Source organism: Pezoporus flaviventris, unplaced genomic scaffold (assembly GCF_033815535.1).
Source record: "Pezoporus flaviventris isolate CSIRO_AGI_PZ_B2104156 unplaced genomic scaffold, CSIRO_AGI_Pfla_v1 ptg000071l, whole genome shotgun sequence".
In the NCBI taxonomy this organism is placed as follows: Eukaryota; Metazoa; Chordata; class Aves; order Psittaciformes; family Psittacidae; genus Pezoporus; species Pezoporus flaviventris.
In genome coordinates this window covers 1732458-2008763 of record NW_026892619.1, presented here as the reverse complement: position 1 = coordinate 2008763, position 276306 = coordinate 1732458, and the positions used below count along the sequence as shown (strand labels likewise).

At 51.6% G+C, this 276306-nt stretch overlaps 15 protein-coding genes and 1 long non-coding RNA gene across 40 annotated transcripts in view; 8 read left to right on the top strand and 8 right to left on the bottom strand.

Annotated features, from left to right (window-relative positions):
* The window catches only part of ZMAT4 (zinc finger matrin-type 4), a 56426-nt gene extending 304 nt beyond the window's left edge, over positions 1–56122 (bottom strand). The window contains exons 1-7 of one of the 4 annotated variants that reach the window (XM_061472504.1): positions 56008–56122; positions 35929–36030; positions 23866–23955; positions 17668–17824; positions 12000–12227; positions 5730–5826; positions 1–155 (exon numbers count right to left, since the gene is read on the bottom strand). The exon at positions 1–155 is cut by the window's left edge and continues 304 nt beyond it. In XM_061472504.1, the coding sequence (XP_061328488.1) occupies positions 140–155; positions 5730–5826; positions 12000–12227; positions 17668–17824; positions 23866–23955; positions 35929–36030; positions 56008–56103 (786 nt within the window). In that variant the 5' untranslated portion in view covers positions 56104–56122 and the 3' untranslated portion in view covers positions 1–139. Of the gene's footprint in view, positions 156–5729; positions 5827–11999; positions 12228–17667; positions 17825–23865; positions 23956–35928; positions 36031–50958; positions 51211–56007 lie in introns of those variants that run through there. The other 3 variants (XM_061472501.1, XM_061472503.1, XM_061472502.1) reach the window with 3 other exon arrangements.
* Positions 56123–77893: 21771 nt separating this feature from the next.
* Positions 77894–89094, bottom strand: SFRP1 (secreted frizzled related protein 1). Its single transcript, XM_061472505.1, has 3 exons — positions 88544–89094; positions 84622–84699; positions 77894–78782 (listed from the first exon to the last, which is right to left on the bottom strand). The coding sequence occupies exons 1-3, from the start codon at positions 89067–89069 to the stop codon at positions 78460–78462; spliced, it is 927 nt and encodes a 308-aa protein (XP_061328489.1). The 5' UTR covers positions 89070–89094; the 3' UTR covers positions 77894–78459.
* A 13322-nt stretch (positions 89095–102416) lies between these two features.
* On the top strand, positions 102417–107346 carry GOLGA7 (golgin A7). Of its 4 annotated transcripts, none has more exons than XR_009746765.1 (5): positions 102417–102573; positions 103593–103745; positions 104057–104266; positions 105249–105312; positions 106075–107346. XR_009746765.1 is itself a non-coding variant. In XM_061472434.1 (5 exons), exons 1-4 carry the CDS (start codon positions 102463–102465, stop codon positions 105294–105296), a joined length of 414 nt encoding a protein of 137 aa, XP_061328418.1. In that variant the 5' UTR covers positions 102418–102462; the 3' UTR covers positions 105297–105312; positions 106075–107346. The 4 variants fall into 4 exon arrangements, 2 of the variants coding, with proteins under 2 accessions (XP_061328418.1, XP_061328419.1); XR_009746766.1 differs by having other exon boundaries at positions 106072–107346; XM_061472434.1 differs by having other exon boundaries at positions 102418–102573; positions 104057–104158.
* Positions 107347–108166: 820 nt separating this feature from the next.
* GINS4 (GINS complex subunit 4) lies at positions 108167–114507 on the top strand. Its single transcript, XM_061472510.1, has 8 exons — positions 108167–108317; positions 108436–108522; positions 108770–108883; positions 109046–109143; positions 109453–109541; positions 109660–109750; positions 109830–109928; positions 114418–114507. The coding sequence occupies exons 1-7, from the start codon at positions 108219–108221 to the stop codon at positions 109924–109926; spliced, it is 675 nt and encodes a 224-aa protein (XP_061328494.1). The 5' UTR covers positions 108167–108218; the 3' UTR covers positions 109927–109928; positions 114418–114507.
* On the top strand, positions 109839–115556 carry LOC133279096 (protein phosphatase 1 regulatory subunit 3C-B-like). Its single transcript, XM_061472509.1, has 2 exons — positions 109839–109928; positions 114418–115556. The coding sequence occupies exon 2, from the start codon at positions 114445–114447 to the stop codon at positions 115303–115305; it is 861 nt and encodes a 286-aa protein (XP_061328493.1). The 5' UTR covers positions 109839–109928; positions 114418–114444; the 3' UTR covers positions 115306–115556.
* A 333-nt stretch (positions 115557–115889) lies between these two features.
* On the top strand, positions 115890–124062 carry GPAT4 (glycerol-3-phosphate acyltransferase 4). 3 transcript variants are annotated; one of them, XM_061472432.1, is made up of 13 exons: positions 115890–115934; positions 117590–118460; positions 120319–120388; positions 120620–120917; positions 121089–121163; positions 121329–121418; positions 121517–121610; positions 122023–122138; positions 122314–122369; positions 122646–122731; positions 122876–123004; positions 123079–123158; positions 123688–124062. In XM_061472432.1, the coding sequence occupies exons 2-13, from the start codon at positions 118296–118298 to the stop codon at positions 123794–123796; spliced, it is 1368 nt and encodes a 455-aa protein (XP_061328416.1). In that variant the 5' UTR covers positions 115890–115934; positions 117590–118295; the 3' UTR covers positions 123797–124062. The 3 variants fall into 3 exon arrangements, with proteins under 3 accessions (XP_061328416.1, XP_061328417.1, XP_061328415.1); XM_061472433.1 differs by lacking the exon at positions 115890–115934 and adding an exon at positions 116784–117378; XM_061472431.1 differs by lacking the exon at positions 115890–115934 and adding an exon at positions 117475–117496.
* Positions 124063–127523: 3461 nt separating this feature from the next.
* On the bottom strand, positions 127524–129629 carry NKX6-3 (NK6 homeobox 3). The gene is made up of 3 exons (XM_061472567.1): positions 128936–129629; positions 127857–128026; positions 127524–127774 (listed from the first exon to the last, which is right to left on the bottom strand). Exons 1-3 carry the CDS (start codon positions 129288–129290, stop codon positions 127544–127546), a joined length of 756 nt encoding a protein of 251 aa, XP_061328551.1. The 5' UTR covers positions 129291–129629; the 3' UTR covers positions 127524–127543.
* Positions 129630–131522: 1893 nt separating this feature from the next.
* Positions 131523–184296, bottom strand: ANK1 (ankyrin 1). Of its 7 annotated transcripts, none has more exons than XM_061472441.1 (44): positions 183404–184294; positions 155716–155817; positions 151417–151515; positions 150439–150537; positions 149994–150092; positions 149727–149912; positions 149496–149594; positions 148884–148982; positions 148471–148569; positions 148079–148276; positions 147894–147992; positions 147450–147548; positions 147131–147229; positions 146807–147004; positions 146590–146688; positions 146413–146511; positions 145309–145506; positions 145026–145124; positions 144559–144657; positions 144144–144242; positions 143968–144060; positions 143798–143870; positions 143440–143463; positions 142618–142717; positions 142282–142360; positions 141911–142008; positions 141593–141817; positions 141088–141242; positions 140785–140996; positions 140477–140681; positions 140269–140365; positions 139782–140010; positions 139533–139658; positions 139325–139444; positions 139114–139198; positions 138842–138916; positions 138149–138280; positions 137861–138007; positions 136209–136761; positions 135459–135723; positions 134201–134284; positions 133801–133950; positions 133428–133549; positions 131525–131935 (listed from the first exon to the last, which is right to left on the bottom strand). In XM_061472441.1, exons 1-43 carry the CDS (start codon positions 183527–183529, stop codon positions 133451–133453), a joined length of 5820 nt encoding a protein of 1939 aa, XP_061328425.1. In that variant the 5' UTR covers positions 183530–184294; the 3' UTR covers positions 131525–131935; positions 133428–133450. The 7 variants fall into 7 exon arrangements, with proteins under 7 accessions (XP_061328431.1, XP_061328425.1, XP_061328429.1 ...); XM_061472445.1 differs by lacking the exon at positions 183404–184294 and adding an exon at positions 164019–164179; XM_061472444.1 differs by lacking the exon at positions 183404–184294 and adding an exon at positions 157461–157869.
* Positions 160420–163338, top strand: LOC133279104 (uncharacterized). Its single transcript, XR_009746776.1, has 2 exons — positions 160420–160626; positions 163094–163338. It is a non-coding gene; the product is annotated as an uncharacterized LOC133279104 (long non-coding RNA).
* A 5586-nt stretch (positions 184297–189882) lies between the features above and the next one.
* On the bottom strand, positions 189883–221784 carry KAT6A (lysine acetyltransferase 6A). Of its 4 annotated transcripts, none has more exons than XM_061472436.1 (18): positions 221655–221784; positions 219832–219881; positions 218947–219717; positions 207223–207331; positions 206541–206656; positions 206200–206281; positions 205907–206042; positions 205338–205675; positions 204712–204830; positions 203814–203929; positions 202578–202719; positions 201985–202146; positions 201431–201524; positions 200496–200727; positions 199563–199773; positions 198081–198773; positions 196991–197306; positions 189883–195031 (listed from the first exon to the last, which is right to left on the bottom strand). In XM_061472436.1, the coding sequence occupies exons 3-18, from the start codon at positions 219547–219549 to the stop codon at positions 192444–192446; spliced, it is 6057 nt and encodes a 2018-aa protein (XP_061328420.1). In that variant the 5' UTR covers positions 219550–219717; positions 219832–219881; positions 221655–221784; the 3' UTR covers positions 189883–192443. The 4 variants fall into 4 exon arrangements, with proteins under 4 accessions (XP_061328420.1, XP_061328424.1, XP_061328421.1 ...); XM_061472440.1 differs by having other exon boundaries at positions 205362–205675; XM_061472437.1 differs by lacking the exon at positions 221655–221784 and adding an exon at positions 220803–220978.
* LOC133279134 (proline-rich protein 2-like) lies at positions 220836–223407 on the top strand. Its single transcript, XM_061472560.1, has 4 exons — positions 220836–220950; positions 221039–221734; positions 222105–222186; positions 222959–223407. Exons 1-3 carry the CDS (start codon positions 220836–220838, stop codon positions 222143–222145), a joined length of 852 nt encoding a protein of 283 aa, XP_061328544.1. The 3' UTR covers positions 222146–222186; positions 222959–223407.
* Positions 223408–224965: 1558 nt separating this feature from the next.
* On the top strand, positions 224966–232379 carry AP3M2 (adaptor related protein complex 3 subunit mu 2). Its single transcript, XM_061472495.1, has 8 exons — positions 224966–225331; positions 227218–227389; positions 227779–227916; positions 228345–228430; positions 228958–229091; positions 229389–229596; positions 230186–230330; positions 230751–232379. Exons 1-8 carry the CDS (start codon positions 225059–225061, stop codon positions 230849–230851), a joined length of 1257 nt encoding a protein of 418 aa, XP_061328479.1. The 5' UTR covers positions 224966–225058; the 3' UTR covers positions 230852–232379.
* PLAT (plasminogen activator, tissue type) lies at positions 226270–245341 on the bottom strand. Of its 7 annotated transcripts, XM_061472480.1 has the most exons (16): positions 243992–244143; positions 241623–241772; positions 239948–240049; positions 239599–239638; positions 239152–239283; positions 238657–238770; positions 238394–238568; positions 237797–237888; positions 237366–237540; positions 236967–237052; positions 236353–236548; positions 235743–235879; positions 235518–235658; positions 234150–234298; positions 233256–233369; positions 226333–226491 (listed from the first exon to the last, which is right to left on the bottom strand). In XM_061472480.1, the coding sequence occupies exons 3-16, from the start codon at positions 240029–240031 to the stop codon at positions 226384–226386; spliced, it is 1743 nt and encodes a 580-aa protein (XP_061328464.1). In that variant the 5' UTR covers positions 240032–240049; positions 241623–241772; positions 243992–244143; the 3' UTR covers positions 226333–226383. The 7 variants fall into 7 exon arrangements, with proteins under 7 accessions (XP_061328468.1, XP_061328464.1, XP_061328465.1 ...); XM_061472481.1 differs by lacking the exons at positions 241623–241772; positions 243992–244143 and adding an exon at positions 245324–245341; XM_061472479.1 differs by lacking the exon at positions 241623–241772 and having other exon boundaries at positions 226334–226491; positions 243992–244142.
* Positions 245342–245619: 278 nt separating this feature from the next.
* Positions 245620–256599, top strand: IKBKB (inhibitor of nuclear factor kappa B kinase subunit beta). Its single transcript, XM_061472463.1, has 21 exons — positions 245620–245768; positions 245849–245943; positions 246569–246686; positions 247401–247470; positions 248365–248453; positions 248566–248655; positions 248982–249106; positions 249916–250023; positions 250309–250438; positions 250708–250902; positions 251135–251249; positions 251628–251751; positions 252005–252156; positions 252265–252326; positions 253069–253178; positions 253432–253481; positions 254007–254106; positions 254294–254441; positions 254611–254738; positions 255353–255443; positions 255982–256599. The coding sequence occupies exons 1-21, from the start codon at positions 245664–245666 to the stop codon at positions 256048–256050; spliced, it is 2274 nt and encodes a 757-aa protein (XP_061328447.1). The 5' UTR covers positions 245620–245663; the 3' UTR covers positions 256051–256599.
* A 204-nt stretch (positions 256600–256803) lies between these two features.
* On the bottom strand, positions 256804–265831 carry VDAC3 (voltage dependent anion channel 3). 2 transcript variants are annotated; one of them, XM_061472507.1, is made up of 9 exons: positions 265770–265831; positions 264068–264139; positions 263586–263635; positions 260696–260848; positions 259845–259897; positions 258981–259208; positions 258349–258499; positions 257480–257537; positions 256804–257291 (listed from the first exon to the last, which is right to left on the bottom strand). In XM_061472507.1, exons 1-9 carry the CDS (start codon positions 265828–265830, stop codon positions 257200–257202), a joined length of 918 nt encoding a protein of 305 aa, XP_061328491.1. In that variant the 5' UTR covers position 265831; the 3' UTR covers positions 256804–257199. The 2 variants fall into 2 exon arrangements, with proteins under 2 accessions (XP_061328491.1, XP_061328492.1); XM_061472508.1 differs by lacking the exons at positions 263586–263635; positions 264068–264139; positions 265770–265831 and adding an exon at positions 262611–262799.
* Positions 265832–266407: 576 nt separating this feature from the next.
* Positions 266408–274239, bottom strand: POLB (DNA polymerase beta). The gene is made up of 15 exons (XM_061472500.1): positions 274134–274239; positions 273937–273994; positions 273778–273844; positions 273378–273452; positions 272459–272517; positions 271877–271926; positions 271435–271486; positions 270821–270875; positions 270665–270737; positions 270150–270220; positions 269572–269658; positions 269079–269143; positions 268414–268553; positions 267715–267821; positions 266408–267474 (listed from the first exon to the last, which is right to left on the bottom strand). Exons 1-14 carry the CDS (start codon positions 274192–274194, stop codon positions 267727–267729), a joined length of 1008 nt encoding a protein of 335 aa, XP_061328484.1. The 5' UTR covers positions 274195–274239; the 3' UTR covers positions 266408–267474; positions 267715–267726.
* Positions 274240–276306: the final 2067 nt, after the last annotated feature.

Genomic DNA, 276306 nt, shown 5'->3' with positions numbered 1-276306 from the left:
TGTCCCAAGCGAAGGTTAGTGACGGGTTAATAACCGAATCCACACGGGATCATTGTCCAAGAAAGGAGCCTCTCCCTGCTCACCAGGTCCCCTCGCAGAAGCAGCCTGGGTGGTTTGCCTTGTCTCGACTGATGAACTACTACTGGTTCTTCAGGCTGCAAGACACAAGTGAAGCACAAGTCACCCTGTGGTCCAGAGCTGGGCTCTGGGCGCTTCCAGCCTTCCCAGCAGCATCCATCTTGCTGCTCTTCCCATCAGATGGTGCCACCTCCCACCCGCTTCTTCCAGCAACTGGAGCTCCAGAGGAACCAGCACTAAGGCAGATCTGAAGAGAATGGGTCCTAAGGGAAACCTGCAGCTTTCTTTGTAATGGATCATGGAATACAGAATAATGGAATGGTTTGGGTTGGGAAGGACCTGGAGATCATCCAGTTCCAACCCCTGCTATGGGCAGGGACACCTCACACTAGACCGTGTCACCCAAGGCTCTGTCCAACCTGGCCTTGAACGCTGCCAGGGATGGGGCATTTACCACTTCTCTGGGCAACCTGTGCCAGTGCCTCATCATCCTCACAGTAAAGAACTTCCCTATATCCAACCTGAACTTCCCCTGTTTCAGTTTGAACCCATCACCCCTTGTCCTACCTCTACAGCCCCTGATGAACAGATGGCTAAAGCCAATTTTATGTGAGCGAAAAGGAGACTTCAGTCCTAAACAAAACACACAGAAACTCTTTGTATCTAAAACATGTTGGTGAGTTTAAGGCCAGTTTTGTGTTTTATGAAAGAAAACTGCTGTAAGAGGCCGAAAAAAGCATGCTTTCTTTAGGTCCTCAAGTTACTCTACAGCAGCATTGGCGAGCTCAGGGTTACACTTTGGGCATCAGCCCAGTGCTTGTGCTTCACATTAAAACAATCCATATACCAACACCATGAAACAAAGATGCGCGAACCATCCCGGGGCTTCCAAACCATGATCAAACCAGAAGGTATCAGAGATACCTTTATTTTCACTTACATTAAAAGGGCACAGAGACAATTCAATCCTATAATGAGAGAAAGTATTACACACTCTCTCCTCATAAGCAATGTAGTTATTCAGCTGCTCTCTGGCACTGAAATAATGACAGATTAAAATGCCTTTCAATTCCATATACCTTTTAGAGCTATTCATCTTCTGGAGTTATTATCTCTCTGAAGGCTTCTTTACATTGAGGGCATCAGCCACTATAGGTTACAGAAAACACACGGAATTTGTTGCTGCTACCAATATAAGAGTTGCCTTCATCAAGGGAAGAAAAAAGGCATTTGGCTTGGTTGTAAAACACAGGGTACAACTCAAATACTGACTACCACCTCTTGAATGTACTGGGAATCTTGCATCAAGGAGCGCATTGGGTCAGGCTGAGGATGTGCAGAAGGGAGCTCAACCTCCCACCACCAAGGATGGGGCTGGAAAGGTCCAGGGGAAACATAAAGAGCACAAAGCAATGAAATGAAACGCAATTTGACATAAAGAAATAACAAAATCTGACACAGAAGTCAGCCCAGGAAGCACCAAAGCCTTCCTCTAGTCCAGGAAATAGCCCCCAGGAAACATCCCTCATCACATCCCACAACCAGGAGCTGTCACAGGCTGTAAATACTTGTTTACTCCATCTAAAATAGGCTGAAAGCGCAATGGGATCTCAGTCGTCGTGGAGGGGGACACTTCTCCGGGTACCACAGTCACGCTGTTGTGATTAGCTCTGCTCTCCGACTAGCTGAGAGCTTGTGTTAATAAACGTGATTCCAATGAGACATCTGTGCTCTCAATCAGAAAACAGAAGAGAAAAGCCTTGCCCAGGCATCAAGCCCGCTGTCGTTTGCTCCTCAGCAACTCTGGGCTTTCCCCAGGTAAAGGGATGTGCAGAAAGGTCTTCAGAGCACACCCTCCAAACAAGGAAGGACCATTCTCAACCCCCAGGAATTCACCTGGACTGAATGCTGCACTCCTGTCGTAGGTTGAATTGATTTTAGCCCAATGATAGCTGCAGGCTTGGGTCGCCTTCTCTGCAGAAACCCTAAAACTAATCAGAAAGCGAGAGTTTGAAAGGGAAGCCTAGACATGTATTAGCATCTATGAATGTGTAAATGAGTGGTTATGAAACCCCAGAATATATTTGTGAGCTCTAGATATGGCAGAGAGGTCTGGCTGATCAAAGAGACAAAATAAAGGCGAGAAGACAAAATTCCTCTGCATGGAGGTGGGAATCATCATCCCCATAGAGTCAGACTCTTAATTACTAGGGCTGGAGCTCAGCCTCCAATTGCTGACAGCCAAGAGGGTGGGGGACTGCTCCCAACTCTCACTCCCCAACACATTATTATAGCCCAGAGATGGCACTTACATCAAACGTGGGTCTGGGCTCTGGTGCTCTGCCAACAGCATCTCTGTTCCTTTCATCCCCAAGCCCCTGAGGAGCTACTTCAGACCTGGATCCGGAGCCTCTGGGGCATCTTCCCCAGACACAGCTCTTCTCTCCCGGGTGCAGCGATGAACAGAGCACCCGGTCCCCATCCCACGCCTGCATGTGCTGGTTAGAGGAGGGCAGTGATTTCGCAAAGCCCTAAATTAGCATTCACACACTTTGACCCCAGAATTCCAATATCCCCCGGCTTCTTTTATGACAACGTGGGGTTTTAACTCCCTGTTGCGTGTTGCAAATCGCTGTCAGCGCTGATTTGGGAACTTTGCCATTTACATAAACCAGGAAAGAGGGAAGTTTCTTTACTTCACAAGCAGTAAGGGAAAAGGTTGGCACGTGATGCTCTCCTGGTGTTCAGACATAACGTGCCCTCTTTCCCCATGAGCTGGTATTCCAGATGCCACTGAAAGGGAGCCAGTGATGGTGCCTTGCACCTTGCTCCTCATCCTGCTGCTCCTCCGCTCACTGGCATGGAAAGCAATCAAACAATGGCTCGATCATCTCCACACATTCATAAATCCCTAATTAAAGGGTTAGTGCTCCCGCAGATATTCCAGAGTCCAGTCCTATTCCAAACCTGTCCCAGTGCCCAAGCTGGGGCTGCGCAGACGTTCCCATTGAACTGCCATGAACACTGCCTGCCCCCTGACATGAACAGGCTGTGTGCCCGTTTGTGATGCCTTAACAGAGAGATTCCCCCGTATCCAACTCTCCCTCAGCTCCTGGCTCTGTGTTAGGATAAAAACCAAGGATGCATTCCCCTTTATTTTCAAATATACGGCTTAAAGTACCTCCACTTGGGAGAAAAAAATGGGAGCTCATAGACTTGCTTTGCATGTTCACCGGCCTGAGGGATGAGAAATACCTCACTATCAGCCACCTCCTCCTGTATCTTTCATTCCAAATCCCAGCCAAGACACTTCCAGTTCCCCCCCTGCCTTTTCCCAATCTTTTGCTCAAACAAATCCAGTTGGAAGCATCCAGGCAAGCCCTGAAACCCCTGCAAGCACTGAGCTCTATGCACCAGACGCAAGGGAAGAGCTCAGCTCCAGGGTACCCAGCCTTGAACTCTGCTCTGCTACAGGAGCACCACTGGTGGCCATGAAGCAGTGGAGGCCCTGATGACACGGGCTGCTAAGCAGCAGTTCAAGGGCTGCTGCGTGCTGGGTTATTTAAAGCTACTCCAACCATGAGTTGCTCTCTGGAGAGCTCTCAAGGACTATAATAAATAGCCACAACTTGACTCATTCCTCATAAACATCCTTCTCTCCTAAAGCAGCTTCTCAGAAGACTCATCTGATTTTGGGTGCTTCCAGCCTGTGACCATCTTCCCTCCAACCCGTGCCCAGAGCAAAATCCCTGCTCTTCACAAACTGATCCCCAGCCCCTCTTCTGCTTTTAATTTGTTAATTAGATGAAGTATGACACTGACAGAAAGTGTTTGGTTGCCTTGGCAACTGCAATGCACTGGTTTCAGACCGAGTTACAAGGAATCGGACAGTCTTGACACTAACCAGCAGTAATGAGAAGAGCCCAAGCCAGTGGGTGAAACGCTTACCAGGGGAGGTGAAGGGCTGCATGGGGGATGCACTGAGATATAGATGATTCTTGTAGCTAGGAACATGAGCTGTATCAACCACTTTACCTACCCAAATTCTGCTGCTTGCTATTACCACAAGCACCCTGTGCAGCTTACAAACACCATGTACGAGGGCATCATCGCAAACAGAAGAACTCTAGCCATGAGACCCCATGGCTGCATCACTGGGTCCAGCCACATTCAGCATCGCACACGGCTGTTACAGACCCATTGGACCTGATTCAGGGTAAAAGATAGGGGTAACTCATCCCCTCAGTCCCATCGAGAGGACAATGAAGCTGCAAAAGCAGCTTTAAACAAGGAGAGTAAAATCTGGTTACATCCTAATTACAGGGTGGGAAGAGCTTTTGTTGTGCGCAAGCCCAAGCTGCCAGTCTATTGTCTCCCATGCTCCTGCACTTCCTATAGGCCTGAGGAGAGATGTGCCCTGTGCTCAGATACTTGGCCTCATACAAAATAGTGTAACAATGAACAATGGATGGAGGAAATGGAATAATCAGAGCAATTCCCCATAGAAATTGGTCAGACGAATGCCTCTAATTGGCATTCCATTATTACATTTGTAGCACACTCTCTTTTGAATGTATTACTTTGTTTCCTCTTGTGCTCAAATGCCCATGAAAATCTCTCGGGACCAGATTTAAGTCATTATGAATAAATGATAAGCAACTAAATTTAGAAGGACTGATAAGAATATTAATTTGCAGAAGAGGAAGGTCCTTCCGATGGAAGCCTGCAGGCCCCTGCGCTTGCTGGTGTTCCCTGCACAAGCTGGCTTGATGCATCCCAAGATGAAGGAGAAACGGGGCTGCAGAGCTGTCTAAGGGTGGAGATGACACTCTGCTAATTGCAGGAGCCTGAACAACAGCAGCAGAAGGTGTGGGGATAGAAGAAGGATGTGCAGCTCCCTCCTGACGCTGAAAAGCATCAGTGCATCTTTCCTGCACATCTCTATTTGCTGTCCAGGAGGCTGCTCTGGTTTGAAAGGAACTCCTCTAGCCTTCGCACTAACACCAATAGCAATAATGATGCAAACTCAGACGGATTGGCAGGGGAGGGATAAATTGCAGCCTGTGCCCAGGCAGCTCTCATTTCAGGTTTCTGATGGGAAGAGCTGTCAGCTCTTTCCCAATGGGGGGAATCTTGCACTGGGTAGGGACCCCAACCCTGTGCGTGTAACCCAATGGAGCAGGGATACCCCATCAGAGAGCTGTGCTATAAGAGGAAGGGAGACAGAGGCAGGAGACTTGCTGAAGGTCCTTGAGCTGGTTCTGATCATCCTGCCTCATCTTTCAGACTGTCCTTAAAGGCACCTAAAGTATTTCAGTAACTAATGACACCTTTTATATTCCTTTTCTAATCTGGGCAGTCCTAAAACAGTTCCCAAAGCTCACATGTAAGTGAATTAAGAGAGATTAGTTCATTAATCTACTCTCTGGTGCCATGTATCTTTATCACTTCATTTTAATAATTTGTACTAATTGACAGAGCAGACTCCCTCCAATCTCAGAGTCGGGTAACACATAATTGCTCTAAATCACAGCATAAACATTTTCACTTGGAAACACTAAATCCCATTATACTCCCCATGCAGTGTGCAACACATTGTTCTACATACTGATCCCGGCAGAGACAGACAGGAAAAGGAGGAAGGTACCCACTTGGTCTGATGTTTGGAGCCCTTCAGGTGTGCGTGGTACTGCTCTATGGAGTTCAGGGTGACGCTGCAGATGTTGCACGTGTAGCTGCGCTTCAGGCCTGCAAAGAAAACCCGGAGCCATTAACTGTGCTCCCTTTACAGTAACCCCTCCATTTACCCTCCCAGGCCAGGGTATCCAAGCACCAGTGAAGCCTAAAGGGATATTTTAAAGAGGCACAGATCAGACAAGCAGGGTTCAAAGGCAAATCCCTCCTGGAGCCTGCGGTGCCCGCAGCACCGCATCCCCCTCCTGTGCATTCCCGCAGAGCATCCCTGCGCTCCCACTATCGAGCACACGAGGCTCCGCTCATTCCTCCGGGGGTTTCGTGGCAATCACAATTCAGAGCAATTCCTCGTTAGTCCATTTAGGAGACAGAGCTTAGGAACTTTATTTTCCCTTGCAAAGGGACGCGCTCTGATTTATCCACCTGGGCAGCGAAGATCAAAAGCTGGAAGCTTGGTGCAGGTACGAGGTGGCCTGGATGCTGGAAGCACATTCCTGATGGATTTACTCTTGGCTGCGATACCTGTCTCAGTCCCTGCCCGCAAGCAGCCTGCACTTGGCTAATTTTAGCCCTTTGCAGCTACAATAACAAACAACTATTTATACAGCCGCTGCTCTTGCTGCTGGCCAACTGAGCACCACTGAAGTAGAAATAAGAGCTTAGTGGCTTCACACGAGAGATGCTGGGTTTGGGTTTGGGGGTGGTTGTGGGGTTTTGTTTGATTTGGGGTTTTTTTACCTCCCACCAAATCTCTTGGCTGCCTCTGCTGCTTCCCGTTTCATTGTTTGATTGCCACAGTTAGAAGTGATTTCCGAAGTTAACTACGCCGCCTTTTATCGTATTGTGATGTAAATTGCAGGGGACAAGATCTAAGCTGCTGAGCAGGTTCCTGCAGGAGCAGCTAGGGCAGTGACTGCGCTGGGCACAAGCACAGGTCATACCCATAGAAGGTTTATCTCCTGCTAGCAAAGAGGAGACAAATAGCATCAGCAGCACTGAACCAACCCCCAGAAACACCTCCAGAGCAGCAGCAGCGGGGACTATGGCCTGTACCTGGCTCACAAGAGCTGCAGGACCATCAGAGAAGTCACAACCCCACAGAGCAACACCCACAGCTCCCTCCATGGGGAAGGAGCCGGGTCTGAACAGCCTTTCCCTCCTAATGCGCTGCTCTGCCTCTGGGCACAGATTGCAGGGAAGGAAAAAAACCCAGGCAATTAAGGAGATTCATGCACATCTCAAAGGGAAGCTGCAGAGCAGTTTATAACCAAGTCACAGAACCAGTCTCCGAGTACATTCACTGCAAAACATCCGAGCTGAGGAACTCAGCCCAACCAACCCAGCCTGTGCCCTGCTTAGTCTGCTAAGCTCAAACTTCCCACCTCTGAGACATCCAGCAGGCAGCAAGCAGAATGAGAGGTGAAGGAGAAAAAGCCGTTCCCTAGGACAGCCTGCTGCCCACCGGCTGCTGGAATGGATGGGACGAGCTTTGATTCCTCTCGGTTTAGATTGGAAAAAGGCACATTTTGGTCCATTTCTGAGGTATTCCTTCTTAGCACCCTGGTGCACTCCTCCCTCCCTTCCTCTGTGCCTGCCTAGCACTTAATTTGCACAGTAATGTTCTACTTTGCCTTTGTTGACAAGTTTTCACCCAAACATTCCTGCATTAGCATCACCGACATCACACGCACATCGACATTACCACGACCATCGATGCTAAAGCAAACCCTATCCTGTCCTCCTAGGAAATAAGGGAATTGCATCTTTAAAGCCCCTGCGGTCAGGTTTTGGCTTTGCACTGATTCACATCCATGAGGATGTGAACAGATCGTTTCAAGCTTAATTGAAAGGCTCTGCTTAAAAATAACCAGAGTTGGGGGGATTCTCAGCACGGGCTGCTCCGCTCCTCAGGAGCGCTTTTAATGTACCATGTAATAGTCTCTCTTGACTTTCTACAGGACTATTTCTCTGCAGAAATTGCTAGAACAATTCACTTAGAACAAGTGATGTACGGCAATCCTCAAACCTGAGCAGTTTATGCTTACCATAATTAACTGCAGGGGATGTAGCTACACTTAGCAGTGAATCTACGGACTCCCCCCAAAATCGCTTTCTGCTGAGCTTCAGGCACTAGCTGCACTGAGAGCCCCACTTCTCAAACACCTCGTCCATCTCTCATGTAGGAAACTTGGCCCAACGTACAGTGAAACAGCTTCTTTGACAAAATATGCCATAAATATTGGGATGAGCACTTGAAAATAGCAAGCAAATGATAATGCAGAAGTACTGGAAGAGTCACCCATGGTTTATGTGTATTGGTATGGTAGGGAACAAAAACCAAACCGCAAATATGCTCGTGGATGTTCTCCTGACTTCATTCTTGGTGCTGCAGGACTGGTTTTAGTCAAACCCTCTGTCCACGATGCAGGGGAAAGGCTTTGCATGGCTGGCATGGTGCAGCAGCACCATGCTGCAGTGTGAGCCCTCAGACCGTGCCGCAATCACTGCAGGGCAGAGATGGGAAGGGGCGGGGGAAGTAAGAAACTGGAAATACTTTAAATTAAGGTAATAAGGTTCTAATGCTCAGCAGCTAATTTAACAGCACACATTAACAGCAGCCTTATTGAATCTTAATTACCTGTGTAGGTGGAAACGCCATCAGTGATTACAGTTCCTAACCGGGGACACTGATTTTATCCCACCAGCATGTCAAGGCTGCTCATGGTGATGAAGAAGGGGGACTCCTGTCCCCCCCTCCCATGGCCAGCCTGGGAGGGACTCCAGGATGCTCCGCTGCAGCGGCTCTTCCTGACGGCTGGAAAATGCTGCCATAGAATGGGCTGATTCCATGAACTCCCTCGTGCTCAGCAGAATCACACATCTGCCAACGCCAACAGCCCTATTTTAGGTGGATGGAAACAACACCCGGACTGGAACAAAGTTGGAAAGGCACCAGGAACCACACCACTGTGCTTCCCAATGCCACGCTGCCCCGGAGCAGCCCCATTCCTGAGGCAGGACAAGGGCTGCACCCAACCGAAGGCGGTTGGAGTCAAGCCTTAGCACAGCAGGCAGCCTGCAATAGGCTGGTGGCTGCAACCAGAGCCGTCTGTGTTCTCATTTCGTGTTTCTTATTGCATCCCCACAACACATCGACATTCCTCGCCCTGCACCGTGGCATGCGTTCATTTAAAATTGAATGGGCTCCTCTATCCATCAAATAAAATATTAACAAGTCAAGTCATTAATGTCATTCTGCATAAAGTGCATTAAAAGACATTCCAGGGCAGTACCTGTTAAATCGCTTTTTACTAACCAACAGTGGCAGCAAAGAATGGAAAGTATTTATAAGGCATACAAAGAAATTAGGAGCCGAGAAGGAAAATGAAACTCAGCACTTTGCCTGACTTTGCCAGACACCATCTGCAACTATGGCATTTGCAACGGCTTCAGGTGACAAATCCCTGTGCAGCCATCCCCATCCTGCTTACTGCCCGTTATAAGCAAGGATGGGATGAAGACGGGTCTGTGTGTGTCTGCTGCTCATTTGGTTCGTTCAAATGGATGGGATAGGGCACACTGAATCCATGGAATGAAGGAAGCTTTCAGTCACTGCACCAGCCTTGAGGGGGAGCGAGTGTTTTGCTGTGGGTTCTGGCTCCGCACCAGCAACCCGCAGTGCCCGGCATCAGTTCAATTCCCTATGGATGAGCTCGGATGGGCTCTGCTGTGAGGCCCCTGCAGAGCCCATCTGCGCCAGAGGAGAAACCAGAACCCTCAGCGCTGGGTGATGCCAGATGTGAAGTGAACCAAGACCTGATGGAGCAGGGATGCAATTCCCTTCATGCCAGGCGCAGGCTGCGGGAAGGCAGGAGCTGCCAGACGGAGCCGCTTGTGCTCCGTGTTGCTGAACAGGCAAAAGCTGTCAGGGGCAGAGCCCAGGATTCAGGTTTGGCACCACAGCACTGGCTTTTGCCTCTTTACGACCTGCTCCAGGATGGGCTGGATCTTCCTGCTCTTTCAGGGCATCTCCATGTGCTCTCCTAACAAGTAGGAACAGCGGTGTTCCTTGGAGCAGGGATCCTGGACCGGCTCTGCTGGAGGGCTGGGAAGGCTCATGAGGATGCTCAAAGAGATGGCGCTGGACCCTAGATGGTTGTGCACTGCAACCAACCTGCCAAGTGCCCTCTGCTCCACCAAAGCATATGGGACCGTGCACCTACATGGACTGCAGCTTCAACTCAATACTCGCTGCAGAAGCAGTGCTGATAGTGTGTTATCTCCCTTTGGGGTTGGTTTTTCTCCTTCTCTTTCTCATTTCCAAGAAGAAAATAAGACTTCAAAATCGCAGGATGAGCACTTGGCAAGAAGAACCGATGCTTTTGTTCCCTATAAATATCAGTTATCCCAAAATACATCTCTATCCTTGTTTCTCCAAATACACATTCATATTTATCAATAAATATTTTATCGTAGCCATTATCAGAGCATCAAAGGCTGCTGAAATGTTGTACTGCAAATGACACGGCTCGTTCCAGGCTCACACAATGCATCTAATGTTTGTCTCCCACAGCAGTCAAAATAGAATGAATATTTAAGTTGTGATGGGGAGAGCATGGAAATGGAACGAATCTGTGTTCTAGTGCACACCGAGGCAGGGAAACAAGCTCAGGGCAGGGAGAGAGGCTGTAACCTGCCATAGGAAGTGATGCTCGGACAAGATGTCACTGCCAGCCTGGGTACCGCTGAACTCAGCCACTGTCAGCATCTCTCTTGGAGCCAGACATGACTTCATCTGCCAAGGTAAGGCTGTTTTCTTGCACAGAGGCAGAGCTCATCCTATGCTGGCTATTGCACAGATCTGCCTTTACATCTGTAATGATGTGCTCTACCCTCCCAGTGAAGTTAAAAACCAACAGGGGCTGATGAGAACACAAAGCCCTCCAATTCCGACTCTCCTTAGGCACAAGCTAAATGAATAAAACACTTCACAACTGATTTATTTACTGTTAATGACAGGCTTAGCCACTCTTGAGCTTGGCACAGTTCAAAGTACTAAGCACTTCCATGGTATTGTCCTGGGTTTTATTTCCCTGCATATTCTCGACAGCGGGCAGTGACTCAGCCACATGAATCATTTATGGCATTGTGAGTCACACTAGGTAGCACATGAAGGATCTGGATAACCATTACAGGGTTTATTTCAGAAAAAGAAACGCACGATATGCTGCATAGCCATTAGTATTTACAGGGAAATTATTTCATTTAGCAAGGTAAGAAAAAAAAAGGAAGGTGATTTTCAAGTGTTAACACAGCGCTGGCAAGCCAGACCTCCTCTCCTGCGGGATGCTGAAAGTCAAACCTGCATTTTCTCCTCTGCCTCCTTCCCATGCGTTGTGTGCACACAGGATTATACTCAAAGCCATAGAGAAAACCTCCAACAGGAGGTTCGTACCTCTCCTCCTGCAATCACACCTCCATGTGAACGATGGGTCTAGATAAGCGCTCAGCCTGAGCCCCGTCCCCAGCCTGGGTAAACCAGCACGGCTTCATCAGCAGGCACGGAGGGATGGATGCATGGATGGGCAGATGCATGCATGGATGGATGAGCGGATGGATGCATGCATGGAAGGATGGATGGATGGATGGACAGATGCATGCATGGATGGATGAGCGGATGGATGCATGCATGGAGGGATGGATGGACAGATGCATGCATGGATGGATGGACAGATGGATGTCTGCTCTGCCTTCAGCAGGAACACAGAAAGCCTGTGTTTAACATACCCATAGGAAATGCTCAGTTCCTCTTTGCTGCTGCTGACCCAGGGCCATTGCAGTGTTTTACAAGCACTAATTAAACCACAGAAGACAGCTAATGCTTCGCTCTCCATCAGAGAGATGAAGGGAGCGCGCTCTGCCTCCAGCACATTCAGCCCTATCCCTATTTCCCTGCAGGGCTGAGCGCTCTAACGTGTTCTCCTCTAGCTCCCAGGGATAGTCCACACTTGCTCAAGGACACAAGTGAGTGCTAATGGAAGGGACTATTTTAGGAAGAGGCAAAGGAAATTTTGAAGGATGCTTCTAAACCAGCAGACTCTCATCTTAGGGAAAGGAGGAGCAGCAAGAACATCACGCTCTCCCCTGCATCACTTAACTGGTGGTGCACAAGCGAAGCATCGCTGCCATCACCGCATCCCATGGGAAGCTCGCCCTGGTGCCCTCACCTCTCAGCTCGCCCAGGTCCAGGGTCTTCCCCAGCTGCTCCAGGAGGTCAGCCCTGGCCGCGTTCTTCTTGTGCTTCTTGCCATCGTAGTGCTGCTGGGCCATCATGGGGTTGTTGAACCAGGCTGCGCAGAGCTGGCAGTACCGGTCCGAGTCCCGCCGCTGCGGTGGCGATGGCACCACCGGGGCACTGTCCGTGTGCGGCTGCTTCAGGGGGTTCAGCGTGGTTCCTATGGAGGGAGATGTTCAGAAGTGAGGTGTCAGCACGCCCCGAGGCTGAGCCCACATTAGGCACAACGAGCAGCAGGGGCCCACTGGGTGTTCTGGGTGATGCTGCTCAGACACGGACCGTTTCCCATCGGACAAGCAGCATGGAAGGGTAGCACGGGGCTGCTCCCCAACTCTCCGCATTGCCCGAGCTGGGAAAGCAGAGTGCTCTCATCGCAGTTACACATCTTCTCACTGTTGTGACTAAACCTGCTAAACTTACCCTGCTCAAATTGCTACTTGCTGACAGCAGAGAATAAACAAATCGTGCGAAGCCATCTACTCCTGAAGACAGAGACAGGTTTATCGCTATCTCGGGGTTCTTTTCCAGTTGTTCTCCGAAAGAACAGGGAAAGCTGTAGGAATTGTCATTTGTCACCGATGGAAAAGAAATGATTCAATAGTCAGTCCCCTCGTTCCAATATCTTCACGTTGTGGATTGACCAGCAGTCCCTGACCTTGATTTAATCCCATTTCCCTTCAAGAGGCCATTTGGGAACACAAACACCATTTCAGAGACAAATGGGTGATTTACACTTATGGAGCTGCCCTTTGTTTGCCAGTTTTCCTGCTTTGTACAACGTAAGACGCAGGAAAACAGGTTCAAGTGAAAGAAAGTTCAGATAGACACAAAAATACACAGCTTCATTATTACACTGATTGAAGAATTCCCTTTTATGTGGTTTGCCTTTTCTTTTCCAGTCTGCGACCTAAATAATGAACAAACCCCTCCCTCTGGCATACCAGAATAGGCAATGTTTTAGGTGGTGATGAGGACCTCACCACTCTGCTTTGATCAGGAGGCCCCGTGTTGCTCCAGCTGAGCCCTGATGAGAGCTGGGTTGGCAAGGGATGAACCCACCTCGGTGTCTGACACCAGGAACGGCAACAGAGAGCAAAGCAGGGATGTATTTAGATGTATAATTAGGCCTGAAGCCCACTGTGATTGACTTCACTGCTCAAGATAATTAATATTGTTATAAATCTTCCTGCTGACCTGCTCGGGAAGGGCCATCGATTAACTTCCCTCAAGGAAATCCTATCTTACATATGAAATTACTTCCAACCTTATCACTTTCAGGGGGATGATAAGCTTCTATTGTTTTTGATGACAACTGCCAAGATCTGAGAGGATGAGGGCATCTGGACCGTTATAAACAACCAGCGCTTACAGCAGCCCAGGAGCAATGTGTTGTATTGGACTTGCTGCTCTGCAGGCCCCAGGCTATAAAGTTAAATCTATCAGATCCTTTGGTCAGCTTTCTCCTCGTTCATCTCTTCAGCTGCTGCCAGAGGGGAAGCAGGGAGGCTGCAGCTGACAAAGCTGGTGGTGTCTACAGGAGTTATATCTCCCGCTTGCCAAAGAAATCCGACCGGAGCATCCTTCAGGCATCTGCTGGACCAGCGGCCCCGTGCTCAGAGCCCAGCCCCAGGCTGCAGCCCCACAGCAGAGCCCCGTGTCACCCATCACTCCCAGCTGGGTTTCCCTTGGCACTCACATCAGTGTTGTCCTGTAAAGCCACATTCCCCAGGCTCCCTTTACAACTACGAGCAGTGCTAAGGTGCGCTGAACCCAGCCTGGCAACGGCTGCAAACATCCCGTGCCTCCCATCTATTTCTCTTCGGGAGGATTTGGAAGTTGACGGCTACACCGATGTGGAGTTCTCATTTTGATGTGTGCTACAGAACTACGACAGGACAGAAAATATCCTCATTCCCTGAGCAGCGACACGAAAATGAATAATAAACACTCACAAACCACCTAACGTTAAAAATGTTTCTCCATCGAAAACACAAACAGAAAAGCTGCTGGTTTGACTATTTAAAGCATCTCAAAATGCTAAATAGCTCATGACAGTCTGCCTTACGTTCCCTTTTGCTGTGGGAGGGAAGTGAGAAAGTCTTACTTTGCTGCAAGAAGCAAAATATAAAGTTAGAAACACTTTAGCACTCTGGCAATGAACTAATGTTTGACTTATTTCTTGCATGCAAAGCTCTTTATTCATAGCTGCATGTAAATGGCACCCAGCCTTTTAGCATTGCCACTCTCGGGGGCTGAGCATGAGAACGTGACTGAGCCACGGCCACGGGGTGCGGGAGAAATCCCCTTTTCTTTGGAACACAAACCTGGGACCGAGGGGATTCCAGCCGCGGCTTGGATGGATCCTCACGCCCATTGACCCTGTCCCTGTCAGCACGTCTGAAACGCAAACCCCACACTAGGAACTAAAGGACAAGGAGGTAGAAAAGCCAAGGTGACTTTTCCAGCCAGCAGAATCATCCCCTTCTTCCTCACCTCGCTCCCAAAGCCAGTGCGGAGGGACCAGTTCCCACCTTCCTGATGTGATGCCTGCAGGTACCCGCACTTCCATCAGGGAAGGCAGCAGCTCTTCCCCCCCTCACTATTCCTTGGGTTATAACTCACAGCAATGACTGGATGCAAGCTGACAGAAGATGTTGGAGATGACTAGAGACAGCAGTGATGTGCAGCCTCTGAGGGCTACAACCTTGTGCAGCAGAAGCATCAGAGGAGATCACAAATATTTCTCTGTGGTGATGAGACATCCCTTTCCTATTGTGAACAAACCTGATCGTTCAGGCACTTCTCCCTCTCTGAAAGCACCAGCAGAGAAATGAGAGCTCTGCATCTCATTAAGATGGTAAAATTGAAAGGGAAGGTGCAACTCCATAAGGGCACTGTGAATAGATGTGATTTTCTATGGGACTGCTGAGACAGAAACCCCGGAATACCAAGCAGGGGCCTGTTTGGAGGCAGAACTCATCCACATGAACCTGCAAACCCTCACAGGATGCGGCAGCTTAGAGTGATCAGAAAGAGCATCTGGGTTACCTGGTAGGAGCGGGGCTGCGCACTGATGCCTTGCTTTAGATACACTGCAGAGCACCGGATGCTCAGGATTTAGGCCTGATGTAACCTCCATGGTGACAAGAGGGAATCCTGCTCTTCCCTTTACACGCAGACCCACCAACCACACAAAGGATCAGCACAGCAGTTCAAGGTGGCAGAATACCTTTCTGTGCAAGGCTGAAAATCAGGCATTGCAATCTGGCACTTACTACCCATTTACTCGCCTATTGCCACTAAAATCCCTTTTCAGATTGACTGCGTTTAATCTCATCCCTAACAAGAGCACTCGGGGAGCTGGGAAAACATTTTCAGCTTCCTTTTTCTTTTTAATTAAAAGATGATGAGAGCTCTAATATTTGTAGAGAGCTTTTCTCACTTGTTTTGATCACACATGAAAGTTAAAACAGATTTTACTCTTAAGAGTGCAGGGCAGCACCACATAAAACATTCAACCCATTCAACCACCTGAAGGATTACGGTGTCATGATGAGAACAGCAGCTTGATCCCTTTTGAAGGTGCTAACCCATTACACGGCCTCCTGCACCACCAGCACCCACTGGTCACCAGGCTCAGCTTTCAGGTTCCTGGAACATCAGGAGGGGCTGCAATACATCAGTGATTGTCAGCATCTCCGGACTGCTGCAGGTTAGCAGCTCGCTTCTCAGCAGATTAATGCTACTTCTATATCCTTTCTGCAAACCAAAGGCAGAAGAAACCATGACTCATCCCAAAGTGCCCTGTCCCTGCCCTGCAGCTCCAGCTCCAGCACCAGCAAAGGGGCTCCAGAACAACTGCACCCAATAGCCCTTTAACTACAGCAGCCAGAGCAACGAGCGCTCCACCACCAGCACGTCAACCTCCATCACCCAGGTCTCAAAGCTGGCATCTAAACCTTAAACAGGCCTTCCGGCAATCAGGGTGATATATGAGAGCCTCTGGAGTAGCATTCCAGGGAAGAAAAATGGCTGGATAATGAATTTTCCCATCGAAAGCAGCACAGAAACCACTCAAACCCTGTGCAGCCTGGCCACACCGCTGTCACAGACACATGTCCAGGACTCAGGAGCACCAGAGCCAGTCCAAGAGACTGGAAGCTCCCCAGTGCCAGCCATGAAGGACTGGGACAAAATCCCTGTGGAAAACTACTGGGCGACTCTGAACAAAGCCCAGAAAAAGGCAGTGTCCAAAGGGCACATCTGTGAGAAGCACTCAAGAGCCAGAAGGTGCTTATTAATGTATTCCTGCAGCTCAGCTTCATCTTCCAGATCAAGTGTCTGGGAGAGCTGATGAGTCCTTGAGTTACTCTTTCCTAGTGATTGCCGCTGCTCAAGAGCCCATTACTGCGGGAGCACGCGGCGCAGCTCACTTGGAGCCTTTGTGAGGCTCATCCAGATGATTTAAACACTAAATCCACATGGAGAACCACTGCCCATGGGTTGTCCGACTGCCTCTGCACTGCTCCAGCTCCCTCCGACCCGTGGGGTCCTGCCTGCAACCAGGAGGAAACAGCGACTCTTTCCCTGCTGGTAGTTGAATCTGAACCATTGACTTACATGGGAATAGGTCCATGGACTATTCCCTGAAATCCAGCACGCTCAGAAACTGGCCTGGATTGAAGCAGAAAGCCCAGGTTTTGTGATGGAGGAGGAAACCACCTGCACTGGAGGGCTGTACACAAGGGATGGGGTTCGGAGCACTGCCGTGATTTAATCATATCTAGGGTATGTGCACTCATGTTAGGAAGGATGCAAAGTGCAAAGCTAAATCTATACTCTGTTCTAAAGGCTATAGGACAAGGTATAGATTCTAAAGGAAGTGCCACTGGTAGTAACACTGGAGCACATCTGTCTGCAGGACCACAGCCCAGTTATCCTGCTTGGGCAGCACAAAGAACACTTTGTTCAAGTATCCTCTAACCCCAGAACCACTGGGGAAGGTTTGTTTCAGTGTATATGAGTGGTTTGCAGAGACTTTCTGGTTAAGCAAACAACAAGATGGTTAAATTATCCGATTCCAACATTTGGCTTTTTAAATGTGAAAGTTAATAGGTTTGCATTACTGGAATCACCGTGGAGGAAAGCATGAATCCTCATCTGGGCAAGAATCAAAAGACAATCAATCCAACAGGTTTTAAAGACTGGATTTCCCTCTAAGGTGAAAGCAAATGGCACTCTGTCCTATACAGGAACACGAAAGGCTTATTAAACATCTTAGCTGAGCTGCAGAATAACTTCTGATAATTAAAGTGAGGCCCAGTTATTTGTGCCCAGAGGAGACATTGTCTGCCACCGAGCAAAAGGTTCCAGGAGCATGGAGCCAGAGATAGGGCTCTCGCACAAAGGCCAGCCCTGGCTGATGAACCACTCATCTACGTGAACAAAGCAGACAAGTAATGAGCATCGGTGATCGTTAAAGGTTGTTATGACAGCGACACAAAGGAGGAGCTGCTTCTGCCCGTGGTCATCACCCGCTCCCCGTGTGCTGCCGTGCTGCTGCTGCACAGCGAGCCCACCCTGGACCCCCCTGCACCTACCTGTGCCCTTTAGTGCTGGTTGCTCACCCAGCAGCAGTTTTAACCTTTTGGCATGGATTTTCCCCTGGTAATGCGATTCAGCCACCACGGCCGAGGTAAAGGACATGTTACATAGCGTGCAGCATTTGTTCTTATCCACCGAGTCACCGTCACTGCCCTGCGTGGAGACAAACACACAGACAAAAAAGAGGTGCATAAGCCCAGCGAGCACAAGCATAGAGAAAGAAGAGAGAGGAATCCACGTTGTTATGCCAAGGCCGTGGTTTACAAAGGGTTTCCCTTCCTTATCTCCCCTGGACTCGCTTCTGCCTGGCCCCAGCACTGCCTTTGACTCAGGGCTTCTGCTCTCACCAAGTGCAGGAGCTCATCTCACATCCATGAGGCTCAATCCATCGCATCCTGCCTGCCTCCAGCCCTTACCAAGCGCCTGTTCCAGCCTGGGCTGCCCGTCTGCTGGCCCCTGCAGATTAACCAGGTTCATCCCTCGCAGCAATCATTTACTACCAGCTGCTGACAAAACAAACCTGAAGGCAAGAGCATCCTCGTGGCATGCACCAAAGACAGGAAAACACACTCGCTGCAGGGTTTGCACAAAATGAAAGAGGACCAAAGCACCTAAAGCCCACATTTACGTTCTGCTCCTTTCCTAGAGATGCATTTTGAGCTCAAAAAAGACAATCATTAAAGTCCAAGGCACTTCGCACACAACAGTAAAAAACCCATCCCAGAAACTGATGCTGCACAAAGCAGCCATAGCCCTGTTTGAGGATCTGCACAATGAGACACCTTGGTGCAAAGGGGACCCCCGTTGTGAGATCCTTGGTGTCAGCTACGAGGTGACTGGAACTTTTAAGAAGTCACAAACGACACCAGTCAGTATTTCAGTACCAGCAAGAGGCTCTCGCTGCTGCAGTGATACAAGTCAGGACCATCCTTCACAGCTACAAATCATTGCTTCTGTATCGGTACAGTTAAACCCCGATTCAATGAGGACATCATCTCCAACCTTCATTGTGGTTATTCTTGTAAGGAAAAGAGCCACCATTGCTCTGCCCAGCGGCAGGGCTGAGCTGAGACCCTTCCCTCTAAGCAGACCCCATGAGCAGTGGTTGTAGCTGTTCCCACTGCAGCAGGAACTGGGTTGCTGCCTGTCCCACCAGCATCCTGTACCCACTTCCAGCACTGGCCCATGCCTCACCCAGGGCACCGAGCATCTCAACACCTCCCAGCATCACCACCACTTCCCAAGCATAAACGCATCCACTGGGATTTCTCCCTGCTCCAACGGGGGTTTTGGCTGAATGCAGGCAGCAGGGAGGAGCTGAGCAGCCAAGGAGAGCCCATCGACAGCCTCTGGGCTGAGCATCTGTCAGCGAAACATCCCTGCTGCTGCCAGCGAGAGCTTACAAACAAACAGCTTCCACGTACACAAGGGTGCAAACAACGAGAAAGCGGGGGGGAAGGATGCTCACACCATTAGTCACAATTAATTACTCAATCCGTGCCACAAAGGAAATGGGAATCACGTTTAGGGCCAGAGAGATGTGGGTTTGCATTTCCAGAGATCTCAATACGTTGTGCTGGCCACTGAGCGCAATGAGCAAGACCTTCCTGAAGGAGGGAAATTACCTGCTCCTGGCAGGTAGTTCTCATTCCCTGGGTAAGATCCAGCCCCTCTGCAGAGCGAAACTCCCTCAGTGACATCTGGAGACAGCCGTAGGCTCTCTTTTGTTTGCAAGCAAATATTCCAACTGGCTGTGTACAGTCACAGCAGCAAACTAGCTGCTTTAGGAGCCGCGATCTTGCTTTCACAAACGTCGTGCTCTGATTCAGACACAGAACGAAGAGCCCAGCTCCTCAACTCCCACTACTTGCGGTCATTTTCTCTCCCAAAATAAGCCCAGTTAGAAAAAGGCCCGATTTCCATGGCTTTTTCTGTTGTTAACTGCAAATCGACTTCAACCTCAGGGAGAAATCTCAAGGGGTGATTAGTGCTGTTCCGAGTGTAATTTGCACTTCTTTTAAATAGCTTTCTCTCAAGATATTTTACGTCTTCAAAGGGAAGTCACTTGAAAGTTAAGAGCAGAGTAAAGAATTCCCAGACTCATTGATCAACCGCGGTGGTAACATATGAAAGAGCCTCCAACAGAGCTTGTTTGAAAAGCTGATACACTTTGGCGTGGATGCACCAGGGGCCCTTCCTCTGCCAGCTCGGCTCTGCAGTGACACTTTTCCCTTTACAACTTGCTGTCCCAGATAGACTGCAGTTAAGAAATGGAATTAAAAGACTCTAAACCCCCTCAAACCCTCCAAAAGCTCTTGTGCAGAGCCCAGGGTTCACAATGATCCACAGTTTGCTTTGCAGCTCATCCGAGTCCATCCAAATCTCTGGGTGGGTGTCTTGAAGCCTGGATGGGGATTTGGCCATGCTGGCAGGACAGGGGCATCCCCAGTTCTCACTCTAAGAGTCCCAACCTCTGTATGAAACACAGCAGACCAACAGCAGCCATTCTTCATACCCCAAATGCCTGCAGGATGCAGATGTTTGGGCTCGAGTGTGATTCAGCATTGACCCAAGGCTCCTGTACCACCCAAGCTCCCTGCAGAGCAGGATGCTGGATCCTGAAGGGTAATTATGCCTTCTCATTTGTCAGCGGCTGTTTTACCAGGCAGGGGAACCCAATCCGGGTGTCTTTTGTCACCTGCTGAATGACATCGTGCTGACAGGATTGTGCAGCCAGCTGGTAAAATCACATCCATCAGCAGGCCTGTGCTAGGGCACAGGGCTTGGCCGACCCACAACCGAGCTCCCCAGGGATGCTCTGCGCCCATGTGGCTCTCATCCAGCTCCCCTCAACTCTTCCCTTGCTCCCACGCCAGCTCAGTCTAAAGCAGCAGCAGTAAATAGGCACCAACGTCTCAATTTAGCTTCCACAAAGCCCACACAAGCAGCTCTCTAACCCCATGCTGCATAAAAGCAGCCAACGGGGTACCATTTGTTTTGGCAATCTTCTGCTTACGACCCCTTCTCATTAACCCTTGTGGAGGTGCAGCACTGATGGGGTAAATGGCTCCAATCTGGAGCACAAGGAGGCACACCAGAGACCAAGCACCTATTTCCCGATGCTGACAGTGCTCATCTTCCCCCCTCTCCCTGATTTATAGAGCTTCTTTTTGTAATATCATAAACTTCAAAGCAAGTCTCATACATCCAACAGAATTAACTTGAGTTATTCAAATGCCTGTTAACAAGCTGCTAAAAGGCATAATCCTCACGCAGGACCAGGCAGCTGCAGTCCTTTGCTGGATGCTCCTTAAGCAATCCTCGGCAAAAGTAAGGCTTTTGATTCCACAAATCTGCCGTCTTCATTTCCTAGGTTTTACCAAGGAGAAAAGATTACCCAAACCCTTGAAACGCACCAATCTGGAACAGAGCCCTGCAAAGTATCTGCTAAATTTGAGTTAATTTCTGCTGTGAAGGTGGTGGTGCTGTTAAAGAGCTATTTTCTGTAGCACTCGGTAGGGAATTTAGACCACTTCCATTTTGGAGCCTGTACGGGTTTATGGTTATCTAAATCTGAAACACTCCCTGTGTCTCAGAGCCCCTGAGAACCCTACATTCTCTGAAGACAAGCCAGCCATAAATTAAGCCAGCGTTGTGTTTGACAGGGTAAACGTGTCCTATGGTCCCTGCAGCAGGGACAGAGGCCTCTGATGGGGTACAAAACACATGGTGAGAACGCTGGCCCTAAACCCAGACATCTCATCTCAGTTTCAGCTGCAGCATGCAGCGAGCTCTGCACCCGAAGCTGTAAAACCTGCTTCTGATTGGGAACTGAAGCTCACCCTCCCAAAGCACCACGTGTGCCTAAGAGGGGCTCAGTTCTTGGCTTAACCACCTCCAGCAGCACATGCATTACCCTCAGCAACACAACCCAATACCCTGCTCCCTTCCCCCAAACAATCCATCCTTGCTATTCCAACCCCTTCCTTTTAGAGAGAGATGATGCTGGTTCAAGCAATTGAACGCCTTTAGTACAAGCAGGGCTAGAAAGAACTTGAAGGCTTTTCTCCCAGCCCCAAAACCATGTTTCGCAGCACATCAGAAACATCCATTGTGTCTGTCCTGGTGGTAACTAGGGGTTCTGGGTTTTAAAGGTAGCGAGAAAAGGCTGGTTAAAACCAATTCACTTGGGACTCGAGGGCACGACTCCTCATTTCAGTTGGGTCCTGACATAGGCTGCACCTTGTGGGCTTATTTGCAGCTGAAATGCTAAGAGGAAATGTAAAATCAAAGGTCACCCCAAAGACGTGAGGTTTCTCCCTTCTCCCACCAGCAAACAAACCCATAATGAACAGCCCAAGAACCGAGTCGTTACCCAGTGCAAGACTAATTGTAGAAGCCTCCTACTCCTTACTGTGAAAGGATAACGGGTGTTGTGGGAATGAAGAGTGTTTTTATAGTCCTCAAATAGCAGCAACAAGCCTTTTCCTCAGTGAAAGGTCAGGCAGCAAATGCTGTTTCTGAGCCTCTGGCACTGATTTTACAACTGCAGCAGCTTCTCACTGTTGCCTTTCACAAAGGAGATGGAGTCGTTCAGCTTTGATGCGTTTGAGGGCTCTTTGGTTCTCTGTCCACCACATCCTTGTGCTAAGGTGGACGTGCAGCTCCGTGGCTTCTTGTTAGATGTAATAAATCTCATTAGAGCACCGTGTTCCAAGTCTATACGTGCGCATCTACCGCACCTTTCACACCCTGTAATTAATAAGTCCATAAAAATACTGTGAGATTCTGTTGTTAAGGGGTAGATTGCAGCTGAAATTACCCTGTGTGCAACATAAAAGTTCCACTAAAATTTTAATTACTGCATGAAGGAGCTTTCAGATTCCTTTGGCAAAACGTGCATGCTTCTCCCTTTAATTAGAAGGCATCTTCCTCAATGTTGATAGCATTAAGCCACAGTCGCATCCCCGTGCATCTGAAATGGTTTGGATGCTATCTGCTGGGAACCTCATCAACAATGCACTCACCAACCCCAGACTATTGGAAAGAGCTGAATGAATAATTCACTGTGAATCAGTCCCTTGTAAATTTAGCCTCCTTTTATTGCCTGACAAATGGCTCTGAGCTGGTCCAATTTCCCTGCGTTCAGTTGTTTATTTGAACGCAACCGAGGAACCCAATTGCCAATTTCTGTATCTGCAGACTGACCACAGGCCTTGTAACGGGGCCTTTTGGGTCCGTTTCCATCAGCTCCCAGAGAAAATCAGGCAGAAGAGAGAAAAAACAAAGATCATAGAATCACAGAATGGTTTGGGTTGGAAAGGACCTGGAGATCATCCAGTTCCAAGCCCCTGCCACGGGCAGGGATGCCCCACACTAGACCGTGTCACCCAAGGCTCTGTTCAACCTGGCCTTGAACACTGCCAGGGATGGAGCATTCACAGCTTCCCTGGGCAACCCATTCCAGTGCCTCACCACCCTCACATAAAGAGCTTCTTCCTTATCTCCAACCTGAACTCCCCCTGTTTCAGTCTGAACCCATCACCCCTTGTCCCATCCCTACAGTCCCTAATGAAGAGTCCCTCTCCAGCATCCTTGTAGCCCCCTTCACACACTGGAAGCTGCTCTGAGGTCTCCACGCAGCTTCTCTCCTCCAGCCCCAATGTTCTCAGCCTGGGTCCATACGGGACCTGCTCCAGCCCTTGAGCATCCTCGTGGCCTCCTCTGGATTTGCTCCAGCAAATCCTGTTCTCCTTCCTGACCCTCTCCACTCAAGTGCACATTGAGCTGATGCCTGTAATGCATCAGCTCAATGCAAAGCCCCTGGGGCTTGCCTCTGCTCCAGGATAGTAACAACAACCAAACAACAGAAAACCCCAACAACAAGACCAGGTTGGATGGGGCTTGGAGCAACCTGTTCTAGTGGAAGGTGTCCCTGGCTGGAATTGGTCCCTTCCAACCCAAACCAGGCCGTGATTCTATGAACAACTGAGTAACTAAAACCGCAATTACTGTTGCTGATGCACATAATATTTCTTGTAGGGTTTATTAAAACCCCTTTCCAGTTACTTAGCGTTTCAGCTCTTCTAAATGTTACCTCTGGGTACCTGTGGCTGTAACAGAAAAAAATGATGCAGCACAAAGTCAATGATTCACAAAGCAGCTGGGTAAACAGGGACTTTGATTATACCCACGTTTTCTGACCGGAGCTTTTTAGCTGGACAGCCTCCATCTATGGGATGCAGCATGTAATAGAGGCGAACTTTGCTGGCGTGTTTCCGACTCTGGAGAAGAAAAGAGAAGAAAAGAAGAAAAGAGAAGAAAAAGGGAAAAATAAAGTTACAAAGAGCAAGAGGCTCTGTGGCTGGGCATACAACACCCACCTGCAGCAAGACTTCACCCCCCCTGACCTATGCATCCAACGTGGGAGGAGAAAATGGGGAGAAAACCCAAGGTGAGGAACATCTGCATCTCACAGAGGCTCCCCATTGAGCTGAGCTGAGCTGTGGAGTGGTTCTGAGACCTGCCATTAGCAGGAGGAATGGTCCATCCTCCTTTGTGCTGCATCCCGCTGCCTGCAGCCCCTGGAAGATACAGTGGGAATAAAGGCAGCAGGAGAAGAGCAGCGTTTGTTATCAGGCCATTTCCATAGAGGGAGAGACTGGAAAGATCGGGGTTATTTAGCTTCGGGCAGAGACAGGATGGCATCATGAGGGACCAGATGCACATACACAAACCAAAGTCCACAGTTCCTGCACTTCCAGAAGAACAGAATATACAAGGGGTATAAAACCTCCCTCTGTAGGAAATGAGCCAGCTGACAGTGCCAAAGACTTGAAGGAAATTTCTCCCACAAGTAAATTACAATTGTGCACTATAGAAACTAATGCTTTCCTGCACAGAGAGGGGTGAGGACCACGTAGATCCCAAGCCAGAGCCCCTTCTCCTCTCTCAAGCATTCCTAAGGGAAGCTGAGCGGTAAAAACCCTTCCAGATGATGTATTTATACCAAAGGAAAGTTGTCAGGGACCTTGCAGAGGGATCGGGAAGAGATGAGGGATGCACAGAGGACTCTTCCCATGAGGGACACACCAGGTTTCACGCTGCCTCAGGCACGGATGGGGCTTACCCATGGATAAGGGTGATGGAGATGTCCTGATCACACCAGCACTGACAGACAAAGCAATCCCATCACTTGCAGAGGCACAGACATGAACCTTCAAACCACTAAGTTACAGTCAGCTCTTAACAGTAGATGTGAGGAGGGAGGAAAGACTGCACCTCCTCAATGCCCACATCCAGAGCCCAGACATGCACAGCAGCTATTCTTATGCAAATGTTTGCTCTGAATCTCCATTTCTGATTGCCTCACAGCACAATGGCACTGTAATATTATAATTTCAGATCACAGATTTGCAATTATAAACTATTAAATTACCATTAGCATGTTCTGGAACATTATTTTTTTCCCCCTGTGGTGTGAACTGGGAGCTAAATTTGCAGAGAGCTATATTTGTCTGCATAGATGTGACTACGCAATAATTTCTTCTAATGGAGCAAAATCAGTCAAGATAAACAATGTCAAACACCTTTCCCTGCCTTGTCTTCCTGCCTTTAGTAAACATGACCTTGTGCAGTCAGAGCAGGAAACCCCAAAGCTTCAGCTATCAGCCATTAGCAGTGATGTGTAAGTAGATGATAACAGCAAGGCAAGGGATAGGTGTGCAGAGTCAGCCTGGGAGGTTGATGGAGCTCCTGCTTCCTGCCTAAAGTGATGCTCGGGTGGTGCAGCTTCACACAGAGAGAGCAGGAAGGTGGGTGATGGCTGGAGCCTTGGGCAGGGATGGGAGAAGCTATGGATGGAGGAGACCTTAAAAGACCAAGCTGTGGATGGAGGAGAGTCAAATGCATCTTAAAAGAGATGCAGCCAGAGCTTTTCAGCTTCATTCCCTGCCTGTGATACCCCTTGGAGCAGGCAGCCAGCCTCACCCATCCTTCCCTGGGGTGAGTTAATGCAGCATGTCCCAGTGCCCACTCTGGATTCAGAGGCTAAAAACTCTGTGGGCTTTTCTGAGGAGATGGAAAAGCAAGATTTGGAGCTGTAATAATGCGCAGTGTTCTTTTCCATGGCACTCAGCTGGGCCGTAAATGATGTCAACGTCAGCAGGAAAAGGCGGCGAAGCTTCAGCCGTCTGTAAAACACCTCTCACCTTTATTTATGCACCTGATTGGATTTATGAACACCAAGGTAAAGAAGTAACTTACATGTGCCATGATTTAAAACTACACGGCTCCTTATGCAGCCTTATTATCCTACGGTTATAAAAGCAGAGCTTAAAACCATCGCTGGCCTTTGCAAGTGTGGAGTGAGCATCTCATTCCCTCTTGAGGAGCGGAGGTAGCACAGCCCATTTGTCACCCGTTTTATCTCTGGTATTTTCTACATTTACATGTGTATTTATCATCCTAACACCATGGCAAGAGCACAGGGATGATTCCTGGCGCGCTGCTCGCAGCAGCCCTGCGGGTTATCTCTTCCCCTCTGCAGAGCAATGTGAAAGCTTGCAGCTCAGAGGCAGGAGAAGGGCAAGTGGCACAAGGAAGGGGTGGCACAGCCCCATCAGCAACCAGCCCCCGAGTTAGCACAGATACACGGGGAAAACCAGCCAACAGAAGAGCCATGTACAGGAAACCGGGATCAAGTGGGAGCAGGGCACATCCAGCTCCCGTTTGGATCCATCTTACAGCATGGACAAGCCTTAGCAAAGACAAAACCTTGACCCATCTGTAAATCCACGGCCTGGAACAAGAGCACAGCCCTTGGACGTATCTGCCTGCGCATCAACAGCCACACAATTTGCACTAAGAGGATAGTTCTGCGCCTGTGAATATCTCTTCTGTAGCTTTAGAGAGTGCCACAGCGCAGGCATTTTCACTTGAATTGTCTGGAAACAGCCCCTTTAGAAGGCAAGAAGTTTGCCTTAATACTCCATGCTGTCTAAACAACCCTCTCTATGCAGGGAAGCTTAGAAAGAGCCTGTTTTCACATAGCAACTACAGACCAGCACTGGAAGCTCATGCGCTACTGTAAGACGTCTCATCAATAAAAGTAAATAAATGGATCATTTCTATCCCTATTAAATCTACCATAACACAGAGGATGGTGGCGGAGGCAGCCCAGTTCTGGCAATTCAACCCTAAAGCAGCAAGAGGGCAAAGCAGAGCCGTGAAATGCAATTTGGGTTGGCATAAATCAAGCGTCGCAGCGCTCTCGGCGCGGCGAGAGGAGACAATCCCGTCTCTGTGGCAGCGCCGGCAGCTGCCAGGACCATTGGGAGCCATGGACAAGGCTGGGCTCAGATGCAGCAGCCCCGCTCGAACCTGACCATGGAGGTTCTGCTCCTTGACAGCTTCTCCATGCATTTACCCAGGGAGGGTTGGGATCGTCTCCCTTCACAAGGCCAGAAGTCCCCAATAGGTTTGTCGGGCAGTACAGACAGGGATGCTCCGTCCCCGCCTCCCATCCAGGATGTGCTCCCACTTCGCAGCGCTGATTTAAGCTGACCTGACAGCCTGAAACACTCGACCATCTTGTGAGAGACTTCTACCTCCAGCCAGCATCAAATCAAGCACTGCTGCTGCTCTCCTCACGCTGTGCTTGCATCTGATGCAGGTTCTCTATTCCCCATAGGGCCCTTTATCACCAGCATCTTTTCAGCTGGTCCGCCCTAACCCTCGCTGTCCCCCTCCTCTGTGCCCTGTTCTTCAGTCAAAGAGCAGGGACCCACCGGCCACAGGCAGAGGCATGGGTGGGAGATGAGGACAGGAACTGGAATGGCAGCCCAAATGGCTGTGGTTTCTCTTCGTTTGCAATACATTCTGGGGTGGGTTTTAATCCTTTGAGTGTAGACTGTGTTGATCTGGTTTGTATTTAGCTTCTTAATTAAATTGCCATGAAACATGCAGCCCCATGATTACACCAACTTCATTATCTCTATTGGCCCTATTTGTAATCTCATCAAGAGAGAGAGAGTTAGCGTGGCTTAGACCCGGTTCTCTAAGCCTGGTGCTGAACACGAACCTCACACCCCTCCTGAGGCTACGACTCGAGTCCCTCTCCGGAGCTGGCTCTGCTCCAGCTCCACACGCTCCCCTTCCTCCTAGAAACTCCCCACATCCCACGGAGGATCAGCACGGATGGCACAGAACCCGCAGCCAGCTCTTGTCAAGCGATTACAGGCAAATCACCGGACCCTGCCGCCTCAAACCCCAACACTTCAGATTTTAATCGCTGCCTAAAAACCTCCCAAATTCCCGCTGGAACGGCACCAATTCATGCCTCCTTCTGTGATATAACATCCTCTGCTTTTGTTTTAATAGAGGGCAGAAGTATTTGCAGCAAACGCCTTCTCCTTTTGCCTCTTCCACCCACACGAGCAGCACGCACTATTGTGGCGATCCCCCTTGCTCGCTGCGGAGACAAGCTCCCGTCTGTTATTCCAGACGCTGCTGGGTGCCAATGTCCTTCTCCTCCCTTTGTGATGTTTGCAAAGCCTCATTTATAATTTATGGTCATTTCTCTCCGCTCCCCCTTTTTCCTCCGTGAGTTAATTTTTTAAGAGGTGTCTGCTCCTGCTCCTGCCTTTTCTGGGCACCCGGAGACGTGCCCCTCATCCCCAATCGCACACAGCTGAGATTTCGACCCCATCGGTCTGCCCTCTTCAAAGCAACACAGAGGCTTATCCGGTTTGCATGCTGGTTTGCTCACTTGTAAAGGCAATTATTGCTGATCTGTTCACTACATCATTGTCTCTCTGTGATCCCTCCCCTCACCGAGGGCACCGGCAGCATCCTGAGATGTCCCGTGTGGCCCCAGTGATCAAGACTAAATCTTGAGCATTGCAGTTTGAAAAATGCAAAAAAAAAATCAAGACTTCAGAAGCTCCAATAAACAGGATTAATGATAAATGTCGCTGTTGCTTCAGCCCCCTTCACAAGAGAAGAATCCCATCTGCTATTCCCACCTTTGCAGTGCGAGCTCTTAGCTCCTGCGGCCACATGAAACGTGCTTCCTCCTGGAGAGCTCAGGAGCACCCTTTCCCGTCCACCACCCTCCTTCTGCACTTGACACCGAACTCCAAAGAGCTGGAGGGGACTCAGACAGCCAGTGCAGGAGGTGCTTGAGAAAAGGGCTTCTCTAAACCATGTTTGTCCAAGGGAAATAAGAGGCCCCCTTTGGTTTTGTCCCCTTGGCACAGTCCCCATCGCAAAGCAGGTGGATGGCACTGGTACCCATACAGATGGCACCACAGGTACCTGTAGGTGAGGTAGGACTGGTGCTGGAATAACACACAGCCCTGCCCACTCACAACTGCTGATGCAGATGGATCCGAGCCCGGATCCAGGCTCAGCTCTGCAGCTCCAGGCATGAGATACCTGCACAGCTCCAGAATAGCAAGGCAGGAATTTTCTGCCTCAGGAATCACCATTTCAGCTCTGGAATCTTTAACTTCACCGCTTCCTATATTGGTTTGGACTGTATTCAAAGCATCACTTGTTCTACACACCGCTGTGTACCCTGCAGAGAGGGAAATAACCTTCTTCACAGGCTGTGTCAGGAGTAGCAGGGCCCAGTACCCTATTCCCAGGGCCCATGGGCATGCCCCCAGCACCTGGTGTTTGTGGGATTCTGCTCTTCCCCAGACCCACTGAATCTCACTTCGCATCCTCTCCTCTCTAATACAGGTGGCTCTTACACCGAGATCAATGCAACCATGAATTTACCTCTCTATTGGAATTCATTGATTGTTCCAAGGCAGTGCATCTCCCTGTGAACATCCCAAGGGAAAAGGGATGCAGGGAACAGAGCAAGCAGGGTGGGAACCTCCCATATGGGCTTTGCACAAGCAAGCCAACCCCTTGCAGCGAGGTTCCGCAGCTCTTGGGTACCAACACCGAGGTGGGGATGAACTTTGCTGCTGGGACAGAGCTATCAAGGGGGAAGCAGAAGAGTTAACACAAACACAACGCCTCCTCCACATGCAGCAGCAGCACGGCCCCTTGTTCCCATCCTAGCTTTGTGTGTCTGAAACAAATCACTTTGAGACACGTCAGCGCCAGTCACTGGGAGCACGGCGCGTGGGACGGCTTTGTCACAACACACACCGTCACTAAAGACTCTGCTTTCAAACACCTGGAACCCACATGCAAACACGGGCTGCAGGTTGAAAACGCTGACAGGAAGCAAGAGGGAATAGCTGGGATATCGCCCTCCTGTGCACCGGGAGCGGAATGGGAACGGCTTGGCCCATCCTGGGTAATAGCATCGCTTCATCGCTTTTATTCTATGTAGGCTTAATGTCACATCCCCTGTGCCTCCCCGTTACTGCTACCCCAGGGTCTCATCCCCGGTGTGTTTTACTGCTGCTCTGAAAGTACCTTTGAACTTCAGCTATTTTTAGCCAGAAATGGGACTGTGCACAGAGATTCCCTGCAATGGAGCTGTACCATAGGGCTTTATCTGCTCTGCTCTTGCTGCTATTTAGCAATAGATTTTGACACTGGGAGCACATTAAAACTAATGTTTAGCCATTAGTGCTGACAACAGAGTAGCAACACAGATCCTAGTGAAGTACCATTTAATCTACACTGGTTTCCTGAAGGAGCTAATGCTGCCCTGGTGAGCCTGTGCAGAAAAGGGATGAGGGAAGACGAGCGTCTTCCTATAACACATCCACATCTCATACACTGCATTCCCCTCAATGCCTTTTAATTGCTGCTGTTAGCAGGACATGATACCAAGGCAATCTGCAGAGGGTCTGTGTGCACATACGACAACCAGAACACCTCCATCACCTTTGCAACTGAGCCAAGAAAAAAAAAAGGCTTTCTTTAGCCTCATTTCTTTCTCCTCAAGCCAAGGTACCAAACACCAGCACAACCTGAGCAGCCCCTACAAACTGTATCACACACCTACACCACAGTGAAGCCGATTCTCAGCACCGCGGGGAAGCGGTGTCCCCTCTGCCTTCATCCTCTGAAGCCTTCACTGGTTACTGTCACCAAAGGCAGCCAAACCTTGGCAGGTAAATGCCAGCCACGGCAGAACACAGGGCTGGCAGATGCCGCAATCCCTTCGGTGCTACAGCAGGGTGCCTGACACACCGGAGCCCTGCGTAGCCTTTACTCCCAGCAGCAGCACATCCTTTCCGCTCCTCCATCCTGGAAACGCTTGCAGCATCCTATGCACCGAATATTCCAGCTCCTTGCCTTCCAGCGCAGCATTTATTTTGTTCAATAGAGGACGTGCTCTTCCACTGCATTAATATTTCAGGCGCAGGATTGCCTTTCTGAGCACACACATCGTGATCCTTAAGGCGCTAACGTGCCAATAGTAAACAGCGTTTACGGGGCCCTCAGACAAGCTTCCCAGGGAAGGGCAGCCCAACTGGAAGCACATTAACCCGAGCACGCTCCGGGCCTGCATGGACAAGGAGTACTGATGTAGCTGTTGATAGCACCCACTTCCCTCTGGACACAGGGTGAGAGACTCCAGAAAGCTCTTGGCTTGGAGCTATGCAGAAGGGCACAGCCCTATGTGTGCTCTCCCCTGGTTCTTCTGCATCTGAATACACTTTTCCTTTGCCCTCCCCCTGCCACTCAGGCTCCACCACAAGCCTCAGAGCATCATTCCCTCATCTCACAAGGTGCACAACACCTTCTGGGCTTCTCTTCCTACACATCTGGCCTTTTTCTTTGTTATAAATGAAGAAGCCAAGTAGCACCTGAACACCTGAAGCAACAGAGATTACAATGGAGAAAAGCGTTATAGCAGCTTAAGGAGGCAAATGTGGTGATGGATATGCAGCTCAGGGTGGGATCCGGGAGCAGCTTTGCATATCTGGTAATTTTCCTGCAGGATTTTCAAGGAGAAACTTGAAAATAAATGGGAACATCTTCCCAATGGTTGGAACACTTGTATAGAGAGAGGAGGACCCAGAGCTAACTGAGGAAGCTTGGCTTTTTTAATTTACAGAGCGCCAAATTGACTGAATCAACCTCTCCCAAAGGCAGAGCTGGAAGGAAGAGTTAAAATACAGGTGATCCAGAGAGCATCCAGCAGCAAAGAGGCTTCCTGCTCCCGGGGAAGGCAAGATGCAGGAATGCAGAATAGGAAAACCTCATCTCTGGGGTGCAGATTTTCAATTGCATAGCAGCAAGTGCAGTACATTCCAGTTTTCTTCTGCCGTTTCTCGAGCTCTGAGGCACTTCCCAAGTCACCGGTGCCTTCTCTGACCCTCTCCAATCCATCCAACACTCTTCCAAGGGCTGCTGAGTGTATTCAGCAACTGGTGAAGCAGCCACATAACTGCAGGAGCTTCTGATCACAGGGCAGCAGCCTCAGTTACTTCTCTGCAATACCTCCAAGGGATGAATGGCAATTGAATAAGGATGCTCTGTTGATAAAAGCCACAGGAGCTGGATGCAAGATGCAGCACGAGCCGCGTGCTCCGAGACCCGGCTTTTTGCCAGGCTCTCCCATCTCCCCAGGTAGGGCTCTGTGAAGGTGCTGCCTTCTGGGTTATCCCACACACAGACATCATCTAAAGACAAAACCAAATCAATCCCTTCACGTCAAAGTTGTGCTCGAAAGACACACGCAGCTCGTGCTACCAAAGCAGAGCAAAACAGCTGCGAGATGCTCCCCATCCCTGGTGCCAGCTCAGAAGGTACCATGTAGACCATTGAAGAGCATCAGGAGAAGGCTGGTCCCAGCATCGTGCTGATCAAGTGTCCTGAGGAAGGGCAATGGAGGGGGCTTGAAATACCTCCAGCACACAGGGACCCTTTGGCCTGGTGCAGGCAGCAATCACTGCTGCATCACTCTGCCCTTTTTTGCGATGCTTCATCTCATCAGGCATCCTGTTTCCTCTTCGTTCCTCCCAAGGGAGGGAAGGAAAGCCAGCGTTCATGAGGAATGCTTGGCACATTAGGCAGCACAGTGAGCTATTACCTAGCCGTGATTTTATCAGGAATCCATATTCAGACGCTTCATTCCAGTAGCAGCAATGGGAAGGGAGTTTTCTGATGCTTCAGGGGACAAATTAAGAGATTCATTTGCTTTAAGAATTAAAATATTCAAACACATGATCTTTTGGGCATTGACAACAAGCACTAAGATCAGCCTCATCTCTTACTTACCGCTGCGTGGAAGCTAACTGCTATCTCTAAAGCAGCCTCCTGTGACACTCAGCATCACAGTATGCAGGGAGCTCATTAAGGCCTTTCCTCATTTGGCCACCTGCAACTTCATTACGAGCCAATCCCAAAGCCAGGTACTTGGATCAGCTCTGCCCTAAGGTGAATCCTGGGCAGGAGTAGAGCACCTGGCAGCTCCAGAGGGATGGAAAGGGGAGCAGGGGTGCAGCAGGCACAGACAAAGCACATAAATAAGGTTGCGCAGAGCACATAAAATAAGGGCACTATTCTGCTGTACGTCAAGCTGGAAGGAAAGGAATGCTGCAAACATTCCGATTCCTTTGTCATTTTCCACTGCACTTGCCCTTGGAAATGATACCCCTTAATACTGCGCGACTGACATCAAATGATGTTTGATTCCTGGCAGAGTAGTGCAGAAGAAAAGAAGAGTTATCGGTTGATGATTTGGAGAAGGAGATGAGACAGTGATTGGAACTGACGATTCCTGTTTGGCAAGATAGAAGCATCCCCCCTTTCATACGCTGTTTCCCTCTATTTTCTTACAGAGAAACGTCTTATTCTGCATGCACAAAGGAGCCAAGATCTCAGTGCCTGGCACAAAGGCTGCAGATCCTGCTCGGCTCTGCTGGAGAGGCAGGAGATCAATTCCCCTTCTCTGAGCTCTGGCTCAGGAAGGGCAAGGGCACTGCTGACCACAACATGCCATGGAGGAGGATGCGTTAGCACAGCCCAGGAGCTTGTGATTGCTGGTTCCCCATATGGCCTTCACTGGCTGTGAGCAGGGTTGTTATTTCCCCTACAAAAAGAAGCAGCTTTGACCATTGACTGCTTTTTAGAAGATAGAAAAAGAAAGGCGTGAAAATCACGACCAGCTACTCTTGAATAAGGAAGAAACAGTGAATTTTACATCCCTGCTATGAACTCACTGCCTTGCAGCAAGGGCTGGCAGGATGGAGCTCAGGTACATTCAGCACCACAGTTTGGTGCAAGAGCAGGCATGTTGCGAATGCTGGTGTTATAAAAGTGAATATTCTGACCACAGACGTGATCTGCTCAAGGGAAGAGAAGCCCCTCCTGAACAGTGCCTGGCAGAGAGAACAGCCTTCCAAATGCTCAGACCAAATTCCTTATGGAACAGCATCAGAGCAAGAATCATTTGCATAAATTATTCTCCAAGAGTTTTCCATGATTAATGTGCATGGGGAATCACACACTTGTCTGGTGTCTGGCTAGAAAAAGAGGCCGAGTTCACCCAACAAGTGACTCACTATCAATTGCATGCTCAGGTCCCTTGCACCGGGAAGCAGCCGGGAGCTGCAGGGTGGTTTTCCATTCACATTTGCAGTCAAAGCACATGGATTTGGAAGCTTCCCCTCAAAGGCTCCATCCAGCAGCACCTTCATGCTCCAGGGCGTTCCCTATTCTCCCCATGCATCCGCTGTCTCCATCCCTCCTTCCCGTTGGAAGCGCTGGGTAATGACATTACTGTGCCCAATGCCTACGGCGTCTGCTGGGATTTCACAGGGGATGACAAACGAGCACAACACCTCGTGCTGGAAACACGCACCACAAACCCGCGTTGTTTGCCACGGCCCCAAAGCATCTGCTATGAATTAATGATTCAGCTCGTACCTACAGTTACGGGCACGGAAGGAAAGAGGTTGGCTGAGCCCCCCATCGCTCACCGCGCTGTGCCTCTGCTCCTGCGGCGGTGCCGCTGCCTCCTGTAGACAGGGCTTGGCATCCGCAGATCTGGAAGGTGTCCCTAAAACTGCAGCCTTCGACTTGCAGCCGCTGCCAGGGATCTCTGCTGCGCACTGAGGGCAGCCGGAGGAGGGCTTCAGAGAGATGGCTGAAGAGATTCACCCAAACAGACACGTAAAGTGCCTTACAAGTAAGTGTGCGCTGTTGTTTGCATTGCTTATGAATGCAGCGCCGCAGCCCTGGGTACTGTACAGTGATTAAAAGCCTTGTATGTCAACACTGGCCACAGGGAGACAAATGTCTCTGCCGTGTTCCCATTGCTAAACACTCGAATCAGAGCACAAGTCTGGGGAAACTCCATCTTCCAGCCCTCTTAGCACAGATTGCGGCTGCAGACACCGACAGGCTCCGTGTATCCAACAGCTGGGGCAGAACACAGCCGCAGCCCCATCACTGCCTCTCCCCGAGCCCTCCAGGAGGGACTGGACCTGACATGGGTCCATCCCCTGCACAGCATCACCAGAGGGGACAGTTTGCTGCTCCCCACACCATTAATACCCCACAAAAGGTGGCTGATTGCACCCAACCCTGTGCACAACCACCACCCAAACTGACCCTGCAACCCTCTTCTTCATGTGAGCATGAATGAGAACGTGTTTGCTCTCCTGCTGGGTTAATGCTCAGGCAGCCCCTCACCACAACAAGGATTCACCCCACGCTGCTGCAGGATGGCTCCGTGCACATTCCCCATGCCCATGGAGCAGGAACACGACAGGCAGTGTGCTCCCTCTCACAACCCTCAGTGATTCCCTCCCTTGTTTAAAGGGATTTATTTAATTCTGTTTTGAAGCTATGCAGTGCTGCTAATTGCTGTTCTAACACGTCTCTAATGATATATCCTAATTATTTATTGCTTGCCTACCTCTTAAGTGCTTAAAGACATTCACAAATACTAATCTATTCTCTGCACAATCAGTGATTCCTACTCAGCGAAGCACAGTGCCACACATTTAATATCAAAACCCGAGCTGGTTTTGCTGAGCTCCCCTTGCTCACTATTGCCTTGCAAACTTGCTTCCAGTCACATTCAAACTGCAGATTTAGGAGGAAAACAACCACGCAGCATCATTTACGGTGCAAGATGCCACCGGTGAAGACAGTGTTTGGAGTTTTCAGAGAGGAGATGCAAATGCTGGTGTAGTGATTTGCTAGGAATGTGGTAGCTGATGCCACCTCGTACAAGAGGCAGCTTGAAAAGGCAGCGATGGAGATATTCTTGGAGATTATATGGAGATTATGGACAGATACAACAGAGGTACCAGAGAGCATCCTACCTCGTAATGGGCCACGCGCTGGGACTCGGATATTAGCTGGGCGCTGCACACTTTGCAGTAGCTCTCAGTGAATAACTCCTGGTCGATGTCGGACGATTTCATCTGTTCACGACAGAGGGAAGAGACAAGGAGCAGAATCAGTGACACAAGGCAGGCACAACAGGATGTGTTTGATGAGGGTCCCTACATAGACACGGGCAGAGCAACGCTGGAGCTGAGCGGTTCTTGTCACCGACTTTATAGGGCTGCAAACCCTGATGTCCCTGGGGCATCCCCACCCACAATGTGGTGTCCCCGGGGTTATGCACAACCAGCCCGTGCCAAGCGTTCAGTGCTCACCCGGTGCTGCCCCATTCCCACCTGGGAGCATCCCTTAGAGCATCCCCCTCAGATTCCTGCACTGCTCTGCAACCGGTTTGTGTGCGAGGCTCAGCTGCTCTTCTCCATAAGCTTTCATATCTAGGAGCACCCCGTGCATAACCTGCTATAGCATGCATCACTCAATGCTTGAAACACGCCTAACCATTTGCTACACAACACAGAGGGGATGATAACGCAGACATCATTACAACCTGGAGGAAGGTGGGTTTAAGCTCTGCTGTATTTCTCAATTCAGACACGGAGGAAATTGCTGGTGTGATTTACTGGGCTCCGGCAGCTGTTTAAATACCTGTGTATAAATACCCTGCAGCTCCCAGCACTGATACTTGCACTTCCAGAGCCGGCTCCCCAAGTGAACTGCTCCACAGGAACACTTCAGTTCCTGCCACACCTTCCTCGTGCAAGCAAATAGCAGGTATCCAGCTCTGAAGTGGTAACCAAGGTGTGCATCAGAAAGGTTGAGGCTCATAACAGAGCCAGAAGACACCAGAAGTAGCTGCAGAAGAAGGTTATTTAAAACCAAAACCACCCCAGTGCCAATCAAAATAGAGGCTGATGCCTTCTGACTAATGCCAAGATAGAATCATAGAATGGCTTGGGTTGCAAAGGACCTTAAGATCATCCAGTGCCACCCTGGCCTTCCCTCGGGCTCAGAGGATGAGGTGCTCTGTGCGCATCTGCCCACCTGGAGCGGCTGCGCCGAACCCCATGCGTGTTGTGGTGTCTCAGTCCTGACAATCCCTGCACATCTTATGGGAACAAGCAGCTGGATCCCCCAGAGGCTCCAGACGGGAGAGACCAGCTCTGCCCCAGCTCCAGGAAGAGGTTCATTTGGGTGTTCATGGTCTACCAGACAAAAGACACAAATCTCAGCTCTCCTCTGCTGATGCCCTTGCTCTCTGATCCGGCTTAGTTTCCTCTTGCTACCTGCCTGGGTTTAATCTTCATTTACTCTGTCTAGAGAGACACTATGTGAAGAAACTTCCAAAGACACCAAAAGACCCTTTCAAGAGTACAAGAAGTGTTGCAAAATTGCATCAAAGGCAAAATAAAGCAGGCTGAAGAAAGCTCATTTAATGCAGCAGACTGACACAAGGCAAACCAAAGAATCTCATCAAACCTCAAGCCAGCAAGCAAGGCAGAGGCAGGTAATATCACCTTCGTTTGCATGCAGTTGCAATGCTCACAGTGCAAACTCTCATTGCAAAAATCAGGGCGAATCAAAAGCTGCTCAGTATTAGCTTAGCCCTACATGCTCTGATAACAACTCCCAAGTCTATTGTGCCCCCAACTTATGTGCATATGAAAGGCATTGTCTTGTCCCCCCTTTAGAGTAGCAGGAGCTAATCAGGCTTACCCAGGAACAGGATTTCATGTCTTTTCTCTAAGCAGTGACTTCTGATACAGGTGTCGAATTTGTCAGCCTCAATATTGCCTGCTAGGTTCTGTATGCCATTGTCACTGCACAAGGATGTAACGCAGCGCAAGAGGTGAACACAGTTATTGTGCTGACAACGTGAATGTTATGCAGCACGGTTCACATGGAGCTATTCAGGTTGCCTCATAAAAGACTCTCTGGAACGGCAGACCCTCAAGTGATGCATTAACATGACAGGAGCATCCCCATGTACTGACCTGCAGGTGGACAGAAGCTCTCCATCCCCAGCATCCCTGATGCTTGCTGAATGGGGAGCAGAAACCAAGTGTCCTCGCCAGGCTCAGGATGCTGGCAGAGGCTTTCATTGCTTGTCTTTGCAAGTATTCCTTTTCAACAGTGATGGAAAGGCAGAGGAGCGAGGGATGGGGATTAGGGAACAGCAGAATAAATGGAAGCAAAGCCTCCTTCATGCTTTTGCATGAATATATTAGGCTAAACTGTAGAGAGGATTCAAACATATGTAAGCTTAGCTACTTAAAATAATTAGAAAGCTCTGGTAACAATAACTGCTTCGGGAAAAATTCATTATGAAGGGCTTGACAAAAATAATAGATTCACCTTAGCAAGGGAGATCTCCACACAAGCAACCCACTACCAGCACCCATTCCTACAAGTCACCCGTGCAAAGCTGCCACTAAAACCACGACAGCCTGAGAACAAGTTTAAACTCCAATCCCAGCTATTGCCTAGAGAAAACAGCCTTCTTCCTGTCCCACATAGATGCAATAGAAGAGCAGGAGCCTCTTCCCCTTCTCAGCAGCCTCCTAATTGTGTCTCTGCTGCTGGGGAGCCCTATACAGCCTCATTTCCCAGAGCTCAGCTCAGGAATGACACTAAATTTGGCTGGGGCGGCCTGCTGGCTCTGAGTAAAGCTTTTACGTTTGGTGACTGTTCCTTTGCTTCCTTAAAATACCTTCTTTTCTGTATTCTTCCTCAGATACCATGCTAGAGCAGCGCATCGAAAGGATGCCGAGGTAATAAGCAGTGAAACGAATGCAGGGGCATGGGTCTCCCCACGCTGTGTGTTTTAAAGCAGGCTCACTGCCACTGCACACAAGAGCACGATAAGGGCCCAGGGTTGATATTTCTCTGGCCAAGACCTTGTTACAACACGAGAACAACACAAGAGTCCTCTCTGCTCCTTACAAAGGGGTTGGTCCAGAGATGCTGCAACCACCGCAAGGCCACCGCAGGCTGATGGCATCTGTGCATAGCTGCAAGGGCTTCCCTGTGCAGAAGAGGCAGACTCTAGACACAGAGCCTGGGAGAAAGAAAACATCTTTGTTGTGTGGGTACATGACCTAAAAACAGCGCTTCCTCTCGCTCCAGAAATCTCTCTGCCCCCCCCTCCCCTTTGTCTCGTTTTGTGAGTCAACACGTGCAGTGATTTATAAACTTCTTCTGTCTACAAGGGTCATAAAGGGAGTTCATAAGCAACTAACAGTTATATATTTCTCATATATTCTTCATTCCACATGTATTTCTTCATTCCACCCTGGTTCTCCCTGCCTACAAGTGCCTAACAGCCCCTACAACTGACCAGCCTTTGGCTGATGCTCCCTGCACAGCCCATCGCTGCCTAAAAGCGGAATGGAGCGGAGGGTTCATATCCAGGGCTCTAAAGCACCGTGCACCTCCGGGATGCTCAAGGAGAACCACAGATGCTGAGCAAGGAGGGATGTGTTCCCTGCATGTCCTCAGGGGCTTTTCTTGCAGGGAGTTGAAGAATCAATGTGCAATGCACACCCTGGCCACCAAGGTCTAAATATCCCCAATTCTTGGTCTCCTCCTCGGTGGGAGACACTCAGTGAGGCCCCCACCACAAGCACCGATCACTTTGTCTCCCTTCAGAAGGGTTTATTATTGCCTTGTACTGGCACTGCAGTGCTGAGGCCCCTGTCAGTGCTTCAGATCAGTAACCTCTGCACATGTCAGCTCAGCATCGCCAGGAACAGCAAACTGAGTCGTGAGAGGCTTCATTTGAAATACTTTGTGCCATATGGCCACGATTCTTCTCAGCAGTTTCAGTGACTACAACAGCTTAATGAAAATCAATTTGATGGGGCTGACTCCAGATTTTGGCAACTGCTAGAAAGATGCTAAGTTACATTAAATTTTAGAGGTCAGCAATCCACATATTGACATCAGAGACATGCTGAAAGCCAAATTCCTTTTCAAGACTACGCTTTGAATCCCACCGGACACTGGCACGCGCTGAACATGTGCCTGTCACAAAGGAGAGGGTGGAAATGGACCCGCAATAAGTGCTGGGGCAGCAGAACTGCTTCAGGGCCTTAGGTAGGTGCTGATGGGTGCGTGTTGCGGCGGCTCTTTGCTGTTGCACCAGCCCTCGGGGTCCTCACTCACATCAGGAGCCGCAGCACGATCCGCAATCACTGCTAGGAAACTCTTCCTATCACGTTTCTGATGGATGCTGTTGTAATCTCCTCTCTGGCAGTCTCTCCTCCACAAGCCGCTTCTATTTTTACTGTTGCATACCCCCTGTTATCAAGTCCATCCCCCCTTCTTTTGAGCAATGAGCTCAGGGAATAGGAAAAGAAGGGGTTTTTAATAACGGGAAATTCACAGCTGGGAGCAAAAAGTTCCGGAGGCCACAACAAACACGCAGGAGAAAGAGGTTTTCCAAGTCCAAGTTCTGTGTTTTCTGTCACTTTTCAGCCTTGTTCACTGTCACTGATTTCTGTGTTTCAACCAGCAGCAGAAAGCCACGAAAACCCTGAGAAGCTGCAGGTGATTTCACATCATTTCAGGGTAGGGACCGTCCCTTTCCCATGCAGGCTGTTGTCAGAAGGGTTGCAGCTCTTCAGCTCACACGCACCTGCACATCCCACAGCACTTGGATCAGGAGGGGATACAGCAGAGGCAGCAAATGAAGGATCTAAACCTGAGATCACAGGGAATGGGTGTCTAAGCTTTTACCCTGCATGCCTCAAGCGCATGGATGGAAGATACAGGCAGACTCAGCTGCCGCGGCCACAGACGCACATCCCAACCTCTGCCTTACCCAACCAGGGCCCTGTAGACCCACAGGACTTGGAGATCTTAGGTTGCATCAGCCCTTGGCCTGGCTCATCCATGCAATTGGGCATCTCCAGCTTCACCCAAGGTGTTCATTCCATCACCTACCTGTTGTGACGTTGCTGTTCACCTTCTTATTGTACAACCCAGAACAAGGAGCACCATCCCATAAAGCACCAGGTTCTGCAACTCAGTTCCTTCCAGTCGAGAGTAAAGAACAAAACTGTGATCCCGCAGCCAATTTACTCTCAAGAGCCTTAATCAACCTTCCCAGAATTAACAGCATCCGAAACCTCCGTGTTGGAGCCCTAGAGAAGGGGGTGACTGAGCAAGCTTGGGGATGCCAAATGCAGACAGCAAGGCAAAAATTAAACATCCTGGTTTGCACGTTATGAAGTGGTTGTTGTTTGTGCTGCTGTCGCTCACCCATGGATGAGCACCTCCTGTAACGCTTCCTGGTTCCTTCTGGTGTTTAATTTGTCTTGCAATAAAAAGAAGAGAAGTCTTTGCTAATAATTAATGTGCTTTCGGCAGCTCTGTCGCTTCACTTACAAGCAGGCATCTGAAGAAATGCAAAGCGCTGCCTTTTGAAGTGCCTTATTTCCCAGCACTATCAGCCCTGTGACGGATGGCTGAGCCTGTTCCACGAGTGCAGCTCTTTCTCAAGGCAATGGCAGCAGCAGCAGACGTGCTCCAGGCATTGGAGCCCACAACAGCCCCAGGGCAGAGCATGGGGGAAAAGGGGAGGGATGGGGCAGCCTACCCGAGGCGATGACCCTGCCCATGAAGAGCTCTCTACCAGCACATCTTGGGAGGATGTGTGTGCTGTTTGCCTTTTCTCCTGCCAAACCAAGGATGCTCTGTGTCCCTCCAGCTGTGCTGCACATCTGCCATCTCCGCCATGCAACTTCGTTGGTTTGGGGTTTATCTGCCCCTTCTCTACCCCCTCCATCCTCGAAATCCCCTCCAGAATCGATTTGCTTCACTTCTGCATTCAGCCTTTGATGCCTTTTGACACGCTTTATTGGAGCCTTGAAAATCAGAACAACATCGTGTGTGGCATGAGCCGGGGAGCAGGAGAGATCCCGCACGTGGCTGCTGCATGCGGCGAAACACAGAGGAGAGGCTGTGGAGAGCAACACGGAGGAGACGGAGCCTTAGCGCAGGTGGGTCTCAACCGGAGCACCCCAAACACCCGGCTCCCCCAGCACGAGCAGCCACATCCTTTGCTGGGGTCTAGCTCTTGATCTTTGCTCGTGCTGAGATTGCAGCACTCAGAGCAGTGTCCTCTCAGTGAGGATGCTTTTGGGAGGAGCCTCGCAGCTCCCACACTGTGCAGGGAAAGATGATTCCCTCTGGGACTGAATTCCCTTAGGATCCACAAGTGGGGCGGGAAGCTGCAGGTGTTCCCACCTCCTCACCAGTGTCACCAGCTCATAAATAGTAGAACCAAGCAAGAAAAACCACCCCAAACTGAGGACTACGTCAGGAAAAACAGCACCTGGGCAGAGGGAAGCCAAGAGGGGCAGATGATGCCCCGAGGCCCAAAAGCAGCAAGACCAAGGCTCTGGGTGCTCAGGATGCTCTGCATCCCCTAACACAGCACTGAAGAGAACGACAGAGACAGAGCTTGTGTGTGGCAGTAAAATCCAGCCAGTGCCTTTTTGACCTACTGCCTGTCTGAGGAGAGAACAAAGGGCAAGCTGAGGAAATTACAGGAGCAGAGATTTAGAAAGCAAAGGAAAGAGTTGCTCCTGCAGCAGAGAGCAAGCTCTCCGTGCCACGAATTGCCTCAGGGGGTGATGAAGGAAGGATGCTGCCAAGTTTAAAGGGAGCTACACTGCAATTTTGAGAGCAGCACCGTTCCTTCCCTATAAATGTGTGTATGCAGTTACACACGTGAAACGTTCTAATTATTCACCCCACATGAGGATTTAATTGCAAACGGGCTGACTTGAATAACAATATCTTTTTGAAAAGGAGATTGATGTATTGTGACTGCTTTAATAAAGTTTGTAGGAACTGAACGAAGAGCAATCACATCTCCTGCCTCGGGGCATCAATTCTGCATCCTGCACACTTCAAGGACGGGGCTCTGATGCTCACTCCAGCGCGGGTGGAAGCCCATAAACCTGCTGCATGAGGGGTTCAAACTGACCCTCTGCAGCGGCTGCACTCTGAGATGGAGGGGGTGATGTAGCTGCATGGCAGAGGGGAAGGACTCACACAAACTGCGATGCTGAGGGCTGGAAGGAGATGCCCTGGCCTGGGACATCTCTGCTCCTGGCATCTCCTTGGAGAAACAGATTCCCCGCACCTAAGCCCTGGCCAAACCCAACCCTGGGGAGGAAGCCTGGTCTCACACAGCCTAGCACGGAGCCCTGGCACCCGCTCCCTTCAGTGCTCACCTCCCCTTTGAAACCTCCCATCGGTCCCTTCTCCACCCTTCATCCCACCCCTATGGCACAGGGATGAGCCCCAGCCACGAGCTGCATCCCAAAGGATCACACACCCCACACCCCCCCCCCGGGGGGACCCCGCACGGCGTCGGAGGCTCCTGCCCGGTTGCATGTGCAGAGCCGCGGTCACCATGTGATGCTCGCGGTTGCTATGGAAACGGTGGTTTCTCCCAAGAAGATGCATAAATAGCGCCGGAGCATCCCCGGAGCGGGGTCTGCGCTGCCGGGCTGCGGGTACCCCACTCACCGGTGCCTGCCGTGGGGTCAGCGCCAGGCAGGGAGCAGGTGAGCGGCTGCCGCGCTGCCTCCCTCGGCCATCGCAATGAGGACGCCACGTTTATTTTTGGCTAAGCAGGACCTACTTTTTTGCTGTGGCTCCCTAATAGCGTCGGAAACAGCGGGAAGCGAGTCAAGCCGAATCCCGTGCCTGCAGCTCGTAGCCTCTGGTACTTTGCATAATCAGGGCTTGTCACTCCCCATCAGCTTCAGCTCAGAAGCCCAAGAGGCAAAGCCATGTAAGGTGGCAACGAGCTTAGAAGAAGCCTTCAGAGAACAAATCTGTCCATCACCCATGGGGGATTATTTTAACACCGGATTGCTTCATAAAAGCCTGTGTGCTGGCCTAGCTGAAGCTAAGCTAAAGCACCTCATACTAAAACCAGCTTCAGCCTTAACAGCACCAACCCTGAATTGCTCCCCAGCAGCACTAAAAGCTTCCTGCCCAGCAAAGGTTAATAAAGTCAGCAATAGCAGAAGCAGAGATGCCCCTGGTTATCCTCACCATCACCCAAGTTCACAGCTCCCCTCTCTGGGCCAGGTCATCTGCCCATGACACATCCAGTACTTACCAGCCAGAGCTGCCTCATCCAGTCCCACCCAGGGAGGATTTATAGGAGCCCAGCTCTTCCCGAAGCAGCCAAGCAGGGCTGGCCAGGAACCCTCCGTGTTTGTGATGATTGATGGACTCTGCTCCCTTCAGCTACAGCTCCCCTGCTCTAGCAGAGCTTTTGTAATCAATGAAATGATTTAGAAACAAGACACCAGGAATGCAAATGCCTTCTAAGTCCCCTGGTTAGCACGGAGCAGCTAAACCCCCGGCCTCATTTAATTGCACATCCAAATTCCACCTCCTCTAAAGGGTATCAGCAGATTCCATTAAACTTCCTCATATTATCGTGTAATCTGTCAATTAGCTCTGTGTGTGCAACAGCAACCAACAAGGAGCTTTATCTTAAGGCAAACACAAACCACTGACATCCTTCCTACAGCCTTTTTCTTTGCCCATCCTTGATGTAAAAAAGAAAAGCCACAACCCTTCTTTTGTCTGCATTTGTTCTCTTCTAAGCAGCAGGAACACATCCCCCTTCATCCCCGTGGAGCAGAAGCATGCTGGAATTCTAAGTTTCATGGCAGGCCTGCTTTGTATTTGGGAGCATTTCAACAAGACACTCGGAATAACTCCTCCCTCAGCTCCCCTCTGGAAAACCAACAACAAAACACAACACTATCCTTGCCCTTGCCAACAGAGGAGCAGTGAGCAATGGTTCAGCAATGCCGCTGTGGTGCTGCAGCTCCTTTGGAGACCAGCTCCAAGGTTTGGAAAGGTCTCCAGCTCTGGGGACTCCTGTTCCTGCAGTATTTATTAGGCACCCCCAGTGGTACCAAGCAGCACCAAAAAGGCATTAAAACGAGCTGATGTGTTTGATACAACATCTGTTCTCAAAGGGGGTTTGTAAGTTATCCTGCAGTCACGGCCACCAGCCATCCTTTGTGGCTAGGGGGGAAATAAGGCTGAAAACCACTTGTCACATGTTCTGCAAAGCCAGAAACTCCCTGTGCTTTGGTAGGAGCAGGAAAACACCTTTGTCTCATGTGCATATAGATCCCAAGCTTCTGGAAAGGTGCAGGCTTCTCCAAGAAGCAGCAGACTGAAGAGATGTCTCAGCTATTCCACCATAAGCAAAGAGGGCAAGACCTGGCAGTAGAGAATTGCTGAGAAACAGGAAAGCATCCATGGGGAAACACCAGATTCCCAGAGTAAAGCATCGCCCGGTGCAATCGGCGCCAGATGAGAAGGAAGCACTCGTTAAAACATGGTTTATTCCCAAGCAGACTGAACAGGATGGGGTTCACCACGATATGCATTGGGCAGACACGGTATGGAACAGCCCGTGACCAGTGACAGAGCTCGCTCTGAAGCCATAACAGAGCTTAGTAGCTTGGAAAAGCCTGAGATAGGAACCAGCTGCATTGCAGAAAGAGGCCGTGAACCTCCTGGAGAGCTCCATAAACATGAATTAGTGAAGACAACCGTAGATGGCACCGAGGACCCGGTTCCATCCTGCTCTGCAATGTCATTCCTTGCCCGGGATGTTCTCTGCCCCTTGAAGCCAAGGTTCTGTGAAGCTCAGAGGGGTGGGAGGCAAGGAACACACCAGCCCGGGCTGCACAGTAACGGGTGAGAGCAAATGGGGCTCAGCTTGGATCTGCCCATAGGAACAAGCACCCAATGCAGCGGGGCATGTGTGCACGCACAGACACCAGAGCAAAGCCCAGCGCTGAGGCTGGCCCCACTGCACCCACCCCACCATGCAAGGTTCTGCCTCTCTTACCAAAGCTCACGTGTGCCTGTTATACACCAAATACCAGAGCAGCTTGCTCAGCATCCCCTACAACGGGGGGTTGAACTGATTCATTTCTGCCTTCCAAAGCAGCTGGTGCTCGGTTCCGTCCTGCTCCTGGGGTTTCTGACAACGCACTCTGGGTGTTGCAGCTCCAGCATCAGCTTTCCCTATTTTCTCCATCTAATTTTGAATATTCCCAGCCTGCTGCTGGGTGCCTTCCCTGTGGCTCCATCCCTCAAGGCAGCTTTAAATACCAGCGTCTCACTTTGCCACCGAGTCCGCCCACTGTTTTTAAGCGGCTAGATCAAATTTAGGAGCGGCTTTAAGTTCACGGTGCAGCTCCCAGCATTGATATTCCTTTTCCAGAGCCAGCTCCATCACAGCCAGCTCACGGGCACGCCGAGGCCTCGATCACTCCGTGTCATCACCCGTGAGCAATAGGGATGTGACACAGAAGCAAGGAGACCAAAGGAGAGGCAGGCGACACCTCCAGGGCCCCAAGTGCAGAGGCTGAGAGCATGGAAAGGTTTATTTATACTCTCCTGCCTTAAGGATTTGTTTCACTCACAATCATGTATTGGCAAGAAGCAGGTCCCAGCTTAGCTACATCTTCTACCTCATTTCCCCTTTAACAAGACACAATAAATTCCAAAGCAGCACTATATTAAGAGGAGCGATGCTCTTCTGCCCCATCGCTTTCCAAATCAAGCTCCCGAAAGCCCCGTCTGGAGCTTCCCGGTTGCATTTCCAGACCTGCTCCCCCTCTGTGCTCTGGAGAAATGGATTAAAGGAGCCTTTGGAAGGGCTGCTGCCCCTGAGCTGTTCTGGGGTGAGCTCAGCTCCTTGAGGAGGCCAGCAACCACCACCTGCATTCCCATTTCCCTCTCATCCCACAGGTGCCAAGGGCTGATGTGGCTTAGGCACCGACCCAACCTCCCTCTCAGGCCAGTGGAACTTTGCCTCGGTGCCACCAGACCCATAAAACCATGGGGAAACCCCCAAGATTGAGGCTTGCACAATGGGGACAACACCTTTAAGGGGCAAGCACTGCACCAGTGGCCCCCCGTCACCATGTTAAAGACCCAAAAGCCATCAAGCATCGCGCAAGGGGCGAGTCTGGATATTGAGAATATTCATCTCCAGCCACTTCTAGTTAATGGAACAAAGCAAACTGTCGAGAAAAATGGGAACATTACAGTAAAAATCAACAACAAATTAAACTCTAATGCAATTAGAGAGCAATTAGGGATCTATCCTCTGGGAGCGCTTTGGAACTCTGGGTCTTTCTCCAGATCTGGTCTCGCCACAACTTCATTTCTTCCTTGTTCTTAAAGGAAGCAGCAAAAGGCGCAGCTCCCCCCCATCCTGGCCCCCTGCAAAACACCATCTCCTGCTCTGCAGGAGCAGAAGGTAGCAGTGTTCACACCTCCGAGCTGTCAGCACAACCAGGTGCAAAGAGAGAACAGAAATCACTGCCTGCCTCTGCGGCAAGGTGACCAGAAACACAAAGACCCAAATGCTCTTGTGCAAGAGCAAGGCTGAGCAGGCACCAGCAGAGCATGGGTGACCCTGGGAAACACTTGGTTTTCCTACACACAGCTCCCACAAAAGCCACAGCCCACAAAACCATGTATTTAATGCTTCTCGACTCTAAATTCACCCATATATCTGCCATAGATATGGGTGATAGGTGATAGGGATTTAGATATAGGTGATAGAGATTTAGATATAGGTGATAGAGATTTAGATATAGGTGATAGGTATAGGTGATAGAGATTTAGATATGAGTGATAGAGATATAGATAGAGGTGATAGAGATTTAGATACAGGTGATAGATGAAGGTGATAGAGATTTAGATACAGGTGATAGATGAAGGTGATAGAGATATAGATATAGGTGGTAGATATAGGTGATAGAGATGTAGATATAGGTGATACAGATTAGGTAGATTAGATGATAGATAGATAGATAGATAGATAGATAGATAGATAGATAGATAGATAGATAGATAGATAGATGCACCCCATGACCTGTGTGTGGCCAGGCCACCCCAGCAAGCCTGGAAAGTAGCATTGGGCACATCCTTCCCTGGAGGCTTGGGACGCCAAGTGTGATGCCAACAAAGTGCCAAAGAGACTGCAGGAGAACCGAAACGAAGGGGCAAAAAGGCAGGGTCCCGTTAAGCCAGTGCCTCTCCGGTCTCATGCACGAGCTGCTGAAGGTCACGGATGCAAAGGCAGCACGGCAAAGCCTGGCTCTGTTACACCTGCCTTCAGGAGATGCAGCCGCAGCAAAGGCTTTGTGCAGAGGAGAAGGTAGCACGGTGTGGATGGAGGAAAACCATTTCCTGCAGCATCTGCGCTCCCGACCCCAGCACTGTTCAGCAAGGGGCGTTTTTCACACCTTGTAAGGAATAATAAAGCTTCCAGATGTGCTGCTACCTGCCCAGAAGCTGTCCGGGAGATAAATACGCAAGGGAGGGAGGTGGAAGCCTTGACCTTCATCCATTTCTGTACCCAAATCCACCCTTGGGAACACCAACGGCCCCGTCTTGGCCTAGAAATTGGCCCAGTTCCGAATCTCCCAAACCGGTTCTGGAGCTCGAGTCACACCTCCTTCCTTGGGAGCTTAACCCAGATAAATGGGACACTTGGGTCTGAGGGGGATCAACCAGGACCAGTCCCAGGAGCCCCATTCTTGCCATTTCCAAGGGGTTTCCATAAGCACCCCCAGGCTGGAGAACACCTCGTGATGGAAAAGGGTTGGATTAGAGCCTCAGGGGGCTGAAGAGAGACTGATTTTTGGTCAGGAGTTCCTTCTTGCAAAGGAATAATTCCCAAAACTCCCTCCATTCATGCCTACATTTGACAGGGAGGATGAGGGCTGCTTGGTGGTGGTCTTAAACTGGGGATTTTTCCTCCCTCCACCTCCTTGCAGGGAGAGATGCTAAATCCATAGCTGGACCAGGCCAGCCATCAGCATTCCCAGGTCAATCTCCAGGCATAAAGAGGAGGGAATGAGGTGATGCAGTGCCATGCACTGAGCCATAAAACCCCCCAACAGAGAAAGCTGAGAGCCAGGTACCAACCCAGCAAGGCACTGACTCTGCTGCAAACTGGAAGCAGCAAATAAACCAGATCCAGGCAAACATCAGCAAAACCTCTCCATACACGAACACCTCCCCAAGAAGCCAGTGATGCTGTGAGCAACGAGGGAAGACTGGCAGGGGTAGAATATGTGCCCTATAGCAGCACCGCAGCTCCTCCGGGCTTTCCAGCACAGGAGAGGGCAGAGCAGGGCAGGAAAACCCATGGGAGCAAGGCTGGATGCGGGAGGAAAGTTAATGCAGCTCAGAGCCGAGCAACGTGAGTTGGGCAGGTACACACAGAGATGCCATGCAAACCACTACGTACAGGCAAGGATTCATTATTTGGAGTGACTCAGAAGTGATTAAGAACAATGAGATAAGATCAGTTGGGAAGGGTGGAAACCAACCCGAGTTTTGGACTAGTCCCACCCCAGGATGCTCCCCAGGGAGAGGGATGCAGGAGGTACCAGAACACTGGGATTAGGAGGTTTGTAACCGACAGGTCTACACTGCTCTGAGGGGAATATGGGATTCCCACCTTCCGGCTCCTGATAAAATCAGGGGAAAGACCCATTTTTGGTGCAGAAAGCTTCTGTGCTGCCCCCCCCCCCCCCCCCCAGCTCCAGGAGATGAGTCACTGTCTAGAACCTTGAACAAAATACCTCTTACAAGATTATTATTTATCGAGTCCCTGCCATTCCCCACCCTGCAGCACAGGGCAAGGAGAAGGGGCAGGAGATGCTCCAAGTCATTGTCCCTCTCCTGTGGGACACTAAGAGCCCAAAAGCTGAAGCCCTTGTGCTCAGCATCCCCTGTTCCGAGTTGTCCCCCCTCCCAGGCTCACCTCTTGCCTTCCAGGGCCGGTTGTTTGCATGGTGCAGATGGATTACACGTGCTCACGTGAGAGCCAGCAGCACAAGCTCATGTGGAAAATGCAACCTGGGTGTTTTAAGTGTCTTCTCAATGCTTCGCAAAGCTTGCTCTTCACCCAGTGCTGCCCGCTAAGGTCAGCATCAGAGGAGGGCAAAAGGAGCCTGCGACTGCCCAAAGGGCAGCGTTCAGAGCGTGTTTAACACAAGTAACTGAGGGGACACTGCTCAGGTCCAATGGATACAGATCCCCAGCAATTCAGATGGCTCAAGGCTCAGTGAGTAGAGATCTTCCATGCAGTCCAAAGCAGCAGTCGCCTCGCTCATGCTGCATAAAGAACCAGCTTCTGCTCGGGCTCTCAGACCTATGGACAACTCCAGCGCAACACGTGTGGTAGCAGCAACATAGGGATGCACAAACCAATCCCTTTGGCTGGTGATGAGCAGGCATGCAGGCCGGCAGCACCCATGGGCGCTGCAGTGAGTCAGGTCAGGGCTTCCCCAGTGACGGCAGTCCCAGCGCTCAGCTACCAACCTGGGAACCAGCTTTTGCTCCCCAAGGAACACCGACATGGGAAGTTCTCCAAACTTCCCAAACAACAGAGAGAACAGCCTTGTTTTCCTGCATCCCCAGACACCCACACTCGCATCCCGCAGCCCCACGAGCTCCTGCTCCCACTCTGGACTGTGCGGACACCAGTGCAGCATCCATTCAGTACAAGCACCCGTGTTCCCACTGATTGCCCAGCACAGGGGGTGCTGCCTGCACCAAGGGGCCGGCTCGGTTGATGGATGCAGCGCTCAGCACGGGAAGATGCCGTGATGCCCAGCGCGGGGCTGGACCCCTCACCCAGCACACACCGGTCACCTCCGGCCTCCCGCCCGGGGTGGCACAGGCGGGACAGGCACCAGCTCCCCGGTTGGACCCCGCTCACGGCTGCATTCCCACAGCTCTTCATTACCAAACCCGCTCCGTGCCTGGCAGCGGATCCCAGCGAGCGGCGGGGCTCGCCTCCCACCTCCCTCCCGCAAGCACCGCTAGGAACCAGCTCTTGATTCCCCGCTAAACTTTCCTCCAAGTCCCATCAACAGCCCCAAGCACGGCGCGGGCTGGCGGGGCCGGGCCGGTACCTTTGTGCCGCTGGCCGGGCTGATGCTCCGAGGGCAGCGGGAGGCTCCAGCGATGCTGCCGGGCAGGCGCCCGCCGGAGCTGCGAACGCGGCGCTGCTCTCCCCGCAGCCCGGGCCAACTGCGCCGGGCAGGCGCTGGGCGATGCTCCGCGGCCGCTCCAGCTCCACCCCTGGCAGCAGCGATTGGCTCCGCTGCGCGCTGCAAGGATGCTCTGGTCCCAGCAGCCTCCCACAGCATCCAGCTCCCGGTACCAGCAAGAGCTTCCCCAGGACCCGGAACGCCACGGCCAGGGACAAGCCGGGTGTTGGGCAGGTCAGGGCAAGGCGGATGTGTTGGATACAGCCCTAAATCAGAGCACCCGGGAGGGATTCTCCTCGCTGTGTGTGCTAATCTGATTTGCAGGGCAGAGGCTGTGAAGGGTACGGAACGCATTTACTTCCATACTTTTGCAGATGACGCACTTAATTTAACACCCTGGATTTATGGAGCTGAGGGACAGCGGGAGGCAAGATTCCCATATGGGGATGAGGGCAGGGACAGCTTGGTCAAAGCAGCAGCCAAAGGAGAGCAGATAACAAAGGGAATGGGACAGGCTCATCTTCAGCCTGAGGATACTCACAGCCTCCTGCTCGCTGATGGGGTGCAGAAGTCAGAGAAACAGAGCCCAAGGCCAGGGGTAAAATAGGGGAGGGCAGTGAACAGGGGATGGGGAAATGAGGGGGATGCTGATCCCTGCAATCCCTCATACAGCACCACGCACACACACCCTGGAGTCTATAATGCAAAGCCAGTTTAAACCAAACCAGTCTCCCTATTCTAGGTGCAGCAGCAGCTGAACCTAGGAAGAGGGTGGCCTTTGCCCGTCTTTTGTGCACAGCATCCTCCAGGCAAAGGCACTTCAGGGCTCAGGCTGGAAGTGCTGAAAACCAGGGTGCAGCTGAGCACAGCCCCATGCACACCTTCCCCTCTTGAGCTGCAATGCCATCTCCCTGCCCTCCTTTCTGCTTATAACAGCTAAGGAGGGTGAGGACCAGCGTGGGACCATGGAGGGTTTCTTTCTCAACTCTGCTGAGCTGGCAGGTGCCTCATTTCCAGCACAGGAGCCTCACCTTACGCATTAGGTAAGAAATGGGGACGTAAAGGAGCAGAGAGGCTGTGCTCGAGGTGACATTTCCAGGCTGCGATGTATATGCAAACAAGGACAAAGGCAGTTAATCCAGCGCTGCTCCGCCTCCCTCTGCTCCCATAGCTCTCCCAGCAGGAATGAGGGTGCTGGGTCTCTGCAGGGAAGGGGAGAGGCCTCAAAGGTCTCTGCAGCTCAAGGCAACAGGGGGTTGCACCCTGGTACTGAGATGCAGAAAGGCTCCTTTATGGCCTCACTTCCACAGCCAGGTAAAGCCAAGCATCCTTCATTCCCCTTCTGAACATCTGGCTAAGCAAAGGGATGAGAGGCCTCCCCCTTCCCTCATGAAAGGGCTCTGCTCTCTAGGTATAACCTAGATAACAGTGCTCTGTCTTATGCAATACACCTCATTGGAAAGTGCATGCTGCATCCATGGCAGAGCAATAGCAAACCTGCCCTGTCCCCTGGGTGGGATGTCTCCAGGCACTCATAGGCTATAGGTCTCCAAGGGGGTGGCTCTGCAGGACCTTTAAGGAGCGAGCCTGTTCAGGTTGATTTGCTTCTCTTCAATGTACTCTGCAGACAGCTTTGGGGATGCTGTGCCACATCAGCGGCTGCGCTTGCACTGCCAGTGTCTGGAGCATCACCCCGGTGCTGAAATGGCCTTTAAATCAGCCTCTACCACACAACTGCTAGAAAGAAAAGACTTCACCAGCAATTTCTCCATCCCTAGCTTAATCCGTTCGACAGCAAACTACCCGAGCTGCGATGCTGCATGATCCTGCTTGGCTCTTTAGCTGTAATAAAACCCAACCCCACAACCGACAGGGAGCATTTAAGCCTCCAGAATTGACACAAACTTCTTGGAGCTGCCACCTGGAGCTTCAGACGCTTCAGTGCGAATAAGGGCAGATCAGGCAGTGTTTGCAATGGTGCAGTTGCCATCTGGGGATAAGAGATTTCTTAAATCTCTTCCTCGCTTTCTTTTTAGGATTATAGCATTCCCGGGAGCATCCTGTGCTCCCTTTTAACAGCAGCATCAGCACAAGAAGTGCTGGGAATAACTTACAAGTTAATAAATCCTTTACAGAACGCACCCTCTCCCCATCAAGCACACGTGGAGGCTGCTCCACACGCAGGGACCCGGGCTGCAAAGCTCCCAGTGCTCCCCAAGGGCTCTCCTTGCAGCATCCCTGCAGCAGGGCCCCGCATGCCAGCCCTGGGTACACACATGAGGCTCCCCATACAAAACACCCCCACTCAGAACGCTCTTCTGCAGAAAGCGGTGAAGACTCAGCTCCCGCTCCATCCCAGCACGCTGCCAGGGCTCAGGAATGTGTTTGCTGGCCCTGAGCTGGGCTAACTTTGGAACAACCTAAAGCACATCAAAACAAGGAGCTGTAAAGCAGCGGCTGTGATTGATTAATCACAGTAGTGAAGCTGACGGGTTTGATCATTTTCAAAGGCTCTTTAACATCTTATTCTCCAAAGAAGGAGAGGTTACAGCAGCCTCGAACAAAGCAGAGCACAGACTGGAGATGTTTCCTCCCAGGAAAGGCTATGGACAGGCTGGGAAACAGGAGATCAAGACAGATGAGCGAGCTGGGAAAGACCCAACACCTTGGGCTGGGTTGGAGGAGTTCACATGCGCGTTGTGAAGGCTGCGAGCCCCCCTGCAATGCTCCCCTACCCCGAGCCTAAAGCATTCCTAATGGACACTTGGCATTTCATGCTTCCAGGCTGGTGCAGTGACCCGGAGCCCTGCAGCAGCCTTTGCAGTGCTGATGCAGGCTGAAAAGACAAACACGACCAGAAGCCCCAGGGAAGGGAGAGTTACAACCTTAAGGTGTGAATAAAGCCTTCACCCCTTCATCTTCCTTCTCAAAGGCACTACACAGCTCATTAAATAAGTGAATAACCATTAAAACCTCCAGAAATAAACAAGATTTTGGCTCAGCTCCATGTTGTTTTGCTGCCTTGGAGAACACGGCATTACTTGGAGAACACAGCATTATGGAAGCGCAACCTGTGGCATGATGCGACCAGAGATAAGTGAGAAGGGAGATAAGCACAGTGGAATTAGCACTGGGTTTCTCACAGGCTCCTGTCTGTGCTCCCAGCTCGGTGCTGTGCATCAGAGCGTGTCAGAGGACACTGCAAAACCAGCCCGAGCACAGCAGACCAGGAGCAGGGAGGTGGGGGTCACCTTGTCACACACAGAGGGGAGTGCTGGAAGCGGCTGCATTTTGCGCTTTAAAACCTCCTTTCTATCCCATTCCATTGACACGGGATGGACAGCGAAGGGCATCGTCAGCCCCAGCCTTCCCGAACCACCACTCGTCACACATCAGCTTGTGGATAGCGGAGGGAGGAGAGAGGATGCTCTACTGTGCAATGCAGCGAGGTCTGCTGCTCCCCCAAATCCCATTTCCAATTGAGCAGAGACCGGGTTGACGCAGAACACAAACCAGCCCTGCCTCATAGAGCAGCAATAACCCTCCTTGTGCCCAGGCGGTCCCTGCTCCTTTGAGACAGTGCAGCTCAGGTTCTCTTCTGATGCATGATGCCCTTTAGACTTCTCCTTCCCTGACATTCAGCAGTGAAATCAGAGCAGGCAGCAGCGGGTTATTGCAAACCAAAGTTTGCTGAGCGTGGTTAAAGCACTAAATGCTTCCTCACTGAGGTCTGCGGGCCCTTCTGCCAGCTCTCACTGCTTGAAACAGCCTGAACCAGTGGCTGACCCTGCCTCCATCCCACTGTTAACACGTGGGATGTCCCTGGAGAGGCGGCTTTGCTTTCCCCAGCTCATCCTCAACCGCAGTTTTGAAGCCTGGGGATAACAAAAGGCCGATCTGCAGCCGCCTTCCAGGATCCCAGACTCCGGCAGAGCATCGTCACCTCCGTGCATAAGAATTGCAGTGCCCAGGGAGCTTAAACAAAGAGCCCCAGGCAGTCCCGGCCCGAAACACTGGGAACAACGCCAGCCTGCACAGAGAGGGGGGGAAACGTTTGGAAATGCAATTTCCGAGGTCACCTTTTATCATCCATAGGCACAGCGCAGAGCTCGGGAGCTGTTTTTGCCAGCCAAAGCCAGCACTGGGGACTCCCTGCAGTTACAAGGCAGTGGTCCCCACGTTTCAACAGGTCTTTTCCCACTGCGCATCCCAGACTGAAGGGGAGCCCACCGGGATTCTTGGCAAGGGAATTCAGTCCCGTCCCCAAGCAGGGGGAGGTTTGGGTCCATTAATCTCAGAGGCTGAAAGAATTCCATGCAAATCCTCCCGGCAAAGCCTGGAGGATGCAGTGAAGCCCAGACCGAGCCGTATTTCCCCTGTGGCTCCCCTGATGCCGGCTGCCAGCACACAGACGAGCTTTGTGCCTCACTAGGCTGAAGCCAGTGAAGTGTTTAAGTCGACAACAGGAGCGATGCCACCCCAGCTGACCCCAGCACCCATTCCTGCATCACTGCGCTTCCCAGCCATCCCCATCTCCACGCCAGGTCTGCAGGCTCCTCACGCGCTGTTTCACCTCCAGCCCATCCTTCATCGGCTGCTTCCCAAAGTCTGGAATTCCTCCCATCCCCTCTTACCCCCCCCCCAGCACCAAAGCTGCCCTTGCACTGGGAGCCGTGGCACCAAGGGCAAAGCGCTGGGATGGACCCCCTCAAGCGGAAAGCCTGGCAGGGAGGTTGGCTCCAGCACAGGGAAAACATGGACCTTAGCCCAGGCTGAGCTGCATCTTGGAAGCTTGCACACAACAGCCTTGCTCGGCCTGCAGCTCACTGAGCATTGCTAACGCCCCAGTTTTCCCTCTGGCTTAGAGACACAGAGAGCAATGTATCTGGAGTTAGGCAGGGACAACACACAGAGCGGAACAGACACAGCTGAGCCCCTGGGTGGCAAGAGAGGTGAGCAACAAACCCTTACCTGCCAAAGCATCCTGAATCCCCTGATGGCAGAGACCAGGCGTGAGCAGACAGCGGATGGAAGCTGGGCACAAGGTACCAGCCTGAGCACAGGCATAGAGGTGTGCTCCCTGCTGCGGCACGAGCAGCAGATGGGGATGAGGGGAATCAGGCCAGGGGCTCTTATGGGCTGCCAGGACAGCCCATGGTGATGAGAGATGCAGAGCAGCTGCAGACACACACAGGAACCTTTCCCTTTTCCCTTTTCCCTTTTCCCTTTTCCCTTTTCCCTTTTATTTTCCTTTTCCCTTTTCTTTTCCTTTTCCCTTTTCCCTTTTTCCCTTTTCCTTTTTCCCTTTTCCCCTCCCCAGACCTGTGCTGGTCATCCTCATTAAACTTGGATGCTAATTGCTTAAATAGCTTCCATTTACCCTGCAGCTTGTTACCCTATATGGGCTGCTCTTCAAAGCTGGTGATGGGGTAACCCGGTTTGGAAGGGAGCACGCTGCAGCAAGGAGCACTGCTCACAGAGCCTCCTGTGCAGAACCTGGGTACGGGAATCACCTTCTACCACCAGGTTATCTCTCTTGGTGTGTGCTTTACAAGCAGCCACACACTCACCCCATTATCCTCCCCGGGCAGGCTCAAGCATTTACTTTGTTGTCTGTGTCTCAGTTGCTAAAGATGCTGCTGTGTGGCACCCTTTAAACCAGTGATCAGGGCTCCACAGCCCCACAGCCACGAGTGAGCACACATCAGCAAACAGCCAGCCTGGTCCCAAGGCAGAAGCATTAACAGCAGGCTGCAGGTACTGGTTTTCACTGCTGGTTTATGAGAAGGGCCACTTTGATTGGTTTCAATGCCTTTCCCCAGGGACACTGAGGAAAAGGAAAGCTGAGACGATTCATTCCTGCTCCATCCCTGTGCTCTGCATTGGTCCCCAATAGCAGAGCATCCTGCAGACACAGGCAGGGATCCCAGAACATGGGATGGTGACAGCTTATGGGGAGTGTCCAAATGACCCCCCCGTGGCAAGCCCAGTGGGTGATACCTTGGTCAGAGCAGACCCTTTGCTCTGCTTTGGTTTGTGTATGGCCAGAAAGGGAATTTCCCCCCTGGAAGCAAATGGCTCTGATTTGAGCCGTGCAACCCAATGGCACCAGGAGTCATTTCCACACCCAGCCTAGCCCACTATGCAGGGTGCTGTTTGCCTGCCTTACTATAAATAGCCCCTAGCACTGCTGAGCAAGGATTAATGACTTCTCTAATTATACCACCAGCACTTGGTGAGGGAGGAATGATAGTGTGCAGATGTCTGAGCCCGCTCACCCCGCGCATCGCTGGGTGGCTCCAGCAGAACGTACCCATTGATTAATCCCAAGAAATAGCAAGTCACGAGTGCAGCAAGGCAAGGAAAGAAAAGGTGTTGCTTGATATTAAATAGGACACATCTGCAACGCATTCGCTGCTGCCGGCTACTCTAAGGAATCCTATCACAGAGCTGCATTTCCATGCAAATGTGATCTGTGATTCGTAGCGCCTCAAAGCGCCACTCCTGAGCACACAGAAGACCTGTTTCATGCCAGCATCCCCACTAAGCCTTGCTTTTAAACGCATTTGCCTTCTTTACTAGGTAGCTGTTTGCTCTGGCCTAGTGCAAAGGAGCATTTTGCACTAAGCAGGCACAGCGAGACCCATCCCTGCTCCCTCACGCAGACCCAAGCTGCAAACCCAGTTCCCTTTGTCCAAACGTTCCTCTTCCCCATGACTTGCTCATGGTGCACACAAGGATTTCTGTGGAAGGGCTCTTTAAACCCCACTCCTAATAGGAAAGCGCATCCTGCAACCGATGGCAGTTCCAGCCCTTCTTCTGTGGTCCAAGTGTCCCCATTTTATGATACCATGAAGAAGATGCAGGTTTTGGGGGGGAGAGCACAGTGTCCCGGTGCCAAAGCCTGGCTTCCCCCCACTGCCCACTTCCAAGAGCAGGACTCAGTGTATAGACAGAGGCTGAGCCCATCACCATATGGCAGCCCCAGTCCTCCCGCTCCAAGGCATCGCTTTGCTCCTGTTCCACCACCACGAGCCCTGTCAGTGCCCCAGAAACCACCCCTATTTCTGGAGGTTCACAAACACCTCGAGGAGGAAAGAACACCCTGGTACCTGGCTCCCTCTCCTCCCAGCTCCCACCGCACGGCAGCAGCATCAGCCCATAGGTGTGAGGATGAAATGCCAGCCCATGAACTCCAATCACCCACTTGCCCATAGTCCTTGAACACGAGAAAACCACCAACCTTCCCCTCGGTTGCCAAGGTTTCTCATTTCTATGTAGAACTCTGTATATTTATAGTGCCCCTTGCTATCAAACCCGAGCAAAGGGAACAGCAGAGAAGCCAGCCCAGCTGAATTGTTTCTCAACAGAATGTGTTCAGTTTTCCATGAGGCGTCAGCAGCTCTTTAAAGCCTTTTCATTGCATCCTGCCTTAGATGCAAAATCGTGCTTCAAAGACACTTTAACTTGGAGGAAAACAAGATGCAGACCCTGTAACGGTGCCATCTGCGAGCAGGAGCCGGGACCCACGGGAGGGGAGCTGCTGATGGGGAGGAAGGAGCTCCACAGGCCGCTTAAACCCCTTTACAATGAAAGGTCACAGGGAAATCACTGCCTTCTTAATTAAAGCGTTGCCTCCAGTGCCACCGTGCCACAACTCCGGTTCCTCATTTAAATCATCGTTAAGCCCTGCTGCAGGCCCCATAAATTAATGATTTTGGTTATGAGAGCCTGTTCTCCACTAAGGAGATGCAGAGACGGGGCGAGGAGGAACAACACACGGAGCTAAAATAAGGAGCCAAATCACAACACGTCGCTGGGGCTGCTCTCCCTTCTTCACAGGGTCTGAATTCAACGTGCTGTACCCACACGGCAAGCTGTTTTCTGCCTGTGCTGGTGCCTGCCCTGGGGGATGCTGGAAGAGCACGGATGCTCTGGCACGTTACCCCAGCTACGTGTCAGGCTTTACAGGGTTGATGGTCTGATCCTGACTGGCTTTGGGGAGGTGCTGGAGATGGTGCCAAAGAGCCCTGCTGCAGTGGGGTGGTAACCATGGCACTGCGGTCGCCTTGGCCGTAACTGTGATTTGCTCTCATGCCATAGGAAGAGGCAAGCACAGGGCTCCCATCGCAGCCTGGGTTTGTACTGGTGGGGAAAAGAAGCCACAGACTCAAGCATGACACCAGTTGTGCTCATACTTCTAGGGGAGGCTGAGCCATGAAGCAGCACACGGACTGCAGCTCCTTCCCGTGGCTCCCAGCAAACACCCAAGCCATGACCTGGAGAAGGCTCCAGGGAGACCTTAGAGCATCTTCCAGTGCCTAAAGGGGCTACAGGAAAGCTGGAGATGAGATATGGACAAGGGATGTAGGGACAGGCCAAGGGCAATGGCTTTAACCTGCCAGAGGGGAGACTGAGATGAGCTCTTAGGCAGAAGCTCTTCCCTGTGAGGGTGCTGGGACACTGGGATGGGTTGAATGGAGCAGCTGTGGCTGCCCCATCCCTGGCAGTGTTCAAGGCCAGGTTGAACGGGGCTTGGAGCAAGCTGCTCTAGTGGAAGGTGTCCCTGCCCATGGCAGGGGTTGGAACTGGATGAGCTTTAAGGTCCCTTCCTACCCAAACCATTCCACAATCCTATGCCAGGCTGTGGGCACTGCGTGCCCTGGCTGCAGCATCCCCCTTTCCCCGAGGGCCCTCAGGTTTTCTGTTCCATGCTCAATAAAACCAGCAAGGCTCCCGTTATTTTTTGCTCATTCCTAACTACTTTATTAGACCACAAATTACAAATCAAAACTCTTCTCCCCTCCGTTCCCTCCAGCATTGAGACCGCTGCAATTCCTGAATTTTCGGGGTGTTTTTTTAAGTCTGAGAAGCTTCAGCAGCCGCAGGCAATTAGCGAAATGAATAAAGCAGCAGCTTGCGCGTCCAGATTGGGTCTGCCATCAAGAGGCACCATCCTAATTGGACCTGGAATGGCAGCTCCTGACGGCTGCCCCTGGCACTGCGGCACAGGAGATGCGCAGGGCTCGGAAGCCGGCTCCTCCGCGGCATCCGGACACGGCACGAACCGCTTCGCATCGGGGCGAGCCGGGGCAGAGGATGCGCAAGGAGCCGGCCCAGGGGGTCCCGGGGGCTGCAGTTACCGGTAACCACAGGAAAAGAGAACACAGAAATAACCGTAAGAACCGAAACGCCGCAGGAGAGGAGGAGAGAACACCCCCCCCCCCCCCCCCCCCCCCAATGCGGGGCTGCGCTTGGCGCTGGGTCCCCAAAATAAGGGGGGGGGGGGGGGGGGGAGGAACACGGGGGGAGGCGGGGCAGGACACGCCCCCTGCGCGAGGCGCGTTTCCGAGCCGAACGCGCCACCCCGCGGCGCTCGAGGGCGTTTTTGGGGAGAAAAACCCGTTTTTGAGCCCCGCGGCCGGTGCCCACCCCCCCATCACCTCCTGCCCATCACCCGGCGCTGGCCTTGAGCACTGCCAGGGATGGGGCAGCCCCAGCTTCTCCGTTCAACCCATCCCGGTGCCCCGTCACCATCATAGCGAAGCCAGCCCCTGCCAGGCCTGGGGAAGCATCCTGAGTTCCAGGGTCCTGCTCAGTCCCAACCCATCCCGGTGTCCCAGCGCCGTTCCCACCTGTTTTCCCCCAGCCCAGACACTGCAGGAGGAGCTCCTCTTATCCACAAAGTAAGGTGATCCGCAGGGAATTAATCCTGGACTCCATCCCAAAGCGGAAAGCGGGAGCAGATCAAGTTCTGCACCGCTCGGGAAGACGCAGCAGTGATTTTCTGAGGCCGAACCAAAGACATTTCACTGTCTGCAGCAAACAATGAGCCTCGTTCATGTTTTACGTGCTGCTGTCTGTCTCCCGTTTAATTCCGCCTTGCAATTGCAGAGACTCTGGTTTCTGGACTGCAATCTGATATTTGCACAGAAGCAACACAAGTATCCTGTCATTAAGTTCCTTTTGCTCTGAGGAAACAGTTCAGGTATTAAGAGATGCTTATCAAGGAGCAGGACCTCGGTGCCTGGCTGGAGCTAAGTTATCCTGCCTGAAGGAGCAGACAGGGAAGAGCATATCCGCTATGAGACTCAGTGAAGCAAAGTAAGAGGCCAGGTTTCAGTTCTCCCATTGCAGGACCTTCTCGACCTTGCACATCTGCTAAGGCAAGCCCCGGTTTCGCAAGGGTGGGAAAGCGTTTTGAGCACAGAGGTCAGCAGAAACAATGCGGAACTTCAGAGGCATGAACAGAACAAGAGAGGCCACGGCCCGTGCTGTGCTGGGACTCACAGAGCCCTTCTCTGAGGAGAGAAACAATAGCTTATGGCTTGCCAAGGCAGTGTGAATTCCAGACTGCCACCTGGGAATGGTCCCTGTGCTGCCAACTGGGAACAGGAACGGGGCTTCCACAAACGGAGCTGGGCACAAGCTCCTGTTTGCATCCAGGATAAAGGGCACAGTTGCCACCGAAGGTCCAGGGGTGATGCTGCCCTGTGCTTTCAGACGCGAGATAATCCTGTCCCAACCCACTCAGCATCGCTGCATCCGCTTCGCACTGGATGTGCTTAGAGCACCAAGAACAGCCCCAGCCACTGCTTCTACCGAGGAAAGCACAGTTCCTCCTCCTCCTCCTCCATCCCTGCTGCTTGACCCTGATCTTATCACCTGGAGGTCACTTTGTCATCCCAAGCTTTACGGGTGGGGATTCCCACACCTCAGCACACAGGTGATGAACAGGATTCCGTGCAGGACGCATTTGGTTCGGTTACTGATGATGCACAGTCCAGCTTTGGGAAGCCCTCGGAAGCCTGGCGTTCGGCTTTCAGTTCAGATTTATATCCAGGAGAACAACACGCTCCGTTCCAGGAGGGCTTCGCTCTCCCAGCCACACCAGTAACTCCCAGGAGCTTTTCCCTGTGCTCTTTTCTGGCTCCCCATTGTCTATTGTTGCACAGCTGTGGAGCGTAACAAGGAAAGCTGTGTGCATGCCTCATCCACTGCAAGGGAGCGTCCTTATGCACTGAAATATCAGTGCTCTGCTCTCTTAACCCCTATGGTGCCATGCAGGAAAAGCTGGTGAGGACTGAGCAGGACAAGCAGACATCCCTTTGCCTCATCCTTTGATGCTAATAGAGCAACCTGCCTCCTATACTTTGCACGGAATCGATCTGAGATCTGCCCAGAGCATTCCCTTTGTCACAAAAGATGCTCCAAACCCAATTGCTTCCCCTTTTCAAAGTGTTCATTTTCTCCTCCCAGTTCCCTTGGCCAAAGGAAACCACGAGTTCAGTCACTACAGCTCACTCTGTTGTGCATTCAGAGGACAGAGACCAGCTCCATGCCCCCTTATGCTGCCCAAAAGGGAAGGAACACAAAGAAAAGCCTTCAAGGAGACGTGGGGAATGCTTGCCAGGAAACACCAGAGCGCAGAGTGCAGGGAAACAGCATTTTCCCATGTTTCCCACTGCAGAGAGTTCGAGTTCAACCACCGCATCCCCAGGGCCCTGCGGGTCACTGCGACACCAGAGATGCACTGTGAAATCACTGCTCCGGCTCAGGAGGAGCCATGGGGATCTGTCTCTCCTATAATAAGAGGTTTTCAAGGAGGGAATCATGTACAAGCAGCAAGACTCCAACCCCGAGTGAAGCCCCAGTAGAAGTTAACCAGAGCCGAGTGACTTCAACCCAGGGTAACGCAGCTTTCCAAAGGGCACAGGCAGATTCCTCACTTCCAGCAGGGCCTTTACAACAGCCCCTTACAACGAGGAGGTCCAAAGCGATCACCAGCAACACTTCAGCATCCAGGACACTTTTAGCATCCCTGGTCCCTCGCATCCCTGTGTGGGTCTAAGGGAGCGGATCCCAGCCTGCAGCACTGACGGCAATGGGAGCCGCTGCCTTCATCCATAAGAGACCTGAGTTATCCCAGTTATTCCAACACTCAGTGTTGCCCAGTGAGGAAAAGGGCTCCAGGGAAATGTTTTCCTGTGAGTAAATGAGGAGCTGGCTGCAAACACAGCACCTGGAGCCCAAACAGCTCCACGGTACCTGTCACGAGCTGTTGCCAGCCTCAGCCTGCTCATGCTGGGAGCACCTGAAGTGCTGCTGTTTGGGCAACAGAACCCAGTCCCTTCTCTAAAGCAGGGGAGAGACTGCAGGCCTCTGCTATCTGGAAAGAGCAACACGCAGACAAATCACAGAGCTTCTCTTAATGCTGCCATGATATACAAATAAGAGGCTTAAGTATAATTATAGGTTGTATAATCAGTGTGAATAAAGAAATATGTAGTAATTGATGCCATATTTTATAAATATCCCAACTGTTGAAGAAACTGAAAATGTTTTCAAAAGAAATACTTTAGCATAATGATTATAAAGCCCTTTAATGTGAGTGAGCTGCTTTCTGAAGCCGGTTTTAGACTCAGCCTCATGAACATAAATAGAGTTAATTGCCCTTCTGTGCGAGCTGGATGTTAGCACATTCCAGCAGAGTGTGCATTTTCCAAAGTGCCAATTCCAACACATTCCACCCCGTGCAATTTCTGCCTTTTTATGCGCAGCACATAAAACACACACGCATCTGGGCAAGGGCGAAGTTAAGCGCTTGTAGCAGCGCGCCTTGGAAAGAGGCTGAGACATCAACTGCTTGCCCATATGGTATCTGCACAGACAAGTGCAAATGTGGCTTCTCCACATTCACCCCACAAAGGGAGAGCGTTAATGTGCCCAGTGGGAAAGTGGGGAAATGGGAAACGAGGTTGGGAGAAGGGCTGCAAACGGCTCCATCTCTGCCGGTCCTGCTCTTATCCCCCCCAGGCCACAGCCACGCCAGTGAGGGGCATTCCCTCCCCAGGCCATGCACAGCCTCCAAAACAAAGCTCTGCATTGGACTCACAAACTGAGTTATACATGAAAAGCCTCACGGGGGTTGTGTTGTCCCGTGGCATCAGGCTCTTTGCTCAAGAGCAGGGACGGCTCTGGGCAGAGGGCAAGGAGCATCCCTTGCTGTTGGCTGATGCATGGGAAAGGAGGGAGTCCTGCATGCCCGTAGCCACGCTGCAGAGCAGAGATGGGGCGATGCACCAGGGACAGGGGCCCTCTGCTACCCAGGTTCAGCCCACCTCTGCTTCCCTACAGCTCCAATCAGCCCAAGGCTTCCATGACAACCTGCTGCATCCCATCACATCTCCTTGCAAAGGGGATGGTCCAGGCACCTCCCTCCCCATCAACTCCGCGTGTCTCTCGCATGCTCTGCCACAGTCAGGGACGTGCTGAAAACAGCCTTGTGCCCGCTAATTGCTTTGGCATGTGGGCAGTGGGAGAACAGCCAGGCTCTGCATTGCATTAAACCATCACTCTCCTCTCCTTGGAATCACTCTGCTGCCTCTGCGCCTTCACAGTAGCCTTTCTGCAGCGACGCGCGAAGGATTCATCGCTGCATGGCATATCCCAAGTGCAACGTCTGTTGCTCATCAGAGCAGAGCCAGTTTCCCCGTTCCTAAAGGCCACAGGCTAAGCCAGGGCCTTGATGCAGCAGCACAGCAGCCACAGAGTAACTGCCTGCAGACAGTCACAGTGCCATATGCAAGCAGCTAAACCCACCCTTAGATGGGCCAGCAGCAGCAGGTACCCGCTGACTGCAGTGTAAATACGCAGTGAAACAGTGCTGCAGCAGAGATGGAACACAAGGCCACAGCACACGGTGCAGCCAGGGCATGCTGTGGGTACAGCCAGGCTCCTCCGGACCTGAACAAGCATTTGTGTTCTTGGGCATCAGCAGCCCTGCAGTTCGGGAAGGACATTACATCTGGCTCCCTGCCCGAGCCGAACGCTGCCCCATCCATCAGCAGTTTGGCTTCTTATTCTTATGATGGGCTCGATCTTGAAACCATCTGTTCGCCCTCAGCTTGCATCCAGCTTTCACTTGGACAGCAGAGCCCTTTCCAGCTACAGCCCCCGGGCATGCGGGTGGGAAAGTCACTTCCCTTGCTGCTCTCTGCAGCTACAAAGCCAAGTTTGGCTGGTGATGGACACCACCGACCCATCTTTAGCATGGAGCTGCTTGTCAGGAAGACCAGAGAAGCAGCCCTGGGACAGAGCTCAGATGATGCAACTCAGAGCATCATATGCAGCTTGGAAACAGCCCGTGCAGACCCTGCAGCGCAGGGGAAGAGGTGCTTGGTCCAGCCTAAGGCTCCAGAAAAGATGCTTTTGTCAGTGGGAAGCAAGCTCCAGCAATCCAAGAGCCTTCTTGCAGTATTTGTTTTAACCTGTCACTGTGTTTTCGTGCTCTGAAACCAGTGTGGTCTGGATTCTGTCACCGAGAGGCTCCGAGCGCACGGGTTGTGACTTGGGGCTTTGCTTCTTTTCCAACATGAACTTCACCGCCTCGGTCCTTCCCTTCCTCTCCTGGGGATGCTTTTGCTTTATTTCGAGGCTGTTATTAAGTGACCATTGCTCGAGAGGCTTCTGGCATGGAAAAGGCTGATCCATAGGTCCATGAGCAGGGACCCCCATGCAGTAGCTCCTGTCCAGCCCGTTTAGGGACACCATGAACCTCCCATCTCCCAGCAGCTTGCGATGCCACGTTTGCAAGAGCAGGTACCACATAGTGATGGTGACGAAAACCAGCTGCTGAGACAGCAGCACACTGTCAGGCTCAGGATAAGGATGTCTCCATGCTCTAGGAGACAAAGATAGCTGCATCTCCGGGAGGGCCCTGCAGAGGTCATCCCGCAGGAATGGATGTGGAAGATTTTCATGTTAACCCTTCAGCTGGCTTGAAATCCCATGGATAAAATCCTGACTGCTGCTGCTGAACAACGCTCCAACCAAGCTCCCCATATCTTGTTTTACCACAGCGTTAGAATACCTTTGTTGGTGAACAGGTCAGGGATGCTGATGGCCAATGAATCACACATCAGTGCACTGCAGTTGTTATGTACAAGACAGCCCAGAACCCTAAAGCCTCTGCTCCCATCTGAGTCCTGGGGGATTTAAGGCTCTGACAACACAGATGATTCAGGGTAGGCAGGGAGAGGGTCCTGCTGCGGCCGGTTTGCAGGGAGCATCCCAGCATCCGCAGGGAGCTCGGGATGCTGCGGGCCATCAGGGCCATGGGAGGACAACATGATGTAAGGCACAGAGCCTGGCAGGAATCAGCCCCTCCTCATTCATCGCCTCTAATAAGAACAACCCTTGGTCAGCACAAATTCTTTCATGTTCACTTACAACATCTATTTATAATAGCAGCAAACCCACAGGACATAACCACCTCAGACACGCTCCAGAGCTTCCAAGAGCTTCAGACACAAGCGGGTTTCCAGCAGCAGCAGAAGAGAGAAGGGGTTGTGGTTTGGGCTGTGGATGGAGGCACAGGAGACCTGGCTCAGCCCCGGCTGTGCCGCGCACACACAGCTCCATCATGATGTGGTGGTGAAGCTCCGGTCTCCATCCAGGGGTATTCTCTGCTTGGAGCCTCTGCCTGCTGGCTGGAATTAAAGCAATTCCCGTAGCCACCAGACCCTATGGAGCACCAAGATGGGATCAAGTGTCCTACCAAAGCTAGGGCACTTAACAGCGGGTTTAGTTGCACAAATAGATGTTTCCTTGGGACCACTAAGCCCCAACACAACCAAGTCCCATAAGAGCTGGCAGGATTCCTCCCCACATTTCATTTCTGATCCATAATATCCCATTCCTTTGCTGTATCAGTGGATTTCCCATGCCTGCGGAGCTGTGGGTGTCCATAGGAAGGCACTGCCGCTTCTCTGCAGCCTCTCCATCTGCTTCCACAGCACAAAGCCGTTGAGTTGGGCCTTTCTGGCATCAGCTTTGTCTCTGCCCATCAGCACAGCAGCAGCATGGGCTCACCCAAGCTGCTGGAAACCCTACCCCTGTCTGAAGGCCCTTTTGGTCTCCCTTTGGTACCCGCACCCCAGAGCATGAACAACCCCTTGGGGGGGGACCCTGATGTCTGTCACAGGGCTGGGTTTTCCCAGAAACCCACTTTTCAACCCCAAAATGCATTTGGGATCATCCAGGGAACTGCTGCTGGCACAGGGCCGGGTGGTTTGGCAGAGCCAGCCCTAAAGAGAAAGAGATGGGGGTAAGCAAAAAGGGGGTGGAAAAACATCCCCTCCAGCCCTCTTGTTGAATTAAACCACATGTATATTTGTAAAGCCCAGCGGAAAGGAACGGCTCCCCCAGCACATGGGCGAGAGCAGAGTCCTATTTCAGAGATCCCAAAAAATCAGTGCCTGAATGCTGGAACAATATGAGCCTTTAGACGGGGCATTTGGAAGTGATTAACGAGCCCCAGCGCATGCATTCAGCATCAAGGGTTAGTACCTCACGCTGGTAACAACTGTCAGCTACTCAAACTGAGGGCAAGGGGAAGGAATCAAGCTCACCCCTCTATAATCAACTGCTCTGGATCAGCAGGGGACCGTGCGCCATTAGGGTTAGGGTAGGCATCGCTGCCAGTGCTCATCCCTATGGAGAGACAGAGGCTGCTGTCCCATTCAGGGCGCCCTGCACCCCAAACAATGCACCCCAAACCACTCAGCCCCCCCTTTTGCTGCCTTCCCAAAGCAAACCAGCTCCATCAGCCAGGAGCTGCCCACCAACCCCTCCATGAGGCTGGGATCCGCAGGGAACGGTCTGTGTCTGCTTCCAGGCTGCCAAGGCAACCTGGTCGAGTGGAGCTGGATGAGCTTTAAGGTCCCTTCCAACCCAAACCCATGTCACCCAATGGGTGATATTGCTGTCTTCTAAATGATAACCCCCAAAACACTGCCCAAACCTGGCTGCTTGGTGCTCCAAAGGAATCCCTGCCAACTGCACACACAGGAAGGTGCTCACAGCCCCATTCCCATTAAACCTGCTCTGCTTGTCAGGGACTTTTCAGCTTAGCAGCAGGAAGCTAAAGCCATCCAGGGCTGTGCTGGGGGTATCAGCATCAAACCGCTCAGGAAGTCTCCAGTTAAGCAAAAATCACAGCTCATGCTCTGATGTGGAAGCTGCTTCTCATGCCCCGAATCTGCAGCGATTAAGGAGGATTCTGCCCCCTGCAGCAGCCAGACCCAGGCACACCGGGTCCCAGCAGCATCCCAGCACTGCAGGGAGATGCAAAGCCCAGAGCTCTCGGCACGTTTCCCTTCTCTATAACACGGTGAATTCCCACTGGAGCAGTGCACCAGTGCCACCACGCAGAGCATCCCACCCCGTTCCCAGTGCTGCCAGAGGACAGGGACAGCAGGGGGAACTTCTCAGCATCCCCAAATACAGCCAGGCCCCCATTCACAAGCCAAGCTGTCTGCAAGGCCGGGCTTCAACCTGGTTCACAGCCACTAAAGGATATGGGGTCAGAAGGGGCTGGAAGCGGCGCAGGAATGAACTTCCCCATGTCTCGTGTCTGAGAACTCAAAGACAAAAGAGATGCTTTGAATTTGCTTCAGTGAAGAGAACTGGTGGCGACATGGCCAGCATCTGGGAGCTTAAAACGAAACCAGGCTGTGAGGAGCAAACGCATCTGAGTCCCCAGCACACACAGTGAGTGCATCAGCAACACACACAGCCCTGCACCCTGCCTGCATCCGCTGCCATGCATTTTCTGCCTCCTTCAGTGATGATTTGGCCATTTCTGCAGCACCCAGGAATTCCTGACATTTCAGAAGTTATCCCAGGCTTTTCCATGCCTTTCTTTGGGTCTCGTCTCTCTGAATTTCTTGCTGCTTCCCTGGCTTTCCCTGGGCTGAGAGACAGCACACATGCGCGTCACACGTGCACTGCAGTGCCATGAACCCAGGATGCACCCCTCACATCCCCAGAGCAAGCCCTCACTAGGCTCAACCAGACCCAGCTCCCCAAAACCCCAACCTGCCCCATCCCTGGTACCTTCCTTAGGGCATCTCTTGTCCCCAGCACTGTGCTGAGCTGCCATCAAGGGGAGCCCACACTTGCAGACACAGCATCTGATGCCCTTCAGAGTGATGGGAACACAATGCAAATTCAGACAAGGGGCCAAGCTGCAGCTCTGCAGCCAGGAGAGCAGAGGACACAAAGCCCAGGGCAGCAGGAGATGGGCACAACCGAGTTCTGCAGTGCACAGACTGCAGCCAGTTTAACCCTGGCCATGCCAGGCTCTTGCCTGGGTTTGAGTGCTCAGGGCACTCGGAGGTGTCCGCAGTCAGGCTCCAACTTCGGAGCTCCTTTGCTTTGGATCCCCCTGGGAACGGGGAGAGCATCTCCACATCAGCCAGATGAGCTGCCAGCACCTTATGGCCTCTCTTACAGACCCGTGGTCTCTGCAGTCAGATGCGCCCTTCGCCTCTCCCCAGAGATGGGGAGCCGGGTCCAAGCAGAGGGGTACGGAGCAGGAGCTGGTGCTGCTGGGGAGTGAGCACAGCGAGCTCAGAGCCCGGGGATGCGGTCCCTGCTCATCTCTGGCCACGTACCATTATTACCATTATTATTACGACCATTTCCCTGCTTCCTCACTGATGTTGAACATGCTCCGAGGCTCTGAACCTCGGCGGAGATTACAGCAGCCTCCCGGAGGGCTGACGAATGGGCTGAGGGAGGCCAAGAATAGCTGTGCTGACAGCACACCCTGCCAGGAGCAGCCTTGAGGGGAGACGGGGGACCAAGGCAGGGAGCTGCCCCTTCCCGTGCCCCAGGCAGGAGGCTCCCACCCAGCTCCCCGCGCACCATGGAAAGGCTGGAAGGAGCCTTTTGTATGGGAAACCCGGGGCTCTTTGCAGGGCACCGGGCATTTTTCCCTTGATATCCATCTCCTGCTTTGTCCCATAACCTTGTAAAACGGAAAAAACAAACCCCACACGCGTTTTAAATGAAATCTGTTCCTTTGCACGACACCAGGAATTATGAATTGATAAAGATTTCCCATTATCTTACAACATCTACCACGCCAATCCTTCAGCGGGGCCGTGCCTGTAATTGCAAGCAGATGTCTTTCTCTGCTGACACGTTAAATAGAAGCAGAAAGACCCGCTGCTATCTCCCATCAACAATTTGCACTAGAGCAGAGAACAGATTTGAGCAGAGCAGGGCTGCTGGAGGAGAAGGGAGATTAAGTTCCTGCAGCCCAGGCGTCTAAGCATTACAGCAAAACAAGGCAGCTCAGGGAAACAATGAGCCTAAACAGCCCCGAATCCCAAAGTAACCAAAAGCTTTTGTGAAAGAAAATGAATTTGCTGAAACTAATACTGCCGGAGCCCCAGGAGAGCCTGGAGACGGAGGTAATGCACCAAGCAGGAGGGATGATCCAGCCGATGAGCCCTCGCATCAGCCCCCCATCGCCTTTAGGATGCCTGCGTTCGCATGTGCAATGCAGGCAGGATGCTCGCTGGGTCCCTGAGCACCCTGCACGGATGAGGGATGCACGGCCCCAGTGTGCACCCTTTGGTCCTCAGTCACCAGCCCCGCTCATCCTGGGGGGGTCTGGCTCCTCCAAGCCTCCCCCTTGGTTCTGTCCCAGTGGATGATTCCTCTCTCCCAAGGCCGGGAATGCAGGTGAGCGGCTGGAGGCTGTCCCGTCCTCCCGGCTGCGGTGCAGCAGCCCAGGAGTCATCAATAGAAGGGGAAGTGACAGGGTGTTTAGCAAACATTAAGCCCAGGAAGCTTAAAAGGGTCTCCCAGGATTACTCAATAAGCATTTAGGAGTGAAAGAGGATGAAATGGGGAAGAAGCTTTAACCCCTCTGGAGCAGGCTCTTTGGGGCTCCGCTAATTCAGCTGGGCAGCACAGCATTTAATAACTAAAGCAGCATCACCCATCATTATGCCTCAGCTTTCCCACAGCATCAGTTCAAAGGGAGGGACTTCTAGAAACGTTTAGCTTGATGCTAATGTTTCATTAAGACCATTTAACGCACAACTTCTAACCCAACAGCAACAGGATGCTCGGATCCCAGCCTGGTGTCTATGGCAAGGACAGCACGGCTAACACAGCCCCATGAGGCTATATCATATATCCACATATATCACATATATCCACATATATCACATATATCCATATGTGACCACACATTAAATTACCTTGGAGCTTCCACAGACAAACTCAGCCTTCTCCAAATCAGTTCTTTTCTCTCGCTGTACAATAACCAGGGCTGGGTGTGATCACCCATATTTTGAGGTATCACGTTCACCTAAGGGGGCTGTAGCTCATTGTTCGGGGGGTTTGTTGTAGTTCTGTGTATCATACACAAGAGGCTGGTGCCTCTGAGCCTGCCAAAGAGAAACGCCCTGCTCCATTCATTCCTTTTCAAGTAACAGCCCCATCTCTCCGGGGCTACAATTAATTTATCCACGTAAAATAACCTCGGCCACATGAATAACTCAAGAGGTTGGAGAAAGGCAGAGGGAGGCACTGAACTGAGGCTGCCAACAGCGTAACACAGCCAAAGGGAAAGCAGAACAGCCTCAGTAAACGCACTGAGGAGCCTTCACATTGAGGGCTCCTGGTGATGGATTCGGAGCGGGGAGCACCCTCTTGCGAGCAACACATCCACCTCTCAGTTTATCACCTCTTTGCTATGACCCGTGTGGAACACCCTGTGTTATGGCAAAGGTGCCCTATCAATATCTGCTTTGGCAAGTGCCACATGAAACCCTATCAGCTTGGATGTGTACACCAGAGCTCAGAGGAAAGCTCCGCACCGCGCCAGGGCATCACTCAGGACGCGGATCCCAACGTGGCCGCTTCGCTGCTCACCCACATTGCAGGGAACGTTATCCTGCTCCCAGGTACTGCTCCTTCCAGCCGCAGCCTGGCTTCCCTCCTGCTCCTCCTCTGTAGAGCAGTGGCTTAGCAACCCCCTCCAAAGGGGAAACGCTACCGCCAGCAGTGACTTTCCAGGCTGCAGGAAGCGGGACCGGACCGCTCGCTCCAGGGATGCTGGCAGGCTGCGAGCAGAGCCACATCCATCACCGGAGAGGAGACGGGGCCGGGCCAAGCCCAGTGCTGTGGTCTCTGGCACATCCCATGGCAGCAGACCCCGCTCCCGCCACGCAGGCAGCATTCTTGTGGCAGGCTGCCGGTCCAGAGGAGATTCCAGCCTCCGATGGGAAGCTCTTGAAACAAAGCCCTCATTTTCCAGAGGCTGGGAAGCTCCCACGGAGCCGCCGGCCACCCTGACAGGTTGCTCCATCGCAGCTCTCCGGGATGTGGCTTAGGGATGCTACAGAGCCCCTGGATCCCACACATCGTCCTCTGCCTGCGGTATGGACCAGAAGCCTCACAAGGGCATAGGAACCACGCAGCTCATCCCATTGGACATTCAAGCTTGGATACCTATGGACTGTCAGAGGGGAGCAGCTTAGCCAAGGGGTAGCACGCTCAGAGGCTTGGATGGAATCAGCTGGGGAAGAAATAGTGATAAATCAATGCTTTCCTTTGCAAAACAGAGGTCTTAAACCACTTGTAAAGACGCTGGAAGACCTTTTCCCCCTCCTCTAGCATTGATCTAATGGAGGCCTTTCTCCACTGTGGCATGCACAGGGTTTGGCTGGGTATTGCTTGGCTGGCAAGGGAAGAAAGAGCCTCTGCGTCAGGGAACAAGGGTTTCCAAACAGAGCTCTAGCCTTGGGCTGGAGGTTGGCTTTAATTACACGTGTGCACGTGTCCTTTCTAAGGGTCACCCAGCTTGCTGCAGTGAGAACGCAGGAGCAGGCACTGAAACAGGCGATGCTATTGGTGTTGGGGGGGGGGCTCTGGAGAACATAAGAGGCCTCCTCTGCTCTGTTCACACAGCAGCCTCTTGAGCCGTGGAGCCTGTTGTCCACCCCAGCCCCTCCTGTCCCACTGTACCCCGTGCAGGGCAGCATCAGTGCAGCTCCATCTGCCAGCCAAAGGAAGGAGCTTTGGTTTGGGGTATTTTCCCTGTTATTGCTGCAGGATTGGGTTACCTGCATGCAGAAGAGCCGATTAAACAGGGAACTCGCACAGAACGGTGCATGTCTGCCTGGTGAGCCGATGAGAAGCCAGTTCCAGCTCCCAGGTCCTGCTGTTTCCAGCCCCAGTTGTGGCTGGGGTCGGGATAGGGGCCCCTCATCCATGACCTATCAGGAGCAGAGGGAGCAGGGAGCCATTTCCCACATCCTTGTGCCCCCCCCCCCAGCCTCACTGCATCCACCTCTTCTTGCTGGATCTCCTTTCCACAATGGACTGAAAGGAAAGGAACCCTGTTCTCTCCCACCTCCTGCTCTGTTCATCACCTCAGGACATTGTCTCCTGTTGATGCTCTGTACATCTCTCCCAGTCTCTGCTTTGTGTGGCCAACAGAGGAGCAGGTAAATGCAGGAGGCCTTTTCCCTTCCAGACATGCATCACCCCCTTGCCCTGCCCAGGATGAATAGAGCTCCCCATCACCAAGCTGGTACCTGCTCTACCCCAGGAGAAGAAACCCTCCCTCATTGATCAACTCTCTTCCCAGCATAGCATGAAAGAAAACTACACTTGTTTATAACCCAACTACAACCTAGAGGCCAGGAACCCTATTAACAGGCAGTACTCAACAGCAGGGACACTGGAGCCAACAAGATGAACGTTAGTGGGAGGGTAAATGGAGTCGCAAAAGGATGATGCTTTATTCCATACACAATTCATGCTCCAGACAAGCCCGGGCTGACAGCAACCTATTGCTCCAGAATAGCTGCTGCAACCCTCACCCAGGAGTCCCACCACCTGAGCATCCCATTGCCAGTATGGGAGCCTAAACCAAAGTGCATTCAGGCTTCAGCTGCAGAGGAGCAAAGGGCTGAAGCTCCCCCCTAACTCCAGGCATTTCTGTGCACCCAGCAGTTGAGCAGGACCCGAGCACACACGGTGCTTTGTGCAGCCACAACGTCCCTGTGAGCATTCACACACACGGGAGGGGGGGCACAATAAACACGTCAAGTTCAGCCCCATAGAGCAGACCCTCACAAAGCAGGGGGCACATCCAGCTCTGTTCAATCCGAGCTTCACATCCCACTGGTGACACTTTCCTGTCCCTCGGAACACCCAGCTGTCCCCAGTGAGGCAAGACTGGAGGTCATCTCCCAGCAAGAACAAAGCTTCTCAGCTGAGACTGAGCACTTCTGCAAGTGCTGGCAACCTAAACTAGAACTCGTTGTAACCATCAGTATTTGAACTGGTTTCGGATGTAAAGCACAGCCACAAAGCGCACAAACATCAGTGATTTCTTCTAAGCACGGGGCCGATTCAAGCAGCCTCAGATGCTTCTGGGCTTCTAGAAAGCCCTGCACGAGCATTCCCCACAGGTCACACTGCCCACATTGCAGGCTTCAATGGACTTGTCTCACCAGAGAGTAACCCAACAAACACAAGGACAGCAGAAGCACCCACCTGCAGCAGCCGACTGCAAGTCTTGCTTTTTACATGGCCTCAAAACACATCAGTTGCCAGTTCCCTGCTCTAGACAGATGCTACTAAAAGCCCATAAAGGAACCGAGCTTGGAAGATTCCAGTACATACATGGAGGAGCTCCTTGCATCTCTTCAGCCCTGCCTGATGCTTTGGTTAGTAACTACACAACACCCAGCAGCTAAGCACAATGCAAAGAGCCAGCCTTCGCCCCAACATCAAACTACCCCAGACACCAACTCTGAGCTGGGAGCAGCAGCTCTGACCTTACCTGCAGTGAGGATGCTGCTGCAGCCAGGGTCTGCGGCCAAAAGCACTGCAGGAAGAGCCCGCTGGTTATCAAACCTCACCTGGGGCCATTCCCACCCCTTGGCCATCCACTCATCACTTAGCACATCCACATGGGTGGGTAAATGACTTGGATCAAGATAACCTGGGGGCTGAAGCCAGGCCAAAGAGGGCAGTGATCCAGGAAGCTCCTCTCCTTGCACCCCGGAGATGGGAGGAAGGCAATCCCTGCAGACAGTACTGCCTGCTGCAGGGTCTTTGCTGCTTTCCCATCTTTGCATCAGTGTAAGCGAAAACGAGCTTCAGCTGCTCGGTGTACAACGGGGAGAGTGGGGAACAACTATGTAGATAAACTGGTGTAATCAAGCAGTAGTAATATGACAGTAGACCTTTCTATCTCCAACATTGTGGAACTAATACTTAAACCTTTACATCATCCCTTGCTAGGCAGCAGGGGGAAGATGCTCACAAGAAGGCGATGCACTGGGGCCCTGGATGTCAGCACCACATGGGATGAGTAGGGAACAATAAAAACAAGTCTCAAAGAAAAAAAGGCATTTTATTGAGGGGTTTCTTGTTCCAATCACAGGAGAGAGAAAACAGAAGCCATAATGTGTTTATATCAACCACAAGTTTAAAACAAAGTAGAGCAATCAAGTACAGATTTCTTCATCTAAATACACTGTGAGAAAGGCAAGCAGTGCTCTGATGCAGCAGGCGTTGCGCTCGTGCAAGAGGTTCCCAGGACACCAAGATCTTCTTGCTCTGCTCACACGCTTGTGCCTGCACTGAGGCACTTCATGTCTGCTCCTTACCAGCTTCCACATGCTCCATCACGATCCTATTTCGAGTATTTGCCCTTCAAGAGATAGTTTGTATGCACCTTGAGCTGGTCTCACATCTCTGACAGAGATGAGGCAAGCAAAGCCCTTAAATCTGAGCAGAGCTCTGCCAAGCACATCCAGCCCCTCGCCCCTTTTATTCCCAATGGGCATGTGTAGGGACTGGCCATGTTATGGGAGCAGGGATGCTGCCCACGGCCACACGAGCCTGTTCCCCTGCTGCCTCTGCTGATGTCCCACACATTGGTCTCCCCAGCACCCCTGCGCTGTCAGTCCCTCCCCATCACCTCACCCAAGCGCCTGCCTCCCTGTGGGATGCAACCAAAGCAAAGCACCCTGCACCACAGCAGTGGCAGGACACGGTGTTACCCCATGGTAACACAGCTCTGAGCCATGGGGCTCCCCTTGATCCCAGCCCTGCACAAGATGCCTGCATGGCTCTCGCATCCCCCAGACCTCTTCAGAGGCACGATGCTGCATGGCAAACATCTCCTGGCCCTGGCTCCCACAGCAAGGATGGACCACGGGGGAGCTGGAGGCTCAGACAACAGAAAGCATCTTCCCTTCCCCATGTCCAGAAGGTCTCAGCTGCATGGACACACAGGTATACACAGGATGCTGTTTCTGGCTCAGGGGCTCTGGCAGCATCACCCGTTGTCTGCGCACCAGGAGGGTACCCACAGCACTGTCCATCACCACGGGGTTTATGGACTCCTGTGAACTCAATAACCACCGGGTTTTGCCTGCTCATCTGCCACACTTCTCTACATGAACTATTTAAAGGTACATCAAAAGACTGTAAAGGCACCAGAAGGGCTTACACCACAATGGTACATGAAACACTCTCCTTTTAGTGCTGCTATTGATACCAAAAGCCTCTATGTACCAAAAGAGCCTGGAGGGAAGGGGAGCAATGCCTGGTTGACCCAATGCAGTTGCCAAGTTACGGAGCAATTTGTCAAGAGAACGGTAAAATCACTTTCCAGGTATCCCTGTGTCTGGAATACCACATCCCAACCTCCCCAGCAGCTCCAATTGGTTTCTCAAAGGCAAACACACACGGCGAGAGGGGCGTTTGAAGGAACTGATTGTTTCTGACCTGCTTGTGCAGAGGAAAGCACCAGTGGCATTAAGAAACTCCCACCCAATCCTTCCATGCTCTGTGCCAGAGGCCACGGCACCATCACTTCACCCAGTGCTGCATCCAAGGCTCGGCATAGGCTGGAAGGGGCTCCACGTGCATGGGACGTGATTTGGTCTTTGGTTGGCTGCTTCCTGCTGAAGTGTGTGTTTTCAATGCAGTGAATCAACAGCAGGTTGCCAGAGGTGGCCAAGAGGACACCCACCAGCAGCCCCAGCACAAGGGAAGGGTTGAGCATCCCTCATTCACACCCAGTTCCTCTTCAGCTGTGATGACTGCACCTCATCAATCTGTGATGTGGAAGCCCACGGTTTCTTTCTTTAATTCACTGATAAAGCATGTTATCTACAATGATTAATTTGCATCAAACAACTACTACAAGTGGTGGCCTAAGGGAGCCGAGTGGGACCTTCGACAGAGCTCACGTCCTAAATCCATCTCTGCTCGCTGTGAAACACAGCTCCGCAATACACTTGGCTCCTTCATGGAATCCTTCTATCATTGACTCCACGGCTCTGTTTATTCCCACATGGGGAACAAACAGCACGCCCCAGCTAAGGAACAATTGATTCACCAGCTTTGAGTGGGGCGGGTTGAAACCTCCAAAATGAGGGTTTGTTATTTCACTTAACTGCAATACAATAGGACTATCTCAGATGGCAAGAGATTCGTTCTCTTAAAGAGCAATTGTGATTGATGAGAACAGTGAATGGAAGGAGGACAGTAAAATTAATGTGGAGCAAGAGGGGTCTATGGAAAAGAGAACTGGTCCAATTAACAGAATAATGAATTTCAGCTTGGTCGATAAATGTAATCATTTGGATCCAATATTCCTTGTCTTTCATAAACTCTTTGACCTCATGCTAACATGACATTTTGATTAGGGGGGGGAAAAAAAACCCAAACCCAGAACGACACAAAGCCGAGCTGTCAGACATCAAACAGATAAAAAACCTGGAAACTGAGAGCTCCCACAGCAACTGCAAAGAGGTAAAGATGGAGACGATGCGTTTCCCATGGCGCTCCATAGGGACAAGCCCTGCTCCTTCTGCAACCCGGTGTTTTGCCACCAGCCTGAAGAAACTAGGAAAGCATCAGTGGTGAAGTCAGGGAGTGACACGAGCTCTCCTTGGCCACACGTGCCATGGAAGGTGATGTGGGGATGCTGAGCTGAACGTGGCTGCTGCTCCATCAGCACGGTGCCAGGCTCGGCCGGGTGCGGAGGCCAGCACAGGCACATCACAAGAGATGCTCGTCGGGGTGGGGGGCTCCCCAGTCCAGCTCTATCAAGGCATCACAAGGACCCCAGGGTTAAGGCTTAAACTAAGCAGGTTTAGACTACAATGGGGCTTTTTTACAGTGAGGACAATTAGCTACGAGGAGGTTTTATCAGAGGTCGTAACAGGTTGTCCACTATTAACTTTAATCGTGAGGATAATCGGGAGGCTCCGGTTCGAACAGGAGTTACTTTAGGGCGGTCCTGCAGCCACAAAGACAGTCACGAGGGTCCTTTCTGCAAGCGTGTCACCTCCTGACATAACCTGGCCCCGCTCTGCTTGCCCTCTTTACCTGGTAGCTGCTGCTTAAACGAACGGACGCATCCGCACAGCAGCAGGATGCTGGATGCTGCAGGCGTGAACCGCGCCTGGTGCACGTCACGCTCACGGAGGTGGGAGCCTGGGGTCAGCAAGGGAAGCTCCAAGGAGCATAAGGAGGGAGCAGGAGGGCTCGGCCAGGTCCAGGCAGCGGCTCCCCCATTGCCCATCACTTGAAGACAGACGGAAACGTCGGGCAATCGGGAGACTTCATCTTCTTCATGAACTTCTTGAACTCCTTGTTCTTCTTGTCCCACTTGTAGATGGCCGTCAGCAGGTACTGGGTCTTCACCTGGCGGCCCATGATGAGGAAGTAGTGGCCGAGGTTGTCCAGTTGATGGCAGGGACAGTCAGCCCCGTTCTTCAGGTACAGCACCAGCTTCTTCAGGTTCTTCTTCCGGATGGGGCCCAGCTTCAGCGCCTTCCTCTTGCGCGGGACGATCATCTTGTCCCCGTTCTCCTTCTTCACTTCCTTTATGGTCATCTTCAGAGCTGGAAAAGAAGCCAGAGAGAAGGGGAAAACCAATGACTCCTGAGCAGTTGACTGGCACAAAGCCTCTGCATCCCCCTGCTTCCCTCTCCCAGTGATGGCTTGACCTGCTGGCCACAAGTGGAGCCATCCCCATGGCCAGGTAAAACACCGATGGCCCTTCCCCAAAGCACGCCAAGGGCTTTTTATTTGAGAGGGAGACTTGCTCAAGCAGGGACATGCTCTTTGCTAGCAAAAAGCTGAGTAAACAAGGTGATTTCCCTGCTCTTTACGCATGGAGACTCTTGAAAGGGCCATTTAAAAGGTCAACCTGGCCTCTCAAGCATCTGTGTGCAGTCACTCCCAGCCCTTGGGTGGCTGTGGAACAGGTTTCCAAGCAGCGAACGTCTCCACATCGGAGCAGTGAAGCCCCAGCAAAGAGCAGTGCGGAGGCAGCCACGTGCCTGCCCCTTCCACCTACATCCTCCATGGAAAAATACTTTCCTCTTTGGGTTTCAGCGTTTTCCCCCAGTTAATTCCACTCAAATCCCGCTGTTCCTTCAGCCATGACCATGAAGAGGAATTCAGGGTACATGGGAGAAACGATGAAAATGTGTTGTGCATTAGAGCATCGCTTCTGCGCCATTTGGCTCTGCCTCGGGTTTGGGGAGAAGCACATGTGGCCAAAAAATTACTAACATATTTCCATCATCCGGGAGTTCACTTCATAGCTGCGGATGAATAGCGCTCGGAGAGGTGATGAATTGTCTGCTGTCCCCTCTCATCTGCCTCTCAGAGCCTGTGCAGCAGACAATGGGCGGCATCCTGTGGCTCTGGCAGGGAGATTGGTCCCTGCAGCATCGTTCCTTGAAGTCTTGTTCTGCTGGAACTGGGAGCAATGAACACACATTGCTCTCTGGGCAGCAGCTCTGCTCACCGTTCCAGACAGGAATGACAGCACAGTGACAGCCCTAAGGCAGCAGGATCACCCTCCTGCCCTCGGCCATGGAGCAATGGGATTTACCTGCCCGTGTGCCAAAAGCACCTGCTTGTGCTTGCCAAGAGCCCTCTCGTGTTGTGCTGCTCCTGTACAAGAAAACAGTCCAGGGCTGGAAACCTGAGCGAAGCTTTCACTGCATCTGTTTCCCAAATTGAGGGTGTTTAAGGAGCGGAAAGGACTCCAGCTTTAAGGAGCTAAAGACACTGAACCAGATCAGTTTGCAACAGAGCTGGAAAATGAAGCAAGTCGTTTTCAAGCAGCTCTAAGCTCCGTGACATTCATTGGGCAGCAGCAGCAGCAGCATCCTGCAATGTGAACCTCCATTTCTTTCTCCTTTCTGACTCCAAGCACAGCGGTTGGCAGAGCAGGAGGAATGGTTTAATACCAGTCATAAGGGACCCTTCCAAACTGGCTTGTTTGCAAATTGCTCTGCTCTGATCACTGCAAGTTTAGATCCTTGCTACTAAAGGAAGAAAACAATCTGGCAAAGGAGAAACCGCACAGCTCCAAGTACCACAGCCTATGGGGGACAAAGAGGGCCCTATGCTGCAGGAGCTGTTCCCTGTGCACAAGCCAGGGATGCCCATAATGTCCTTTCCAACCCAAACCATTCTGTGATGCTATGATAACAGAGGGAGTTTGCACAACCACCCAGGTAAAAGTCAGCCTGGCTCAAGGAATACCAGGTTTTGCTGGGGACTAAGCAGTCACACAAGCCAGAACAAGGGCATGATAACCACTGCTCAGCTCTCACCCATTGCCAGTGACCTGGCTCCCGGCCCCGCTATTCAGGCCACATTCCCCAAGCTCAGGCCTGCTTTATGGGCACAACAGTCAGTGCAGCAGGGCTGGACCCGCAGCTCTGGCATCCTCCTGCCCATCAGCCCGAGGGCACGTTCATTCCTTGCACACCCAGCTCAGGAGCTCATCCACCACGGCAGCGGGAGGCAGCCCCTTGGCTCCCTAAGGCACAAAGGGCTTGGCGTGGGGAGCATCATGCGCCTCGCCTGGCATCCCCCCGGACCTGGGAACGCCGCCGCCAGCAGTGGGGAAGGCTCAGGCAGGATGGATCCAGACCTGGCTCCAGGATGCAAGGGAGCTGCCAAAGCAAACAGCTTCCTCCTGGCGAGCCCCAGCCCTGTGCTACACCGGGTCTGGTCAGTGCTGAGCAGAAGAGCAGGGATTGCCTCCGAGAGGTCAGGATGCATTTGCTCGCACAGATTCAATCCTCAGCCATGGATACCAGCTGCAAGACATTGAGGTGCTGGAGCGGGGCCAGAGAGGGGCAATGGAGCTGGTGCAGGGCCTGGAGCACAAGTGTGATGGGGAACGGCTGAGGGACCTGGGGGGTTCAGATGGAGAAGAGAAGGTGATGACCTTAAAGGTCTTTATCAATCTGGTTGATTCTGATTCCAGGGGTGGCTGCTCCATCACCAGCCACAGCTCCCACTGGCAGGGATACAACCCCTTAGACCAAGCCAGGAACGGGGCCCCAGTGACAAACAGCTCCTATGAGATGGTACCAGAGCTCTGTTATCCCTAATGCAGAGAGAACAGGGAGCACTGGAGGTATAAAAATGTCCCTTTTTATCCCTGCTAATACAAGTCTGTGTGTATGAAAGTGTTTGCTCGCTCGGACTCAAATTACTCTTGGCAGCAGCAGCACCAAAGGCCCCGCAGAGCTTTGGTTGGGGTCCAGCCTGACAAAGCACAACTCGTGTTTCCTCACTTGGAACAATTCCTATCAACCTCCCTCCAGCTCCCGCTTCCCAGCGTGGGCAAAGAGGAATCCCAGGCAAACCGGGCACACTGTGTGAGTGCTGCCGACCCCAACCCCAGCACTCGGGTGCCCTCTCCACACCCCCAAGGGATGCCCCGTACCGAGGCACCCCACTCATTGCCATTGCAGGCACCAGCCCCTCTTCATCATCACGCTGCAGCCTGGGATCATCCCTGCTGCTGCTCTCCTGCCTGCATAGGCAGGGGCCCCATTCCAGCACCTCAGGGGCAGGGGAGGGAAGACGAGAGAAGGGAAAGCTCTGCTGCTCCTTCAGCCTCGCTGCTCCTTCCTTTAGAAATCACTCAGAAGGAGGAAACCTGCCAGAAGACACATTAGGGCTGTAACGGGAGAAGGCTGCAGGCAAGGAGCTGTCAGTCAGGGGGAAAAACAAACAGCGTGTATTGATTGCACTGCAGTCCCCCGTGCAGCGAGAGCCCTCGAGCAGGATCCCCCCCGGACCCCAGAGAAAGGGCAGAAACAATAAATAACATCACTAAGAGAAACAGAGAGAGGAATGAAGCCAGGGCCAGCCCAGCACAAGGAGGGAGGAACAAGCCCTGGCTGCAGCACACGGAGGCTGGGGGATGCGGGGCATGGGAGGGCGATCGCATCTTCAGCCTGCATCCCCCCCGGGCTGCACCAAAAGCTCAGCTCCAGTTAGCCCAGTGCCCCCAAACTGGTCCTTCCAGTGTCTGAAGGGGGCTACAAGGATGCTGGGGATGGGGTCTTCATCAGGGACTGGAGGGATGGGACAAGGGGTGATGGGTTCAGACTGAAACAGGGGGAGTTCAGGTTGGAGATAAGCTCTTTAGTGTGAGGATGCTGCCTCAGCAGCTCATCCAAGGCTCTGTCCTGGTCCCTTTTCCTCCCAGTCTCCCTATGCTCACAGCTGGATGCTCTCTTCCTTCGCTGTCCTCCAGACCAGCATCCCTCCCAGAGCTGTTACGCAGCCACCTCTCACCCTGGTAGACCCATGGTGGACAAAGTGCTCCTCGTGTCCCATCTGTAACTGGGAGAGAAGTGCAACCCCACAATAACACCGCTGCAGGGACCAGCGCAGCACACGTTAGTTTAAACATTTACTGTACACGTCTGGCTCTGGTGAGGGTCTGTAACCTGTCAACTGCCAGCGTTTGCCTTGGTGGAGGATGTGCAGGAGAAATCTCAGTTTATTCTAGTGCCAGATAAATAGCTCTCAGTGAGAAATCACCCCATGACAGCGACTAAACAAAGATCCGAGGGCCACGCACTGGGCTTTGCATCCTGAAGTCAATGCTGGGGCATCCCCAGGAGCATCCTGCACTGCCTTCCCTCACAGGGAAGACCTGCAGCACATCTCCTCACTTGCTCCAGCTGCGCACATCTGGAGGCAGCTCTACCCACACCCAGGACCCTCCTGGATGGGAGGAAAACCACAGTGACAGAAGGAGGAATGCAATGAAACCTCCATCAGTGAAAACCCACGCGAGCAGGTCTGGTGGCAGGGAGGAGCTGGGTGACAACAGCATATCCAAGCCACAACCAAGTCTTCCATCGTGAAGGCAGAGCGAGCGCTCTCCCCTCTATTTGCTGCTCCTGGTACCCGGTAACCCTATATCTGCCCACTGCTTGCCAAGAAACGTTTCCATCCTCTGGTTGCTGTCACCACAATGTTTCCCCATAACCAACACGCTCTGTGGGCAATTCAGCATCTCCGAGGCCATGAATTCCTCTGGTTTGGCCCCTGTTCCCTGTTGTGTAACTGGCCCGAAGCTCGAGGAGGGTATTTAGCAGCAGAGGCTGATGCCAAGCATGGGGTTGAACTCGTATTGCACTTGCCCAACAGTGGGGCACCACCTCAGCTTGCTCCTTGTGTGGGGAGGCACAAGGTAGGGCAGTGACCCATCAGCAGCGGAGGTCCCCAGGTCTGCTGGGGACCCCATCCAGGAGCACGGAGCTGCCTCCAGTCTCTCCCCAGGGATGCAATGGGGCAGCTCCTGTTCCCCCCATCTCCTGCTCAGCCCCACGGTGGGGTGAAAAGCAAACCCCATTCCCAGCCACCGAGCTCACGCATCCATCACCCAGCACATTCCTGGGAGCTCTTACATGGGTGTTCCCGTCGATGCTTTGATCTGTTAGGAAAAGCCCCGGCTGAACTCGGGGCTCCCGGCATTCCAAACCCGCAGGAGAGCAGACTTCATTTCCAGCAGCGAGGGGAACGCGCCGGCCCGCAGAGCACGTTTGGGTCTGCACAGCGCGCTCCGGCGCAGGGCATATCCAAGTGCTAATCCCCAAGGAATGCACACCTTGTTCAATATGCCTTTAACAACCTTCCGGGAAAGCTACATAGCCCAGAAAGGATGCCAAAACCAGCTCATTCTGGGTTTGATCTCGGAAAGCCAACCACTGTCCCTGCGATGCTTTTGCTTTTACCTGAAGTTCTGTTTACCTACAACTGTCTGACTCACTCTCACAACACGCTTAAGACGCAGCTTTCGAGTAGCTCTGCGTTCTTTAAGCGTGGCTTCGGGTGTTTTACACCTAGGTTTGACATTGGATAAAGAGAAACCGAGCCGTAACAGCCTGGAGGAAGCTGCTTTACCCCTCCAAGCAAGCAGAATGAGAGCCCATGCTACCCATCACTCCTGCAAGCATATAGCAGCAGGGTTAAGTTACAAACCCCACTGAGCCCACCAAAGAACAGGCACTGCCGCTTCTGCCCCATCCCCAGACCCACACCACTCAGTTCCCTGCTTGCAGCAGGGGCCCCACAGCATCCCTGCATCAGCGCATGACCCCACACTGGGGCAGGGTGGGATGCTCAGCACTGCAGGTGGGTGATGGAGGAACACAAGCGCCGGGCCCCACTGTCCCCATCCTTGGGTGCACTGGGCTGCAGGAGCCGGACACATCCTGGACGTGTCCAGTCCTGTCCCATCCGCCACTGATGCGCGCCGACACTGACATCTAGAGGCACGCTGGCCTCGGGGAAGGACAGTGCTGCCTGCAGGCACGGCCACATCGCTGGTCCCAACACGCAGGGACACAGCGGTCCAGCACCCAGCCGCAGCATCCCTCCGGTGCCCCCAGCATCCCTCCTTACCGAACTCGCTGGCACACAGATGCTCCACGATGGCCTCCGACTTCATCTCGTTGTCACAAGGGGGACACACGGTCGTTCCTGGCAAGAGGAGAGCAGAGGTGGTGAGGAGCTGGCTCAAGGCACCGGCTGCACCGTGCTGCGATACCGCTGCCCTCCAGCCTGCCGTGGGGTGCCAGCCCCACAGAGCAGCACCCTGCTGAGGGTCAGGAGAGCCTCCTGCCAGCCCCTTTCCAGCATCGCCATGGCCAGGCACAGGCAGTGCCAAGAGCGAGGGCAGGGCTGGCAAGGAGAGGGGTGTTGAGGGCCCGGCACTCGGCTGAGGGCAGCCGCTCGCCATGGGGCATGGCCCACAGCCCGCTCACGCTCCCTCCTCGCACTGTGCCAAGCAGGCACACGGTGCCCAAGCCCTGCCCGGCAGCAGGATGGTGCCCTCGTGCTGAGGGGCTGCCCCAGAGCCGGGCAGGGAGGTCAGGATTGGCTCCCCCTTAGTGCTGGGGACTGCCACATGGCAAGCCCATAGAGCAGCACCGGTTGGTGATGGACCCACAGCTCTCACACCCTGCTTTAGAAGCTCCTCCAGCACAACCCCAGGAGCAGACATCTTCCTGTTTGTGTTTTGAGCCCGGCTACACCCTACAGCCCCATGGCTCCAGCGGAGCAGAGCCTCCACATCATCCCCTTGGGATGATGGTTTCCAGCCCAGGAGGTTTCATTGGGATCACATCACCCAGACACTGAGATCCGTTTCCAGGCTCCCATCTCCAAGTGGAGCAGAGACCACCCAGAGGCACGGATCTGTGAGGCTGAGTTGGCTGAGCCAGGGAGATGCTGCTCCTGGTCCAGCAGGACGAGGGCTCATTCCCACACAAGGGAGTTATTCTTGGGGCTGAAACATCTGCAGGTCCCTGCGTGCAGACGGAGCGCTCGCCCCATCCAGCAGAACCCACAGCGCTGCTGGACCAGACACCGGAGCGCTCTCCCAGAGGGAGGGTGCCGAGCCACGACCCATGCCACCTACAGAGCAGAGCCTCCCCAGCCACAGCTGCCCCCCGGGGTTTCAGGCGAGACATTTGTTTTCTGTGGCTTGTTCTTCCCCTCTTGCCTCCCTCCCAACGGGTCCTGTGCCAAATGCTAATTCCTGGGGTCATGCACCACGTCTTTATTAATCACACATGCAGAGCAACCGGCCCTCCAATAGCCCCAGTGTCTGCAGGCCCCAAAAGCTGGTGTCTCCATCCCTAAGAGCCGCCTGTCTCCGGGGGAAATGCCTTTTCCACGACCCTAATGTCACGTTCACGCGTCCCAACCCAGAGAGACGGAGGCAGGAGCCAGACTTCGGGGATGTGATGACGTCCCCAACGCTCTATTTTTAACATCAGCATCAGGATGCTTCCCCCTCCCTCCCAGGCTGCACATTGGATGAGAGGGGATGCTACAGTGCCTGCTGCAGTGCCAGGAGTTAGCGACCGTGCTGGGGACCACCCTTAGGAACAGACAGGTACCTGCCAGCATCAGCTCATCCCCACACATCCCATTGTGCAAAGCACTTCCATGTGCCTCAGCAGCCAAAGGGCGCATTAGGACAGGGGCTGAGCCCACACGGGCCAGACAGACAACGCGCTGCGCCCGCCCTAAGAGCTTTCCAGGCAACCAAAGGAATGAAATGGGAATAAATTGGAAACTCGGAGTCATTGTTCCCTGGTGGAACACGGGCTTTGCTCCAGCAGCCCCAGGAGGGCTCTGGCACCACGGGATCCCACCGTGCTGCAGCAGGGCCAGCAGCCACCCATAGGGCAGCGCATCCCTCCCCTTCCCACAAACACGGCTGCCAGCCACGTCCTGCCAAAGCTCTGCTCCCCATGGACAAACCTCTTCCCTGTGGATGCCCCAGCAGCAGCCTCCGCCACGCACGCATCCCACTGCCGCATCCCTGCTGGGCCGGGGGCTGCCATGGTACCCAGCGCTCGCCATGGCAGGGATGCGCCTGCAGGGCTCACGGGGACACTGCCCCACACCAAGGGGAAGGGAAACGCTTCCCTCCTATGGGACACCCCATCACACCAAGGTCAGGAGCACAGCCACCTCCTGCCAGTGACACCTCTACTCCTAGCACAGCCTTCGCCTGCTTCTTCCCTGCTGACCGTTTTCTACTGCCTGGCTTTAGAGCCAGCTTACTCCAGGGGCAGGGGAAGGAATGTGTAATACTATATTAATCTGCAACTCCCCTGATGCATCCTGCGGGCCTGCAGGCTTTACCGCCCCGTGCTTAAGGAGAAAGGAATTCTGCAGGTCAGCTCTTTGAGAGGCAGGAACAAATTCCAATTTCGAGGTGTTAATGGGGGGGGAAAACACAGTGAAAGGGCTCGTTCTTACGAGTGCCCAGAGAGAAGGGGGGACACTGCTGGGTTCTGACCCTCTTGGGATCAACAGGAAACACAGCCCAGTGCTCAAGACCAAAGGGGTCCCACCTGAGCGTCCCACCTCAATGGTGCCATCAAGACAGGTGATCAGTAAGTTAAACCACACAAGGAAAAGCTTTGCAGATGCTGCTTATTTAGAAGCCTGTTCCCAGGTCTTGGGTGATTAATGCAGACATGAACGACCTGCAAACAGCTCAGACACTGTTTTGGACCTTGGAAGGGGGGCAGCTCTTCAGCAAGCTCAGATCTGGCTGCCCAAGGAGCAGCTTGGCTGCAAGCCCTAGGGAATAAAAGTGACCTTTGCACCCGCAGCACAGGACACGGCTGTGGTCTTGACCAAGGGTCTAGGTTCACACGGGACAGATGAATTTAGAGCCTTCCTGGAAAACAAAGAGCTTCCTCCAGCCATGGCGTTAGCGAGCACAAGCCATGGCAAGGAGGCCAGCGTGGGTGCCGCCGGGGGGAGAGGATGGATCCAAAGGGAGCAGCCAAACCTCAGCCCCGGCACGGGCACACTCATCTCACCCCTTTGCCTCCACATGCCCCTGTCGAGACACAACAGGTTGCTCCCCTTCTGTTCCATGACTCTGAAGGATGAGTCCCGCTGGGATGAGCAGGATAACCCCTGCGGGCTGGGGGAGCCCAGCCCAACGTGAAGCCTTTGTCTGGGATGGTAACTGCACACAAGTGGTCACTGCAAAGGGCCACGTCCCCTCCAGATGAACTCCGAACACAGCACAGAAGCCACAGGAGTTGCTCAGCCCCATGAGTGGGTCCCCCCCCTCCATCCCCTGCAAGTGAAAGCAGGAATGCCCATCCCTTCCAATGGGGCTCCGGACACGGGGAAGCATCGCCCTCTGCAAACATCCCTCCCTGAGCGCTCCGATGCGGAATGCCGGAGCGGCACCGGGATAATCAGTTACTGTGAGTTTTGAGCAGCAAGCTGCACTCATTGCAACTCGCACAAACAAGGCAGGCTGGCACTCAACAGCCCTGCCACACACATGGCAGCAAACAAGAACCACGTCCCCTTTCCCCAGCCCCTTCTTCTCTCGCCCCCGGGGCTGCTCAGGAAGCAGGGATCGCTCAACACTGTGCCGGTGTTACTGTCACTACTGACCCTGGTCAGGCAGTGTTTTTGGGACAACGGGGACACATCGCACATCCTTGTGCTGCCAACAACAGCAGGAGTCCAGCTCGGGAGAGAAACCACTGCCAGGGCAGAGCAGCACCTGAGGATGGAGGGTCAGAGCCCTGGTCCATCATGGGGACCAGAGCGGCCACAAACCCCCCGTGCCCCTGCACCATCTGCCTCAGGGCCTGGCTCTGGGATAGAGGGATCCTGCCCTCCTCCCTCATGGGCCGCAGGACCAGAGTTCAAGTGAGTCTCCTCCTGCCCCAAGACCCTTTTAGTCCTGCACAGCCCCTCCTGGACCAGCACTTGCCCCATCCACCCAGAGACAAGCACCAGGAGCAGGGCTGCAGCACCGCTCACACCTTACCTTTGGGCCTGGAGACCTCGGTGGCATTGGGGGCTGTCATGGCAATGCAGACATCATCCTGGGGGAACTGGTCACACTTGAGCATCTCGGGCCAGAAGAAGCCAAAGAACTGCATGACGGGCTCGCAGGAGTCACGCACGGCCTCGCAGAGCCAGCGGCACGGGTACACCGGCCGGTCCAGGCAGACGGGGGCAAAAAGGGAGCAGAGGAAGACCTGGGTGCCCATGTGGCAGTTCTTATTGAGCAGCGGCACCCAGCTGCTCGCCTGATGCTTCACCTCGGCCATGGTCTCGTGGTCCAGCAGGTTGGGCAGCACCATCTTATCGTAGCCCACGCTGTGGCACAGCCGCAGGTCTGCGGGGATGGCCACGCACTGGTGGGGCTTGGCATAGAACCGCCCGCCGGGGTAGGGGCCCAGGTCGGACTGGTAGCTGACATAGTCGTACTCGCTCCCCCCGCCGCACGCCACCAGCCCGGCGGCCACCGACACCAGCGCCCGCAGCGCGGCGCCCCGCACGCCGCCCATCGCCGCCACGGTAAACCCCGACGGCGCCGCCCGCTGCCGGGGCCCCTCCGCTGCGCCCTGCCCGGGACCCCCCCCCCCTCCCCTCCCCGTCCCCGTTCGGAGCCGCCCCGACCCCTCCGCTGCCTCCGCGCCCGCCCCGGTCCCGGTCCCGGCCCCGGTCTGGCCCCGCCGCGCCGCGCCGCGGGTTTGTGAGCCCCCGGCAGCCAATCAGAGCGGCGCCGCCCGCCGCGCGCTCTCCCGCGGGTGTCAATCAATGGCCTCAGGAGCCAATCAGCGGCCGGCACCGCTAAGGCCCCGCCCCACCCCTCCCGGCCCCGACGGCGCCGAGCGCCCCCGGGCAGGGAGCTCCGTGCCCCGGGTCCAGTTCCCCGTCCCCCGTCCCCCCCTCCAGCGGGTCCCGGTTCACCGGCAGGTGCCGTGTGCGAGCGGCGGGGCTCGGCGGCACCGGGGAGCCCCCAAGGGCTGCAGGGCTTTCCGAGGCTGCAGATGTGCGCGAGGAGCTGGCCTGGGCCGTGCAGGGATTTCCCTGTGGACAAATTCCAGCAAAACCTGTGGAATTTGGGGAAAAAAAAAAACCAACAACAAACCAGGAGAGAAGTTGGTCTGTTTCTTAAAGAGGAATCGCACCTGGGAAAGAGGGCTCCGGTCCTGCTGGGGCAGCGGGAGCTGTGTGAAAGCAGCCGCTGTGCGCACAGCGGCATCCTCTGCTCCCCAGCAGCACCTCTAGTCCTACAGCAGAAATCTCTGCTCCCCAGCAGCATCCTCTGCTCCCCAACAGCATCCTCTGCTCCCCAACAGCATCCTCTGCTCCCCAGCAGCATCCTCTGCTCCTCAGCAGCACCTCTAGTCCTACAGCAGAAATCTCTGCTCCCCAGCAGCATCCTCTGCTCCCCAACAGCATCCTCTGCTCCCCAGCAGCATCCTCTGCTCCTCAGCAGCACCTCTAGTCCTACAGCAGAAATCTCTGCTCCCCAGCAGCATCCTCTGCTCCCCAACAGCATCCTCTGCTCCCCAACAGCATCCTCTGCTCCCCAGCAGCATCCTCTGCTCCCCAGCAGCATCCTCTGCTCCCCAACAGCATCCTCTGCTCCCCAGCAGCATCCTCTGCTCCCCAGCAGCACCTCTAGTCCCCCAGCAGCATCCTCTGCTCCCCAGCAGCATCCTCTGCTCCCCAGCAGTACCTCTAGTCCCCCAGTAGCATCCTCTGCTTCTCAGCAGCACCTCTAGTCCCACAGAAGAATCCTCTGCTCCCCAGCAGCATCCTCTGCTCCCCAGCAGCAGCAGTGCCAGTCCCTCACCACCTTGTGCAAGAAAAGGGCATGTGTAGAGTGGATGAGCAGCATTGTCAGCCCCAGGTCCAGAGCTTAATGGGGGGACTGCTCCTGCCAGCTTCTCAGGCCACAGCTGCCTCCACGCATCCCACTGCAGTGGGCAGGCATGGGCTGCTGCTCTCCCGAGGGCCTGCAGTGCCTTGCTGCCCTCCAAAGCCAAGAGCTGGGCACGCTGTGGCCCTCCTCACAAGCTGGGGCAGAAGGAGCCATCTCAGTCCCCATGTGCCCAAGATCTGGCCATCGGGTTGCCCACTTGTCCCTGGAGCTCCCCTGAGCTCCCTCCTCTGAACTCATACAATGCTCCCGTTACTCTTGCTGCCTTTTGCTTCAACAGCTCGTGCTGTTTAAGACAGGAACTACACCTCGTTGAGAGGTAAATGGAAGAGGCTCTGCTGCCTGGAAGCATGAAAGAGCCACTTTCACCTGCGGGCTAGCAGAAGAGAGAGGCCAGTTAGCACTGCTAATGAAGTGGAGAATTCAGCAGTAAACCAGAGGAGCCTACGACATAGGTGCCAGCAGCTTAAGAGGCAACTGGATGGAGCAGACCCTCTCCTGCTGCTTGGGCTCAAGAAACGGGAGCAAAACACCAAGAAACTGCTGCAGAATGGACTTCTCATCCCTTGGGAAACTCTGAGAGCCTAGAAGATGCTTTTACCCAAATCAGTTTAGAAACACTGAGACATCTCATGAGACTGTAGAAAACACAGCAGCGTCCCTGCAGGCACAGAAACATGATAGTGATGGAAACATCATAGATAGGATGGGGACTTGGGAAACTCTGATTGGGAAGTTGGGGAGCAGTAACACTGTGATAAAACCAGTCAGGATTCTGGTTATCCCAGCAGCATCCTCTGTGTGACAGCAGCATACTACAGCCTGAGTAGTGCCATAGAAACATGACAGTGATAGAGACATCATAGGTAGGATGGGGACTCAGCTGAGTCCACACGGAGCATGGAAACCATCCTTCTCATGGGCACTGCAGTGATGGGTGATGCTGGAGCACCCCGCACTGACCCTGGGCTGGCTGTACCCTCACCAGGCCACAGGCCAATGCTCCTGATCCAAGTGGGAAGGCTACAGGACAGCGTTTGGCTGCAAAACCCATCCACGCTCAGAGCCTGGACAGTTCTTGAACTCAACCCAGGAAGGGCCTTTTGCTGGCTCCCTTCTCTCTTCTGTATCCGATACCACATCCCCAGCAGCAGCGTTGGTGGGAATCCCGGCAGGAATTGTCCACTGGAATACAACTGCCCAGAAAATGGGTTTTCTTCAAAAAAAAAAACAAAAAAAACAACCCAATAAAACCAAAAAAGCAGAAGGGAAAAAAAGGCAGAAAAAAGCCAACAGCTCTGGTCTAGACCACTAAATTGCTTAATACACAGTACGAGGCCTCTTAAATAGCAGCTGCCCAGAAAGGGCTGCTCTTCCAACAAACCCCTTCCAAACTGGGCATTAACTTTTCAGAGGGAAGCCTGTGCAGCCGTTCCCATTCACAGTTACGTTGCCCACTGGTTGTGAAATCTCTGCATAGTCTCTAATGTCATCGTTTCGCTTTGCTTTACAGCCATTTATTGCTGCCGCTCCCACAGGGGTGAACGTGTTCTTATGGAATAATGAGAGGCTTTGCAATGTGCCCGTTTTGCCTCTCCCCAGTGCTCCCCTCCCCTTTCAACAGCCCCATTAGCTGCGCTGCTTCCTGGCTCCATTGTTCACCCACAACCTGCTGGACCACGCACTCTGCCCCTACCAAAGATCCCTCTTCTCCACATCCATCCACATCCACACCCGTTCTCATCCATGTCTGCATCCATACCCACATTCACATCCATCCCCATCCATTCACATCCACATCACATCCACATCCATTCACATCCACATCCATCCACATCCACATCTATCCATATCCACATCACATCCCCATCCATTCTCATCCACATCCATCCACATCCACATCCACATCTATCCATATCCACATCACATCCCCATCCATTCTCATCCACATCTATCCATATCCACATCACATCCACATCCATTCTCATCCACATCCACATCCACATCCGTGTCCACATCCATCCACATCACATTCACATCCACATCCACATCCATCCACATCTACCCATATCCACATCACATCCACATCCATTCTCATACACATCCATATCCATATCTACATCCACATCCACATCCATGTCCACGTCCACATCCATCCACACCCACGTCCATATCTATCCACATTCACATCGCATCCACATCCACATCCATGTCCATGTCCACATCCATCCACATCCACATCCACATCCATATCTATCCACATTCACATCACATCCACATCCACATCCACATCCATGTCCATGTCCACATCCATCCACATCCATATCTAACCACATTCACATCGCATCCATATCCACATCCCCCATCAGTGAGCACTCGGCATCGAAGGGACACTTGGGGTGGACGTGCCCTTCCACCCCTTCCTGGCCTCCCTGCTCTGCCCTGCCCGCACAGCCCTGGAATGCACGTTTCCTTCCGTGCCACCCCGGGAAAGAGGCAGGCGTGGGATAATAGAATATATTAGCCCTGAGCCCATTCAGCTCCGGGCTCTTTAGGAACAATGCCTGCTAACTGAGCTGATTTTTGCCAAATGACTGCCTTTCGTGCATGAGCAGCAAAGTGGAGCCCCCAAATAGTCCCCACAAGCGCTAGGGCCTAGGGCCCATTGTTTTACTGCTGCGGTTGAGGGCATGGAGGAGTCATGGCCTTGCCTGCCCTGGCATTTCTGCCATGGTTTCCCACCGTCCCAGCCCCAACAGAGGCGGCAGTGATGGTGGAGATGAGACCAGCCGGGGCTCGTGGTACCCACGTTGCTCCAGGGAAAGGATGCAGCCACCCGCCAGGTCCCCACATGGGACATCCTCTATCACCCCAGCGCCATGGGGCTCTCACACCTCCTCCTGCAGCAGGACAGCTCCTGGGCTCCCAAGGGGGTATTTGCTTTAGATCCCAAAGCAAAGGATGCTGCCATCAAGCAGCACCAGGATCGAGGCAGGCACCAATTGCAGCCGCTGTCTCCTGCTAGTGTGAAATTAGCACCATTAAATGCTAGAACAGCACAATCAACAAAAGCTTTACTAGCTGAGATAGCACATAAAGAACTATGACAGCTAATGCCTTCAGCACTGCTGAAACTCTGACCGTCTGCCCCCTCGTCCCAGGAGGGAACTGATGGCAAATATTTACAGGGGCTTATAAATATTTATCCTGTAATAACTTGCTGCATTACAGCACATTCTTCTCTCTGAGGCTCAGCTTTGCCCCAGACCAGGTGCAGGCTGCTGAGAGGGTCTGCAATGTATATAAAGTTTGAATAACATACAGCGAGCGCCGTAAAATAGCCAGCAGCTGAGGTGCTCGTGTGAAATAGGGCTGCCAGTCGTTCCTTAGCCAACAAAAGAAGTATGTGGCTGGGATCACAGGTGTGGAGGCACCTCGGAATGGTGCAAACCCCTTCCGTGCTGCCACGGAAACCTGGGAAGTGGTGCCGGTCCCCAGGGAGCCGTAAATCACAGCGAGATGAGGCCCATGGTGATGGAGCAGACAGGGACCTGTGCCTGCTTCAGTGAGGGGAAGGCCAGGTTGGATATAAGGAAGGAGTTCTTCCCTGTGAGGATGCTGAGGTGCTGGCACAGGTTCCCCAAAGAAGTGGTGAATGCCCCATCCCTGGCAGTGTTCAAGGATGGGGCTTGGAGCAAGCTGCTCTAGTGGAAGGTGTCCCTGCCCATGGCAAGCGGCTGGAACTGGATGAGCTTTAAGGTCCCTTCAACCCAAACCAGGCTGGGATTAGCTGATTTTATATAACAAGCACCACGCAGCATCCCCTCCCCAGCCCACAGCACCGGTTCCCATTCCCACCACGAGCACTGCGCTTCATCTGCTGCCCAGCACAAGCTTGGCCTGGAACCAGCGTTTCTGTTGCTGTGTCGTTTCATCTGTCTGCAGGGCAGATATTCACCTTCCCTGCAACCATTCCTTTGAGCCATCCATCCCCTTCTTTACTTAACTTGTTCATGATGAACGACTCGCAAGAGCAGAAGCAGCCTTCGGTTCGGAAACCACGCGAGAGTCTCCGAGCAGCACCAGCGATGGAGTGTCTGAACCTCTTCCTAACAGGAATAAATAAACAGCCTGGAAAGGCTCCATTGTGTGTCTTCTAGGTTGCTATTTTCTTAACCCTGCCTCATTAAGATGGATGGAGTTTCTGCTTATTAGTAATTTGGCAAGTTCCTCTTTGTGCACGCTCCACACTTCTCGCTAATGACGCTTTGCTTCAGCGGTTAACAAAAGAGACTTCCAACTTGGTCAGTGAAAACACAGGCATGCACTTGGGGCACTGGGATGGAAAGCCCATGTTCTGGAGATGTGGCAGACAAGAAACTGCAGGGAAGCCAGGGAAGGAAAAGCTGCTGATCATAAAACCTTTCCTGACATCCACATAATTCTGGCTTAAGGACTTCAGTTCATTGATTTACATACACAATTGCAGAGCTGACAGAGCCCATAACGCAGTGATTCAGAGCCCTCTCGCTGCTGTTCCTAAAGCACATCCAATGGAGATGAAGCTGGCACTGCTCCTGCCTGGATTTACAGCTGGCCATTAAAGGATGTTTACAAGCCTTTAGTACAGTGTACACATCTGGTAAATCATTGATTGAGCAAATAGCTCCTGGTGTCATGCTCCCTCTGTCAACCATTCCCACTACCACATTACCCAGCACAGACTCATTGAGCACACACTGGATTTGCATGTGTTGTCACTGTGATCTGGATGCTAACAGACATGCAGCTACACCATGAAATCCACACCGGGCTCCGGCATTCCCAGCTCATCCATGACCTGCGAGCAGGGAAACTGCAATCAGCTGCACGGGACAAGAAGTGAAAGAGGAGGCTGTTTCTTCCTAGGGATACATGTGGAAGAAGAGGAGGCAATTGGGAATGCCTTCTCCAGCCTGTCGGTTGCTTGCAGGACACTCAGCTCCTTAACCTGGTCTGTGCCAGGCATCGCTCAGGGGTAGGAGGGATGTGAAAGCATCCTGTGACTGGATGCACTGCAACAGACCAAGACCCAGGAAGGAGCCTCATCAGCAGGCAAGAGAAAGCTCCTAGATGAAGCCAAGCCAAGGGGCTACACTCCTTCAGCCTAGCAGCACACACAGGGCCCTGCAGAGCCCCGCAGCAGTGGCAGCATCCCCTTGCCCCAGCTGAGAGCTGCCAGGTCTACCCAAGGGCTCACTGCAGGGGCAGCCAGCGCTGGCCAGGCCTGTCTTTGCTGCATCACACAGGCACAATGGAAGAGAAGCAGGATGGATATGGGGGAAGCAGCATCCATTTTGCCAGTGATGGACCCACACTGAAGTCTTTTGGCAGCAGGAGAAAGGGGCTGTGTCTGGTGCTGCCCCTGCCCCAGCTCATTGTGTCTATGGGAGCATCTGGCCAGATGTGCAGTGATCTGTGGCCAAACGCTCGCTCCCCTGGCCACGGAGCTGGGCAAAGGCCAGAGGGTAAAGGGCAAGCCATGGGAGCAGAAACAAAGCTAGATCAGCTCATTCATGCAGACCTTTTCAGGAGCTGTTGGGTGGCTGGACAGACGGACATGGGACTGTGTGAATCACCATAGAGACACACAGGCTGCCAGCGTGTCCCATGCAACCACTTCACAGCAGTTGGAAAGGAGGTGCAGGATCCTGCTCTCACAGGGATTAAAGTGAGGATGCAGGCAAAATGCCCATTCCCCATCCCAGTCCATGCTCACGGATATGGGGTGATGTGGGACCATGAAGGGTCAGCACAGAGAACTGAGGTAGATTCTTTCCTGGGCACCACCGCTCCCCAGTGTCAGGTTTTCAATGGGCTCGAAGGTCATCCAGGCAGGAGAACAGGGAAAAAGTCTTTTCCTTCCCCCATAAATGAGCTTATGGAGGACTTTAAGAGAGATTTCATCCCTCCCTCCCCCCTGCTCAACTGTACTGTGCATGTTAAACCATTTGAGGAAGGGAATTCATTAGCAACAGGGCCCAAAGCCCGTCCTCTGCACAATGGAGATCCCACTTTTTCCTCCCCGGCCTGAGAAACACATGCCCAAAATCCGAGGACATAAATTTCTTCTAACCTCATTCATTCTGGCGATTGATGGAGAAAATCCATAGCAAATATTTATGACTTTGCAATAAATAACCCTCACAGAAGTTACAAAGAGCTCTGGCGAGTCTCAAGGTAACTTTCAGCGAGTTCCTGGGGTCAGGGCACATCGGGATACTGGGTCTATAGTGCTCGAGCCTTTGGCTCATCTGTTTTGAATTATTGGTATTACTCAGCCGAGCAGCGCTCTCAATGGACTAGCTGTGCTGTGATTCCATGCCATATTTCATTTCTATGGTGGGAGAGAGGCTTCAATAATTATTAGCTGTACTATTTGCAGCCAGCAGAAAAACACCCCAGCAGTTTGGTCGTGCTGATGCCCACGGACTGAGCCGCACGGGCTCCATGAGGAAGGCGTCCATGCCCTGGGATGGAATTCCGGGCTGGATGCTGTGTGTTTTGCTGCCAATTCAAACCACGGACCTGCCGAGATGCTCCCGGGTTGTGTGGTGCGAGTGGGTCTGAGCACGTTCCTCAGCCCGTTTCCACTGTTTGCTTGTGTCTTCCCACGGGATCCTCACCGCTTCACCCACGCCAAAGGATGCCCAGCGCTGTGCGCTGCATGGCTGAGTGATGCTTTGGGTACCACTGGATCCCATGGGTCCCTGCTCCATCTTCGTTAGCTCTTAATCATCGCAAAGGAAGGAGAAGCATCACGCTGCGTTCCCGGGCGCGGGCTCCATTCAGGGCTTTCAGAAAGCAGGGTCAGACGTGTCTTCTGACCTGTGACCTGCCGCTTCCCTCCTCGCCCTAATTATCTAATACAGCGCTCTCCCTGCCAAGTACAATGGAACAATTTGTCACTTCAATTGTCTGTCAGTCAACACTGGGGCCTTTTCAACAGCCCAACACATGTTTTTTGAGAGCCTGTCAGCAAGGGCTGTCTGGCCAGGCGCAGAACCATGCAAAATGGAACCTTTGTTAATTCTGGTTCTTAGAAAAGTAAATCCATTCACTTGCTTTTTCCCTCTTTTTTTTTTTTTTTCCCCTGTGCCAGGCCTTCAGTTTGGAATTTGCACAAGAAGCTGAAGCGCCCCTGATCCCTAAATGATTGGTCCGAGGATTTGCATGAGGAAGCAGAAATTAATTATTCTTTTCTTTGCTTTTTATTTGCTGTAATTGTGTGTTTAGAAATGAGATTACATTCTACAGCAGCACGAGGGGCTGGGCGGGGGGGGACGGGGGGAGAATTGCTTTGCATCTGTTTAGCTCCTTAGAGTTAAGATCACCTAATCGTTTCAAGCATTTCCTAAGATTCCCTGGCTCTTTCTCTGCTTTAATGGCCAAACAAAGATTGTGCTGCTTCCCGAGGAACTTTCCTGGCAGCTGAGCTCAGCAGTGGGAGCCAGGGGCTTATCCCACTGCTCAAACAGGCTTCTTGCGGCTTTGGGCACAAACCGCATCCCAAAGCTCAGTGGCTCCTTGCATAGGGGAAAGGATGGAATGGATTCCCACCAGCAGCACAGGAGGAATCCAATCACTCGAGGTGAGGTGGTCCTGTCCTGGGGAAGCTGCTGGGAGCATGGAAACACAGAGTCACAGAATGGTTTGGGTTGGAAAGGACCTTAAGGTACGGTTCCAACCCCCTGCTACAAGCAGGGACACCTTACACCAAGCCTCTGTCCAACTTGGCCTTGGAATTTACTACCTTCCTTTATGGTTTCATGTACTCTTGTCATGTAATTTTAACCACCTTATTCGAATTCACTATCTTTGAATAAGCCTCTAATTCTGAACTATTTATGTATGGAATCATAAAATGCTGCAATGCAACGCATGGATCTCCTGGAAACAGGTTACACGTGAACATTTCCATGCTTCGCCTTCATGTTCACACAGCAGACCTAGGAGATTCCCATCTTTTCTATTCCAAAAGTACAACAGTAGATGTCTTTAAAGGAATACCCCCTGAATTCCATTTACCTCCTTTTTCTTGATCCAGGTTTTCAGTTAAGCCAGGGAAGAAGTAAATGCTCACCATCTACGAGAGGCTGAAGTTGCCATGAGGGATAAGAGAGCTCTGGTCTTACGCTTGCTGGGAGATAAGCGAAGCAACTCAGTCCACTGAAGAGCTATTGAGTTGGAGTTTAGCCTTTGATTCAGATCCATTCACGTCTGCAGAAGCCAAGCCTTTAGCCCCTGGCAGAAAGCAAAAGGAGGTTTTAGTGCAGACATGGGCCATGTATTAACTGCTTTCAGAGGTGAGCAGACACAGGACTGAAGAATCAGTGCATTTCCCTCATCATAAGAATTCCAGAGACATCTCCGATGCAGTAGCAGTTACATTCCATTGCAAGGGCTTCAGAGTTTACAACACGGAGGCCAGCAGCATCTCAGACACCCTGAAAACGTATTTGTATGGTTTTATAAACTCCAGGAAAGCTGCAATTGGATAAACCTTGCATTCAAAAGCACATTCTTTGAGAGTATTTCGTATGCACATAAAAGCATCCGAGAAAATGTTAACATCATGATCTTAACTGTTTGCACATTGGAACCAGCTAGAGGTTAGGGAAACGCAGTCCATCTGGTGCCCTGTTTCAAGCAGAGGATTCTGGAGTGTGTTCCCATCAGAGCTTAGCTGCAGGGAGGTGACCCATGGCCAGGCAAGGCAAGAGCAGCAAGCGCAGGGCTGCAGCACTGAGCAGTGCACCCCACTCTGCAGCAGGGGGGTCTGGCTCAAGGGTGCAGAGGGGAGAAGCAGGGACCCCCAGCCCTGCGCTCCCCAGCCCTGCACCACCGGACCAGGGGCTTCCTCCGGGCTGTGCCTGGTTGGTTGTTCAAGCAAAGCCATTAGGTGTTTATTGGCCTTCATTATGGAGTGTGAGAGGGTTAATTAGTTCAGGCTGCTCCTCTGGGAGAGGGTGGCAGGCAGGAGGATGAGGCAAGGTCAGCAGCAGCCCAATAGGCAGGTTCACTTCCCCTGGTCCTTCTTTCCCCCTGTAGCTCTCTTTCATAAGCATACCAGCAGTGTCGGTGTCACATCTGTGCAGATGTGTCCTTGGAGCGTGTTTTTGGCGACAGGGGCAACACTGTTTATAATATATTCTATATATGATAAATATATGTATGATAAATACAATAGATATGTATAAATGTACATCTATACCATACATATACGTATATTTAATATATATTGTCGCAAAATTGCTTCTTTTGCCCAGAGTATGGCACGGAGACCGCTTATTAAATGCATAAACTGAACACATCATTCCTATGTTTATCCCTTCCTCGTTGAACCGAGGTTCAACATTCTCAGCCTCAGCACCGGACGGATGTGAGGATGTTGAACCCTTGCAGATCAGAGAGCCCACACAGGGGCTCCTGCACCACCCCACTGCTTACAGCCTCTCAGCCTGGAAACAGGGAGACACGGGGTGATGGAGGATGCTTGCTGGCCACCAGGAAGCTGTTTGGCAGCTCATCACCCTTCCATGAGTTCATCCAGCTCCTGCCTCCAGCATGTATACCCAGTTTTGCCTGTTTCCATCAGAAACCTCCTCCCTCTGTAAATACAGAGTGGGAAGGAGAGACCTGCAGCCTAAGGAACCAAACCAGCCACGCTGCTCTTAGCCACGCTCAATCCATCCCTTGTCCCTGGGGAAGGCGGAAATCAACTTCCAAGAGTGGGAATCCCAACCCAGAACTGCTTTGCTAGACAAGGCAAGCCTGGGTTCTTCTTCCTTGCCTGTGGCAGGGGTATCCCATCACCCTGCATCAACCATGGAATCTGTGCTGGACACTGGTGGGGCAGCGTATCTGGAAGCTGTGTCCCACAGCCATGCAGTCCTCATGCATAGACATCCAAAGGGGAAGCTGTAACCTCTCCCTGCCACCCCAACCAGGGCATTCTGACTGCTCGGTGCCCCCCCCAAGCCGAGGTTTAAGGGTTAATGTTTCCATGCGGCTCCACTGGCATTGAATTCCTTTTGGCCATCAAAAGTCCCATTGCGGAGGAAGGACAATGCCTTGCACCAGGCTCTGGTGTGACGTGAATGAAGCAGCGAAGGGAATTGCAAATGCTGACACCATGGGGCTCATGGAAGCCTCAAACACTCCCAAGCTGGGCCCCAGCTCTCCCAAGCCGTGCTCAGCATAGGACCATAGGCGAGATCCACCCTTGCTGGATGCATCCAGTGACCTCCCATAGGAATCAGTGCAGTTTCCACTTCAAGAGCATAAAGACAAAGGTTAAGGGCAAACAGAAAGAGGTGTTGTGCCTCTTCCACACCCCTGGCAGCCATAGGCACAGTCTGTCACCCTTCCACATATTCCCTCTTTAGCCTAGCAGCCACTCCTGGGATTTATTTGTCCCCAAGCTCCATAGAGTGAGCAGCTCCTCTGAAAACACATTTGGGATGGGGGAAGCAAAGGTTATCAGCTTCTTAGCAAGAGGAAATGAAGACCACAGCAGAGCACAATGGAGTAATCCCTGCCTGTCAGGTACAAGCTAACAACGGCTGTGGTCCCTGCTTGATTATATCTGCTCCATCTAATGGTGAAAAAACATTCATTTCCACTTAAAAGCCACCCTGTGTGATGTTTAGGAGGGTGATTTCCCTATGGAGTCAGTGCTGAGGGCTTTGAAGAGGGATTCCCTGGAGGGTGGGCATCAGGCATCAGCATTTCCCCATTACTGTGCAGAGGAGCCCCTCTCTGCGGGAATTCTGCCCTGCGATGGAACCACTCCAGACCTGCAGGGCTGGATCCATGGGGCTGGGCTCGGTGTGTCCGCATTGGGGTGCCCCAAGGGGGTGCCAGGACCTCCCAGACACCCACCCCAGGCCTGGGCAGGGCTGATGCAGACCTTGCTCATTGCGCATCCCCACTCAGCGATGCTCCCACAGGGATGCGGCAGGGAATCAGAGCAGGGCTGTGGCGATGGGAGCCGCTCTGACCCGGCAGAGGTGGAGCACGGCCCAGGGCAGCGTGTCTGCACTGGAGTTCATTCCTCCTTGGCATGTCTGGGAGCTCTTCCCTACATCAGGAGGCTGAGAAGAAGCAGCTGCGCTCAGCAAACAATGAAAGCCCCAAAGCCTTTGCTTCCCTTCACTTTTTGCTCACAAAGCGATGATTCCCATCAATCGTGTAAATAAACACGTCCCCGATTAGCTGACTTCCGAACCTCGGAACGGGATCCCATCATCCACCGTTTCACAACGTCCAGAGGAGGAAAAAAAAAAGACTCCCAGGAATGCTGAAGGCCAGAGATCAGCTTCATTTGCACAAGGGGCAGGATTAGGAACGAGGATTACATCCAACTTGCTTCCCAATTGTGGCTGATGTGGAAGACTTTGCTGCTGCAGGACCTCCAGCTCCTGCAGCGTGAAGGGTTCTATGGCCCCCGCTCGCTGCTCTCCCTCCCAGCCAGGTTCACCTTCACCTTAATCGCTACCCCGAGATCCAGGGGCCATTTACCCGCAGCCCTTCCAAACCCCTCGCTGCAGCTCTTAACCTCATGTTACCCATGGGGGTCCCCGTCCCCATGAGGGCAGCCCTGTCCCATACAGGGACAAAGCAGCTCCACAGCGCGTTGGTTACACCCGGACACCGTGAGACCCACACCGGTGCCTCCCCCCCCCCCCCCCCCCCGGGACCCCTCTTGGTGCCTGCCCGTGCCGCGGGAGGGCTGTACCATGTGTCCTAGGCGGGGGTGTTCTCTGTGCGTGTGTAATGGGAGGGGGGGAAATGGCAGAGGGGGCACTAGGACCCGGAGGCGCGCATGCGCACTGCCGCCCGGTGAGGCAGCGGCGCTTGCGCCAGGCGCTCTTCCGCCCTTTCCCGGAGGCGCTCCCGACGCTTTTGCGACAGCCGTAGGTGAGCGGCGGCGGCGGCGGTGGTGGTGGCGGCGGTGGAGCGGAGCCATGAGGCCGCAGCAGGCGCCCGTGTCGGGCAAAGTGTTCATCCAGCGGGATTACAGCGGCGGGACCCGCTGCCAGTTCCAGAGCAAGTTCCCGGCCGAGCTGGAGAACAGGGTAAGGCGGGTGCCGGCGCTGCGGGCAGGGCCCGGTGCCGCTCGCTCCTCCACCGAGGCCCGGCCTGTGCGGTGCAAGGGGACGCGGTTTCTCCCTCTGTGGCCGTCCCGGGGGGTGCCGCGCCACCGGCTCCCGTCGGTGAGATGAAGAACGGGTCTGAACGCGCATGGGAGAGGCGCGGTCTCAAGATCCAAAGGCATATCCTGCTTTGGATGTTGTCGGAGGGCAGAAAAGCGGGTTTGGGGGTTATTTTTGTTGTCTAAATGGAGGTGTTGGTCAATTATGGTAAGGGAATACTTCGAATTTGCAGTGAAAAGCCACGTGAAAAGTACCTAAAAATGCTGGTTTTCGGTGCTTGTGAAATGTTGGTGTTTTGAGCTAGTTTTACTCCCCAGGCACGCAGCTGTCTTCTCTGGTAGGAAACTAGAGTGTGTTTGTTACGTGAGAACAAAGCCTGTGTTGTGTGGCTATTGCTAACACTGTCCTCTCTGTGCTGAGCCCCACAAGTACCGTCTCAAGTACTTGCGTTTCTTTTCATGCTTTTGGATGTAACTGACAGCAACAGACACTCCTTGCGAATGCTTTTTCTTGCTGCACTTTGCTCCTCTTCCTCGTTGCTTTGCTTTGTTCTGAGAACTTGTTTGACCAGCACCAAGGTGTTATTGATATAATGTCAATACAAAAGACTTGCCTCTGTCAGTCCACTCCCAGGCTGTTCTCCTTGCACGTGAGTTAAGGCCCCCCACCGCCCCCCAATTGAAATGCATGTTGTTTTAGTTCTGTTACTTTTAAGTGCTTTGTGTTCATGTTGTGTTGGAATCAAGACTTGGTCTCATCACTGGGCAGACCCTTAACAAAGAGCTACAGGTCTGTAACTCGGTGTCCTTCAGACTCTGGCTCTAGACAGCGGCTGTGAAGTGTGGAAGTGCAAATAAGCACTAAATGAAGGTAGATGCCTGAAGGTATCAGTGAGTCCGTAACGTGCAGGGTGTGACAACTGAACGTGACTTCTCTTGCAGATTGATAGACAGCAGTTTGAAGAGACTGTCCGGACGCTGAACAACCTCTATGCAGAAGCTGAAAAACTTGGGGGCCAATCCTACCTTGAAGGATGTCTCGCCTGCCTGACTGCCTACACCATCTTCTTGTGCATGGAAACGCACTACGAAAAGGTGTGCTGCTTTCTCTGCCCTGGTAGGCAAAGGCAGCGTGAGCGAGTCCCATGGGCTGCAGCCACCCTTGTGTCTTGGTGGGTTTTCTGTTGTGACCTGCAGACACATTCCCCGCAGGCTCTGGACCTTGTTGCAGTGTGATTTCATAGGTACATTAGACTTAGGTTGAGTCATGTAATCATTGCTTGTACATCAGGAATCCTGCAAGTCCTGTCTCGAGCTGTGTGCTCGATTCCCCTAACGTTGGTATTGCTGGGGCTTGAACACTGATGTAGGGAAACCCACTGACTTCTGTGCTGCTGTGTTACCAGGTTCTAAAGAAAATTGCCAAGTTCATTCAGGAACAGAATGAGAAGATCTATGCTCCTCAGGGCCTCCTTCTGACAGACCCCATCGAAAGAGGACTAAGAGTTGTATCCTTCTGGGGTGGCTTCCACTGCCTCCTGGTTTGTCCGTCTACGATGTGCTTGATCTCAGTGTGGCACCCTCTGGTCATGCTTATCTGTGGCACGGCAGAATAGGTGTTTAGTCTTGTTATTCTCCATCGTGTGCTATTCTCTGGTCAGATTTTGGTACGTTAAGATTTGTTGCATCAAAAGACAATTAAAATGCAGTGTTGGAACCTGTCCTTTGAGGCTGCCTTGAAAACCCCATATGTATAAATAGAGTATAAACTACCTCTATTTCAGTGACCTCTAAAAAGGCGTTTGTCACATTGAGGCAAAAGTGGCCAACTTGGTAGGATAGAAGGTGATGATGTGGAAGCAGGAGGTGGCTGTTGTTTCATTTGCAGCCCTGGGCTCAGGTTCTGATGACGGTTTTGCTGTGTGTTACCACCATAAGTTGACAGCAGCCTGGCACGTTGTTCTGCCGTGGCTTCTTCCAGCCTTTTCAACTCTGGAACCACACTGCAGGCATTTTATCTCGTCGTTGCCTCAGCAGTTGTAAAGATCTCACATGACAAATCCAGCGGTAGCATGAGGAACACGTATCATTGACACTGGAGAAGCTTGAAACACAGCCTTGCCCCTTAGATGCATGCTAAGGGCAATTCTTTGTGGTTGGGTTATTGTGTATTTGTCTAAGCAGCTTATAGCTATCACCTGCATGATTTCATTATCCTCAAGATGTTTTCTGCATTGTTCTCTGCATAAACCTGGGAAAACACAAACAGCAAAACCCCAAAACCATTCAATTTCAGTAAAAGCATCTTCCATTTGGTTAGTGACTTAAGTAGCTGGAGTATGGAAGTGTTTTGTCTACTGCATGGCTTTTCCTGACGTTTAATAGAAGGTGGCAGGGCTCAAACCCATGCAGCATCTTGTGTTCTTGCTGTCAGGACACACTGACCTAACCTGGCATTTCTTGTGTGCTGTTCTGTTTGCTTTGTAGCTCTGGAAATGAGCCTTGAAAGATCAAGGGTTCCAATATCTTATTCCCTCTTTTTGGTTATATTTTCACAATCTTTTTACAGTGTGTTTCCCTAACAGCTTTTCTGTGCAGATTGAAATTACCATTTATGAAGACAGAGGTATGACCAGCGGAAGATAAAACTGTGGAGTGTCAGGTACATATTAACCTTGTACTAGATCAATCTCAACCCATCTCAGCCTGGTTTCTGTGCTCAGAGGAGTAGATTCTGTCATACTGAGGCACAACGGTGTGTAATGAAAGGCTGTTCACACAAATCTTGTGTGGACCAGCTTTTCTGAATGAGTGGAAATATCAATACTTGGCATAATGTCACTGAACATCAATGCAGATCAGACAATACCACATTCACATTTAGGGACATTTGGGTCTTGACTGGATAAGCATGCATAAACCTGACTAGTGCTGTATCATGTCCAGCATTGTCCTCTGGTGTGTAGATAAAAGGATCTTTCTTATTGTCATGAAGTCTGTCATAAGGTTCTGAGCAGACTAACTTAAGACAAATCTAGACTTCAAAATAGGTCACTAATTAACTGCTTGGTTTGGATTCCCAAGCAGCTTTTGTACTAACAGCATGAGAAAAATCATGGATGGTGCTAAAATCAGCTCAAACCTGAACTGGCTCCCTTGCCTTAGGTACTCTGCAGAGCCTGGGGTGCTTGTCTCAGTCTAGCTTGTTGGCAGTGTGTGCAGAAAAAAGGCTGCAAATACTTCTGCCTGTTATGCAGAAAGAAGTAAAGGGTTTATTTCCTGTTAGACAAATGGAATCCAGACCCTGCCTTTCCTGCCACTGCTTCCTAAGATAACAAAATCCAGCCACGGCAAGGTTTGTGTAGGGGGTTGTTGGGTTTGTTTAGCAATACTTTCTACTAATGTGAAACTTCTTTTCTAGCAGATAGCTCAACAGTGGACTTGCTGTATCAAAGTTCCCCTACCTCCTACTTTAGAGCATCATTCCTTTCTTTGCTGCCAGATCCACAGTGCCATCTACTACAAGGACTAACTTCCTCAAACTGCTCCACGTGAGGTGACCCAGCTGGTCAGCATCCATTTTGTGGCCAACTTTTAAGCAATGAGACAATGAGATCACTTTTTAGGTGTGTTTTGGTTTTAAGGGGGGCAGGTGTCCCCCAGAAAAAAAGCAGAAGTGGTAAAGCTATTTCTGAAAGAAATGGGGCACTTTGCCCAGCAGCAGGCTAGTTTTAGTCACGTACGCGCAGTGCTGTTCCTCCCTAGTTCTTAAACCCTTCTGCCCATCAGAAGCTCTGGAAAGCTGCAAGCTGGAGTTGGGAATTTCCTTCCCTCCAGGTCAGTGTTGGAGTGAGGGGACGCACAGTGCCCCTGCCTGGCGAGAAGGGACTCAAGGCAACGAGCGTTTAATGCTTCCCGTGCTGATTCTCATGGAAAACCCGAAGGCAAAGTGTTCCTTGTTTTCAGTGTTTCAGTTGTCCCTAGGAAGGGGAGGAATAGCTGGACTTTGAATACTGGTGTTTTTTTTACTACTGTATCCGTGCTGTTATTGCATCTGTCAGTGCTCGCCAGAAGAGGGGGTCTATTCATTCAGAAGCCAGTAAGTACATTAAAATGGATGCTGAACCAATAAACATAATGACACCTACCCTTCCTCCGATTAATATGTGAAGTGTAAAACTGTTTCTTTATGGATTTATTATCTATAATTTATAAGGAAAACACTGATTTCACAAACTGTTAGATATCGTGTAAGATGGTTTCTTAATCCTGTCTGCTGGCACACTCTTGGCAAGTAGAACTGTGCATTAGTATCCCCCCTGCATCGACATTCCTCAGCAGTACCTGCCAAAGTAAAGTTCCTACAAACCAAGCTGGCTTAATATCGTATCCTTTTCCCTTATCAAAGCAAGGATGTCCAGGGTTTGAATGTCACTGTCCAGCTGTAGAAGGAATCCAAGGAGCTAGGAAAGCAGCATGGGAGCGCTCTGGCTGTCGGTGGCACTGCAGGTGCTAATTCTGGATCTGAAATTCCAGCTTCTTACTCAGCCACTGATTATTTTTTTGTTTCTTTTGATATTTAATATTTTAATTGTATAAAACTTGTTTTTTTTCTAAACTGTAACAGTGTTTGCCTTTCACATCTGTTGCGATATTGGCAGAAGGACTAATGGATTAGTAAATCTTTTCTTAAACCGTGTCTGGTGTCCTATGTGGTCGCGCTGCTCCGCGCCAAGGAGCGCTCTCGGGGCCGTTCTCCCTCCCGAGGCAGAGGGATGTCAACGCACAGAGCATGCTTTCGGGATCGGTTCTGGAGTTTTGCTCACTTTCGGTACCGTTTTGTTCGCTTTTGGTACCATTTTGAGCTCCTTTGATACAGTTTTGTTCACTTAACACCATTTTGTTTGCTTTTGGTACCGTTTTATTAGCTTTTCATACTGTTTTGTTCACTTTTGATACCATTTGTTCACTTTTGACACAGTTTTGTTCACTTTTGACACAGTTTTGTTCACTTTTGACAGAGTTTTGTTCACTTAACACCATTTTGTTCACTTTTGGTACAGTTTTATTCACTTTTGGTACTGTTTTGTTCGCTTTTGAGAGCGTTTTGACCCCTTTTGACAGTTTTGTCCCTTTTTGTTACCATTTTGCTCTGCCACCATTCTGTTCGCTTTTGGTACCGTTTTGGCTCTTTTGATACAGTTTTGTTCACTTTCGGTACAGTTTTGTTCAGGTAACACCATTTTGTTCGCTTTTGGTACCGTTTTGTTCACTTTCGACGCAGTTCTGTTCACTTTTGGTACTGTTTTGTTCGCTTTCGACAACGTCTTGTCCCCTTTTGAGAGTTTTGTCCCTTTTTGTTCCCATTTTGCTCTATTCCGACACCGTTCTCTTCGCTCTGGGTACCGTTTTGTTCGCTTTTGGTACCGTTCGGTTCATTTTTAACCCCGCTTTGTCTGCTACCCCCTCTCGGAGCTGGCAGCCGCCATCTTGTCCCGACGGGGCGGGGCGGGGCGGGGCCGCGCCTGCGCGGAGAGGCCGCCTCGAGTGGCGGGAGGCCGCGGCGCGATGGCGGCAGCGGGCGCTGAGGCGCCGGAGCGGGACTCGGACGGCGGCGGCGAGGAGCTGGAGCTCACCCCGGCGCAGCTCATCCGCAGCCTGGAGCAGGTCTGTGGGCCGGACCCCGGGCAGGAGGCTCGGAGCGGTGCCGTTGTGTCCTCGCTGGGGGCCGCGGCACGTAGCAGTGGCTTACAGTGTGCACCCCCCCCCCGCCCGCCTCTTCCAGGCCTGGCTGAACGAGAAGTTCGCTCCGGAGCTGTTGGAGAGCAAACCGGAGATCATCGAGTGCGTTGTGGAGCAGTTGGACCATATGGTGGGTGCTGTGGGGCTGAGGTGGTGGGGCAGGGGGACACGGTTGCTGTGGGGGTCCCTGAGGTGAGGCTCTTTGGGTGCCTCTCTGGGCTTGTCTTGCAGAGGATGCTGTGAGGTGCAGAGGGGACTCTGAGGTGCAGAGGAGCAGCTCAGCCTGGTTTTGTGGCCTCTATGCACAAACCCCATCGTCCTCTCCGGTCCTTCTTTGACATTTCAACCGTTTCATGTCTCTTGGCCTGTTCTTACAGGAGGCAAACCTGAAACGGGCAAAGGGAGGAGACTTGAAGGTGAGCGTTCATCGGATGGAGATTGAACGGATCCGCTATGTGCTCAGCAGCTACTTGCGGTGTAGGCTGGTGAAGGTAAGGCTGTGCTGCACAGGGGGTGAGAAAGGGTCACTTCAGGAGTCATTTCTACTCCTGCTTCAATAAGGCGCTCGCTCTGTGTCCTCTGAGGATCACACTGTTGATACCTGTTTAACTGGGAAAAGTCTGTTTCAGGCCTGGCTTTTGTCTCACTATCAGATAGAGAAGTTTTTCCCCCATGTCTTGGAGAAGGAGAAGTCTCGAGCCGAAGGGGAGCCTTCCATTCTGTCACCAGAGGAATTTGCTTTTGCTAAAGAGTGAGTAGGTTTTGGATGCATCTCCCTCTCTTTTGTAGGTTATAGACCTCACTGGTGTGGTACCCTCAACAGTTCTGGAGCCTGTTTGCAGTGAGAATCACAGGTTTTACCAGGAGGTTTCCTTATGGACAGAGTGAAATAAAGCAACTCTGATAACACTGAGTCAGTGACCAGGGCAAGCCATGAGTCTTGTCTCTCTCTGTGCATGCCTGGGGCCAGGAGACATCAGTTGCTGGCATTTTGTATTGATGCTCTCCCTGCAGAGTTGTGGTTGATGAAACCAGTGAGTGCTCCAACCGTTTGTTTCAGGTACATGGCAAACACAGAGACCTATCTGAAAAATGTGGGCCTAAAACACATGCCACCCAACCTGCAGAAGGTGGCTCTGCTAAAATCAGGTGAGTACATCCTGACTCCAGGGTCATCTCATGGCAGCAGGGCTGTGGGGGAAGCTCCGAGCCCTGCAGGGGAATGCGAGCCAGTGCTGAGCTTGTCCCTTCAATCCTTTGTCTGCAGTTCCAAAGCCCAACCTGGACTCCTTCGTGTTCCTGCGGGTGCTGGAGCGGCAGGAGAACATCCTGGTCGAGCCGGAGTTTGACGAGCAGAGGTAGGAGGGTGCTTCCCTGCTGGCTGTGGTGCAGGTTCCAGTGGAAGAGCTATCCTGAGCACATGCCTGTCCCTGGCAGGGATTATACCATTGACCTGGAGGAGGGCTCCCAGCATCTCATCCGCTACAAGGTCGTTGCCCCACTGGTGGCCTCGGGAGCAGTGCAGCTCATCTGAGGGTAAGTGTGAGGCCAGGACAAGGGTGGGCCGTGGGTCTTCCCATCCACATTCCCTTTGCATGTGGCATGTCTGGGCAGGGCAGCGGTGGTGTTGGAAGGGGTACCCTCAACAGCATGCAAATAAAGCAGCAGGACATCTTCCCTCTGCTGCTGCTGATTGCCCCCACAGCTCATCAATCTCCTGACGGCTTGTGACATGCCTGCAGTACAACCAGGCTCCTGAGCGAGGGCAGCCTGTGTCACAGCACTCCCTCCAGCAAGGCTTTGCCACGGTCCCCTTGAGAGTCCCAGGGGAGGGCTGAGTGTCACTGCTGCCTCTTCAGACCCCAGGCCGGTTTGGCAGCAGATGTGGGCAGAGTGCATTCATCCTCAAAGGTGAATACAGCCTTTCTAAATAGCAGGGTGCTCTCTTTTAAACCCTCAGCTGTATGTTCATCCCTGCTCCAGTTTATCACTGTTCTTTAAGTGAGGCTAGCCGGTGACCGAATGGTGTGGCAACCAGCTGTGTAAACTACGCCTTCCCCCATCGGCTTTGATCTTGTCACAGGGTCTGTGCAACCCTGGCTGTTTTGCAACTGGCTGATTGCTCTGAGGTGAACCGGAGGCAGGGTGGAGGGGGGATTCCTCTGAACCATCCTTGGCACATGATGCATTGAGCAAAAAAACACCACACGTAAAGATATTTGCTGGCAGAGCAGATCTTGGTTATTGCAGAAGGAGCAGGAGAGATTGGGAACATGGTAAGGATGGAAACTGCAGCTCAGAGGAAAGGGAACATCGTGGGAGAGCCAAGGTTTGGGTGTTTGCACCACTTCCCTGCAGTGGGAAGGGAGGGTGAAGAGTTTATCAGCTGGGAGATGCCCATGAGCTTAGGAATTCAGGGTTTTTCCCTTGAAGCATTGTTATGCAGCCAAACAGCATGCCTGTGCTTCCTTGGAAAGGCCCTGCCTTCAGGGAAGGGAGGCTGCATGAGCTCTGTTCTGCCCATGCAGTCCCAGTGTGGATACAGTTGTGTCTGATGTGGCCAGAGAGGAGCTTTTCCTTGGCATTTTGGCGAGAGCCATCCCTTGCCATGCAAATATCTGATGTTTGCCTCCAGAGCAGGCCTGGATTTGGAATTGCTGTCTGGCCCTTATGCTTGTAATGGCATTCCTTGCCCTGGGCTGAGGAGTGAGCACCTCCTGGTCACATTGTGAATGATGCAATCACAATCAAAGCAGCATTTACAGGTTTGTCACAAACCTCTTCTTAACCAGAGCAGCTGGTTCACTCTTGGGCTGCTTGTGCCAGAGCCACACGGTCTTTGTATTGCCCATGTAAAGGTGGTGGTTGCATCTGTGGTCCTACTGCAAGTGCAGACTTCGCACAAAACCAGAGCATGGAGGGTTTGAGGGGGGGCATGAGGCCCTGATGCTTTTCCAGCCTTTTCCAACCTGCTGCTTTCAGCTGCCTGACTTCTGGGCGGTTGCACCACTATTGTAGCTAATCCTTAGCTCAGGGCTGCCTTGGTCAGTGAACTCCAGACAGCGTGGTCTGTGTGATCAGCAGCTGAGGGCTGTGGAAGAGCTCTGAGGAGCTCTGAAGCTTGTGGTGGCCTCATGTTGTTCAGAAAGATACTGAAGGAGGCTGGCAGAGCTTTTTCAGAATGATCTCTTGCTGCAGCGTGAGAATATGAGTCTCTTTTGTGTCACCTCCTCTGCTTTGTATGTTAGTTGTGCTCCTGCTTATCAGGCCAGCACTCTGTAGTTGAGTATTCAGCTCCGTGTGCAGGGGCACTTGGATCAATAGCACAAATGCAAAGCTTCACTTTGAAGCTTGTTTAAGACCAGCGGTGGCCAGTTTCACTAAAACAGAGCAACTGCAGTCATGAGCTCAGGAGAAAGCAGCTTTCTGCTGTGTGTGATGGAGTGAGGGCTTCCACTACAGCTTCTCATTGCTATTGAAATCTCTTTTGCTCAAACAGTTGCTGGAGCAAGGGGGAAAGCAGTTCTTTTGAGCTGGTCACACAGAGGAAAAGCTCCTCTTGACCTGTTGCATGCCTGTTCTAGTTGGAGGTGAAGCCAGCTCCTCCTTTGAGGCAGTGTCTTCCCTGCATGGTGGCCTGTGAGGAGCAGCCTGGTGCTGCTCTGCCAGGCAGGGGGTAACACTCCATCTCGTTTGCATGTGTGGTTTATAGTGCTCCTAATGAATCCATTTAGGTAAAGAAGATTCTTGTAAGTATAGACTTTAAGAGGAGGCTGGGTTTAATCCTGTGGAATCAGTAGGACAGTCTCTGAGGAAGAACTGCAGGTCCTGCCCGTGTCTGCAGCTCTGCAGAGGTGATTGAAGCTCCCAGGCAAAGTCATCACTAATCCCCTGCTGCAGGAGAGCTGTGAGGACAGTGGCTGGTGGCATGGCTGGGGGACTTTCTCCTTGGCCCTATTAAGCTTGATTGAGCGATTGTCCACACCACTGGTACCTGCCCCTCTGCTGCGTCTCCTGTGGCTGCAGCCAGTGGGAGTGGAAAGGGTGCCTGTGCCCTTCTAGGAGCTGAATCCCAACTGGATCTGCTGGTTTCCAGGGTGCAGTCAGTACAGCTCCTCCCTGGAGCCCCTCAGTTGGCACATGGCAGTGCCATCACAGCCTGTACAGGGGTTTGAGGATGGCCATGAGGCTGGAATCAGTCAGGTTCACAGTGAGATTCTCTTGTGGTGTACCCAAGAATGCTGCTGTCTGCTTTTTGTGTCCTCCCATGACTAAAACCGGGACATTTCTGTGCATGGATACTGCCTTACAGTGCTTCTGTCTGTGCTGGGAGAAGTGGAAGTGTCTTTGTCAAGGAAGTGATGCTGTTGGCTTGTGCTTTTAGATGGAGAAGACCCAGCAGTCCATCCACCTTAATCAGTGTCTCTGGGAGAGAAAGTGCAGAGTGAGAGCCACTTTTCCAGCTTCCACAGGGCTCAACTACATCCCCTGTTCTCTGCACCCTCAAGGTGGAGGTGGCTTGGGTTTACTGAGTGATTAGCTCTAAACACAAAGTAGGTGGATGGGGACAGAGGTCGCCAGGAGGGCACTGCTGGTGAGCTGTGATTTCCCTGAGCCGGATCTGCTCTCTTGAGGGCAGGGGACAAGGCGGGGTGAGTGCTTCCATTGCAGGGGGGGGCTCTTTCCTGGCTGTGAGGCTTCCCCCAGGTCACTGCAGTGGAGGGGCTAAGGGGAAGGATGTACTGCTGCTTTCCTAGCGCGCCAAGACCCACGTTAAAACTGGCACCAAGGGCCTGTAGTGACAGGACAAAGGGAGCAGCTTTAACCTGCCGGAGCGGAGATTGAGATGAACTCTTAGGTAGAAGTTCTTCCCTTTGAGGGTGCTGAGGTGCTGGCACAGGGTGCCCAGAGAAGCTTTGTCTGCCCCATCCCTGGCAGTGTTCAAGGCCAGGTTGGATGGGGCTCGGAGCAAGCTGCTCTAGTGGCAGGAAGGACACTTCCAGCCCTGCAGCCCAGCCAGACCGGTGGGTCTGGCTCCTGCTCACCCACAAAGGTCACTGTCCTGCTCCACCCCAGGCCAACAGTGACACAAGTGCCACATGTTCTTCCAGAGGGGTGCTCCCCTCAACTCTCGCTGCTCTTTGCCTTGGCCAGGGCAGAGCAGGAGCGTTTTGCCAGCCGAGCGCTGGGTTGGAGCTTGCTCCTCCAGCCATCCTGTGAGGGGTGCCTCAGGTCGTGATGGTGATGGGGAGCCACGTGTAAATGCCCAGAAGGAGGTTGTGTCATGAGCTGATGGAAATCTGTGCTGTCAGCAGGAACAGTCAGGGCTGCTTAACCTAAATGGCTCTGCAGAGATTAGCCGTGGTGCAGGGCGGGGGTGATCTGATTTAGGTGATAGTCCTTTCTGTCAAGGAGTCACATGTGAGCCGGGCAGTGACCGTGGTTTGGGACAGCGCTGGGAGTGAGGGACACCGCGGTGTCTCCTGCCTGCTCCGCGGCCAGTGGATTCCTTTGTCAGGGCAGGGATCTGGGGTAAGACACGACTGAGTCGGGCTCGCTTTGGGGCAGAGGCTGAGCCTGGACTCGGGTACCCGGGGAGCGGCCCTTGCACAGGGACGGGTCTATAAAACCAATTCCCTGCAGCTTCCTCAGGGCCCTGCCCCGCACGCGGTCCCGCACTCACCCACCTCCAGGAGCCCGGTGCTGCGCGCTCCCTCCGCGCTGCTCCTCCGAGGCCCGCAGCCGGGGCGTTACCGGTAGGGCCGGGGGGGGTCCCGGTGCCCCGTTAACGGCCGCGTCCCCCGGGCTCATCCGCGGGGTGGGCGGGGCCTCCCGGGGGCGGGACCAAGCTCCCATTGGGCGCCAGGGGTGTGTCTCCGGCGCTGATTGGTCTCCTCTGTGGGCGCGGGGTGTCCTGGCCCGCGGCGTGCGCGGGACCGCACTGCCCGAGTGGAGCGGAGCGGGGCGGGGAGGCGATGGGAGCGGGGGTTGTGGGGGCCCCCTCTGACCCCGTCGTCGCCTCCAGGCTCCTGCCCGGTGAGCGCCCGCAGCCATGCCGGTGGACCTGGCCGTGCGGCTCTGCCTGGGCCACTCGCCCCCCATCCGCAAGCTGCTGAACTCCTACGAGGAGCTGCGGGGCAGCCGCGGGCGAAAACCCCTCCGGTCCTGCCTCAACCAGAAGCTGAGCGTGGAACCTGAGCCTGAGCGGAGGGAGAACACCAGGAGCAGCAAGGGCCAGAAGAAGAAGAGGGTCGTGTTTGCTGACACAAAGGGGCTCTCGCTGACAGCCGTCCGCTTCTTCTCAAAGATCGAGGAGGACCTGTGTGACCTGCAGCATGCCCTGTCTGACCTCGCCTGCTTCCGACCTTGGCTGCGGGCCTCGCACCCAGAAGCGTGCAGGTATGTGCTGGACTTCCCACAGCCCTCTGCAGACTACTTGGCCTTCCGCAGCCGCCTGCACAGCAACCTTGTCTGCCTGGAGAACTGTGTGATCCAGGACCGTGCCCTGTCCGGGACGGTGAAGGTCAGAAACATCGAGTATGAGAAGAAGGTCATGGTCCGCATCACCTTCGATGGCTGGAAGAGCTTCCGCGACATCTCCTGTCAGTACATACATAGCACATATGGCTCGGCTGACACAGACATCTTCTCCTTTGAGCTTTCCCTGCCCAAGCCGTCTGTCTCCCGTAGGGCTGCAGAGTTCTGCATCTCCTTCCAGTGTGGACAGAAGATCCACTGGGACAACAACCACGGGAGGAACTACAAGATCTGCCACACGGGGGTGATCCGCCCGCCTTCCCGTGCTGTCAAGAATGCGGGCTGGGAGCCCCTCGGTGCTCCTGGGGCGGCTGCCCTGGTCCTGTCCCACCTGCAGAGCTGGCGGCGTGCAGAGACCCAGGCTCCCTACTGGTAGGAGAGCAGAGGGTGCAGGTCCCTTCTGCCTCTGACTGTGACACGGGGGTCTCTGGGGAGGGGGCAGCTGCCCAGGATGCACTCAGGGTTCTGTCACCTCCGGGTGTCTGCTGATCTCCAGGGGTTCTTCTTCCCTGCTGGCTCCTGCTGTGGAGCCTGGAGCCGCTGCCCCCTGTGCCTGCTGCCCGTCGGCCCTCCAGGGCAGGAGAGCGACGAGGAACGGTCGTGACCCGAGGCTGGGCCCCTCGCTGCCACCCAAGTGCCTTGTGTGGAGCCGCTGGGGTCGGGGCCGGGGCCGTGAGGGCGGCGGCAGCGGGACCACCTCTCTGCGGGGCTCCTTGCGGGCAGGCCCCGAGCTGCGGGGAGCGCCTCCGGTCGTTGGTGCTGTACCGGGGAGGGGGGGTGTTAATAAAGTGATGGCACTCGCGAGTCCGCCTCTGCCTGTTCTCTGCCCGTGCTCCCCTTCACCGGCACCACGCGTCCCCTGCCGACACGATGGTGCCGCTGCGCTCCTACGGGCGCGGCCCCGCGGCTGGCGCGCTGACGCCAGCGCACGCACGGCGGCCGGGAGCGCGCACGGCACGGGGCGGGGGCGGGGCCGGGGCCGGGGCCCGGCGGCGGTTGCGGCAGGTGAGTGCTCACCGGCCCGGTTCGGGCCGGCCGGGAGCGGGGCCGCGCTCCCCTTCCCCTTACGCGCGTTCCCTGCTCCCCGTGCGGGACTCGGGCCCGGACCCCGTTCGCACCGGCGGCGCTGGGGCGCCTGCGTAGGGCCCGGCCGCGGACCGTTAACCGGCGCCCGCCTCGGGGAGCGCGGCCTGCGCGCCGCGCGGAGCCCTGCGCCTCACCGAGCCCGGCCCGGCCCCCGGGCGGCTGCGTGCGGTGCCCCCGGTGCCTCCGCTTGGCCCGCGGACACGGAGCGCAGCGGGAATCCGGTGGGAGCCTCCCCGCGGAACCGTCGAGGCCGAAGGTCGCCGGGCCGAGCCCCGGCCCCGCCGTGATTTGCTGCGCCCGGGGGCCGTGTCCCGGTGAATGCCTGGAGCTGCAGCCCGGAGGCAGCCGGTGCCGGGCCGCAGGTCCTGCCCGCCCCGGGGGCTGTGGCAGCGGGCGGGGCTGTACGCGTGGCTCCCCCGGTGACCCCGCCAGGGATGCAGGGGCCGGTCCGACCGGTTTGCGAGCACGAGTCCCGGTGCCCACGGGTGACAGCGCGGTGTAATGGGCAGTGACACGGTAACAACGCGGTGTAATGGGCAGGACACGGTGACAGCGCGGTGTAATAGGCAGGACACGGTGACAGCGCCGTGTAATGGGCAGGACACGGTGACAGCGCGGTGTAATAGGCAGGACACGGTGACAGCGCGGTGTAATAGGCAGGACACGGTGACAGCGCGGTGTAATGGGCAGTGACACGGTAACAACGTGGTGTAATGGGCAGGACACGGTGACAGCGCGGTGTAATGGGCAGGACACGGTGACAGCGCGGTGTAATGGGCCCGGACACACGTGGCTGCGGAGCTGCCTCTCCCCGGACATGGTTTATGCGCGTTCCTCTGAAGCACTGATAGTGTTGGCATTGCTGTAGAGCAGCGCTGAGCCGGCACCTGGAGCACACGGGAGAGCAGGAGGCTGTTCCCAGGCTTTCCTCTGCTCCCGTGTGCTTGTCGGGTCCCTGTTAAATCCCATCCTTAGCGTGATGCTCGGTGGCCTCCTGCACCCCTGTGCTGCAGGGCGCATCCTCCCCTGGAGGGCTGCAGTGCCGGGTGCCAGAGCAATGACTGGTCCCGGTGCCCCGGCCAGTTCCACTTTGGCTCATCGTCAGCAGTAATCCTCCCCTTGGGCTAACTTCCTGTTAGTGACTGTGGTGGGGTGCGTGTACAGGAGCAGAGGAAGTGATGCCTTCCCAGGAATCTGGGTACCTGGTTCCTCAGTGCCTTTGGATGCCTCTGCAATGAGAGGGGTGATAAGATTCTTGTCATGAGGACGGGTTTTCTGGTGCTCCATTGGCTGCTTTCCTGTCCCGGGACCTGACTGCAACACCCCGTGCTCTAGGCGTGGTTCTGCTCCCCCTGAGCTGATGGTATGAAAACACAGCACGAGTGGCACCGGGGGGGGATATTCCCAAGGCAGTGCCAGTGCCAGGCAGTCTGTGGAGTGCCCAGCCTGAGTCTGCTGTCCTGAGAGCCACACTGGGTGATGTGACCAGCTCTGAGAGCCCACTGTCCCTGGCCTGCTGCCGTCCCTCCGAGCTGCGTGACCTGCCTGACTTGGGTTTCTCTTTCCTCCACTAGTGCTGCTGGCATGTGAGCGCCTCGTCTGCCAAGAAGCCAGCCCGCTGTTGGAAGAGCTTTCCAGTGGCACGGGTGCCAGTCGTGTCTCTGACGACCCGTCGGCGTGCGTGGGTGCCTCTGGGATAAAACTTGTTGCAGGCGTCATGCAGGGACCTGCCGTAGTGCCTGTGTCCTCACGGAAGGAACAAGAATAGCTCCAGATACTGCCCTGCAAGTGCCAACTCCCTCCATCTCCTCCAATGCCGGCTCAGGGATGGACTCCACCTTGTCCCTGTGAAGAGGCTCTGCATGCCCTCAGCAGCCACAAGGGAATTCAGCTGCCGACTCCTTCCCAAGCAGCCCCACTGCAGGACTTGCGCCGCGGCGCCTTAGGAGGACATCGGCTCCCACAGTTGTGTCCTTGCGGTGCCCATGGAACCGGTGTGCGTGTTCCCTGTTCCTTGAGCTCCTCAGCCCGCGCTCTCTGAACTCACCGGGGCTCCTGGCAGCCTCTTTGCTTGCTTTCCCATCTTCCCTCCCTGCTCCGGTTGTGTTCCTGCTCTCACAGAGCCCCAAAAGGATGTGAACTTTGGAATGGGGTCTGGGAGCAGGCTGCGGACTCGCTGTGTGTGTGAGACTGTTGCTGACTGACAGGGGGACTGGGTGAGCGCTGCGGGCAGCCTTTGTGTCTGGCTGCAGGGCACCAGCCTTGCCTGGGCCCTTCACCATGTTCCTCCTGCTCCCCTTTGACAGCCTGGTTGTTAACCTCTTGGGGATATCCATAACTGTCCTCTTCACCCTGCTCCTGGTGTTCATCATTGTGCCAGCCATTTTTGGGGTCTCCTTTGGCATCCGCAAGGTTTACATGAAAACCTTATTAAAGATCTTTCAGGTAAGTCCATTTTGCAGCATTTTCTCTGCTCTGCAGGGTCTGGCATGCGGGGGGGAGAGGCTTTTACACCTCACTGAAGTTGCTTGGTGGTGATGGGCTGGTGCCACGTGAGCCATTTGGGTCATCTCAGCCCAGTGCAGTTTCTAAACCACTGTTCGTGGGCTTGTGTTTCCCTGTAATTAATCCATAAGCCTTCAAGTAAAGTGGCAGGAGTGTGGCCCATAAGCACGCAGTGGCACAGGAGGGTGCTGAGGGGAGGAGTGTGCTTTGGTGGGTTAATGTCCCAGGCAAGGCAGTTCTGTGTGGAAAAAGAAGCCAAAAAGGTGTAGGATGTGATGGCGAGGGACAAGCTTCCATCCAGGACGTGTTTGGATGAGGCAGAAGCAGGAGGCAGAGCAGGACTTGCTGCACTGCAAGCCCTGAGTGGTCCGTGGGCAGAACCCAGAGCTCTCAGCATCCTTCTGCTCATGTCTGTAACCTTGTAGACCCTGCATTTCGTCTGTAGACAAAATCCCAAGTGGAATATTCCAGCCTGGGCTCATCCTGCCCCTTGCCTGCCTTTGGCAGGCTGATTTCATGGCCTGTGTCCCAGCCAACACTTCTCCTTGAAGCAAGTTTCTGGTGAGGCCAGAAGTTCGGCCAAACTCCTGGTACCTAAAGCCTGCACCACCCTGGCAGCTCAGGCTAAAGGAAAAGTGGTGCCCTGTGCTTCATAGGGAGGTTTTAGGCTCTTAAATGTGTCCTTCAGTCCTTCACGAAGGATTTATGGTACAGCTGCTGCCCCAGGGGTATCTCTGTAATGGGAAGGCAGCCCTGGAGCTTGCAGTATTCAGCTCTTTGAGCTCTGAGTCCTCCCAATAGCCTGAGGTCTGAATGGGAGGACCTTGGGCTTGCCAGGGTGCTTTGCTAACGCAGATGCCTCAAGTCCTGGCTTCAGGTGTAGTGACTGAACTGGGAGCTGAACTGGACTGATAGGTCCTCTGGAGTGTCATGATAGGACAAGGGGTGATGGGTTCAGACTGAAACAGGGCGAGTTCAGGTTGGAGATAAGGCAGAAGCTCTTCCCTGTGAGGGTGCTGAGGCGCTGGCACAGGGTGCCCAGTGAAGCTGTGGCTGCCCCATCCCTGGCTGTGTTCTGCCCAGCTCCTCTTCTGGGCTGGCCGCATCCAGACAAGCTCCTGCACCCCTGCAGTTCCTCCTGCTGGCAGGGGAGGCTGCTGGATGAGCCGGCTGTGCCAGCTGCCATTAGCATTCCCCCATGGCTGCCTCCTCATCTCACCCTGGTGTGGGCTGGGAGCAGGATGCCAGGAGTTCCCAGTGGCTTCCCCTTCCCAGAGCCCCGCTGGAGCAGGTAGCCTGGAGCAATAGGCATGATGCACACACGTCCTCCTTTAGAAGCTTGTTCTCCTCTCCTTTATAATGCCAAGAAGAGCGTGAAGCTGAGGAGGTGACTTGGAGGGCAGGCAGGAAAACTGGCCAAAAATCCAGCCTGCAGGTTTTGTGGTGCCCTTGAGAACAGGCTGAGGGAGTTTCCTATGGATAAGGGGATTATCCACATAAGGGGCACGGGATTTGGCAGCGAGCTCTCTGTGTCCTGACTGCTGAGCTGAGGAACAGCAGCAGCTGGTGCCTGAATCAGGATGGATGGATCCCATCCCGTCATCAGCCTGAAAACAGTCTCTGCTTTGAGCTTGGAAGGAATGAGGGCTGAAAGGTGGCACCAGTTGCATGCTCAGCTGCTTTAGCCCCATCTTCTCCCCTTACCCATGGTCTTCCCTGGAAGTTGAGTGTAAAAGCAGGTTAGTATGAATTGGAGCTGCAGGCCTGGTCAATCTTGCTTGTTGCGTGTCTCTTGCAGTGGGCAACACTGAGAATAGAGCGTGGTGCCAAGGAGAAGAACCATCCGTTATACAAGCCCTATGTCAATGGTAAGGTCCTGCTCTGCATGGCTACACATGGGGTAAATGTGGGGTCTCAGAGCTGGGAAGCCTTTTCCATGTAGATGGCTTGGAGGGAGCTATTTAGAGGTCCATTTCTTAAGGAAGAGGTGGAAAGCATGCAGGGAATGCTCAATAGCTTGATGATTGGGAGGACTGGAGGAAGGAAGGGAGCCTATGGAGGGTCTTTGAGCACTTTGTTCAGAGCTGCTTGTCTTGCAGGTATCATTGCAAAGGAGCCAACATCACTGGAAGAGGAGATCAAGGAGCTCCGCCGGAGCGGCAGCGGCAAATCCCTGGATACCCCTGAGTTTGAGCTCTCAGATATCTTCTACTTCTGCCGCAAAGGCATCGAGACCATCATGGATGATGAAGTGACCAAAAGGTTCTCAGCTGAAGAGCTGGAATCCTGGAATCTGCTCAGCAGGACCAACTACAACTTCCAGTACATCAGCCTGCGCCTCACTGTGCTCTGGGGTCTGGGTGTGCTGATCCGTTACTGCTTCCTTCTGCCCCTCAGGTGAGCGGAGCTGCAGGAACCTGCCTGCTGGGATGGGGCTGGTGGACGGCCCCCAAGTGCAACTGGTCCCCAAGCCCCATGGAGCCTGTTCAACATGACCAGGAGAGACAGGCTACTTGATGAGCAGCACCTATGGCCTTGTACTAGTGCGTAGCTTCCTTCTTTCCGCAGGATAGCCCTGGCGTTCACTGGCATCAGCTTGTTGGTGACTGGTACTACAGTGGTGGGGTATTTGCCAAATGGAAGGTGAGTTCACCTTGGAGGGAGGAGGGGATGGGATGGGAGCCATACTCCTGGATGAGATGTGTTTCTATGGGAAGGCTCGGCTGGATCGCGTGGCCTGGGGCTGGGTGGTGCTGTTACAGGGGGATGTTGCAGGACAGGGGGTGATGGTTGCTCTCCTCAATGCAGGTGTAAAGAGTTCCTGAGCAAGCACGTCCACCTGATGTGTTACCGGATCTGTGTGCGTGCCCTCACAGCCATCATCACCTACCATGACCGGTAAGGAGGCCCTGACTGCTGCAGGCTCCTTCCCAGCCCCATGCCAGGCCTCACGCTTCCCTCCTGCCTCCTCACCTCTGCCTTTGTTTTGCATGTAGAGAAAACAGACCCCGCAATGGAGGCATCTGCGTGGCAAATCACACCTCTCCCATCGACGTGATCATCCTGGCCAGCGATGGCTACTACGCCATGGTGAGCTCTGCTCCCCAGCCCTGCCTGCACCAAGGCAGGAGCACCAAGCACGTTGCATGGGACAAGGAGTAGGCGGCAAGAGGCTTTGGAGGATGTCTCAGCCCCTGTGCACGGATACCTTGTGGTGTGTGGCTTTCAGCCTGGGACTCAAAGCACCAGGCTTTGCTTTGCAAGTAGAGCTCTGGGCTTTGCTATCCATGGAAGAGCAAAGCACTTCCCAGTTGGATCCCCTGCAGTGTGGGAAGCACTGGGGCTTGCTACATCTGGCTTTCCATCAGAGCCTGGGACTTCTCCTCTCAGCCGTTCCAGGGCAGGGGTAGAAAGATGGACCTCAGCTTGGCTGTGAAGCCAAGGAGCTGCCTTGGCTTTCATGTGTGCTTTCATGTAACTCGTGTCTTCTTGCCCTGCCCAGGTGGGTCAGATCCACGGGGGGCTCATGGGGGTGATACAGAGAGCCATGGTCAAGGCCTGTCCCCACGTCTGGTTTGAGCGCTCTGAGGTCAAAGATCGTCACCTCGTCGCAAAAAGGTGGGAGAGCTGCAAACCTGGGGGGGTCTGAGGGATGGAAAAGGGGGTGCTGCCCCTGCCTCACCTCCTGGGTGCTGGGACGCTGTGCTGCTGGCCCCACATGGTCTCCAGGATAAGGCCTATGCTGTGCAGTGGCGCTGTGCCCCATGCTTATAGGTGCCACTCTCCTGTTTAGGCTCACAGAGCACGTCCAGGACAAGAGCAAGCTGCCCATCCTTATCTTCCCAGAAGGTGAGTTGTGGAGCAAGGCCAGGCAAGCACCTGGTGGAGAGGGCCATCATCATCCCCGTTCCTTCCCTTCTTGTGCAGCCAAGGGCCTTGGGACCCTTCGCTGAGGCAAAGGGGGCATTTAGAGCTGACTGAGCGCAGAATGTGAGGTCAGATACTTGATGTCCCTGTGACACATCCATGCACAGGGAGAGCAGGGTTTGGAGGGTGTGTTAGGGGTGGTCCCTGGGTGCCTGTGGGTATATAGCTTAGCCTTGTGAACTGCTTTGCCTCTTACAGGGACCTGCATCAACAACACATCCGTGATGATGTTCAAAAAGGGGAGCTTTGAGATTGGAGCCACGGTTTACCCTGTAGCCATCAAGGTAAACGTCCTTACTCACACACAGGCTGTGGCTCAACAGCCTGGTCCGAGGCCACGGGGAAGTGGAGGGCTCCAGGAGGGCTTAGAGGGAACCTGGAGCCTCAGGAGGGTGCCAGCCTCTCAGGAGCTCTTCTGCCTTGTGCAGTATGACCCGCAGTTTGGAGATGCCTTTTGGAACAGCAGCAAGTATGGCATGGTGACCTACCTCCTGAGGATGATGACCAGCTGGGCCATCGTCTGCAGCGTCTGGTACTTGCCTCCGATGACCAGGCAGGTAAGTTTGGTGATGCTGGGCTCCCTCATCTGCTGCCTTTTGTGCTCCTGCTGAACCACTTTTCTTTGCCACAGCCTGAAGAGGATGCTGTCCAGTTTGCCAACCGAGTGAAGTCAGCCATTGCCAGGCAGGGGGGCCTCGTGGATCTGCTCTGGTGAGTCTAGGAAAGAGTTTCTGTTCCTGGTGTTGGGGTTCCTTGTGCCTGGGCCCTGGTATGTGCTTGAGGGCTGCAGAGCTGTTTGTCTTGCATTGGGCAGAGTAGGCCTCTGCAGAAATGGAGATACACCTTGCCTGTGGCCTCCAAAGCTGCTCTTCTGTAGCAGGGAGCAAAGCCTTTGCTTCTGCTGTGTGTGTTGGGCATCGTGGCTTCACTCTGCCCTTCAGCTGGCACTGGCATGCTCGGCTGTTGACTCGATGCTGCTCAGCAAAGTGCAGTGGGCTTTTCCATGCACTGAGATGTTGGGTGCCTGGGAGGCAGAGGGACTCTGCTGCAGTGGTGTCAGAGCAGCTCACGCTCCTGAGGGCACAGTGTGGGGCCATGGGGGAGCTCCGGGCAGAGCAAGGTGTGAACATCACTGCCCTTGGGGACAGACACAGGAGCCCTGGCAATGAAAGGTGCAAGCATAGCTGCTCTGAGCAGCCCCAGCTGAGGTTTCCTCTCATGGCCTGACTCTCCCCCTTAGGGATGGAGGCCTGAAGAGGGAGAAGGTGAAGGACACGTTCAAGGAGGAGCAGCAGAAGCTCTACAGCAAAATGATTGTAGGGAACCATGAAGACCGGAGCCGCTCCTGAGCCCTCCCCTCCAACGCTGCTCCTGGGCCTGGCCAGAGCCCTCTGCCTCGAGCACGAGCCAGGGCTCGCCTGAAGCAGCTCCGCATCGTTGGACTTTGGCTGCTCGGACTCGCTCCTGCATCCTCTGGCTGTGCTTTCCCAGAGGCACCGTTATTGCTGCCTGGAGCCCCGGCGCCCTGGGCAGCTCGTGGCAAAGATGCCTTCTTGTTACTGTTACAGTGAAGCCCCTTGAGGGGGCCAGTATTAAATGAAACACTTCTGGTGTCGTCCGCTTCCATGTGGTGTGTGCAGGGCCGGGGGGGCTCTGCTGTTGATGTGCACGAGTGGCAATCACTGCACTGGAATCAGCTGCCTTGACAGCCGAGGGGCTCTGCATGAGCCTGCGCCTCTCACGCCTGCAGCAGAAGCTCCTTAGGAGCAGGACGTGGTCTTTGAGGCCATTTCCAGCTTTACTTCCAAAAGGAGAAACCTTTTCCTTTCTTTTTCCCTTTGGCCACCTCCTGCCAGAGCCTGGCCCAGGCCTTTGCTGCACCAGCATCTGAGTAACAGCCTCTTTGCTGGGGTTCCTCAAGTGGTGGGGCAGGAGCCCCCCTTCCCAGTGCTTCCTGAGGGAAACAGTGGGGTCTGATCTTGTAAAGCACCAACATGCACAAGCATCATCTCAGCTTGTTGCAAGGAAACTGAAGTCTTGTGCTGGAGATTGGACCCCTTGTGTGTATTGCTCAGTAAAACAGCTCACGTTTGAGCATCCATCCCGTGGACTTCCCCATTTCCCTTATGTTCCTACAAACTCTTGCATCTGTTAACATTGGGGAGATATTTCTATACTGAACTGATTCCCTTTTGCTTCTTGCAGTGCTCAAAGTATGATTCTTTAGGTAACTACGCAGAGGGATGCATTACCTGCACAGACGTGGCATTCAGTTTTCCTTTCCACCTAAGACACCAAACCCAGAGCAATAAAACCAAGCAGATGATAGAATCATAGAACCAGAATGGTTTGGGTTGGAAAGGACCTTGAGATCATCCAGTTCCAACCCCCTGCCATGGGCAGGGACGCCTCACCCTAGACCATGATAGCACCAGTGGGTTGAAGTGTGCTGCTGATGCTCCTGTACTCATTGCTAACACTCTCCGTTGCCTCATCAGTTTATTGTGGCATTAGGGGCTTATTCACCAGGGTTTGGGTTCACTTTGGTTTTACCCAGCTCCCACCACGAGTTCAGAAGCCCCCCATCCATGGCTGTTACCAGATGAGGCTGTTGTGCAGCCCTTAGCTCCTTGGCAGTTGGGTTTTTGACCATCACCATTCATCTGCATAGGAAACCCTGGGTGTAGCGTTATGGGAGCAAACCTGGAGTGTGTGTTACCTGCAGGACTTAACCTGGACCATTCCACCACACATTATAGGAGCTCTATGTGCTCCAGTGCCTGCTTGAGCCCTCTGCTTGCCCATAGCGCTACCCCTGCCCTCCACAGTATACCTGTAGATCCCCCCAGGGGCAATGATCCAACCCTGCCTTTGCCTACCTGAGCTTTGCTGCACTGACCCCACTGCTCCCCCTTTGCTGGGGCTCCTGCAGCAGCCCCCCTGGGCGCTCCTTGCCACAGATCCACGGGGATGTGCTGGAGCATCTCCAGCTCTGCGGGTCCCGCTGCGCTGGGGACCGTCCCCATCAGGCGCGCAGGGAGCCAGGTTAGGAGGCACGCATCCATCCATCCTGCCTCGCGCCCCCTCCCCGCGCCCCCACTCAATAACGTCTCTCTCCGGTGAGAAAGTTAATAAATTTAGCTCTAGATTAAAAGTATCGATCATTTCATTTGTAAGCGATAAATAACGGGGCGGGGGGGGCACGGGGCAGCCCACGGGGTAGGGGCTGCTGGCTCCGGCTGCAGCAGCCGTGCAGCCCGCTGGGGCTGGGGGCCTTCATATGCATTCTGCCGGGCTGCTGGCATTGATTTGCTATTAGTCTCCACACACCACCCAGTAGCACATCATTCCCGCAGCCGCTATTAATGGCCTTTTGATAAATAATCACTTGTAAGTCAATAAATTTTTATTAAACAGTGTGGCGCTTTGATTTATGGAAATCCGACGGGGTTTGTCTGCGCGAAAAGGGATGCGGAATTGAAGCGGAGCTGCCATCCATCTGCCTGCCAGGCCCTGCTGCACCCACCCGCCCCGGGGCCACGGCGTGCTTGGGGCAGCCCGAGCTGGTGCTCATCGCTGACACGGGCTCTGTGCCGGTACCCGCTGCTGCCGCTGCAGGGCCACGGTGCATCCGCACCCCTTTGGTACCCGCTCGGTGCCGCTGCGCCCGCAGGGATGCGGCTGTGATTTGTCACTCTGCGTGTCTGCAGGAGGCCCTTTGCCACCTGCTTTATTTGTCTCCCGGCCCTGACGTGGCATCAGACAGGTGTTAAAGTACTTAATCACTTTAAAATTGTTTTAATTTTCTGTTTCCTATTGATCTGCACAGCACCAATCCATCAGCTCACTGGACCAGGCAGTTAGTACATTAAAAATTGTCAGCCACGCCGCGCCAGCTTAGAAAATGTCAAAAGAATGCCCCAACAGCATCCCACCGCGTGGAGCCGTGACGTGGATCTTCCCGCTTGCCCCTAGGACCCATGCCCACCATGGCTTTGCAAAGTGTCCCCCAGCTCTGCCACCCGTTTGTCCCGTTGAGGTAGCACGATGCTTCCTGTGGGGTTGGACAAGGAGCTATGGGGGGAAATCAGTGTTCTTCAAGTGGTGGGAAAGTGCTGCCCCATAGTCAGGGCCCATTGTAAAGTGTCCCCAGCCCAGGTAATGATAGAACGTGACAGAATGGAGCCTCCCAAATGTGGGCCTTGGGGTGCACGCGGATGGATCTGCAGCCCCAAACCACGAGGCCACCGCAAACCCCATTCTGGGGGCTTCGGGACTTGGCCACCAGCTTAACCTCAGGTGCTGGCCATGGCTGCAGGGAAGGGCCCTTTGGCTGCACCCCCCCAGCCCCGGTGCGGATCAGCGTGTGAGGGGCCGGCAGCACCTTATCTCCTATCGATTTCCTCCCAAGACACAGCGCTCTGTTTGCTCACCCTTGGCTCACCGCTCAACAACGGCCCCAGCCCTGTGCCCGCAGCAGCCCCTTTGGCACCCGGGTGGTTGTTGGGGGACACCGAGCCCTGCGTGGCACCGCCATGGGTGTGCAAGGGCTGAGCCATGGGGAGCCCGGGATATGGGGGTGCAGCCCCATGGGTGTGTAAGCACAGCCCTGCACGGGGGGGGGGGCACCAGCTTGGCAAGCAAACACAGCAGGGCTATTGACGCCACATCAATCCTGCAGCCCCGACAGCTGAATGGGCTCTCACACACACCGTTAAGATAAATGGTATTTATTTGCTGCTAAGAGGTTCCAACAAGAGGCCCCAACGAGTGACTTTTGAACCAGCGCCTCTCGCTGCTGCTGCACGCCCAGCACCAGGGGAGAAACCCTGCGAAACAGCCCCAAAAGCTGTCCCGCACCTGCGGGCTCTTCCTGCCCCGCACTCACACCGCAGCCGCAGCCCCTACCCCTGCCTGGCATGCTGACCCTGCCCCATACGTGCTAGCCCCAGCCCCATGAAGCAAGCGCTGGGACTTGGCTGGGGCCGGGACCTTTATTTCATCGCCTCCTTGTGCTGCCCCTTGTGCTCGCTCCCAACCCCGAGAGCCACGCTCCCTGCGCAGGATGCGGGGCAGCGGCCGCCCCGTCCCGCAGCTCAGCCGCTGTGCGTGCCCAAGCCCTGCATGGAGAAGGCGGCGCGGTGCTTCCTCAGCAGCAGCCGGATCTTCTCATCATCCGAGTCGGGGTCCAAGGGCTTGTTGTATTCATCATCCTCAGCCTCAGAGGCTGCCCGCTCCCCGCCAGAGCCCCCCGCCCGCTGCGAGGACGAGGAAGGCTCCAGCGCGCTCTTCTTCCTCCATTTGGTCCGGCGGTTCTGGAACCAGACCTGCCCACGCCCATGGGCACGGCCGGGTTAGCGGCCACCGATGGCGGTGCGCTCGGTGCCGCGCCTGGGGACCCACACTCACCTTCACCTGGGACTCGGTCATGCCGAGGGAATAGGCCAAGCGGGCTCGCTCCGGCCCCGCCAGGTACTTGGTCTGCTCAAAAGTCTTCTCCAGAGCGAAGATCTGGTGCCCCGTGAAGGTCGGGCGCGTGTGCTTCTTCTTGTGGATGCTGTCAGCGAGGTGAGCAGGGGCTGCGGAGAGGAGGAAGAGGAGGGTGAGAACCAGGGCTCACTGCAGTGCCCGGCTCCGGGCGTCTCTCCCTGACCACAGCACTGAGCTCCATCAGAGTCTCTCTGTGCTGCCTCCCCTCTGCCTGCATCAACCCCATGTTCTGGCTTCAAGGCTTCAGCCCCATCCCAAGAGGGCTGAGCTGCCCTCCGTGCGGGCCCCATAGCCGGGGGCTCACGTCCTGCTCGAGGACAGCACTGATGGGTGCTGACTGGGGGTCACTAAGCAGCGCATGACCGCAGAGCCGTGCAGCACCCAACCCCGCGTCCCCTGCCCCGCACCTTGCAGGACGCAGGACGGAAGGCAGGCAGAGCTGGTCGGCTCGAAGCTGTGCTGGGAGCAGACACCTGAGCTGCCCGACCCGTCTGCTCCAAGAGCATCACCTGGAGAGGGGAAGGGACCGTGGCTGCGGGTGCTGAGCCCCAGAGCCCCCCATGGGACAAGGGGTGCCCCCATCCCACCCATGCGATGTGCTCCAGGGTCCCTCCAGCTCTCTCCAGTGCTGCCTAGAGCTGGGCACTGACCCCAGTGGGATATGATCTCCAGGACCATGGGCTCTGCCTGTCCTTGCCTAGGGGCTGAGCAAAGAGTTAATCTCTCCCATTGGAGCAGCTCTTGAGCCAGCACCTCCGCAGCTCTGGACTGCTCCCACCGTCCATCAGCTCCGGTGCTGGGACCATTCCCACCATCCATCATCTCTGGACCGTTCCCACCACCCTTCAGCGCCGGTGTTGGGGCCATCCCTATGGCAGCCTCATGGGACGCTGGCCAAGGTGCAGCCTGGGCAGTGCCCCCCATTGCCAACATACGGGGCTCTATGGGGCACCTGCATCTCCCGCCCATCACCGCCCGCCCGGCCCCGCTGTACTTACGGCCGCCGCACTGCCGGGCACCCCTCCAGTCAGGGGCTGCCTCTGCCCAGCAGCTCCGGCCCCGCGGCAGGAACTCGCTGCCGGCCTTGGGAAGAGCCCCCACCTGCGCTCCATAATAGACACCGGTGGAGCTCAGTCCGTTCAACGCGCCCGCGTGGGGGTAGCTGGGGACGATGCTGCCGCCCGCGGGACGGCTCAGGATGTCGGAGATGCCGTGCGGGGTGCCCAGCGCCGGCGGGCACAGCTTGTAGAAGGAGCTCTGCACCGAGTACTGGCAGACGGGCGCCTTGGCCTCGGGGAAGGCACCCAGCGCGGGGCCGTTGAGCAGGAAGGTGCCGGGCAGGTTGGCATCCATGGCGCTGCCGTCGAGGCGCCCCTCAGCACCCGGCTGCCCTCGGGGGGCGCAGCGGCCGCCCCATCCCCACCGCACCGGGGGGTGCAGCCCCGGGCTCCGCGCCGGGTCGGTACCGGACCCTCAACTTGGGCTTGGGGAGCGCCAACATTTCTCTGATAAGGATGAGGTCCATTAGAATACTGCGCTCCCATTGGCTGCTCGGGCGGCCGCTTCCTCTGCCATTGGCCCGCTCTCCGCGGTCTCGGCCGCCATTGGCTGAGCCGCTGGGGCACCCCGCGATTGGCCCGGCCCAGACAAATTGCGCTTTGAAAGCGGCGGCGGGCGCTGGACAGCGCCCGGGGTGGGGGGCAGAGCGGCGTGCGATTGGCTGCTGGGGGGGCCAGGCCGCGACGGGATTGGCTGCGGGGCCGGGAGGGGCGGGGCCGGGCGCTGTCCAGCGCGGTCCCGGTGCCCCGCAGTGGGGCTGAGCAGCGCGGTGCGGAGCCCCCGGCACCCTCCGGGCTCCCCCATCACCAGCGGCCGCTGCCCCCCTTGGACCGGGCACAACGGGGCCCCTCCAATCCCCGGTCCTTCCCGCACGGTCGGAGAAGCAAGAGCCGAGAGACCGGGAGTGTGTTGGTTTCTTTATTAATCCATAGTCCGATAGCTGGTGTATAGGGGAACGATCTATACATCAGGGGCTACGACAGGGAGATCCAAAAGGCTCGTTTCCATCACAATTAAAAAAAGGAAATTAAAAGTAATTGGTTAAAACTTCTAAAAAGCTTCTAGTGTGCAGGCTGCGGCATTCTCTAGGCTCAGTGTCGGGTGCAGCCTCCCCCTACCAGCCCTACAAGCAATCTGAGCGCAAAGCGATGTTCACCGCAGGGGTCTGGCGCGGTTGCAGCGCGGCACATTCCCTAAGGCGTCTACGAGGCCAAAGCACAGGACCCACACACAACTCTACGGTGATGCTACGGAGGCAGCTGCGGCAGTGGGTCTGGGGAGGTCACTGTACACAGCGAGGGCGATGGATGGAGAGTCTGTGCCTTTTATGGCTCAACTTCGGGGTGGGGAAGGGGCTGCTTTGCTCTCCAAGGCTGAGCTGGGTCGTTTGCTTTGCTGCAGTTCGGCTTCCCCCCCGCCCCGAGCACACATGGGGCTGCCCTGCCTGGAGCTGGACGTGGGCTCCTTCTGCACGTGGCCACAGAGAGAAAACTCGGGCTCCACGGCCACCTCCAGGGCAAAGAGCAAGGGGTCCCCACACCCCTGTGCTCCAAGGGCCAGGCCTCCCACTGCTAAAGGACAGAGTCGGGGACATGGGACCTATTGCCGCTACCTGCACCCTGTGCTCTCCTGGGATCAGGTACTGCAGCAGATCCAACCTCCTGCACCGCTCAGAGCTGCATGGGGGGCTCTGCCCGATGCTGCCCTCCTGCTAGAGCAGCCCCCCCCACAGGGCTGCCCTGGCTTGGGGCGGGGGGGAGCAGCCCCCCATGCCTCTGGGCTTGCTGACCCTCCCAGGAGCATCCCCAGGGCCACTGGGCTCAGGGGGTGCCTGCAAAGCCCTTGCACAGCGTGCGTAGTGCAGCTCCTGGCTCATCTCCTGAGCGGATATTGTGCTGAGTAGAGCTAGACACAACCCTGTATGTGGCACAAGCGTCCCCTGCTCTGTCTCATCACCCGTCCTCCCTGGGCCCCAAGCACCTCAGCACAGTCCTAAAGCTTCACCAACACAAAGTGGGGTTTGCGCCATGGGCAAACCCTCTGTCAGACCAGGAAGGGACCGGGCTCAGCCGAGGGCCACGGGGCAGCCCGCAGCCCTTCCACTGCCTCCCCGCTCCATTCACCAGAGCTGCTCAAGTACCCCAGACGGTTTTTGCCTGTCCTGCAGCCTGAAGAGGTATTTGGGAGCAGAGCTGCGAGTGCTTTGTACATACTGCTAGAGTGTCCCTAGGGGTTTGCATAGTATTTATTGTTCATATACACAAGGCTGATAGATTGCTGTACAGTTTACACCTCCAACACAAGCAACGAGCTCAGCGCTCAGCCCAGAGCCCTGCCCTGGCCGGAGCCGTTGCCTGCGCTGGGGAGCGGATGGGCAGCCCTGCACCGGCCCCTCTGCCCAGGGCAGTTGTGCTCCCTGCACCCCTCTGCTCCCCCCAAACCCAGCACTCACGGAGCGGGATGAGAAGCGAGTCCAGCAGAGGCAGCACTGGCGATGCGGGGTGTGTGTGTGTGGGGGGGGAGCCCCTCTCCTCGAGGTGAGCAGCTCCGCGCTGCCCCAGCCTCCCTCTTGCAGCTGGAGCACGGGCACAGGGATGCCTTCGCCCACCTCTCGGCTGCTGGCTCTTGCCTCCCGCGGGAGCTGAGAGGATGCCCCGGGTGCGTGCTGCTGCCCCTGGGCTCTGGCAGCAGTGGGGCAGGGATGGAGCCCCCTCCCCGCCCCGCCGCCGGTTGTAAGTACTGTAGCTCATGCGTCTTGCAGTCAGTCAGTCATGCGGATAGGACGGTAAGTATGTCTCATACAGAAATCATGCCATTAGCCTATAGAAACATGTACAGCCAGCCCTGCTCCCCTCCACTCTCTGTTCTCCTCTCCTCCCCTCCTCAGGTATGTGTCAGAACGTGTGTGGAGTTCAGTGGTTTGGTGTTGAGGTGAGATCCTGGAGACATACAGGGAGAGACAGAGATGAGGTTAGCAGGCACAGCTGAGGAAAACCCATGGAGGCAGGCAGGTAAAGGCAGTCCCAGCCCCTTCTGCACCCTGTGCTTGTCGCACGCACCCATCCTGCCTCAATACAAGCGTTTTGGGGGTGTGTGTGTGTCAGAGAGACAGCAAGAGAACACCAGTACGTGCCCTGCATGGAACAAGCAGCAATGGCATAGATGGTATTGGCTGTGCGGAGCACGGCAAGTGGGAGCTGAGCTGCGCAGTGTGGCACTGGGAAGGAGCTGGGAGGGCTGCTGCAGGCTCTGGGGTAGAGGAGGCCAGGCCAACCACCTCACTCACAGCCGTGGGGAAGACCCCATACATTCCCAATGCACCCTGGGCCCTTCCACATGCTACTCGTGACAGCAAGAGCAGCAGGAGCACTGCCCCAGGGAGAGGCAGACCCAGGGGCTGTCTGGGGAATGGGGTGGGCAGCAGCTATGGGACGTGGTCCGCATTGAACATGCCTCCACAAGCACAAACCTCTTGACTGCCGTGCACCCACAGAGAGCCCACACACACAGTGAAGAGCAGTGAGAGGAGGACAGACAGACACAGCCATGCGTGTACAGCAGAGGCCAGAGGACTGGGGCAGCCAAGAGAGCCGTGCTGCACTGGGGGCCAACTGCACTGTGCCGGGAGACCAAGGCAGGGGGAACGCACAGGACTCAAGGATGATTCAGTGCTCGCACTGGGGATCGCTGCTAGAAATGTCCTGAGCCAAAGCCAAGCTCCTGCCCTCCCGTTCCTGCATCCCCACTGCCCTGATGCTGCCCAGCAGCGCCCTGCCGTGCCCTGCACCCCGGGCCCGTCCATAGGGGCTCCAGCGGAGCTCGCTGCCGCCCTCTGGTGCCGGCTGCGGGGATGGCAGCGGCCGTGCCCGGCGCAGCGTCCGGCCCTAGGCTCTGCCGCCGCCCCACGCACCCTGCGAGGGTGAAGCCGGGCACCAGGCTGCGAGGAACGGTCTCATCTGGCACATGAGGGGGGCACCACTGCTCAGGCCCCATGCAGACGCTATCCCCCCATGCAGACGCTATCCCGCTCCCTTGTGCGGCTTTGGACACAGATCATCCCTCTGCTGCAGCCCAGTATAACCAGTACAGCCCTTGGGGACCAGTACCCCGCGTACCCGAGGTGCTGTGACTGGCCCTGGCACGGTGGTCACAGTGGAGTGCTGAGCATGGAGGCTGGCACGGTGCTGTAGAGCGGCACCCTGTGCCCACTGCACCCACTGCACCCGCTGCACCTCCTGCGCCCACTGCACCTGCTGCATCCCAGCATTGGTTTAAGCGTCAGAGGCTCGCCTCTGCCTACTCGCAGCATTTTGCTGCGGCATAATAACCCCTCTCTGCACGTTTCCCCAGGAGGATGTGCATGAGCAGCAGCTCAGTGCAGGCAGCAGCATGGGGAGCTGGGACAGAGGGAAAGAGCAAAGGTGGGGTTACCTCCAAAGAGGCCATTTGAGGGGTCACTGCTTCCCCCTTTTCAGGCTGGCTCGTTTCACTATCTGAGCCCCCATCCTGCCCCCGGAGAGCTCTGGTTTCGGGACACGCACTCGCACCTCCTCCTGAGGAAGCCGCAGGGGCAGGAAGCAGGACATCACCCGGGTGAACAGACACACACATACAGAAGAGGACAGGAGAGGGAAAAGCAGAGTCAGTTGGCAGAAGAACATCGAGCAAGACGACTGGAGCAGTGGGCAAGAGCCGCCCCTGGAAGCCTTAGAGGGGAAACAGGAGAGGAGAGCAGGGCAGAAGAAAGGACAGAGGGTGGTGGAACCGCAGAGCCTGCAAGGCAGGGCTATGAGCCACACTGTACCTTGGCCCCCAGCCCGTCCCGGTGCAGGATGGAGTACTTCATAAAGTGATCATCCTCAGCCTCCAGGTCATGGGGGTCCCCCTCTAGCACCAGCTCCTCCTGCTCCTGCGTGTCGCCGGGGCCGAGCTGCCGCACCACCTTCCTGATGACCTGCGGCGAGCCGCGCAGCGGGTGTCACCGCTCGCACTGCGGCTCCGTGCCTCCCTCCTTGCCCAGCCTGCCCATGGACCGCACGCGGTGCGCAGCCTCTGCCCCATGCCGTGCGCACGGGGGGGGGCTGGAGCGGTGCCGTGACCGTAACCGAAGACGGCCGGGTACGGGTGGCCCTGTGCGGGGCCCCGGCGCTGCCAGGACGGGCAGGGCAGAGGGAGAGGAGAGCGGCCTGCCCGCGGTCACTCACCTTCTTGGTGATGATATTGCCGTGATCATCCGTGAACTGCTCCTCCGTCACCTGCTCTCCAGGGAGCTGAAGGACTTCATTCCCCTGCGGGGCACAAGGGGGGACGTCAGGGGGGGCTGAGAGGAGCCGCTCCGCATGCAGAACACCCCTGGCGCCGCGCACCCTGCAGCCTCTGCCTCTTCCCACCCTGCTCCGCTCCTTCACTGCTCTGCTGCATCCACCCTGGACGGGCTCTCGTTACCTTCACAAGGACGCGCCGGCGGACGACCCTGGTGGAGAGAGCCTCCTCGTCGTCCGCCAGCCCCTGGCTCTCCCCGAGCTCCTTGTCCAGCTCGTGGTGGGCATGTTTGAGCAGGAAGCAGACGGAGCCCCTGACGATGTGCATGACGTTCTGGCAGCTGACCAGGAAGAAGGCCAGCAGCACCAGCGCGATCAGCAGCTGGGCCAGGAAAGCCCACATCCTGCTCGCTGCTCACAGCCCAGCCATGCTCTATGGGGTCCCCTGGGGCCGCAGCAGCGCCGCGGGGCCGCAGGCTGCTGTGGGGCCAGCGCTGCAATGGGGCTGCTGTAACTTTAGCTTGCGGCTCCGGTGATGGGCGGTGAGAAGGGAGCGGGCAGCTGGTGCGTCCCCTGCGCTCACAGCTCCAGTCATGGGGCCAGGGCTGTGACAGCAACACCCATCCCCAGCCAGGCAGGAACCGGGACAGACCCTGTCCCCTTTCCTTCCCCACCAGCAGCCAACAGCCTGGCTATGGTGGGAGGACAGCGTGCGGTCCTCTGTCATGGGATAAATGGAGCTGGGGGTCACTGGACCCGCACGTGGCTGCAGAGCAACCGTGTCCAAGTGTAGCCATGCTGCCGCGGTGGCTGAGCGTGCCCTGGCCAAGGGAAAGGTGTTTGCCCTTAACCTTGGATCTGCCGGCTCTGTGTGGCTCTATCAGGATGCCCCCCACCCAGCCTGGCCCCCAGACCAGCGTTATTTCTGGCTCCAGCAGGCTGTTGGGCCGGCAGCCAGGGCAGATACTCAGTAAGGAAGCACGCAGGGAAGCTGGCTGCGTTATAAATGGAGAGCTAGAGCTCAGGTATCAAGCTCAGCAGGCTATTCTGGGCTGAGAGGCACCCCGAGGGGCCACGGAGCATGCCAGGGGACTTGTGCCTCCTGGCTGGCCTCACGGCAAGCTCAGCAAAGGGCTGTCCATAGGGTTTGCGTCTCCATTGAGCCTCCATCTCCTGCGGGGCTGGGTCCCCCTGCTCTTACCCTCACTTGCCCAAAGAAGTGGCTCTCTGCCTCCTCCTGCCAGCCGCCTGTGGGGTGCTGGGGCTGCCAGTCGCTGTCCTCTGTGGAGCTGACCCGCATCAGCTCCACGGCCGGCACCAGGACCTGCTCTTGCTCCTGGCCCTGTGCCCCGGAGGCCGTGGTGTGCGCTGGGAGCAGACTTCGGGTGACCCCCTCCTGCCAGGAGCCCTCTGTCAGGTCCTGTAGGCAGGAGATAAAGGAGCCTTCTGCATTCCAGTCCCTCAGCCTGGGCACCGGAGAGGGACAGGGACAGGGAGAGAAAGACAGAGAAAGAGAGGCAGTCAGCTTCGCCATGGAGTGCTGCCCCCTGAGCACCAGCCTAGCCCTGGCCGGCGCTGGGCTCCCCGCTCGCGGCACTGATGGGCACCCAGCAGAAGCAGCATGACCACAGATGCACAAAGGGCACAAGCCTCTCCCCTGCCCGCCCCACAGCCTGGCTGCCGGGATCTAGGGCAACGCTGGGCTCTGCCACTGGGAATGCGGGAGGACAGGACCCACATGCAGGACCTGGCTGTCTGCCTGCGGTCCCTCCCCAGTGCCCTGCAAAGGGCACCTCAGAGCATCTGTGCCAGGGATGCCCGGGGATGCTGACACCATCAGGGATGCAAGCAAAGCTGGGAGATGGCTGCAGCTGGCCCAGCACAGGGCAATAGCTGGCAAGGCAGTTCTGCTCCCCTCCCACAGCCACCCCGGCACCCCGAGCCACGGTACCTGTCTTCGCTCGTCTCCACGACGCGGGTGACGCTCGGTGATGTTGTGATCCTGGCTTGCACCTTCTGCTGAACTGAAACAAAAGAGGCTTCACTCTCTGGTTCTTGCTCCCCAGTCTCTGGCTGGCGATTACTGGATGGCATCTTCCCCTCCGGCCTCTGCCCCTCCTCCTGCTCTAGAAGGTCAATCAAGCCGTTCATGGCGTCTGAGTCCACTGTGTCATCCTCAACCAGGTCCATAGAGCCCATGTGGTCTGGGCCATGTGCATCTGCTAGAAGCTGCCCAGGGAAGCGGCCTTCGCTTGTGGCATCCGAGTCCTCAGCCTTGCTGCACTCCAGAGAGGAGTCCTCAGCAGTCACCAGCGAGGGGGTGAGCCCAGAGGACCACACTTGCATGTCAGACATCTCCATCAGGGCGTCCTGCTCGGTGGCAGCCACGGGGATCGCATCCATGATGGCCACCTCATTCCAGTACTGGTCGGCGCGCAGCGGGGATGGCAGCGTGTAATGCAGGGAGGCAGGGGAGAGCAGCTCGTCCTGCAGCGAAGCGTAACCTATATGGGCAGACAGAGGCGTCATCTCCAGCACGCACAAGCACAGTGGGGTGAGAAGGGAAACAGGGCGAGGGCTCCAAGGACAGCGATGGTCATGCCGTGGGTGACACGGTCAAGTGTGAGGTGTCCCTGCCCGTGGCAGGGGGTTGGAACTGGATGAGCTTAAGGTCCTTTCCAACCCAAACCATTCTGTGATTCTATGCTTCTAAGTGCTGCCAGGCTTCCCTTCCAGTCCTGAGGCTGCCCATAACCTGTGGGGAGCACTGGCATGGGGTCCACGTGGTGCCCAATCCACACTGCAGGACACAGTGCCCTCTTTGCTACCCTAGTCCGTATGCACAGCCCACCAGTACAGACTACAGCCAAGCAAGGCACTCCAACACACCCAAGTGGCTTTGCTCAGCCTTTCCCAGCTCTAAGCCATCCCATTGGCCTCTATTCCACCCCTGATGATCAGCAGAGAACCCGTTCTGCTCCCCAGGAGCCCTGGGATTGCCTGTCACAGCCACAGCATGGGGACCCCAGCACAGGAAGAGCACCTCTCCCCTTTGTAGATGCCTGGCTGGGGCAAGCAGTGCAGGGCCAGCGAGGGAAGGAGCGCAGGGCAGTGCAGGAGGGGTGGGCAGCATGAGGGGAGCATCCCTGGTGCCATGCAGTCACTGGAGCGGGATGTGGCTCCCAGAGGACTCAGCTGAGGTGGAGACAGTGGAGACAGGCAGTGGAGGAAGATGAGAGGAGAGGCCAGGAGGAGCTCAGAGAGGTGACAAGAAGTGACCCTCAGGAGAGCCCACACCTCACGGTGTTAGGTGGCACGTTTGAGACATGGAGAGGGACAGAGCCATGAGCCACAGCAGCACAAAGCCCTGTCCCTGCGCCGTGTGCCAGCTCCCCAGGAGGGGTCCATGTGGGACCAGCAGCCAAGAGACAGCAGGCTAAGGAGCGTGTGTCCACCCCTCCTGAGAGCCTCCTGGCAGAGCCAAGCTCTCCGCACCATAAACCCCAGTGACACAAGACACCAGCCCCCATCTGCCTGCATTGGCTCTGCCCCTGGGGCCCTCCTGCAGGCCGGATGCCGGTGCCTTCCCAGGGATGGACTCACCATTCATCTGGGATGGCGACAGGGAATAGTCCCTCTCCGTGTAGCGCCAGCTGCCCTTGAGGCTGCGGCTCTGCCGCCCGGAGCCCTCCAGCGTGTTGACGATCTCGCTGCGGTCGATGTTCCTCAGCGCCGTGTACAGAGCCTCCACTGCGGAGGGGAGCCGGTGTCAGCACCATGGGGGATGTCAGCATCATGCCCAGACACCTCCAGGCGGGCCAGGGTGCAGCGCAGAGGCAGGCAGTGACCCCCAAACCCTGCCTGGTAGAGCAGGGCACCGCAGATACTCACTGTTGACGCTCTTGCCCTCGCGGCTGACCCAGAGGTTGAGTAAGGCTAAGCTCTGCTCCAGCAGGGAGTTGGGGTTCTCCACACGTATCCTGTTGATCTCCTCCACCCCAAACTGCAGCTCGCGTGCCAGCTCTGGGGGAGACACCGCATCTCAGCATCACCCCGTCTGGTACCCACCGCCAGCTCCCAAGCCACAAAGGCTGAGGACTGTCCTGAGGGGCTCAGGCAGACCCAGCACAGGGTCCCTAACCCTAACCCTAACCCTAACCCTGTCCTGGTCATGTACAACTGAGCTCGGCAGCACACAGGAGCTGGGACTGAGCAGAGGTTGAAACCCCTCTGCCCAGCCTGCCTGTCACCAGGGTAGCAGCATCTCACGCTAAGGACAAGCACAGGTCCTGCCATGGGGTGTGTGGCTGCAGTGACAGCGCTGGGCTCCACAAATTGCAGTGATGTGCAGGGCTCAAGCAAAACCCTGGCCTGGTGTCTGTGTGTGTGTCTGTGAACGCATGTACAGCTGCAAGGAGGTGCATTCCAGCGCCATGGTATGCTCACAGGCTCCAGCCTGCCAGAGGAGCTAGTGCAGACTGCATGCACACCAACTGGACAGTGTATAGCACATTCGCTCCCCATTACAGCCTGCTTCCAGCCTTCCTATGTGTCAGCTTTCAGAGCCATCAGGTATGGACTCACCAGCCCAGCTGAGACCCAACTGCTCTGCTATGTCGACCATCTTCTGGTCTGCTTTGTCTGTGCTGCTCAGGGAGCCTGGAGGAGGAGAAGGAAACACAGCTTCAGCGGCGCAGGGCCCTGCACCAGCACGGGGAAGGGAAAAGGGGGGTCTCATAGCCTTGGATACAGGCAGGACCAAGGAAACCAGCAGGGAAAGGGAAGCTGGCACCAGCACAACAGGGTCAGCACAGCCTTTCCACCAGGCTTGGGCATCCCGAGCGCGGGCTGCGTACCAAAACTGGTCTCACTCAGCATGCTGTACCGCTCCCGCAGAGACAGCAGCGTCAGCGTCCTCCTGCGCTCCTCACTGCCGCTGCCCTGCGAGAGCGGGCACAAAACAAGGGGTCAGCACCTTGACAAGGGGGCAGCGGCTCTGCCCCGGCCCCCAGGACAGCACGGCCACGAGGACAAAGAGCTGTCAGCCTGCGGCACCTGAGCACTGACCTTGCTGCAGGGTGGGATGCTGATGTTCAGGTGGCACAGCACATGCTGGAGGTCCTCATACTTCATGGCTTTGCGCAGGAAAGACAGGGAGCCGCTGGCTTCCCGGCTGCTGTCCCTAACCTGGTCACCGAGAGCAGGGTTAGGTGGCACAGGGCGAGTGCAGGGGCCCCAGTGGGCAGCCCAGACCTGCTGGGTACCCTGCCCGTACCTTGATGGGGATGCTTAGGCAGTTCTCCCGGAAGGACTGGAAGAGCAGGGTGCGGGGCTGAGTGGCCTTCTTGACAGGCACCAGGTTCCCTGAGAGCTCAACATGCAAAGGCATCCCCTCCACCACCTGCCAGGGAGAAGAAAACAGCCTCAGAGCCTTCGAAGAGCTGCTTCTCCTTTCTCTGCACAGCATCCTCTCCGCACCGGTCCCCTCCGTTGCCATCACTGTCCCCTGCTGCTGGAGACAAACCTCAATGTCCCTGCTGCGGGCCACCTCAGTGAAGTTCTCATGCTGCTCCAGGGTCTTGTCCACCTTGTCATCGGTCATGCAGTAACAGCGCAGCCGGCCCTCCCGGGCATCGTTCATCTTGGCAAACACCACGAACTTGGCCATGTAGGGCACGGCCGTCAGCTCCTTGTACAGCATGGTGGCAAAGTGCACGGCCTCGGCTGTGCGCGGGCAATCGGCCAGCCAGAACCTGTGGGAGGCATGGGTCAGGCTCCCAGTGCCAGCCCCTGCACCGTAGGGGTGCCCGTAGAGCTTGGGGTACAGAAGCAGCCGCATCAGTAACGGGAACCCAACCCCAGCACAAAGAATGAGCCCTTCTCTCTGTTGCCAGTGGGCATGAGGCAACGTGGGGGTCTCACTGGAGCACAGGGTCTCCTCCTGGCACAAGCTGCACCCCAAGAGGAGCCAGAAATGCCCCCAGAGGAACTCATGCCCAGCCTGGACTCACCTCGCAGACACATTGGTGGTAAAGTTGGCACACTCGTTCTCATAGACCAGCTTTGTGGTGCCTGTGATGTCTTCCCACTGTGCCTGGGCTGTCCCTCCTGCAGCAGAAAGCAAGGGTGAGTGCGGTGCTTTTCCACTGCATCCCCCCAGGCATTCACCTTCTCCTTGGCTCCCAGAAGCTGCATCCCCAGCCCCGGCTGCGTGCTCACCGATCACACTGCAGAGCAGGCGCAGGCTCGTGGTGTCACCCTCGCCGCTGTCCCGGGGATTGTCCTTCCAGGACGGTGGCAGCGGGATGCGGAGGCCGATGGGGCGATGGAACTTCCTCCGGCGCGGCTCCACCGTGACGATGGGGCTGAAGGTGGCTTGGTTCCCCAGCAGCTTTGTCACCAGCTCGTCGGGCACGGGCTGCGCCTGCAGCACAAGCGCAGCGCATCAGGACCGGTTTCCCCTGCGCTGGGGATGCTGCTTACTCCTGCCTGCGGGAGCAGGCTGCGGTGCCGCTGGGCAGGCTCACCTGCAGGGCCAGCTTCACGCGCTTGGTGACAGCCGTGTCCGGGAAGGTGGCCTGGACCATGGGCACCAGCGTGCTTTTCAAACAGCCTCCCTCGGGGCCGATAACGTCGCAGTCCTGGCAAATCCGGGACATGACCACGAAGTAGAGGGGGAAGTCGGTGGTGATGATGCGGCAGACCCTCTTCTTGTCCAGCTCCTCCAGGCTCTCCAGCTCTGCAAGGGCAGCACAACCATCACTGATCAGACGCTCAGCCCAGAGCTGCTCCGTGCCAAGCCCCTGCCTGCCCAGCACCATGAAGCTCACCTTCATCCATGCCGCTGAGCAGCTGCTCCATGTAGCTCTCCTCATAGCGGTTGCGGTGCTCCTTCCACACGGAGCCGTTCTCGCTCCGCAGCACCACCAGCTCCCGGTCTCGGCGCCCATAGGAGGCAAAGTGTGGGATCTCCACAATGACAGGGCTGCAGATAACAGGGGAAGGTGCTTGCATCCACTTGCTGCCACCGGGACACGCAGGCAGCAACGCGGTCCTTGGGCTCTGCCCACGCTGCACAGCCGCTGGAGAGGGCAGGACTGCGCACACCCCTTGCACTGGGACTCAGTGCTCTGTGCCCAGTAGGACTGCGCTGGTCGGGGCTATTCCTACCACAGCACAGCCACTGCTCCGTTACGCTGGGATTACCCAGCCCACAAACACGATGCTGGATCTCTCCTGCACCAGACCCCCATTACAGAGATGGGCAGAGGTCTTACCCCTCCTGGATCCATCCCCATCCCCTGAGGGCCATGTGCTGCGTTCCCATGTGCCCACCTGAGGAACTGGGCACCGGCGGGCCCCAGGGCGATGATCCTGCTGGCCAGACCCTCCTCCTCGGCCAGCGGCGGGGGCTCGGGCAGCTTCTGCGGCTTCACCAGGCGGCAAGTGATGCGGGTCGGCGCGGCGCAGGCGCGGGGCGGGATGACCACGCGCAGCCCGTGGTGCCGGCTGCCCCGCATGGACCCGCCGCGGGCATCCACCATGAAGCTCACCAGGAACCTGGGGTGGGCACAGAGGCACGGGTGGGTGGGCACCCTGCGGCCGAGCTCACACAGAGCACACGTGTGTGCGCCGCAAGGGCCGGGCACTCACCCTGTGTGCACCGGGCTGGCCACGGGGCTGATGTTATCCGAGGTCTCGGTGGCGGGGCTGCTGGGGATCAGCGAGTCCTCATCGAACTCCTTGGAAGGCTGAGCAAGGCAAGGAAGAGTCCCCCCCATGGGCACAGGGTCCTCTGTTGGGGGTGGCTGCTCCTCCACAGTGTCACAACCCTCCCCATTCCACCAGACCCATCCCCACCACCCGCTCCATGGTTTGGATCTGTGGTGATGGGGGCTCCCATGGTAGGGGATGCATTGGGGGGCCGTGACAGGCTGTGCCTCATGCTTCTCATGACCCACTCCTGTGGGGACACTGAGTGTGGGTGCAGCACACAGTCAGCTCCTGTCTCCACAGGTACCTACCTGCTCAGTCTCCTCTGCTCTGGTCACCACGGTCTCAGGTGTGACGCAGGGGACATGCAGGATGGTTGGCAACTCCACCCTGCAGAAGAGGGCAATGGCAGCACTGAAGTGGCAGTTCCAGGCCCCTCAGCCCCTGGCCGTACTCAGGGAGTCCCAGGGCCACCGGACAAAGGCAACCCCAGCACAGAACCCATGTCCTGGTGCAGAAACCCCATGCCTGCTCTGCTAGCCCATTCCCTCCTAAGAGCTGTCCCTGCCCTGCTGGCATCCCAGCCCAGCACCAGGCTGGCCCCACGCCCTGTACCAGCTCCCTGCCCACCATCCCCTGCCTCTTACGTTTCCAGGGTCGTCGTGGTCACAAACTCCATCATCTCCCTCTTGCCTTCCTGGTCTCTGGAATCCAGAGCCCTGGGCTTTGGCACTATCAGCTCCTCCTCTGAAATAGAGCGCTGGCTCAGCATGCGGAAAGGCAGGAGGACAGAGGAGCACAGACATCCAGCCCTCGCACCCATCCCTCCTCAGGGCACATCTCTGCTGGCCACACACACTCATCCCTTGAGTCTCAGGCAGCCAAGGGGCAGCTTTGCCCTCTGCCAGATGGGTTCTCTGTGGGTCAGGGACAGCGGCTGCGGTAGCTGTCAGCACCTCTTTCCCACAGCACCACACACAGAGCAGAGCCTGCAGGGGACACCCTGCCCTTGCGTGCCTGTTAGAGGAGCAAGGGCAGCGCTGGGGAAGCAGGAAGGACACCCCAACACTGCCTGGAGCCACAAACCCTGCCTGCTGACCCGTTAACACCCGCTACGGACTCCACCAGTGCCCTATGGGAGGGAATCCAGCATCCCCCAAAGCAGGGGGGTGATGGCGAGGGGACCGAGCCCCCTGGTTCATGCCTGCCCTGGCAAGGGGCAGCTGCGGAGGGGCACTGGATCGGTTATAGCACCAAGAGGGGCAGGGAGCCGGGCTCCCCCCGTTCATGCAGTCACACCACAGCAAGCAGCACGGACACGGATGGGCAGGGCGGGATGGCGGGGCCGGGGCTGGCCGGCACGGCAGAGCCCGGCAGCGCGGCGCGGCGGATGGAGGTGGCGTGCGGATGGTTAGTGGCCATGGGGTGAAATGGGCCATTGAGCTGGGGCGGGTGGACACATTTCATACCCATTACTGTGACATGAGCAGTGCCTGCAAAGTAAGAAGAGGCAAAACGGTGAGGTCTCGGTGGGAGGGGACCAGCCGCAGCCGGGCTGGGAGCTGGTACCACGCTGCAGAGCGGGGCATGGTGACGGCTCTGCATGCCCGAGGGCTCCCTGCACGGGGGTGTGGGACCACGGAGAGGTCCAAGCATACCCCTGCATAGCGCAGGGAGGCACCCGAGCCGGGAGGTGCCACCCCAGGAGCCTGGTGGTGCTCTGCAAGACCACGGTGGGACCACACAGCTCCCCCCTCCCCGACGGTGGGAACACCAGTGCCCATCCAGCAGAGCTCCGGGACGGCGCAGCCCAGCTCCTTCCCTCACCTTCATCCTCTGACACATCCAGAATCTCGTCTACAGTCTCCGGGAAGCTCATGCGGTGTTTGTCACCGACGGACTGCAGGGAGCAGAACGGAGTCAGAGACCTGCGTTTGCTGCACGCTCTGCTCGCACCCAGCTCCCAGCCCCACACTGCTCCCAGTCCCGGGGCTCACCAGGACGTCTGTTTCCTCCGTGACGATCTTGAGCACGTCTGTGACCGAGATGTAGCCCAGGCGCTTTGCGATGGCCAGAGGAGTGGTGCCGTTCTGTGCCAGGAGGGAAGATGGGTCAGCAGCGGCCACCGGGGCTGGCCGTGGGGCGAGGAGATGCGGGTGAACGTGGTACTCACGGTGCTGATCTCGTTGGGAGAGGCGCCGTGCTTCAGCAGCAGTGTCACCACGTCCGTGTGGCCCTGCTGCGCTGCCTGGTGCAGAGGGGTATAGCCCAGCTGCAGGGGAGGACAGAGGGTGCTGCCATCAGCTGTGGGTGCCTGCGGCCCCAGAAGTGCCCCCCCCCAAACCTCGCATTGTGCTTCATGATTGGAGCTTAGGGCAGCTCCCTCCTCTCTGGGGTAAGCAAAGGGCTCTACAGAACCCAGCACTTGCTCAGGGCTGTAGCTAGGCTATAGCAGCTTCAAGCCGTGCAGAGAGGAGCGATGTTGTGAGGGAGAAGTGGAAGCAGGGAGGGAGGCTGAGCCCTCCCCATCAACCCGCCTGCTCTCACCCAGAGCAGAAGGGTGCTTGCAGCATAGGACATCTCTGTACCTTAGTCTTGGCATTGACATCAGCCTGATGCTGCAGCAAAAACTTCACCAGCTTGATGTTCCCATAGTGGCTGGCCACATGCAGTGGAGTATAGCCCATCTGAAAGAAGAAATCAGCTCTCAGCCTGCCCATCAGAGGTGCTTCCTGCCCTTCTGGCTTGGGTGTGCTCATCCCATGGGCAAGCCTCCATGGAGGAAGGATGGAGCTTCAGGATGAGAGCCAGGACCAGGGCAGAGGGCACACTGCAGAGAGCACCACGTTGTGCCCAGGAGTACAGGGATGAGCTGTGCAAACAGGCAGGAATTGTCCTTTCAGGGAAGAGGGGGGGAGAAGAGGAAGGATTCCCAGGATATAGACAAGATGATAAGGATGCCTGCGAGAGGGGGGACTCTTGCACAAAAAGGCAAGCATTGTTCCTACTATAGCAGGCCTATAGGACCACAGCCATAGTCAGTGCACTACTTTACCCTGGTGGTTGCATCCACTGTGACTCCGTGTTTCACCAGAACATCAGCAACCAGCACATGTCCCTCTTGGGCCACGAGATGGAGAGGAGTGAGGCCACTCTGCAAAGAGAGCAGGTGTCAGCACAGTGGCAATGCCACCACTGCAGCTCTACCAGACTCTAACTCAGGTCCCCGACCTGGCCAAGTGACCGACCTGCTGCTGCCCAGTGCGCTGTCAGCAAGGAGCATCACTGTCTGCTCCTCACTGCTTGCTTGCCTCAAGCGGGACGTGCCAACAACCCACCTTGTTGCCCAGGTTGCCGTTGGCTTGCTTGGAGAAGAGCAGTGCCACCATGTCCACGTGCCCTTCCTGGGATGCCAGATGCAGGGGGGTGACTCCCTGCATGGACTCTGCGTTTGCAGAAGCCCCGTACTGCAGCAAGCTCCTGGCCACCTCCATCTGGTTCTGCTTGGCAGCAATGTGCAGGGGGGTGTACCCGTTCTGCAGGGAGAGAGGTGCACGGCAGGGCTCAGACCAGCAGGGACAGAAAGTGCCACCTTGTCCCTCCCTCCAGGCCAGCACATCCTTCCCATCCTCCAGAGCTCAGGGATGCAGGCTCACACCTGAACCATCTCCTGACAGCAAGCAGCCCTGACACCGAGGCCATATCCCACTCTTCCAGCCCCATCAGCACGGGGGTTTCAAAGATGGGTGAGGCTGCAGGAAGGTAAATGCCCTCCTGCAGTCATTTAGGTCCCAGTTCAACCGGTATTGGCTGTGCTGGAGCTCTCCACACATTAATTCCTACAGCAGCAGCATTCAGCCACACAGAGCTGCGAGAAGCCAGGGCAGACAGAGCCCTCCTAGAACGTGTCTGGCTGAGGTGTGGAGCAAGACTCCAACAGGCAGCATTAGTATTCAGGCAGAGCCTGAGCACAGCTCTCCCCAATGACACAGAGCAGCAGGGACTGGCGCCGGTACGGGCTGCTCCCGATGCTCCCGCATCCCGCCAGGAAGAGCCGAGTGCCAAATGGGAAGGGCCGGCACCAGCAGCCACTTGTGTGCTGTCAGGATGCAGCTCCTGCAAACACTGTGGGAAAGGGAGGCTGATGCTCTGCTCCCTGGGGAGCTGTTTCCCCATCCTCAGGCAGAGCGGGATGAGCCGCGCGAGCCCTTGGGTTTTCTGACTCACTGCTTCGTAGCTGCATGCAAACATTTGCGTGTGCTTTCCCAAGCTGCCAGACCACAGCGCTGCTTGGCAGGGCTTGCCATGGAAACACATCCCCAGCGCTGCCAGCAGGGATCATCCCTGGCGCTGCCCGTCCTGGACCAGCGCAACCGCTCGGCACTGCTGCGGAGAGTGGCTTGAGGGACATCGCTGGCCTCTGACACCCTGTCCAGCCTTACCCATGCTGAGCTGTGTGGGGAGCTCCCTTTGGGAAGCAGCAGCTTGACGATCTCCAGGTTGTTGTGGTGCACAGCAACGTGCAGCGGGGTCAGGCCGTTCTGGGGAGGAGGCCAGGGCACAGACAGGTCACACAGAGCCTCCCCGTGCCCCACGTCACCCCCAGGAGCATCGCTCACCTTCCCTGCCGCGTTGGGGTGAGCCTCGCGCGCCAGCAGCAGCTCTGCCACGTCCACCTTGCCGTACTTGGCTGCAACGTGGAGAGGGGTAAATCCTTTCTGAGGAGACAGGCAGCCCATCGCAGCGCGTCAGGGGCGAGGAGGACAGCACCGGCGCGACGCCGCGGCGCAGGAGGATGCTGCCCCTGCTGTGAACGGGACGCTGGCCCCAGCCCACCTTGGTCATGCAGGTCTGGGAGGCTCCTTTCTCCAGCAGCGCCAGGGCCGTGTCCACGTGCCCTTCCCTGGCGGTGATGTGCAGAGGTGTGTGCCCCGCCGTGGTGGCCAGGTTGGGGTCGGCGCCGTTCTCCAGCAGGAGCTGGACCATTCCAGTGTGGCCGATGCGCGCGGCGCAGTGCAGAGGGGTCTGGTCGTCCTGCGAGGGAGGCGGATGTGGACCAGTCCCTTTGCCATGCCAAAAAGGCCCCAGCCCTGCTGCTGATGTTGCACAGAGCAAAGAAACCGACACCCGCGGACTACCACACGGGTTCTCGGTCCCTACCTTGGCCTTGGAGTTGGCTTTGGCTTTGTTCTGCAGCAGGTATTTTGCCACATCTGTGTGCCCAGCTCTGGCTGCCATGTGCAGGGGTGTCTCCACTTTCTGCACCAAGGAGAGGATAAAGCAGTGAGGCCACAGGAGGGGGAAATACCCTCCTGCAGTCATTCCTCTGGTCTGAGCACAGGGGAGCAGTGCCCACAACCCTTTCTGCTCCCTACTGGTTCCTCCTGCCAGCGCAGAGCAGGGGCTGCAGAGGGAGCAGGGATCCCCATCTCCTGCTGGGCCCTGCCATGCCGAGTTCCCAAGCCATGGTGGCACTCACCACATTGGACACGTTAGGAGAGGCTCCACGCTGCAGCAGGGTCTTGACGATGGGCAGGTGCCCCATGAAGGCAGCCACATGCAGGGGGGTCAGGCCGGACTGCAGAGAGAAAGGGGCCAGGAGCCAAGATGGGGGATGATTGCTTTGCCACCATCGATTCCTGCCCCTTCCTCCCTGTCCCTGCGGCACGCTCCAGCACAGGGGAAAGCTCTCATCCCAGCAGCCTGAGTGGAATACGGAGACCTACAGCCTCCCCTTGCAGTCCCCTGCCCTGCAGGGAGCAGCTGTGGAGAGATGCTGCCAAGCTCAGCATGTCCTGAGCTGCAAAGAGCTCTGAGCTGTGATGAAGAAGGCGCCTGGGGACCAGCAAAGCCAACAAGGCCATCACCCCCTGCTCTGCACGGGCAGCAGCAGGATTGATGGGGCTGGCTGCATCCCACCTACCTCGGTGACAGCATCGATGGATGCTCCTGTCTTCAGCAGCAGCTCCATTACCCGGATGTGGTTCTTCTTGCAGGCGATGTGGAGGGGTGTGAAGCCGTTCTGCAGATGGAGGGATGGATGCAGGGTCACCTGTGAGAACCCTCCCTGTGTGCACCCCAGCCCTGTGCCTGCCCCAGGTCACTCACCAGTGCTCGGGAGTTGGGCTTGGCCCCCTTCTCCACCAGCAGCTTGGCCACGCGGTGATGCCCGCAGTGCGCGGCCACGTGCAGCGGCGTGAGGTGGTCCAGGGTGATGTCGTCGATCTCAGCACCGTACTGCAGGAGCAGGCGCACGCAGTCCAGGTGGTCGCCCTGCGCTGCCATGTGCATCGGCGACAAGCCGTTCTGTGACCAGGGAGAGGAGCATCAGCGCCGGGCAGGAGGGTCCGGCCACAACACCGCCCCTTTACCCTTTGGGCAGGCCAAAACCTCAGCCCCAGCATTGCTATGGGTGGCATCGGTGATGCACGAGCCTTGTGCATCCCCATCCTGCCCTGGGACCTGGCAGCAAGCACAACCCCACAGCGTCTCCTGGGTACCTTGGTTTTGGCTTGAATGGGAGCGCCGTGGTCCAGCAGGATCTCTGCAATCCGCACGTGTCCATTGCGAGCTGCGCAGTGGAGAGGGGTCAGCTCATCCTGCAGAGAGAGAAGGGCTCAGTGTGGGCAAGGCTCCCCCTCAGGCAGGAGAGTTAACAGGGACTTTGAACTTGGTTTGTAAAATAAGGCAAAACAGAGCTTTTCCTCTCCTGAAGGCCCCCCCCCTCCCCACTGCAGCCATGCAGCCTCCTCGCATCTCCACATGAACCTGGTCCATCCCCTTGGTGCAGTGGGGACCTTCCCTCGCACACCCAGCAAGGTGCTCTCATGCACTGGGCACTGCTCCCTGGGCACAAGGAGCTCAGCGAGGGGGACGGCCCATGTACCTGCTGGTGACTCAGAAGCAGGCTCACCTTGGTCCTTGTCTCTATCTGGGCGCCGCGGTCCAGCAGCAGCCGCACCATGATGATGTTGCCCCGGCGCGAGGCTATGTGCAGGGGAGTGATCCCATTCTGCAGAAGGACAGAGGGCTGTTAGGGGGGAGCGCTCAGTGGCTGGTTTAGGGTCACTCGAGGAATGACCATGAGAGGTATCAGTGGGTTTAATATGATTTATAAAGGTATAACATGATTTATAGTGGTATGCCTGAACAGAACTCCGTGGCAAGGCTCCATCTACTGATTAGGACATGGATGAAGCATACAGAGGAAAATCGAGGTGAAACTGAGCTAAAGAGGGGACTAAAGGCACAATGGTAAGGGAGACCCTGCTACTGAGTCATGAGGTTCAGCATAGACCCCCACTTGCTTCCTAAACTCCTGATGGAGGCCAGGTGTGGCTGGATCTAGTGCTACCCTCAGACTTCGTCAGCAGTTTGTGTCTAATGGGATGTATAAAGGAAAACTTTATACATCTTTTATAGATTTTTATATAAATACATATGTGTGTACACGTGTATAAAACCCTGCATCCTCCTCTGGTGCTGCAGCGTTCCCACTCCCAGCAGCTTCCCACCACGTGCTCACCTGGGGTGTGAAGTTGACACTGGCTCCACGGTTCAGCAGTAGCTGGGCCACGCTGAGATTCTCATAATGGGCTGCAATGTGCAAGGGGGTAAATCCAGTCTAGGGGAAAGAAGGAGGGATCAGCCCAGCCAGAATGCTCCCTGCTGAAAGGATGGACAAACACAGCATACCAAGCTGCTGTTCACAGGGACACGGGAAAGCTCCCAGGGGCAGGACGGGGAAGGCACGCACCTTGGAGAGGACGTCGGCGTTGGGGTCGTTCTGCAGCAGCACGGCAGCCGTGCGAGTGTCATCATTGCGGGCTGCGATGTGCAGGGCGGGCAGGCGGACCTTCCCCTTCGTGCCGTAGTTGATGAGGTGAGCCACCACGTTCTCGTGGCCTTGCTGCAGAGCCACGGCCAGAGGCGTGAAGCCGTCCTGTCAAGGAGAGGCAGGTTGGAAGGGGAGAGCCACGGCACCATGTCCAGCACGGCCCTAGGGTGCTCCCCAGGGTCTCACCTCTGTGGCTACGTTCTGGTTGGCTCCGTTTTCCAGCAAGAACTTGACGACTTCCAGGTGGTTTTCCTGCGCTGCCATGTAGAGGGGTGTGAAGCCTTTCTGCAAGCACAAGGCCATGCGCATCAACACAGCTCTTCCTCGAGTTCCTCAAGCTCTTTGCAGACCTACACCCCATCAACACCCACACCCCCAGCTCATAAACTGGGGCAAAAGCATACACAGTGAGGGTGTGAAAAAGGAAGAAATAGCAAGGGTTGAGCAGTCACAGGGAGCTACAGCTCCGGGCTCCCCACACATAAACCCAGAGGATGCTTTACAGCAACAGTCAACCCAGGAGATGCTGCCTGCTGCTCCCTGCCACTGCTCTCCCTTGCCTCAAGCCGGGCACAGCTCCCACCATCGTGCACGCTGGGTGCTTTTCCCACTGCATCCCAGCTCGCTCTACCTGTGATTGTGCATTGACGTTGGCCCCGTAGTTCACCAGCTCCCGGACCACGTCCTGTTGTCCAGCCAGGGCAGCGATGTGCAGGGCTGTGTTCCCCTTCTGAAAGACACCATGGAGCAGTGCTTAGGGGGCTGGAGCAGCCCAGGGTGCTGGGGAAAGGTGGGCCCGACACGTGTTCATGTATGTGCAAAGAGAGCAGCTGCCCAGGGGAAGGCTGTGGGGCTCTGCAGCCCATGCCCCATCCCTGCTATAGCCCAGGCAGCTACCCTGCACACTTGCTGGACTGAGAAGAGAGTGATTTCATCTTCCCCATGGAGTTCCTGGCAGCCAAAGCTGTATGCGCTGTCAGGCTCCGTGTACCTCCAGCACCAGGAGGGGAGGGAGGATGGGGGAGCTGAGCTGGCAGCCTTCAGGCGAAGCTGCAGTGTGCATCCCAGCCGAGCCGAGGGATGGCGAGCAGGCTGGGAAGCGCAGGCACAGGCTCTTCGGTGCCTTTGGGTGGTGCGGCAGAGCCCCAGGCTCCACGGGGAGGTGCCAAGCCGGACCCCCCCCCCCCCTCCATCTTCCTCCTCCTGCTTCCGCAGCCCTTCAGATGGTGCTGGAGGCTGCTCGTTTGTCAGCCCCGTTGTGTCGCTCGTCACGGAGCGAGCACCGCTCCCCGCCGGCAGGGAATGATGCAAGGAGGGAATGATGCAAGCAGGGAATGCTGCGTTATTTACGGAGCAGCAGAGCTCCACAGGCTTGCGACAGTGGTACCAAGGCCACCTCCGTGCTGCAGCACACGGGGGCTGACCCGAGCCGGCTGCCAGCGCCAGGAGATGTAAGGACAGCACTCGCTGTGGCTTCCTTACTCCCCTCCTGAGCTCACAGTGGTCCCCATGGGGGTGAGGAGCCCCCCATCTCCTCCAGCAGCGCAGCCTGATTCGCTGCCCAGGGTGTGGAGTTGTGATTAACGTGACCGGATTCCCTTGTCCTCACCTTGGTCGTTGTCTCCAAAACAATCTCCTTGTGCAGCAGCTCCACCACCATCTTCACGTGCCCCTCTTTGGAGGCCAGGTGCAAGGCGTTCAGCCCGTTCTGGAGGGAGCAAAGGTGGGAGAAGGGCATCAGTGACCTGATGGGGCTCTCAGAGGAACCCCCTACCCTGAGCTCTCTTGCAGACACGACTGCAGGCACTTGGCCCACCTTGGAGAAGGTCTGTTGCCTTGCTCCTGAGCCACGCACTGGCACCCAGTACAGCCACAGCACGTTCCATGCTGCCAGGGCACTGGAATACCGAGCTGCTGAGTAATGCTGGAGGTTTCTTCATGAGCAAAACACGCATTTCCTATGGATGGGTGGCACCGCAACCCCTGTGTGTGTGTCTGGCCCCACGGGCACTGCTTCAGTCCTTCCCTCTCATGACACAGCCCTGATACCAGCTCCACTCTTTGCTCAAGTGACTTTCCTTGGGGGGTGCCTGTCCCTGCAATTGCTTTTCCAACTTAAGCCCTAGAGCTGTGTGTGTGCACCAGAGCTGCTGTGTGAATGCACCTACAAGCCTTTACCATTTACACGGACACAAGTGCAGTGAGAAGCTCTTCATGGGACAATGATTTTGTCAAGCAGCAGCCAGATTTAATCCACATCAGTTCAGAAGCTCCCAGCCCAGCAGCTGGCTTCATCCTGCCTTTGCCCCATCCTGCAGCCCATGCTCACAGTGCAGCAGCAGCAAAGGATGCAGATGCAGTGCTGGCTGTAAGCTCTGTCAGTGCCAGCGAGCGCTCAGACAACTGAAGTCACTTCTCAGGAACATCTCTGCCTGTGCCCTAGTTTAGCTTCCCTTTATCCTACACATGGAGCCTGAGCATAGGAGCCAAGGGCTGTAGCATCCCTGGGCTGTCAGAAGGAGGTGTCAGCACCCTAGAGGCTGCTAAGACAGCTTCTGCTCCATTATTTCCATTTATTCCACTTCCCAGATAGGAACAAAAGGGCTGGGATCTTTCCTGGCAAAGAGGCCACATACTTGCAGGCAATTTCGGATGTCACTGCTTCCCATAAGGCAAACTCCCCTTGTCCCTCGCTTCTCCCAGGTGGAGGCACTATGTTTACTCACCCCTATGCAATGCTGTCACGGGGCAGAGAGGTGCCAGCTCCCTGGGAGCACACAGTCCTGCCCAAGCACAACACCTCCCAGCCATCTGTTTCAGCTCCTGTACTGGATGATCGCTTCACAGAATTGCTTCATCCCCACCTGAATATATGTAGGGGAGCAGAAAATGCCAGGAGGCTCCGGTTCCAGCCCTTAATACTTCAGTTGGAACAGCTTTGAGAGCGTTATGATGCTGGAATAGGGTTTTCCACCTGCTCTCACTCACAGCACCAGCTATGAGGAACCACAGCCAAAGAAGCACGGATTCTTTCGCTCAAGTCTGATTACAGCCCAAGAAGGAAAAACCCCAAACCCCACAGGCTTCCTCTGTGCCCCCAAGCCTTGAGCACGAAAGAGCTGCTTCCAAGGGAAGGTTAAGTGGGAATTCTGCAGCATTCCCAGAACACAGCCACTGAAAGGAAATGCTCCCCAGCCAGGCTACGCTGAGCCCATCACCTCGGTCAAGCCCAGCTTCTTTCACTGCACCACCCCTGCACAGCCCCATACAGATGGTCGCTGACACCCTTACCTTCATGAGCTCACAAGCTGGGTACGTGGCCACAGACACATACCTCTTTCTCTGTCAAACTCCTGACACAGATGCCCCATTGCTCCCCTCAGCAAGGGATTCACAAATAACACTTTGAATGCTGCAAACCTGGGAGGAATCATTATTCTCCTACAGCAATAAGTGCATTGTCTGCAGAACATTGTTTCCCAGTGGATATTGCTGCTCCAGGAGCAATAGGGGCTGCTTTGCACATTTGCTGTTGGCTTGACAGCTCATCTGACCCAGAACCGCCACAGGATGTGCTTCATTGGAAAGGTGCTGAGTTCCCTCACTAAGGGCCATAAACCCTTCCCAGGAATCCCAGTTGCCGGCTGCCAATGCGACAAACACAGCTGCAGACAGCCACAAAAGGCAGGACTTTGCACTTCGCCTGTACCAAAGCAGGGCCCTGCCTGGGCTGCCCATCAGGGCTGAGGCTGACCACCCCAGCAGAGACATCTTCTGGTACCCATGTGCTAGCACAGCGCTGTTCCCTGCTGGAGGGGGTCCTGGCGGTGAGATGTGCTCATCCTCAGGCCTCCAGCTCCTCAGGGATGCGATGGGAGCATGCAGGAACTCGAGACACGGGAGAGGTGGATGATGAAGACACTGATGCAGGTGGCAGCAATGAAGGGGATGAAGCGGCAGGATGAAGATCAGATGGCATGTCAAGGTCTCTGCACTTGAGCAAGAATACAGGGCCTGTGGGATAGGTCTGACCACATATATCCCTCTTTATTCGATACAGGACATGTGAGGTTGGACCTTTCCCACAGGTCTGATATTCCTCAGAAGGAAACCCCAAAGTGCCATCTAACCTCAGGGAGATGGCAGGAACCAGTGCAAAGATGTCACTGAAAGAACAGTCTCATGCTGCTGTAGCCACGTGCTGCCCATCAAGGTGTTACATCCCCTCATCAACACCAACAATCTGGCTGGAGACAGAGCCCATCAGTGGAGGCAGCTGATGACTGACCATCCCTCAGGGTGAAGAAGTAGTTCAAAGCCATCCCCTAGCTTGTAGCTGGGTGTCCCTGGTTTAATTCCTTGCAGAGCTCTCCCCAGCACCATGTATTTCTTGTGCACTAGATCGGTACAGGAGCAGTGCACATAGAAATCCTCCCTCTGCTTTCAGGCCTGAGCGAGCACCTGTGGTGTGCCCTGCTTGTGACACCCAACAGCCAGAGAACTGGCAGGAGGGGATGCTCAAGCCATTGGTGACCAGGAAAACAGGGTTTTCCCTGCCAGGCTTTGCACACACAGGGCATATAGGAAGGTGGCAGCATCCCCAGCAGCATCCATCCTGGGAGGAGAGCGGCACAGGGATCTCTGTGCTCCTGCTATCCCAGAGGGAGCAGTGAGTACATTAAACACCTCATTGCCCCTATTCATTTCCCCTTCTCTCAAACCCTGTGCAACAAATGTGGGCTCAGAGCCTCTAAACCCATCGACAGGACCCCACAGATTCAAAGGACTCAAACTGAAAGCTTTCTGCCTCTTCTCAATACACCTCTCTGATCTAAATCCCTTACGGCCCCACACAGCCCGGGAGTAGAAGCCTCCTGAAAGTATCTGGATGCTGATTATGAACTAATAACCCAGATAACGCAGCGATGAACAAAAGGAGCATCTCCGAGCCTTCCCCAAGCCTCATCGAGCGCCCCAGAGAGAACTCAAGCCTCAGTGTGCCCAGGACCCCTGCACGGTGCCACGGCTCGGAACAGGAGCTGGCAGCATCCCCCGCCTGCAGTACCCGGCACCGGCCTCTGCAGCGCACACATCAGCCGGTCCGAGCTCTGCTTCACGCTGGGGCTCGATGCTGAAGCAGAGCAGGCCCTTGTGCTCCCTGCTGAGTCAGCCTCCCCCAGCACCGGCCTGCCGCAGGCTCCCTGGCCCCCCCAGCTCATCCCCAGCAGCCCGGTCTCTGCCCCCGCAGCCCCGGGTCAGGATGAGCCGCTTGCATTTGGCAGCCGCACAGGTACGGGACGTTCCGTTGGGGATGTGCGAGCGCTGCCCCTGCGCCGGCAGCTCTGCGCTCCTGGGGCAGACCCGTCCCTGCTCCGGGCGAGGAGGGACCAGCACCTCCCAGGGCATCTCCGCTGGAAACATCCCCTGCTTGGGTCAAGGGGAATCTGAAAGCCCGAGCATCGCATGCGGGGAGAATGCCCCCAGGAGTGGTTCCTGCAGCATCCCAGCCCCTGTGCTGCACAGTTCACAGCTGTTTGCTCTGCCCTTTGACAAGCACATGAGCCCCTTCCATCTGTCCCGGTTACAGAAGCCTCCCTCTCTCTTTACCTGTTAAGACCCTTTGCTGTGCTCCAGCCAGGCTCCTTTAAGCTATTGCTGCCCTCCCTGCCCCGAAGACAACGGGTCCAGATGTGCCTTTGGCGATCCCTTCCCCTCCCTAGCGCACTGCGCACAGGGATCAGCGGATGTGCTCCCCATCAGCTGTGCACGTGGGGAACCCCCCTGCCTCCATCCTATGGGAGCAGCACAAGGAAGGGGTGCAGTGACTGCTGCTGGGCCTGGGGAGCCACCGGGGCACATTTTCACGTGAACCAGAGACGGTAGCAGAAGCCCTGTGGGTTTCACCTACCTGGTTACAGGTGTTAATATCTACCCCATTCCTGAGGTGATCCAAGGCTTTGTCCAGGTTCCCGGATCTTGCAGCTCTCAAGAAACTGGTCGCAGCATCGGCCTTTGGGGAAAAGAAGACAAAGAATAAGACTCAGGGTCCCTCTGCTCTCCCCCATCACCAGCACAAGGCCAGCTCTCCGACAGCAGAGAACGTGACTACAGAGACCAGGCAGACAAGGCAGAGCCTGGGCAGGTCAAGGTGGGACAGACTGATAGGACCCGAGCCAGAGAGGGAGCGGCATGGTTGGGACCTGCACTTAGAGCATCCATTGGCTCGCCCCAGCACTGTGGATGGGAGGGAGGATGCTCTAAGGGCCTCCTGCAACCCTGGCAGCCTCCCTTGGCCCAGGAAATGCCCATGTCCTGGCTGAGGGACTGGAGCCGTGGTGAGCCCATCCCTGTCCAACAGAGACCACGGGTGAGCTCGGTACCGGCACGCCCCAGGCAGGGAAGTCACAGCGTTCTCCTCCATCAGGAGCAAGGCAGCGCCTCCTGGCACCACTGGAACCCAGGCAAGGCACAGCAGTACTTGAAGCAACGTTATTGAGCAGTGTGAGGCAGTGAATGAAGACCATGGGATGGTTCACCAGATGCTGGAGAACAACAGGGTGAAAATGCAGTGATGTGGGGCTGTGAGGCTGGGACCTTGTGCCAGTGGATGCCTCCTAGGTCCAGCCTAAAGAGCCATGAGGCATCCACAGCAAGGGCACAGGGTACCCTCTTCTGCCTTAAGCTCCAATAGCAAATCAGAACCCCTCTTGTACCACTCACGCTGGCCCTGACCAGGGAACCTCCTGTGCTACAAGAGCCTATATCCTGCCATCCCAGCCCACCCTGTAGTGCCACAGCCTGGCTGCAGGGGAGCACCAAGCTTAGCAAGCTCCTGGACAGGAGCTTGAAGTGCCATGGTCACAGAGGACAGCACTGGAAGCAGATACAGGCAGGATGATGCAGCCTCAGCCATTAGAATTCAGGCTTTGAAGCAGCACAACAGCCTTCTGCTGTCCTCCGTCCGCCTCCCTTAGCCCATCTGCCTGAGCCTCCTACCCCAGAGCAACAGCCACATCCTGGGACCACTGCCTTGCTACCTCCTGCAGGGCCAGTGCCTGGGGCTCACAGGGACAGTAGTGGAGGCAGCACCTCCGTGCATGCCCTGGCGCAGCCTCCGTGTGCCGATGCTCAGCCTCCTGTGCCAGTTGGCTCCATTGCCAGCAGCCCAGGGGATAGCCTGGTCCAGTGGGGACGTGCCCCCGGGCTCACAGCAGTGCTCCTGTCATAGGGGATGATGGACAGAAGGCAGCACTAGCGCTGTGCTTCGCACTGGGTGCCTGCCCTCGGAGCCCTGCCTGCTGTCTATAGCAAGGAAACACCGACAGGCTTCAAGCAACAGGTTGAGCACAGTGAGCTCTTCCAGCTCCAGACCCTGCTAGGAGCCTCTGCATCTCGGGTCAGGATCAGTGGCGAGGCAGCACCTCAACTATGCTGCCTGCATGCCAGCCACAGCACAGACCTCCGACAGCGAAGCCAAAGCGCAGCTCAGCCAGGCTCTCCCACCCTTGGGACACGCATGGAGCTGTGAAGATTAACGTGGTAACGCTCTATAGAGGCTCCGGTCTCCCAGAGCCCCAGCAGCAGAGGCAGAAAGCAGGCAGAAAAGCAAAGCAGAGGTCTCTGCGGGCATGAAGAAGAGCGGTGGATACTCACAGCCGCGTCTGGACCGGACCTGCCCTTTCGTGCTGCCATAGTCCGGCACTTGAGCTGAAACCTGAGCCTGACGTCCCCCTTCTCCCTCCTTGGTTATCTACTCCCCAGCTTTGAGAGAGCCAGTGAGTTGCATTGCATCCTATCTAAAAATACAGGCTCGCAGCTCGCTCCGGCGCAGACCCTGCAGGGATCGCCAGCCGCTAATGGAATTTGTTCATTTTCTCTCCATTACTGTGTCAGACAGGATATTTAATACCAAGCCACCTCCGGAAAGCAAATGACTGCTGCCAAGTGCGGGGAACGGGGCAGGGCTGCCTCGGGAACAGCAGAGAAGGAGCAAGCCCCACAGACGTGCCCTGGAGCCGGCACTGCACAGGTAATAGCTGCCACCCAGGAGACGGGTCCCGGTTCCCTCCCGACCTCTGGATGCTGAGGGTCAGGGCCTTGGAGGATGCACTGGGGCTGGAGCGCTCCAGAGGTGCTGCCCCTCTGCTCCCCATGCTCGGAGATGCATAGAGGGACGCAGAGATCAGGCAGCAGCAGTCAGACAAACACATGCAACCAGAGAAGAAGGGGTAGCTCAGCTCCAAAGGGAACAGATCTGCAGCCACGCTGCCCTTCTGGTGCCAGTGTGCATGGTGGGACTGACCTGGTGCTCACCAGGGAGATGAAGGCGTTGGGCTCATCGCCATCTCCCATGCGGGGACCCTGTGGGCACAGGTAGATGTGTGGATCAGAAGATACACACACATCCCAGCCAGCACAACACCGATGTGATCTCAACACAAGCACGCACACGTTGCAGTTACTATCCGCTAATAAGCACCAAGTGCAGCATGGGCATGGTATATGCACCTCCCAGTATATCCATGTGCCTCAGGATACACAGCCACTGCTTCCAGATGCGAAGGCTGCCTCTGCTGGTTCTCCTTCCTTTGGAGTTTGTAGTAGTTCTTCCCATTCCCCTTTGCCTTCCTAGCCAAAGGAGCTATTCCAGGGGGAAAAAGGAGCTGCCTCACTTGCCATGTACTTCTTGCACTCTTATATGGCAGCTTACCCTTATACACAGGCTTCAGACATTCAAGATGTGAAGTGTCAGGAGGCTGCTGCCAGCAATTCCCTAAGGAAGACACCTCAGATCTGGTTATTACAAGTGCTACAAGACCTTCTAAGCTGAAAGCCACAGCACAGCACTCCGGGCTGTGCTTCGGTCCTCTTTCCCTTCCCTTTCCCTCAGGAAAAGCCTCCCTTTGCCTGCTACCTTTTCCCCTTTCCCTCTCCTGGCCCTGACGAGCGGCTCCTCTGCTCCTATTCACAGGTAGCAACAGGACTCGAAGAGCCTTGCCCTGCTCACAGCCTTGCCCTGCAAAGCATTCCTGCTGCTGCACCAGTGTCCTAATGCCTTCCCCAGCATGAGAAGCCTGGACCTGACCAAGCCCATGGCATCGTATCGGCGGCTGAGGCAATGAGCAAAGGGGAAGCGGTGCCAAAGCAAAGGCTCAGGCTGGATTTCAAGGGCTGCATCACAGGTTCAGTAATCCCGCTCTGTCTGCTGGCTGGGCTCTAATCTCTTGTGGCAGCACCTGGCTCTGGCTCCCACTAGGGACGGGCTCCATCTGCACAGCGCTGATAAGGGCAGGGGGGGTCTGTGCATCGCCTGCTTGTGTGGAGCCCGCTCTGAACGTGCTGCAAGGGGCTGAATCCCAAGGGCAAAAAAGGGTCTGGGGACTTGTGCTGGTGTCACGGTGTTTTCTGGGTCACAAAGGCAGGAAGCGAGCAGCCACGCTGCTGGAAGGCACGTGTGCATCCTGCTGCGCTGGCCTCTGCACCCTATGTGCCTGCTTATCCCTTCTGTCTGCAGGAGCAATGAGGCAGCCTGAGCAGGGACTGCAACTCCTTCCCATACAGCACCCGGCACGAGGAAGGGCTGAGCTGGCTTCTTGCTGAGGAGCTCGAGAGGAGGTGGGACCCCTTCACACACAGCTCCTCAGCTCCTGCTCTGGGCAGGACCAAAGGTGCCAAAAGAAAGGGCCTGGGTGCCCTTGCCAAGAGGTCTCTGACCCATGCCACACCACCACCACACAGCACCAAGGCAGGAGACGGGCAGCATACCTGCTCAGAGGCTGCTGGTACCCACCAGACCTGCTCACTGCCTGCAGAAGCAGTGCTCTGATGTCAAAACCATTCCCTGCTCAACTGGAAGAGATGCAAGGACTTCTTACAGAGAGGGAAGAATGGGGGAGATGCAGTCACTGTGAGGGTTTTAAATGCCTGTATTTTCTTCACTCTCTACCCAAAGGTATCCCACAGCCAGAGCTGCCTTGCAACTGAACCATGCAGAGTCTCTATCCCCAGTTCCATCACGCAGCCCCTGCCTTTCCTCTTCCCTGGTCTCTACCTTCAGAGTCTCTGGTCTCACTGCGGAAAATGGCTGCTCTTACACCAATGCAGACTTCCAAATAACAAATCACTTCCCGTGCCTTGGGGAGCAAGATGCTCCCAGCCCCATGGCTGTGCGACCTGCTGGCTGGGAAGCCTGGTCTGCTCTGCATGGACCTGTGTGGCAGCTTTGCCTTAGCCCCTGCATGGCAGAGGCAGAAGGATGCAGACCCGGCCCATGCAGCCATCCTTGGGGCAGGCAGCCAGCCCGGGCACTCATTCAGTTTTGTTTCTTCCAGGCCTAGCTACTGGAAAGCATTGTCAGTGAGGAACAGCAGGCTTTGCTGAGTGAAAAGCTTCCTATGGTTGCAAAGGTGTGGAAAGCAATCACTCCGCTACACAGGCTCCTTGCTGTCTCATGAGTTGGGCCATGAATGACAGCTCTGCATCTTCCCTTTTGTGTTCTTTGGAAGCCGTGTGCTCCTTCCAGCAAGGAGCCTGCTCTGCGCGCTGTAGGCATCTGTCTGCTGCTCCAAAGCCCCTTATCGAGAGCCACACGTGCCACCCTGCATACGAGGAGCAAAGTCAGCCGAGGCGTCTTGCAAACTGGGATGTGCAAACTGTTGTGATCAGCACAGAAACAGCAACAGGAGGGCCACAATCTCTCCCCAGAGCCTTTCCAGCAAGGCAACACCCAGCAGGCTGGCCAGCACGCCGTCACCCCAACAACCAAAGAGCCCCAGGACCAGCAGCAAGATGCCAACGTGAACCCTGGCCCCAAAGCCAGGTTTTGCTATGGGTATCCTACCTAGAAGGTGTGGGGAAAGGTCCAGCTCACACCTAAGAGGTCAGCCGGGCACTTCCAGTCGCTAGTGCCAGGGTGCTGGCATCTAAGGTCAGTGCTGCTGGCTGGGGAGGTAGAACAAGAGCCCCTGCAACAGCCCCTGATGTTTGCTTCGACATTTCTTGGCTTATGTGGGCTTGTGTCCAGTAATGGGCATGATCCTCACCCTTGAGACAGCAAAACCTTACAGCAGTGTAGGGGTTTCCTTTCCCAACCGAGGGATTCCTCTGGAGCCGGAGCTCATTTGGACCTCCCTGCCTTACAGACATCAAGTGCTGCGTCTGCAGGTGATAACCTGGATCCTTTCTCGTCAGATGAGAAGGATGTGGCAGTCCTGAAAACACAATAAAGCAGCTGCAGAGATTAAGAGCAGTCAAAGATGGCACCTAAGGTCTGCCTAAGACCATCAGGGAAGGTCAGGAAAACAGAGCTGGAGATTCACCTCGGGATGCTCAGAAGCCGCAGTCGCACTGTCTGCCTTACAGGAACTTCCCTTTCTGTATTCAGAGGAACCTGACACTCTCCGTGCTGCAAACAAAACCTCCTGCAGGTTTCTGCCTTCCAAGTGGCACAGGCAGCATTCAGAGAGCATCTCCAGAGAGCCCACAGCAGCAAAGCCTCAGGCAGGCAGGCAGCGAAGCGCGGAGCAGAGGCCACCAGGCACGGGCTGCAAACCCAGAGGGAAGGGAAAAGCAAAAGCACTGGGAAAAATCCATCACATAAAAGGATAAATCCATACGCCCGGATTCTATTCTCCCATCATCCTCATCCCTGCCCCCAGCACTGAAGGCAGATAAACCCATATGCCCAAGTTCTGCTCTCCAAGCATCCTTGCCTCTGCCCACACGGTTTAGGGCAGGTTGGCGTATCTTAATAGGACCGAGGAGAAGTCAAGACACAAGAGGTCATTTCTGCAAGGCATCGGCTTTGCTCTAATTCCATGCACCAGCCTGAGCCCTGTGTCCATGCTCCTGTCTGCTGAGCGGAGATCCCACAATAGCCCCAGGCCATGTACCAGAGGCTGATGGCTTTTGTGCCCTGCAGAGATCCCAGACCAGAATGCAAGGGGGAGCCCAAGCATCTTGGGAGCATGCAGGAAATGAAGGATCTGCTCTCATTCCAGCAGCAAGGGGCTGTTAGAGCTGGAAGGGAACTCGGCACAACTGGTAAAGAAGTCCCAAAGCAAAAGGAAGGAAGGAAACTTGTCAGTTTGAAAGCACTGAAGAGGGGCAGGCTTTCAGACCAGCCCCTGCATCAGGCTCAGTCCTCCTCCTTTATATAACCACGAGTGACTACCTCTGGAAAGCCCATTTTGAGCACTGAACAGGAGAGGTAGCTCTGGACTGTGCAGCTCAGGGTTAGCTCCATCCCTGCCGACCACATTCAGACACAGACATTGTGCAGCCCTTTGGCTCCTTCCTTCCCCCCTCCCTGGTCCCCTTGCCTGGCTGCTGGACCTGGAATGGGTTCAGGTCTGTGAGGGGGGGATACCAGAAACAGCTTAATCGGTGCTCAGCAAGGGCTTGGGAGCTGCCCCTGTGCAGCAGACTGATCCTTCTGATAAGGTGTTACAGCCTCCACCTCTGTGGAAGCTCCCAACTGCTGCTAAGGAGTTCTCTAAGTAGCAGCACTAAGATCTTGTCCTGCCATTCGCAGACCATCACTTCCCCGATGCAGCGCAGTGCTGGGTCCAGCAGCGGTGAGTGGAGAGAGGAACAGGGTCCAGGCAGGGACCTGGAGCCCAGGACAGAGTTCCTTCCACACAGAGCCAAAGCAGGGCAAGAATTAAGAGAGCTCCTGCCAGCTGGGACCGTGCGCATCCAGGGGAAAGCTGTCACTCTGCTTTGATGTGAGCAGGAGCCTCTGCTCTCTGCAGATCCTGAAAAAGAAAAGCTATTTTTACCTTACCAGAAAACACACAGACTGCGACTGAAGACAATACAGCAGCGCTCTTGCTCAGGCACTCCACCATAACAAGGATTACAGCTGCTGGGAGAGATGCAGCAGCATTGTAACTGCTTGCTGTCTCCTGCTTCCCTAATGCTCTTCCTCCCCTCGGACCATGACATCCTATGACTATAGGGATGCTGGGGAGGGACTCTTCATTAGACTGTAGTGATAGGACAAGGGGTGATGGGTTCAAACTTAAGCAGGGGAAGTTTAGATTGGATCTAAGGAGGAAATTCTTCACTGTTAGGGTGGTGAGGCACTGGAATGGGTTGACCACGGAGGTTGTGAATGCTCCATCCCTGGCAGTGCCCAAGGCCAGGTTGGACGAGGCCTTGGGTGAGATGGTTTAGTGTGAGGTGTCCCTGCCCACGGCAGGGGGTTGGAACTGGATGATCTTAAGGTCCTTTCCAACCCTGACTATTCTATGATTCTATGATTCTATGACCCGTATGGACACCAGGCAGTCAGGAGAGCTCTAGCAGGTGCCAGTGCAAGGGGAAAAGCAGAGACGTGCTCTGACCTGCCCGGTGCAGGCCATGGACTGGGGCACACCTCACACACCAGCTTCCAGCCTGCCCTGGGCAATGGGCACTCAGGAGATGCCCTGGAGTCCAGCCCTTGCCACCGGGGTCTGCACCAGTGCCTCATGCAAAACCTGCCTTTGCTTTCCTAGTGATGCTTATAACCTGCTCCTTACTTCTGCAGTCTGCTCTGAGTCACTGTCCCTACCTCTGCTCCTGCAGCGCTCATCCACACGCACTCAGAGCTGCATGCTGTGAGCATCGCCGTGCCATGGCTGCAAGAGATGCACTGCGGCCAGGCTGGCCTGGCCAGTGCTTGGGGTGCAGCCTCCAGAAGCCATGCAGGGATGAAAGCACTGCCAGGGAAGCACCTATAGCACAGGCCTGGCTGTACAGCTCTGCCTGGGGAGCATGGGCTCCTTGGAGAGCAAAGGGATGTCATCCCGTGAGCCCGTCCAGAGCTTCGCTGGGTGAAACAGCAACGATGGGAACATGAGAATCAGCATTTACCATTACAGCAGCGCAAAGAACCCGCACTTGGGGGCACCTCAGCAAAGCACTGGTGAGAAGGATGAGGCAGGTACAGCACCAGGGGGGGTGTAGCCTCAATGCCAGGCTCTGCCACTGCCTCCCAGCATCACCTTAGGCAAGCTCCCAGCAACCTCAGAAGGGCAGCAAGCCCTTCCTGCCGTTTCTGATCCATTTAGCTGCAATCTTTTGGGCACAAGGGCCGTTTTCTCTGGAGCAGCCTGCAGTCCATGTTACCGGCCAGGACAACTCCTGTGTGCAGACCAAGACCCTGAGAACTGACCTGATTCCTCTCCCCCCCCCCTCCCAAGTCCCTCACCGTGCCCAAGTACTCACCCTCAGGTAATGCAGGCATGGCATCGCTGCAGGAGGGTCAGCCTAGCCTGGGCACTGCGATGAGCCTCGCACACCGAACGCTGCAGCCAAACCGAGTGCAAGCAGCCCGAGCGGAGGGGTTTTATCAGCAGCAGGACTCTGCCCTATCACCCTTCACACGCGCCCGCTGGCCCCGTGGGGGGGTCCTGTCTGGAGTCTGGAGATTACACATCCCACGGCAGGGGCTTGGGGGCTGCCCACGGGTGCTGAGGGAGGCTCATGCCTGAAGCACGCTTCATAAACATGCCCATGAGCTGTAAACAAGGAGCCCATAAGGTGAGCCCTGCTCCTCGAACAGCGCAGGGGAAGGGGAGCCTGCAGCCACACGAACCAATGCAAACCACAGGGGAGCAGCTCCGAGGGCAGAGCCACGTCGTGGTTTGTGCCGCACGAAGCAGGCTGGGCCAGAAGACCCCGCGGTGGTCACCGGTCTCTGCAGAGCTTGGCTCGGGCATAGTCCCAAATGAAGGACACGGAGATGGAACAGAAGTAGCGAATGAGGTCTAAGTGACAGCCAGCTCCAGGTCCTCTGTAGGGCCCGGAGCCCACTGCAATACAATGAACGCGCCCCTTTCCCCCCTTCTACCTGCACAGCAGACTCCTGCTCCAGCATCCCTTCAGGAGATCCTTGCTTGCAGCAAGAAGGCAAGGGGTCCACAGTGGCTGGTGCATGCCCTCTCTGAAAGACACGCAAGGCAGTCACACCAGTTGTCCCCAGGAACAGACCTGCTGGAGACCGCTCCCGTCCCACCCGCTCCTGTGCTGGGGGTGACACCGTGCGGGGCAGAGAACCCTTGGATGCGGACACGGGACCGGGGACACCCTGGCAATGGGAGCACTGGGGGTGCCGGGAGCATGGCTTGGTTCCTATTGCCAGCTACCATCCACCCGGCCCCTTTGGGACTGCGGGTGCAGGAAGGACAAGGAACTTCATCCCAGTAAGGTGATCGCACTGGGAAAGGGCTGGGCAGCATAAACACAGCTTGTGGCACTCCAGAGGGAGGGAAAACAGCTCTGCCAGCTGCGTGTCCCTAGGGAATTCCTACAGAGCAGCGTCCCACTGGAAGGCTCCCCATGAGCGGCACAGGAGGGGACACGATGCTTGGGATTCCCTCACAGCCTGGCTGAGGAGGGAGGAGGAAGCAGCTGTGGTTACTGCAGGCACCACCATGGCACACAGGCTGTTTTGGCACATGCCTCCAGGCCACGTGGTGGGCAGCGATACCCCCAGGTCCCTCAAGTCTCCGTTGCCCCTAAGGCAGAGCCTTTCTGCAGCCGTAAGGAATGAGAAGTGCCTGACTTCAGGAGCGTCTTTGCCACTCTGGTTGCTGTCCCTTGTTGATGAGATCCATCTGAACCCTTCCCTCGAGCAGGGCTTTACTGGTGCTTTGTCACCTTTGTCTTGCCTGTTAGGCCCAACAGGACCACCTCGGACACAGCTTGCGGCTCTGGAGAACCCAACCGTATGGGAACAGCGCTGTCTGAGAAATCAGAGCCTGGCAGACACCAATACAGCTCCAATGAACAAATAGCTCTCAATCTCTCCGTGAAAACACCTCAGATGGTCTCAGGCAGGTCCTCAACACTTACCTGTTTCCAGACCCTGAACTGATACGGGTTGGGTTGCTCACTCCCTAAGATCTTACACCGTGTCCTCTCCTTAGTGACATCCATACGGACATCCCCTTAAAGGCCTCCAAGACTGTGCAGATCAACGTGTTGCAGCCACAAAAGCTAACACAGAGTTAAACCGGCGCTCTGCAGAGGGAACTGATTCACAACAGACACCATAGGAATGCTCTCTAAGAAACAGCAGCTGAGATTTACAGCAAATGACGGCTGTCAGCTCCCACGAAGGCCCTTGTGCTCCCCTGTGGGCTTCAGGGCACTTTGCAAGCCAGGGTTCCGGTATTAAGTGCTGTTCCCTGGATGCTCTATTATCTGATACCCACAGGAAGAGCCATTTCTCCCCCTGCTGTCCTGAGAGGGCTCCTGGGATGAGACTCGGCGTCCCTTGGTGCATCCCAGGTTTACACCTGAGATGAAGACATTGAATCCCAGCAGCAACTGCAGGCAAAGTCAATGGGGAGGAGAGAAGCTGTCAGGGATTTCAAAGGAAGAGGTCTCTAAAGGAAACTCCTCCTCCAGCTACAGAGGTTTGGTTGTTCAGGATACACAGCTTGCCTCTGACCTTTGGAGCAGCTCAACTGCCCTATGATGTAGCTGTGGAGGAATGCAAGGCTCCTTCCTCTGCGTTGTTATCTTCCATGTAACTGGAGAAGTGATCTCCCACTTTGCTGGCTTCTGCTGGCCTATCCTCAGCTGTTCTTTTCCTTTCATTTAAGGGAATGGGCAGTGTATGCGGCAGAGAACCTCAAACACGTTAACTCGGAGAAGAGTAACTTTAACAGCGGGCTTCGATGTATTTTGCTCAGGGAATGATGTGCAGTTTGAGCTATGATGCCAGGATGCGCACGGGGCTGATGCCACTGAAGGAGAGCAGCTCCATTGGGCACTCGCTGCACCCTGAAGGCTATGTGATGGCTTCACATCACTCCAGCATGCCCCCTTTCTGCTTAGAGAGGACAAATCTCTCCCTGTGTTCCTGTCTCGAGATCTCCTGAGGCCCCAGGGGGGCTGCCAGGCTTCCCGGTTCTGCTCACCAAGCTGTTCCCTTCGGAATGTGAGCGCAGGTTTCAAGCTGTGTCAGCAACAGAACGGAATAATTGAAACCCTTGGCGATCGTGCCACTGCTGCCCAGCCATGGGTAACAGAAGGTGCTCAGAGAAACAGCGCTGCTGGGGCTGGCAGGCTGCTTCCTCCTGCTCGGAGAGAGCAGCAGTGATGCGGGCATAAATAACCGAGAGCGATGCTCCGCAGTGCTCAGACACTGCTGCTCCTCTGAGCCCGGCTTTCCAGTGCCACTCCTGGCACAGGGCTCCATCACTCCACAGGCAGCCCACTGGAGCTGCCGGTGCCTCACCTCTCAGATGGCAAATCCCGCAGCTTCCAAAGAGCTGGAATCATCGGCCACGGGCAACACAGGAAGCATGCGAAAGGTCCGCACGGACGCCTGCTCTTCGGCTTTCTATAGCGGAGGAGCAGTGCCAGGCTCTGTGGTGGGAGGGGAACAAAGGTTTGCCATGCACAGAGCTCCCAGCCTTCGCTTTCTCTCCCCAAATCGGGACCTTTAGGAAGCCCTTTGCCCCTCCCTGCACACACACTGGGCACACCGCTTCATAGCACAAGCCTCTCTGGTGTCTTATACATGAGTCTTTAGGGGTTTGCTCATCACTTGGGTAAGCCATGCAATGCAATTGAAGTTTCAGCACACTGATTTGTCTTGTTTATGCTCATTCAGGCACAAAACCTCAGGAAGTCACATTCACAGGGTGAAGACATGAAAGAGTTGCAGAACTCCCAAAGGAAAGGGATATTCGTGGCCCATCGTTCATGCTACGGCCTAGTCCTGAGTTATCCTGGCTGCAAAGAAGATACCTGCCGAGGTGGTGTTCAGCAATCCAGCAGACATCTCACCCACAGGATTAGCATGCACTGGTTTTCCTCCCTGTTAGAGATCTGAGAGCAAAAAACATCACGTAACTCAGCCTGGATCTGAACAATCCCAGTTCTGGGAACTCAGGCTTTGGCTTTATGCCCACAGTATGGGCCAAGGGCAAATCACTTCTTAATTACTGCTTCTGATGCAGATTTCTGCTTTCACTCAGGTACATACCGATCTGCAAGACGTAATAAGACCCTTATCAGGCTGCAGCTAATGCACCCCGGCTATTGATCCTATTGGATCCACTGGTCCTGCTGTAATCACAAGACTACAGCTGTACTAAGGTGCGTGAGTGTTCTGTCTATTTGGGGATCTCAGGATGGAGAGATACCCAGCACTTGGCTGCAGTGCGTGCCTGGAGGCAGTGCAGACTGACCGCCTGCGAGAGCAGATGAAAGCACAGTCCCCACTGGCAGGATGCACTGCTCCTCTTGGAAAGGAATCCTGCTCTGCTGCTGAGCATCGAGCAGGAGAGCCAGGAACTCAGATCTCACCCCACGCTTTCATTGTACCTTTATTCTCAGCAGTCACCTGGCCCCTGAGGTCTGCAGCCGACCTGGATGCTGTGATCTGCACCAAGATCTTCTTGCTTAGGTGTGTTAGCACGGGTAGTTGGAGAAGAACTTAGGAAACATTTGTGTAAACCTCTGTCTGAATGTGTTCATCTTCTGGGCTTAAACCAGCAAGAAAAGGCTTCATCTTCCAGGTATGCAACCCTGCACCTGCCAGGTCCCCAGAGCTCCGCGTGGAGCTCGGAGAGGAGAGGAGGCAGGCTCTGGTTTAGTATTCACAGCAAGAAATGAGCTGCACGCCTGTGATTTGATGTTTTCCTGGGGCTCAGTATCAATAACAGGTTTGCAGCTAGAAGGAAACGAATCCCAATCACTGCTCACACCACACTTGGCTGGGATTCGTTCCGCTTTTCCCTCTGGACCGAGCTGGTGCACAGCTTGGCAGGATAAACAGGATGAGGAGCATCACCAAGGAACTTGGTGGAATTCTAAGCCCAGCTATTTGTAAGCAACACCAGTGGCAGTGCAGCAGCTCAGCAGGGATCTGTGCGCACAGGGTCAAGCAAAACCAAAGGAAAACAAGTCATGGGAAGTCTCCACACTGCATCTCTCGCATTGCTCTGAGGTGGTGGCAGGGAAAAGAGTTTCAAGGAGGGGAAATTGGGCCCTGAGCAGCAATAAGGGCTGGATGCTGCTTGTGGAAGAGAGAGCCCCAAGGACAGGCCCTCCACAGCAACAGACACAGAAAATAAAGGCTGCAGATGTTGTTTTGGCCCCTACAATGGGGACAGGATCCCCATTTCCCATGACATTCCTTCCAGCGCTCTGGTGATGTTTTACTACTTAGCAGAAGCATGTGCCGTGCGCGGGGTTGCTTTTGCCCAGAGGCAATTAATACTGGTACAGAATGAAGCCCAACTTAATGAGACTTTTGAGAGGGATGAAGGTGGAAAAACGTTGGGCTTTTACTGTAATTGAAACCCTTTATATGGAACTATCCGAGCTCAAGGCCATGTTTTAAACCACCACAGGAGGCTGCAAATGAAAGCAGCAGAGAAATGCCCATGCTCATCCCCATACAGCTCCTGACTGCACACCTTGCAGTGTCAGCGCTGTCTCAGTGGGCAAGGCACCAGCCTCTCAATCCTGCTGTCCTTGCTCTTCCTGAAGAGCTTAATCCGAGCCTTCTGAACTGAAAGTCAATGCCCTGAGGTCTGGAGTGCAACCGCACGTCCCTGCTCCTTCCCAGAGCCCAATTCTGTGCAGGCATCTAAGAGCTTGGCAGCCTGCACCTTTGTTCATCCCCCTGCTGAGCAAGCAAAGGAGCCAAATGCTTTCTTGGATGCGTATCCATCCATGTTCTGATGACTCCAGGCAGCTTTTCCCCACGGTTAGCTTTTCCAGGTACCATTGATTCACTTACTGAGCATCCTTGGCCTTCCTGGACAACCTGATCAGAGCATTACAGCAAGAACAAGAGCCCAGGCCTGTGCATCCTGCTCACAGCACAACAGCCTGCACCCTTCTCCACTTCCTGCGATGCTCTGAAGCTGCTCGGCTGCAGAAAAGCCACTTGAAACCCAGGAGCTCCATTTAAGGGTAATTAATGAATGATTCACAAAAGACGTGCACATCGCTGCGTGCCCACAGCCCTGCTCGCACCCATCAGCAGTTGGGATGATTTCGTCGCTTCTCCGAAGGTCTGATTCAATTACATAAGATGCCTCTGGATGAGAGAAGCAGAGGCCCAGAAATACTCATCCACTACTTTGGGAAGTGAGAAATTCTGCAGAGTAGGAGTCAGGGTAGAGCTCCACTGACCCAGCAGAGCTAACGGGAGCCTCACTGTTGTTCTGGAGTGGAAGGAGATCGACTCCTTTATGTCCCTGTGTATAAGAAACTAATCCGTTTTCACTGCCTCCTGCTCTTCACAGCCTGAGGAATCCTCCTCTGGGGAATGGGATCTGAGCTCTGCAATGGGGTGCAATGTCCCAGCAGGACAAAGCTGCCAGTGGTCAGCATCACTCCAGCACAGGCACAGGCACCAACTATGCAATGTGGCAGCCATGAACCAGCCCTGATGTATTGGCAGCACCTTCACAATGCTTTTTGGGATACCGTAAGACACGTAAATCAAGCTGTAAATGAAGACAGGAGGGTGGTGAGGGAGGACATCACTCACTCTCACGTTTCAATCCGCTCCCGAGCCAGTAGGGCAGCACAGACTGAACATATTCAGCTGCCCCATTTTGCCCAGAGGAGCTGTGGATGCCCCATCACTGGAAGAGTTGAAAGTCAGGTTGGACGGGGCTTAGAGCAACCCCATCGAGTGAAAGATGCCCCAGCAATCCCTGGGTGATCGTTAAAGGCTCCTTCCAACCCCAACCATTCTGTGATTCCATGGTTCTGTGATTTTAGAGACAGGGAACTAAAGCCCAGGTGGAAGGGAGAGGAAGCAAAAATAGGACCAGTGAATAATGGTTCCTGGATCAGCTTACCCTGAGCTAAAAGCTGGAAAACTTGTGCATGTCAGCAGTGGATGACAGCTCTTGCTCTCAGTCCAGCATCCAGTTCTGCATTGCAGAGCAGGACCAGGCAGAGTTTAGGGAATAGGCACTGGCAAGTCAGCACCCAGGCAGCAGCGGAGAACCCCCATGTGCTCCTATGAATCCATGCTACAGAACAATGAGGTTTTGTGCTCCCACAGGTCTCCTGCAGCCTGGCAGAGAAATCAGCTCCGAGTTACTCCAGGGCAAATGCAGGAGGAGAAAATGGAATGGATTAGGATCGCTTCCATGGTCTTTGCTCCACTCCTGTTAGCAGCAGTCCTCCTGCCTGCCTTCCTGCGCCTCTGATGTGCACCCCAACGCCTCTGTCCTGCAGGCACAGGCCAGAGCTGCGAGCACTTCAACACAGTCAGCTTTTCACAGGGCTTAAAGCTCTGTGCTCACCCCTGGAAATCCACTGCACCCAGCATGTGCAGGGCACAGCAGAGGCACCGGAGGCAGCCATCCTAACAGCGTCAGGCACCTACAGAGTCAATGCTTGAAGCGGGGCTTGCTGTCTCGGCTCCCTTGAGAAGCAGTGGAGAGAAACAAGCATTTCTAAGGGTACAATTCAGCTGACCTACTTCCACATGCGGTGCAGCATGGGAAGGACTCCCTCCTTCTCTTCCAGACTAGAGCGAGCTGAGGTGAGCAGTTCAGATGCAGAGGTCTGCATCACAGCAGCCCTAAACTGGGGCAGACCACCCTGTTACAGAGCAGGAGACCCACTGGACGCACTCATGTCCGTCATGGCATGGATGGGGTGCAGCCCTGCTCTGTCCCAGCACACCCAGCAGCACAATCCCATCCCAGAAGCATCCAAATCCTCTCCGCTGGCGCTGCCATGGCAACGCCAGAGCGAGGATGCGCCAGCCTTTGATGTGCTGATCCGTTCAAAGCATGCAAAATGCCATTCCGGAGCTGGGGAGCGGCGGAGGAGCACCTGACTGCCCTGGAAGATCTCTCCAAGGAGCAAGGATTAATGCGTGCTGGCAGGCATCGCTACCGTCTCCTGCCATAGCAAGTCATTACCAGCATACTGCTGTTCCCGAGCTCCGGTTCACCCACTTAGTGGAGTTTAATATTTAACATCAGACAAGTTGCTGTTTCAAGGGGTAATTTGGGTTATTAATAAAAAATCCCCCCCCAAAACCTCCCACTGATTCAAAAATAAGGATGCTGTTACTCCAAGTTACCAGTGCCAGCATCAAGTACCGGGAGCTGAGCCCCACCAGAGCGCTGGCCATAGGGCAGTGAATGGGGAATGGGGAAGGCCACAGAAAAGCCAGCAGAGCCAAGTGAAACACAGCATCAAAAAGCATGACTTTAAAGCAGAGCGGATGGGTGAAAGATGCCCAAATATCTGCAATTTCCCCAAAGTGCCTCGACGTTTCAGGTGGGTACCAAGTGATGTTGTCCGTGCCTCAGTGAGCTGCTGCCTGGCCTTAGACAACTCCTCTGGCACATCCGAGAGGCATAGCTCACCATTGGCAAGGGATGAGCTCACAAGTTCTGAGAAGGAGTTTTGCTGATGCAGGACTGATGGGCAGCAGATACCTTATACTTCTGTCCTGTGATACTGCAGCTCCTCTTACTGCAACCTCAGCTCCACAGCCATCTGACAGCAGGGCTTGAGAGGAAACGTCTCCCCAGTGCTCACAGGAAGGGGTGAGCTCGTGGACCAGCCTCTTGCTCTTTAACAGGAGCGCGTTGTTCCGCATCAGTGCGGTGGCACGTCCGTGCTATGCATGCTCCACTGAGCAATCTGTGCTGGACCAAACCTCCTGTCACTGCGAGCTGAGATGATGCTGCCAGGAAAAGAGCTGAAGAATGGAAAAGCTTCGGAAATTACAGCCTGCAGGCATCTCCTCCAGCTGAAACAGCCCCGTGCCAAAGAGAGTGGCCCACAGATAAAACTTCTGTTTCAGCATTACAGATGGGAAGCAGCATCGTAACACTCCCCACTGCAGTGAAAGCAAGTCCCCCAACAAGAGCCAAGTAGGTAAGTTTTCCCTTTCTGAGAGCTCTCTAGCACAGCACCAGCCCACACGGTGCTCCCCATGCCCACTGCCAGCTTGTGAACGTTCATCCGCCACAGGATGACTGGAGAGGGAAAAGGAAGGAAGGAAAGGAAGAAAAGGAGCCCCAACACCCCAAGCCAAGAGAAACTCCACGCAGAGATCCACAAGTCAAGGACACCGGCTTGTTGAAGTTAGCATCTTATTTAAGAACATACCATTTACTCCTATAAGCAAATCCATGGAAAAACATTGCAGTCCAATATTATTGCTTCAAATAGCAGAGTAAGAGCCTAGCAAAGGTGTGCATGATTACAGCACACAAGGAAAGCTCACACTTCGGTCATCAACAGAGTACATATGAGCCCCGGGTAAACCAAAGGCATCCCCCTTTTACTCTCTCCCCTCCCATTTAGATGAACGGGAGAAAGAGCTTGGTTGGCATCTCATCCCTGCCTAAAGCTCTGACAGATGTTATCCAGCAGAGGCAAGGTACAGCCCAAAGCAGCCCTTTCTCTGCTCCATCACTAAGGCTTGTGTGACACTTGCAAGCAGAGGGACAACTTCAGAAGGGTAAGAATTTGCCTTGTGTTGGGATGTTTTCACAGGTTTGATATGTTGCTGTTAAGGTTTTGCCTCTCCCAGCCAACTCATATGAGGTCTTAAAGAGGCTGGTGGGTTCTGAGTGCTTCCACATGCTGATAACACCAGCTTAACTTTGGGTTTAAATGATTATAGAGGACAATGAGGTGAAACGGGCTCTATGGCTCTAAGGGCAAAGCCATTCATGTTCAATGTCCGTCCAAAGCATCTCTTTCTTCACAGTCAGAGAGCCCAGGATAGACCCTCCTGCAGCCCAGCCAAGGCACAGTCTAGGAAGCAGCACGACAGCCTCACCTCAAGAACCTCACCACCAGAAGGCTGCAGACAAGAGGAGCTTGATGAGGTGTGCCTTCAGCTTTGCACAAGAGATTCCAAGGTCTCTGAGTGCCATTCACAACAGCTAACCTGCAAACGACAGCTGAAACGCTGGGTTATGGAAGAAGCTGGCCTGTGCTCCTCAGCTAACGTGAGCAGTGATGCATGCCATGCTAGGACACAGCTCTCGGGCCTGAAAGGCAGTGCCTGCAGCTGGGGCCAGAGGAAGGAAATCAAGCTGAGAAGACAGAGTCCAACAGCAGCGTGTCTGGAGATGGGAGGGTCAAATGCTTTGAAAGCCTAGAACAGCATGTCCCAAAACCCTCGCCCAAGGCAAGGCTCCGAGCCCCTGCGTGTGGGACCACAGGCTGGGTCAGTCCATCGGAGCAGGCAGCTCAGTCCCTGAGAGGTGCCAGCACAGACACAACCCTCTTCTCTTCCCCAATATGTGCCTTAAACAGATGACAGGCCCTCAGAGGACATCCCATCAGTGCATTAGGATGCCAGGCATCTGCGCTGCCTCGAGGTGCATGAAAGCACCAGATGCCATGGGGGCAGCATTGGAACAAGACCTAGATGGAGCAGTCAGCGCCTTGGCTGCCCATGGTTGGCATCAGATACCAGTGCAGTGCTCATGGGATACCCAAGCCAAGGGGCAGCATCTTCCCTGCGCTCAGGGATGCTCTGTGCAAGCCGGGAATGACACTGTTAAAGCTGACGTGTCCTCAGCTCACCCCACACCTGCCTGTCTCACCCACCAAAGCAGCACATTCTCATTGCATTTATCTTACTCTTTGCTTTGTGCTGCAATCAGCAACTCCTGGGAGAAACACAGTGCTCCCCATTCCAGGCATGGCATCCTGACAGCACTAAATGGACTCTGAGTGCTCTATGCATTTCCTGCTGAGTATCTGGAAGTTTTCTGGACAAATGACAACGTACAAAGGTGGAAATAGTTACCATTCCTTTGCAGAGACCATCACATCAGTTAAAAACCTAACACAGTTTATACCCTGCAAAGGGTTTCTGCGCTGTTCCCTGCATTCCCCACTTAAAAGGTCCAACGTACGCACACGAATGCACCCTACAAGCCCTAAAAAGCGCTGTCACAACAGCACAGTGAAGAACCAGAGCCTTGCTGCAGTACTTTGTGCTTAACCAGGAGCCTTCCCAGCGACCTGGGCACACACACACAAACACTATATATATCTATATAGAAACCTCATCTGTTTCCTAAATGCTCTCCTGCTGCTGCGTTCCCCCCCTCCGCCTCCCGAGGCGCTCCGGTGGATACCTGCCGCTTTGTTCCTGCCGTAGCTTTACTCACTGAGGCCGCAAGGTTTCGAAGCCATCGGTTTCACACAGAGCCCTACATCTGCAGCCCCTGCTCGGCTTCACCCAGCCGGCAAGATGTGGTTCGCCCAGGGGAAGGGAGCTTGGGGTTTGCTGCTGTTTGCAGGGTGGTGGCTCCAAACACGGCATAGCTCGGCTGAAAGGGAAACGTGGGGACGGCTCTGCCCTGCTGAGCAGTGCTCTGGTAGAGGGAAGGTGCCAGGAGCTGCACCAGGAGGCTGCCCCCAGCTCATCTTGGGTCTGTCCAACCCGAGGCTAACGTTTTCAGCAGCTACCCTCATGGCATCTTGCGAGCAGGAGGTGGGGACCGCTCGGGAGATATAAGTAGGGCAGGGAACCCAGAAATCTCTGCAATCCTTGACCCATCCCTTCCCTCACGCCCCCGGTGATGCTGCACCTTTGCGGACCGGCGCGGAGAGGGTACGTTTCTGAAGAACCTTGACACACTTCAGACAATTAAAACAAATTAGCATAATTCAGACTAAACTTCTAATTTTAGCCCTCTGTGAAGCTGCTTTCCTTTGAGCTCGGATCGGGCTTGCTGCACCTCAGCTGCAGCACCCTGCAGGCAGCTCCTACCCCAGCCCCACAGGCTGTCACACACAGGACTTCCACAAAGGGCGCTGCTTCTCCTCCTGAAGGTCTTGCTCTATAGGGCTTGCTGCCTGGGCACAGCAAGAGTCCCCACTGCCAAGGGACCAGGCTAAAGAGCTTGCTCCCGAAGCAGATTCCTGAGTGCTACAAGGCTCCAAACGTGGCTCCCGTCATTTCCCGTACACCGTCAAGCGATGGGCTCACCGGGCTCATCGGGATGCTATTAGTACCTGAATAATTAAAGAGCCTGCAGAGCAGCAGTGCAGAATGGCACCAGCCTCCCCCCGGTGCCTCCTCCTGCACCAGCAGCAGCAGCAGCAGCAGCAGCAGGGGCTGCTCTGACCTGACATCCCTCCCATCCAGATGCTGTATTCTGCTCATGCTCCAGCCGCTCCCCCTCCCAGCACAGCGCTGCGTTTCCCTCCTGCCTGGAAATGTCAGGGAAGGACACGGGCACAGCCTCCAAAATGCCTCGCTCCCTGAGCGCTGTACAAGCTGTTCCTCACTTACAAGTGACGTTAGTGCTTGTGGACAACTGCTGACCGGGAAAGGGATGCACTTCCCAAGTCAAACGTGGTGCGTTATGTATTAGGTCGCATTAGAGACGAAGCTCTCGTGGCACCGCATCCTGCGAAGGGAGGCAGGGTTGAGGTAGATGAGTTCTTCCCAGTCCTAACTATGAATCTCTGACAGAGAGGAACTGCTACCATATACATGTTCTGATTTTTCCAGTGGGGCCGTTTGAGAGAGGTCCTGGTCTGTGCCCATTGCAACAAACCAAACTGCTCAGCCAGAAACTCCTGCAACCTCCCCACCGGGAAGGACCTTTGAGCAGGGTAACCTCTGCATTGCCATTTTCCTTCCTGCAGACAAAGATGCCATTAACGCGAGCACTGCGAAGAGCACAGATGCTCCCGCTTCAACGGGTGCATGCTGCATTGCAACCTAATAGAATCATGCTAGAGGGTGATTGTGAGCAGCAGCGAGATAATGGGACAGAGTTTAGTCGAAGGTAAGTTTGAGACAGCCTCTTCTTCCTGCTGATTCAGTACCAGACAGAGAGAGATGGAGCGGAAACCTTAGTGGGTTGTGAGAAAAAAAGCCTCAGACGGCAGAGCAGTACAGCACAGCGTGATGCTGGCTCCCATCCTGACAGCATTCCCATCGGAACAGCACTCCAGCGGCAGGTCAGGCAGCCTCAGAGGAAGCATCGTCACACACAGCCCCTGTGCTTCCCGACCCAGCCGAAAGCAAGAGCTAAATATTTATTGAGCTCCTATGAATCAGAGGTCTGAGTCTCTTTACAGCGCAGGCAGCTGATGTAATGCTCCCCACGTCCTCATGGGACTTGCTTCCCAACAACCTTGGCAGAGCTGGGAGGGTCACGGCTACCTTGGAGTCACACAAAGCCGTTCCATGGGGCGCGCTGGGCAGAGGTGGGGTGCGAGTCCTCCGTCTCTCTGTGCACCGCATGGCCTCTGGTGGAGCTCGTGCTTCACCCCAGTTTGATAGCAGCTATGTGGAGAAAACGCCTTCCCAGCTGCACGCCGTGGACACTTGCAGCAGGGAAGCTGCTGCTCTGGACCCAGCACGCACGCAGCCCACAGGAAGGTTTAACCAGAAAACCCCTTCAATCCAAAAACCCCATTGAAAGCCCACACAGCAGGCAGATAGCTAACAACTGAGCCTAGTCCTAGTCACACGGTGCAATTTTCTGCCTATGCTGGCCCTCCAGTTAAGACCTAGGGGCTTCCTTGAGTCCCAAAGTCTTTGGCTTTCCTGATATCCCACGCCCCTTCTCCCTGTCACTGCAGAGCAGCATCACGTTCCGGGTACCAATTCCTTTGCAGAGCCCCGGAGTCCAGACACGCCAAGCAAAGAGGTGCTGGAGCATCCGGTGTCCTCATGAAGGTGCCTCCCTCGATGACGTGCTGCACCACGAGCTGGTCGGCTCCTCGGGGAAGGTGTCTGCACAGTCACTGCTCTTGCAACACAAGGGGATGCAGGAGGAGTTCGGGCCGATGGGGCTGACAAAACTTGCACTGGGGGACAGCAGAAGTTACAGGCACAGGAAGGGACAAAGCAGCTCTGAGACTGTGCAGTGGCATGGTCCTGTATTGTGCTGACGAGCTCCAGCCTGCAGGTTAGATACCCAGCAGCCAGTGAAGCCCTGGGTGGATGAAGGCCACGTCACATCCTCAGCACATACAGCCGCTGAATGCAGAAATACGGGTACCCCAATCCAGTAATGGTACCAGGCCTGACATCCAGGGAAGGAAAGCACAATGGTGCTCAGGAGTCGGGTTATCCTGGGGATGCTCTGCAGCCCAGGGCTGCTGAAACCCTTCCCTCTCCTCCTGTCCATCACTCCCTTCTCTGCAGCCCCACTACATCCAGTGCAAGCTGACGGCTCCTGCTGTGTGGCAGCCCTTGGAAAGGATGGCAGCAAGCAGAGGGAATAGCCCCAGTGGCTCCTTGGCCACGCTCCAGCAGCGATTTCTCACCCCAGTTTCTCTTGTGCTGATTGCATAATTCCGACAGAGGTGCCTGGATTTTCCACTTCAGAGATCCCAAGCTTGGACTTCAGTCCCACCCTGACACAGCAAACAGCAGGCGAGCGAGCTCTTCTGCTTGTCACACAACAAGCACAAGCGTGGTCACCCTATGTGACTGTTCCATTGTCCTGCTATGGAATCATCTGTGGTCCCTCCTCTGCCTGGCTGAGCTTGTGGCTGTTGGTCCAAATGCGACTTGACTGGTTCCAGCTCCCACATTCCCTTTGCTTCCTGAGCACGCACATCTTCCTTCATGCGAAAAGCATCCTTCACATCACCTCAGGCTCCTCAGAGCTGCCCATCCGGGATCCAAAGCACACGCTGCAGCTTGGAGTCTCTTCCCACAGCCCATGTCAGCTGCCTATCCTCACATGTGTTCCTTACCCATGCTTGGATCACATTGAATCCTCTGTGCTTCCTTCGCCCTTTCCCACCATGTCATTCCAGCTGGTGGAAGAGCTTTCTCCACCACAGCTCCTGCCAAAGAGAAGCATCTCTCTCTCTCATTCCCACCTATCCCAAGCCCTCTTGCACACATTCCCTGTCTCCCTGTTCCCTCTCCTGCTGGGGTGCAGTTCAGTGCAGATCAATGTGCGCTACAAGATTCCTTGCTGCAGCGTCCAGAAGCAGTGCTGCACCAAGCACGGTGCCAGCCTGTACCGTGGGGGGTCCCAAACCCCACACTGGTCTGGGTGCTCTTTATAGGGAATGGAAAATTAGGGTGGCTGGAAAAAGGCAAGGAGCCTTATTCAGGGAGTTTCTTATCAGGAATCATTTTCTTTTACCATTCCAGACTGCACTGGGTGAGATGCTCACAAATCCATAGAGAAAGACTTGCCTTGGACACTTGCAAAAGAAACTAGAGAGAAGTGGGCAGAGCAAAGCAGTTTGCTCCTCATTAACCCCCACAAAAAGAAGAAGAAAAGTGGTAAGTTCAGGCAGCTTTGTCTTCTACTCTGTTCTATTCTATCCTATCAGATGCCCAGGCAAAACCTACATCCTCGCAGTACACTGAGAGCATCACATCTTTCACGCTGTTAATTTATCATTTAAACATTGATAGCATTATCATAGGAATTTCCTTCTGAGCTTTTGATGAGGCTGTTATTTAACCCAGCAGCCACGGTTATGCTGCACAGACTGCACTCGTATGAGCACTCGAGGAGCTCTTTGGACATTATTGGCATTGCTGCTGTTACTGAAGTGCTGTTTCTCCTATTTACCACATAGCAGGCTCGTCACAGATGGGTTAGAGGTTCCAGCCTCCTGCTCCATGAATTCCACATGCCAGCAGAGGGGGATCTGCCTCTTTGTACTCCTCAGATGAAGGTCTCTGCCCCTCTTCAGCCTTCACTGGCTGTTTGGCTGAATTTGGTACCACAAGAAGTATATTTCAATAGGAAGAAAGATTGCCATGAAGGTCTTAACTTGCTTTTTGTCAGTAGTCTCAGTCTAAGCTGGTCAGGTTGCACCCCAGGCACCACGACCTGTCCTGGGGTACTTTGGTACAGCTGCACTCTGCTTGTAGATGCAAACAAAGGGAAGCCAAGTACCGAGGGCCCCATGTGGGGGTTAGACATTTAGAGCCCTTTGGAACAAGCGCTGATGCTTCCAGAATTCCTGGAAAAGGATTTGGTCCACTTTCTACCTTTAGTAAATAACCACAGCAATCCCCGGGCAGCTCAAAAAGGACTCGGTGACGGTGTGCTCACATAACAAGTCACAGCCCTGCCTCACAAACTGCATCCAAGCATCACACTCACAGTGTTTCGTGCTGCTCCCCGCTCGCCCTGCAGAAGGCAGGACCTTTAAGTGCTCTGGGTGCCTTCCAAGTGAGGGCTTCCTGCCTCCTGAGGCAGCCTGACCACAGCACACCGGCTGTGAAAGGAAGGAAGCGCTCCTGACCATCGCTGCCTCCCAGAACTGCAAATAAGGGCCAGAGAGCTGCAGCCAAAGCAGCTCTTGCTACCGCCTGTCACCTCGTGCCTGGCACTGCAGCCACAGCAGAGGCTCCCCATGCAGCCCAGCAGCTGTACTGGAGTGGTTCTGGTCCCCTGGGAACTGGCCACTGAAGTGAAACGCAGTGATTTCAAGCTAGGCTACTGCGGCAGGAAGAGCAAGGAGCCAACCTAGATGATGCTTGGCAAATTCCCTCCTGGCAGTGAACTTGTATTGTTCTACTGACACCCTGCTTTGTTCTGGGGCTGCTCTCCCTAACCCCTGGCTATAGAGCACCCCGAAAATCTACCGGCATCTTATGCTGGACCTCATAAATCCTCCCAGTTCAGCACAGCACTAAATGTGGGAACAGATGGAGCTATTGAAAGCTTGCTCCCTGGTGTCATCCTTAGACGGAGGCAACCTCCAGCCACGCTGCAGAGCCCATGGACACGTCTTTAGGACATATCTGGCTGTTTAAAGGGCAGCTCGGCCCAAAACACAAGTGCGGCTGCACTTGTCACAGGGTGAGTGACAAGATCCCACCCCTTAAATCCTTGTGCAGCCCCTCTCAAACGAAACACTGGCTCTGACCATCTGAATTACAGAGGTTAGGGGCAGGGAATACTGGAGGTGATAAACCTGGGCTGTCCGTGTGCTGAGGGACAAATGAGAGGCACACAGCATGGAAATGGACAGTACAAGGTCAATCATTACATGCACTTGATACAGAAGCCAGGAAAGTGTCGTGGAAACTAAGAAGCAATAAATACAATAATGGTCCAAGGAGAAGGGTTTGGGGCAACACAGCATTAAATAACAGCACCCACTGCCTCCAGGTACCACAGGACACAGGGTTCTTGCAGGATTCCACCGTGCAGTTCATGGGAGCAAAAGAGCCTGGGAACACTGACAGGTACAAAGCTCTCATGCCCCAAGACATAACATCAGCTTGCATGCACTGAGAAGAAACTTGTTCTGGGGCAATCATCTCCTTCCTCTGGCCACCTCCAGTGCGTGCTGCGATGCCAGCCCTTCCTTGGCTGTAACCCATACATGAAACCCATAGGTTACATCCCTGCTAACACCTTGCGCTGCAGCGGTGCACGGTGGGCTCAGTCATAAACCAAGACACTGACACGCTGCAGTGTCCAAACACAGAGCAAATCAACAGCCTCTGCCCAAAAGAGCCTGTATTTGTGTATGGAGCGAGAGAGACGACAACAACAGGGTGGAGGAGCCCGAGGACCCAGGGACAAGACTGTGGTCTCAGGCCATTGCCAGTGCCAGAGCCTATTGCATCGCCATGACGTGGGTCCCATGCAGGGCATTAACAGGCTAACAGGGGTTAAACCCCCCCCCCCCAACCGCTGCAGCAAAGCAGAATGAGAAACTACAACACCTTGGGCCGGCCTCCAGACTGGCCCCAAGGAGACTTCTACAGTAAAGCACTACCACCGGAGCCACTCAGCTTTGGGGATAGGGAGAGATGGCAGGACCCAACAGCAAACTGTCCAGGTTTGGTGGTTCTTCACCGCAGACCCCCTCCACAGCCCTTTGGCAACACAAGAGATGGTCAACTTCATGTAACAGGGGCCCTACAGGGACAAGCCTTGCAGTTCCCATTGGAGAAGGCAGCATTCGATGTGAGTGGGGCACCCGAGAGACCCCACACTCAACTTCCTATCTGTCTGCAGGCTTCACATGCCTCCTGAGCGTGTCCGCTGATGTCCCCCTGCAGACACACACCCCTTCTTGCTTGCCCTGGCATTAAGAGAAGCAAACATCCTCACACCCAGCTTTGGCCCCAAGAGGAGCAGGAGGTAACCAGGGGCTCTGCCCACCCTGCCCTGGTTCACCACTTGCAAAGGGAGAGCTGAAGATCAGCTCCTCAGTGCACCAGAGCCCTGCAGTGATTCCTGTAAGGAGACCTTGCTCCATGCTCCCCATCCCAGAGAGGATCCTGCTAAAGCTGGGTCATCGCTGTAAAGGGTACCAGACACCTCTGGGTGCATTGAGTGATGCTTCTCCAGCTCCCTTGCCTGCACCACAGCGTGTCCTGGCAGCTTGGGTCTCCCATAAGGAGCTGGTGAGAAGGTGCCCTCTCCGGTACCTTCCACATGAAGTCCCCCAAACCATCAACAGGACACCCGGACACTGTGCTTTGGGGTGCGAGGGGAGAAGGGAAGTGGAGGGCTCTCCCGAAGAACCGTGGGGAGAGCATTCACCAGAAACAAGGATGAACCAGATCCAGGAATTCCAGAGCCCAGGACCAGCCCCAGCAGCCTGACCCAGCACTTGCCCACTTGCACTGTGTCAGGAAGCTGAGCACTGCCTGTCCCCAGCATCTCAGCACGACTCTTCCCAGGACCCAGATATTGAGATGCTCCAAGCAGCAGAGCTCTGCTGTGAGGCTCCTGCTCACAGGGGGGGGGGACATGGGAGTCTCCAAGTCTTTTGCTATAGGCAGAGAAGCCCAACTAAGACATCCCTGTACCGGTGCCTCCCCTCATGGATATCCTTGCTTACCCTTGGTGTCACCTCCCTCCTCATGCATCTCTGTACTGGTGCATAGCACATACAGCCTTGGGCCTTGCTGTCCGGAGAACATTCAGGTCAAGAGGTGTTTAAGGGGTAGCAAGGCTCCCTCGGCAACAAACCTGCTCCTGGTGGCAAGAAACCACTGGCACCGACTTGCCAGAGAGGAACAGACCCAAGGCTCCAGCGTGTTGGTGTCAGCAGAGGGGAAAGCCCCTCTCCCTGCTCCTGCCCCCCTGCTCGAGCTGCTGCCAGCCCGGAGTGTGGCTGTGCTGGGAGGGATGATTTGTGTCCCACTCAGGATGCAGCCTGCCCTGAAGCAGGGAGCAGCTCACACACAGCTGCCTCTGCCAGCGCTCTGCTCCCGCTGTGCCTGCACCCAGACTCCGGCAGGGATCAAGCAGGGCATGGAGCAGGCATTAGAGAAAGGGGTAAGGGGCTCTCGCCCCCTTGCTCTGCAGACACGGAGCAACTCCGGGAAGCTGCATGGAGCTGGAAGCAGCAGCTTTACCTTCGAGATCAATGTTGTTATTGGGCAGAATGAGGCTCTTCAGCTGCCTTGACAAACCCCTCGCTCCCTTCCTTTTCCCACTCCACCCCCTCAAGCTGTCAGGGCAAACAGCACATTCCTGGCCCCAAAAGTTGTCCTCTGCTGAGCAAACTGCTCCTCGAGCTGACTGCACATCGGTCTGCACAGGGACCGAGCTGCCCCTCTGCCACCTCCACCCCAGCCCCATAGGCACCACCGGCGCTCGCTGCCGTGGGCACGGGCAGATGGGTACGGGGCTGCTCGCCCCAGTGCCACTGACCTTTTTCTTGCGGTCCCGAGAGCGGTTCCTGCGCTTGCGGAGGGAATCTTCCTTCTCCTTCTGCTCCTGCAGAGCCTGAGCCTCAATGTCTTTGATTTTCTTCAGCTGCTTCGCTGCTTGAGCCATGGCCGGTCAGGCTGCGGGTCCCTCCAGAGTCACACCTGCACCTCGGCACGCAGAGCCCTCCGATTCCTGGCCAAAAGCAGTCCCTTCCCTTAGCGCAAACGCTGCCGACCCAGATGAGTGCGAGCCCAGTGAATGAGAGGCAAAGAGGAAGCAGGCAGCAGAGCCCCAAAGGGCAGCCGATGTCTCCAGCTAGTTGCTAGATGGAGTCTGGGACACCTTTACAAAGCATTAGTAATCCTAAATCCAGCTGTTCCAGAGGTTCTGTGCTCCATTGCAGCAGCCCCTGACTGCACTGGCACATCCTGCAGCATCCCCCCCTGTGGGACAGGACACCGGGCTGGTGCTGTGCTCTTCTCTCCCTCCCTGTCTCTTCCTGCAGGACGAGAAGAGATGCAGGCAGGCAGCCACCGGGAGGAAAATAACTCTCAGCAATTAATGCATGTTGACAATAGAGGAGCAATGAGAAAGGAGGCTGGTGCCTTTCATCCTGACTTCTGGGTTCTCTGTAGCCGTGCATAAACAGTAACCTGCATGTTGTCCGTCAGTGGCTTCGCCACTGCAGTCAGTGCTGCTGAGGCAGGCACATATTCCAGTCTCTCCAATTCCCTTCCTCTCAGTCACTCTCTGTGCAGCAGCCGCATCAGTCGCTCACTCCCTGGGTTATGATTCCAGCTCCTTTCCAGGGGAGCAGTCGAGAATCACTGCATCGGCTCAGAGGCAGGCAGCATCTCTGCTCAGAACACAGCCGGTATTGCAAAGGATGTGCCAAGTACTGGAGCAAAGTGCAGCTTAACAGCATCCTTTCCTCCTCGCATCTCTCCACTGAGTGAGCAGCAAGGGGAGGGGAGGGATCTTGGCTGTGAATGGGAGACAGAAACCAAGGGCTCAGGCTGCTCTGACTACGCAGCACCAGCAAGGTAAACCAGAGCCACCAGCTCCTGCCCATCCAGGCAGCAGCAGAGCCCAAGTCCTTTCAGCCAAAGCTTCTTGGGAGTCACTACCCCTTTGCCACACACATCCGTGCGCTCCCCTTTGTGCCCTCCAAAAGCACAAACAGTCCCATGCTGGCAGCCAGGGTCAGGCCTGGAGGCGCAGCTTTGGTTCCTGTACATGGCATTAGTGTGGGAGGACCAGGGTAAAACCGGGGTGGGCTCTTTGCTGGTGACCACAATATGACAAGCTGACCTGCAGCAAAGACGCTTCACTCTTCAGGCACTTCTGAGCAGCACAGATTGATCAGCTCAGTTCTGGTCCCTCTGTGTGTGAACCCACGGGCACAGCACTGAATTACCTGTCCAGGTAGAAGCACCGCACTCCTCTGGCACAGACTCCCCAGTTCTGCTCAGAAAAGGTCCCTTTTGTGTCAAAAGATGATGAAGCAGGGATTAATGACCATTTCTACTCAGCAGTCTTACAGCCTGCTTACAGGTTATTTAGCCTGGCCAGAAGGTGAGATGCAGACTGGGCTGTACAGACACTTACAGGTCACTTCCCTGTCCAAATCAGCTTTCCTGCATTTCTTTCCCTTTAAAATGCCCCCAGTTCTGTTGCCTCAGCCACAGACCAAGGAGGGTGCTAAACCCAGGGAAAATGCTGGTGTATCACATAGCTTTTAAAGAATATGATGACTGAGAATATGTAGAGAAGGTCCTAATAAGATAGGAAGAATAGGAAATCATCACATTTTACCAGGCTTTTCAAGGACAGCTTTAGCTGTGTACTGCACCCACATGGATAAATAATACACTCAAGTCTAGATACAGCTGCACATCTTTATATAGCAACGTCCTATGAACGCCCCTGCAGAAAGAGGAGAGATCACAAAATGCAACTGAAGCTGCCAGTGAATGGCAGGAGGTGCCAGGACCTAATGACACCTCTCAAGTGAGCAGGACAAGGGACGCAGACTGACCTGTGCTCAGCAATAGGCACACAGGAGGCAAAGCAGTTGTTGGCTATGACAGTCCTCACTGCTGTGTGCTTGACATCGCCTCCTGACCCAGCTCTGCACTCGTCTGGAATTCTGAGTAATTCCCTGATTTTCCAAAACAGGGAGCTCAGGGGTGAAACCAACCCACATCCACCAGCATCAGCTCCCACCACATGGACTGGCTGGTGTCTGGGCACAACCTTCCAGCGCTGGGGGGTTCAGGAGCACTGAGCATGGTAGCATCCGTGCATCCGTGCATCCCTGCATCCCTGACTCGGGTCCTGCCGTTCAGGTTCCAAGGCTTAAGCTGGGTCAGACTGCAGCCTGCTCCACGGCAGGGCCTGCACTGCTGCAGCCAGGGCAGAGGCAGAGGCATGCTTTTGTAACCCTGATGTCAGCAAAGCATCTGCTACAGACACAGCCAAATGGCATCAGGCAATGGCAGCACACTCAGACTCTGTTTGCCTGTAGGGCACTGCCTCCGCCTACGAAGAGATCCCACCTCTTAACTGCTTGTAAGCCAGAACAGAGCGAGCACAAAACGAGCAGGGATCACCGTGGGAGAACCGGGATATGGGGAAGGTGATGCGGGAGGGACTGGAACCAGTCACACGTGTGCTGGTCCAGGGGAAGGAACAGGAAGCCTTGCACAGGAGGGAGGAGATGCAGCCACGGAGGAGCAACAAGAATGTTTTCAGGAGCTCCTCAATTCTGAACTCAGGATGTTGGCCTGACATATCACAGCCCACAGGCAGAGCCCCGCCAGGCAGTGAGCAGAGCCAAGCCAATCCACTGGGGATCCCCTTACATCCTACCTACTGGTCCCCCTACATCTTCCCTCCTGTTTTCCTGCAGGAGACCTTATGGATGCCCCCATTCTCCAGAGCTGGTGGACAAGTCTGCCACACAGATCCCAGGCAGACAGGGAAGGACACAGATGCTCTCTCCCCCTTTCCCTCCACTCAGGCTCAGAAACACTGCTCACCTTCTTTGGCCTCCCTTGTGTTCTGGTTTTCTTCTCTGCTTCAGGCAAAAGTCAGCCCAAGGCCCAAGCAGCACCATCTTCAGATTGGTCTTTACCAGTGAGGACCATCATCAGAGCTCGTGGAGCAGCACAGGGCTGGTAGAAAGGGACCCTAGCGATGTGCTGGACATGAAGAGAAGCTCATCTTCTTCATCATTCCTGCTAGTTCAGAAGGACTCAGGACAGGACAAGTGGGAAACGGACTCAGGAGTAATTTCACTGAACTCACCACATTTATTTCTGTCCAGCTGTGATTCCTCTCTTCTTTGGAGAAGTTGCTTGGGAAGTACCTGGCTCAGGAGATGTGTCCTGCCTTGCTGCTGCTTGTTCCTGTTGGATAAAGCGGGGAAACGGAGGATGACAGGACTGCAGTAAACAGACTCCCTCCTTCGGCTGAAGGGTACCATGTGGATGCAATAGCCACATGTTAGTAACAAAATCAAGAGCCTTAGTTAATGACTTGGCACAGAGCACCAGGTTTATCGCTTTTACCTTGAGAATACATTGGTTGTACTATGATAACTCTCTCGTACCTCAGTCTCAGACTGGGATTCTACCATATGCTCCATCCCTTCCAGTGTCAAGGCCAGACTGGACAGAGCCTTGAGTGACATGGTCTGGTGTAAGGCAGCCCTGTCCACGGGAGGGAGTTGGAACCTCATGAGCTGAAGGTCCCCTCCAACCCAACCCATTCTATATGACATGAATGAGAGACGTAGCAACGGAGACCTTGTTGCAGAGAGTTCACAGGGCAAAGGATGTGGCAAGGGAGAGCAAACAGATCCTGACAGGGAACCCTTAGGAAAACAGCCCCACAGAACCAACACAGTCATGAGGTGCTGTCCTTGGAACAGAGCCTCCCATCAGGAAGGAAGCACAGAAACAAGTTCCTGGCTCTGTCTGCAAGGTACTGCAGCTGCTGCCAGAGGTTAAACACGTCGCTGGAGTCCTGCCCTGCTCTGGGTGCACAGCAATGCTTGGGAAGTCGCTGCGATTCGGTGTTAGGGGCAGGAGGATTTCACATTCCAAGCTCAGTTTCAGGCAGCTATTTTTAGGTACCTTATCCAGCTGACAAGCTGCAAAGATAAAAGATGCTGCAGGCCCCACCTTGGCTGCTGTAAACTTCGTCTGCCTCTGTCTATCTGCATTCCTCTGCTACTGCAGAGGGAAGATCTCAGCAAGCAGCTCGCTCCCCGGGTTGGGAAATTAATGAAGATGGTTCTGTTCTTTTTAGCACTTTCTTACTCATCTCCCCGATGAGCTCCCAGAACTGTCAAACCCCCTGAAGATCACCCTCCTCTCAGTGAGCCTCCTTTACATCACACTCAGCTTCCAGACAGTGGTTTATGGCTGTGGGCTGCATTCAGACTCCTGCCTGGGTGTTAAGGGTTGGTAACAAACGTTTTGGTCCACATTAGCAACTGATTTAGAGCAAACCTGGCAGGGCTGAATGGAACAGCTCTCACTGTGTGGTACCTGCCCATGGCAGTGCAGAGCCTGCAGCAGCGGCTGCTCACTCCATGCTCTGGGGCGCTGATGGTTCTTGCACTTCAGGACAGTCTGATTTCAACCCCACTCTGGACTGGGAAATGTCTCTCAACCCCCCTTCCCCTCCCCTGTTTGGTCATTCTCCCACAGCAGGATTTGACAGCTCGCACAAGAAGATGCTAAAAAAGAGGTCACCTTGTTCACGGCTCCCAAACGTGGTTATCATCAAGTTAACCCACACAAACGGAGCTGCGTCTTGCTTTCAAACTAGCAGAGGCCATTAACAGTGCAGCCTATATTACTGAATATTGTATTGAATGAGCATTTCTTAAGCAGCAGTTCCTGTTTATGTACCATTAACTCCAGAATCACATTTCCCATGATCTTCTTTATAGATTTCCATAACCACTCACCTTTGCTCCTTGGCTTACAAAGCTAGAAAGTTGTTATAAATGGTTAGAAATCATGTTCCTATCTAAACAGCTTCTTTTTCTTCTTAAAAGAGTTCCAAATTCCTGCCTAAAGAACACACAAAACTGTTCTCAATTGGTATTTTACTTTTAAACCCCATACTGTATCCCAAAAACGAGAGCTGTTTCTGAGAACTGGTAATAAATCAAAGCTGACTCCAACAGCATCACTGCTAGATAACAATTCAACCCAAGCGCGTGTTATTGTTCCACTGAAATCTGCTAAATTCAGGGTACACAGAAAATAACAAACCAACCCCAAGAGGCCTCCAACCACAGGCATTTAAGCATGGGAAAAGCAGGACACGGTGGGGTGGCACCCACCTCCTCGGAACCGTGCTACTGGACAGTGCCAAAGCTTCAATGAACAGCTTTAAAAGGATCAAAGGTGGCTGTGAGCGACTGAACACAGCTTTCTGGGCCAGAATAGTTATTGCAGTCTTAACTCCAGCCCTGACTATGGGAAAGCAATACACACAGGATGCAGCTCTGATGACTCTTACCTGTAGCCCTGCTGATGCACCCACTACAATTCACAAGTGATTGAAGCAGTGACAGCCTTACTCACCGCTCACCCTGTTTCTCTCTCCTTCATGCTTGAATAACATGGAAGCTGTTGTGAGAGTAAATGAACCAAACAGCCAGGAGCACCCCTGTGCAATCAACTTCTACCTGTATCTTGACATGCTTGATCTGAAAATTCCGGTGCTTGAACGAAACAAGGAAAAATGTATGGGGTTGAAGGAAGATGCAGCATCATCCTCGCTGTACATCAACTTGCATTTCATCTTGGCGAGGACTGGAGAGCAAAAGCACTTCGAAACTTAACTCATTCTCAAGCTCCTTTTCACTTATTCCCTGTGGCAGACAAACACGCTTGAAGACATACTTGTGACAGACAACAGGCAGCCTGCCCTTGAACCTCCAAAGGAGGCTGAGCCAAGCTACAGCATCTATCACAGGGAATGCGGGCAGCGATTGCGGAACGCTGCTTCCATCTAGTGATGTGTGAGCCGTGAGCTTGCAGGAGGGCACAGCGGGACAAAACCACAGAGCTCCTGACGGATCCAATTCTGCCTTGAAGCTGCAGGGTAAGATCTCTAGTTCTCCTACCCGAAGTGGTAATGACACAGATGAGGGCAAGCGAAGGGGGGGGCTTCAAACACACAATGGCTTCTAAAGCCGTTGTACAAACAAGCTGGCAAAAAGCAGCTCTGGGCAGAGATGGATTTAAACAGGATGATTTCTGGAGATGCCTTCAAGTGTTTTTTCTTCACCTTTCTCTGATCAGAAGCTGCAGACAAAGATTAACACGGAGGGCAATCTCGCGAGCCACCTCGCTTCCAGATCAAAAGGGAATGATGGTATTCCCAGGCCCAAGGAGCAGAGTTCACTGCTCCGACGGCAATAAAAGACAAAAAACCCACATGCACAACTGACATCCAAAATGGCTCAACATAATTTATTTTTTATGTTAAAATGTACAGAGTTCTTTTGAAAGTACTTGCTAGAAAGGGGAAAAAAAAGTGATATTACATACAAGGAGAGGAAGGGAGACCATCCAGCCAGGAGCGTATGACATGGAGAATTACAAAGGCATCTAGGCACCCCTTCCCCTTAGCTTACAAGTCACCATGAACAAAGTACAAAGAGGTTACAAAACAGGAAAAGCAAATATAAACAGACAGGAATAGACTCAGCTTCATTTGTACATGCGGCTTTTAGAGGCATCTGGAGCTCCTATTCACACACTCTAGAGATCTCTTTAAAGAGAATTTTTTTATCTTTCTTAAAATAGTTTTTAATATTCTACAACAAAGATAAAAAACTTTAAAGATGGAATGAAATGAAAAAGCTCTTATTTCTTTTAAAAGGCATCGAAGTCACTAACAGTGAGATTTTTAATTTCTTTTAGAAGATTACCCAAGTTATCTTGCTAAAAATACATATTTTTATTTTTTTTTTCTTTTTCTTAAACAGAAGTGAAAAAATGGTAGGTACCAAGATTACTGCGTTGGATAATTTCTTTTTTTTTTTTTTTTATATATAGAAAAGAACTTTTTTTTTTTTTTTTTCTCTCTACAATAGTTCTACAGTCACAAAGGCTTGTGGAAAAGGGAGCTGCCCAATTGGTAAAAAAAACATACAAAAACCAAACCAAACTCAATCCACTGCCCTCATTCCAACAGCTTCTCCTCCTCCTGTCTCAGACCCCCCCCCCCCATCAGGAAGCAGTGACCCAGCTGAAGATCTAGGAAGGAGAGGGCAGCACAGTGCGCTTTCTACATGGGTTATTCGGGGCTGGAATAGTATATACAGAGAGAATGGGGTCCTACACAGCCTTGTACATGCTCAAAACTAAACAGAAGTAAAAAGTGGAAGTCCTTTGAATTCTGCCTTTTCTGGTTAAGCAGCTACTGGAGGAAAGTCCGGTTTAGTGCATCTGAAGAAAACCCCAACTTTCTTTTTAGACTCTTTTGGTTTAAAAACAAACGAAATTAGTCTTATTAATGTGTCTGTATTTCTACTTCATATACAATAAAAAAGAACTTTACATTAAGGGGTGTCCCTTTTTGTATTGGGTGACATGCCAGCAGTGTAGCCAAAGAGAACGTCAACTGGACTATGCGGTAATAAACAGCAAAATCCTGCTGCCTGCATCCTCCTCTAGTGTTTGGACTGTTTCACTGCGGTAAAACAGGCCGATTCCCTTCTTTTCTCACACTAGATCCAAAGTGTGGCTACTCCTATAAAACGGGTCTCCAACACAGCGGCAGAATCGGGGAAGAACATCCCTGACTCCCCCAGAGCGCGGCACATTCAGCAACTTCCTACCCCATGCCAGGAATGGAAAAGGGACAAGGACACCACAGGGCTCTTTGTCAAGTCACAACATACACGTTATCTTCCAAGATGACTCAAGTAAAGAGACTAAGAGGCAGACCACTGGAAACAGCTCCTTCTGGGCTCAGCCTGACTAAGCGGCTCAAACCAAGACCCTCAGCACTTCCTAGGACACACCAGAGGAGTTTGGGACCTCAGCCTTGTGGCTGACTTGCAGTTCACCACGAGAACCTGCAGCCGTTTGCTTGTCCTAAAAGCCACGTCCCACCCGATTCTCCCTCCTCGTGACTTGCACGAGGGATGCAACGTTCTCTCTCTCGATGCTTCCAGTAGTTCAGAGTGACAGAACATGTGTGCATGCACGCACGTGTGTGCAACATGCATGTCTGGGTGGCGAACGGGATCAGTTTCAAGTCACATTACACTTTTCAGCGTGAAACATACAATGTCAGTTAATTCATCTACAAAAAACACCAAATGTGAAGAGTTTATTGTTTACACCTAACTCCAAATTCCACTGCGGGTGAGGGAGGCAGGGAAAATTCCAGATGAAAGATTTCCCCTGACCTGCAGAAATCAAGAGCTTCTTTTATCCTCTGTGTCCCCTTCCAAGTCTCCCAATAAGTGCCTCCTGCTAGAAGTAGGAAATGCTAGGTGGGGTTTTAGAGGGAAGGGTTGTTATTCTTTGAGATGTCAAACATTACATGACTGCAGCACTAGAAACTGCAATACAGAGGGGCACAGGGGAGGGAAAAGGACGTACACTGAGATAAAACAAATTTAGGAAGATGATTTCACTGTTACACGTATTCTGTCCACATTGTCAGCAAAGTAAGGCTCTTTTTAAATTATGAAAGATTTTGTGCATGTTTTCCCCTCTAAAAAACATCTGTAAATGATTTTTTTTTTTTTTAGCTGTAAAATGCTTCAGGATTGTGAAGAAAACAAAAACGCAAAACAAAAAAAACAACAAAACAAAACAAAAACCTCCAAAAAATAAAGACCAGGCTTCCTAAAAAATAAAATAAACCAAAGAAAATCCCTCTAAATCTACAGCAATATTTTAACTGGAAAAAGGTCCATTTTCTCTGGTTCGTCAGTATAAAAGGTTCCTTTATTTATATATATTTCAGTTTTTAGGATGCAAGTTCATCTTGCTCATCTTCTCATGTATGGTCCATTGAGAGACTGCTTGGGCACCCCAGCAGCGTTCATGTAGCTGTGATGGGAGGGGCCAGTGTACATCATGTTTCCATGAGGATTGGGCTGCATAGGCTGCTGGGTGTAGGCCTGGCTCCCCATCATTCCCATCTGCATCTGCATAGGATACTGTGCTGTCTGGTTCATGTAGGCAGGGTTACTATGGTAACTGCTGTTCATCATGGGCTGTGTCATTCTGTAGCTGTTCATGGCATTCAGAGTGTTCATATTCATGGAGTTAACATTGTACGGGGTGGTTGGCATTAGGTTGACCCCCATGTTCATACCCCGCTGGACAGCCAAGGCCCGGGGCCCGGCCTGCATGGCAACCGCAGGGGGGCTGCGCCCGTAGAGCTGCTGCTGGTGCGCGGTCGCAGAGGGCAGCGGTGCTGACTTGGAGCGGATGGAGATGTGCCCCTTGACTGGCATCTGCCCCTGCAGCCTCTGGGTGTGCGGGATCCCAATGTTGGTGGCAGACATATTACACTGGAGCAGAGGTGACGTGAGGTTCATGGTGGTGGACGCCAGGTTCGGTGGAGGTGTCATGGTGGCTTGTGCTTGTGGTGTGCCTGCTAAGGGATGGGAGGGAGCTAGCTGAGCCAACCCTGTGTTGGACAGGGAAACGCTGGTTGCATAGGAAGTCACAGCAGGAGAATGGCTGTAAGGCATGGCATGAGGGTCCATAATGGTGTTTGTCAGCTGCTGCAACTTGGCTAAACTGAACGTGGCTGACGGTTGTGAATAGCTCCCAGCACCAAAATCCCCTGGGATCCTCTCATAGATACTTATGTTACCGGTGCTTCCTGATTCGGGTATTTCCATGATCATAGGTGCTGGGGTGAAGCTGTTGTTCATGCTACACTGCGACAGCGGAGGTTGCTGCTGGGGTGGAGGTGGTGGCTGTGGCTGCTGTGACTGAGGCTGTTGCTGTTGTGGCTGTGTTGTTGGTTGCTGGTTACTTGGAGGCCTTTCTACTACACAGCTCTGAGGTGACTTGATATTGCAGTTTGCTGCAGGCTGGACAGTGTTTTGCTGCATCATGCTGCAACTGCTGCCAATGTTTGCCATTTGCTGAGTGACAACACAACTGTTCTGAGTGAGGCTGCTAGAAGAGGACAGTCCTCCATAGGAACAGCTGCTCTGGGAAGAGTTATTTCCACAGATGCTGCCTCCCATAGTGGAGTCGTAGCTGCTGGGGTTCTCATAATTCTCTGTAGTGCTCTCAATGCTGCCAAGGTCACTGAAGCCACTATCCACCACCTGCTGAGAGTGGTCCGATACTGAAGGCACATCCATCATGGGGCTGGTCTCCATGTTCTGCATAGAGGGTGCGGACAGGGATCCTTGTTCAGGACTTATCTGGGTGTAACTGCTCTCCAGAGCAGGCACATTTGGGCTGTTGACAGAACGTACAGACTGGCTGGGGTGGGACTGAACAGAGGATATTGGACTGTTGTGTTCTGAGGCCTGGCAATCTTCAACCATGGATATCTGAGGATCCTCCTCAGTCTGGGTGTAACTCTGCAAAGTCTGACAAGCTGCGAGAGTTTCTTCACAGTCCTGGTAAGCTACATCATGCTCATTGCTTTCCTCCTGTGTCAAGGACTGGACTGCTTGAACAGTTTCAAGATCTAGCTCACTATGAGGAATCTCTTCCTCTTCCTTTAACTCAATTAACCCTTCTTTATTACTCTGCTCTTCTTCGTGGTCGTCTTCAGACCCAGGGACGTGCTCTGAGCCTACTGATGTCTCATTGGAAGCCTGCTCTTCCTCAGAATCTGCCTCCGTTTCATCTTTTTCTTTTGTATCTTCTCTACTGCTTGGTATGCTTGTTTCTAAAAAACACTCTTGCACCTGAGGCTCCTCCTTCACCCCTTCTCTAACAGGCTGCTCCTCCAACTCTTTTTTCTTTACAGACTCCAGATGACCGTCGTCTTCATCATCAGCATCGTGATCTTCATTTTGATTCGTTGCTGCTGCAACTTCCTCTTCTTCTTCATGATCATGCTCAGGTTCGTCTAGTTCTTGCTGTTCTTCTTCTGATTGCCTCTGCTCTTCTAAAACCCGTGGCTTCTCCTCTACCTCCTCTTCTATCTCAGGCTCTTTTACTTCTGGCACTGGACTGCTGTTGCTGTCCACAGGAGAAACTGCTCTTACTTCACTGCTGGCTGTATCTTCCTCTTCTCCCTCTCCTACCTCTTCTGCTTCCACATTCACATCTTCCTCTTTCCTTTCCTCAGTAAAAGGCAGCTCTTCTTTCTGCTCAACACCTTCCTCTTGATCTGAAAGTTTGGGCTTACGCCCTGGTTTTGAATTAGCTACCACTGCATCAACTCCTTCATCCTCAGCTGACGGTGGCTCCTTTTCCCGGTTCAGTTTAAACCCTGGTTTTCGACCAGGTCTTTTCTTCCAGTGCACTGGTTTTCGGCTTTTCCCTTTTGGCCATCCCTTCTTCTTTTTCATGGGTGTAGAAGTATCTGGCTCAAGTGAAGAATCCTTATCTTCACATTTTCTCAGCATAGATAATGGTTTCAAAGGTGGGTTACCTGAAAACACAAATTGAAAGACATTGTTCAAACGCATTTGTTTGACCCCAGCATTCCCATCATGTTTATCAACTTTTTGTATCAATACCAGCTTAGAGATTCATTGTGAAGGGTTAACAAGAAAGATCAAGGGCTGCTTGTCAGCAATCACATTACATTCTCAAAGACCACCAGTGTTTTCAAGCACATGCATGGTCAAAGCCCTGAGCCTTTAACACACAGTGCAGGCGAAACATCAGGCTGTATGATACAGTCCTGGAAAAACTCACCACCCTTGACAAATGTTACTTATACAATAGTTCACAAATGAAAGTGTTCCATGAAGGTGAATTAAAACCCTGTTTCTATTTAGATCTGTATGCTGTGCATCTGCTGAAGAAAGTTTTCACTTTTGGGGGGCTTTATGCTTTTAAATGCTTTTAAACAGAGACACAGATAACTGAATTGGGCCAGATTTATTTTACACAACGGCTGGTAAACTGCTGCAACAGTTAACCACTGACACTAGTTGATACTCACCCTTTACCGTCTGAATTTCTGTCTTCAGACACAGGATTTACTTAATCTGCTTTTGTATTAATTCTCCTTTTATCTGCTAGGCAGAAAATCTCTCTTATCAAATAAGTAAATCTCCTTACTCACCTTAGCAATTTGCAACTTGATCAAGTCACTCTTTTGCCTCCGCTTTCTTTGAATCTATTATAGAACATTTGTTCTAATCTCTTAATCAGCCCACGACTGTTCTTGTGAACTATTCCAGTCTATCAAGTGTGAATAACAGAGTAAAGATGGTTGTTTGCAGTTTCACCAAGGCTAAATAAAGAGATGACAGAATGTCTCTACTTCACTTGAGATTCCCTGGTTCATGTATTTAGGATCATCTGAATCTCTTTGGCCCCTAGGCTAGAAACCCATGCTAATTACTGGACATGACCTTCAAACACTCTATCACAGACTTCAGCAGCGAGCTGCCCTTCACTTCATTTACCAAACCCCCTCTCTTCCTGGCAGCTAGTATGTTATATTTTAATCTATCCATAGATGGATTCATTTTCCCCAGTATTCAGAGTACATTTATTCACATTTCTGCCCTTTCCACCACCTCAAAAAATGTTACTGATTCCAGGCTATGAATTTCCCAAGAAGAGCTGTCTTAAGTCCACAGTTATGCAATGAAAGTAAAACTGAGTAACGGACTCCTAGCAGTTCACAAACACTTCTTCAAACCTAATCGTAGGGCAGCTGAGTTACTCCTTCCCTTTGCTCAGACAGGCATTTACTCCAAGTATCTTCAATGAGAAGTGCTCTGAAAAAATGCTGGGTATTAAAAGATGAATTTAAAACAAATAATGAACTCAAAATTTGAACAATTTCATCCATAAAACAAATATTTGGAATGTGAATAAAGGAAAGAAAGGATCTGTCACAGTCAATGTATCACTGGGCAGGAAAAAGGCAGTGCTAGTTTCAGAGTGTTTGGTAAAGCATTAGCACTAAAGCCCTCCAAAAAATGGATAATTCCACTCAAAAAGAAAAAAATAATCTACTACTTCTCTTCCCCTTTTACATTTCTCTATTTCATGCTAGAGAACAACTTATTATTTCTCTTGTTCTGGAAAACTGAGGGCTCTCCAGCCCATTTCTGGTTTGTTTCTGTAAGTGACCCTCCTGCAGAGGTTTTTTCACAGACACCGATTTCATTAGGAAAGCTGAATCAAAAGGATTCAATGACCTTTGATCAGGTCATTGCTAATAAGACAGTTAAAAGCATGCACCACATTTTCATAAGACTTGGGAATGTTTCAGGCTGGTCTGACTGGTAATTTATGCCTAACCCTACATTTTGCCTAGAAGTTGCAAGACAAGGGAAGCAGCTTCTTTTGTCATGAGCTAGTATCATCTGACACCCACTGGCACAGTATCTAGATCAAACTTTCAACTGCATACCACCAAACATACCATTAGTGTCATCAGACTCCTCCTCATCTTTGGACTTCCTCTTAGAAGAGGGTCTATGCCTGAGTGTATCTGGTGGGGTTAAATGCCGAAAGTATCCACTGGGCAAAAGTTCATTCTCCTCCTCCTCATCCTCCTCCTCCTCTTCCTCCTCCTCAATCTCAAATGTAGGCTCTAATCGGGGCATTGGTCGTTCGGAGTCTGAGTCCTCAAACGGTTCATCCAGCACTTCTGTGGTCTCTGAGATGGTTTCAGTGACAACACTGCTATTGTGGTGCTTACGCTTGCGGACTCGCCTCTTCCGATGAAGAATTGGTTTCTGAGAGTGGAAGTCAGGAGAACACATTTTATCACATGCAGTAGGAATAAGACTCTGATAAATAGAAAACATGAACAGCAGAGTTTAACAGTCTAAGCAGGAGCAGAGGATTCCCTTCTGGAGCCCAGACTTCACTAGAAATACTGACAGGCACCTGCCATTGGCTAGACAGATGTCAAACACAATTTGTGTAATAGTATAGACCATTTATACAGCTGACATTAACAGCCCATCCATTACAGCTGAAAGTTCATTAACACTACAACATAGATGTGAATAAAGCTGCAAAGATGATACAGAAGAGAACTTCTCAGTGCAGCATTCCATGAAGAGAGGATCTTCTTGGTCACACTGACAGCATTCACATCTCTGGTAAACCATTCCAAAGACTTTCTGCTGTCATTTTAGCTGTTTAGACAGCATTTGTGTTTTGTCAGCTTCTTTTAAAGTAGGACTGTATCTGTTTTTATTTTGCATGACTAAAACTTTAATAACCACTTTTAAAGGTGGAAAAATCAAAAGCATAAGGCTTTTGTCAAAAAAAAAACCAAAATCAGAACCCCCACCAACCCACTTACCTCCGATTCAACAAGAACCACCACCACAAACAGGTAGCAGCAGAATGTACCCTCCAGAGTTCTGAAAAACTGAGCAGATGCTATCTGTATGCTTAATACACCCATCATGAATTGCACAGTCCTTCAGAAAGCACCAACATCATGACAAACCAGATCGCATGATACAGTCAGAGACAACAAGAAATAAGGCACACACCTTTCGTTTCAATGTTGGCTTGGTGAGAACAGGCGGAGAGCTCGATCGAGGACTCACAGGTTCATCGTCTTCCTCTTCACTACTCTCACTAAAACACCTCAGAAGTGCCCTGTCACTATCACTGTAGCGGCGGGGTAACCTGTCACAGTCCTCTGGGAATCTGCTCTTCAGTGGCTCCGTGTTCTTTTTCAACTGCCCTCTCCACCCTTCCATACCTTCGCTGTACCGCCGACGGGGAACTGCAGATTCTTCCCCTTTGCCATACTGTCCCTGGGAAACTGCACATTTTTCCTCCTCTTCAACGTATCGGCTTCTTGGGGCTGGGGACTTCTCCTCACATTCACCACATCTTCCTTGCAAGGCTGCTGACTTCTCCTCACAGTCACTGCACCGGCCTTGGGAGGCTGCTGACTTCTCCTCGCATTCACTGCATCGCCCACTGGGAACTGGTGGTTTGTCCTCCATGGGCAACATTGACTCCTTGTCACAAAAGGGCTCCCGAAGTTTCTTGCTCTTGCGGTTCCATCGCCCTCTTCGTGAGGGCTGGCTGTTTGCAGGAAGGCTATCCAGGGGGAAAATGTGCTTGTTTGGCCGTGCAGAATTGGCTGGAGCAACAATGTCTGGCTTTTTTTCACTCTCTGTAGGTGAGTAAGGCTCTTGCTCTTTCTTCTCCCATGACACAGATTTTGCCATCTGATTTAAACAAAGACAAAGAGGTTTCACACTTCCTATTTAAGCATGCAAGTCTATCCAGAATTTGAGTCCACAAAAGTCTCTTGAGCAAGAAGTCAGAAAACTTGAATAAGAATGGCTTTTAAGAAGTTGAGAAGAACAAAACAGTTGACCTTTTTGTGATTCTAATAGTGCTAACTGCTGCTCCTTCCCTTCCAGGTGATAATGTGCCTTAATTACCTTCCCCACAAGTGACTTCAGTCAGCAGCAGCCCGATGGAATGCAAACATCACCTCGCTACATTCAATCACAGGATTTATTTCATTTTCAAGTTAAAAGTGAGACAAACTTGAAGCTATTCTGTGAAGCAAAAACCTTTGGTGAGAACCATTAAAACTGTAGGTTCATTCATTTCTATTTATGCTATTTGTCAAATACTAGGTCCTTCAAACCTAAATCTATTTCAATAATCTGATTAAAGACAAGGCTGCTTGAGAGTGAGAGCCAGATTCTGTGGTGGTTTGGGGTTTTTAACATTGCTTCTCCCCCAGACTGCAAAAATCATGAAGGGCAGAAAAAGCCTTTCTACTATTTTCAGAAATACCCTTTAACCTTTCTCTAGACATAATGTTTTCCCTACATTTAAGTTCTAATCTGAAACTATCAAGACCCATAAACTAATCATGACTGTATTGGTTTTTACAATTATGCCAAACGCCCAAGCTTGGCATCTGCAATCTTGTTTGCACTGCATGCAAAAGCACCGAGTGTAACGTAGGTGCCACAAAGAAGTAACAGATTCACTCTTACACTGGTCTCTGAATCTTTTTCTTTCTGCTGCTGTTGCTCTTCGTTTTCCCCATCCTCTGTCTCCTCTTCTTCATCTTCAGAGACAACGGAGTTGGAAACTATAACAGGTGTCCAACGCAGACATTCTGCATCCACATCTATAGGTCGGACATTAGTTCTGAGCTTTGCCATATGTTCCTGGATAAGCTTCTCCCGACGAATGATCACAAATCTAAAGAGCAATAACACTCTCATCAACAACAGGCTACACACAGTATGTGCTGTCATGTGAAACAGATGTAAGGTATTACAGATAAAGCTGTGTACTCTCAATCAGTGCTACCATGGGTAACATACAGATGACAGAAAGCTCCTCAAAATTGTACTGTTTGCAGTACCAGATTACCAGAGAAAGCATCTGAAAACTGAGAAAATGTTAAATTCCTTCCACTTCTTGTTAATGGTGAAGACATTCCATGGGTAATATTCAGCTGCAAGGCTATCACTTTCATTATGTGTCAAATGGATAGGGGGTATGCCATTTGGAGAACAGGCAACATAAGGTGAAAGACACTGAACAGTAATAAGAGGACTGCTTTAAGAAGTTATAGCCCTACTACCAGAGTATGTTTTATTCAGTGGTTGGGAGTAGTTATCACTGATTAAAATATACTGTGAAGTGAGGACATAAAACTGTTGACAAATAACTTCAAGTTTTCCAAGTAAGTTCCAAGTTTAACACAAAACACGACAGAATACAACCCCATTCCCCAGATTACTATGGTCTGAATCAAGAATAATTCCAAGTATTTCACCTGACTTGTACACTCATTTGGATACTTAAGTCTTAAATAAAAGCAAGCTTATTAGATAAGATTTGTCTCCAAATGCCATTAAATTTCATTCAAATACACTGGAAGCTATTTGGAAATACAACAGGACTCCTGTACTCACTGATCACTACGGAAGTCAAGCATTCGTAGGTGATGTAAAGTGGAAGTGATATCTTGAGGGCAGATCCCAGTCAGCTTACTCAATTTCTTGATGCTTAATTGCTTGTCATGTTGATGATAAAGGCACTCCAATATTACACTTTTCCAATAAGCCATATAGGAGAGGCGCCCCAGGTCTGACAGGGGCTTCTCTGGTGATCCTGCTTGACCCTCACGCTTTGACAGCAAATAGCCTGCAGATACACAAGAAAAGAAATTCAAGAAATTAGCATATACAGCTTCTCTTTCCACCCCAACAAAGGCAATTTTATCCAGAAAGCAGCTGAATGTTGCCTACAAAGTCCAGATTCTAAGTCTGAGGAATACACTGGTTGGGTTTTTTGTGGTTCGAAGTCCTGTTCAATGACACTGACGGAGATTCCTAAACTGCATCACCACCACACATTCGCCACGGGCAACGCCACGAGAGGGCAGCAGCTCTCTACCCAGAAACTCTATACACAACCAGGCTGCTGAGTATCCTCTGACTACAACAGCAATTTTGAAGATGACAGAAGGAAAGCGTATTTTAGCCTTTTAAAATCATTTAGTTGAATATTTTCTCCTGCCAAACTTCAGGGCCATACTGGACAGCATGGGCTATACTGGACTGCATTCAGCATAACAACAGAGATATAGTTACAGTGGCAAGTTTCCCTATGAACTTGCGGAGATCCATGTATGAATGCGAGAATTGTTTGAGTATTCAGAGCCTCAGTATGTCTGGTCTTACTACTCTCAAAGCTAAATTAAAACATAACTATGACTACTTTTTGCTTAAGACACTCTTTCACTTAATCAAGATGTCAAAGGTTTCAACAGATTGTGCAGTTTTAGGGCTGGATTTCTGTAGAAAGAACTACATGCACTAAAAAAAGTGAAGAAAAAGTTCCTTACTGAAGTCAATTAGGAACCTGCCATAGCCCTTACGCTGGTATTGAGGAAGAATCATTATACAGGACACATTGTACTTCTGTTGGCAGTGTTTCTCCTGTTGGAAAAGCAGCAAATTAGGACAAAACAAAAAAGACAAGACAATAAGTGAGAAATCAAAGCTGTTCTGTACAAGCCCCTACTTATGGTTAGGGCAAAAAATGAGCCAGAAAGCAAGAGAGTTTCTTAGGAACAGCAATGTATATGAGTCAAGGTCAAATGTCGAGTTCATAGCAGAGAAAGTTCAAAGCAGAAATCTGAGTCAGCCTAATTCATTGAAAAATATTGCCATATTGCAGTGACCCTTTAAATGGGATAACCAGAATATCCTAAAATCTAACCTCAAATGTCCTGTTCTGAAGACCGAAAGGAAAAGCTTCAACTAAAGCTGTTTAAAAATAAGTAAAACAATTACAGACAAAAACCTTGAGAAAACCCGTCTGAAATCTTGGCTCTGCTCTGCCAAAATAACTAAAAGGTTTAGGACAAGAGGCAACGGGGTCAAACTGAATACTTACCTTGGAAAAGTAGCCAACAAGGTGACAGCCCTTGACATCATTCTGTGTCAACACGTAGAAAAGAAATGGCTCCACATCATAATAGAGTGTCTTATGGTCCAGGAAGAGTTTGGCTAACAAGCACAAATTCTGGCAGTAGATAGTGCTGACATTGCCATCAACCTTACAGAAAGGAGGAAAAGGTTGTCACTCCATTTGCTGTCACACAAAGGCATGCTTCATCTGGCTATACCTATACATTTGAGACGTCTAATACGAGAAGACGACTTCTCCAGCATGGATAGTGTCTCAAAAGACTTAAAACTTTCACAGCATAAAGGCTGTGACCAAGCCACTGTTACATTCATTAGTTTAAAAGAAAACATTCATTTTCCTAAAATGAAAAAGCATTTTGACATAGTGAGCCTTCTCCTGTGTTTTGTGGATGAATAATCCACCCATGAGGTCAGCTCCCACTGACTTCTTGTAGTTCACTCTGCAACTGAACCTTTGAAGAATGAAGATCTTTAGGGCTAGGGAAAACTCATCACACGATTGGGTGCTAAAGACACTATGTTATAGATAAAAGTGAGTGGCTTAGTCTTCTTACTTACTTCAAAGACTGAAATATTGTTTTTTCTGTAAATTTCATTGGCTGGAGGATGGAACCAACCACATTTTTTCATATGCTGTTGGAGAATAGTTCTGCTTTTCATATACTTTAGACAGAACTCACAAAGGTACAACTTGGGTAACCTGTAAGCAACGATAAAGAAAGATCAGAGACTGAATACATAGACTTGTATAAAACACTTCACCCCGGCAGATAGAGACCTTGATGAAAACAAAGCCAGCAAATACTGACCTAGTGCATGTGCTAATAAGGCCAAAACCACCTTACCACACTTAAAGCCATGGCACTTATTTGTCCTATAAGAAATGTATACTAAAAATATGTATTCAATGTCCTGAAAAATCACTTTTTCATTATTATGTCAGAAGAAATATCTGCAGGGATTAAAATCCTAGAAAAAACAGCAAAACCCCCTCCAGTTTTGCACTAGTGACACTAGGATGGATTAGATAAAAAGTTCCTATTCTCTCCCTTCCCTCCTGGTAACAGACAGCTGCATGTACCCCTGAGCAACGGGTCACACCACCATCTGTTTGCTTTAAAGCTGTTTTACATACTGCATTGACATGAACAATTTGAATGCAAGTGTCCTGATGCTCTTGTGATTAAAGTTCATTTACATACTCTAGCTTGGGCAGCGATGCTGTTTTCAGTTACTTTCACTGCCTTTAGCAGAGCTACAGTAAGTCCTCACAGAACACATGCTTATATTAAATGATAAAGAGTTTTATTTCATTTTCTCTCTGTATTTATAGCCCTTAGAAGTTATTCCTCTTTATGAGTCAAGTTGAAGGTTAGACAGTTTGCAGTGCAGACAGGTTGCAGAGTTATTAAGCAAGAGAACATCAAACCAACTATATGTACACCACAATCTTTCAGATGCCAAAACCTGCAACATTAAACATTTCTTCTTTAGCTGTGCTGAACTACATACAGCATTAAAATAGTTCTTAGGAATCAATCTCTATATTCCCATGGCAATTCAAATGCTCACAGCAGATGCAGGTTGTTGCAGAGAGCTGATCGACTTTTGACTCAGCTTAAAAACACCTTCAAACATCTATTAACTGCCATGAGAAGTATTGGGATTACGTGTACTTTGCTTCTGGCTACGTTCAAATAGAATCTTCTTCAGATTTCTGTACCAGCTGGGGCACAGCTTTGCCATAAGCACTGAAGCAGAACAAAGGAGAAGTACATTCAGTCATGCTCTTACCTCGAGTATTCCTGTGGATAGGGGGAGGAGTACCACGTCTGGATTTCATACTTGCCAAATTCGATTACAGAAGGGCATCGGACTTGTGGATCAGGAGGCCCAGTCACCCCTACTTTCTATGCAAGGGGAAAAACAAATTGCCATGAATTTCCCAGGGAAAGGCTTCTAAGCTGAAGTCAAGCATTCTTATCTGTAGAGTCCATCCGCACAAAGAATGAGGTGACACTAAAACCCAGCACCAGTGACACTTCAAGCATGTGATTCGCAAGAAGAAAGAATCAGCGAGCATTGTCATACCATGTATCTCCACTACCTTCCACACTGTTGCATGGTACACAGCAAAACTGAATACAATCTTTTTTCAGTCACGTTTCTGTTTCCTTTCTTGTTATTTCAATAGTAACTGATTCACATTTCCTTCTGTTTTACTCAGAAGCTAAACAGAATGTTTCACTAGTCAGCCAAATAAGATCTTACAGCTCACTACCTGCATATGAGCCACAACCATTTACTACTTTATTTTCCCCCTCATCAGTTTACAGATTTATTCCTTATCTCCTTTCACCTTAGGCTATCTACTAGAACAAGCCTAGAGTTTGCTGCTAGTAAAGTACCCAGGATTTTATCAATAGCCCACACATTTTAGCAGCTATTTATCTATGTTCTGACACAACTAAAGCCACAGCTCTCCAGGCATTTTAGATTTCCACCTTAACCTCTCATGCTCACTTTCATATTGTCCTTCAGCTCTCTTGAGGGCAGTTCCCCATTACTGGGAAGCAGCAGAAACCAAGCACATTGGCTTCTCTGACAGACTGGTTCACCTATTTCTTGGGTCTGTTCTTGGGCTGTGGTGAGATTTGGTACCTACTGCCAGATACTGAAAGTTCCACTTTACCTGCAGTGCTTGTTCCTGAATATCTCTAAACAGCTCCATGTCCTTTTCAGTTAAGACATCCTGGGTCCCAAAAAAACGGTCTTCATTTTCCTGTTTTCCATCCCAGCCATCCTGATTGTCTGTAAATGAGAAGGAAAATTGGCTTCACCTACATTTACCAAGGAGTATCTGGCTTTTAGTGCAGCAACAGATAACATCTGTCTGTATTCAGGCATTTTGCCAAGTTTTTTTCTTATGGGACTTTCTAATAAGATAAACCATTAAGGAAGAACCAGTTCTGGATTTGTGACCAAACTGATCAAGAAACACCCCTTCCACAAAACAAACATTAAACCCACAGCACATTTCACCTCATCCCCAAAGTATTAAGATACACCATTGTTCTTTCAGCACCAGCCAGGCTAATGCATGTAATTATTCTAAAGCTTTAAATCTCATAGATTATTGTGGAATATTTTCCACTGCTTCTTTAGGAACAATTCAAGCTATGAAACTACTCAACAAGGCTATAAGAACCTCAATGCATCAAAGAGAACTGACTGCATTAACTTTCAGCTCGAAGTTTTCATTGCAGTACTATCAACATCCTAGCCTTTGAACATGCTCTTGGTGTACAGGATACTTACATTGGCAGGGTGAAAAATCTTTACCTGTGGGCCATTCTGAAGTGCTAGATTTCCTGGTACCCTTCTTCCTGATCCTGTACTGCTGAGAGTAGTCTACCACTTCCCCTCGAGCTTTTCGTCCATCAGGGGAGGGAGTGAAGAATTTAGTAAGGCCATCTATAAGCCCTTTGGTTTTCTTGTTAAACTTCAGGGTGGTGCTGCCATCTCTGCAGAAGTCCAAGACATCTGCCTGCTCCAGGTATCCTCCTTCTGATGATGCTGACTGGCCGGACAGGGTGATCTTACGCTTCCTACCCCGACCAGGGCCAGTCCGAACTTTGCTGAAAGGACCTTTTGATCTACAGAATGAGAAGGGTAAAGATACTGTCAGATGATTTGCTAATGTGGTTAAAAGAAAAACTGGACAAAAAGAAGCACTGAGATTACTTCTATTATTTCACAGTACTTTAGAGAAATTCTTTATTAAAGAATAATGAAATTGTGAAAGAGATCTTCTCAGAGTAAACCAGACACCAGGAATACCCACTGTCCTACTGAATCTCACACCTTGCTCCTCCTTAGAGACTTACGTCGTATTTTGATTCTTTAACCTGTTTTTGGGACGTCCTATTGGGTTAGCATAGCGTCGTTTTATCTGGGCTGCCTTCTTGTGTAAGAGTTTCCTTCCTTTCTTCCGTGGCCGACATATTTGACATATCCACATACCTACAAGACACAAATCCCCATCACTGAATGCAAGTGACTTCTATAGAGAACATGAAGGAGAATATAGGCCCAGAAAGGGTACAGAAAGGGTAGGAATGGTAACAAAGGCCCCAATTATCACATATATATGTAAGCTTTTCCACCACAAAGTCCTCACCTTTTGGCATCCTGGTAAGAGGCGGGTCACAGCACTCCATGTGAAAGCCACGGTCACATGAGTCGCAAAATAGCATGTTATCCTGTTGAAGACAGATATAGTTAATCTCTCTTTAGATGTGCATCAGCATTAAGCCCTCAATGAATTTGTCACCATCTCAGAGAACACACACATAGTTTTTAACTACAGACGTTATCATGGTATTTCACAGGTATCAAAGACTACCTGACTCTCACAAAAGCTGCAATTATTTGACTCTAGAATGATTTTATTTTGTAGTTTAACAGGACATCCACAAGCCCAATGTCCTCTTCGTTCAGTCCACATTCCACTGTACTCACAGCATTTTTGCCCTGATCTCGACAGGAACTGCATGTTTTGCACTCAATACACTGCCATCGCAAGGCTTTCACTCGAACTGTCAACTCTGGAGAGAACTTTAAACAGGACGGATGACCTACAGAAAGAGAAGAAAATCCTACCTGTAAAACCACAGAAAGCTCACAAATTACTTTATCTATTACACAGTCCCATGCATCATTTTGATTATCTAGATACTCCTATTTTTAAGTGCTTCTATTCTTACCTACTTAGAAATACAAAACCAACATCTTAGATAGCAAGTGTTAGGCCCACAAAGAACAGCAAGCTCATTTTTCAGAACTGAATTGAGAAACATGAGAAAACTGGTCATCATTACCACATTTTTAGAGAAACCTCTGCAAGCCACATGAAGTATTTCTGTTAGGTTAACTTAACAGCCTCCCCTCTGGGAGCATATGATTCAGCTGAGCTAGTCATATTATACGCCGTAGATGCATACTACTCATACATCTGGGTCAGGAGTAGTCACTACACTAGACTTCTACACTTGCCACTTGTCTCTAGGTTGTTACCAGTTGTGGCAAGGTTATTATCAGTTGCATACTCCTCATACGTATGGGTCAGTAGCAGTCATTATAGCAAGCTCTTCTGTCTCAAGAGGATGGCTTATTACCAGCAGCACTGTAAACGGGCACTTACCACTGTTGCCACAGTCAGCACAAGAGATGAGTTCTTCAGGTTTCTTCTCCCGATTTTGCTCTTTTGTACCAAGGCAGAAACTGCAGATTGGAATTGGTTCAGCAACCGGCTGAAGAGGAATACAGGCAAGAAAAGCACTGAGTGCTCCAAGGCAGCAAATCGTAACACATAAAATCACAGACACGTTTATGTAACAGGTAAACAGTGTATGATACTGGCTCACAAGATTTCAGTTGGTCCTCACCATACAATACTGTACTAACAGTAGATATCTGATTTCTATTCAGGTTAAAGACAAGACACATACAACCAGGTACAAAGGAAAAGAGAATGGAATTCCAGAGCTAGGGAAAACTTGGAAAAACAAGCTGGGAAAGAGAATTCCAAATGAATACATAACCCAATGCAAAGTTAGAGAGAGCTGGTGCCGTAATCTGGCAACAAATGAACGACCCATGAGGTGATGCAGTGGTGGAAAAAAGGCACGGATGACCCCAGAGCACAGTTGTCCTAAGACATTCCCATCAGGTACCCAGAAAGTGGTAGTGCAATTGTCAAAAGCATTTGCAAGACATCAGCTGGGATAAAATGTATTATAGAGCAAGTGCAACAACTGTGCTATTAAGTATTCTTATAAGAAATGATGTCTGAAGGGGGCTATAGGGATGCTGGTGAGGGACTCTTCATTAGGGACTGTAGTGATAGGACAAGGGGCGATGGGTTCAAACTGAAACAGGGGAAGTTTAGATTGGATATAAGGAGGAAATTCTTTCCTGTTAGGGTGGTGAGGCACTGGAATGGGTTGCCCAGGGAGGTTGTGAATGCTCCATTCCTGGCAGTGTCCAAGGCCAGGTTGGACGAGGCCTTGGGTGAGATGGTTTAGTGTGAGGTGTCCCTGCCCATGGCAGGGGGGGGGAACTGGATGATCTTAAGGTCCTTTCCAACCCAAACTATTCTATGATTCTATGTCAGTATGCTGCAGACCAACAGGTTTGCTCTCTAAAAAAGTTCAGGAGGGTTAAAAAGATGGGAAAAAGACGTAAAGATGAGGCAAAAATAGGTACTAACTAGCCTACAATACATTTGGCCTCAAATAAGCTGACGGTTTTTAAACCAAATCACTGACATTCTATAACAGTCTCCTCAAAGAAGTAGCCAGTACAATAACTGGTTGTTTATAAGTGGCACTTGATCAACTAATGAGAGCAAAAGGAGAGTCTTATCTCCAGTAACATCAAGTGCTGGATTTCATAATCTACCGAATTCTTTCTACTCCAATTTTGTGAGGAAAATTTAATTTAAAAGTGTAATAAAAATCTGCTAAAAATCACATTTAAAACATTGGAAGCACAAAAAATGATAAGATTATGGTAAGTTTTGAGACACATTCTTTGTATAGCTGTACCATGGGAATGTGTGATTTCACACAAACCTTTTTCTGAGTATATTATGCAGTTACATATGCACATAATTACTGTATGGAAGCATATGCCAGAAGAACTTAAAGGAATCTTTACTGTGGCTAAGCCAAAGCAAAAGCTACACTCAGAAGAGTTTCTTGCAGAAAACAGGTTGGTTTATAGTACAGTAAAATACAAACTGGAAGTTTCAAGCTCTATCTTTACTTGGTGCACGGGCCCAGGGTATTCACAGACCAAGGTGTGTTCCTTACAACACACACTGCTTGGAAACAATCAGAACACCCTGTCTTATTTTCAGATAAGGAAATGCTCAGAGAAAACTCCTTGAGAAATGTCAACAAGCAGATCGGCACGAGGACTACAGTACACAGTGATCCCTGTCTGGCATCTGCCAGTCCTCTCTGAAACAAATGCAAGGGCCTGGATTCACCACAAAGTTGCAGTAAAAAGGTTTAGCCATCCTCTGGATTTGGTCAGATATTGGTTGTAAGAAACTACCGTGGGTCTTGGAACAATACTTGCTACTGCTCTTTGCTTTGAAGGAGTCTTCTATGACTGTTTCACTAGTGCTAGTGTACTAGTGTACTTCTTGCATTATAAAAGCAGCACTACTGCAGCCCCTGCAGACTTGTATCCAAGTAATGGGGAATTCATTGTATGAGCAGTTCACATCTGAATTGCTTTAGATTCAATGATAGCTTCATACAGTTACACACAACTATGTGACTGAGGTACTTACAAAATGCTTACGTGACCATAATAGCTGCCTATTCCTCATGAAACATTAGAAGACATGAACAATTGTATTTGTTATGGTCCTCTCTCTGTCTCATTTTTCTCTAAGTCATTGACTAGCAAAGCTCAGCAGTGAATCCCATGGCCTGTCTTGCAATTTATGTTGCCTTGAATAAAACGAACAGGAGGACCAGAAAGTGGCCCCAAATGCAGCTGGCCTCATCTCAGGGGCCATCCTGTATCCTTTGGGAAAGCAAAGCTGGAACATTCATGCAGCTTTTCAGGGTATAAGTAAACTATTTCATATATCCTCTACAGGAGTTCATGAGCAATTTATTTAATCAAAGAGAGTCTTATAGAACCTCTATTAGGCAGTCTGAGATGGTCTTTCTTATCTCTCCTAGCCAGTATTTGTGCATTCCCTGTTCATCCCCACAGTCCTTCAAATGTGGATGTCCCCATGTGGAAACTGTTAAGCTTTGGAAGAACCAACTCAGAGATGGTGCTTTAGAATCATTTATTGAATAGGAATGACTTTGAATGTGGAGATGAGGCTGCTCCTCCAACGCTGCTGCGTGAGCCTGCGCTGTGCTAAGTACGGCGAGATTTCACTGCTGCTGTGTTTGTTCAGCAAAGAACATCCTGGCAAGTGGAAAACGCAAGCACACAATGAGGGAGTCGTGAAAACAAGCCTGGGAGCAGCCAGCTCACTTTCATACTGCACATTTTTGGCAGCCATTCAACTCCTTCTGCTGTTTTTCTCGCAAGCACATCTCTGTGTGTGATGTCACCAGATTCAGCGAGGGAGGGAGCCAGAACAAATTGGACTGACAGCACGCTGCAGCCTGCCAGCCTCTCGGCACATGGTGTTACTATACAAAGGATGTCTAGAAACCAAACGTGCTCCCTCGGGATTCAGAGGCTGTACCCCCTCCTAAAGATGGCTACAGAGAAGTGCCTATGGAGAGGAGGCAGGCAAGTAGTCTTAATTCAGGAAAGTGAAGTAGGAAACTCCTATTCCACTGCCTCACCACCCTCACAGTAAAGAACTTCCTCCTTTTATATCTAACCTGACCTTCCCCTGTTTTAATTTGAACCCATCACCCCTTGTCCTATCGCTACAGTCCCTATGAAAAGAAATATATGAAGGATTACTGCAGTGGAGGGAGCATCTGAAATGCTGCTACAGGAGTAAAGTGAAGTGTTACAGGTAATAACTTAGATATTAGTTCAGTATCTACAGGCTGCATTCTATGCAGTTGTTACAACATCTAAGAACCCACCAAAAAAGGGACCACTACTTGGAGCTGACACTCAAACTGTCTTACTATTAAACGTGCTCATGCTAAGAACTTCAGAGAATGTCAACTGGCAATATTTAGACAGTCAGTTGTTAAATAACCTTCCCAGAGCTAAGAAGTCCTTTAATCAGAGGATTAAAACAATTTGAGATCTGTACGTCACAATCAGAATCACATGCCAGGACTTCCTGCCTGAAACAAGGGGGGCAGGAGGGAAGGGAGGCTCCAGCTTCTTTCTTTGCAGAATAAAGGAACTCCCTTCATTTGACACTGATTCAGGACCTCTGAAGCTCGAGTGCCTGAAGTCTTCTTTACCCAAAGCTGTATTCTGGAAGCCGCCCATACAAAGGTACCCAGATCTGGCAAACCCAGGTGAAGTGAGGCAGTCAGGCACTGTATTTTTATGAATGTATATTTAAAAGAGAATAAGAACCTGGTAGCAGGACAAAGTGAGTGCAGCTGCTTTGCCCCAAGATCGTGCTGAAGATTTTATATGCACCTTCATGATCAGCAGTTTCTGAAGCTCAGGCACTGCAACACAGTGACTAAGAGCACCAGAATTATCTTTCCCCTAAAACAGGGGAAGTTCAGGTTAGATACAAGGAAGAAGTTCTTTACTGTGAGGGTGCTGAGGCCCTGGCACAGGTTGCCCAGAGAAGTGGTAAATGCTCCATCCCTGGCAGTGTTCAAGGCCACGCTGGACAGAGCCTTGGGGGACATGGTCTTGGTGTGAGGCGTCCCTGCCCATGGCAGGGGTTGGAACTGGAAGATCACAAGGTCCTTTCCAACCCTATGATTCTGTGCATAGCAAACGTATCTCTGCTCTTTCTTCCCTCAGTATATAAGAAAGCTAACACTGAAAGCAAGTTGTTTATTTAGTGATGTTTTCCAGCTTCCACCTGCCTCCCTACCTGACTACACTTTAAAGCTCTGTAATAAATAAGGTTCCTTTATTAACCAAACTTCAGAGATGTGCCATTCCCTATCTGTCAACAACCTCCAGAAAAGACTAACAATGGAGATCCAGCCAGCACACTGGATTAGTCTCCTTCTTCTTCACCAGCTATCCTATCCTCAGCTTTTGCTGAAACTATGTCAGAGAATGCCATTAAAAACCACTTCCTCCACAGCAGTATACCATTGATGTAGGTACTCATTACAACCCTTACGTCTTCCCACACTCACAAACATTGCCTTTAAGTTGCCATTACTCTGAACACTGTCAGAGACCCTCTTGATATCATTCCATACCATTTCACCTTAAGCTCACAGCCATGGTCTCATAGCATCCTCCACAGCTTCCATGACCTGCTTATGTTTGCTCCATTACTAAGAACTACTTTACCTGTTCACTAATCAAGTCCAAAGAAATCTTTCAGCATTTGAGTTTCCAGAGTTACACAGAGTGCAGATGGAGGCCATCTGTTACCAACCACGATTTGTTTCAGACAGAACTACAGCCTTCTCTTCTCCAGAACCAGCTGGAAGAGAGGGAATCCTAATCCTCCCCCAGCTGAGAGCCAAAGCTTAAAGAGCATCCTTGGAGTGTAAGGGTGATCTCTCAAAATGTAATTACAATGTTCTGGTTGCAGATCATTTATGTACTCCACCCAAAACAAACCAATCCACAAACAACTTCCTTACCAGCAATGGGCCAGTTCTTTGCTTTAAGACATGGAATTAACAGTTATTAACCTAAAGCAGGCACAATACAGCAATAGCTGTTGTATGCTTAAAGGCCTTCAACTATAATGCCCTCAAAGCATAGGATCTGTCTAAACAGATAAAAGAAGTTTGTCTTCATGTGCTATGCACAAGTGCACACTGGGATCTAGAACCATTAAATGCAAGAGAGAAAGCCTAACGGATGCTGCATGTATAATAACCCATAGTTAAAGTGATTGATAAGTACCACCAGATATAAATAGCAACACAAAAGCAGGAAACGGGCCATAAGGAACACGTGAGAGCAGCACAGGCAATCTGCTGTAAATATTCCTCCTCTTTTTCAGCCTCAGAAGTTTCCCCATTTTTTTTTTTCAGGAAGCACTTTCAGAATAGTGTTTTTATACCATCAGCTCTACTGCAGCACAACAGGAAGACATTTACTTAAAGGTTGCTATAGCCATGTCCAGTTTTGACATAAAGGAGTTTCAAGCAGAGTGCAACGGAGATCAGTTAATACTACCCATATCGTGGAAAACAAGCATCAACAAAAGCAGAACAAGCTGCCTTTACCAAGAGCTTCCAGCCTTAAGACCTGCATTTTACTATAGCTTGGTTCCTCACAATAGTGTACCTAGAAAGAGCTCTTTCTTCTTCAACAGTACTAAGTATTACTGCATTGTAGTAGCCTTGTAGTAGTGCAGTAATCCTTGCACTGTAATAGTACTATATTAACTATTAAACAGTCCACCTGTTTTCAGCTGGGACACAGTTAATTTCCTTCCTAGTAGTCAGTACAGTGCCATGTTTTAGATTTAGAATAACGCTGCTGCTCAGCAGCATTTACACCAAGTCAAGGACCCCCATGGCAAAGGGGTTGGAAATACATGATCTTAAGGTCCTTTGCGACCCCCATTCTGATTCAATGACTTTTCAGCTTCTCAGCAGTGAGAAGGCTGTGGAGCACAAGAAGCTGGGAGCCAGCCAGGACACAGCCAGGCCAACTACCCCAGCTGGCCAAGGGATATTCCAGACTATAGGATTTAATGCTCCATATATAAACTAGGGGGAAAGCTGGTCAGGGCCCGCTGCTCAGGAAGTTCCTGGGCATTGCTCAGCAGGCGGTAACTGGACATCATTTGTTTTGGTTATTACAATTATTTTATCATCGTTATTATTCATTTTCCCTTCCCTGTCTATTAAACTGCCTTTAGCTCAACCCACAAATTTCACTTCCTCCCCCCCCCCCCCCATCTCTCCTCCATCCCAATGCACTGGTGAGATCTGGCAGCTACCTGCTGGCTTAAACCACACCACCACTCCTTGTTAATTGTAGTCCTACTGCAAACACCCCCATGCACAGACCACGCAAGTGATAAGTTTCATTCTTACTTGTTAAATACATTATTACTGGTTTTGTTGACGATGAATGGATAAACAAGACATGCAGGGTAGTGCACTTGCATTCTGGGCATAACAGTATAAGCATTTATCAAGGTAACCCAGTTTGCCTGAACGTCTGTACAAGCACTGCTTTCTGAGCTAGCAGGGGTTTGAATACAGCTAGTATTCAAGCTGTGGCTGGGTTCCTCCTTTGAACTTGACCACCATACTATGCAGTTTTAAAATCATGGTGCTTGCCTCCAAAGGAAGGTACACCCTGCAGTAAGTGCTGCCATCATACTCAGTCATGACTTTCTGTAACCTCAAACCCATGAACGTATTCGTTTAGGAATGACTAAAAGACACAATTAAGATTTTCACCATGTAGCTAGTATACCACGACCTTTATTTGTTACACAGATAGCATTATTCTTTGCTCCCTTGAGTGCTGTCTTATTTCACACTAAATGCCAACTTCCTAAAACAAGACACTTTTCAATTACACTTTTGTACAGCGCCAAACTATTAGGTACTAGAGCCCTATAAATAAAGACTACTGTACCAATGAGATCTGTTCAGTAAGATGACCCAGGGCTTTCCAGACCAGCACAGGTTCAGTGAGCTCTTCTGATTCAACAAAACAGCAGCCAAAAAAAAAAGGCACAGATTTATTTATTTCAAAGTTTCTGATCAAAAAAGACCTAAAGTATTGCAAGCCACAATCCTCCTCCCCAGCATTCTGAAGATGCAACATACACCTGCATAAGGAGTTTCTCACAAGTAAAGACATAAATAGGCATTTGATAGCCATAGGTAAGCATCAGATACTTGTTACTTTTCAGGCTTCAAACATACAAATAGGAGTATTTCAAACTAAGCGCCTGTAGGAGAGAGAAATCAGCCTTTCTTGCCTGGCAATGCAGCACACCTTTTGTGCCAAAAGGTCAGCAAAGAAATGAACACATTAGTGGTCCAGCTAAAACAAGGTCTGGCAGGTTGCAGGGCTGACACGACAGCACACAACCGAGGCACCACAGAGAGCAGAGCCGAGGATCCCTCCTGCCCTGCGCTGCCCTCTCTGCCCTCCAGCAGCAGCTCAATTTCACAACACAGAACATTAACTTAAACCAACAATTTCATTTAACAGTAATAAACTCGGCTGCAAACCCTAGCAGGTGAGGAGCAGAGTAGCACTTGTTCTATCTTTGCAATGGCTGTGGTAACCTCTGGCAAAGCCACAAGGTGTCAGCTCGAGGAAGATTAACTTCCTAAATCCTCTCTACATCACCTGCACCAATCATGACCAAAATCCAACCAACAGAAAAACCTCCACGACTAAAAACCCAACAAAGTGGTGGGGAAATAGCCCAGAAAACTTCATCAAGATAACTCTCAAAGATTTTTCTGCATACTTGTATCAAGCCTTTCTAATCCCAATGGCACCTCAATAGCTGGTATATGTTAAAACAGTACCATTGTTTATTCTGTTTAGCATTTATAAAGGTGACAAAACCAAATCTGGCATTCATTTAAAGGTAAATTATGGTTTCCAAAGCAGCACCAAAGAATTTCTTCTCCCAGCTCAGAAAAAGCATTTTTAAAAGCAATTATGAGGGAGTTTCATGAAATAAAACTGTTCCTCATAACAGATACTGGCATAGAGCAAATTTTCTACAAGAAACAAAATACTTTCAGAAGTAAAAATCCTGGGTTTTACTAAATATATATAGAACATACATAGTTTATACATTTTTACTATATGTATAGCAAGTATACTAATTACACAATGAAACACAAGTGATGATTATGCTTTAAAGACATCTTTCAGGCATATTTAACCAGAAATTTCCTGTAGCAATTGCACTGTAACAGTAGGATTACTTATTTAAGAGTCCAGCCTGCACAGATCAGTGGATGGTGGACTCAGCACTGAAAATATATTGCTCCACACCTATTATCTCTTTGGGTAACCTGAAGTGGGAGCCCTGACATCTGCATTTCCTTACTCCCAGCTGTGTGGAAGTGATAGTGCTTGCGTGATACTTACTCAGGAGGCAGCAGCTCAACCATCTTCTCTTTCAGTACAATTTCAGCACGAATTCCCTTTACTTTTAGGTACTGCAATAATTTGCCACCCCCCCTCCTTCTTTCCACAACAGAAGTAGGTACTTGTGAATCCTACATGAGTGAAGGCACACAAAGCGATTAAAACTGAAATTAAAGACGACTCTTCTTTTGTCAGCCATTGTCACTAACAGATAAGCAAGTTTCAGCACTGAGCTCTGCCCATCAGCAGGGTTTTTTCCTGTTTGCTTGTTTTCATCAAAGTTGTGCTTTTAGGCCAGGGATTTCAAAACCACCATGGAAGCAGCATGTCACTACTACCTGGTAAACCATGATAACTTGCCATTGGTTTTGCCCTTGAACGCTAGAATGTGGTACTCACAGAACACCCAGAGAAAAAAAATGAGCTGAAAAAAGGCAAATGGTGTTTCCTAACCAAAGCTTCTGTAGCGCAGCTTTATGTTTAATGTAAGCCTCGACTCTCACAGACCTCCTGCAAGCTGCTCATCAGGTTCACAGTGCACAGGGAAACAGGCAGAACTGAATGTTCACTTCTAGGCACCTAAGCAAAGTGACACTACTATCAAACACACAGGTAAACACTTGCAGCTCAGTGGAAGCTACTTGAACAAATGAAAGGAAGAGCTATCACACCTTTAAGATTCATAAACTTGGATCATGAGCGACATGGAGAGTTCTTAAATGGATGTTAAACACTAAACTCTGCAAGGATAAAAGACTAACAGCAGCAAAGACACAGGTCATTAAGATTTCTCAGGTTTGGGAGGTTGAGATTTTTTTCATGTTTCATTGCCAAGGCTCTTGTAAGAATCAGGAGAAACACTGTCACATACTGCAGAAGGATCTGTACTGAATAATCCCATTAAAAAAAAGGAAAACAAACTGAAACCCAAACCAAACACACAAAAGAAACTCACCAACAAAACAAAAATCCCTCCCCACTCCCAAGCACCCAGTAAGTCAAGAAAATGACTACAGCACAGTAAGCCTTTTGCATCTGTAGAACTGGTTGAGATTTAACACAAAACAGTGAAGGAAGATCTTCTGTGTCTGTGCAACCCCCCACCAAAAACATACACATACAAACCTCAAACAAGACCAACAAAACTGTCTTAAAATTCCTGTGGAACGAGCTCAAGTTTTGGCTTCCACTGACTTGTCAGTCAATTAATGCTGGCACAATCTACATAGATGTTTTAGCTTATCTTCAAAATGCCCTAAACTCCTACAAAACTCAGCACGGGTCACACAGCACAGAGAGAACGTAAAGAGCAGGAATTGAGGATGCTCGTTGAAAACAAACACATACAAACCCACAACTAGATAAAAACTAACAACCAAATCAACAAAAAATACCCCACAAAGCACAAGCCCGAAAGAATTTATGCAGGAAATGCCTTGCAAAATTTCTGCTATAGCTACTGTGCATCCTTATGTTGGATGTTCCACCTGAGCAGGTGGAAAGGAATTAGGGAGCATACCTAACAGCCGAAAATGCACATACATACAAATGTGCATGGGTTTATGCACCCAAGAACTCAACAAGCTACTCTTCCAGGGGACAAAAAACAAACCACAGACCAAATTCAGTATTTATAGTACCCCATATTAATCACTCACCACTCTGTGATATATCCTATTTTAAGAAAACCCCAGGGAACAGTTCATCTGAAAGAGTATCAAGATAGTCCCCAGTTTTGGCACGTTAGAAGATGACCAAACAGGCTGCAAAACATGCTGCATTAATAATAATATGCACAGCTCATGTTTTCCACTGTTTCTACCACTCTCAAGTCAGGTACCTCATGTCCTAGGCCTCTTTAAATCCAGTTTTTATATCGTTTTACAGCTACCCTGATTTCATTACAGGTATCACTGAAGTACATAGGAAACATTTGTAGACAGAACACTTGAAAAAAGGATAGAGGAAGCTGCTGGAATTTCCAGCACAGAGTAATACTTACTTCCTATGTTCCACCAGCTCACAATACCATACTCTGACTAGCCAAGTATTGTGTTCACAATAGAGCTCCCACAGTTAAATTAGAACTTCTGTAGTTTTAAGTCTTCAAACCCTAATAGATCATAAAGCAGCCCTCTCACCAGAGAGTAAAGCTCACCTGGAATACCAGGAGCATCACACACTCAACTCATCCCTGAAGTGGGTATTTACAACAACAACAAAAATCCAACACTGCTGAAAAATGTATTTATTACTGTTAGAAAAAAGTAATTTCACATTATAGAAGCCCTATGAATTACTGGCAGACTGGCCTTCAATAAACCAAGAGAGACTTCTGTTTTACACTGCCTCTACAGCAACACAAGGACAGGTGAGATACTGCCTGGCTATGAATTTCACTCCAACAACTTCATCATTAGGAATGGAGGGTCAAAGACCTTTGGCATGCACAAGGATGGAAGAAAGGAGAAGGGAAAAGCATACAAGAAAACAACCGAAAAATGCTTTGGTTTGTATAATGAACTATATTTAAGACAGGTGAGGGGAGGCACACAGAAGGGAACAGAAGTCCATGAGTGTTCATTCCAGCATTTCCACTGTCTACATCCTCTGACTGCACTTTTCAACTGCTATATTCTATATACGTTTTCTTCCTATTTCACAGCAAAGCTGTTCTGGGACAGAAAGTGCTTTTTTGAATAAAAAAATATGAATAAAGAAAGCCTCTATGACAACTGCTAATCAGCACGTTGCTGTATCAGCTATGTCCCAGTGAGAAGTTTAACTGGCAGTCAAATGAAAACATGAAAATTGGAGGTGATCTCAACTTTGCTTTGTGAACCCACCTCACCTTACGGTGAGAAGGCTCACATCCTATGCTTTATAAACCTAACCAGATCGAGCCTATCCCCATACATTCAATCCTGCTGTATGGGAGCGTTAAGAGGTAAATCACTGACAACAGTTCATTCACGTTTTGAGGTACACGTACAAATCTACTATGCTTCCTCTGATCACACTCAGAATTTCAGTCACAGTAGAATCCTAAATGCATATTAATGATTTCTAACTTACAAGATGCAAGTTAAACAGATCATTGACCTCAAATTACGACCCTGTATTGACACATTTCATCGATGACAAGAAAACATCCATGCAAACTGGGCCTTACCTTATCCTTTTCATGGGGAAGGAGACACACTGGAGGGAGACAGGAAAGAGACTCAAAGCTCTCCCTCCCATCAGCATTAGTGGTTGCTTTAGTGTTGAGTTGGTACAGAGGTCCATCTTTAAGAAGCCTTCCATGGCCAACAGCACGTTTGACAGCTAATCGTAATTGCTGGTGAAAAATGGAGGCAGCGCTACCTCCAAATAACGCAGACACATCTTTCTGCCCTTTCAGAAAGCGCTCGATGTTCTTCAAGGATGAGCCACTAGACTCAGCCAAGCCCTCAATTGCCCGTTTGATAAGTTTATTCCAGTCCACATTTGGTTTACCATCCAACTTGCCATGGTTCCGAGGCTTCGGAAGTGCTATTCTCCCAGGATTATCAGGATCCTTGTAGGAGTTGAGACCCTTGTTGGAGACTTTTAAAATAGTTCCATCTTTAACACTCAACTCTAACTGTTCGAGAACAGTTTTGCGGTCCAAACCGTGTGAAGATGACACTGCATTGCATATCCTCTCCTCCGAAGGACGCTGTTTTTGCTTCTTTACCTTTTTGATTGCCTCCAAAATCCACTCTGTATACAGCGGGTTGGCGAGTTTTACCATGGTGAAGGATTCTGTATATCCATAGAGTCGTTATCCTTTATCCCGATGCTGAACAAGTCTCACACGATGAGAAAACAGATTCTCGAGTGACAGGAACCAGCTAACCATAGCATACACGTTTTCTGTTCTGAATTACTCCTCCTTGCTCAAACATTCTTTGTTTTCACACTGAAGACAGAATAGCAAAACAATTAGAAATTTCCTCATTCTTTCCAATAAATCCCATAACAACTTCAAGAGAAAAATTTTCCACAAATGCATACAGATTTCATCATATCTCACCTCAGCTTCTGGTCTGCACACTCACACTAAGAAGAACTGTAACATCAGGCCTGGAAGAAAACCAGGAGAGAGATATTGCCAATGGAAACAAGAAAAAGAGGAAAACAAATTAGCAGCCAACATTAATACACACAAAGCAGACTTTTAATCTACTACTACAGTTCTGAAACACTGAAGTAATACTTAAGGTTTTATCTTCACTACTAATAAAAGTGTGCTTTAACACTGAAATCATTCACACAATCTAGAGAAAAAAACTCTGCCCTTTTCAGTTTAATCTGTAAGTCAGTATAAATTCTATACCAAGTTTTATCTCATTGCTCAGCACAACATAAATGAACATTTGGGGGCCGGGGGAGGCACACAACAAAGATCTTAAAAAAGCAGCAGCTCTCTTCATTTTAACACATGGAAGACACTGCCTGAAACTTCAACAGAAAGCAGTAGGAATACCCAAGAACCTTGAGCAAACAGCAAGAAACTTTCAGAGCTCTTCCAGGAGCATAATCATAGGTCTGATTCCCTCCTGCTAAGAAAAGCAATGAGAGATGTTCCATCAAGGAAAAAAAAAGTGAAGAACTGCAACTAGAGATTGTAATTAAATGTTCCACTTTCAGAGACCATAGAAAAGAAGAATACAACATTATAATCTTCAGTATAGATGAGGCACACTGAAAACACTTGAGGACTAAGTAACAGGTGACCATACACAATGAAGAAGGGATGCTTATGACACTGCTAATTAAACATGCAGATGAAGGGTGCGAAGCTCTTCAAAGCCTTTAGTTGTCTTTGACAAAGACTTTTTCCAAGTCTGATAACAGTACGTCGTGCTGAAGTTCTACTGCAAGAGTACACTAACATGGATTCACAAACTGCTTATCACAAGGAATAGCGATTTTCTGCAAGGGAAGTTTTAGCCACAAGCTACTCATCAGCACTGTCCGCTCATTCTGCTTTCTAGTAAGTACCGAAGAATTTATCACCGCGCAGAACACATCCGCATGCAGACACAGGACTCCACCGCACAGCTCCACGCCGGGAGCACTCACAACTACCGTTTAGAGCAGCAAGGACGCGGCGCTCGCCCCGCGGTCCAGCGCTGCGGAGGGACCCGCGGTGCGCCTGGGACATCGGGCCAGGGAAGAGGCAGCGGCCCGGCCCCGCGGGGCTCCGTGCTCAGGGCGTTACGTAACCGCCCGGCCAGGCCGGGGCGACACCGGGACGGCCCCGGCGCCGGAGCGCTCGTTCGCTCAGATCTGCGTGACAAGCGGCCCCTGCACCTGCTACCGCCCGTCCCCATCCCGACCCCGAGCCCCGGGCGGGCCCCGCGCACGGCGCCCCGAGGGGTGCGACTGCCTCAAGCCGAGGGACTCGCAGCAGCGGGATCGGGAGAAGCGGGGTGCAGGCCGCAGCACCGGCAGCCCGCCGGGCCCTGCGCCGCTCTCCATCCCCACCGAAACGGGGAGCGCAGCCGGGCTCCTCGTACCGGTTCGGCCGGGCCCGCGCCCGCCTCAGCCGCGCTCTCTCGCGCCAGAGACAGGCAGAAGCTCAGCCCGCAGCCCCCCGGCCCCCGCCGCTCGCCTCATCCGCGCCGCGCTGCGGCCACCGCCTCCCCAGGGTGTAGGCCCGGCGGGCCCCAGGGGAGCGGGCGGCCGGGTCCGGGCCTGGCGCAGAGCGGCGGCGGGGCCGGAACAGGCCGCGAGCCTGGAGCGCCCAGTGGGCCTTCCCTCTCCCCAGGCCCACGGATCTCGCCGGCCGCCTGTCCCGAGCTCCCCGGCACCAACCTCTGGAGCCGGGCTGGTCCCGCCGGCGCTACTCACCGAGGCCTGCGAGAGCCGGGAACCGAGAGGCAAAGGCCGGACGGCGGCGAAGCCCGAAACTGACACGGCGGCCATCTTGGGTCCGGAGCTCTGCGGCGGGGGGAGGGGGCGTGGGAGGGGAACAGCCCGCGGCGGGCGGGGGCGCGCGCGGGGAACAGCGCGGCGGGGCGGGAGCGGCCGCCGCCGGGGAAGAGCCGCGGGACGGGGCTGCGGCGGCACCGCCATGAGGGGACCCCCCCCCACCACCACCACACACCCCAACCTCCGCGCTCCGGAGCTGCCACCGCGGGTATGGGCACGCTCCGGGTGCCGCCGAGAGCCGGGAGGGAGGGCCGGGGTGAGGCCGTGCCGTGGTAACGGGTGGTTGGAAGCTGTAAGGAGGGAACTCCATCTCTTGGGCTTAACTAAGCTCGCGTTTGGAACGGTGACGGGGTTCTTCCTGATTTAAAGGTACCGAAGCGATGGAGAGGCCTGGAGTAACGGTGCCGTGAGGCCGGGGAGAGCCGTGCACGGCTGAAGGCATCCTGGTGAGGTAATCCGTGTGACTGGCGTCTTCCATACCTTTTAGTTTGTGGAGTAAAACACGCTCCACCAAAGCATGAGCAGTTTACCACGTGTGTCACGTCACGAAATAGCTATTCTTTAGCCTTAAAAGACTCTTTGATAAGGTTTATTTTGTAAAGTTTAACGTGAGCTTCCCGTTTTAGAAAAGAGAAAATCTTAAGAAACATTGTGGAGACAAGAGTTGATAAAACAAACTTGTGATGTGTTCTGAATGGCTTCGTTTAGGGTCTTGAGGTGAGATGTTTCTCTGTTGAGCAAGAGGGCCTTTCTTGATGTTTTAACAAGCTTTTTCAGCACAAAAGTTAAATACTTATTACTTGAAGCAAATGGAGGCTGAGATGCTGTTATACAAGGCACTGTACAAACAGTTCTGTTTCTGCCATGTAGATTATAGAGGTATGGCCTTGTCTTGTCAGGATTGGCTTGGATTCTCCCTAGCCATTAATGTCTTTTCCCACCTCCTCCCGAGTTTTCAGGTGGTTTATGGCTTCCAGAGCCCTAAATTACAAAGCAATAACCAGAAAAGCTAATGGAGATATATTTTGCAGTTACAAAAGACTAAGAGGATACGGTACATAACAGTGAACCCCAATTGCGTTCCTGCAACGCATAGTAGACTATATTCTGTTTCAAAATTGACAGTAGGTTATTGTTAGTTCCCTTGGAAAATGAATTGGGATTGTTCACTGTTATAAATGTTAAAAATGGTCTGGTTTCTTCTACTTTCTTTATTTTCACAGCACAGGGTAACAGGTTAAATCACCAGAATTCCTGCATCTGGCAAACTGGAGATGGGGAGGAATTGTTTTATGATAAAGACAGTGCATGGTTTGGCAACACCACTTTGTAGCGCTGTCTGCGACTGTGCTTAGGTTTCTCTGAGGGCATACATAGTACAGAAGTATAAAGCCCTTCAAGTGGGAGTTTTCAAGCTGTCAGTAAATCAACCAACACAATGAAATTCTCTTCTGGCAGCATCTTCTGCCATGTTCTCCTCTTAGGTTCCAGTTTATATTAGCTCCTGAGCCACTGTGGGACCCGACTTTTAGAACAAAACATGATCTTTGTGCTGACAGTCTAGAAGCAGCCAGGCAGCATTTCTGCAGCCGCAAACACTGGTGTAACTACAGACTGTTCTCTGCTGGTGCCAGCAAGATGCTATAATAAACCTGCCTGATCTTAAAGCAGAGATCTATTTCCCCTTTTCTCTCAACAACCTTTTCCTTTGGTGTGCAGAAATAATTACCCTCAGGTTGCTTTTATATTGACACCAATGTTCTTGATGGCGAAAGAAACTGAAGTAAGTGGGGAAAAAATACAGAAGTGAGAACTTCATGAACTGGGTGAAATATTAGCAGTTTTGATGATGAGAGCAAGCAGTCAGAGGGAAATGGCAGGTTTTAAACAGTGTACGATACAGTCAAAACTGAGACAAAAACAAGCTGCCTGTATTGAAAAGACATATACCATGACTGCTGATTTTAAGGTCCAAGTTAAAAACAGAAAGGTTTTGAGTTCCTCAGAGAACCAAATGGATAAAGGCTTTATGTCGTCAGTCAATTTACCTGTGTGCTGTTGCTTTCCATTTGTGATACCCGTATGACTCCCATTTTCTCTCCAACATTCTCATAGATTGATGAAATAACCTGTACAATACCTTTAAGTTAAAACTGGAGATGTATTAAAATAATTATTATTTTAAATTTAGAAGCACTGTAATTAAATGACAAAATAGTCCCTTTTGCTGCTCTCAAATGTGTAATTAATTACACATTAAATTAGGCTTTTTTTTTTCCAAAGCATTATTTGATGCTTAAAAATGCATTTGTTACAAATCATGACCATAACCAAGAAATTAATATAAAGGCCATTTCTCCTTCCTTATTTTCTGCTATAGCAGAAAGCTCAACTAGTGCTTAGTGAATTACCTGATACCTTAAGTAAGGATGTATTAAAAAGTAGTATCAGAGCAAATACACTGATCTCCACCCCTTTTGGAAGTAAAACAGCTACAACGTATGAAGATAAAATAAGATCTAGTATAAGCTCTGAGCAGGACCATGTTTTGCACACGCATCACAGACCCGTTCAGGTTACTCATCTTCCACATTCGGAGGTATTTGCCCTCAGTCGTGAGGCTCAGTTGGGTGTAACGGCTCGGTCCCGAGTCCTGCGGTGCTGGGGCAGCAACCCTGACCCCGGGCTTCGCCGCCAGCCCCGGTAGTGAGGGTAATCTGCTTATCCAGTTACCTAACGGGGCGCCGGGCGCTTTGGCATCGCTCTTGTGCCCAGGTTCGCTCCAGCAGAGCGGTAAAACTGCAAAATTACCTGGGGTGGCATCTGCCCCATCGGAAGTCCAGGGGCTCGCTGTGCCCACCGGGCCCGTAACGCGTCCGGTGGCCTGCATCGACGCTTGCCCTGCGGAAACAAACCGGCGGCTGCTCCCTCCCGCTCGGGCCGGACCGGACCCGCTACGCGCGCTCCCGTAGAGCCCCGCCCCTTCCGGCGCCTCTCCCGGCGGGGCGTTGAGTGCGCGCGCTCCCGTCTGGGCTGCGGTTATGGCAAGCTGCTGCCCAATCGCAGCCAGCCGTTCTGGCGCGTCATCACCCACCCCCGCCTCTCCTCGGCCTATCGGGCGTGGCTGTGAGTGGATCACACCAATGAGAACGCTCGCCCGGGAGAGGGGTGAGGGTTGGGGTGTGTGTGGGGGGAAGCCTTCCTCTCCGCCAATCCGCGCGCAGGGGGGGCGGAGCTTCGCGTGAGGCAGGGGCCGGGTGGGCGCCGGGCTGTGGTGGCCGCTGCTGCGCGGGGCCCGGGGGTGCGGGCCGAGGGGGGCAGCCATGATCCACAGCCTGTTCCTGATCAACGCCGCGGGGGACATCTTCCTGGAGAAGCACTGGAAGAGCGTCGTCAGCCGCTCCGTCTGCGACTACTTCTTCGAGGCGCAGGAGAGGGCCTCGGAGGCGGAGAACGTGCCGCCGGTGATCCCCACGCCGCACCATTACCTCCTCAGCGTCTACCGCCACAAGATCTTTTTCGTGGCCGTTATCCAGAGCGAGGTGCCTCCCCTCTTCGTCATCGAGTTCCTGCACCGCGTCGTCGACACCTTCCAGGTGAGGTTGGTTTCTGGGCTGCTCCCCCCCCCCCCCCCCCCCCCCATCTCCCCTGCCCCAGAGGGTCTCTAGGGCTTTCGGTGGGTGCATGCAGCCCAGGGTGATGATGGATTGATTCGGGATGAGGAAGGACATTTCAGCTGTCAAGATTGATGTTTCTTGGTTTGCAGCCCTGTCTCTTCGAGGAGCTGTGAACCCAGCCCAGGAGGGCCTTGTCCTCACAAGGAGCTTTTGGGATTTGTATCTTTACTCCGTGATTAGCTACCTGTGTGCTTATGTCTAGCAATGCTTCTTGAAAGCATATTTGGTTCCTAAAGAACTGAGTCACAGGAGGTTCCCCAGAGCAGTCATAGAATCATAGAATGGTTTGGGTTGGAAAGGACCTGAAGATCATCCAGTTCCACCCCCTTGCCATGGGCAGGGACACCTCACACTAGACCATGTCACCCAAGGCTCTGTCCAGCCTGGCCTTGAACACTGCCAGGTATGGAGCATTTACCGCTTCTCTGGGCAATCTGTTCCAGGCCTCACCACCTGCACAGTAAAGAACTTCTTCCTCATACCCAACTTGAACTTCCCCTGTTTCAGTTTGAACCCATCACCCCTTGTCCTATCCCTACAGTCCCTGATGAAGAGTCCCTCTCCAGCATCCTTGTAGCCCCCTTCAGACACTGGAAGCTGCTTTGAGGTCTCCACACAGCTTCTCTTCTCCAGGCTGAACAGCCCCAATTGTCTCAGGCTGTCTCCATATGGGAGGTGCTCCAGCCCCTGCGCATCTTCGTGGCCTCCTCTGGACTTGCTCCAACAGCTCCACATGCCTTCTTATGTTGAGGACACCAGGAACTGCACCATGTTCCCTCTGTGCTGACATGACTGCTGGTCAGCTTAGGGAAACAGTGAAAACGTTTGTTGTGGAGTCTGGATTTGGAATGCCTTGTGACCAGCATCCTGCCAAAATACAGGACATGTGGGTACTTGGGCCAACAAGTGTCATGTGAGCTCCTGCTTCCAGGCACCAGTCAGGCCACGAGTGTGGGCTGGATTGTGTTTCACTAAGGCCAGGGAGCGGGTTGGCTGTTCAGGTCGTAAATGTCCTGTGTCAGGCACCTGGATCTTGGTTTTTGTGATGGGACAAGGTGTGTTTGTTCACTGATTAGGAGCTGAACCCAGGACAGATGTGTAAGCAGTCTGCACACCCCAAGTGGTCTCAGAATGACAAAAGCACAGGTAGCATGTTAGATGGACTTCAGAGACATTCTTCTGTAAGACAAACATGGACCTATACAGACTAAGCATAGAAGCTGGGCTTCCCTTCTATTCCACATCAAAATAAATCCTAATAAATCTTTACAGAATTGAAGATAATAATCGTATCATTGCATCTATATATGCAAACATACTAGCAAAAGGAAATTAAAAGCTTTGAGGGCCTTTGAATTCATTAAACAGCAGTTATAATACTGAGAGCACTGCAGGAAAAGGTGAGGGCAGCCAGGAAGGATTTATGGCACTGGAGTCTGGTAAAAAGCATCACTGTGTGCAAGTGGCTGCAGGAAGTAAGTTGGCTTTATTAATATTGCTGCTCACTCGGTTGCAGCTGAGCCACTTCCAAGCACTAACCTCAGCTATCAAAGGGGATCTTGCTACATAGAAAGGAAATAAGAGCATGTGGTGATGTGCTGGGTTTGCTGCATCAGTGGCAGAGGTGTGCTTGGAGCTGTGTGTGTCTGTTGGAGTGGTCAGACTGTTGTGCTTGGACTACTACATGGAGTTTCAGTGTTGTTTCCAAGAAGAGGCTTGATGTATTCCTGTGTGGGAGGATGCTGAACTGAATGATCACTAAGACTCTTTCAGAGACTGTTGAACCATTATTTCTTTTTGCACAGGATTATTTTGGTGTCTGTTCAGAGGTGATGATCAAGGACAATGTGGTGGTCGTTTATGAGGTCCTGGAGGAGATGCTGGATAATGGCTTTCCATTGGCAACAGAGTCTAATATTCTTAAGGAACTGATAAAACCACCCACTATCCTGCGAACAGTTGTCAACACCATTACAGGTACAGAGAAAGAAGGAGATAAACTGGGGAGACCATGTGGCAATATTCCTGCAGAAGTGAATTAGGACACTGCATTCTTTAATTTATCCAAACCAGGCAGATGACATTTCCAGTTCCACCATGACCTGACTTCCTGGATGAGTCAGTTTGCTGTGGGTTTTTTGTTGGGGTGGCTCTTAGTTTCACTTCTGGGTGCCTTCCTGTGGTATGTTTTAGAGTTGGATATAAGAGAGATGTAAGTTGTAGATTACAGACAGTGAGTCTGGAAGACTAATTGCTCTCCTCCAAAGAGATAGAGATTAATTACAGTTAAGTTATATAATGCCAAGGACTTGTTCTGGAGCACTGTCTAACTTCTGTGGTGCTTGTGATTGTCTTTCTTCTTCCAGGAAGCACTAATGTGGGTGACCAGCTCCCTACTGGACAGCTGTCAGTGGTGCCTTGGAGACGCACTGGTGTCAAATATACCAACAATGAGGCATATTTTGATGTAGTTGAGGAGATAGATGCAATCATTGACAAATCAGGTATGGGAGTTCCTTCTGGCTAAGATGAGGGTAACTTGTCCTGATAGTGCTTGAAGAGAGATTTAGGTCTTCAAAGAGGAGGTGCCTCATATAAGTTTGGGAAGCTCTATTCTTATTCTTACTGTGGAACCTTGACAACTCATAGGTGTTATTTTAGAGGGGTACCAAGGTTTTCACTTGTCCTTGTTCCTGAGTTCTTGTAAGCAATTGGGAAAATAGGAGGTGAGTGAAAATCATGCATGAAAATTGTTCATAGCCCTTTTCCCTCAGTTTTTGTGCATCTTAGTCTTGTTAGAGCTGGGAGCTATTGCCACTTACCATTAAAATGGACATTGCTGGTGTCAGTTCCTCCCTATTGATAGTTTTTCCACATGGGGACTTTTTGGATCAGATTGGCATAACCTCTTGCATTTCCTTTACTGTTGCAGGTTCCACGATTACTGCTGAAATCCAAGGGGTGATTGATGCTTGTGTCAAGCTGACTGGGATGCCAGACCTTACACTCTCCTTTATGGTAAAGCTCAAGGGTGTATCTTAAGTGTATTTGAAAAGGGTTTTCCAGCTCTGCTGCTAGGATCTCAGGCTCACGCTGATGGATTTCAGTACATCAGAACGTGGGTATGCCAAACAAAAAGAGAAAGAACTGACAATGGAAGCTCCTAATGAACTTCAGCAACTTTGAGCCTAAAGGTGTTTGAATTTAAAGAGACTTGGCTTTTTTTTTAAAGTACTGTTAGTGTGTGCTGTGACTAAGTTTTTGAGATACAGCGGTGTTTTAAGCAGATATCCTAAAGGTTGCCTTTTTAATGGTGTGCATCAAGGTAATTATTTGACATGACTGAACTTCCTAACATAGGATAGAGATTAATAAGTACTCCTATTATGCAGATGTAACAGCATCAAATAGCTTAACGTGTCTGAATGTAGATACTATCAAGTGGGTGGAGTGCATCAAATGGGAGGTGCATCTTCATGGATGGAAGATGGGGTTATATTAAATAGAACTGCCTTCCTGAACCTGGTGACTTCCTTTTATTTCAGAACCCTCGGTTGTTGGATGATGTCAGCTTCCATCCCTGTGTGCGTTTTAAGCGCTGGGAGTCAGAGAGAATACTCTCCTTCATTCCACCTGATGGGAATTTTCGCTTGCTGTCCTACCATGTCAGTGCTCAGAAGTAGGTGATGAATGTAGTACTGTGAATTACAAAATTAGGATCTTCCTGGCTAGTAGAAGGGAAAAATACCCAAGGAATTGCTTTTAAAGATCAGGTGGCAAGTGCTAAATGAAGTGGAAATACATAGAATCATAAAATGGTTTGGGTTGGAAGGGATCAAACAAGTGTAGGATTTCCTTCTCTTTTAAGGAGATTGGTTTCCAATGTTTTCAGTGTAGAAGGCAAGGACTGCATCAGGTAAAGCAAAGATGGAGGTGAGAGATTGACAAGAATTTTCTGTTCATGTCCTTCTTCCAGTCTTGTGGCAATTCCTGTCTACGTTAAGCACAACATCAGTTTCCGTGACAGCAGCTCACTGGGACGTTTTGAGATCACAGTGGGGCCGAAGCAGACTATGGGGAAGACTGTAGAGGGAGTGATTGTCACCAGCCAGATGCCAAAAGGTGTCTTAAATATGACCCTCACACCCTCTCAGGGAACACACGTTTTCGATCCAGTTACAAAGGTGAGAGGAAAGAGAGAACTGAACTTCTTTTTTATTATTATATTGTTATTTATTATTACCTTTCAGCAAATGAAGTTGAGCTGTTCATGGTTATAAGCACATTTCCTTGAACACTGCTTTTCTGAAGGTTGTCTCTTTTTTTGGGGTGAGAACTTTCTCTGCACAGTTGCATCCTATAAATTGCCTTAATCCCCACAACAAATAGCTCGGTGTCCAAGTGGATTATGGTCCTGGTTGCTTGGTGTGTGCAGAAAATCCAAGAACTGCTATTGTATGATGAGGCATTGCTCTGGTGGATGCTTTGCAAACGTCTGGATTTGTAGCTGTCATCCCTAATACTGCACAATAGACTTGGTCCTTTGAAAATACTGCAGATTCAGGTTGAGGCCTGCCATTTGCGGTAGGCTTTTGAGGAACCTCATGCAGAGAGAGGGACAAGAAGCCTGTACTGTGCCTGTCCAATATGAAGGGCAAGATACTAAGACTTTTTCCATAAAGAAACATTTCAAGCTGTCATAGGAGGGGGACTGTTCTTCGGGGGCTGTTCCAGCATTTCTGTTTCACTGCTGCAGTTTTTTTCTCCTTGAAGTTGCTGTCATGGGATGTGGGGAAAATAAACCCCCAGAAGCTGCCAAGCCTGAAGGGGAGCATGAGCCTGCAAGCTGGGACATCAAAACCAGATGAAAACCCCACCATTAACCTGCAGTTTAAAATCCAGCAGCTGGCTATATCTGGTAAGTGACTGCCTGAATATTCTCTGCTGCGTCTTGCTCGTTCTGCATGTAGCTGAAGTAGCTCTGCAGGCCTTCTGAAGTACATTCTACCTGAAACATGGTCTTCAAGTAAAAAAAAATGGTGTGCTTTGACTACAGATACATGGATTTGTTCTCTCTGATGCTCTGAAACAGCCTATCTACATTTCCTTGCATGTTGTGCTTACAGACCTGTAAACGATTTTAGGGTATAGATGTGTTGGTAAAAAGTGATTCTGACAATTAGCAGTTGTCAGCTTTTCTCCATTCTTTTTACTGCTTCCTAAAACTTTCCCTGTGCTTTCTGCACTGCTGGCATGATCTGCTGTTCCTTTATCTTGAAGGCCTGTCTGCTTTGCTTGTGGCAGCAGTCAGTCTTATGCTGTGTTTGTTTGCCTTTAGGACTGAAGGTGAATCGCTTGGACATGTATGGGGAGAAGTACAAGCCCTTCAAGGGGATAAAATACATGACTAAGGCTGGCAAGTTCCAAGTACGAACCTAGAGGATCCTGATAGCAAGGAAGAGCACTTTCCTGTTTCTTCTGTCCCCGGCTGTTGGATGCAGCCTCTTACCCCATCCATCTGTCCAGGGTTGCTCCCTTGCCTGTAGTAGCATGAGCAGGAGAGTCAGTGCTTAGGGTGCTGTGGAGCAGGGAAAGGTAAGGTTGACCTGAAACCATCTCATCCCTAGCTGAGTCTGAAGCATTTGGAACAATGGCAGATGCGAGAGGTGTTCAGGTCTCTTGGGATTAGTGAGTCAGCTTCAGCTATGTATGCTTGTATCACCTTCACTTTGCTGTCTTCAAGGAAATTCTAGGGTTTTATTGCCTTTTGTAACTCCTCTTCCTTATGTTTTGGTTGGCTTTTAGCCCTCGTAGATGATACAAAGTTGAATTTCCCCAAACTTCAACTCCAGTGTGATGGTCCAGCATTTGCCCTTCTCCGTCACTGGGCGTTAGGGTGGAGAGCTCTATAGCTCTTGGCAGCAGAGAGATCATCCAGCCATTCTACCTGGAAGGGACTGAGAGAAGTGGAAAGGTAGATTGTCCCACCCAGCATGAGAAGTTAAGAAGCTTGAGATTGGGGATGGTGTCACAGAGGGAGGAAGAGAAGAAGTACATGCATTTTCTACATATTTCATAAGCTCTTTTGGTCATCAAGTATCTTGAATCTCTGGAGATGCACTGGAAACCCATCCAAATCTTAGGATGGTATCCTCCAAAGGGCTGACACAGCACATACGGTCTTGTAATCGATGGGTGGTGACACCTGAATGTAATTCTCCTTCTCTTATTTCATCAGTATTTGAAGGTAGGGATTCTCCTGGTTTCTCTGGAGAGTCAGGACAGAGACAGGCAGGCATGAGCACACTGATGGAAATTGAAGCTGTGATTAAATGAAGACAACAACTCTCCTAGTAACTTGTTGGAACCTTTTCTTGTCTTCTTGCCTGCCTAGTACAAATGAAGGTGATACTGCTGTTCTTCTGCTCACTGATGTCTGTCTTTGAGGTAATTGTGTCCTGGTACCTTTGTAGTATTTCTTGCTGTCCTACCTCATTCCAGTTCCTGTATCAATCAGCTGCTCTGCAGGTGGATTCAAGCCTACACTGGATTTTTCGCTGGGACCATCTCTTCCTTAGGAGCTCATTCCAGTCTGTGCTGCATCTCTCTACAGCATAAATATGAACTGAGAGGCATCTGCAGTGTTCTATATTGTCTGTAATGTGCTCTTTGGCCACTAGATGCCAATGTGTTTTCTCTGTGGTAGCAGAACTTGTACCTGGCTGGGGAGTGCAGCATGTACAGTTCATGCTTGTGAACAGCACAAGGTGACTCTTAAGCAAAGGGTAACACACATTCTGGTTTGTGTGTGATGAACACTTGCAGTGGATGAGTGGCACCTTGCATGTGGAATTGCAAGTTTCAGTGCAACCGATGAAAGCCATAGCAGGTGGCCTTACTGCCGAGCATGTTCAGTGCAAATATAACCTTCAGCAAGGGCATCAATAAAGTTCAGTTTTACATGTCATATGTGTCATTCCAGAGTGGCTTGTGTGGGCTGTACAAAAAATACAGTTGGTATTTGAGGAGGAAGGTGAATTATGCCAGTTGGATTGTGGATAGTGGGTGCCTTAGGGGGTACATGTCATTATGCAGTTGGGATTGTGAGCTTGGGACTAAGCCACTGTCTGAAAAGCTAAAATGAACTTATCTCTTGGTCTTTTTTCCTGGTGTTTCCTGCAAGGAGCACTGAGCACTTCCTGGAACCTCACTGAAACTGCCTTTAGGACAGCTAAACCATTCCTGTTTACTAGTAGGGTTTTGAGCAGCAGGCTAAGGACTGTGCTTCAGTTATGAAGATTAACTGGACTTAACCACCATTTCTCTGAGGACAGAGAATGAAGCTGAAACCAACTTACATAACCAAAGTAAAGTGGTATAAGGATAGAGCTTCAGCCTGACTGGAATGTATTCCAAATTTACAGTCAAAGAAGTGAGATTTAAGTTTTCAGGAAATTTAATTCCCCTTTGCCTTCATTTCATACCCCTTCCCAAACCAACATAGCTGCTCATGGGATGCACAATGTCGTCTCTTGGCTTACTCTCTTTATAAATTAAATTTGATAGTACTTGTGATTTGATGCAAGGAGAAAGCTTGGGGATGTGGGGAGAAAGGACTGTTAGCTTCCAATAACCTGTAACAAGGAAAGGAGAGGAACTTGAGAATGTGCCCTTCCCACACATTCCTGTGGTATGAAAAGCCATAGGATAAAGGGAAGCACTGTCAGTATCCTTAAAACACCAAGAAGGAAGCTGCGAGGGCATGGCCACAAGGTTGTGGATAGCTCATTTTTCTTTCTCAGGGTTTCATGTTGTCCTGAATCCAGTCCAGATAACGATTCACATTTGTATAAACACCAGGTATGTCTTTGCGGCCACAGCCTATTCCCCAGCTGATGATTCCAATGAGATACATCCGATTATCCTTCATACAGACCAGAGGCCCTCCAGAGTCACCCTACAGAGAAGCAGGAGGTTAATAACTATCTCTTTTTTGGTTGGGTTTGTGTTGCTTTTACCCCCACTCACTGGCTTTAGTGGTGTCCACGGAAATACCCTATGTAGTATGCTAACAAATCAAGAGCTCTTAGTAACAGCACTTTCACATAAGCCCTTTTGTGTTCTAGACTCCCTCAATGCTCCCCTCATGGGGAGACACCTCAAAAAAACCTATCACTAAAGCATCTAACTCCGTATGGCTCTCATGAAATGTAGGTGAGATGTTGGTCAGAACAAAAAGAGGAATACTCTTATTCAAGCTTATTCACCGATCCAGAGTGGCTTACACTGCTGCATGTATTAAAGAGCTGTTTAAATGGAAAGGATGTGGACTGAATGCCCTCCTTTTTCCTCATTCCCCACCATCTTTGGCTTTTATTACTATATTTTCTGCACTTCTCAGTAGAGCATCACTCGTGTTCTCTTACAGAACACCCTGCTGAGTGTTTTGCATTGCTCACATAAGAGAAAATATTAGGAAATGCTGCTGAGGTGGAGTTTCCTGCTCAGATTTGTGCCATTTCCTATATTTGGGATTTTCAGTCTGTGGTGTTCTGATCAAGTGTGGCCTGCTTTTCTGGCTCTGAGGGGCAGGGGAAGCAAAGAGGAGCCTACAGTTCTGTTGTGTTTGACGAAAAGTCTGCTAGAACTTCCACACAGCCAAGTACAGAACAACTTTAAACCATTTCTGAAGCTTTTTCTTTGCTTAGCTCAGACTCAAGAACAGAATTGAGTTTACCTTGCAGGCATCATCAAGGTTCCTTGTGTCTCCTGCACATAACATGTTGTCTGTAACTGTCCGGTTGCCTAGATGCTGTGTTGTGCACTGACTGGCTGGAAACAGTCTCACATGGCCTTCCTTCAGGTGCTCTGAATAGAATGGAGAAACTGGAAGAAAAAATACAATATAAATACATAAATATGTCTGTGTAGGTGTATATATATTTAAAAAGTCCCAAAGCAGTTCAGGTTCTGTAGTTTAGAGGAGAATAAATGGAAGTATTTGGGGGCAGAGGGAGGTAAATTATTATTTCTTTGCCAAAGGGTCTAGTTTTGATTCCTGGGGGTTCTGCTTTGTGAGTGAGAACTGCTTCAGTCTAGTTGAGAGAGAATATTGCTTCTTTAAGAAGCTTAAGTTCTAAATACTGCTGGGGTTTATGGATGGGTAAGTCATCCTTGCACAGTTACATCAACCAAAATGAAGTCACAGCAAGTGCCTATGAAAATCACTAACTGCACAAAACAGGATCCTGACTTTTTAGTATTAGGCTTGCACTAACAAAAAGCGGATGCCTTGTTGTACACAATACTGAGAAACTGGACAGGAATGTACGCTTGTGTTTTGCTGGAATGGAAGGGATTTGGTGTTGCTTTTATTCTTCTGCATAGCTGCGACTGCACAAAGCTGAAAGCTGGCAGGGTTGTTGTTTTTCAGTCTAGTTTTGGATTACAATTGCAGCATCCTTTCCCTCTCAAAGGGTGTACCCTGCACTCCCTGTAAGCAATGCTGGACACTGGTTTTAATAGCACTTTATGCCACACTTGTATGTTACAAAGTCTGTTCCAAAACCACTATGGGTTCAAATCATTATTAGGTCTTTTTATGGTGGTTTCTTCACAGTCTCTGTCTCACAGAGGCTACAAGTTAGCAAATGAAATGAAAATTAGTAGAAAGTACCAGTAAAATCCAAGCTGGGGGATTTTGTTTGTTTTAAATACAAGTCAGCCTGTTACACCTTCAGACATGTTTTATTCCTGTTATTTAGCTCACTTTAGAAACCATTTAGCCAGCCTTTTCAGATATATATCTGGGATTATCTGCTAATACGCTATACAGTTGCAGGTAGTTGCATGTGATTAGCAGATATGTATTAGCAGATAACCCCAGATATATATATGACAATACTCTATGAGCCCATGCAGCTGAGAGAACTAAGATCAATGAGATAACTTACAAAACCCCAAACTTGTTTATCTCCTACTATGCATATGTTTTGTAGTGCTGATATAAGCCCATATGATAATTCAGGGAACCACACATTAAGCAGTGCTAAAGGCTTGAATTCTTTGAAGGCAGGGGACACAAACTGTAATATCTTCTACTTACATTCTTCGTTTCTGCCATAACCAGAGATCTCACATTCAGTCCAGGCAGGCATGTGTAGTGCTGGTGTTGGGAGGCAGGCAGCACGGACAGTGTCTGTTTCAATAGCACATTCCTCTGCATCCGAGTTCAACTGCAACAGAGCTGAAGAGGGAAAGCAACTTCATTAAGCACAAACTGGAGCCAGCCACAACCTTTGCAGAGTCACTAGGTCAGCAGAGTTCTTACCAATGTCATTGTCAAAGTTTTCTGAGTCAAATCTCTGGTGCACGGTGTAGCTCTTCACTTGAAAGTTCTGTTCATTTTCCTCAGGGGTGGCTCGGGATGTTCTCCCCAGCACAATCTTCAGCTGATTTGCACTAAAGCTGAAGAACAAGAATCTTAACTTTCTTCTCATGTTGAGTGCACCCTTCTCTTGAAGATGTGCTGCTGGAGCTTCTGCTCTTCATATTTTAGTACTATTACTACTTCATTACCCAGGCAGTTTGACCTGAAGTGTCCAATTTGCCTTTGGTTTTGCAATAATTACTTATAGCCATCACGGCAAAGCTCCTCTGCCAGCCCCTTGCTGTTCTCAAGTATCAGATGGATCTGCATCTGTACTGACAGCTTTGTTCTTCAGCTGCTTGCTGTTCTGAAGTGATAGCTTAATGCCATGCTGTTAGTCGGCCCAACAATTGCCTGTCTGTCATGCTCTGCACAGCTAACTTTACACTCTTTAGTGTACAATGACAAGCCTTTTCTAGTAAGGCAAGACTGGATGCTTCCAATTTCAGTCTGGTTGTGTTGGGGTTTGGTTGGTTTTGGTCCGCGCAACAGCACTGAATCCTCAACTTACCCTTCCTCAAAGCAGTGAGCAGCTGACAGAACCCAGCAGGAACTGATGAGGATTCCTCCACAGAGGAAGTGCTCTCCAGGCGCCCGGCGGTACTTCACGAAGATGGCAGCTTGCCACGGGTGAGCTGCAATGTCTGCATAGGAGCCACCCTTAATCCTGTACTGGCGTCCTCGGCGCTGCCGCAAGCCGCAGGTGGCTGTGGATGACAAACCCAGAGACAGGCTTTTTGTTCAGGCCTTCTTGCCTGGAGTTTGGGTTAAGAGCCTGTTAGCTGCCAGTGCATGTTGAGGCTGCCTGGCATGAACTGTGTAGTAACTGACTCATTCCTGTTTCCTAGGAAACTTGTATTCTGATGTGAAAAATACAGTAAGGAAACCCTGCCTTTTCTGTCCTCCCTTCTGGCAGAGAAAAAGGCACTTCTGTGAGGCTGGAGCCACAGAATCTCTTTCTGCTCTAAAAAGGACCTGCTGAAGGGGGGTTTGGTTTGGTCTGGGGGGGGGGGGTGTCCCCCTCCAGCTCCTATTTTACTGTAAGAAGCTTGAGCTTAATACAAATGACATGCAGAACGGTAATGCTGCGAAGAAAGAGAAGACACAGGAGTGCCAGATCCTTACAGCAAGTAGGCACATTGCAGTACTCCCATGTGAGCTGATTTCCTTTCAGAACATGGCACCAGGGCTTGCTGTCATTGTCAGGATTCCTGCAGCACAGGAAAGAGAAAAACTATTTGTATTATCAGATGTGAAGAGAGTTTGGGGAGACCTAAAGGTGGCAGCCTGTGACCTGAGTGTTCTAGAGATAACAGAGGGCCCTAGGACCATGTGGAACTTGAATTTATGGAGTCTGATGTTACAAAAGCATAGATAGGTCAGGTGGAATAAAATTACTATTGTCAGTGAGCTTCATTCCCAACAGTAATGTACTTCCCGTGCTTAAATAACCCACATAAAAGAGCCTGGCCTGAAGAGCACCACAAGGAAGTTTGGTGGGACTTCAGTTCTGTGACTACCTACCGGCAGAAGTTGTGAGTACCAAGGCCCAGCTGGTAAGCATCTCTTTTCCAAGCAGTATATAACTTGTTGACAAGGATTCGGGAATTCCACCTCAAACAGGTAGCTCCGGAGCTGGTAACACTGTGGCTGCCTCGGTAATCTGTGCCTCTTCCAGATCTGCAGTTGCTGTTTCCAGCTTCAATAAGAAAGCTGTATATTAACTAATGGATGTGAACCTGTTAGCTCTTCCTAACTGTGATTTCTGGCAAGGCTGTATACTAGCTATACTTATCTCAGTCTCTCAGTGTCATAAATATTAAAAGCTTAACCATGATTAATGTTAGAGGTTCAACTTTTCAAGCTGCAGAAATAGCACAAGTCCACAGAGAACCATTAGATACGCAGTGAATCATGGAAGCTGTGAAGTCCATTCCCTGTCCCCCTGCATGTACCTTTTGAACAGGAGGGCACACTGCAGTGTTCCCAGATGTACTTTCCCCCTTTATAGATATAGCACCAAGGTCTGGAATCCTCATCTGGGTTTCTGAAAGAGTTATGATATTACGCATCATTATGAAGCTATTGTTATTAGTCTCATGTCTGCCATCTAGTTTGGTAACTTAATCCTGCTCTGCAGTGAAGACATGGACTGAACCTTCAGAAGTCATTTGGATTCCTATGTTGATTGTGGAGTACATGTAAATGAGGATGAAACAGTAGCTGGCAGGAGTGGACAGCTTGTTTGTGAAGTTTAGTTTATGAGCAGGATCTGGAGCTGCAGGAAACTGGCTACAAAGGGAGTTCTAGGCACTGAAAACGGACAAGGGAAAGACTATGGGGTGAGAGATGCATGCATTTTGTAGTCTGCCATAAGCATCCAGTCTAGGTGGATTTGAAGCTGAGATATGTCTACAGAAATTGCAATTGCTGCTCATGGGCTGCACGTTATTTCTTTGCTTGACATTAGACTATTGCAAACAGCCATTCCTTTGCTCCAAGCCTTTAGGCTGATTCCTGTGCCTCTGACCTGGGTGCCATCAGCCCCTCACCTGCAATAGTTGTGATTGCCCAGTCCCAGCTCAGCAGCATCCTCTCTTCGGCTGCTGTACTTCCTGTCCATCAAGCCATTGCTATTCCAATTTAAACATTCAGCTCCGCTCTCTGTCGTGCTCCATGTACCCCTGTATGTTACTCCAGCATCTTTGTAGCACTTAACTGCAGTATCTGAACAAAAGGGAATAAAATGTACATCTTCTGGGTACCTCATCCTTCTGCACTGCATAACTAAAGCCAGTAGCGTTGGTATACTCACCTATTTCACACTGCTTCCCAGAGAAACCTTGGTGGCACTGGCAGATGAAGAGCTGTGGGGAATAATATGCCTGTGAGCATTGGCCCCCGTTGTAGCATTTAATTCTAGTGCAGGCTGTGGAATAAGCAAAAGCCAGAATACTGTTATATTTCACAGAAGTAAGAAGCTATCAATGCATACCCATCATTCCTCTGCTGTCAGTCTCCTTTAGGCTGTTCTATCATGTGCTTACAGTCTTTTTGTATAGTGCTCACATTCTTCCTTTGCTCCATTCTCTCCATGTGCTATTAGGAGCCTTCCTCAGCCTCTTGCCCACTCCCTTTTAGTCCTGCCTAAGTCAGTACATATTAGTATTTTCATTTCTATCCTAGTCTATTTCAAGCCAGATTTTCTGTGTGATAACTCCTTTCCTGAAAGTGGAGTTCTTTAGGATACTTAGATGGAAAATCTCTCATCCCCCACCACTTCCTTTCTCTTTTTCTTCCTCATACTCACCTCTGACAGGCACAGTGTGGCAGCGACTCCGACCGCTGTCGCACCTACAGTACTCTACTCTGCTCCCTGAAAGCCTCAGCCAGGTCCCCCTGTGCTGGTAGATTTCTCCAGATGATTTTTCTGTGCAAATGGCTGTAATTGGAGAAAGGAAAATCCTCTTTTAGAGAGTCAGGGAAAAGACCTGGCTGAGCGAAAGAACTCCCTTCTCTTCCCAGGAAAAAAGCTCTGCTATCGACAGCCTCTTTCTCTGAAGAAGAGCAGAGGGAGGGGAAAACTTTATTCCTTGAGTTGTGCATTGTATTGATGGTCTGCTCTTTCGTCTTCTGAATCTCTCATCCAGATAACCGTGACAAACAGCTTTCAGGCTCTGTTCCCTCAGCATCACCTGCTTTCCCCTCCTGTGTTCACAAAGCTCCAGGTAACATGGTTGTAGTTTGCATGGCTTACCTCTGGACCTGGCTCCCCGTTTGAATCGTGTGCGTAAGCCCTGCAAGCAGAGAAGGTTAACTCTGTGAGTCACTGCTCTCTTCAGAAAAAAGAGAGAACAAGTGCCTCCATCGTCTTCTTGAGGCCTTGTAAATCAGGAGAGCTCGGAGCAACTCTCTGCCCTCCTTGTCAGACAGTACAGTGAAAAGTGCCTTTAGTGTCTCAGTGTGGGTAACTATAAACCATGGAGTTGCCACAGATCTAAGCAGATTCTCATTCTGTCTGATGGAGACAGCTGGAGTCAATGGTAAGGAAGTACTGCTCAAAACACAGGATGGCAAGAGCATTATTTGATCCATTAGCCTCTTACCTGGCATTGAGCAGTCATAACTGCTCCCACCAGCAGGAGCAGACATGGGACTTTGCCTTCCATCCTGAGTGTTTTCCACATCATGTCCAAATCTCAAGTTACCTACAGAGACAAAAACCAAGGCATTGAACAAAGGCATTTTACAATGTGAATGGAGTTCGAGGGCAGAAGTTTAAATACAGGTTTTAAATTATGACAATTGTTTTTACATTAAAACATGCTTTCTACTGTGCAGTTCTCAGTCATCAGGACTGGCTGTCCTGGTGACCCTGGACAAGGGAGACTGTCAGGCTGGACCCAGATGTGCTTCTACCTGATAAAGTTAGAAACATGACAAGCTAAAGCACACACTGTTAGGTCTGGAGGAAGCTCACAGAATGTTTCTGGGGAGTAACACTGGTAGAATTAAGTTCCAAGTCCTTTTTCTCAAGGTTGCTGGAAGCCAGCAGGATTGCGTGTGTAGAGATGGACTTGTCTAATGAAGGAGTTGTACTGCTGATTGGAAAGTGTTCACTGAGATTCAGGTCACTGAAGCCTAAGAGATCTCTTGCAAGGACTCAAGAATCTGCTGAAGGGTCAGTCTGTGCTAACAGTGGTTTAAGAGGATTTTCGTTTTCTGTACAGACTGCTATTTTTGGGCAAGAGCGAGGGCCTCTCCTGTATTGAGGATGCTTCAGCAAGGAGGCTTTGGTTGATGATAGGTGGGGACAGCACTGCTATGTCTTTGGTTTTCAATATTTCTAAAGCTTCTCCCTAGCTGAGCCTTTAGTTTCTACTACTGTTGTTATGCTTTTGCTGAAAAGGGAGAGTATGCCAGTTGGCTGGCAGGCTGGCTTTTGGGCTGGTGCTCTCATTTATCCATTGCACTCCTATGCAGTCCCAACTACTTATTTCTGCTAATCCCTTCAGCATCTTTACACTTCAGATGGAGTCTGAAGTAAAGTTGCTGAAACCTTTTGCTGACAAAGAAACCTTAGAAACCTTTTGCTGATAAAGGCATCAAAAGGTTTCTAAGGTGGTCTGCTTCCTGATGAAGGCAGTGTGCTTTGCTGTGGGCTTCCAGCTCCTCTGTTAATCCCTGGAGGAAAAATCCTGGAGGATTTATTTTGCCCATTCTTTTATCTAGGTGACCAACTGTAGAAGTTGCACATATGTGCATATACATATGTACATCTGTGTATGTAAAAGAGCTCCAGCAAAGCCTCATCTCAGCAGCACCAGTATGGTAGCTAGCGAAGTCCTATGTTATATTTAGAAACACTGCTGAACTGGAGGACTTTAAATGAGGATTTATTGGTACACCTACAGGACACTGGTGGGGGAGGAGGCTGTTGTTCATGGCATAATGAATGCAGCTGATTGTACAGTGTCAGAGGTTTAGATACGGTGTCTATGGCATTAACTAGCAAGGTCCAATATGTCTTTTAAAAACTGGGAAAGTAGTATCAGTTTTCACAGTTGAGTAATAATAATGACAGCTCCAGTCCTTAGAAGCTGTGTAATCTGAACCCTTACAATAAGTAACTTTATCACAGGTTTTCTGGTTTGAACCCATAATTTTCTTCCTAAAAGTAATAGTTACTCCTGCATGCATAACAGGAGCTCTTCTTTACAATTGAGTAAGACACAAGTAATCACCAGTGTGACCAGATTTAGACTGATCCTCTATACTCACCAAGACTGCTACAGCAGTCAGCTTAGATGGCTGAAATGATGGCTAGAGTGTGATGCAGAGGGGAACCCCCCTGCTTTGACCACATCCAGCACCAGAGGTCCATTTTCTCTCTTTCTTTAAAAGTATAATGCCTTCTATACATACCAAGAGCTGGGAGTGAGGCAGAGCAGCAGGCAAGAAGATAGAATTTCATTCCCAATCTCCAGGATTGCTCTGCAATTCCAAATATTTGCAATAATACTCAGGCACTGCCTCCCACACTATCACCTTTTTATCATCTCCATGATAAGATCTCTGAGCAAGTAGAAATCTAACCCAGTTGTTGGAGAAATTACTTCCAGAAATGAGGAGCTCAGACTCTGTTTATATGAACCCAGAGAAGGCAGCTGGATAATAGCTGCTGAAATTGGAGTATAACAGCTGAATGAGTCATAAATTGGGATTCAAGGCTAAAAAAGAGAGGGAGTTTCTTTGTGGGTTGTGTTGGTTTCTTTTAAATACTTGTTCAAAGAAAAGGCAAAAGGCACAAATATCCCAGTCTCTGAAGCAGAACTGGGAGTGCAGCAGGATAATTTAGCCTTTAGCTTCTCATCATTAGACCACACAAAGAGGAGACTTAAGTTGCAAGTCAGACTGAAAAGATTCACAGGAACAGCTTCCAAGAACCTTAGTTACTCCAATTCTTATCTCGACAATGAGATCCTTGTAATTCAGAGCCTCTCCTGGGGATTTGTATTACTATGCAGATTTTGTAAGGTACTTCTCTATATACTTTCAAGCCCTTTCTCACCACTTAGGAAGTATCTTGCACTGCATAGCAAGCCTTTTTAAAAAGCTGCAAGAGTGGCTTCAAAATAGGCATTTCCTTCAGTGGAATCTGAACTAAATCAGCAGTGGTCTGGACTTGCACTTGTTCCTGCTGCCTCTGTACAGGCTCTCCCCTCCACCTTTCCCCCTGTCCGTGGGAGATGCTTCTCCACCCATTGGTGGCTGTTCTGCATGGAAAACTGACAACAGATGTTGCCAGATGTTTGTTTTCAGTTTCGGGAAAGGTAAAACTTAGGGCAGGCAATTGGAATGTTCTGAATGATAAGCCCTATCAAATTGAAACCATATGGCTGTTTGAAGAATACCATGTTTACAAGACTTCACTAGCAGTGTGCTTTCTGTAGGGCTCCCCTAAACAGCTCCTGCCTTCTGCTCTCACCCTTTGCTTCCTCTCTGATCAAAAATCCTCTAGCAGTAAGCCAGAGGCTTAGATGTGGTGCTCTGATAGTTTGATTCTACACTTTAAGGTATATTAGGATGTAAAGATATACAGTACCCCAAATGTATCGCTCTTTGCTGAAGTATCGTCAGCAGGAATACTTGAAATCCCACTTATTAATAACAGCCCTTCTAAGCAGTAAGAGTGTATTATCTTACCAGTGTAGAATAAGACCTAAAAAAGAATGTACCTATCAAGGTTGAACAAAAAGTCATTAACTGAAATCAAAGTACCTTCCCCCCAAACCCCTGTACGCCTTCCAATCACTTAGTTTGTGCATTTCAGAATGCTCTGATTCTGAATCTATAGCACTAAGAGGGTTCTTGCTGATGAATAGCTATATTGATCTTGTTTAAGTGAAAGACTGCAGATCCTCGCTGACCTTTCCTGCCTTCTGGAGAAAGTGCTTCTGTATCCCTTTGCTAAACTGAGCAGATGAATATCAGACTTGAACTATTTCTGTTTAAGATGTAACAGCAGACAGATCTGTGCCTTTGGGGAAAAGAACTCTGTAAAAACCCCACAAGAGAAAGCTTCTGCAGTCTCTGAAGGCATTGGAGGAAATGGATATTTCAAACTCTGGCTTTGTTTTGGGAATCATTCTCAATATTTTCCTGTGGTTTTGGCTGCATTTACAAAGCGTGATCTGAAGATCCACCCTCCTGCTCGCTGTCCCTCCATTACCCTGGTTGGGAGCCTGGGATGAGCACACAGCCTAATTTCCCAGGCTGGGATGGATTCTCCTTTCACAGCTAGCTCTCTGGGTCTCTCCTTACCATTAAGGTATTTGTCCATAACTCTTCTTTTGCTTTAAGTTCTCTTGCTAATGTTCTTTGGACAGGAGACCTCCCCCCTGCTAGCTGCAGCTGCCAGCCCTTCCCCTGCAAGAGCTGAAGCTTTCTTGGCATAACTGAAAGCCATCAGCTGTACCCAGCGTTAGGAACCTCCTCCAGAGCTGAAAGGCAATAGCTCAGTTAGTTAACCACCGCGGTGCTTCAGCGGGATTCATTAAATAACAATAGTTAATAGCATTCAGTGACAATGCCGCTGATGCTGAAACCGGGCATTGCGCTTTGTGAGGCAGGTGCAGAGCCGGACCTACCTTTGATTTCTCTCTGCTGTATCCGCGGATGGAGCTCTGCAGAGCAGCGGGTTCCTGCTGTCCGCCGCTGCTCTGCGCGCTCCCAGCGGCTCCTGCCCCGAGCCCCGCGCAGGGGGTGGAGACTCGGGGGCTGGAACCCGCGTCCCCCCCCGGGAGAGGCTCCGGGATGGGGCGGCCCCTGCCTGGGGCTCGGGGCCGGGCTGGGCGGGCGGGGGACGCTGGTTTACAGCAGCCCGCGTTGTTCGTTCTCTCTCCCATTCAATAGAGCAGTCTTCTAAACGCTTCCCCGTTGAACACCTTAAGCTTCAGTGACTTGAGAACAGCGCGTATTCCTCCCCGCTGTGCATCGTGCTCGTGGGACTGTGAGATGTGTTACCTCCAACACGACCAGAGGAGCTGCAAGCTGTAGCTTAGTTCTAGTACTGAGAAACTCCTGTTTCAAGAAAGAGCAGTGTGCTGGGAATCCGCTGGGAATCTTCGGCAGGCAGGCGCATGCCATGGACAGTGCCATGGGGACAAAATGGTCACAGGAGCTCCCAGGTAAAGTGGGGACAATGAGCAGAACTCCTAAGGACCCTTAGGTAGGAATAAGGAATTGCATGTTGGGGACCAAAGAGTTAAATGTTCATTGATACTGTGCATCCTAGAAAAATCTACTCAGCAGTGTGTGGTTCGTGAAGCACTGGGTTATCAGTATGGGAGGCGAAGTGAGCTCAGGGTGATGAAAACAGCCAGTGATGCAGTTGTTACAGTAATGGATGTATTCTAACTTTTAGGAACAGAATCACTAAAAATCGGGTTCCTCATACAATTTAGCATAAACACAGACATAAGAAATAGCGTGTGAGGGATCTCCATCTTCAGGAAGCAGCTGCACAGCATCCTCGGTTGGGAAGCATGGCAGTGGGTATTTTGCATATTGGCAAAGATGAAACCCTGCTTACTCTGCACATTTAGCTCTTCTATGTATGGAAAACCATCAATATTATCACATATTTTCTCTGAGAGTCCCAGTGCTGCTGGTGAGCATTACAGCCAGAAATAAATCTGACTTAGGGGCAGCTCTGATTGTTTCCAGTTGTTGAGTGAAACACAGCTGAGTGAGCAGGGGCTAATTCATGTCATTTTTAAAGATAACAGCTAGTTGCTACTAGAATTCTGGGTTAAAGATGCTAACAAAGTAATGGCCATGAGGGTCGATTTCAGAAGCTACCATTTCTCAACTTTTCGCAGCTTAAGGGCCACTATAGCTGTCCAGAGAGTGGTGTGGGTGCTGTTCGTGGTGGGGGAAACCATCACCAGCCATCTCTCAAGCACCATCTACTGGCTTACCTCTAGTTCGCTCCCGTTTCAGGAGGGGTTTCAGCAGGGCTGCTCGAGGGGTCGGGACGCAGCGTGCCACAGGCCCGCGTCCCCCGGGGGGCACCCCCGTGCCGGGCCCGCGCGTTCATCCGTGCAGCGGTGTACCACGGAGACAAGCGGCTCGGTGCCGGTTGCGGCGCTCTGCTGCTCTGTGCTCCGGAGCTACGTCCCCGGGAGCGGCGGCGGCAGCGGCGGTGGCAGCTCCCGCTCCGCGCGGCTCCTTTAAGGGCAGGCGGGCGCTTGCGCCGGAGCCGGAAGCGCTGGCGGAGGCGGCCCAGGCCCTGTGGAGCCGGAGCGGCGCGGCCCCGTCATGAGCCGGCCGCCGGCCCTGCAGGCGCAGACCTGCGGCCCCTGGGAGATGAAGGAGCGCCTCGGCACCGGCGGCTTTGGGAACGTTATCCGCTGGCACAACAAGGTAGGCGGCGGCCGCTCCCCCTTCCCTTCCCCTTCCCGGCCCGGCGCCCGCCTTCAGCCGAGCCCGCCCTGTGTCCGCAGGAGACCGGCGAGCAGGTGGCCATCAAGCAGTGCCGGCAGGAGCTGAGCCCACGCAACCGCGACCGCTGGGCACTGGAGATCCAGATCATGAAGAGGTGAGGCGGGCGGCACCGCGGCCGGGCCCGGTGCCCCATCACCGCCGGGGCGGGCGGGCGCGGCCCTAACGGCGGCGGGAGGGGCCATCGGCCGCCTCTTCCGGGGGGGGGAGCCCGTTCGGTTCCGTTCCGTTCCGCTCCGGAGGGGGCCCGCGGTAAAGAACCGTGCGTTGCGTTTCCGGCCGCAGATCGGGCCGTGGGCTCCGTTCTGCGGCGTTTCTGAGCTGCTCGTGAAGCGCGGGCGTTAGGCCTGTCCGTTGAGGGTTGTTCTCTGGGTGCTGGGTTGGTTTTGGTGGATGCAGCGCTCTGGTCGTGGCTTGGGTCTTCCCTGGAGGCTGGTGATGGACTGTGCCACGCTCCGTTGCGAGGCATGCGCCTGTAGCTCTCAGGACCTTGAAGGAATGCTCTGCATGTGAAGCTAAAGGAGTTGGGATGAGTCTGGGTCCATGAAGGATGGATGAATCACAGACCTTCAGAATTCACAAGTTCTAAAAGGACTAAAGCCTTTGTAGGCTTGTGTGTGATGACCGTGAGCACGCGATGCTGCAGAGCTCTTGCGGAACACCTTTCGGGTGTTACCCTGGTTCCACTCACTGTGCACACTTGCCTCATTTCTGCTCCTCAGGCTGAACCATCCCAATGTGGTGGCTGCCCGTGATGTCCCTGAAGGGATGCAGAAGCTTGCACCAAATGACTTGCCATTGCTGGCCATGGAGTACTGCCAAGGCGGAGACCTCCGCAAGGTGAGCTCCCTTCGGTGCTGATGAAAAGCCACATCATCAGCTTCTCAGCTGATCCTAGGGTTTCTGTTGAAGCTTCCCTGTAAAACCTGTTTCCACATCTTGATGCTGCCTAATTCTTGCCATGGCAACAACAGGTTTTGGTGGGTTGGTTCTTGATACCAGGTTCTGCTTTTGAAAACAAGTGCTTTTGGAAGCTTTTTGTGTTTGCTTGGCTGCAAGTGACACTGTGACGACTTTGCACATAGAGCATGAGAGCATGTGTGAGCGATGTGGAACAGGGTGTATAGCCAAGACCTCTGTGGGCTGTACCCTTACAGAAAGTAATTAACTCTTATCTGCCATAGGAGGTTAATTCTGATCTTACTGGTTTTCTAACCTTCAGCATAATTTACTCCTAGATAAAACCCAGAGCTTAGAGCTGAGATTTGAGCTGATTCTGTTAGGCACAGGGGAAATGGCTGTAAAGGATGGAGCAAGTAGAAGCAAGTGGGGGTGACACTGGCTTCTTTCACCCACTTTGTTCTCCTCCTGTGTGCTTAGACCAAGGTCTGAAGCTGTAATTGCTATTGCTGACAGTGACAACCCCATAGAGTTTTGTGATTCTAGAGAGTTTCATTGCTGTTACTGGAACTTCTTGCATCTGTGAGAGTTTGTGGGACTGAAGTTCACTTGGGATACAGGAGGGAAAGACTATTCTGTGCTGTTTTCTTGCAGTACCTGAATCAGCTGGAGAATTGCTGTGGCTTGCGGGAAGAAGCTATTCTCATCTTGTTATCTGATATCGGTAAGTCGTAGCAATACCTTCAGTTGTCTCAAGTATGAAAGCCCTTTCAGTGCTGAATCCACTCTAAGTCTATTAAGCAGTGAGCTTAATGACTCCACCTTAGGCTTACCTCTAAAGAGTATACTTGTTTCCTGTCTTGCTCTGCAATTCTCCCTGTGGGAGAGCCAACCTTTGATTTTTTTTGTGTTCTTCCAAATGTAGAGATGGGTTTTCTTGGCCAGCCGAAATGCCACTTGGGATCTTCTGGGAGGCCGAACAGCTGAACACTGGCCAAGTGACTTTAGTTTACATTGCACATCAGATTTCACCCTTAGCTTAGCAGCTGACCGTCAGGCCTCTGGAGTGGGTTTCCATTAGCACTTGGGCAGCCACTACGTGGAATTTTAGACAGTTCTGGTGCCACTTGCCTGGTGCTGCCCAGATGCTTTTGGAGTGCAGTGTTTTGATCAAGCTGTGTTGTAATCTTACAGAGTAGCAGCCAAGGCAGAACTGGACAGGCACTAAGGCCTTAGAGAGAAGATAAAAAGTATATTTAGGGTAGGTGTATGCTTAGAAAGTGAGCTTCTGGCAAGAGGATAAATGTGCATTTGTCATTACTTTTACTGCAGGTGTGGCTGTTAGGCATCATCTCCCATCCTTTGTGCTCATTTGTATTCTGCTGCCTCATCCTTGTACTCTGTAGTGACCAGGAAATGATACCCAGAGAGCAAACTGTCTGTGTCCAGAGGTGTTTGACACTGATTTTTCCTCTTGCACTTGAAGTTCAGTTGTGTGTTGATGACACAAGATTTGACCCAAAAGCCATGCTTATACTAGGTAGAAATGAATCCTGACTGAGCTCATGCTAGGCACCTTTAGTTATACTCCTTAAAAGTGGCTTTTTCTGTCTCCCAGCTTCTGCTCTCAGGTACCTTCATGAGAACAGGATTATCCACAGAGACTTGAAACCAGAGAACATTGTGCTGCAGCAGGGAGAGCAAAGGGTAAGCAGGAACCAGGTGTCTCTGCCTGCACAGACAAGTTCTTTCTCTGCTGTATGGTGTGCTTTTAACAGGACTTCTCTCCAGTGTTTTTATTCTCTGTTGTGTGTTTCAGTTAATACACAAAATCATTGACCTTGGTTATGCTAAGGAGTTGGATCAGGGTAGCCTGTGCACATCCTTTGTTGGGACTCTACAGTACTTGGTAAGGAAGGAGTTAAGCCAGAAGAGCAGCTACTGTTTTGCAGTGGGATATTGTAAACTGTTACCAGGCTTTGGGCTGGGATGAGGTGCATTTGGGGTGCTGCAGCTAGCAAAGGTGAATGGGCTTTTTTGCTGACATTGGCTTTTCACAGGAAGCCTTAGGTGCCAATAACCTCTGCTTGTCCTGGGTGCATGGATCCCAAAGCTCATGAGAGACAAAGCATTCAGCACAGCCTTTCATCTGTTATACAAATGTTAATGAGGTCTTAAGGGATAGAGAGAGCTAAGAAATGGGTGGCTTTGTCTTATTTGTGTAAACTCTCTCAGGCTCCAGAGCTGCTGGAACAGCAGAAATACACGGTGACAGTGGATTACTGGAGCTTTGGCACACTGGCCTTCGAGTGCATTACAGGATTCCGGCCATTCCTACCCAACTGGCAGCCGGTGCAATGGTGAGTGAGCTGGGGCTGGGTGATAAGAGGGCATGCAATGGAACTGTCCTGTTTACAGGAACTAGAAATGTGGCCCCCATAGTATCCCTATGTTCCTTGCCTTTATAAAGGCTGACTCCCTTCACAGGAGTTTGACTTACCTAAGCAAGTTCAGCATTCCTGATCCTCACTCTTTGGGATCAGGACTGGCTTCTGCAGGGTAGGTAGCAGAAGCCAAAGTGGCATCTGTATTAGATCCGTTGAGAGGAGCTTTAAGAGCCTACTAACATGGAGGCTGGGAAAAGCAGGTGATTATAACATAAGAAGGATTACAACATAAGAAGGATGTAGACCTGTTGGAGGGCCACAAAGATGCTCAGAGGGCTGGAGCTCCTCCTACGGACACAGGCTGAAAGAGCTGGGCTTGTTCAGCCTGGAGAAGAGAGGGCTCCAGGGAGACCTTGTATCAGCTTCCAATACCTAAAGGGGGTCTACAGGAAATCTGGAGAGGGATTTTTTGCAAGGGCATGTAGTGATAGGACAACAGGGAATGGCTTTAATCTGAAAGAGGGGAGGTTTATAGATTAGGAGAAAATTCTTCCCTATGAGGGTGCTGAGGTGCTGGCAGAGGGTGCCCAGAGAAGCTGTGGCTGCCCCATCCCTGGCAGTGTTCAAGGCCAGGTTGGACACAGGGGCTTGGAGCAACCTGCTCTAGTGGAAGGTGTCCCTGCCCATGGCAGGGGATTGAATTAGATGATCTTTAAGGTCCCTTCCAACCCAGACTATTCTATGATGATTATTTCACCACTGTACTTGCTTGAATTCATCAGGCATACAAAAGTACGACAGAAGAGTGAGCTGGATATTGTCGTTTACGAAGACTTATCTGGAGAAGTCAAATTTTCTAGTAGTTTACCCTGCCCAAACAATCTAAACAGGTGAGCACTGGAAATCTGTTTTGCCACACTGGGATAAACTGTTTCTTCTGCAAAAGGTTTATATTATATGCCTTACTCTGTTAACCTGAGAATAAATTGGGTGCATGACACAATGCTTGTGTCCCTGGTCAGACTTGTGTAGTCGTGAGTGTATCTCTGCCTTCTAAACACTGCATTTATGATGGGTGGGGGGAGTTGTTCATCAGTCCTGCTGCGACAACCAGGCCATATAGTAACTACAAATGCACTTTCACCTCTTCTGATCTCCTTGTTTTGGTCCTTCAGTGTTTTGGCTGGGAGGCTGGAGAAATGGCTGCAACTCATGTTAATGTGGCACCCACGGCAGAGAGGTACAGATCCTACCTATGGACCCAATGGGTGTTTCAAAGCTTTGGATGACATTTTGAACTTGAAGGTGAGCAATGGGTCTGTGTAGCCTGAAAAGCTTTTCAAAGAGAAGTTGCCTGTAGCCCATGAGAGAGGAGGCTTAAATCATAGACCTAGGAGGAGGAGCAGCACGGAATTTGATTTAGCTATCTCCTGACAGATAGTGACAGACTGTTTTATCTTGCTTACCTGAGGACAGATATTCCCCGAGCTTGCTGGGAGTAACAAATAGCTTTTCTGCGTGCTTGCTTCTGAGATTGCATCTTCAGCCCTTCTCATGTCACACCACTCTTGTAGCTGCTTCACGTTTTGAACATGGTTACTGGAACTGTACACACCTACCCTGTGACAGAGGAGGAGACTCTGCAGAGTGTGAAGGCCAGGATCAAGTTAGATACGGGTATCCCAGAACAGGATCAGGAGCTACTGCAGGAAGCTGGACTTGCATTGTTCTCCCAGAAGCTGGCCACTAAACATACAGCTGATAGCAAGGTGAGTCTGGGTACTCCCTCCCTTTCTGCTGAGTGAATCAGCAGGCACTGCTCTGATGTTGGCAGCACTCCCTGGTACTCTAGCAGGCTTTTGTCACAGTAACCACCCAGACCAAATGCCACCCTCTTACCTTTGGTGTTCAGTCTTTGACTGAGGAGGACCATTGTGTTTATGGTGGTGCTGAGGTTTGCTTTTTCTGAAAGAACCTAGCTGGGTCGTTTGTCTTCTGCAGGTGAATGACACTGCAGCTGCAGACACAGACCTCCTCTTCCTCTTCGATAACCAGAAAGTTACCTACGAGGCTCAGGTTGCCTTGCGTCCTCATCCAGAAAGCGTTGACTGCATCCGTAAGGACTTTCTCTAGCATGAATGTGAGAGGTTCTCAGCCTCGAGAGGGTTGCCTGTGTTCTGTGGTGTGATTCATGTGCAAAGAGTAGCGGGAGCTTTTGCATATTGGGGCTGAAGAAGCAGTAAAATGGACTGGCATAGCATTCATCCAGTTTGTCACAGTAACTGAGGAAAGGAAGTGTTTCATTTCCCCAAAATATATGTAAGTATATATAAGATGTACTGGGGAAGCTGCATAGGGGTTAGCCAACTGTAGCCTTTTCAAGGTGTAGCATGCCCTTCAGGAGAGTGACGTTTTGGTTTGTTTTGTCATGGGATAACACTACTTCTGGGTTTCACGCTGATATGGATGTTTCTCCTCCTCCCTCTGTTTCCAGTTCAGGATCCAAAGAAGAATCTCCACTTTTTCCAGTTGAGGAAGGTATGGGGTCAGATCTGGCACACAATCCGGATGCTGAAGGAGGACTGTAACCGGCTTCAGCAGGGACAGCGAGCAGCCATGTACGGTGGCAGTTTCTCTACAGTACTTAAATCTCTGCCTTTGCTCCTGGGTGAAAGGGAAAGGCCAGGAATGGGACCCTGTTGCAATGGGGAAGACCATGAGTGGAGCCATTAATGGAAAGCTGAAAGTTTTGACCCCTGCACAGCTGCTTTTGTGCTCACTACTCCACTCTGAAGTATCTACTTTTGATATAAGGGGAAGTCTACACTTTTAGTTTCAGAAGGTAATAGGGCCTTCTCTTTGTCCATGTAGGATGAATCTGTTGCGTTACAATAGTACTCTCTCAAAGATGAAGAATTCCATGGCATCCCTTTCCCAGCAGCTGAAAGCAAAGCTGGACTTCTTTAAAACAAGCATTCAGATCGATCTGGAGAAGTATAAAGAGCAGATTGAATTTGGAATTAGTGAGTATAGCATCTGACAAACTTTTTATGCCTTTTATCCCCACAGAATAGCTACCTTTTTCCTGTATGAACCTGACAAAAGCAGTCACTTTTCTTTTATTCCTTTAGCTTCTGAGAAGCTGCTGTTTGCCTGGAAGGAGATGGAGCAAGCTGTGGAACTTTGTGGGAGGGTATGTTTTAAAATCTGTTTATCCTCTCTTTCTTTCTTGTCTTCCCTTAAATAGAAACTTCTTGTGTCTGGGCTGGTTCCAGATGTCATGTTGCCTTGGTTTAGGTGGCACCATATTTGTCCATTACCAGTACTTACACTCGCTGTGTTCGTAAGGCTTAGAGGAAAAGGGGAAGTCTTGGGGACTGTGAGAGGAGGCACGGCAACAGTTGCACTTGGCTGTCTGCTAACCCAGTCCTGGAGCCAGGATAGCTGAAAGAGGTGTGGAACAGGTTAAACTGAATGGGAAAGTGAACCATTAGAGGATTGAACACAAGGCTTGTAAGCATCAGCTTTGAGTTTTGAAAAGGCAATAATTTCCCTTTCTTGGTAGCATCCAAATCATCCAGCCTTCTGACACAAGAAAGTGTGACCCCTCTAAGTAGGGGCAAGGATGAGGAATGAGAAGTGACTAGTTGATACCTTATTCTTTTCCAGCACTTGGTCCTCCTCTGCTGGAAGGACGCAGAGGGCAGAATGACTGTCAGCAAGCAGCAGCTTCTGCATGGGAACGAGTTCCAAGTGAAAAGCCAGAATTTGGGGTGCCAGGAGCAGGAGTGGTTGTGTGCTGAGAGAAAAAGGGCAAAGCAATGATGAATGGGAGGTGTGTTTAGACATGCAAATGAGAAAGGAAGAGCCAGTGTGAGTGGTAATGTCTCTTAGGATAGAACTGTCCCGTTGCTTATGTTCCTCCCTGCTTTCAGGAGGATGATGTAGATCAGCTAGTGAAGAAGATGATGGCCCTGCAGACAGACATTGTGGACCTGCAGAGAAGCCCACTAGGTCGTAAACAAGGAGGAACACTGGAGGATTTGTGAGTTGAACTACCTTGAATTTCAGATGCACAAGTATTGCTAGCTAAGCTTACTCACTGCAAGACAATGAAAGTGCTGTCTCTTCAGCCCAAACTGGGGGGGACTGGGTGGACTTTGATGCTAGAAGACAGCTTTTGACTCCTTATGTGTTATCAGTCTGACAGGACAGACTGCTGTATAAGATTTGAACTCGAACTACTTTGTAATTTAGGTTCTAGAGAAAGTCCTATGTGTTCTTGTGCCTTTTTCTAGAGAAGAACAAGCCAGAGAGCTGTACCGGAGATTGAGAGAGAAGCCAAGAGGTAAAAGACATTTTATCTCAAAGTCAGCTTCCTTTGTGTGCATAGTAACTTTGGAGATGCAGTAATGAGCACTGAGAAAACTTCCTCTACATTGTAGCCTGCCTGTGTGCTGCCTGCACATGGACTCTACTGGACTCCCCCTTTTTTGGAGTCAAGAATTCAGTTTTAAATTAGGTCAGCCTTGCTTTCTTGGCAGCTTTTGAGCTCTTAACAACTCTGGAGCACTTCTCAGAGCAAGCTGTTGCTGCAAGCATATGGTGCTGCTTCTGTATAGGGAAGATGAGAGGCTGTTCCTTTGGGAACATTAGACCTTTTGGGTATTAGACCCAGCCTACCAACTGTTTCAGTCCTCATCATTCTGAAGAAGGTGGCTAAAATCCAGTGCAGTTCATCCCCCTCAAACTTGCATGCCCTGAACTTGGGATGTTTGAGGATTGAAGAAACAGTAGAAACAAACCACTAAGAATCTTCTCACTCTGTCCTATAAACCAACCTTTCTGTGTTACACTCTGACTCTCATTCTAGACCAGAGGACAAGCGGTGACAGCCAAGAAATAGTACGACTGCTCCTACAGGCAATCCAGAGCTTTGAAAAGAAAGTCCGAGTCATTTATGCTCAGCTGAGGTAAGCTTTGTAGAATCAGCTTTCATTGAGGGTTAAAAGCATTTTCAGCAAGAGGTTTTGTTCTAGAGGTTTAAAAAAGAGCATATGTACAGCTAATGAGATCTCAGTGTTACGGGAAAGAAGACGCTTCAGGAATGTTCCCCTAAAGCAGGGGCTCATTTGTGATCTGATTTTATTCTTGTGATAGTAAAACTGTAGTTTGCAAGCAGAAGGCACTGGAGTTGTTCCCCAGAGTGGAGAAGGTGATGAATCTGATGAATGAAGATGAGGAAACAGTTGTTCGGCTTCAGGAGAAACGCCAGAAAGAACTGTGGAACTTGCTGAAAATTGCTTGTGTAAGTGAAATAAAAGCTCCAGTTTCATTTGGTTTGTAGTACAGGTTATTGACATTAATAGTACCTTTAGTATGGTTCTTTTCTCTGTTATTTTGAGTTCATATTAAAGTCAGAGCTGCTGGAAGTCAGGGGTAATAATTGCAATGTGAATCTCCTGTCTTTTCTTCAGAGTAAAGTACGTGGTCCTGTTACTGGCAGTCCGGAGAGCATGAACACATCACGTCTTGGTAGTCCTAGTCACCTGCTACTGCAGGTCCCTTCTGGAACCTACAACTTACCAGAATCTGTCAGGAAAAGGTAAGGCAGCATGTTGCTCTGTAGTTGCTAATGCCAGCACTACAACGCTGGGGCTCCCCCTTTGTGTAATGACGCACAAGCTTTCTGTTCTTCACTGTGTTCAGCTTCCATTGTCAGCAGTCTTTTCTGCCTATAGCTGGGCTTCCCAGTCTTCATTTTATCTGGAATGGTTGGGCTCACTTGAAGTACACTGCCAACAGCAGTTGTTGGAGCATCATCATGTAAGGTGATGGTAGCCAAGCTGTATCATAAAGGAGACACTGCTATAACCAAGCATGTGTAGCTCTGGTTTGCAGTCACCATTTGGAACGACAGCCTTTGGTTTGTTGATTTATTTGTATGTTATCCTTTCTGGGCTCTTCTGTAACTTTCTAACAGTGACTCTGGATAGTAAGAACCCAACTCCAGCTTGGAAGATGCTTCCTTTCCCCTGCCCTGTATATCTGGGGATGCCACTGACTTTCCCAGTTGCAATATGAAATACTAGCTTATGGACTGACTGATAAAGGTTAATATTCAGCATACCTGCCAGAAAGGTTTCTTCAAGGTAGAGGCAGCATGTCTTCAAACAAAAATTCTATGGACAATAACTGTGTAATAATTGTCCCTTTCAGTGAGGAGCTACTGCTGGAATCACAGAAACTCTGTAGCCAACTAGAAAATGTGATGCATGACACAATGAAGGATCAGGAGCAGAGCTTCATGGTAACATATTTGATATTCTTCTGTAAATGGACTGGGGAAGCTCACAGTTTCACACTTGTAATAAGTAATACAGTAATAAATAATTGCTTGTAATAAGCAATACAGAAATAATTGCTTGTAATAAGTAATACAGCTAATAGAAATCTGTATGTGACTCTTGGACAAAGAGAAATAGTTATGGGAGATAGAAAGCACCCATTTCCCCACTTGAACTGACTGACATATTCCCTGCTTGCTGAGGAGGGGAGCCATGTGCTGGGCACCTGAGCTGTGACAAACACTTTAAAATGGGGCTGGTCTGGTGGTGGCAATACACTGGTGGGCAGGGATGCTTATTTAATGAAGCAGAATCTTAAAAAGAAAGTTAAATAATAGAGAAAATAAGCAGCTTAAGGGTTTCCTTTACAGCAGTCTCATGGTTCATCATGAAACTGTATTGACCAACTTGGTTACAGTAGAAATCTTTTAAATTACTTCCCTTTTATTCAGGAGCAATCTCAACTGTATTCAATGTTGTCCTTCTGTTTGTTCCTTTTAGGCTCTAGATTGGAGCTGGCTGCAGCTTCAGGTAGAAGAAATAAACAGTCCAGAACAAACCCAGATGTAAAATCACTTCAGCTGCCTTTTGAAGACATGCTGTTTCAGGAAGGCAACTGTGAAAAGCTGCTGCCTCTGAGAAGGGAAGTTCAAGTCCCTCCTACTTTCACCTGCTGCTTATGTGATACACATGGCCTAGCTTTTAGTAACCACCTCTTGGACCTTTTTTCCACAAAGACACAGTAGGAAATGCCTGTTCTAAGTGCTTGGAAAAGTTCTGAATCGTGCCTTAAGACAGCAGGTATTCTTACTCTTTGTCCTGATGTATCTTCCCTTAAGCATCACATGTGGTTGTTTTGCTGCCTTTTAGGCTTTCTGATGAACAACGGACACTGCGTGCAGTCAGCTTGCACAGTCACTGGTAGATGTCACCTTCCTAATATACTTGAACTGTGAACTTTATTTCTTAACTTTGCTGATTTGCACTTTTTTCCTTAAGTGTAATGGTTGTACTTACCTGGTAATTGTTTCCTATATGGGAACGAAAATGATCTAAAACATGTAAACTTTTGGTTTGCTCTTTTTGATACCCTCAATAACATTTTGATGAAAAAGCTGCTTTCACTGTGCAGGTTTCTAAACCATGAGTGGTGGAAAGATGTTACCCCCAGAGACCACAGAGAAGGAAATCCTCAGTGTACACACAGCTTAACAAAGTATTTGCAGGTTACCTATTAACCATGCTTAAAGTTGCATCAAAGGAAAGAAGCAGAGCTGGATGGACATAGATTTTGTGCTTATTGAGAGGCAGGACACATCAAGATTATGTTCTAACTGGGACCAATTTATTTCATTCTGATGTAAATCCAAGATGCCGCTACAGCACAGAGCCCACCTTTGGTAAAAGGTGGTAAAGTGCGAGACATGCAGGATGCAATACAATAATGGGGAGATGTGGGAGTTTCTTCTGGTTTTAGGAACATGTGGGAAACTGAAGTGAAATGTGGCACAAACATCACAACTTCCATGCATGCCTTCAACTATCTTCCTTTGAGGTGCTGGCAGTCTCTGGACTTCAGTGTTGGGCTGAAATGACTCTTTGGAAGAATAGGAAGTTCACACTTCTTGGAATTTCAGGGTAATATTAAGGCCGAAACATACTGGGTACACTTCTCCTTTATCCTTCAGAGCACCACCTGTAGCTTCACTTTAAGCTGCATTAAGCTTCCAGCTCAAATCCCAGCCCAATTTTGTGACCTCCAGCACTGAAATTCTTGCCATCAATCAAGCCTGAGAGGGTCAGCTTTATGCCTAAGAAAGCAAGTAATGAGACCCTTCATACACTGATAATGTAAGAACATCTGTACATGCACATAGTTTACTTTTGTGAGCCTCGGGAATGTTTCTAGCTAATTTATCTATTGTATGCTGAGCATGACAGTAAAATAACCCACAGCATAGCACTAATACTATTTTCTGCTACCAGTTAGATTTCATACCTGGTCGGAGGGCATGAGAGTAACCAATTCCAATCAGGCTGGCATTATTCACTTTAGCCTGCAGGGAAAAAGAGAAATATATTTTACACACTCTGTATAAATATCCAGACAGAACTGTCCCAGTACCCTGAGCTTATGCATTAAATCTTTCAGTGAGTTGCAGACTAACCTCTAGCAAAGGTGTATTCCAACGTTTTCTTCTTCTCCTCAAGAAATTCCAGCTTAAGCCTGTTATAGCTTAATAGTTCCAATCTTTGCCTCAAATTGTGACCCATTATGCCCATCCTCCACTGTCTCTTTAGAGCCCAAAAGGAGCTACTTAGTAGTCCCTGAATAGCTAATGAAATCTGTCTTGTTCAGATTCCTGTTCTCTTAGTAGTGATTGTGTTTTTTAATAAGCAATGAACACAGGGATACATAAACCCATTTTCACATTCCCAAGTTTTGAGCAGTTTACAGAAGTATTTCCCATCTTTAATTTTTGGCTGAATTGTCCTGGAACTAATTTTTGGGTTGGAAGTGTCCCAAATGCTACTTCAGTCCCTAGTGGCAGCATGTACACACTATTACTTAGAGAGTCACTGGCACTATTTAAATGCTGCATCCTCTTACTACCTTTAGAAAACACATGTGGCACAGGCTGCAAGCACACTAATCAAGATTAGTGACTATTTCACCATGAACAAAACCTTTAGTATTTAGCGTAAGAAGCTTTAGCATTGGTTTCCCATTATCTCAAATACAATCTCTGAACACCTGATTTTATTTTAACCATGTACCATCCTTTCTATTTAATACCACTACTTCATGCCAACCATTTTCAATATTTAAATAGCTTGAAATGCTCATTCCTGTAACAAGGTTCTTACCACAAGGGAAGTCTTCTCATCCAGTTGGTACTTCGTAGCAATACCAAAACGTGTGTTGTTACTGCCAGCAGTCCATGCAAGATTGACTGATGTCTCAACCTTGTCGTTAACCTTCTGATAAATGGACCCACCAAACTCGGTGCCATCATTCCTGTTTACAATAAATGCAAGTGTGTCAAGAATTCACAATCATAGCTCTTAAAATTAACCAAGAGCCCATATACTTTGCTTGGACCCACGCTCATCCTCTTCCTAGATGGAGCTGACAGTCTCCTGTTCATGTTTTATTACCCAAAATCTAAGTTTTACTTGTGGAATAAAACTTTCCAACAGCTGGAGATTCTGACAAAAAAAACCCAATCAAAATCCAGACTTAAGTAAGCAAGCCTGTGATAAATGGACAATTCCAGGAAACTTCAGTTGGTTATGGGAACAATAAGAGTGAAAATAACGTTAGTGCATTGCAGTTGTTGTATCTCTATATGTAGATCTATCTATCTATATAGATATATCTCTATATGTAGATCTCTAGAACTTGATTTATGTATAGATACATACATAGATAAATATACCCACCTTTCATCTAGTTTGGCTCCTCTGATCATGTTTTGCTAGGCTCAGGTAATACTTACACATTAGTGTGCAGCTGAAAGTCTCCTGCCCTATATCCCAAGGCAAAGTTATTTTGTGAAAGCTTAGATTTGGCTGTATCAAAAGCCATCTGGTAGCCAGCAAGCCAGCCTTCATAGCCCAACACTGCCCAGCCACAGATGGTTGGTCCAGAGAGATCAATGTCTATGTTGCAGCCTAGATTTACATAATCTCTTTTGTAGGAGGTCTTCAACTTTCCACCCTTCTTCCTGCAGAGAGAAACAGGTTGGTTTATCCCTGGTAGCATACACTTATATATATATATATATATATATGTGTGTGTGTGTGAATAAAACCACATATGACCCTTAAAGCCACTTAAATAATGTCTACTTAAAACTTCACAGCTGCTGAAGAATGCATGGGATTAGGGTAGCACTGATATCATGTACATACACGTACGTGGTGCCACTATGTCTTCCACCATCTCAAGCTCCTTAAAAGTCTCAAGAAGCAAAAGAGATGAAAGTGTTTCTGCTTAATGCTCTGACAAACCCACGACGTTTCAAACTCTGTTCTCCATCAGTGAGAGCAATGAGTTAGGGCATCATCAGTTTATCTGAGGAGCATCCATGACATCCCACACCAGTAGCTGGTGTTTCTTCCCTTCAGTGACTTTTTGTCTGCTCAGTTCCCCCCAGGCCAAAAAGCTGAAGAATCATTTTTAGCAGCCCTTGTCCTTGTGAGCCTGATATTAACCACTGCCTTCAAAATACTCCACAGTGCCTGCAGAATATTCTACAGCAGATTTTGAGCATTCACACAATGACCAGAACAAGCATTTCTAGTTAAAAGTCATAGGAAATTGTAGCACTCCTTAGACAAAGGTAACAAAAAGTACTCACCCTGTGTTTGGTACAAATGTAGTGTCAAGAGCCACCTTCAATCCTTCAATCAACTGCAGAGAGAAACAGATCTGCTCAAAACTGCTGAAACATCATTTGTTATAGTCCATCACTACAGCTCTACCTAATGTCTATAGAGATGACAAAACATGACCATGATGTCTCCCTTGTTTTACAACAAACATCTAAAGATGCTGTATGATAAAGGATCAAAACTGGGACTTCCCCACACAGTGAGGCCTGTAACAGAGCACACTCTGTATATCTATTATTGCAGGAAGGTTTCAAAACCAGTATTGATAACAAAAAGACTGAGAAACTGGTTTTGGCCCCACTACCTTATGCTTCAGGCACTAAGTGAGAAGCATAAAGCTGTTTGAAAAGGAACTGTTTTGAGAGTGCTATATGCCAGCAACCCTTTGTGGAAGCACTGACGAGCTGCAAACCATAAACTTTCTCTTCAACCTCACAAAATATATTCAAGGCAGCCAAACTCAAGTCCTTACCTATTAGAACATTTCAACTATGAGACCCCTCTTGATCTCCCTGCATGACTGCAGTGGTGACAGTTCTACATAGCTAGCATGCATCTTTATAGACAAAAACTCGTATCTGGAGTGGATGATAGTGATGTTATTTCCACCAGCCACCTGACTTCACATGCCAGTAACTATCTTTGGATCATTACATAGCAGCACAGTGAATGCCTGCACCCGGCCACCCCAAGCCTGAGCATTCTGCACATACAAATAACTTGTAGTTTTGTGCAACTAAAACTACTCAGAGTTCTCTGCTCAATACTTTCTCATACCAGCTGCTGAAACATTTTCAGAGTATCTGCTTCCTCTTACCTGATCCTCCATGGAAACTTCTGTTCCCAACGTGTTGTCTGTGTTCCACTTCTGTGTGAATGTAAGTCCATAGTCCTTGAACTTATATTTGGTCTCTAGATTGCCCGAAGCTTTGCCTGTGTCTGTGTTGGAAGAACCAGTTGCAGTGAATTCCTGCCAAGAGCATAACAGGAGTTTCAGCACTCAGATATTTACTCACATTCAGTTTATCCCCTTGTCAAGTGCCAGCACTCAGACTTGCTACCCCTCGGCCTTTTAACAGAACCCTCAAAATCCTCCTCTTCTATCACCACCAAACCCAACCAGTTTGTATCATAAAATGCTACTCCTTTTGGCATCTCTGTTCTGGATATTTCTTTTATTCAGGTGCACTGATGGAGCCTCGGAACTTGTTTAGGTTGGAAAAAGCACTGTTACACAAAGACCTGTGTCCTTGTTTCAGTTAAACCACAACCATCTGATATGTTCACTTACATTTCATCTGCACCATTATTTGATTACCTGCTCCCCTCTATCATTTTTACCACTTTTTTCCCCCCTAACTTATCCACCAACCTCCTCCACACCGAAAACCCCACTTTTCTGCACCAATTGTTATTTCAGCATCCAAGAACTTGCTCTGTACCTTCATATGGATCCATACACAGATACAAAAAGACCCTTGTTTGGGATACAAAGCTACTTGTATTTGATTTTTCCTCAAAATCTTGTCAAATTTCCTTTATCATCTTCTCAAGCACTGTCCCAGTGGTGCATGAATTAGCACCTTTTCTAGTCCTTCTGGGAATGCACTCTCCTTAAGAAGCGCAATCCTGCATCCAACTTAGACTGCCAGCTGAACAGCAAAGCAAATTTGGGGTTTCTCTCATTTTTCCAAGTATCTCCTGTATTTCTTCCTTTTTCCACCATTCAGCAGTTTTCTGGAGAACTGTGATTGATGCTTTTCACTACTAAACCCTAACGTTGTTGTTTCCCCTACCCTTTATACTGTTGTCACTTAGGCTCTTCACAGAGCACATTAATGCCTTTAGTACCTTTGCCCCCAACCCAACTTCTCTCTCATTACCTCAGTCAGCAACAACACTTCAGAAGCTTCACCCCTTTGTAAAGGACCTTAATACTGTAGACCTTTTCTCCTTCATGGTGTTAGCTGATCCAGGGACACCCTGGCAGCTCTCCATCAGGCTGGTCCTTCACTGACTAGTCCAACTGAACCAGTAACTTTGAATTTTGTATAATATGTATTTTGTAACACGCAGTTCTATGCTGTTGGCCAAGTGTCAGAACCAGATCCGCTCCTGGAAGCAGGAGGCACGCAGTCATCATCTGCTGCCATGAGTCTATAACCTTCTAGGATATGTTGGCTGGCGTCCTCAGGAACACCACGCACTTACTACGCCAAACCACTCGCAATCTATGAAACAGTTACAACCAACAGACACTACCTCTGTTATGTTCCAAGTCCACAGGAAAAACACACAAAATATTTCTGTATCGTAACAATCAGAGCCAATATTAGTACCCAAACAGAAATCAGATCTCTTGTTTTGTTCCTAGCCTCACCTCCATCCCCCAAATCCCATTTTGTTGCAGCAGAGTGATCACTAGAAACTCTAACAAGCACAAAATCTGAAGCAACAGCAATAGTATCAGTCCTCTTCTCTATCTTGTTTTCCCTCCTGCTGTTTTTTTACAGTGTTCTTATTGTGGAGTACTGGACAAAGACTCTAAATCGCTTTACATACATGGATCATAGAGCAGATTAACAGCTATCGACACAGTCAAACTTAATGACACGGACGGTAACAGGACTAAAAAACAATGGAACAGTTTATGAACAACAACATGCACCACAGAAAACCTTGCTAGACAAAGCAATAAAGAACCAACATGCCAAAACAGTCACTATTCTTACCAGCTGGATAAACATCCAACAGGAAGGTTGCATGGAAAAGAAAAAGCCCATTTTTAGAAGTTAATACAGTCGTTCATGTTCCATCACATTCAGAAGACAGCAGAATTAACCATTAGCATATTATTTGAGAATAAAAACTTCCAGCCAGGAAAACTACGAATATTGTGACATGTCAGTAACTGGCAGCAGTCACAGTACAGAGTTCCTTGTGCCTACACGTTCCTGGTGCAAGCAATCCATCAAAAGCTCAACTGAGACAGAATACAGTAATACAAAAGGAATGACTTGCACCATTTCATGATAAGAATGCAAGAGAAGGAGGGAGCTTATGAAGTAGGCTGAAAAGCAGTACAGCTTATCAACCAGAACAGCATCAAGTGGGAGCACACACAGATCTGAAACTCAGGGTAAGAATAACCTTATCTAGTAAACAATATACGAAGACCAAAATTAAGAAAATAAGACTTAGTTTGCCAGCCCTCCTGTGAAATCTTGAGGAAGCTCCACTTCTCCACCATTAAAGTGGGGTTCATAGTATTTTCTAGTTACCTTAAGTGCTAAATCTTCATTAATGTCTACAAAATGCTCTCAAAGTCTACACAAAGGGTAGAGCAGAAGAACTACTTAGTTTTAATTAAGTCTTGTATTATAAGCACAGTGGAGATGAGCGAAAATTCAGTTAAACCATGGCTCTTATTTATCCCTTTGCCTTTTGGATAAAAGGTCAGTCTGGACTCAAAATCCTTTAAAAACCAACATCTGCAGAGAAACTCAACTGCATTCAGAAGCAGAAATGAGAGCTATTGAGGGTGAAGAAACTCCATGTTTGGGATGTGGCAATGGGAACGGGGAAGAAAGCAACCTGCTCACAACAAAAAGCATGCTGTAGGAGAAGTACCACTCCATCAGTTCCACGACTGTCAGCTACAGGTTTTAAAGGGAGTGCTGGTGACGTTGGAAGCCTCCAGTACTTACCACCCCACTGGAAGACTTGGTCTTGAACTCTAACTTGACCATTCCAAATCCTGGAAATAGAAGAGTACAGATAAAAACATCAACATATCGCTCCCAGAGAAGGGACTAATATCAGAATTTCTCCATTTAAATTCTTTGAGGAGGAATGCAAATATGGTGCAATTATTTCCACTGTCGCTAAGACAACAGGCTGCTCTGATTAACGCTCTACTTCAAACCTGTCTGGTGGCACATATGGTCTCCTGTGCTGACCTACATGCACTGAACTGATTTAATGTCTCCAAGTACAAAAACTAGAAGGTAAAAATCTGCAGCATTCTTCGGAGACTGTTCTGGAGTGCATCTTCAGGTCACACTCGTAACCTTCCCCTCTAACTCTCTCCCTGCTGCAGCACCGCCATGATACACCTCTAAAGTTCAAATCAGAAGGGGCTGGATGCTCCAGGCCTCTGCTGAATTCCCACTGCAGCCATGTTACTTACCATACCCCTTGTTGAATACATCCCTGGCAGACTTTCCCAAGTCACTGTATGCTGGTGGGACAGCCATTGGATCTGAAACACACTGGAAGCTGTAAGAATCTTAGGTTTAACAGCATAAAATCTAAACTACATCCAAAGCATTTAGAAATGTCTTTGACCAGTACCCGCTGCATGACCTTTGAGGGATGTTCATGAAAGTCACCCCTGCATCAGAAACAAACTTCAGTTCAAAGAAGTTATGAAAGCAAATCCATCGTCTGGAATCACTTAACCCCAGGAACAGTATTACATCCAACTACACATTCTTACATTGCAAAAAGAGCTCACGGGAGCCTTAGTCCTGTTCTGATGATGAGCAAACGCTGCTTTTGTGGCAGGACCCTTTCTGAAAGGGAACCCAAGGGGTGAAGCCACATAAGCACTGAACAATCACAAAGGGAAAGACTTCCCTGAGCACTTGTGACTTCTTCAGAAGCTCTTTCAGAGATGTGTAATACATAAAGGGACATCTCTGTACACTGTCCAGTAGCCACCAGTGAGTATTTCTGCAATGTCTTCACACAGCAGCAAACACTGCATCTTCTAATACACGTAACTGTTACAACTTTGGAGGGCAAAACTCGAAAGGATGGGCATAATGTCATGGACATAATGTGGTATTACAGCTTATGTGACATATTTAATGTTCGTTACCACATTTTGCATTAGAAAATCCACATTTGAGTACGGAAACTCTTCCCCAGTGGAAAACTGGTCTTCCCTTTCTGGAATAAGTTTGTATAAATGTAAAGGCACACCCGGTCCACAAAAACAAAGGGAAAAAAAGCAGCCAAAGATGGTGCTTTTGACTGATTGATTTTAGAGGTAATTCTTTTCTTACAGCTGATGCATTTATTGCTATTCTCTGCAACACCTGACGCCAGAAATCCCTCATTTGTTACCGAAAAGACTAACTGTTAAAGTAATACCAACAGCTCTACCCGCAAGCCTGAATTTAGAGTAACTGAGCTCACAGTTCCACCACTACTAACCCTAAATTTGAACAGGTCTCCATCAATCAGATGCGGTAACAGCGGAAACAAAACACAACAAATGTGGGAAAAGCAACAGTTTTGTCAACGGCTAAGCCGCGGCACTCACTGGTTTTAAACAAAGGCTCCTTAATCCTGTGCTTTGCTTCTCCCTTCCAGAGCACCCACGGGACAAATTACATCAAGGAGCGAACGGCTGGGAGCAAGCGATGCTTAACGCTGCCACGTCCGGATGCGGCGCGCAATGACCCGACCCGCTCGGAGCTGACACCGGAGGGGGCACTGCCGTGAAGAGGCCAACACGAGACCACCCCCCCCCCGCGGCCTACGGACCCACCGTGAGTCCCCGGACCCACCGCACCGCGCACGCGGGCGCGCTCCCGAGCGGGGCGGCCTCCGCCCCGGCCGCCACAGACGCGCGTTACGCAACGGGTAACGGAGCGCGGCCCGCCGGGCTCCCCCCCGGCCCAGCCCACGAACCCGCGGAGCCCGGCACCGCGGAGCGAGCGCCGCCGCACCCGAGGACGCGGAAGCTCCCGCCGGGGACCCCGCCTCCCCCCGTCCCTTCCGGGGCTCCGGCCCGGCCCATCCCCGCCGCGCAAGGTGACCCTCGGGACGCCCGCCCCAGGCCAGGCCGGGCCGGGCCGGGCCGGGCCGGGCCCCGCCGGTACCTGCCACCGCGCTGCCTCCAGCACCGCTCCCGGCGCCCCCGAGCCCGCCTGCTCCGCGCATGCGCCCCGCGCGCTGGCCCCGCCCTGCCCGGGGCCCGGCGGCGGCTCCGCTCCACCCGCGGGGCCCGGTCCTTGCGGCCTGCGTCCGGTCGCAGGGATAACGGCCGGGTCAGGGGCGGTCTCGCACGGAGCAGCTGCGGGATGTGCCCGTCCGCACGCAGCCCCTGCCCGCCGTGATGGGCAGAGGCCTCTGCAGGCGCAGGGCTGCAGTGGGAGGAGGAGGAGGGCAGAGGAAGGCACAGCGAAAAGGGTCCCCGGGGGTGCGGGCAGGGGAGGGGAAAGGGACCCTTTGTACGTTAAGATAAAGAAGCGAACGCGCCGAGCGTGCCACGGGGAAGGATTCGGGGGTCGGGAGAGCCCAGCAAATTCTGCCGCAAGTCCCAAGCACAAGCGGTCTGGCTGTTGGGGATGATGGAGAACTCGGCAATGGAATGCTGCGTGCTGCCCAGGAAACGTGCGTAAACGTGGTGAGCTCGTGTTACTGCTGCTTGTTGCTCCTGAAGTTACAGCTAAGAAAAGGATGACACATTCACGATGGACGGAATTGTCATTTTGTTTATTCCCACCAGCTGCTGAATACATCAGCTACATCTGTTTTCACCACGAGGCATCAGAAGACTTCACATGATACCGAGTTACCTGCTGGTCACCTTACGCACCACTGCATGCATTTTTCCCTGAAAATAATTGAATTCCCCATAGGCAAACCAGAAGAAAATAAAGGGATAAGCAAGACCATCAGGATGTAGTCTCCATTACTAAGACTGTTCAACACTAACTATGTAAGAACAAGTAAAAACTTAGCTGTTCCGTAGGCTTAAGTCAGATAAAAATAAGAAGAGGTATTAAATCTGTATTTGTTTCATGATTCAAGTCAGGTTATGTAGTCTGAGCATACAGATGCAAACTCCTCTCTGCCTCCATATAAAGGCAGGTAGCAGACCTAATCATTAAAGAATCAAGAAGTATTACATATAATTAGCAATACTCAGTTTGGCCATGTAGAAAAGTCTTGCCTTTTCAGGCTTCCAATTCTATAATACATTAGCCTTATATCCCTACAAGGTATTTAAACACAATAGCAGCAATACATTCCATGTTGATGCTTTGTAATACATCAAAGTAGTAGTTTGCTACTTAAAACTTACTTTTATTAAGTTTTACTTAATACTAAGTTCTTTAAGTTAACCAACAGAATCCCAGTCCCACATACAACTAGTAATGCAATCTTGATGAGCCCTCTCACATCCAAAATAATCACTACCTACCGTTCACAGTGCTTTAAGAGGGGCTATCAAAATCAGAGCTGACTGGTTTGCATAAAAAGGAAGGCAAATCCACTCTACATGGGTGGTAGAAATGCCTCAATTACTCAGACCAGTCTTCTGGGTAATGGCAAACAAAACACACATCACTGCAACCAATAGTGCTACAACATAGGAACAATGAATATGGGTTCTATGTGACAGAAGAATGGGCGCATCAGTACATGGCCATACTGAAAGGTTTTTGAAGGACGGACATGGAAACAGCTTAACATGAGCTTCAGCACCACACCAGGACATGTAATGCAGAGATAAGGAGATACAGACAGTAGCTGGAAACGGTATTCTTTCGGAGTACTTCAGGATTCTCATTCTGGTGTCTGCCACACAAGATACAGAAAATTAGAAGCAGCTTGGAAGGAAGATCTAGCAGACCAATACACAGTTCTGAGCAGGCAGATGCCTACATCGGTTCAAGATGCCAATATCTTAACCAGAAGGCTGTTTAACCAACAGGAGAGGTGCAGTCTGTCTTCAGAAGCAGGACTGCTGCTGCTAGATTAAACAGTAAGCCTACATGAGGCAGTTTTGTTATGAAAACATCTCTCTACATTACAAACCTAAACAAGCAGTTATTCACTGCGATCCTTTGGCTCTCGGTACTTCCACTGGATGTAGTCAAAGATGTCTTCTTCAGATTCAACTGGCAGGGCCTCCCCAGCAACTCCTGCAAGCAAATTAGAGATACAATTTGAAAGGTGGAAGGTCTGTACAATCCTGAAATGCTAAATGCACTGCAAGATTAAGACAAAAGTGCTGTAAGTAAAACAGACTTAAAAACCCAAACCAAAGCACCCCTCACAGACCTTTTCACAGTGTTCAGCTACTGATTCTCATTAGTGTCAAAGGAAGTAAGGTAATGAATTAACTCTGTGGCCATGTGGTTATGCAGTTAAATACACCAGTACTCATGTGTGTACACAGGCAGCCTCCCTCCAAAGCAAAACAATAAAGGACACATTGTGTCCTGTTAAAAGAGTGGGAAACCACATATGTGCTGTGCATGACACTGAATAAATAATCTTTAGGTCAGTAAGCCTTTAAGCAGATTAGGTGGCCCAAAGGGGTAACTTTGGCTACAGCACCGCCCATACATAAGCTGCCTCCTCCTGCTGTAATGATGTCTAACACCAGAAAGGACACAGTGAAAAACTGCATGAACTCCAGCAGTGATCAGAAGTATTTCCAGTACACCAAGAAACCAATTTAAGAACCCACAAAGCACGTAACTAGAAATAACACTCTGTGCAAAGACTGACCAGTGACACCCAGGCGACGGATTGTGTACTCATTGATGGTGAAGCCCATTTCCAGAGCATGAGCTCTCATGTTCTTATTGAATATATCACTTCCTGTGAAGTACAGTACACCACAGTAATACTGATCTTTGGGGATAAGCCTAGAATAAAAGTGGAAGAAAAGTAGAGATTCAGAACAAATATGTAACAGTTATAAGCCATTTGGACGCTGTTCTGGAATTACTCCCTATTTATGTGCACATATACTGCAACTCTATACATCTGATCTTCCCACAAGCCAGATACAAGAATGAAACTAAAAGCATCTCAAAGAAAGGTTCAGCTCATCTACCCTGACTCAGAAGTTACTGGTGTCCAGCTACTACACGGTTCTGGAGCTTGCACTCCTGCCTAGAATTAATGTCAAAGCAGTGTGATAAAGCAGGTCACAAGTCTGGAAGTGGACTCAAAGTCAGGAGGTAAAATAGAGCATTCTTGCTAATAACCTGTTGTAGATACTGGCAGTTGTACAGTGGCTTTCATACTACATAGGAATTAGAAACCTAGTAAATGCCATGTTCTGAACATGAAAGTAGAGATCCGAATGCAGAACCTGATGCAAATGCCTACTATGTAGCAGACAGCTCAAGTCAGGGGTCTGATCTGGGGATATTTTGGCGTGTTACCGGATATCAATTCTCCTGTGTGGATAGGCTGTTCCATCTTCTTTATTTGGCAGCTGACAGACACCCTGTGAGAAAGTAAGGAAAGCAAGAAATTCAGGTTAAACAGATTTGAGATCAATTTTCACCTCCCTACCCCTTAACCTCCCAGTAACCCTCAGTCATCCTGGAGAGTGAAGTTAAATTCCCGAGGAACTGAAGAAGTGTTTTACTGTAAGAGCTGGATGTCACAGTAACCTGAAGCACTATTTTACACTGCTAAGAGACTGTAGTCCAAGGTGGTGTCTAATTGCTTCCTACTTATTACAGCAGGAAAGATCACTTCTCATGTCCCATTCTTCTGCCCTAATTATTATCATGCTCTTCAGCCTGCACAAACATCAGCAGGTTAAGAAAAAGGCAGACAAAGCTCAAGCTAACAGAACGAATACCAAATTTTTCTTGACAAATCCTCTGCCACTTTTCATTCCATCTCTCACCACCCAAAAGGCCTTACCATGAATTTTGTGTCTCCTTTAGACAGCACGTCAGTCACAAAGTGGACTTTCTCCAGTTGTTCCACAACTTGATGCAGAAGTTTCGACTAGGAACAGTGACAAGACAGAAGAAGAAATTATTCTACAAATAACAAGAATATCTTCCCCATTTACCATACAATGGCCCACCTAAGTAAGGGACATCTCTACAATTATTACTGTACATGAAATTTGATGCAGAGGGGAAAAAAGACAACAATGATAAGGAAAGCTGACAGAATTACAGTAGTGCAATATAGAAGAATCTCCACCAAAACCCCCATGTCACATTGCATTGTAAAATCACATTGTAAAAGCCCAGGAATTCAAAGGAGGGGTGAATTTTTGTGAAGCAAAGAGGAGAGACAGAAGGCTAAGAGTAAACATACTGAATAGTTCTTGAAGAACACAACATCATACATGGACCTGAGAAATGATCATAACTCCAAGAGAAGAGGAACAAAAGGATGCAATACAAGTCTCAGGTTACCCACCTTCTGAATTCAGACATACTCTTGTGGAAGTAACGCTACTGACCCCCAGGAGCAAAGCAGCATACCTGCTTGGATGATTCAGATGTGAAACTCGGGTGGGTCAGGAGAACATCCATATCACCACTTGACTCTGCGCCTGGGCAAGTGAGAAGAACGATCCCTCGATGTATGACAAAGTGTACTAACACTGGTGCACATCTGTCTAACCTCTCCCTTTAAACTTGTTTTTCTGGTAGAAAATAGTCACTATTAAAGATATTTGGAAAAAAAACCCTTATTCTTCCATCAAGAAGTTTACATCCCCACCAATCTTGGAGAATACCCAAGAATTTCGTGCTGTACTCTACAGCAATGAAGCACAAATGTTAACGAAAAAGCACAGGAACAATTCATGTGTTACAATACACTACTCTTTATGGGTGCAGGGTGGAGAAGCAATGATTCATGTGGGTGTTTCATCACTGAACTAACCAGTCAAGGCAATACTAAAGCCAGGTAAAGCCTTTCTAGAAGAACAACATATATAGGAATGAGTCTTGCTTATTAGCCCAAAGGAAACATGAGATCACAGACTACCAACCTCGTCTAAAACTGCCACAGACTGTAGCAATATAGTTTGGGTCCAGCTTCTTTACCTCTTTCAGCACAATCTCCTATATGAAAATGAAAGATGGATGTTTAGAGGTGTCATTCATTAGCCATCAGCGCCTCACAACCTCCATGAACACTTTCTTACCTGCATTTGCAGCATTTCTTCTCTTGGGATTCTTTTCTCAAAATCTTCAAAGTATCTGCACATAGAAATATAAAAGAGTGGCCAGAGCAGCATCTTCAAATTTTAGTCAATTAAATGTGTGTCCGAGGAAAGAATACAACTTACATTACTGCCACATCACAAAAAGCTCCCCGTTCTGACGGAACATCTCACAAAGCATTCTGCCAAGCAACAGTTAAAACTCACAACTGCAAGTTTGGCAGTGCTTAGAAGATGGTTTCGCTGCACATTATTCCCACCGTATGTATGAGGTGAGAGTAACATTACTGTATAACCAATGGGTTCCTATTTACAGAGCTCTCTGAAAATACAACAGGTTCTTGCAAAACCTCAGTTCACCAGCAAGCAGTGAGGCCCCTCACCCATGGCCAGAGCTATCCATGTTGGAGGAGCTAAAGGGAAGCTCACAAGTCAAATACAGCCCTGAGGAAACAAAAGCTCTGAATAGCTGCTGAACAGCATGTAGAGCACACAGGCAGAACAGAACCTTATTTGGCCTGTGTAACCTTACAGTACATGGTAGCATCTGAAAGAGTCAGTAGGAAAGGCAAGCACTTGCACCCAAGAAAGCTTACTTCAGCCCAATTCGCTGGTGATGGGTCAGCTTGTGCTCGTTTTTCCTGAGATCTAGGAGAATTGAGAAAACCAAAAAAGTTACTTGAGGATAAAACTCTTGGAGTGAGTTTCCACCAACGCAAAGACGGTGCATGCAAAGAACACGTAACAAGAAGACGGTAACCTCAAACACAAAGTGATTTTAAGCTGACTACTCACAGCTGACAGAATGCGCACGAATGCACAGAGCCCCTCCTGATAAAGAGTTCAATAAACCATTCCCCTCAAAGCCAAACTCCTTGCTGATGTCCCTGTGATCTCACACACGTGTACTGCCTGTAGTCTGTGCATCTTGCACAACTACGGCGTACCTGGTATCACAGTACCACTGTGAAAAGGGCAGTTTTGGTGGGGAAAAAGCCATCACTGGAGAGTGAACCGAGGACCCAGAGTCACACTTACCTTCTAAAGTCTTAATTCCTTCCTCAACAAACTTCCTGGCAGCAGCAGGACTGCGAAGAGACAGGACAATCAGCCATCGGGAACACAAAGAGATCTTAAAAGGGCATTAGAGTTCACTGTCACTGCCTACGTTCCTCAAGGCCATGACTGAAGTAGCTTCTGACCCTCACCCTCTGAAAATCAGCACCCACGCTTGCAGTGTGTACTTTTGATCAGCTGAGCTGGCTTATCCAGGCCTTGGCCTGCACATTGTTTAGCACGGGTATAACTATACAGCAATGTATAATAAATATAATAGTAATGTATGTTGATGTGTAATAAATTATAACAACCTGAAAACTAAACAGATCTCACCAGATAGGCAATAGTACTTCAAATACCAACGCTGAGTGCACGGTAAGAACTCCTTTAACCACAGTCAGTCTCTGAACCCACTTAAGGCAACAGCAGCACAACGGTGTCATTAGGTTTCAGAACAGCACTTCAGAAAACTCAAGGCTTCAGTCTGCAACCCACAATAGAGCAAAGCAGCCCAGCCAAATGCTGTTCACAGCTCCACTAAACGAAGGGAAACAACATTACCCAATGCCAGTAACTCGTGTCAGGAGACTGATGGATGCACTTGTGTCATCTTGTCGAATCTGCAGAAAGAGAACAACAAACCAAACCCTTCTTTATTCCATTTGCAACAAGCAAAGAAACCCTGGGGAGATAAACCAGCTTAGACAGGATCTGCTTTGGGGGCTCACTATGAATCAGTGCAAAGCAGTACCAGAGGGAGTCCTGTGTAGCACAGTAATGCCATATGTATACCCACGCCGAGGGGAGCAGCATTGCTCCACAGCCTCCTGGCGCCCCACTTCCACTCCTCACGGAAGACATCCGAATGCTGACTCCATAAGCGACACTCTTTTCACAAAGAGGCAGTTCTGAGGTTGTGGATGAGCTCCTTGCTCCCTGCTTTCTGCTCACCATGGACTCCACGGCCACTGCTCTTAGCTTTGACATCAGTCCCCCCAGTGACAACAGAAACAGCACGAAGCATGCAGGCTGAGAACACTGGGGCTGTTCAGCCTGGAGAAGAGAAGCTGCCTGGAGACCTCAGAGCAGCTTCCAGTGTCTGAAGGGGGCCTATAGGGATGCTGGGGAGGGACCCTTCATTAGGAACTGCAGTGACAGGACAAAAGGTAACGGGTTCAAACTGAAACAGGGGAAGTTTAGATTGGATCTAAGGAGGAAATTCTTTCCTGTTAGGGTGGTGAGGCACTGGAATGGGTTGCCCAGGGAGGTTGTGAATGCTCCATCCCTGGTGGTGTTCAAGGCCAGGTTGGACGAGGCCTTGGGTGAGATGGTTTAGTGTGAGGTGTCCCTGCCCATGGCAGGGGGGTGGAACTGGATGATCCTAAGGTCCTTTCCAACCCAAACGATTCTATGATTCTACTTGGCAAATGACAAAGCACAGCGGCTCTTGAGAAGCAGAGCACAGGGGAAGGAACCCCACCTTCTCCAGCTTGCGCAGCTTTCCCGTGGATAAGAACTCATCTATCTTCTCAGCTATTTTAGCGCCTACTCCATCCTAAACGTGGGGAGAGGGGAGGACAAACGGGTTAACTCCACGAGGACTTTAAAGCCGTCATACCTGCAAAAAAAAGGAATTTAGACCTGAAAGAACTCTGAGGCCACCAAGGCCATGACCCAATGGGGAACACAAGGCTTCAAGGGTACAACACGAGCAGTGTTGGTTCAAGGGCTACACTGAAAGCCCCCCGGGGCAATAGCTCTGAACAAGGCTTTGGCTATGGCAGCTCCAATGCGCAGCAGCCCCCGACCCAAGCCCTGACCCCGGCCGGGCCGTTGGCACATCCGGGATCGCTGCCGGGAGCCCCCCCCCGGGCACGTACCAGCTTCTTGGCTTCGGCCCCGCTCTGTATCTTGCCGGGGTAGCGGGAGATGACCGAGGCCGCCTTCCTGCGGAACAGAGCCCGTCAGCCCCGGGTGCCGCTGGGCCCGGCTCGCACCGGCCGGGCCGAGCCCCGGCACGGGGAGGAGGGCGGCGGTACCTGTACGCGTTGTACTTGTGGATGGCCCGGTTCACGTTGCGCTCGTAATTGGCCAGCTCTGCGGGGAGAACGGCGGTGAGGGCGGCCGGGCCGCGGCCCCACCGACGGCTCCATGGCACCACCCACGGCCCCACGGCCCCACCGCCGGCCCCAAAGGCCCACCGACGGAACAACGGCCCCACCGCCCGCTCCCCTACCCGTGAGGAAGTCGGTGATGCCCTCATTGGGGCTCTCCTGCGGCGCCTTCCGCTTGCTCATGGCCGCTGGCGGCGGCACCGGCACCGGTACCGGGGTGACGGCGGAACCCAGCGCAGGGAGGCCCTTCCGGAGGTGACATCACAGAGTGCGACCGGGTCCGGCGCGCATGCGTGCCCCGGGTACGGAGGGTCCGCCCCGAGCAGCTCCGTAACGGGACACGGAACGCGGTTACCGGTGGGCGCTGCCGCTCGCAACGGGCAAAGAGCAGCGTCGGGCTGGGGGGGAGCAGGACGCTGCCGCTGCGCTGCCCGTTCCCTGCCAGCGCGCCGCTCATGCCCTTGGGTCCTGCCTCTTCGCCCTGCAGCCATCACAGTCCCTTCCTTCTCCATCTGTGCCCAGCTTCCAGCCCGCACAGCGGTCCCTGCTCCTGCGGGCATCCGGTACCTCCACCCGGTCCTGCCTCGCTGGTGCCCGCTCTCGGGTGCCCTGGGGCGCTGCCGCGCGGTTTGCCGTGCTCAGTGCTGCCGACCCGTGGATCAACCGCGGTACTGCAGTACTGCAGGTCGGCGGCGCGGAGTGGGCGCCTCATGCCGGGCTCTGCCACTCAGGAGATAGAACAGGGCTCGCGTGGAGCCCTGGTTGCAGTACCGCGCTTTGGACGCAGGATGGCAGCAGCGAACAGAAAACATCGCTATGCAGCGCTCCCCCACCTGCAGTTCCGGACTTTGGACACGGGATGGCAGCAGAGAGCAGAACCCGGCGCCACACAGCGGCGCCCACCTGCAGCTCCGCAACTTGGACAGAGGATGGCAGCAGCGAGCAACCCAGGAACAACCACACCGCCCCCCCCCCCCCCACCTGCAGTACCCAGTTTTGTGTGGGTACCCCCTCCCAGCACACCCCCCCCCCCCCCCAAGTCTTTGCAGACCCAGAATCAGCGGTTTTGGACTATTTTGGGGCCACCACAGCGGCTCCGGCCCCACAAGCAGAGCCCGTCATGGGAAGGTCTTTTTAGGGGGAATGAGCCCCAAACCAAGCTGTTACCCCCCTTTCTTCAGAGGAGCCCCCATCCTCTACTCATCCACTCCTCCACCGAATCATCGCCCCCCCCCCCCAGTGACACTGGGGCAACCCCAAATGACATCACTGCCCCCACATTCCCCACGTCCCCCTTTTTGTTCACCCTTCCAATGAAAAAAAACACACAAAAACGAGTGAAAACTGCCCCAAGGAGCAGTTCCCCACTTTAAGAACTGCCATGTACACAGGCACACGCACCCTAAGCAAAGGGGGGCTCTGACAGCGACAAGGGGGACATCACCCCCGGCCCGTCCTGCAGGCTGCAGATGGGGCCACATCTCTTGCTCCACAACGTTCCCCCTCCCCAGGGCACCATTGCCCCGGTCCCTGCTGGCCGGGGGGTACCTACTGAGCATCACGAGGCGTCTGCACCAGAATCACCTGGAGATACAGGAGGTACCTGAAGGTCGAGCTCTTGTCCTCATGATTCACACGGTTCCGTGGTGGTTTCTGACTGCATTGAGCATCCAAGCTGTGATAAAGTAGTTTCATGTCCCCGGCAGACAGGCACCGTGTGAATCGGGGTTTTCGGCTTCCGGATCTGTGTCCCCTGTCAAAAGCCACCCTTCCCTTTGGAGTCCAACGGGACAAAACCCTTTCAGGAACTGTGATCTGCATCCCTGTGCCTCAGACACTTTCCGGGAGCACGCAGTTGGGGTGCTCGCTCTGGGCACTGGTACTGCCCAGTGAGTGTGTGAGTTGTTTCCTAACACATCCTGGGTTGTGATGAAGGGAGCTTGAGCCGTGCCACTTCACCTCCTCGTGCACAACCTCCTGTCAGTGTCATGAAGACACTGATCCTGTGCTGCCTTGCAAGGATAAATCTGCTCTAGAGGTAAGCAGGGGAAGGCTCCATTAAATCCATCACTGAAGAGATCCCTATAAGCTACCAAAGGGAGGACTCCATAAAATCTGGAATGAGATCTTCTCATGTCAGGGGCTTGAGGCATTTTATTGGGTCCTGGGTAGGGTCAGACCATCAGTGCCAGCTCTCCTTGCTACGTGTGGATGGATATTCCAGGATTCAACTCACCAGGAATGCGAGTTATTTACACAGACAGCGAAGCAAAATGGTTTCAGTTACAGAACCCC

What these genes read in the sequence shown, in the direction of transcription:
- GPAT4 (XM_061472432.1), top strand. Translation starts at nt 118,296, where the DNA reads ATGTTCCTCCTGCTCCCCTTTGACAGCCTGGTTGTTAACCTCTTGGGG. An exon ending in GGGTATTTGCCAAATGGAAG is followed by an intron (nt 121,164 to 121,328) that starts GTGAGTTCACCT and finishes TCCTCAATGCAG; the next exon opens with GTGTAAAGAGTTCCTGAGCA. An exon ending in ATCATCACCTACCATGACCG is followed by an intron (nt 121,419 to 121,516) that starts GTAAGGAGGCCC and finishes TTTTGCATGTAG; the next exon opens with AGAAAACAGACCCCGCAATG.
- GINS4 (XM_061472510.1), top strand. Translation starts at nt 108,219, where the DNA reads ATGGCGGCAGCGGGCGCTGAGGCGCCGGAGCGGGACTCGGACGGCGGC. An exon ending in TGCGGTGTAGGCTGGTGAAG is followed by an intron (nt 108,884 to 109,045) that starts GTAAGGCTGTGC and finishes TCTCACTATCAG; the next exon opens with ATAGAGAAGTTTTTCCCCCA. An exon ending in CCGGAGTTTGACGAGCAGAG is followed by an intron (nt 109,751 to 109,829) that starts GTAGGAGGGTGC and finishes TGTCCCTGGCAG; the next exon opens with GGATTATACCATTGACCTGG.
- SFRP1 (XM_061472505.1), bottom strand. Translation starts at nt 89,069, where the DNA reads ATGGGCGGCGTGCGGGGCGCCGCGCTGCGGGCGCTGGTGTCGGTGGCC. An exon ending in CGAGGTCTCCAGGCCCAAAG is followed by an intron (nt 84,700 to 88,543) that starts GTAAGGTGTGAG and finishes TCCTCTTGCCAG; the next exon opens with GAACGACCGTGTGTCCCCCT. An exon ending in TCTGTGTGCCAGCGAGTTCG is followed by an intron (nt 78,783 to 84,621) that starts GTAAGGAGGGAT and finishes CTTCTTTTCCAG; the next exon opens with CTCTGAAGATGACCATAAAG.
- NKX6-3 (XM_061472567.1), bottom strand. Translation starts at nt 129,290, where the DNA reads ATGGATGCCAACCTGCCCGGCACCTTCCTGCTCAACGGCCCCGCGCTG. An exon ending in TGCCCGGCAGTGCGGCGGCC is followed by an intron (nt 128,027 to 128,935) that starts GTAAGTACAGCG and finishes TCCTCTCCGCAG; the next exon opens with CCCCTGCTCACCTCGCTGAC. An exon ending in TGACCGAGTCCCAGGTGAAG is followed by an intron (nt 127,775 to 127,856) that starts GTGAGTGTGGGT and finishes GGGCGTGGGCAG; the next exon opens with GTCTGGTTCCAGAACCGCCG.
- POLB (XM_061472500.1), bottom strand. Translation starts at nt 274,194, where the DNA reads ATGAGCAAGCGGAAGGCGCCGCAGGAGAGCCCCAATGAGGGCATCACC. An exon ending in AGGAATTAAGACTTTAGAAG is followed by an intron (nt 271,487 to 271,876) that starts GTAAGTGTGACT and finishes CAATTCTCCTAG; the next exon opens with ATCTCAGGAAAAACGAGCAC. An exon ending in AAGAAATGCTGCAAATGCAG is followed by an intron (nt 270,738 to 270,820) that starts GTAAGAAAGTGT and finishes ATTTTCATATAG; the next exon opens with GAGATTGTGCTGAAAGAGGT.
- IKBKB (XM_061472463.1), top strand. Translation starts at nt 245,664, where the DNA reads ATGAGCCGGCCGCCGGCCCTGCAGGCGCAGACCTGCGGCCCCTGGGAG. An exon ending in AAGGCGGAGACCTCCGCAAG is followed by an intron (nt 246,687 to 247,400) that starts GTGAGCTCCCTT and finishes GTTTTCTTGCAG; the next exon opens with TACCTGAATCAGCTGGAGAA. An exon ending in ACTTGCTGAAAATTGCTTGT is followed by an intron (nt 254,442 to 254,610) that starts GTAAGTGAAATA and finishes TCTTTTCTTCAG; the next exon opens with AGTAAAGTACGTGGTCCTGT.
- GOLGA7 (XM_061472434.1), top strand. Translation starts at nt 102,463, where the DNA reads ATGAGGCCGCAGCAGGCGCCCGTGTCGGGCAAAGTGTTCATCCAGCGG. An exon ending in TGGAAACGCACTACGAAAAG is followed by an intron (nt 103,746 to 104,056) that starts GTGTGCTGCTTT and finishes CTGTGTTACCAG; the next exon opens with GTTCTAAAGAAAATTGCCAA. An exon ending in TCGAAAGAGGACTAAGAGTT is followed by an intron (nt 104,159 to 105,248) that starts GTATCCTTCTGG and finishes TTTTCTGTGCAG; the next exon opens with ATTGAAATTACCATTTATGA.
- KAT6A (XM_061472436.1), bottom strand. Translation starts at nt 219,549, where the DNA reads ATGGTAAAACTCGCCAACCCGCTGTATACAGAGTGGATTTTGGAGGCA. An exon ending in CAGGTTCCTAATTGACTTCA is followed by an intron (nt 200,728 to 201,430) that starts GTAAGGAACTTT and finishes GTGTATCTGCAG; the next exon opens with GCTATTTGCTGTCAAAGCGT. An exon ending in CTTGACTTCCGTAGTGATCA is followed by an intron (nt 199,774 to 200,495) that starts GTGAGTACAGGA and finishes ATTGCTCTTTAG; the next exon opens with ATTTGTGATCATTCGTCGGG.
- VDAC3 (XM_061472507.1), bottom strand. Translation starts at nt 265,830, where the DNA reads ATGCGCGGAGCAGGCGGGCTCGGGGGCGCCGGGAGCGGTGCTGGAGGC. An exon ending in TGGAGGCAGCGCGGTGGCAG is followed by an intron (nt 264,140 to 265,769) that starts GTACCGGCGGGG and finishes AGTGTGTTTCAG; the next exon opens with ATCCAATGGCTGTCCCACCA. An exon ending in ATGAGAAGACTTCCCTTGTG is followed by an intron (nt 257,538 to 258,348) that starts GTAAGAACCTTG and finishes TTTTCCCTGCAG; the next exon opens with GCTAAAGTGAATAATGCCAG.
- AP3M2 (XM_061472495.1), top strand. Translation starts at nt 225,059, where the DNA reads ATGATCCACAGCCTGTTCCTGATCAACGCCGCGGGGGACATCTTCCTG. An exon ending in GCGTCGTCGACACCTTCCAG is followed by an intron (nt 225,332 to 227,217) that starts GTGAGGTTGGTT and finishes CTTTTTGCACAG; the next exon opens with GATTATTTTGGTGTCTGTTC. An exon ending in AGTTGTCAACACCATTACAG is followed by an intron (nt 227,390 to 227,778) that starts GTACAGAGAAAG and finishes TTCTTCTTCCAG; the next exon opens with GAAGCACTAATGTGGGTGAC.
- LOC133279096 (XM_061472509.1), top strand. Translation starts at nt 114,445, where the DNA reads ATGCCGGTGGACCTGGCCGTGCGGCTCTGCCTGGGCCACTCGCCCCCC.
- PLAT (XM_061472481.1), bottom strand. Translation starts at nt 240,031, where the DNA reads ATGATGTGGAAAACACTCAGGATGGAAGGCAAAGTCCCATGTCTGCTC. An exon ending in TGGGAAGCAGTGTGAAATAG is followed by an intron (nt 238,569 to 238,656) that starts GTGAGTATACCA and finishes CCTTTTGTTCAG; the next exon opens with ATACTGCAGTTAAGTGCTAC. An exon ending in TACCTGGTGTTTATACAAAT is followed by an intron (nt 226,492 to 233,255) that starts GTGAATCGTTAT and finishes TCCTGGGTTCAG; the next exon opens with CTCCTAATCAGTGAACAAAC.
- ANK1 (XM_061472441.1), bottom strand. Translation starts at nt 183,529, where the DNA reads ATGGCTCAAGCAGCGAAGCAGCTGAAGAAAATCAAAGACATTGAGGCT. An exon ending in ATATTAACACCTGTAACCAG is followed by an intron (nt 151,516 to 155,715) that starts GTAGGTGAAACC and finishes TGCTCCCTCCAG; the next exon opens with AACGGGCTGAACGCCTTGCA. An exon ending in ACGCCGACGTCCTCTCCAAG is followed by an intron (nt 149,595 to 149,726) that starts GTGCGTGCCTTC and finishes TCTTTCCCCTAG; the next exon opens with ACTGGATTTACCCCCTTGCA.
- LOC133279134 (XM_061472560.1), top strand. Translation starts at nt 220,836, where the DNA reads ATGCAGACACAGGACTCCACCGCACAGCTCCACGCCGGGAGCACTCAC. An exon ending in GCGCTGCGGAGGGACCCGCG is followed by an intron (nt 220,951 to 221,038) that starts GTGCGCCTGGGA and finishes CCGCCCGGCCAG; the next exon opens with GCCGGGGCGACACCGGGACG. An exon ending in TGACACGGCGGCCATCTTGG is followed by an intron (nt 221,735 to 222,104) that starts GTCCGGAGCTCT and finishes CCTGATTTAAAG; the next exon opens with GTACCGAAGCGATGGAGAGG.